Genomic DNA, 288,358 nt, shown 5'->3' on the forward strand with positions numbered 1-288,358 from the left:
GGCCCAGCCTAGTATGGACCTACCATAGAAGTGATGGTGTTCCTTCTCTTCATTGCCACATTTGGAAGAGAAAGATGGTCCACTATAAGACCATGAACTTCTGGGCTGGAGCATTACTACTCCTGTGCTGCAACTGGGAGGCTGAAGAGTGAGGAACCAAACACTTCCTCAAGATGGGTTTTTTTGCTTTGAAGAACGGAACTGAAAAGAAGTGAATTGTTGTGCCTTTTGATACAAGTGGTTGAGGCTTTTCATTTTACCTTTTGAAAAAATGCAATCTAATTAACTGCTGCCCCACTATGACCTGAGTGAATAACACAGCTTACTGGGTCTGGAAAGAAAAGACTGTAGCTACTAGGTGGGAGTGGAGGCATGTTACTATTATATCATGATTGATACATACTCCTAGATAAAGAGCCCAGGCAATAACAGTGAGGGGTAAAGTGCTCTGTGGTGGATAGGACCCAAATGACAACACTATCACATAAAAAGCAATTTTACAAGAATAAAATCAATGAAAAGAGAATCTATTGCCAAATCTTTCATTTCTACCTTATCAACATTTCTTGCATATATCTTTTTTCTCTCCATTCACACAACCACTACTCTAGCTAGAAGCTTATTGCTTCATTACCTTCCATTTCCATAACCTTGCTTCAAGTGTGTCCCCACTCTAATTTCTCCTCTATTCAGCTATCAAAGCAATTTTCCTAAAAGGTAAGCCTGATTATGTCACCTCCCTACTCAATAAACTTCAGTGGCTCCCTATTTCCTCAAGGATCAAATATAAGGTCCTCCAATTTGATTTTTAAGGTCCTTCCCAATCTGACTCCTTCTTACCCTGCCAGGCTCCTTCTGCTTTACAGCCCTCTGCCTATTCTGTGATTCAGTGACAATGAACTTCTTGTTGTTCCTCACATACCACCTTCCATTCCTAACTTCCTGCTTTTGCTCTAGCTATCTCCATGCCTGGACACTCTACCAGCGCCATGCCAGGAAACTGAATTGCTTCCATTTGAATTGACTTAGGAAGAATCTGAAGATCACCTGGCAAGATAAAATACCAGACACCAAGGTCCTTTCTTGAACTAAACAGCCAAGCATTCAAACTCTGCTTCAGAACAACTCCGATGGACTGACCACGATGTCCAAATACAAAACGTATGCTTGCCAAAAAACCAAAAAACTATTTTATGAAGAACTCACAAAGGATAAGCATTCACAAGGTGGTCAGAAGTGATACAAGGACACTCTCAAGGTATCTCTTAAGATCTTTGGGATTGATGGTGTTACCACCCAGCATGGCACGCCCTCATTAGAGAAGGTGCTAGGCTCTGCGGGCAAAGCAGAATTGAAGTAGTTCAAAAGAAAACAAGATGCACAGATTTAGAGAATGCACCCCAAATATTCACATGGCCTATTTGTACCTGACCTGTAGCAGAGCATTCAAAGCTTGGATTGGCCTGATCAGCCACAATCAGAAGCATTATAGCTTGACTTTAACATAGTGACGTCATTTTAGTCCTCTTTGAGAACGAAGGACAACAACCAACCAACCTCATACGTAGAATACTCTCCTTCCTCACCCTGGCCTCTTGGCTTCCCTGGCTTGCTTGAAGATTCAGCTCAAATTCCATCTTCTGTAGGAAGCCTTTCTCAACCCTACTACTACTGGTGTCATCCCTCTGAGACTACCTTCCGTTCACACTGTACATATTTGTATATATACATTTACACTGTACATATTTGGTAAGTATAGTTTTTTCATGTTTTCTCCCCCATTAGAATGTAAGCTTCTTGAGGGTAGGTATTTTTGCCTTTTCTTATATTCCTGGCATGTAGTACAGTGTCTAGTACCTGAGCGCTTAATAAATACTTGTTGATTGACTGCTGGGAATTAATGTAAGTAAATAATATCATGTCATTCCACAATATTGAATTAAGTAAATATTTATTAGGTGCCTCCTATGTGCTAGGCAATGTACTAAGCACTGTAGATATAAAAAGAGGCACTAGGTAGTCCCTGCTTTCATAGAGTTACAATCAAATGAAAGAGACAACATGTAAACAAATATACACAAAGCAAGCTATATACAGGATAAATAGGAAATAATTAATAGAGAGAAAGCATTGAAACTAAGAGGGGCTGGAGGAAGACTTCCTATAGGAGATGGGATTTTAGTTGGGTGAGCCAAGGAAGTAAGTAGTCAGGGTGGAGGAAGGACAGCAGTCCAGGTGTGGATAACAACCAGACAAAATGACAAGAGATGGAATGTCTTGTTTGTGGAAGAGCCAGGAGAGCAGTGTCACTGAATTGAAGAGTAAGTGTTACATAAGGCATAAGAAAATTGGAAATGTAGAAAGGGGCAATGTTATGAAAGTCTTTGAATGCCAAAGAGAGCATTTTGTATTTGTTCCTAGAGATGATAGAATATAGATTAGTGGTCAAAGAATACGAAGTTTTCAAAAGAAAAATTGAAAACTACAAATGACCCCCTGAAAATATGTTCAAATCATAAGAGAAATGCAAACTTAACTCTTGAAGTTTCACCTCACGTTATGGAAATTGGCAAAAAAAAAAAAAGATAAGAAGTGGGAACAGTCCAAGTTGAATGGACTGTGGGAAGACAAGCATACTATCTATGAATTATAAATTATCATTTCTCTATGAATAGGACTATGAAGTGGCCCAGCCACTCTGGATATCAATTTAGAAATAGGCATGAGAGGAAGGTGAAACCAAGGTCAAGGAGCAAGGAAGCAATGAAGTAAGTTCCCCCCACCTCCAACCCTAAAGCCCTCCAAATAGAACCAGAAAATGTAGGAAGGAAAAAGTCAAAGTGAGTCACTTTTCCAGCCCAAGTCTGCACAGACAGATAGGTCAAGTCTATGGACACTGAGATATGGTCTGTCCAGGAACAGCTCTAAAGAGAACACTTAGAACCCAAGGAGAGGCTATGTATTCAGACAGGAGGAGGTCCCACACACAAACCTATACTGTGGCATCACAATAGGGACAGGTGCCAAACGGCAGCTTTGTCACCCACTACCCAGTTCCAAGGCAAAATTAGGAGGGATAAGGAATTCTAGAGACAGGAGGAAGTCCAGAAGTATGAAACAGCTGTGTGTGGTTCATGTTGTTGGAGCAGAGCTGAGATGGTATTCCAGCATCTAGATCAGCCTTCAGAGGGATACAAAAGGCAGGAATTTTTTTTTAATTTATTTATTTAACATTTAACATTCATTTTCACAAAATTTTGGGTTCCAAATTTTCTCCCCTTTTCTCCCCTCCCCCCACCCCAAAACACCGAGCGTTCTAATTGCCCCTGTCTGCCAATCTGCCCTCTCTTCTATCATCTCTCTCTGCCCTTGTCTCCATCCTATACCCCTTTACCTGTATTTCTTATTTCCTAGTGGCAAGAACAGTACTCGACAGTTGTTCCTAAAACTTTGAGTTCCAACTTCTCTTCCTCCCTCCCTCGCCACCCCTTCCCTTTGGAAGGCAAGCAATTCTATATAGGCCAAGTCTGTGTAGTTTTGCAAATGACTTCCATAATAGTAGTGTTGTGTAAGAACTAATTATATTTCCCTCCATCCTATCCTGTCCCCCATTACTTCTGTTCTCTCTTTTGATCCTGTCTCTCCCCATGAGTGTTGACCTCAAATTGCTCCCTCCTCCCCATGCCCTCCCTTCCATCATCCCCCCCACCCTGCTTATCCCCTTATCCCCCACTTTCCTGTATTGTAAGATAGGTTTTCATACCAAAATGAGTGTGCATTTTATTCCTTCCTTTAGTGGAATGTGTTGAGAGTAAACTTCATGTTTTTCTCTCACCTCCCCTCTTTATCCCTCCACTAATAAGTCTTTTGCTTGCCTCTTTTATGAGAGATAATTTGCCCCATTCCATTTCTCCTTTTCTCTTCCCAATATATTTCTCTCTCACTGCTTGATTTCATTTTTTTAAGATATGATCCCATCCTCTTCAATTCACTCTGTGCACTCTGTCTCTATGTATGTGTGCGTGTGTGTGTGTGTGTGTAATCCCACCCAGTACCCAGATACTGCATAGTTTCAAGAGTTACAAATATTGTCTTTCCTTGTAGGAATTTAAACAGTTCAATTTTAGTAAAGTCCCTTATGACTTCTCTTTGCTATTTACTTTTTCATGCTTCTCTTCATTCTTGTGTTTGAAAGTCAAATTTTCTTTTCAGCTCTGGTCTTTTCATCAAGAATGCTTGAAAGTCCTCTATTTCATTGAAAGACCAATTTTTCCCCTGAAGTATTATACTCAGTTTTGCTGGATAGGTGATTCTTGGTTTTAGTCCTAGTTCCTTTGACTTCTGGAATATCCTATTCCACACCCTTCGATCCCTTAATGTAGAAGCTGCTAGATCTTGTGTTATCCTGATTGTATTTCCACAATACTTGAATTGTTTCTTTCTAGCTGCTTGCAATATTTTCTCCTTGACCTGGGAACTCTGGAATTTGGCCACAATGTTCCTAGGAGTTTCTCTTTTTGGATCTCTTTCATGCGGTGTTCTGTGGATTCCTTGAATATTTATTTTGCCCTCTGGTTCTAGAATCTCAGGGCAGTTTTCCTTGATAATTTCATGAAAGACGATGTCTAGGCTCTTTTTCTGATCAAGGCTTTCAGTTAGTCCCATAATTTTTAAATTGTCTCTCCTGGATCTATTTTCCAGGTCAGTTGTTTTTCCAATGAGATATTTCACATTATCTTCCATTTTTTCATTCTTTTGCTTTTGTTTTGTGATTTCTTGGTTTCTCATAAAGTCATTAGCCTCCATCTGTTCCATTCTAATTTTGAAAGAACTATTTTCTTCAGTGAGCTTTTGAATCTCCTTTTCCATTTGGCTAATTCTGCTTTTGAAAGCATTCTTCTCCTCATTGGCTTTTTGAACCTCTTTTGCCAATTGAGTTAGCCTATTTTTCAAGGTGTTATTTTCTTCATCATTTTTTGGGGTCTCCTTTAGCAGGGTGTTTACTTGTTTTTCATGCTTTACTTGCATGTCACTCATTTCTCTTCCCAGTTTTTCCTTCACCTCTCTAACTTGATTTTCAAAATCCTTTTTGAGCTCTTCCATGGCCTGAGCCCACTGAGTGGGCTGGGATACAGAAGCCTTGACTTCTGTGCCTTTCCCTGATGGTAAGCATTGTTCTTCCTCATCAGAAAGGAAGGGAGGAAATGCCTGTTCACCAAGAAAGTAACCTTCTATAGTCTTATTTTTTTTCCCTTTTCTAGGCATTTTCCCAGCCAGTGACTTGACTTCTGAGTGTCCTCTCCACCCCCACCTCACCTCCAGATCCACCCAGCCAGCACTTGGGGTCTGAGATTCAAATGCTGCTTCCCAGCCTCAGGGCTTTGGGTGGGGGCAGGGCTACTATTCAGTGTGAGATTAAGTTCAGGTGCTCAGCTCAGGGCAGGGCCACCTCTTGGGCTCAGTTCCCTCAGGGGGTTTATGCAGAGACCTTCAACAATGGATCCGGGCTCCTGCCTGCTTGGGGAGCCCAGTCCGGTGCTGCCTCCACTGCTGCCTTCCAAGGGGGCCTGAGTTATGGGGGCACCCCACTCCCCTCTTGACCCGCCAAAGAGACCCTCTCACCGACCCTTGTCACCTGTGGGTGGGGGACCTGCGTGGCCACTGGAGATTCCGTCCGTGAAGCCTGCTTGGATCCGCTCCTTTCTGTGCTGCGCCACCAAGGCAGGGTTGGGCTCTGCTCTGGGTCCGGGGCGCGATGGACCTTTTGCAAGAGGTTTTCAGGCTCTCTGGAGCAGAAATCTCCTCCGCTCCATTGTTCTGTGGCTTCTGCTGCTCCAGAATTCGCCAGTGGTTCTTTTTTTACAGATATTTTATGGGCAGTCAAAAGGCAGGAATATTAAACCACAAAAGAGAAAGTAGTTCTGTTACTCTTAAGTAACAGAGACTCCCAGATAGGTAATAGTGACTGAATCCAACAACAGTTTACTCTTGCTCAGAACTAAACCCAGGTAAGGAACTTGCAGAACTCAGACCAGAGTTGGGAGTATAATCAGGCTTTACCCTAGACTTGGGGAGCATTGAAAGTTTTCATGTCTCCAACCTGAGAAGTCTCTGAGATCTTGGAATGACAAAACACTCAACATTGCAAGAGAGCAGCAGCAGGATCAGCCTAGACCTTCCTTCCAGAAGTGCCACAGAGCCCAGTCTGAACATCAAGTCTGAAGTCAGGAAGCAGCCTGGAAGACTGTGCAAACAAGAAAAGATGACTATCACCAAAAGCTATTATGAAAGCTACTAGAAAAAGAGAATAACTCTAAAAAATCTCTGAGCAAAACCTCAAATGAAAACACAGAATCAGCTAGAATTAGAGTTGGAAATGTTTTCATCAATGAAATGAGAGCACTAAAGGAAAAAATTAGAAAAATAAGAACTATGGAAGAAAACATCAAACATGGAATTAAAGCACAAGCACAACCTTGCCCAAGCCACAAACTCCTTAAAAATTAGAACAGATCAAATAAAAGCCAACAACTCCACAGAACAAGAAATATTAAAACAATCATAGTACTAACTGAACACCATGAACAAAAGAATCTAGACATCGTCTTTCAAGAACTCTTATAAGAAAAAGGCTCAGGAAGGAAGAATACACACACACACACACACACACACACACACACACACACACACACCTCAATGGGGAAATAGAAGAGAAAGCAGAGAAGGGAGAATAAGAGGAAGGGCATATTAAGGGAGGGATTAGTCTTAAGCAAAAAAAAAAAAAAACTCTAAGGATATGCACAAATATTTATAGCTCTTTTTAAGGTTCCAAAGAATGAGAATTGGAGGGGGTGCCCATACATTAGGCAATGGCTGAACAAGTTGTGATATATGAAAGAAATGGAACAGTATTGTGTCATAAGAAATGATAAAGGCAATGGCTTCAGAAAAACGTGGGAAGATCTGTATGAACTGATACAAAGTGAAATAAACAGGACCAGGAGAGCAATTTATTTAAAAAATATATAATTTGAAAGAATTAGGAACATCGATCAGCATAAGGACTAATTTTAATCCTAGAGGACCAATAATGAAATGTGCTACCCACCTCCTAATAGAGAGGTGAAGTACTCAGATTGCAGAATAAGATATATGTGTGTGTCTGCGTCTGTATGTATACGTATATACATGAGAAGACAGCTAATGTGGAAATTTGATCTGCCTGCCTATATATATGCTTGTAACAGGGGATTTGTTTTTCCTTCACTCTCGGTAGGAAGAGGGTGGGAATGAGAGAAGGCAAGTATGTTTTATCTTATTGAAAAAAATAAAATGTAATTTAAAAAATAAACGAATAAAAAGTGACTAAACTTCCCATACCCTTTGACCCTACAGTCCTACTATTGGGCATATGTTCCAACGCAGCCAAAGACAGAAACCAAGATTCAATATATATTAAAATATACACAGTAGCACTCCCTGTGGTAGCGAAGTACTGGAAACAGAGTTGGTGCCTATCAATTTGAGAAGAACCAAGGGATAATTGTGTCATGAAAACCCAGAGAGGAGAGAATAGCTGGGAGGAGAAAGTGGGTAACAGCACCAAATGCTGCAGATAATCAGGGTTTTCACCCATCTTCATCTTCATCATGAACTATGGGTGTCCCCCAAGTTTCTGTCATGGGTTCTCTTCTCTTTTCTCTCCACATTCTTTCACTGGTGACCTCATTGACTCTCATGGATCTAATGATAATTCCTATGCAAATGATTCCTAGTTCTATATAATTAGCCCTAATCTCTCTCCTGATCTCCAGTACTGCATCACTAACTGCCTATTGAACATTTAGAACTAAATGTGCCATAGGCATCTCAAACTCAGCACGTCTCCAACAGAACTCATTGTCTTTCACCAAAACCCATTCTTCTGTCAAACTTCTCTATTTCTATTGAGGGTACCACCATTATTCCAGGCACTCAACCTCAATATCATCCTTTTTTCACCATTCTCTTCATTATGTCCTACCCGGGATAAGTTTATCACCAGGAAACTCATCATCATGGAGATTGCTTCAGCTTTGCTACTCACACTTTATCCTTGCCTTCGGTTGCTTCTGCCTTTCTTACTAGAGGGCTGGAAGCAGAGCAAAAAAACCCTCCTCCCAGAGCCTTCCTTTATAAAGGAATCAAAATGCCAGTCATTTCTTAATTTTGTATCAGCTGTTTTGCTTGGTTTCAATTTATTCATAATGCCCCCATTGGGTACCCTCTGGCACTCCTCACCTCCCTTTTCAGTTTCATTTTGTAAGTTGCCTCTCCATGTTAGATGTAAGGTCCATGAGGGCAAGGACTGTCTTTCTCATATTTGTATCTCTAGTGCTTAGCACAGAGCCTGGAGCTTAGTAGACTCATCATAAATGTTCATCATTATATCCTTGACACCTCATTCCCATTCATCCCACATATCCAATTTGTGGTCGAATTTGCTGTTTCTACCTTCTCCAAATTACTCACATTACCCTTTTCTCCACTTACACAACCAGCACTCTAGCTCAGGTCCTAGACTACTGCAATAGCCTCCTGGCTGCTCACCCTGTCTCATTTTTCACCATTCCAATCCAGCCTCAACTCAGTTGCCAAAGCAATTTTTCTAAAACGTATATATATACATATATATATGTATATATATACATATATATATATACATATATATATATATGTATATATATATACATATATATATATGACCATGAAAATTCCCCGTCTGCCACCCATTCAATAAATCCCATTGGCTACCTAATATCTATAGGACTAATTATAAAATCTTCTGTTTGGTATTTTACTATTGTTGTTCAGTCATTTCAGTGGTGTCTGACTCTTTGTGACATCACTTGGGGTTTTCTTGGCAATTATGCTGGAATGGTTTTCCATTTCCTTCTCCAGCTCATTTTACAGACAAGGAACTGAGGCAAGCAAGATTAAGTGACCTCCCCAAGGTCACATAGGTGTGTAAGTATTTGAGGTCAGTTTTGAACTCAGGAAGAGGAGCCTTCTTGACTAAAGGCCCAGCACTTTATCCACTGTGCCACCTAACTGCTACTGTTTGGTATTCAAAAGTCTCCAAACCGGGCTCCAACCTACCAGCCCTCTTATACATTCCTCTCTCCATACACTCTACAATCCAATCTAACCAGCTTTCTTGTTGCTCCTTACAGACACTTCATCGCATCTCTGTGTTTTTGCACTGGCTGACTGTCTTCCATGTCTAGAATGTATTCTCTTCTCACTAGGCTCTCCTGGGATCCATGGCTTCCCTTAAGTCTCAGCTTAAGAGCCACTTACTTCAGGAGACCTTTCCTTGCCTCCAAAGTCTTTTAGGCTTCAGACTACTTGGTATCTGCTTTAAAAGTATTCCCTATGTAAGGGCTTATTCTCTTTAAGTGTAACAAATATTTTTAAAATGTCTGTTGATTGACTGATTAGTGAACAGTAAGAAATAACAAATATGAGGAATTCAGAAAACATGAAAATACTTGTTCAAATTATGATGATTTGTATTTCATTTTCTGATGTTGCATGAAATAAGTAGTACTAAGAAACACTGCATGAGAACTACAACAATGAAGATGAAATGCTTATTAAAAGGAAGTAGAACTCTGAAAAAGAACTGAAAAATCAAGTAGAGTCCCAGAGAAAAGATGATGAAAAACATTCTTCTCTCATTGTTAGCTGTAGCCAGCATATCAAACGTTTTTGCTTACTCGTTCTGCTTTGTCACGAGGTTCAGCCTGAAGAGGGGAAGATTTGAAACAACTAAGATGTATAAACAAAAGGGATCAACCAAATGTAATTTTAAAAGAAGAAAAACAAGTCCAAGGTCCAGTTGTTAGAATCCAAATGAAACAGCACAGGGGAACACCTGAACCGATGCTAAGAAACCCAAGCTTTCTTTCCTGCCTGAAGATGAATTGATCTTAAATCCCCTAGGATTTAGCAGGAGTTACTCCAGCTACAGTGATGCTGAGACACAGAGCTAAGCCAGTCAGAACTATTATGGCTTAACAGGCAGACAGAATTTTGAAGGCATCAGCCTGCCCTACCCCATCCACTCCTTTCTACCCTAGAAAACCTTGAAATCCACAGCCAGTGTCCATTTTAATCCAAGTACTTTGTAGCTCATTTTCCCCTGGAAGGAGACACCTGCAGCATTTATTCCCCTGGCTTTGCTAGGCACTTTTTGGGTTGTTTTTACATCACTCTTAGTGACTGGTCCTATAATATTCATTAATCCCATTCTCAAGGACAGCCTTCAGCTTTAAGCAAAGAAGGGAGAACAGAGCAGCCATTGGCTGTGGACCTCCAAATGGAGTGTGAGTTTCATTCGAAGCATGGTTCTGAGACAAGAGAAATCTTTCCAGATTGAAAAGGGTCATTCCAAAGACAGGGACCAAAAGAGACATCTCATATTTAATTAACATTTACTAGGTGGGCAAATAAGCTAGGTACAGAGAACACAAAGAAGACAACACAGTTCCTGCTACTGCAGCAAGGGATGGATTATGACATGAATGTGTATAAGTAGAAAGTAATAAGGGAAAAAGAAAAGTTCCAAGCAAAGGGCTCTAGGAAAATTTGAGGATAAAGAGATATAGAAGGTGACATGGTGGTACAGCATTTTGGTGTGTTTTTTTAATCCTGTAGAACAGAAAATGATTTGTACATGAAGTCACAACTCTATATGTACAGCTTGCTTTTTCTTTTAAATATGTAATTCTGTTGTCTTCTGCATATTTTAAAAATACCTCAGTGGCCTTGTTTTCTGTCTTTTCTTCCTTTTTTAGTAACCATATTACTATTTTCCCCTTTTAGTTCTCCCTCTTTCAGAAAAAAAAAAGGGGGGCAGCTAGGTGGCATAGTAGATAGAGCACTGACCCTGGAGTCAGGAGGAACTGAGTTCAAATCTAGCCTCAGATACTTACTAATTTTGTGATCCTGGGCAAATCACCTAATCCTAATTGCCTCTAAAAAAGGGGGGAGCCATGTAACACATAAGCATTACCAAGTAAAACAAATTCTCCACGTTGGCCATGCCCAAAATTACATATTTCATTTTGCAACTTTTTCCATTCCTTCTCTGCCAGGAAGTTGGTAACATGCTTCACCATGGGTACTCTGGAATCATGATTGGTCATTTTCTTAATCAGAGTTTTTAAGTCTTTTAAAGTTATTTTTCTTTACAATGTGGCTGTTATTATAGCAATTGTTCTCTGGTTTCTGTTCACTTTGCATCAGTTAATACAAGTTTTCCCAGGTTTCTCTGAAATGATTCTTTCATTTTTATAATGCAATTATAATACATTCCATTCATATAACATAATTTATTCAATCATTACTCAACTGATGGACACCCCTTCAGTTTCCAAGTCTTTGCTACTGCAAAAAGAATTGAATATTTTTATCCATTATGAATTCTTTTCTTCTTTCTTTGATCTCTTTGGGATATAATGGCATCCCTGGTCAAAGAGTATGTATAGTTTAGTGACTCGAAATTGCTTCCCAGAACGGCCAGAACAGTTCAAAACTCCAATACTTAATTATTGTGCCTGTTTTCCTGCAGTTCCTCTAACAACTGTATATTTTCTCTTGTGGGTTTTTTTGCCAGTCTGTGGAAAGTGAGTTGGAATTTCAGAGTTACTTTAATTTTAATTCCTCTAAATGTTACTGAATTAAAACATTTAAAAACTAAGACTTTTGGTAGCTTGAATTTCTTCCTTTGAAAATTGACCATTCATATACTTTGACTATCTATTGAAGGAGGACTGTTCTTCTCATGTATTTAAATGGTTCTTTTATATACTAGATATCAGACCTTTATCAGAGAAACTTTCTGAAAAGATTTTCCCCCCAATCAACTGTGTGGCATGGTGCAGGGTAAAGAGTGCTGAATTTGAATCAGAGGAGCTAGATTCAAATCTTAGGTCTGTCATTTACTACTTATATGACCCTAGGTAAGTAATTTAACCCCTCTGAGCCTCATTTTCCTCATCTGTGAAATGAGGTTGCTGAAGGTGATGAATTCTAAGGTTCCTCCTACTCTAAGTCTATGATCACATTCACTTGAGGGAAACAGGGGAGGCTTCAGTTACATCTGGGAGATGGATTTCAGTAGTCAGAGAAACAGCCTCTTTGAAAGCATCAAGGAGAAAGATGAAATGTTAAATTTGAGAAATAGCTAGCTCCTAGTTGGAACTCATTTAGTTACAACACAGAATACTTTAAAGAGAAAATTATGAAATAATGCTAGAAAGATAGGTTGGGTACAGGCTATGAAGGGCCACATAAGATAGGATAAGTAGTTTATCCTTTAGGTAATAGAGAGCCACTAGAGGTTTTTGAGCAGGCGAGTGACTGAGTCAGGAAGATTATTTTGACAGCGGCTGGAGAACAAAAAGAAATGAGGGAGAGATTGAAATCTGTAAGAACAAGTAAGAAATTATTGTTAACGGTCTAGGCAATAGGTGATGAGGACTTGAATGAAAATATTGCCAAAGAGATTAGGGAATAGGGGACAGATGCAAGACCTACTGTGAATCATTGAAAGAAGAGGGGACCTAAGTATCCCAGGCATGGGATCTTTTGTTCTTACTACTCAAGAAAAGTAAATTAGCCCTGAGGAAAGCTATGATGGCTCATAGGTTGAGGGGGTGGGAGAGGGGAGGGAGAGCTGGTAAGGGAGGGCTCTGGGAAGCAGTGTTTAATAGTGGAGCCAATTGACTTTGAATACCACAGACAATTTAAAATCCTAGCCCTTATGCTTCTTAGTAGCAACAGTAGCATTGTCTTCAGATTTTCTGGACGCAGAATTTTCAGCTGCTCTGGTGAAGACAAGTCCAGCCTCCTTCTCTTCAGTTCATATGGCTGCAGGAGTGGACAGCTCCTGCCTGTCATGAATGGGATGGGAAGGGAAAGAACCCAGTAATACCTTCCCCCTGCCCAATGACAGCTCCTCCTTTTTGTCATTTATCCATGTATCCACCATATAAGCTACAATTGGTCTCAAGGAGACCTCAAATATGCTCTATTTCTAAAATTTACCTTAATACTATGTTTTACTTTAATACTTAATCATTCAAATGGTGAAAATGGAATAGTGCAACTGGCTCACATGTCGATAATTAGCTTTTATTGTGCCCTTTTTATTTGCAAATAAAGAAATCCTTGATTTTTTTTTTTTTACTATGCTTTTATGAGCTAATGTTCTTTATTATCACCAGAAGGAATTTCCCTGGGTCACTTAATGCTTTAAGCTGAGCAGTCCTGGAAAAGATGAGTGTGCACTTTCGGGTCCAAAGTCTCCATTCTGGATAGGCAAAGGAACTCCCAAATCTTCCGATTTCCCAAGCTTGTCTGTTTTCAAGGCTGAAGGACTATGCATTTGCCATAAAAAGTCCCAATGTAAAATCAGTAGACTAGCGTTTGATTTCTATATGCCACTCCCTTTATGATTTTGGGTAGGCCTTTTTTAACCTCTGTGAGCCTCAGTTTCCTCATCTGTAAAATGAATAGATCAGGATAAATAGAATCTAAATTCCCTTCTAGGTGTATATCCAGTGATCACAATGACTAAATCTCAGGATCCCTATCTCTTGAATCTCATAATAAAAGGAGTTTCTGTGGATGATGGGTCTTCTTTTCTTTTTCCTGTTACACATATGTGTAACTACATGTCACTACCCTCAGGTCAAACCCATAGATAGGTGAATGCTCAGGCTGCACCTGGAGGTATTGGTCAATTGTCCAATTCCGGGCACTGGTGGTATCTAAGAGGAAGCAGAGGCTTCTTCTCACCCAAATCCAAGCCCCTTTCAGTCTTTTCAGGTCTGGCACCAAGACCTGAAAGGAATTGCCCAGATTTAGGCTAAACTAGTTAGGCCAGAGGTGGGAAACCTCCTTGGCCATACTCCTGGCCCTGCTAAGGGAGCATTCAGAGTACAGGAATGCCCTCAGGACCCAGGCTAGATGCTGGAACCCCCAAGAAAGTCCTCTCTAACCAGGGGCTCTACTAACATTAAGATACTAAAAAAGGAAGGAAGGTTTTTAGTGAGTCTTTGCGGTCAGGTCTGTCATCAATTCTAATGCAAATTCCCCAAGGCAGGAGACACCACAGTATCCTGTCCTCTCTGTTCTCCTCTATGGGCTTTAAAATGCAAAATGCCATTCACAGCCAGAGAAAGAACTATGGAGATAGACACAGAATGGAGCTGATTATTTTCTCTTTTGTTACGTTTCATTTTGTTTAGTTTTACTCATGCTTTCTGCCATTCATTTTAATTCTTCTATGCAGCATGACTAATGTGAAAATATGTTTAATAAGAATGTATGTGGGAGGGGGGTGGAGCCAAGATGGCGGAGTAGAAAGACGCACATACACATAGCTCCGAACCCACAACCCATAGAATGGCTACAGGGAAGTAACTCACGGCGAATTCTGCACCCAGAGGCCATGGAACATTGGAGTGAGGGAGATTTCTGTTCCGGAGAGACCTGCAAACCTCTCGCGGGGGGTCCTTCGTGCTGCGGACTGGGCGCCGGGACTGGGAGCTGAGTGCAGCCCTGCCACAGCCACGGCACCTAGAGGAAAAGATCCGAGCAGGCTTCAGGGATGGGATCTCCAGCAGCCACGCGGGTCCCTCCACCCACAGAGGGACCTGCAAACCTCTCGCAAAAGGTCCATCGCACTGCAGACGCGGACCCCAGCCCAGACTTGCTGCGGCCGCGGCCGCAGCACCGAGAGAAACAGATCCAAGCAGGCTTCAGGGACGGGATCTCCAGCGGCCGCACAAGTCCCTCCACCCACAGGTGATGGGGGTCTGTGAGAGAGTCTCTTTGGCGGGTTGAGAGGGGAGTGGGGTGCCCCCATAACTCAGGCCCCCTTGGGAGGCAGCAGTGGAGGTGGGAGCAGACCCAGACTGGGGGTCCCCAAGCAGGCAGGAGCCAAGACCCATTGTTGAAGGTTTCTGCATAAACCCCCTGAGGGAACTGAGCCTGAGAGGCGGCCCTGCCCCAACCTCAGCACCTGAACATAATCTCATACTGAATAGCAGCCCTGCCCACGCCAAAAGCCCTAAGGCTGGAAGCAGCATTTGAATCTCAGACCCCAAACGCTGGCTGGGAGGATCAGGAGGCGAGGTGGGTGTGAGGAGAATATTCAGAGGTCAAGTCACTGGCTGGGAAAATGCCCAGAAAAGGGAAAAGAAATAAGACTATAGAAGGTTACTTTCTTGGTGAACAGGCATTTCCTCCCTTCCTTTCTTTCTTTTTTTTTTTTTTTATTTAACTTTTAACATTTATTTTCACACAATTTTGGGTTACAAATTTTCTCCCCTTTTATCCCCTCCCCCCCCCAGACCCAAGCTTTCTAATTGCCCCTGTGACCTATCTGCTCTCTCCTCTATCCTCCCTCCCTGCCCTTGTCTCCTTCTTCTCCTTTGTCCTGTAGGGCCAGATAGCTTTCTTGACCCATTAACCTGTCTTTCTTGTTACCCAGTGGTAAGAACATTACATTTGGTCCTAACACTTTGAGTTCCAACTTCTTTAGCTCCCTCCCTCTCCACCCCTTCCCCTTGGAAGACAGGCAATTCAACATAGGCCTTATCTGTTTAGTTTTGCAAATGATTTCCATACTAGTTGAGTTGTATAGGACTAACTATATTTCCCTCCATCCTATCCTGTCCCCCATTACTTCTATTTTCTTATGGTCCTTTCCCTCCCCATGAGTGTCGACCTCGTATTGCATTCTCCTCCCCATGCCCTCCCCTCTATCCTCCCCCCCACCCTGCTTGTGCCCCTGTCTCCCACTCTCCTGTATTATGAGATAGGTTTTCCTATCAAAATGAGTGTGCATTATATTCTTTCCTTTAGTGGATTGTGATGAGAGTAGACTTCATGTTTTTCTCTTGCCTCCCCTCTTTATCCAACCACTAATAAGTCTTTTGCTTGCCTCTTTTATGAGAGATAATTTGCCCCATATAACTTCTGCCTTTCTCCTTCCAATATTTCTCTCTTACTGCTTGATTTCATTTTTTTTTTAAGATATGATCCCATCCTCTTCAATTCATTCTGTGCACTCTGTCTCTATGTATGTGTGCGTGTGTGCATGTGTGTGTGTGTGTGCTCCCACCCAGTACCCAGATACTGAAATGTTTCAAGAGTTAAAAATATTGTCTTTCCATGTAGGAATGTAAACAGTTCAACTTTAGTAAGTCCCTTATGACTTCTCTTTGCTGTTCACCTTTTCATGGTTCTCTTCATTCTTGTGTTAGAAAGTCAAATTTTCTTTCCAGCTCTGGTCTTTTCATCAGGAAAATTTGAAAGTCCTCTATTTCATTGAAAGACCATTTTTTCTCCTGAAGTATTATATTCAGTTTTGCTGGGTAGGTGATTCTTGGCTTCAGTCCTAGTTCCTTTGACTTCTGGAATATCCTATTCCATTCCCTTCTATCCCTCAATGTAGAAGGTGCCAGATCTTGTGCTATCCTGATTGTATTTCCACAATACTTGAATTGTTTCTTTCTAGCTGCTTGCAATATTTTCTCTTTCACCTGGGAATTCTGTAATTTGGCCACAATGCTCCTGGGAGTTTCTCTTTTTGGATCTCTTTCATGCGGTGTTCTGTGGATTCCTTGAATATTTATTTTGCCTTCTGGTTCTAGAATCTCAGGGCAGTTTTCCTTGATAATTTCATGGAAGATGATGTCTAGGCTCTTCTTTTGATCATGGTTTTCAGGTAGTCCCAGAATTTTTACATTGTCTCTCCTGATTCTATTTTCCAGGTCAGTTGTTTTTCCAATAAGACATTTCACATTATCTTCCATTTTTCGAATCTGCGCGGTATGTTCTGAGATATCTGTCTTTCTCATAAAGTCCTTAGCGTCCATCTGTACCATTCCAGTTTTGAAAGATCTATTTTCTTCAGTGAGCTTTTGAATCTCCTTTTCCATTTGGTTAATTCTGCGTTTGAAAGCATTCTTCTCCTCATTGGCCCCTTGCACCTCCCTTGCCAACTGAGTTAGGCTAGTTCTCAGGGTGCCAATTTCTTCAAGATTTTTTTGGTTCTCCTTTAGCAGGGAGCTGATCTGCTTTTCATGCTTCTCCCTCATCCCTCTCATTTCCCTTCCCAGTCTTTCCTCCACCTCTCTAACTTGATTTTCAAAATTCCTCTTGAGCTCTTCCATGGCTCGAGCCCATTGGGTGGGCTGGGACACAGAATCCTCGATTTCTGTGTCTTTGCCTGATGGCAAGCATTGTTCCTCCCCATCAGAAAGGAAGGGAGGAAGTGTCTTTTCTCCGAGAAAATACCCTTTGATGGTTTTATTTCTTTTCCCTTTTCTTGGCATTCTCCCCAACCAGTGACCTGACCTCTGATTGTTCTCACACCCACCTCGCCTCCTGGTCCTCCCAGCCAGCGTTTGGGGACTGAGATTCAAATCCTGCTTCCCGCCTTAGGGTTTTTGGCGGGGGCAGGGCTGCTATTCAGTGCGAGAATTAAGTCCAGGTGGTCAGGGGCAGGGCCACCTCTCTGGTTCAGTTCCCTCAGGGGGTTTATGCACAGACCTTCCACAATGGATCCAGGCTCCCGCCCGTTTGGGGAGCCCCTGTCTGTAGCCGCCTCTCAGCTTCTATCTCCTGAGGGGGCCAGAGCCATGGGGGCACCTCACTCCCCTCTCGACCCGTCAAAGACACTCTCTCACCTATCCCCGTCAGTCACCTGTTGGTGGGGGGGCTAGTGCCACCACTGGAGATCCCGTCTCTGGAGCCTTCTTGGATCTGTACCTCTCGGAGCCGCGGCCACCACCGCCGCCGCCGCAGGTCTGTGCTGGGCTCCGTGTCTGCAGCGCGACGGACCTTTTGCGAGAGGTTTGCAGGTCCCTCCGTGGGTGGGGGGACCCGCGTGGCTGCTGGAGATCCCATCCCCGTAGCCCTCTCGGATCTTTTCCTCACAGTGTTGTGGCCGTGGCAGGGCTGCCCTCTGCTCCCCGTCCCGGCGCCCAGTCCACGGCACGAAGGACCCCCCGCGAGAGGTTTGCAGGTCTCTCCGGAACAGAAATCTCCCTCGCTCCAATATTCCGTGGTCTCTGGGTGCAGAATTCGCCCTGGGTTAGTCCCCTCTAGCCGTTCTGTGGTTTGTGGGTTTGGAGCCATGTGTATGTGCGTCTTTCTACTTCGCCATCTTGGCTCTGCCCCCTCCTCCCTTCCTTTCTGATGAGGAAGAACAATGCTTACCATCAGGCAAAGACACAGAAATCAAGGCTTCTGTGTCCCAGCCCACCCAATGGGCTCAGGCCACGGAAGAGCTCAAAAAGAATTTTGAAAATCAAGTTAGAGAGGTAGAGGAAAAGCTGGGAAGAGAAATGAGAGACATGAAGTCAAAGCATGAACAGCAGATCAGCTCCCTGCTAAAGGAGACCCAAAAAAATGTTGAAGAAATTAACACCTTGAAAACTAGCCTAACTCAATTGGCAAAAGAGGTTCAAAAAGCCAATGAGGAGAAGAATGCTTTCAAAAGCAGAATTAGCCAAATGGAAAAGGAGATTCAAAAGCTCACTGAAGAAAATAGTTCTTTCAAAATTAGAATGGCACAGATGGAGGCTAAGGACTTTGTGAGAAAGCAAGAAATCACAATACAAAACCAACAGAATGGAAAAATGGAAGATAATGTGAAATATCTCATTGAAAAAGCAACTGACCTGGAAAATACATCCAGGAGAGACAATTTAAAAATTTTGGGACTAACTGAAAGCCATGATCAAAAGAAGAGCCTAGACATCATCTTTCATGAAATTATCAAGGAAAACTGCCCTGAGATTCTAGAACCAGAGGGCAAAATAAATATTCAAGGAATCCACAGAACACCGCCTGAAAGAGATCCAAAAAGAGAAACTCCTAGGAACATTGTGGCCAAATTCCAGAGTTCCCAGGTCAAGGAGAAAATATTGCAAGCAGCTAGAAAGAAACAATTCAAGTATTGTGGAAATACAATCAGGGTAACACAAGATCTAGCAGCTTCTACATTAAGAGATCGAAGGGCATGGAATAGGATATTCCAGAAGTCAAAGGAACTAGGACTAAAACCAAGAATCACCTACCCAGCAAAACTGAGTGTAATACTTCAGGGGAAAAATTGGTCTTTCAATGAAATAGAGGATTTTCAAGCATTCTTGATGAAAAGACCAGAGCTGAAAAGAAAATTTGACTTTCAAAGACAAAAATGAAGAGAACCAGGAAAAGGTGAACAGCAAAGAGAAGTCATAAGGGACTTTACTAAAGTTGAACTATTTACATTCCTACAAGGAAAGACAATATTTGTAACTCTTGAAACATTTCAGTATCTGGGTACTGGGTGGGATTACACACACACACAACTGCACACACACACACATACATAGAGACAGAGTGCACAGAGTGAATTGAAGAGGATGGGATCATATCTTAAAAAAAAAAATGAAATCAAGCAGTGAGAGAGAAATATATTGGGAGGAGAAAGGGAGAAATTGAATGGGGCAAATTATCTCTCATAAAAGAGGCAAGCAAAAGACTCATTAGTGGAGGGATAAAGAGGGGAGGTGTGAGAAAAACATGAAGTCTACTCTCATCACATTCCACTAAAGGAAAGAATAAAATGCACACTCATTTTGGTAGGAAAACCTATCTCACAATACAGGAAAGTGGGGGATAAGGGGACAAGCAGGGTGGGGGGGATGATAGAAGGGAGGGCATGGGGAAGAGAGTGCAATTCGAGGTCGACACTCATGGGGAGGGATAGGATCAAAAGAGAATAGAAGTAATGGGGGACAAGATAGGATGGAGGGAAATATAGTTAGTCCTATACAACACAACTATTATGGAAGTCATTTGCAAAACTACACAGATTTGACCTATATTGAATTGCTTGCCTTCCAAAGGGAAGGGGTGGAGAGGGAGGGAGGTAAAGAAGTTGGAACTCAAAGTTTTAGGAACAACTGTTGAGTACTGTTCTTGCCACTAGGAAATAAGAAATACAGGTAAAGGGGTATAGAAAGCTATCTGGCCCTACAGGACAAAAGAGAAGACGGAGACAAGGGCAGAGAGGGATGATAGAAGAGAGAGAGCAGATTGGTCATAGGGGCAATTAGAATGCTTGGTGTTTGGGGGGGGGAGGGGATAAAAGGGGAGAAAATCTGTAACCCAAAATTTTGTGAAAATGAATGTTAAAAGTTAAATAAATAAATTTAATTATAAAAAAAAATTAAGAATGTATGTGTAGAACCCACATAAGATTGCATGCCGTCTTGAAGAAGAAGAAAGGAGAGAGGGGGAGAAAATTTAAAATTTGTGGAAGTGATTGTTGAAAATTGAAACCAAATAAATAAATAAATTTGAAGAAAGGAAAAAGAGAGATTCCAGGATTTCCTGGAAAAAGTTTCCTTATCTGAGGGAACTTGGGAAGTGGGAAATATGGCTCCTTGTGTCAATGCTGGTCGTTATTAGCTGTGTGACCTCAGACAACTTGCATGACCTCTTTGACTTTCAGCTTTCTCATCTATAAAGTGGGAATAATTATACTTTAGTGACCTACTTTATGGGGTAGGTGGGATAAATGAGATAAAGTATATGAAGCATTCCATAACCTTTAAGTGCTATCTCAATCTTAGGCATTATCAGCATGATATCACAGGTGGCCAGAAGTACTCTCTCCTGAGTCACTGAACATAAGAGTGGGAAGAGATTGGTCCAATGCCCTCATTTTACAAGAATAGGAAGCTGAAGCCTAGAGAGAAGGGACCTGCCTAAATTGACACAGTATCAGCTTGAGACAGTGTGATGTAACAAAGTGGTCTGTGGATATCCATAAACTTGAATAGGGAAAAAATTATATCGTTATTTCAATATAATTTGTTTTCTTTGTAATCCCAGATATTTTATATTACATACTTTAAAACTTTATTCTGAAGAGTCCATAGGCTTCACCAGACTGCCAGAGGGGTCCAAGATGCAAAAATGGTTAAGAATTCCTTATATATATGGGTAAAGAGCCACCATGTGAATCAGGAAGAGCTGGGGTAAAGTCTCATCTCTGATATATACCAGCTATGTGAGACTGGCCAACTCATTGCCTCTCGTCACCCTGGGCCACTCTCTAAGACTGTGGATGTGAGAAGCATTGCTTGTCTTCATCGATTAGGTTTGATTCCAACAGCAGTGAAATCACAGTTCCAGAACAGCAAACAAAATATCACAATCGGGATGTGAGCCCAGCTCTTCTACTTCCAAATCTTAAACCCTTTCCTGACACCAGACTGTGCCAGGTTACAAAAATTCATGCCCTAACAACACATAGCAGATGTGGTGTTTCCTTACTCACCAGAATAATTCATTTTGCTTTCCCTCTGTCTCTACATTCGTTTCAGTTCTGCTCCCAGAGTCACATGTTTGTCCTTTGTACCTAAGCCTCCTCTGTAATGCTTGAATATAAAGGTCCCAATCTTCCCATCCCTTCAACCCCATAAAAAAAGACAGTCTCACATAGGCCTTGCTCATTCAGCCGCTGCCCAAAAGCTGAACACACCTGGGGTGGTCAGGCATGACAACAACCCTGGAGTCTGCTTGGTCCTGACCAGGCACTGAGCTTGGTTCAGGGACTGAGGATGCTCTAAGATTTTACATTGAGTCAGCAGACCAAACCTGAGCTGGCCTTCCACAGAACAAACCACCCCTTTGCCTCAGCCCAGAGTTGAAAAAGAACAGCCCTCTGTCCTATGTTCCTTCTACATGTCCTTTATCTGCCAGAGTACATAGAATCAAACGGGTCCCTGTGTGTGAGTGTGAACATTGTGAGCAGTGCTTGGGTTGCTGTTTATGACTGCGTAATGAGCTAATTTTCTTCCACACTATTGATTTCTCTCAGTGCTGCTGCAGGATGCTCTCTGACAAGGAGTGACTCAGCTACTTTGCCCAATATGGGGCCAGAATATGCAGGATGCTCCAGACGATCAGAAAATAGACATGCTGACCAATGCTAGCTGGCCCATGGCAAAGAACAGGTGACAGTCCTCAGAATGGGCTGGGGGCTTGGCAGATCAATAGTTTTAGATGAAAAAGGGAGAATAGCTAGAAGATCACAGATGTGGAAAGAGTATGTAAGTATCATACAACTTATGGAGGTCAGGTAAACAGCTCTAGAGCAGGAAAATACTTCTGTTATCATCTAGCCTAACCTCACTCCTGTTTTATAGATGAGGATAGGTATTGAAGCCCAAGGAAGCTTAATGAATACAGAATATAGGCATTCAATTAAAAATCATTTATTAAGTAACTACTATGCTCTAGAGGTATATGGGATGTTCAGGAAAGACTGGCCCCTCTGGTGTAAGGGCTGCTGAACTCTTTTCAATGCTGCTCCTCCACCTTTGGTGTCCACCTGATTGATCCAACTTTCCTTCCATCTTTATCAATATAGGTCCAGCTCATCTTTGTAGATTGATATCTGTCAAATGGAGTCATGAAGAGTCAGACAGGACTGAAAAAGACTAATAACAATATGTCACATTACTCCTCCACATAAACTACAAAGGGAAAGAATGAGAAGGGCCCCATATGTGTAGAGAGGTCCATGTTTGGCTGGAGTTTGACCTTGTGTGTGGTGAGAAGAGAGGCAGAATAGATATCTCTAGCTTCTTCTCTCCCCATCATTCTCCAGGGAGACTTTCATTCCTGCTAGCAGGGGGCTGGGGCTGAAGATCATCACTGTGCTCTCCTCTGAGAGAAGGGGTACCAGGCTAGAAGTACCCTCCCTGTGAACAAGAATTCTCTCTATTACATTTCCAACAAGTATATATCCAGTCTCCATGTAAAGATCCCCCAATGAAGGGGAGCCATTAATTTCCAAAGCTATTTTTGGATAGCTCTTAATTATTAGGAAGCTTTTCTTTATATGGAATCTATACTTACCTTTCAACAATTTCCACCCATTGCTCCCAATTCTGCCTTCTAGGGCCACATAAACGAGTGATTGATTCATCCACAGGACAGCACTTCAAATGTTTGAAGAGGGTTATCATAAAAAACTTCCAAGCCTTCTCTCCTATAGGCTAAACTGTCCCAACTAGCTACTTCAGCTGACTGGCCTAGAGCATGATCTCCAGATCTCCAATTATCCTGGTCACCCTGTTCTATCACTCACCAGGCTTGTTGCTGTTCTCCTCAATATATAGTACCCTAACTGAACACAGACCTCTAAGCATGGTTTATCATGATTTACTATCAAAGAATACCTGGATTGTCATCTACCTCACTCTGGCTTTTATGCCTCTCAACACAGTCTAAGCTTGCATTAGCCTTTTTGACTGCTGGATTGCATTATGAATTATATTAAGCTTGCAATTCACTAAAAAACCCAGATTTTCTTCAGATCATTGTTTAACAATTCACCCATCATCTAACACTTAAAAATTGATTATTTGAACCTAAATATAGAACTTTTTATTTATCCTTTTAGATTTGTTCTTTCAAAATTCATCTTTTCATTCAATCCTGTTCAGATATTTTTCAGTTCAATTATCCAATGTATTGTCTATCCCTTCAAGCTTGATGTCTGTAAATTTAATAAGCATTTAGTTTACTCTTTAATCCAAGTCACTAGTAAAAATATTAACTAGTACAGGGCACTCTACTCCAAGTTGACACTAACACATTAATAACCATTTGTTGGGTCTGATTATTCAGCTAGCCCCAGATCTACCCAGCTGTACTACCATCCAGTCTACATCTCTCTATTTTGTTCTTAAGGACAGCACGAGAACCTTGCATATTTTGATGAACTTCATGTGCATTATGTCTACAGAATTCATTTAACCTTCCAGTTAAATGATCTTGTCAAAAAATGAGTTTAGTCTGGCATAACCTATTTTTGATGAGGTAATACTGTCTCTTTACTATTACCACTGCCCTTTCTTCCATGCTTATATACAATCCCTTTGATAGTGTGCTCTACAGTTTTACTAGGAATCAAAGACAAGGCCCCCAGACTATAATTTAAAGATTCTACCCTCTTCCTTTTTATGAAAACTGGGATATTTCTCCATTTCTAGTCCTATAGCAGCAACTCTCCTATATGTTGTGAGTTTTCAAAGATTACTGACAGGAACTCAACAATCATATCCACAAATTCTTTCAGTCTGGGATGTCCTTCCTCTGGGTCTGGTGACTTCAACTAATTAAGGGATGCTAAGAGCTCTCTTATCTCCTCACTTAGTTATGTGTCAACTAAGTAAATGGGGATAGTATAGTACCAAGGCACAAGTACTGGTTTGGAGTCAGAACACCTGGTATTCAACACCAGCCCTAATATTTACTAGCTGTATGACCTTGGGTAAGTTACTTAACATCTGGGCCTCAACTTCCTCATCTGCAGAATGAATATCACAACAGATGACTTTTAAGGTACCATCTATCTCAAAATCTATGCTTCTAAGAATTTGTTAGTCATTTGTTAATTTGTCATCCTGAGTCCTAAGATTATCTTCCCTGGCAAAGAGAAGAAAATTAAAAGGTGAAAAATTTTGCTTTTTCTCCATAATTATCATTCCATCCAATACGAATAGAAATCTTTTCATCTTTGTCTTGTCCCCAACATAGTTAAAACCCTCACCAATTCCTCTTTTTATCCTTTAGCCCCATTTCCAGACCACTAATATTGCATTTTAGTGTTCCTTATACTGTTCTTACCACCACAAACTATTCCCCTGCATGATCTGCATTTGTTTCTTCCTTCTATTCATGTCTATTTTTTTCTTCAGCATTTTTTTGGTTCTCCTTTAGCAGGGTGTTTACTTGTTTTTCATGCTTTGCTTGCATGTCTCTCATTGCTCTTCCCAGTTTTTCCTCCACCTCTCTAACTTGATTTTCAAAATCCTTTTTGAGCTCTTCCATGACCTGAGCCCATTGAGTGGGCTGGGATACAGAAGCCTTGACTTCTGTGTCTTTCCCTGATGGTAAGCATTGTTCTTCCTCATCAGAAAGGAAGGAAGGAAATGCCTGTTCACCAAGAAAGTAACCTTCTATAGTCTTATTTCTTTTCTCTTTTCTGGGCATTTTCCCAACCAGTGACTTGACTTCTGAATATTCTCTTCACACCCACTTTGCCTCCAGATCTGCCCAGCCAGTGCTTGGGGTCTGAGATTCAAATGCTGCTTCCCAGCCTCAGGGCTTTGGGCGGGGGCAGCGCTGCTAGTCAGTGTGAGATCAAGTTCAGGTGCTCAGGTGGGGGCATGACCGCCTCACGGGCTCAGTTCCCTCAGGGGGTTTATGCAGAAACCTTCAACAATGGGTCTTGGCTCCTGCCTGCTTGGGGAGCCCCAGTCTGGGTCTGCTCCCACCTCCACTGCTGCTTCCCAAGGGGGCCTGAGTTATGGGGGCACCCCACTCCCCTCTCAACCCACCAAACAGACCCTCTCACTGACCCCCGTCACGTGTGTGTGGAGGGACCCGCGCGGCTGCTGGAGATTCCATCCCCGAAGCCCGCTCGGATCTTCTCCTCTCGGTGCCGTGCAGCCGAGGCAGGGCTGGGCTCGGCTCCACGTCCACGACACAACGGACCTTTTGTGAGAGGTTTGCAGGGCTCTCTGGAACAGAAATCTCCTCTGCTCCACTGTTCTATGGCCTCTGCTGCTCCAGAATTCGCCGGGAGTTCTTTTTTACAGATATTCTATGGGCTGTGGGTTCGGAGCTAGCGTATGTATGTTTTTTTACTCCGTCATCTTGGCTCTGCCTATCTATTTTTTTAAAGACTAAGTTGGCTGAGCTTCATCCATATCTATGGTTCTTCCTTTATCTTTTCTTCAATAGAATCATTTGGTTTTGCATTATTAAAATTTAATTCTTGAGACTATCCTGTCCCTGGTCTACTTTATCTTTTTCCTAATTCATAAAATGGAAGGTATAATAGCACTTACTTCACAGGATAGCTGTAAGATAATATATGTAAAGTATTGGTAAATATTAGAGCAATATACAAATATCAGGTCTTGTTTTTATTGTTAATATTATGATTATCATCCTACTTTTTCTTTTAACCTATTGAAATATGTTTTTCCAAAGATCTAAGGTATCTAAGGTTTCCTTCTCCTCTATATCAAATTCTATAATCATTTGCTCCCAATATTCAAGTAGGAGAAGTAGAGCAAAAATTGGGAAGAGAAATGAGAGTGATGCAAGAAAATCATGAAAAGCAAGACAAGTGCTTGCTAAAGGCGACCCAAAAAAATGCTGAAGAAAATAACACCTTAAAAAATAGACTAACTCAAATGGCAAAAAAAAAAAATCCAAAAAGCCAATGAGGAGAAGAATGCCCTAAAAAGCAGAATTGGCCATATGAAAAAGGAGATCCAAAAACTCACTGAAGAAAATAATTCCTTAAAAATTAGAATGGAGCAGATAGAAGCTAATTATGAAAAATAAAGAAATTATAAAACCAAAGGAATGAAAAATAGCAGACACTGTGAAATATCTCATTGGAAAAACAACTGACATGGGAAATAGATCCAGGAGAGACAATTTAAAAATTATGAGACTACTTGAAAGCCATGATCAAAAAAAAAAGAGCCTAGGCATCATTTTTCATGAAATTATCAAGGAAAACTGCCCTTGAGGGTAAAATAAATATTGAAAGAATCCACCGATCACCTCCTGAAAGAGATCCAAAAAGAAAAACTCCTAGGAATATTGGAGCCAAATTCCAGAGTTCTCAGGTCAAGGAGAAAATATTGCAAGCAGCTAGAAAGAAACAATTCGAGTGTTGTGGAAATACAATCAGGATAACACAAGATCTAGCAGCTTCTACATTAAACGATTGAAGGGCTTGGAATATGATATTCCAGAAGTCAAAGGAACTAGGATTAAAACCAAGAATCACCTACCCAGCAAATCAGAGTGTAATACTTCAGGAGAAAAATATGGTCATTCAATGAAATAGAGAACTTTCAAGCACTCTTTATGAAAAGACTAGAGGTAAATAGAAAATTTGACTTTCAAACACAAGAATCAAGGGAAGCATGAAAAGTAAACAGGAAAGAGAAATCATAAGGGACTTACTAAAGTTGAACTGTTTACATTCTTACATGGAAAGATAATATTTGTAACTCTTGAGACTTTTCTCAGCATTTGGGTAGTTGAAGAGATTATATACATATAGACAGAAGGCACAGGGTGAGTTGAATAGGAAGGGATGATATCTAAAAAAATAAAATCAAAGGGTGAGAGAGGAATACATTGGGAGGAGAAAGGAAGAAATGGAATGGGGCAAATTATCTCTTGTAAAAGAGGCAAGAAAAAGCTTTTTCAATGGAGGAGAAAAGTGGGGAGGTAAGAAGGAAAAAGTGAAGCTTACTCTCATCACATTTGGCTTAAGGAGGGAATAAGATGTACACTCAATTTGGTATGAAAATCTATCTTACACTACAGGAAAGTAGGGGAGAAGGGGATAAGTGGGGTGGGGAATGATAGAAAGAAGGGCAAATGGGAGGGGGGAGTAATTAGAAGTAAGCACTCTTGGGGAGAGACAAGGTCAAAAGAGAGAATAGAATAAATTGGGGGCAGGATAGGAAGGAGAGAAATATACTTAGTCTTTCACAACATGATTTTTATGGAAGTCTTTTGCATTACTACACATGTATAACCTATATTGAATTGCTTGCCTTCTCAGTGGGGATGGATGGGGAGAGTAAAAGGGAGAGAAATTGGAACTCAAAGTTTTAAAAATGAATGTTAAAAATTGTTTTACATGCAACTGGGAAATAAGAAATACAGGTAATAGGGTATAGAAATCAATCTTGCCTTACAAGAAAATAGGGGACATGGGGATAAGGCAAGGGAGGGGTGTGATAGAAGGGAGGGCAAACTGGGGGAAGGGGTAATCAGAATGCAAGGTGTCTTGGAGTGTGGGGAGGGAAGAGATGGGGAAAAAATTTGGAAATCCAAATCTTGGAAATGAATATTGAAAACTAAAACTAACTAAATAAATTTTTTAAATAAAATAAGATAAAAAAAAGAATGACAGCAAAACAAAACTTTATCAGCTGTTTCACTTTTGGTTGAAAGGAAGCACCATCAGATATCCAGAAAGCTGAAGTCCCCAGTAATAACTAAGTCACAACTTAGTTGTCAAATTGATGATCTATTTCCAGAGCTTCTAATCTCATAGGATCATAAAACACATTAAGAAGGAAAGGAATTTAGAGATTATTTTATCTAATCCCCTCATTTTACAAATGAGAAAAATGAGTTTCCTCATGACAGTTTTCACTATGACAGTTTCCTGTCATAGTGAAGAAAAGTTAGAAAAGACACAGAGAGAAAGAAGATGGAGGTATCTTCTTTTCTGGAAAAAAAAAACATTTAAACTTTTATCTTGTAGAGAAGATAAAGAATATTACTGAGAAGAAAGTGAATGCTATGTACTTCCAGCAGCTACATTGATGCTTATGGATGATTCTAGTTAAGATCTTTATCAGAGTTCAAGTATTGAAAGTAATTTTGTATATCTTTGCATTATTCATTACACTGTCAATAAATTGTATAAGCAATAATGTTAATATTTATATAATCCTAAGAGATTAGGAGCTGATATATATAGAAAATCAACAACCATGGGGAAAGATATTTCTCCAGTTTCAGAGGTAGGAACTCCAACTTAATTAATTAATGAGGAATATATTACAATTTTATTAATTAATAAAGAAATATCCACTACAGCCCTAGATTACCCTAGAACTCATGATGATGAGAATGAACATGATAAAGAATCAGTAGCAAGCTATAAGGAAAGTTGATTAACCCAAAAAAAACCCTACTTCATATAGAGTGTTATTCCACTGCACCTTTTGATTTATTCTGTTCCTTTTAAATAAGATATAAACTTCCAAATTAGTATTTTATCTCTTTTTTATATTCATTTTCAAGCTACGAGTCCTGTGCTATTAAGTCCCAGTGATACCTTTGATGTTAAATTTGCTTCCTTTCATTTATGGAGCTGATTTGAGGCACTCTTCTGGAGTATTATTTCCTTTGAATTATTGATCTCTACTGACATTCTTTTCCCCCCATTACTCTTCTTATTCTCTTTGGCACCTTCCTTAACAGATATTCTGGGGAAGTTTCTTCCTTTCTCCAATTTTTTTTCAGTTTAGAGACCTAAGTATCAGTTCTATAAATCTCCAAACAACTAAAGAAAAAAAATCAACTCTCATTAACTATCCTCCATTCCTAATCAAGAACCCATCATTTTTATCTTTTAGGTGATAGCTCAGAAATCCAAATATTTTTCTTAGATTCCACCTTCTTAACTCCTTCCCAAAACCAGTTCAAGGTTTTCAGTGTCCCCCCCCCCTCAAGACTTCACAATCCCTAGCAATGTTTTGGGGTTTCTTCTGTAAAATTATGGCCCCATATGAACAACCAGAAGTGGGTGATGGTCTTCAGGTGTAACAAATCTCTGGAAGCTTTGCCTCACACCTGGGAGACATACCACAGAAAGACAAGAAATTTGTTGATTTCTATGATTTATGTCAATTCAACAAATAGCTACCTTGACACTTTCACCATGAAGGCACCAACCACTACTAACTTGTTTCTTTTCTTCTATTACAGGATGACCTCTCACTTGGTGCTACTATATCCTTATTCCTTGAAATACAAGTAGTTGCTTTCCCCTTAGAGGGTCCAGCTCTACTCTCCATAAGGATCTTACTCCTACTATATATCTCCAAAAATTGAGTTGTCCTTTTTCTTCCCCAAATCATATTCTACTACCCTCTGAAGGCCTGCCACAGGTTAAGATTCTTCTCTGCCTCTTTTTTATAATTTTTATTTTTGATTTTCCCTTTAGAGAACTTCTGGTTAAGAAGATGGTGTCTGAGAATGGAATTTGGATTTTTGGACCACAGCTTAAAACATCAGAATGATAGGGACTTCTAGCCAAGAATGGAGTATATCTAATGAAGGCATTACGTTAAAAAAGGAAGGATGGGAGAGAAAATTGCCCACATATATCTACCAGGATAGATACTAGCTATAACATAGGAAGAAAAATAGCAGTCAAAATACTCAGAAATTCAACAACATCCAATAAGGAAACCAACGATAAGACTAATGGCCTCAGCTGTTTATATACAAATGTACAAAGTTTGAATACAGGCAATATAAACCAATATCTTAATAAATCAAATATGACCTTGTAGGTATAAGTGATCCTTGGTGAAATGAGACCCATGATTGGAATATAATTGGAAAAATATATACAATAAAAAAGAAAAAAAAGATCATAAAAGAAGGGATGGAGTAGTGTTATATAGGGTGTCCTAAAAGTCGTGATGCAGTTTTAATTTTTGATAGCTTAAAAGTAAGCAGATAGCCTCAAGTGTAAGGAATCTCAGGAACCATATGAGAGATAAATAGTGGACAACATATGGATAAAGATAAAAAAACAAAAACAGAAGTGACATTGTCATCAGATTTTATTCAGACAACCTGGACAGAAAGAAGAAATAGATAAAGAGTTTGAGAAATAAATCCTGGCACAAAGGCAGGATATAGTAGCAATAGGAGACTTCAATTATTCAGACATCTGCTGAAGCTCTTTCTCTGCCAGAAGCAAATTGGCTAGTAATTTCTTTGCTTGCCTTAACAATAATCTCCTCCTTCAAAAGGTAGAGGAACCAACAAGGGGAACTGCCAAAATGAATTTGATTCTCACCAATAAGGAGGAACTGGTTGTTAGGGCAGAAATGATAGGAACATTGTGGGGAAATAATTACTTTATTACATTACTTGTGATAGAAAAGGAAAGAAAAGGCATAGTCTGACAAATACTCTAGATTTGGGGAGGATGAATTTTAAAAGGTTAAAAGAAAGATCCCATGATTTAAAATTCTACAGGGGAAAAGTAGTACAGAAATGGAATCCTAAAGCCCCAGTAAGGAACAGTTCAAGTGAGGAGGAGTTACCTAAAGAAATGAATGAGAATATACAGGAATTCAACAATATAGATTCTAAAAAGATATACAGAATATGGAAGAAAAGTCATGTATTGGAAGATAAAAACAAAAGTGTGGTACAGTCCTGTAAGAATAATGTGAGGAGTGCTAAGAATTAGCTGCAGATGGTAAGGAAAGCTAAGCACAATAAACAAGGGTGCTGTGAGAAAAGGAGGATCAAAGAAAGGATAGAACCACTGCTCATGATGGATGGATATTGATAATTGATGACAGAGAGAAAGTGAAGCTTCTCCACCAAGAATGGGAATGGGAAGGCCAAAACAAACATTCTTAAAGAGAAATAAAAATGTAAGTTAAAAAGAGAAATGCTAAGAAACTACCTAGTCATACCTAATGAGTTTGAATCATCAAGCCCAAAGATATTGAAATAACTGAAGGATGTGATTTCTGAGCAGTTGTCAGAATCTTTGAAAATGATGAAACTGTCCTAAGAACATCAAATTTAGGGGAGGGGGGAACCTCGCATATATGTCAAAATAGTCATAGTAGTAGTGTTTGTGGTTGCAAAAAAAGAAAAAAGTGAGTGTCTATCAACTGGATGATAGCTGAACAAGCTATGGCATGGGAATGTCATAGGATAATATTATGCTGAAAGATTTATATGAATTTATGCTCAGTAAAGTAATTAGAACCAGGAAGAATAAAAGATTTTTGATTATTGTAGGAGAACTGGAAAAAGTTCTCATAAAAGGAGAAGGAAGTTGAATCTGCAAGCTATAGGCCAGTGAACTTATTCCTAGAAAAAATCTAGAACATCTTATTAACAGGATGATTAGTGAACACCTAGAAGAGAAAGTGATGGGCCTAAAGAGCTAGCTAACATAGATTCATCAAAAACAAGTTATGTCAGACTAATCTCATTTCCTTTTTCTGATAGGCTTTTTAGACTGATAGGTCAGAGGAATGCTGCCAAAACAGTTTACCAGATTTTAGCAAGGAATTTGACATAGCTTTTCATGTTATTCTGATAGAGAAAATGGAAAGAGCTATCTAGAGAGACAACAGAATAGTTAGGTAGAGCTGAGACTGATTGAATGTCAGGATCCAAAGAGAAGTCGTTAAGCATTTAAATCACCTTGGAGCAGTGAAGGGGAAAATGAGTCTTCTGAAAGCTTGGTATGAACTCTATTCAATCCATCCTAAGGGCATCCATAGGTGACAATGTAAGGACAACAAAGAAATGAAAACTAGAACAGATCTGTCTATAATAAAACATTTTCATTGCCAATAGCAACAGAATCACTATCTTTGGATTCTAAGACCTGAGTCCCCTTTGTTCTAGATGAACATAGAACATGTCATGGAAATGACATGAAAGAAGGCAGGACAAACATCTAGATCAAATAAGACAGACACAGAAGAAATCTATTCTGGAACTGACACATTGTTTTACTAGCATCAAGATTCTAATTTCCATGATATGTCAAGGAGAGGAATATAACAAATGATTGAGGAAAAATACAGATAGTACTATTACTTTAAAAAGGAGATTGAGATATTCAGGGTCTTTGAAAATGATGAAACTGTCCTAAGAATGTCAAATTCAGGGAAGGGGGAAACTCACATATATGTCAAAATAGTCATAATAGTACTGTTTGTGGCTGCAAAAAAACAAAAAAAGAAAAAAGTGAGTATCTATCAATTGGATGATAGCTGAACAAGTTATGGCATGGGAATGTCACAGGATAATATTATGCTGAAAGATTTATATGAATCATACTGAAACATATTTCTAACATCTCATCTCTATAAAATGTTTGTCAGAATTATCCACACACATAGAAATGGTGTCTTAGATAAAATATGAGGAAATTATATGCTCTCACAATTTTCTTTAATAAACTATATCTTCAAAGTCACACAAGTAGATCAAAAGCTATGGAGAACACAAACTCCCACTATTGTAATTATTTCTTGAATATATGGTATATATTATCAAGTGGTCTCAAGCACAGAAGGAACTCATGAAAAAATTTTAAATGAGGCTTAAAATTATATGAGAGGCAGAAGAAAAATTAGGAAAAGAAACAAGAGTGATGCAAGAGAATTATGAAAAAACAGTCAACAATTTGGAAAAAGAAAACAATTGCTTAAAAAAGTAGAACTGGCCAAATGGAAAAAGAGATACAAAAATCCACTGAAGAAAACAACTCCTTAAAAGTTAAAATTGGGTAAGTGGAAACTAATGACTCTATGAGACATAAAGGATCAATCAAACAAATTCAAAAGAATGAAAAAATAAAAGAAAACGTAAAATACCAATTGGAAAAAAATTGGAAAATAGATTCAGAAGAGACAACGTCAGAATCACTGGACTACTTGAAAGCTATAATCAGAAGGAGGACCTGGACAGCATTTTCCAAGAAATTATCAAGGAAAACTTCCTTTACATCCTGGAACCAGAGGGCAAAATAGACATTGAAAGAATCCACAAATAACTTCAGGAAAGAGACTTCAAAATAAAAACTCCAAGTAACATTATAGCCAAATTACAGAATTACAGGTCAAGGAAAAAATACTGCAAGCAGTCAGAAGGAAACAATTCAAATATTGGGGAACCACAATCAGGATTACGTAGGCTTTAGCAGCTTAAAGAATCAGAGGTCATGGAACATGATATTCTGGAAGGCAAAGGAGCTAAGACTACAACCAAGAATCACCTACCTGGTGAAATCAAGAATAATTTATCAAGGGAAAAAATGATCATTCAATGAAATAGGATTTTAAGCTTTCATAAGGAGAAGACCAGAATTAAATCTAAAATTTTACCTATAATATCAAAACGCACAAAAAGTCTAAAAAGGAAAAAAGAGAAAACATAAGAGATTCAATGAAGTCAAACTGTTTACATCCCTATATGGGAAGATGATACTTGTAATTCTTTAAAATTGTACTACGAATAGTATAGCTAGAAAGGATTATACATAGAGGGAATGAGTATAAAATGCATTTGAGGAAATGACATAAAAACATTAAGAGATGAGAAAGAATACACTGGGTGCAGAAGGAAGGGAGAGGGAGAATGGGGTAAATTATTTCACATGAAGAGGTACGAAAAACTTATTACAGTGGAGGGAAAGATTGGAGGGTAGTTAGCAGAGTGGATCAAAAAGTAGCATCTTACAATATATTGTTTACAAGAAACATGCTTGAAGCAGAGACACACACAGAGTAAAAGTAAGGGGTTGGAGCAGAATCTATTATGTTTCATCTGAAACAAAGAAATCAGGGGTAGCAATCCTGGTTTCAGACAAAGCAAAAGCAAAAATAGACCTAATTGAAAGAGATAAGGAAGGAAATTGCATCTTGCTAAATGGCATCAGAGACAATGAAGCAGTATCAATATTAAACAGACATGCATCAAGTGGTATAGCATCCAAATTCTTCAAGGAGAAGTTAAGTGAGTTACAAGTTCATGACCAAACAGGAGACAGAGAGCACTTCAAAATGTAAAATAGATCATTTTGATTGCATTAAATTAAAAAGGTTTTGCACAAACAAAAACCAATGCAACCAAGATTAGAAGGAAAACAGAAAGCTAGGAAACAATCTTTACAGCAAGTATCCCTGATAAAAGCCTCAATAATCAACTATATAGAGAATTGAGTCAAACTTATAAGAATGCAAGTTATTACCCAATTGATAAATGGTCAAAAGATATGAACAGGCAGTTTTCAGATGAAGAAATCAAAACTATCCATAGACATATGAAGAAGTGCTCTAAATCACTTTTGTTTAGAGAAATGCAAAAATAACTCTGAGGTATCACTTCACACATATCAGATTGACTAATATGGCAGAAAAGGAAAATGATAAATGTTGAAAAAAATGTGGAAAAATTGGTACACTGATGCACTGTTGGTAGAGTTGTGAACTGATCCAACTATTTTGGAGAGCAATTTGGAAGCCTGACCAAAGGGCAACCAAACTGCATACCCTTTGATGTAGCAATACCACTACTAGATTTGTACCCAAAAGAGATCAGAAAAAAGGGAAAAGGACCTACATACACAAAAATATTTATAGCAGCCCTTTTCAAGTTCACAAAATATTGGAAATTGAAGGGATGCCCATCAACTGGGAAATGGCTGAACAAGCTGTGGTATATAAATGTAAGGGAATTCTATTGTACAATAAGAAATGATGTACTGGTAGATTTCAGAAAAACCTGAAAAGACTTGTACAAACTGATGCAAGAGCTAGGAAGACATTGTACACAGTATCAGCAACATTGTATGATAACCAACTATGAATGACTCAGCTCTTCTCAGCAAAACAATGATTAAATACAAGTACAAAGGACTCAAAAGGGAAAATGCTATCCATATCCAAATAAAGAACTGATGGACTTTGAAAGAAAATTGAAGCCTACTCTTTTTATTTACTTTTTTCCTTTTCATGGTTTATTCTCTTTTGATCTGTTTTTTATTTCACAACTGTGACTAATATGGAATATGCTTTAAATGATAGCACATTTATAACCTCTATCAAATTACATACCATTTTAGGAAGACAGGAGGGGAAGGGAGGAGGGAGAAAAATTTAGAACTCAAAATCTTGTAAAACCAAATGCTAAAAATTGTCTTGATATGTAATTGGGGGAAAATACTATTAAAAAGGATTATATGATGTAAGGAATTGCAGAGATAACTTAGCATGGTTGCTAACCACATTTCATGGCAATAATAACACCTTCACTTAAGAACTTATCACGTACTTGCTTCACAACAGTCCAATAAGGTAGGTAATGCAAGCAATTATTATTAATATTATACAGGTGAAGAAACTGAGACTAAGAGTGAGCTGTAGCTATTAAAGGTATTAAGTGGGCCTCAAGCCCATGGGCCCTGGACCCAAATCTAGTACTCCATTCACCATACCACATAAATACAAAATATGTAGGAGATGAAAATAAATTTAATTCCCATGCAACACATACCCTTAAAGGTGCTTTAAAAAAAAATAAATCCCCATTATTACCCTTCCTAGATTTTAGCTATAGCTTGCTAACTAGTCTCCTTAAAGACATTTCTTCCCTCTCCAACTCAGCCTTCATACATGGTAGATCAGTCTTCATAAAGCGCAGCTCAAACATTTTTGGGTGTGAACAAAAACATAGAAGAAAGAAAGTGTTGAGGGAAGAGTAACTAGCACAATTTAGCTAGAGCACAGAGACCTTGAAGAGTAGCCTAAGTCCAAAGTTGGAAAAAATAGATTTTAGCCAGATGGTAAAGAGCCTTGAAACCTTTACCAAACAATTTAGACATTATTCAGTAGATAAAAGGGAGTTGGTGAAGGTTTTTGAGAAGGGCAGTGCCATGAGCAGGTAACCAACTTCTTAGGATACAATAACCTGTTCATTCCTGGTTTTGAACAGAGTTCAGAAGTGTGTGTTAGAAGAAAATAAAGGTTAGGGGGAATGAGGCTATAGTCCTGCCATGCTTTAGGGGAGAAATAAATTATACTTTTAAAGTATTACAGTACAGGGGTAGTCTCGAGGGGGTCAAAGACCTGGCTTTGTGATATGATAACAAAAGAGCAGTTACCTGACATGGGTCTGGTGGGGAACTGTCCAATGGTCATCAAGGAGTTTATTGCTGAGGGTGACACTATTAGACATACCCTTAGGAGGTTGTGCTGGGAGTTATGACTATGGCTATGCCTGCCTATCTCTGACTGGTTTGTGTCTTCCTGCCATCCACCACTCTAAAGTCTCCATGCTGACATCTCATGATGTTCCTTGGAGGTAGGGAGAATGAACAGTCCTCTTCTTGTTTGAGGGACTTTGTAAGGCACTTCAAGATCTTACTATTATTTTTATTATCTATAATACTAATAGCTCACTTTTTAATCTGCAAAGTTCCTTCCTCACAATTTCTCTGTCAAGTATGTATTACAAGTATCATTAATCCCATTTTAAAATAAGAAAATTGAGATCCAGAGAAATCCCAGAGAGAAGCAGGAAATTATGAGAGTTAGAATAGAGCAACCATCCAGTCCAACCTATACATTAAAGGAATACCCTCTTTAATATAATTGACAAGTGGTCATAACCAGAATTTCTACTCACATATATTTGAGGCAGAGACATGAGGCAGAGAACTGTCAGGAGAGCTTAGAATCTCTCAAGCATTTCCTTGTATTTTACCTACATTTCATATGCATCAAAGGACCCCACTCTTAAGTTGGGAAGGCTGTTGCCCAGGGGAAGAGAGAACCATGGGAGTGATAAGAGAAAATCCTTTCTCTCCCCATACCCACCCACCCACACTCACACACAAAAATAACAATGCTGCAGTTATTTCCATTTGTGCCGAATTTCTACCATAAACAGTCTCTTAAGAGGGTGGATCTTGACTGGAGGAATTAGCTGCAAGCTGATGCTTGTTGCATGAGATCTTGGCCCTGGGGAGGATATGTATTTTCTTTACAGTTTTCTGAAGTGTGGATTTTGGCTTTTTAGTTTCTCAACATAATGAAGAATTTTCTTTAGTACTTTCAGATGCTTTAGTAATGCCTGAATGACTAAATATGACCAACACATAATTGAGTTGTGGTATTTAGAGCACATGAAAATAGAGTACAATTCAGTTTTATGTAGTACTATTTTATGGTGCCTAGAAAATGCTTTAAAGACAGAAGATGGAAAAATAGAAAGAAGGACCATATTGTTGACAACAAAAGAAAAAGAAAAGAAAAGGAGTAAAAGGAAAAGAAAAAAAAAGATCTTTGCAAAATAGGCTATGACAACCCACAAGCTGAAATCAAACAGGTTTTCAAAGACTAATAGTTTCCAAGAAAACTAGTTCGGAGAGGGGGGTAAATGATGCAGAAATTGGTGCCAACTGGATACTAGAAAGGACAGTAATGGAGAAAGAATACCAGAATGAGTAACAGATGTGGCTGAAATGAAAGGCCCCTAGTGGCTGGTAACTGCATCGAAGTGTAGTTAGTCTCCAGATGTTGGACCAAATGAGGAAATTGAACTCCATTCAGTTCACTTGCTCTGGGCAAGTTGTGAGGATCATGCCTAGGGAATTAGGCACAGAGGTGGGAAGGTAGTTTGGAGGAACAGGTGGCCATTGAGATCCTGGTAGGCATGGTGAAAAAGTAAATATAAGAGTGAGTCATGTTCAAGTCAGACACAAGTCATGGTAGACTGCTGGTGTCAAAAGTAGCCAGAGTCAGAAGGTTTGGCAATAAGAAGATCAGGCACAGAGATAGAAGTCTGGTTCATTAGGTAAGAGAAGTTTCAGGCAAGAGTAATCCAGTACGCTGGAGAGCTCCCTGAAAAAAAGTTCTTGACAAAGTCTAGTGCCCTCCTAAGTAGTTCTCAGAAGCTCCAGCTCACATATATTGACTCCATCCCCTTGGTGGAACTTTGGTTGATAAAAGTGCTTCCTACACACGTCCTGGGTCAGTACCTGAGGGTTAGAAAACCACTCTTCCCCTCCCCTTCCCTACCTTCTCCCCTCATCCAAAAAAAAAACCACCTTTCATTCACCATATCAATTGAGAAGGTCATACTTTTTGGCCTGACTTAGGGCTACATGAGATTGAGAAAGAATAATTAAGAGAGAAAAGAAAGATAGGGGTAGAGACTGAAGAAAAGAAATGCAAAAGTGAAGAAAAAAAGTTGATAGTTCCTGTCCCCAGAGCTGGGAACATCTGCAGTTTCTTGAAGCCTTGCTACATATTATTGACACATGTAAGGCCACCCAGGTCAGAGTTCAAATGCATCTGTAGCAGCCACTTAGCTCTGTGTAGGGGGGACCTCCCAGGATCATACAGAGGGAGTGCTATGTCCTGTAAAAGTAGAGTAACTTTAGTGTCATAAGAGCTGCGTTCTTCTGGGGTTCTTTAACATTAAAAACCTTAAAGATAGATAGAGATAAAATAGGCAGGTGGATAAGCAGGCAGATAGATACATACATACATTTACACATTCAGCAACACTTATTATATACTTACTATACATTATGGTAGTTGGTGGGGATACAGAGAAAAAAATTAAGCAAGATAGTCCCTACATTTAAGGAGCTTACATTCAAATAAGAGGAAAGGCAATACAAAAAAAGAGAACTGAAAGGGGGAGGAGGGGCCTAGGAATGTTGTCCCAGTTTCCAGTGCAAAGGAAGGCAAGAGTAGAGGCAGCATGGTATGGAGATGACCAAAAACTGAAGGCCTGAATCTAGACAAAAATAAGGCAAAAGTCTACCTGTCAGAGCCAGGGTGGTTCCAGGAATACAGTTCAATTTTTTTTAAAGTGAGTTATTATTTACTTACTTTTCTCACCTTGACTAAGTCCTTTCTCCTACCTGGCAGGGCCTTAGTTTTCTCCTCTATAAAACAAGAAGGTTGAACCAAATAATCTCTAAGATTCATTCTAGATCTAAATCCTATGTTCCTATGACCTCTCAAGGGACCTTCAAAGGGGTTAGGGCTATGAAAGCAAGAACATATGATAGCTGTCTTAAACCCAGCCACCTATGGAAAAAACAAAATTAACCTAAGTATAGTCTGCAACTAGGCCCAAAGCAGAGGCTCCATGTGGTTTTTCTCTCTTTTAAAGTGAAGTTCATGAGTGATAAACATACGCCAGTACAAACCAACTCAAACAAGTCTGGATTATCCAGTTGTCTTCTGTGTAGCACTCGTTTATATTGTGTCACGCAGGAAGGAAAGGGTAGTATCTCATGATGCAGTTCATGAATGTTCAAAAAGTATTCCTTATGGAAGAGTATCTTGAAAACAGAAAATATACAAGAAAGGTTTAATGAAGCATTCTAATGTCAATGTTCCAGAAATTATGGGGGAAGGATCAGTAGGATAAGAATTCAAGCAAGAATATCCATGGGAAAGATAGCATGGCAATCCTCAATTCCCCAACATAGAAAGCTGCATGGAGCTTCATGAACCTGGAACTTAAAGGCTATTGAACCACAAAAAGTCACTCTAGTAAAACCTTTTGATGCATCCTCAAAAGTTAGAGGAGATTCTGGGCTCCATGTGGACCACTTGAGCTCAGGAGCTCTGAGCTACAGCGAGCTAAACTGATCTGTTGTCTCCACTAAGTCCAGCATCAATATGGTGAGTCCCCAAGAGGAGGGAACCATCAGGGTAACTAAAGAGGGGTGAACCAGCCCAGAATGAAAAAGGAGTGTGTCAAAGCTCCTGGACTGATCAACAGTAGGATTGAGATTATGAGCAGTTACTGTACTGTCAGCCTCGGTGAGATAGGGAAACCATATTTTAAAAAAATATATGGGTATTATCCTCCTGTTACATATAAAGCCAAATATCTATACTGACTCAGCTTCAGAATCTATCCAACCAATATTCTATTGAGGACTAGAAAGTACATTACAGTTAGAGTAAGTCCAAGTTCTGCAAATTTAATACTCTGGGATGAAAAACTATGTAGGAGATTCTGAAGTTAGCATATGAAGTCAGCATGCTGAGTTTCATGCCAAAAGACCTGGGTTCAAGTCCAGGCTCTGATACTCATTAACTCTGTGATCATAAGCAAATCACTCAACTTCTCCAAGCCTCAGCTTTTTTATCTGTAAAACAGGGGTTGTCATACTTGCTCTGTCTATATCATAGGTTTACTATGATTAAAGGACTTCGTATAAAAAAAAGTGACATGCTTTAGAAACATTTCTGGCAGAGACATCCAGTGATGTGTTGTTCTCTATGCCATTGACCTAGACATCTAAACTTTAACTTAGCTCTGGCAATAATACTGACACCTCTAAACTTCCTTTCTAGTTCTAGTTCTCCCATTCTACTTAATCATCATCCTAGCTCTGCCCCTTTCTACCTTTAATCCTGATCAGTAATATACTTCCAAAAGAGCCATGCTCTAGCTCTAGTGAGTAGCCTAGAGCTACAGGAGTGTGTGTGTGTGTGTGTGTGTGTGTGTGTGTATGCGCGCGCACATGCATGCAAGCATGTTGAGCTAAGCAGAGCATTCCATCCCCTTTTCCTGTTGTAAACATTCACTGGCATGTCAGCACACGTTATTAAGTGAGCCAATTCCTCCTAGTGCATAAGGAGAACTGGGTTTGAATGCATTGGTGGGGACGTCTTTTGTCATGCACAGGGCTCAGTTTTATCATCTTTAAACTTTAGAATGCAAATTCTTTACGGACTTGAGGGTGTCTTTTTAGCTTGATGTGCATCAGGCATACAATGTTGTTGACCATTAAAAGTTGCTTGTTTTATACAACATAGTAAAACAGAGGGCCTCCCCCACCTTTTTTCTCAGGACTCTGCCCTTAAAGAAAGGCCTGAGGTGAGCTCTTCTGCCTCTCTGGTTTCATTCTCTGCCCCCTCTTGCTCTGCTTCCTTCTCCTCCTCTTCCTCCCCTCCCCAAACATTGTTATGCTATATTGCACTATCAAATGCATAGCCCAGTTCAAGGGCAAAGAAAAGAAATTTGATGTGGGCAGGGCTGGAGGCTTCATGTGTGGAAGCAAGGTCTGAGGCCAGCTTAGACCCCTCTTCTCACACTCCTCAGATATCTATATCAAGAAGACAGACAGAATGAGTTAGCCTGACCCAGGTGACACTATGGCAATAGCTATTTCTCTGAGTGGAAGGGAATAAGCATTAATATGGTGCCTACTATGTGCCAGGCGCTGTGCTAAGCATTTGACATATATCTCATTTTAGTAGTTAGAGTAATAGTTACACAAGATACAAATGGAGCTTGGAAGAAAAAACACAGGTTGATGAAAATACTGAAACAATTTACTGGCTCATAGCAAAGTTCAAGTGAATGACAATGGAATGCCAATATCCGGGCTTTCTATAATTGAGAGGTCACAGAGAAGGTTATCAGTAAACGTTTGTTGAAATGAACTGGACTGAACCACACAGCAATTAAAGAAACAATGGAGAAAATATTGAGTTCGTGTAGTAACAAAACATACAAACTAAATAAAGCCCTCCACTGATGCCTTATCATGAGACAGAGTTGACCCTGGCTTACCAAAGTCTGGCAGAGTCCATGTCCTGGCAGGTTTTATCACCTTGGGAAAATTCCAAGGACAGCATTGGACCAGTGATGAACTTGTGTGTCTGCTATCCAATGACCAATCTAAGTTAGGAGAGGCTCATTCTCAGATTGGCCATAAAGCAGAACTTCTTAACCTGGGGTTCACAAACTTTTTAAAAATAATATTTTGATAACTGTATTTCAATATAATTGGTTTCTTTGTGATTCTGTGCAATATATTTTATGCATTTACACAATCTGAGAAGCATTCCATTGGATTCACCATCCTGCTAGAGGGTGTCACAAAAAAAGTTAAGAATTCTTGGGATAGTGTGTTTAATGTTTTGGCTAAGGCAACTCTCGAAGCAGCAATAATATGTATGCTTTACATCCATTATCTCATTTGATCCTCACAAAAACTTTGAGAGATTAGTACTATAGGTATTATTTTACCCATTTTACAGATGAAGAAATTGAGCTTGAGAGAGGTCAAGAGAATTGCCCAGGGTCACACAGCTAGTATCTGAGACAGGATTCAAACTCCAAACTTAACTGACTTCAAATCCAGCACCCTATCCATTATAGGAGGCTATCTCTTGACCATTAAATTATAGAGAAGTTGTGATCTTCATAAGCCAAGGAATATCTACATTGACAAAGTTACAGATGTATTGAGGTTGTGGAAATTTCAGAAGCAGTGCTGAGAACAAGATAATTACATATGTTTCACTAACATACTCATAAAACAGCCCAGTGTAGATCTGAGTACTAATTACAAATATCATGCATGTCCCTGTAATGAAAACTAAGGATCACTTTATAATAGGAAGAATACATAGGAACAGTAATGACTATGTGCACTTTGTATTGTTTTGATATTGCAAAAATGAAAAACCACTTTTGCAGCAAGACAGTGCAGTCTGGTAGAATTGATCAGTAATGCTGATCACAGTTTGATGCAATGAGGCTTAAGAATGGGGTATACTTTGCAGATCTACAAAAAATTCCACAGCAAGTTCAGACTTGGAAATAAGCCTCAGATTAATCAAATTTATGTGTTCAAAACTATGTCTATCTAGGGCTGAAGAAGCAGGGTATGCTATAGCTAGTTTTCATTCAGGATAGAATGGCTGGTGCTCAAAACACAGCCAATTAATACATAATTTTCAAAGAGGAGTCCCAGTAATATTTTAAACAATGGCAGTTTGACTGACATTAAAAGTCAACCTGCTTATTGTCTTCCTTCCTTCCTTCCTTCTTTCCTTCCTTCCTTTCTTCTTTCCTTCCTCCCTCCTTCCTTTTCTTCTGTCCTTCCCCCCCTTCCTTCCTACTTTCCATTCTCCCTCCCTCCTCCTTTCTTTCAACAGGCATTTATTACAAGGGTTCTTACCTGCAGCCTATGAACATGTTTTTTAAAATATTTTGAAAGCTATTTCATTATATTGGGTTTTCTTTGTAATCCTTTGCCTTTTTATTTTATACATTTAAGAACATTATTTTGATAAGGGGCTCATAGACATCACCAAATTACCAATAAAATCCATGATACAAAAAAGGTTAAGAAGTCCTAGTTGACTAAGCACCTACTATGTACCAGACACCCTGCTGGATGCTGAAGGTTCAAGACAAAAAACAAACAGCTCCAGCTCTCAAGAAGCAAACATACTGAGTGGAAACAACATGTACACTGAGAAGTAAATACAAAACACAGCCAAGTAAATGTAAATTCATTCCAGGGGAAGAAGGGACTAACAAGTGTGAAGGGAAATTAAGTATGGCCTGGAGTAGAACGTAGCCCTTGAGCTGAACCTTGAAGGGAAATAAGCATCTGAGAAGGCCCAAGTGAGGAAGCATGAGGGCCAAGCAGATGGAAGGTTGTGGATGGGGAACATCGAGTAGGTCAATTTGGCTGGGGCATCAACTGTGTGAAGAGGTGGTTGTTGTTGTGGTTTAGTCATTTAGTCATGGCTGACTCTTTGTGACCCCATGGACCAACTGTCCTTGGAGTGGGTTGCCATTTCCTTCTTCAGTTTTAGGTAGGGGTTAAGGGACTTTCTCAGGATCACACAGCTAGTAAATGTCTGAAGGCAAATTTGAACTCCAGCTTTTCTGACTCCAGATTCAATGCTCTATCCAGTGCACCACCTAGCTGCCCCCATGTGAGAAATGAGGTACGATAAGTGTATGTAGTGAGCATGTGCTAGGCTTGCTGTTAAAGAGTGAGGCTTATGACAGAAAAAGAAAATGATAAATGCTGGAGAGGATGTGGGAGAGCTGGAACACTAATTCATTGTAGGTGGAGCTGTGAGCTCATCCAACCATTCTGGAGAGCAATTTGGAACTATGCCCAAAGGACTACAAAAATGTGCATATCCTTTGACCCAGCAATATCGTTACTAGGACTGTATCCCCAAGAGATCATAAAAATGGGAAAGGGTCCCACATGTACAAAAATATTTATAGCAGCACTCTTTGTAGTTGCCAAAAACTGGAAGTCAAGGGGATGTCCATCAATTGGGGAATGGCTGAATAAATTATGGTATATGAATGTAATGGAGTACTATTGTGCCATAAGAAATGATGAACAAGAAGACTTCAGAGAGGCCTGGAAGGACTTATATGACCTGATGCTGAGTGAAAGGAGCAGAACCAGGAGAACTTTGTGCACAGCAACGACCACAATGTGCGAGAGTTTTTTCTGGTAGACTTGGAATTTTGTAATAACACAAGAACTTATTAAAAAAAAAAATCCCAATGGTGGTTTTCTAAGGCAAAATGCCTTCCACACTCAGAGAAAGATATATGGAAGTCATTCGCAGAATGTAGCAGATCATGTTTGTGTGTGTGTTTTTGTGTATCATGTTTTGATTTGTTATATGATTTCTTCCATTTATTTTAGTTCGACTACATAGCATGACTATAGTGAAAATGTACTCAATAGGAAAGTATATGTAGAATCTATACAGAATTGTATGCTGTCGTGGGGAGGGAGGGGGGTAGTGAGGGGTAGGTGTGGGGGGGATAAAATCTTAATTTTATGGCAGTGATTGTTAAACATTAAAAAATAATAATAATAAAATAAAATTTAAAAAAATTTTAAAAAAAAGAGTGAGGCTTGCTGTATTTCCCCCCTTGAATTTTCTGGGTAGCCCTAAGGGGTTGGGATATCTTTCTCTAATGCCTTCTGATTGAGCCCCCTTTCTGGGTGTGTTTCCACCACCATCACTACTATTAACCAGTTAGTGACTAGCACCCTGGTTCCATTTAATGAAGTAATATCAATCAATTCTTACAAAGGAAAAGCTACTTTGAAAATATAGTAATAACAGAGGTATAAATATTCCACCTCTCCATCACCTTGAGGTTATATTCTCTCTTATTCCACTTTGATCTACAGAGAGAGTGGGCTCAGACTTAGTATAATTTTTAAACAGCATTGGTCCATTAAGTTCATACCAAAAAACCTTAGTGAGGCCTGTCTAGGCAGTGCTGGCCTGGGTCCTGAGGGTTGCTTTTCACTCTTAAAGTCTTTGATACAAGGTAGGCTGCAAAACTCAGCATGAATTTGACTTCTGGGCTCCTACATTCTCAGAGGCTCACTCTCCTGACCTGTGGAAACTTGTAAAGTTGGAGCCTTCAGATGGTCTCTTTCACCTAACAAACACCAGGGCAAGCAAAGAACTAAGGCCTGTATTTATGGGCCTCCATATTGGTCTGACAGGGAGAGGACCCAAAGCCTCTTTCCTTAAAGGAATGTCTCTTATTAGACATAGTTACAGAAGGTCTATCCAGGGATGGGAAACCTGCAGCCTGGAGGTCACATATGGTACTCTAGGTCCTCAAGTGTGGCTCAGTCTGTACCTAGGACCTAGAGGGTCATAAGTGACCTCCAGGCCACAGGTTCCTCACCCCTGGTCTATGCTTTTTCTAAGTCTCTCCCAGGTACTTTCATAACTTTATAGCAAGCAGGCTACTCAGACTCTTCTATGAGGAGGAATTAAATCAGTTGAGCACTCTGTGCATATGGCAGACCTCCATTACACCTGAAAAGGTAGGGGATCCAGATTGTAAAGGGCTTTGCATGCCAATAGAAGGACTCCCATGGTGGGAAGAGCTTGCCAAACAGTGGAGTAGGAAGAGAGAGTGAGGCAGAGCTGAGGCAGCGCAGCTGGTGTTAGTGAAAGAGGGTGTAATTTTGGCCTAAGGGAGCATGTTTGTGGGGAGGCCTGATGAAGGGAAGGCGTGGGGATGTCAGTGCTCCCTTTATTGATAATGTGTACAGACTTCGTTGTTACCATGGTGGCATTGACTTTCTGGTATCTGAATAAATATTTTGGTTTCATCTTTGAGGAAGAGAGTTTATATTTTGCAAATTTACCCTGAAATAGGCACGCATATCCATAGTGGGTGCTGTGGGTATTGCATTGGTGTTACAGCTCTATCATTAAATGGAACTAGGTTGCAAGCATGTAACACAGGTAAGATTTCAGGTCAGAGCTAGAACTTGCATTTAACTTTGAAGGAAACTAGGAGTTCTAAGAGGTGGTGGTGAGAAGAGTGCATTCTAAGAATGGGGCCGGTCTAAGCAAAAGGGTCCAAGATAGGAAATACAATGTTCTGTGTGAAGCATAGCCAAAAGGACAAGTTTGGCTGTCCCAGAGAGTACATGAAGGAGAGTAATAGATAATAAACCTGGATATGTGAGTTGGAGTTAGGTTGCAGAGCATTTCAAACACCAAATAGAGCTTATGTTTGATCTCAGAGGTAACAGGAAGCCACTAAAGTTTATTTAGTAAGGGAGTGATGTGGCCAGATATGGGTTTTGGGAATATTACTTTGGCTGCTGTGTAGAGAATATATTGGAAAGGAGAGAGACCCAAGACAGAGAGACCAATAAGGAGACTACAGTAATAGTCTGGGAGAGAAGTGATGAGGGCCTGCGCTAGGGTCATACCCATGGGAGTGGAGAGAAAGAGGGGCAGGTGTGAGATATGTTTGGAGAAAGAATTGGCAAGACTTGGCCATTGTTGGGATGTATGGGGTGAAGGAGAATGAGGATCTGAGCATGACCAGATCTGCAAAACCATGTGCCTAGGAGGATAGGAATGATGGGATATAGGATCTAGAACCCCCCGCCCCTTTTAAACTTTCCCATGAATTTCAGAAACTGAGACCCTGACCAGATCCCTGACATTCACCTGAGGCACTGGCGCATCCCAGTAATCCTTTCAAATGTCTTTTCATTGTGTCCCCCAATCACTCCAACCATCAATTCTTGGTTCTTCCAACCCAGCCCAGACTCCCTTTTTCTGCTACCTCTGGACCATCTCAGGGTATTTGCTACTTCTTACTCCCATCTAAATCTTCCCACAGTCTTTTTTCCTATAAAAACACCAGCCTTGTTCCTATCAAATGCACAGACTCATTAGGAATCTTGATCACCCCAATCTTGTTTTAAAAACCACTTGGACTGAAAGAAGGCTTGAGTGGTCAAATTCTTTCGAGGCAGACCTATGCTCTTTGCCCTTGCATTTGGGGTTCCAAGAACCCTAGATCACAACATAAGCATCCTTAACAAAAATAGGGAAATCAGAAGAGGGTTGGAAAAACATGAGATGGAAAAGAAAACTGTCGTTCTGTAAGCTTCAGTTCTCTACCTTTAACTATCAAGTCTATAATAAAGATTCCCAGATCTCCATCTTGAACCTAGACCTCCATCCTGGGCTCTAGGCCTGTATCTCCAATTGACTGTCACACATTTTAAAAATATTTTTTCCCCAATTACATGTTAAAACAATTTTAAAAGCTCTTTTTTAAGGTTTTAAGCTCCAAATTCCATGCCTCCCTTCCTCCCTATCCCTCTCCCCTCCCTGAGACAGTAAGCAATTCATTATAGGTCACACATGTGTAATCATGTAAAATGCCACATTTTAAATTTAATTCAATAACCATTTGTTACCTATCAAGTGCAAATCAGTGAGTTAGGTAGTGGGTGAGATATATGGATACAGAGATTACAATTTAATGAGACTTTTCCATCTGGATGCTCTACCACCACTTCAAATTTAACATGCCTAAGACTGAAGTCTTCATTCCCCTCCCCAAGCCTATCCCTCTCTCCCCATTTCTGCTAAGGACTCCAACTTTCTCCCAGTTACCTAGGTTGGAAATTTCAAACTTATTTTTGCTTCCTCACTGTCTGCCTCCTTATATCCAGTCATTCCAATCAATGATTCCTGTTGGTTCTTCCTATGAAATATCTCTGCTATTCATCTTTCTTCTTTTTAGTCCCCACTGTTGTGGCCCTAGTGCTCACTATGTGCCAGGCCCTGTGCTAAGCACTGGGCATACAAATATGAAGAACAAAGACAGTCTCTCCTGCCCTCAAGGAGTTTACAGTCTCATGGAGGAAGACAACATTTGGTCTCCACCTTTTAGTCTCTATACATTCCAATCTACCCTACAATACAGTAATATCCTTCACAAATTTTTCTTCCTAAAATAATACTTAGGCCATGTTATTCTCCCGTTCAAAAACTCTTAAAAGTTAAAGGAAAAAATCCAAACTTCTTGACTTTATTTTAACTTGCTTCTCCTCATTTCAGCCCCAGTCTTACCTTTCATTTCCTTACATTATCAATCTTACCTCCAATTACCTCTTATTCAAACCCCTGCCTCTGGCTAAACTAGGTGGCACAGTAGATAGAACTCTGGAACTGGAGTCAGGAGAATTTGAATTGAAAGCCTACCTCGGACACTTATTAGCTGTGTGACCCTGGGCAGGTCACTTAACTTTTGATCACTTCAGCTTCCTCTTCTATAAAATAGGGATAACAGTAGCACCTACCTCCCAGAATTGTTGTGAAGATAAAATGAGATAATATTTGTAAAGTGCTTGGCACATAGTAGGTTCTATATAAATGTTAGCTATTGGCTATTTTGAGCTCCTCCATGAGAAAAGTGTCTGTATCACATCTACCTTTGTATCTTCAGCACCTAGGATAGGACAGCAGGCACACTAGTTGTATGTACAACAGATTACTGTGGGTTGAGTTAGATTGGTCACCTTCCCCTGAATCTGCTTAAGTTTTCTCACCTTTGTTTATTCTACTTCCCAGTTTGTCTTGATACGCTTTCTCCTTTTTCTATCTATTCCAAAAATGTTTTTACAATTCAATTCTCTCTCCTACAGAACTTCTGGTCCACAGTCATAGCCTCATAGAAAGTGTGTATTTGAGGTCTTCATCACTGGTCACTTGAAAACATCCCCTTAACTAGTCTCCTCACCTCTAGTTTCTCCTTCTAATCTATCCCTCACACTAATGACAGATTCATCTTTATTAATGATGAACAGATGTGATCATGCCCCTCTTCTTCTCAGAACGCTAAGGTATAAACTCCTTGGCCTGGCATTCAAGGCCTTCCAAAATCATCTACAACATCTTTGTCTTGCCTTTGCTCACTTTGTTATCTATGTCCAGAATGGCCTCCTCTCACTCCTATCTATTGAGTTCCTATTCATTTTTTAAGATCTAACTCAAAAGCCAACTCTTCCATGAAGAATACTGTGAGCCTGGATACTCTTCTCTGGGTTTTTATGATACTGCTCTCTCTTGGTTCTCCTTCTACCTATCAGATCACTCCTTCTCAGTCTTTTGTTGGAACATAATCCATATCATGCCCCCAATTGTGGATGTTCTGCAAGGCTCTTCTCTTTCTCTGTATACCATTTTCTTGTGACCTCATCAGTTCTCATGGTTTTAATTATGAGAGCTATCCAGATGACCCATGGATTTATATAATCACCCTAATCTGTCTCCTGAATTCCAATCCAGCAGCAGCAACTGCATATTTTAAAATGGATATCCCACAGACTCTTCAGATTCCCTGTGTCTAAAACAGAACTCATGATCTCCCCTCTCAAACCTATCATTTTATGGAACTTCTTTATCTCTGCCAATGACATCCGTGTTCTTCCCAATTTCAAACCCTCTGCATTGTCCTCAGCTACCTACTATCACCTCACATATTCAATTGGTTGCCAAATCTGGCTGTTTCCATTCTACCACATCTCTTGGATCCCTTCCTTTTTCACTATTCACACAATCACCACCTAAGTTTAGGCCTTCATCAGCTTTCATCAGGAATATTCTGTGGCCTCATAATTGCTTTCCTTGCTCCATGCCTCTCCCCACTGCAATCTATCCTCTACACAGCGGCCAAAGTGACTTTCCTTAAATATAGATTTGACCATCTTGCTTCTCTATTCAACATACCATAGTAGTCATTAGGGTCAAATATAAATTCCTCTCTGTAGCTTTTAAAATCCTTTATAATCTTATCCCAACTTATCTTTCCTACCTTCTTGTACATGATATCCCTTCTACTGAAACAGGTCTCTTCTCTGTTCCTCACACACAGCACTCAATTTCCTATCTCCAAGCCTAGAAATCCTCATAATCCATGGAATACACTCCCTTCTCACCTCACCTCACTGAATCCTTCACTTCCTTCAAGATGAAGCTCAGAACCTCATTCTCATCTGACCTAGTCAAAGGAGAAACTAACATATCCACACCCACAAACACAAATGCACACATTACACACTCATTTGGGTATAGGAATACATTTCACTCAACAGAGAAAGAGGAGGGAAAGGAGAAAAGGAATGAGAAGGAATTAGAGAGATAGTAGATTAAGGGATGAATTAGTCTTAAGCAAAACAAATTCTAAGGCTGTACAAAAATATAGCTTTTTTTTGCAGTGACAAAGAATGGGCATCGAAAGGGGTACATAAATGTGATATAATACTATTGTGTATAAGAAACGCTGAAAGGGATGATTTCAGAGAAACCAGGGAAGGCTTGAATGAACTGATGCAGAGTGAACAGAAGAAAGAGAGTAATTTATAAAATGATGACAATATGGGAAATACAACCAACTTTGAAACACTAGGGAGCTCTGATCATCATAATGACCCTCCATGAATCCAAACAACTAAGGATGAAACATGCTACTTACCTCCTAATAGATGAATCAAAGTGCAAAATGAGTCCTATGGATAAATAGATACAGATAGGTACCTGTCTCTATATATCATCTCTGTCTCTATCTCTCTCTATCTGTCTATACAAACATACATCACCAATAAGGAAATTTATTTTGCTTGACCATGCATGTTTTAACAGGAGTTTTGTTTTCCTTTTGTTCTCAATTTGGGGGTGGGATGAGATGGAAAGAGAGAAGCAGATTTTCACTGACTGAAAAAAATTAAATTTAATTTAAGAAACAAATATGCAGCTCAGGCATTACCTCCTACATGAAACTTTTCCCAACCCCCCAGTTCAATCAACAAGTATTTATTCAGTGCCTACTAAATGCCAGGTACTGTGCTAGGTGCTGAGGATATAAGTACAAAGAATGAAACAATTCCTACTTGCAAGATAACATTCTAATGGAACAGAAAACAAGTATATATCAAATATCTATAGCATAAATATACAATTATACAAATATATACAAAGCAGCTAAATACAAGATAATTTGGAAAGTAGGGTCCTAACCATTGGAGACATCAGGAAAGGTTTTGTGCAAAAGATGATGCTTGAGGTGCATACTCTATTGCTAAATCCCTTCTCCATAGTTAGCTTGTTTTCACTTTCCTGTATTTATTTTGCATTTATTCTTCACATCTTATATATTAAATGTTGAATCCTTTCATACTGTCTTTTGTCTCTGCATTCCCAGTGCTCAATACAATTTCTGGCACCAAGTAGGAACTTAATATAAAAGCTGGTTGACTTACTGAACTTGTGATCAGAAATGATTGCGCTGTCCTTTTCCTTCACATGTTACTTTAGTGCCTGCTGTTCCTATGCACATATGTGTTTTATTTCATTATTCGATTTAAGGCAAAGAGGCCCTGCTTAAATGTATCTGTAATGGAAAGAGCACTTCCTTGGTTTGGAGGCAGAAAGTTTAAGTTCAAATCCTGACTCTCCTAGTGTTTCATCAGGCAAGTTGTTTTTTTCCAGTCTGGGTCTCATTTTCCTCATCTGTAAATTGTAAGACCTAGCATATGAAAGATTATTCCAAATCACTAATAAGAGAAATGCAAATTAAAACAACTCAGGTTTCACCTGAGACCCAGAAAATTGGCAAAGATGATGATAATGGGGATAGTCAATATTAGAAGGGTTGTAAAAAGACAGGCACACCAATACGCCTGTGGCAGAGCTGTACATGGCCCAACCACCCTAGAAAGCAATTTAGAATTACACTAAGAAAGTGACTAAAGCATTCATGCCATTTGATTCAGAGCTCCCACCACTAAACATGAACTCTAAGGAGGTCAAAGATAAAAAGTTCCATAAACATCAAGATATTTATAGCAGAACTTTTTGTATTTGCAAAGAACTGGAAACAACATAATAGTCCATCAACTGGGGGATGGCTTTACAAACTGTGGTACATGAATGCAATGAAGTATTACTTTGCAGCAAGAAACAATGAATAAAATTACTACAAGAGAAGAAGTATGGGAAGACATATTGCCTACTGCAAAGTGAAGTAAACAAAATTAGGAAAACAACATACACAATGATTACACTAATGTAAAAAGAAAGGAAAATAATAGAACAGAATGCTAAGAAATTATAATGACCCAGCATGTCTCCAAAGAAGAGATATGAGGTGGGGGAGGGTGGTACTACAAGTGAGGAATATTGCATATGTCAGAATTAGCTGACATAGTGGTGGGTTTTGCTGAATTTTTTAAAAATTATTATTATAAAGGATAGGTCCTTGGGAAGGAAAGACGTGAGTAAGAAATAGTTAGAAAGGTAGGTGATGTAAAAATGAAAGATACCAATAAAATCTTAAAACATAAATAAGGGCTACACTCCAAGGCTATTTATACCTGTAAATCTATGATATTTCTGAAGTCTGGCCAGTAGGAAGAAATCTGCAATTATTGAGCAGAAAAGTGGCAAGGGCTAAGCCAAAGAACATGAATTAGTTTACTTAAAATGTATGAAGTTGGAGAAAAGTTTAACATTAGCTAAGAGAAAAGATGATACCCAAAAATGATATTGAAAAGATTTTAAAATGTGGAGAGTGTTTCAAGCAAAATTTTTAAATCTCTTTTTATTGCGAATGGAACAGTTTTATTTTTGTTTTTGCTATTAACGATAACAGATGTTACTAATAAACTAAAACCTTGCTAATTTGAAGTGCATGTCACCAGAAAAAAAATGGCCTGTGAATGAACAGGATTCAGATTACTTCTATTTTTACTGAAGAAAAATGCTATCTAGCTGGCTAGGGCAAGTCAATTGCTTTAAATTACATCTTACTTTGAATAAACATATTGGTTTAAACAACTTTTCTATTATCAACATTTAGGAAGTATCCAATTGAAATCAAAGGTAAACACCTGCTCAAAAGAGAACAGGCAGACAAAGGAAAAGCTCTTCAGCAAATCAGGGCACACCATAAGATGCCAGGCCACTAGCAGCTTCTGGGACTGGCATGATGCTGTGGATTCTCCAAGCCCCACCCAAGACGTTTGAATCTGCTTCTGTGATCGAAGACTCCTTGGAGCCAATGCCATGTTCCTGCCAGGGTTGGGGGACCCGCTGGACCTGGGAGGGAAGCCCATCGGGCTCACCCAGTGTTAAAGGGGTCGCTGTAAGAGTGGTCAGCCTGGTAAAGGGCGACGTTTTGTGAGGGAGGTCTTTACACTGGACATCAGCATGGCATGGCTGTTATCAGTCACGCTGCCAGCTATGGCTCATGGGGAGGGCACCCCCCATTTACCCATCTTCTCATTTTCCTTTCCCGCTCCTCTTCTCCTCTCTCTCTCTCTCTCTCTCTCTCTCTCTCTCTCTCTCTCTCCCTCTCCTTAGTTTTTTCCTTTTCCACCCTCCCCCACTACCTTTTCTCTCTCCTTTCCCCTCCCTTCTTGGCATTTCTCTTCTCCTCTTAGCCCCTCTCTCTTCCGTTTTTCTGCTCCCTCGTCCCCCTCCTGTCCTCCTGCCTTCTCTCCCTTTCCCCTGCTTTTCTCTCCTCTCCCCTTCCTTTTCTTGGCCATTTTCCTCCCCGTCCCTGCCTCCAGGATCTCATTCCGTGCTCTCTCTCAGTCTCTCCCTCTCTGCGGTCCTCCCCCAGGCCCAGGCTCCGAGGTTTGTGGGCGGGGACTTCGGTCCCGCCCCGCTTAGGGGCCGGATCCCCGTCGGGCTGGTCACGCTGCCCCCTCCTTCGCTCTCTCTCTCTTTCCCTCTGCTCTCCCTCCCTACCTTCTGCAGGGCCGGGGGTGCGCAGCCCGCTGGGGGAGGAGGAAGGGAGGGGGAAGGAAAGGAGAGGAGAGGGGAGGGGGCGACGTTGTCGCGGGGGCGCCGGGGAGGCGCGCGGGGGGCGGTGCGGCCCCGCTCACGGACCAATCAGCGCCTCTATCACATCCATGCAAATAGGAGCACAATGGAGCGAGCCCATCACTCGCCCCTGCAAGCAAGCTTGAAACGGGCTGCCGTCTGAGCGATGGCCGCCGCGACCAATGATTTTGTGTCGAGAGCCCGGGAAGCCCAATGGTGTGGCGGGGGAGGCGGGCCCGATCCGGGTTAGGGTGTCCTTGCAGGGTGTCTGAGCTAAACTTCACCAAATAATAGCTGTTTGTATTTTGGCTGCTGCAGGAGCCATTTTAGGTAAGTTCTTCTCTTAACTTTTTATTTTCCGCTCCGGTCTCCGCGGCCCGGCCGTGCCCGCCTGTCCAGGATCGCACCCCCCGGGGCCAGCCGGTCTGTCCATATGAATGAAGCCGGGAGGAGTGGGGCTGCGCGGTCGCCGGGGGCCGGGCTGGGGACGGGGGCTGAGAGCTGGGCCGGCCGCGGAGCTAGGGAGGGAGGGAGGGAGCGGGCGACCGGGGAGGGGGAGGGGAAGAGGAGGAGGCAGTGGGGGCGGGGAGCGGGGTGGGGGGGCTAGCCCGCCTGGGCCTCCCTGGGCCCGGCCAGGCCGCGCCGCGCTCCCCCTCCCACGTCCGTCCGTCCGTCAGTCAGTCAGTCCGTCCGTCCGTGGCCTCGCTGAGTCCGTCTGGAGGGTGCGCGCTGCTGTCCTTGGGAGCTGGCACGGGCCCCGGCTGCGCCGCGGGGCAGGACCCTCCCCCCGGGACTGACTCCCTTCCGCGTGGGCTCCCAGGCTGGCGGGAAGGGGGGGGCGCCCACGGGACCCCGGAGAAGTTGCTCCATCCCCCTGCAGTACTGGACGCGGGGGAGCCCTAGGTAATGCCGGTCCCTCCTGCGCCTTCAGGATCCCCAGGCGCTTTCCCCGGATTGTCATCCCCCGCGGTCCCGCAGCCCGGGGACCAAGTTCTCCAGCTGCCGCCGCCCCCACCCACCCGTGCTCACGTCTTGGCTGGGCTTCCTCGCTGCGATGGGGAGCAGTGATTAGCAGCCAGCATCCGAGATAACCCCGAGCCAAGTTTCGTGTCCTGCGGGGCTTCGTGCTTTTGGAGGTGCGGGAGAGGGGGGAAAGGATGGGAGAAACCCACTCTCCTGGGCTCCCCGCGGGGTTCACTTGTGAAGGTGGCACCTCCGAATTTCCCAGGGAATGCATGGCCAATGATTGGCAGGCCCTGGCGTTTTTCAAGGTGTACAGAAAAAGCCTCCCTGTCGAGCTGGAGTTTGAGCCACAATGTTATTTGAACTAATTGGAAATACGTAAGTCGGCACTTCAGTGTGTGTGCATGAAGTCGCAGTTAGGATGAATGTGCCTGGGGATGGTGTAGTGCGGTATCTAATTAGGCAGTGTAATTCAGTTGTGAGTTTGTAGGCCTCTGCTCTCCAAATTGGGGCCTGTGGACCATTAGCCTGGCTGAGGTTCCTGGTGAAACCTGGGCATCCCGAGTCTCCGTCCCCTGGGGATTCTGTGTGTCCTCTTACTCACCTGCCCCTTGGGGGTACCCTGCCCTTCTAATCTCTGCTGCATGTTTGTGGTGCTCCAGGACACTGATATATTGTGGGAAAGAACAGAGAAGTTAAAATCAAGAAATTACACATTCTGGGCAATTCGAAAATTGTTTGAGAACGTACTTTAGCTTCTCTTTTTGTGTGTGTATATGTATGGATGGATGGATGAATAGGATAGCACTGGACCTAGGATGTCTTTGCTTTAGGGAGCTCCCTGGTGAGGGAACTTTCTCTCCCAATGCAGGTCATCATCTTTTCTATGATTTGTAGTCTTACCCTGGGGATGTCAGGGGGTTGGTGAACTTGAATGGGAAAGAAAATTTACTTTTTATTTTTTCTAACCTCCAACTGAAATTTATCATTCCCTTCAACTGTGAATGTAGGCAACAAACATTATTCTGAAAAGGGGTCTATAGGCTTTACCAGGCTATCAAAGGAGTCCATTTCATAAAAAACCCATCTGAGAAAGTTGCTTAGAGTGCCAACGCTCCAAGTGACATAGTCAGTCTAGGATCACATAGCCAGTATGTGACTAGGAAGGGACTTGAACTCAGACCTTGGCTTCAAAGAGAGTCTATGCCAGACTCTCTCGTTGTATATGGATCCTATCAATTCCCAGTTGGAGAGGTTTTTTTCATATTACATATGTAGTCCTTATGAAGGTTCTTCTAATGGACACAATCGTATTTCCAGTGAATGATGCAGTTCAGTGGCACTAACTCCTTTTGCCATGTTGTATGTTTTCAAAGGACATAGAAATGGAAAAAGAGCCTGAAGGTTATTCTAGTCCAGTTCTCTTATTTTACAGATGAGGAAATCAAGCCCCAAATACAGTGCTCTTCCCTCTATACAACAAATTTGTGTGTGTGTGTGTGAGTGTGAGAGAGAGAGACAGACAGACAGACAGACAGGCAAAAACGAGAGAATATATTTAAATATCTATGCATGATAGAGGTTAGGCATGAATCTTTAAGCCATAGTATCATAATTTAGTTTATCTTATTTGGAATTACGTCAGAATTGATGCTTGCTTATAATTCAAAGACTTGAATAAAATGTAAAATAGCAAAATAAGTTTAAGAAAAGTAGTTGAGGAGTACTTTTTTAGGGCAACTCTCATAGAATGATCACAAACCTTCGATTTTTAAAAACACTTCATCATTGATTAGTAGTATATTAAAAGCCAGATTTTTTCTAAAAGTAAAACTCATTTAATGATTATTATTGCTGTGACAGTTTCCCCTATTACACTTTGGATTCTTTTCCTCCCTTGTGGACAAAGCAAATACAGATGTTAATGAAACTGAAGTTATGCTTCAGTATGGTATCATCACATCTTATACAATGAAGTTATCTCATAATAAGCTATTAAGTAGTGTTATTGCAAGGTACTTAAATCTAATCACCTTTACTCATGTTTTTTGATATTCTGTTTTTTGAAAATAATAAGGCAAACCATGGAAGATGTTAAAAGTTCAAACAGTAAAAGAGAGAGAACTCCTGACCTGACACTTCTGAATTTCCAGAAGATCTTTTGGTAATTAGCATCATATATCTAATACTTAGTGATTTATTTTTCTCATAATTACTTTAAATAGTTTTAAAAGTCTACAATAGTGTGTTTTTGTAGAAATCAAACAGTTTGAAATTTTTATCATGTTATTGTGGATGACCAATCATAACAAAAACTTCTAGGGTACAATGTTCTGTAGGCTGTGTCTTTGCTACATAAGAGGTTTTCATGAAGCATCTTTAGGTGTTTTAAGAAAGTATCACCCTACGTAAATGCTAACATCAGAGGTGGTTTGAAATTATGTTAAAAAATACTGAAGAAAGGGCTCCACAGTCACTTGGAGACTTTAAAGCCAGCAGCTTAGAGCATTGTGAGGATTATAAAGAATAGATGTACATCTCAAATAGCTTGATACCATTGTGCTTAGAATATTATGATACACATAAGTTCTATACAAGTTTGACAGTGTTTTAGAATTCAGGGGATCTGTCTATACATCCTGTTGGTTTGGGAGGTCTTAGAATCTCTATCTGTTTATAATTCCATTCCTCTTTACAGAGCTTCAGTTTAGTAACATGTTTTGACATGTACATTGAATTCCAATGCAGTCCACATTATTTTTTGTCCTACTGAATTATTATTGAATGTGACTTGAAATAAGTGAGTAGGGGCCATTTTTCTTTAAGTTTAAGAGATTTTTTGCTGTAATGAGATTTGATTTATTTCTTTTCGGTATCTGAATCAAAGGCATGTTCATAGTGTATAATAATGGACTAAATCATATTCTAACAGCAGCCACATATAACTGAATTTGAGTAGGACCATTTTTTTTTCTTAGACAAAAAAAGTCATTTTGAAGTCCTAGAACTTTTTTAGTAAAGAAGGAAGACTGGAGTAATCAGATTTCCTTCTACTCCCCTTTTTCTTATTTGATAGTTATTTAAAAGGAAGAAAACTCTAAAGACAGTATTTGAAAATTTTAGGAAAACCCAAAAGCACTATTTCAAGTTTTGTCTATTAAAGCAAGCATGAATACAGGTATAATCCAAGAAATAAAAAGTTAAAGGTCTAAAATAGAGATATTAACAGATAGTTATTTCAGTTTATAAAAGGGGTTTTCATTAAGAAAATCATTTGGAGGGGTTAAATAATACAAAACTTTTTTTGTTTTAATTTCACATGCTTATAGGATCTAGAGTGGGAAAAGACTGTAGAGATCACCTCAACCAGTGCTCCTTGTCTTCCAAGTTGAGTCTGAGGTCCAGAGAATAAAAGTGACTGTCCCAAAGTTACACAGGGAATAAGTAATAGAACTAAGATGGGAACCCACATCTTCTAACAGTAAAACCAGCTACTTCTACTACACTGTGCTCCCTCAGATGTGTAGTTAAGTTTTCTAATAATGCGGCATAATCTGACGTACATATGCAATTACAGTTTGAAACTTTCTATCCCATTACTTGCACTAGAAACATCCATCTGTTACTTTTATAGGGTCAGGTTTGTAGTTTTTACAATAGTTAACTTCTGGTTTTTGTTGGTTTTTTTTTTTTTGGTTTTGCAGTATATGTGCCTGTCACAGAGTAGGCATTTAATGACTGTTTGTTGATTATTTGACCAAAGTTATTGACTTTTGGAAGGTGCAGTTCATCACTAGCATGGACTTCATGTATAAAAGAACCAGGCTATAGGTTTGTGCTCTGTCTCTGCTAACTACTGTGGTTATATTGACCTTTTGTCTCTGTTAGAGTAGTAAGTTATTTCTTCATAATTCTGATATTTTACTTAGAGAAAAGCTTTGTAGTGATTTGAGGTAGTGTCTCTTCTTAACAGTCTTGTATATAACAGCCTATCCTATAGTTCCTTTTACTAGTGTTGCTGCTGCTTCTTATGGCTCAGGAGTTTCCAGTGGATCCTTCTTGGCTGAGCCATCCCCTGAAATTCATCCTTTGGTTATAATGGGAGAGTTCTTTCCTATCGTTGTTCACAGAGCCTGAAAGGAGAGCTAGGACAGGCTAAGTCAGGATTAGGGAAATATTAGAACAGTCTTGGAGGGATCCCAGGCTCTGGATCTTTGCCTTCTCCCCACTGTTGATGTGCATGGCAGCAGAAACATCTTGAGCTTTTTCTTCTCACAAGAAATGAACTAACTAAACTCTCTTGTCCATGTTGTACTGAAAGCCACATTAATTTTGGTAATACTTGATTAAATACTTGGGTTTGGTTTTTTTGTGTGATAATGTTTAGGATGATTCTATGAGAAATCCTTAATTTTTCTATGCCTTTAGTGTCAGTACAAAGTAATTTTACAAGCATATGAGTAAGTATATTCTGCTGAGGATAATCTTGAGAGTTTGTCTAGATGTGTATATGACTTCCTTTTATAGAGTAAATGTATACAGTTCTAATTCTATCTTAACGTAGAGATTCTCTCCCCCACCTACCAAGAAAATTTTTATACAAACATTTTTACGAGGGCTCAGTTACTTGAATAGTTCCGGCAACTTTTTATAGAACAAAATCCCAGTACAGTAAGGGAATCATGGTAGTCTGTTGGAGTGGGTTGAACTGGTATTTGACCTATATAGGAGTTATAAAAATCTTTTTGTTGGTCTTGCCAGTTGGTTCTGAGCAAATTTCGTTTGTCATGATGTACACATTGACACATCTGGGCTTTGGTCAGTTTGAAACAGGACCATAAGGATATTTGATTTACTTCATACTAGTAAAGAAATATATTTAGACTGTGTTTGCTTTGATTTCAAGGAAAATCATTATTAGTATTAGAAATTCATCTAAGGATAGTTCCAAGTTGATAAGTGGGGTCCAGATCAGAGGTTTTAGTTACCAAATTATATTTCACATAACAGATTTATTAACAGAAACTATTTTAGTTGAAACACTTTTTATAATATTGGTTATCTTAAACCCAGCTGTGTTGCATTAAAGGTGAGGACTTCTTCAGTCAGTCTACTTGACTAAGGGAAGCCACCCAAAGGAATCAAATTCATAGTAACAGTTGAGTGTACCCTGTTTTAAGCAAACTTGATAGGAGATTGCTTTAGCTAACTGGTATGTGACTGGTATATGAGGGAATAAGATATTCTGGCTAATGGAATTTCTGTCAACATTTATTCCTTAAGAGGAAGTGAAAGCAGAGGAAGGAAGTAGAAGAAATTGTTTTTCTTTATGATCTCTCACATACCTATACAATTGTAAGAATGCTTCAAAGGGAAAAAAGTTAAAAATGAAATTTAAAACACCCCTCCCCCCCTTCTTTTTTCTGTAGCAGGAAGTTAGAGTTTTTTCCATAGTTGGAGATAAGGAAAAGACAGGATTTGGAGAATAGCCATGTGTGTAACCTTAAGGTGTGATATTTAGCACTTTAACAATTTCTGGAAATGCTTCTATGTGCATCTGTGTCTAAACAAATGGATGCCCTTTTCTAGCTTCAATCTAGAAAAGAGATTTATTGATAAATTTGATTTATGCCTCAATAAATTTGATTTAGGCTTTTGAAAAAAAATTGTCTAGGTCATAGTTCAGAAGTATTAAGCCATGACCATGGTGGGTCTTCTGTAGTACACATGTTTATATGATGACAATAATTGCTCTTTTGTTTCTGGCTGTAATTAAAAATTCTTTGTCATTAGTGTTACTTTAAAATTCTGGTAAAGTTTTTTTGTTTTTTTTTCATTGACAACTGGGAATCAATTCAGGTAGGTTGCCTCTGGGGTTTTTGGTCATCCGAAATAATTCTGGGCCAGAAATCTGTTTTAATGACAAATTTTGTTTTTTCAAGAAACCCTATATTTTCATGGTCTGTATTTGACAAATTTTAATTGTTCAGACTTTAGCATTTTGTCTCATTTGTCATAATAATTGGATAGGTTTCTTGTTTGTCAGTGAGTCAGTAAACAACATTTATTAAAAAATACCACTAGGTTTATAAACTGGGTACTATACTGGGTATTATGAGGTATCGTGGGTTAAAAAAGCACAATTTCTTATTTAGGAGTTTAGAATTTAACATATTTACAGAGGTTTGATTCCAAAATTATTGGAGGTTCTATAATGTTACCTTATCTCCACAGTTGCCATTGGTTCCCGGAGTTACCTATACAAGATGGCATGTAAAGTACTGAAACAAGTTCCACAAATAAAAATCAGTCTTTATTTTTTAATATTCATAACTACTATACTTTGCCTGCCTCTTTACTACTGAAATATTTTATTTTACTGGTCCAGTTTTTGTAAGATTCCTATTGACATGCTACTATTGGCTTATAGATGTGGCATCTACTTTCATTTTTTAAATATTATATATTAGCATAGTAGCGCTTTAGTTAAGTATGAGAACTTTAGTTTCTCCCAAATTAAAGCTTCTTTGCTAACTCTCAGTTTCGGAATTTTAGAACAAGAAGGAACCTTTAGAGATCATCTGATCTATACGAGCTCCCTCATTTGACAATAAGGAAACAGAAGTGTAAAGTGTTTATGACTTGCATAAGGTCATACAAGTGGTAAGTGGCAGAGCTGGAAATAGAACCCAGGTTGACTGATAGAGTCTAACCCAACATCTTATTCACTCTACTCCACTACTTCTTGTGACTATAATTTCTTCCAGGTCAAATCTCTGCCTGAATTTTTCTTTAAGAGATAGTATGGGTAAGGAAAGCAATAGGATCATAAAGGAAATGGTTAATTGCATCTACTATTTCCGATTAGGGTTTTATATCTAAAACATACAGGGAATTAACACAAATATTTTAAGATCAAAAGCCAGTAAGTTAGAGGATAGGAACAAGCAGTTCGCTGCAGAATTGCGAATTTTGTTAACAACCATAAGAAAGATTATTTCTCATCATTTATAATAAGAGAAATACAAATCAAAGCAATTCGGAAATTTCTGCTTTACATTCAACAAATTGAGAAAGATGACAAAACATGGAAATATTTCATGTCAGAGGAACTGCGGAAAGACAAACACGCTAATGCATTGTTGGTGGAGCTCTGAAATCAGGCTAGCCATTCTAGAAAGCAATTTGGAATTATACTGAGATGGTGAGTAAAATATTCACACACTTTGACGTAGAGATCCCACTGCTGACCTGTACCTGGATGGAGGAGGTCAAGAATAAAAATAAAGGTCCCAAATACATAAAGATATTTATAGCAGCCCTTTTTTTGTAGGACAAAGAACTGGAAACATTGTAGATATCCATTGACTGGAGAATGTCTAAAGTGACATATGAATGTAATAGAATATTACTGTGCTATAAGAAACCATGAATTTGATGAACACAGAGAAGCATCGAAAGATTTATATGTACTAATTCAAAGTTTAGTAAGCAGAATTAGGAAAACTATATACAGTGACTATAACTGTAAAGGAATAGAGCAACAACAAAAAAAAATAGAAAATAAATGTTTTGAAATTATAATGACCAAGCTTGGTTCCAAAGAAGATATATGAGAAAGTACATCTTTTCCTTCTTTGGAAAGGTGAGGGCAGAAACCATGGTGTGGAAATCTGCAAATAACATTTGATTTGTTTGATAGGTTTTCCGCCTCCTCAAAAAAAAAAATTGAAGGGGAAGGGAAAATTGGTAAATGTAGTGGATGTAAAAGCAAAAATTATCTCTAGGTTGTTTTGTTTTGTTTTTTAAAGAGCACTTGTGAACTGGGTTCAAATTTCACTTCTGATCTTTATTACCTATATGATTTTGATGAAGTCACAACTTTTCTTAGCTTCAGTTTCCTAATTAAATTTTATTTGCAAATGAAGATCTACTTTTTCTACCTCCTACTTTTCCTTTCCCCTCCCCCATTGAAAAAGCAAGAAAAATGAAATCATCCCTGTTAATCCTTCTAACTCTAGACCTGTAATGGCTATAAAGTTTTCTTATCCCTAGTCTTTTGGAACTATTTTCCAAGATAGAGTAGAGGCTTATTCTCCATCGATGAATAGCAGAAAAATAAAACAAAAAACAAACCCAACCCACTTTTATCTTTTTTATATAAAAATGCAAATCAGTATGATGTACAGGTTGTTTTTTTGAAGCTTATAACCAATTTAACATGTTAATTTTAAACTAGTCCTGTTCAGTTTTGTTTCCCTTTGAACTTCCTTCTGTTCTGTACATTTGAAAAAAGGTTGATGATTTTTTTTTTCCTTTTTTAAAAAGCAAGTCATATATTGGCCTCGTCTGAAAAGGTATGTGTCAGTTTGTCATCTTTACCAGTCTGATGGATGTCAAGTACAACTTCAGAATTGTTTTAATTTACAATTTGCTTTTTAGTTATTTGGAGAATTTTTTTTATGGTTGATGATAATTTGCATGTTTTCTTTTTGAGAGTTGCCTGTTCATATCCTTTATTCCATTACCTGTGTGAGGAGGTAGGAAGAAACACGCTTCATAATTAATCTTCTGGAGTCATGGTTACTTATTGCATTGATCAGAGTTTAATTCTTTCAAAGTGATTTTTCTTTACAAAGTTGTAGTCATTTGTATAAGTCGTTCTGGTTCTGTTATTCACTTTATTCTGTATTAGTTCATGAAGGATTGAGATTAGCACAAAGAACTATGTAGTAGATCAACGTTAAAATTGGAGTCAGTAAACCTGGGTTTGAATCATGCTACTTATTACTTATGTGACCTTGAGCAAGACACATAAACTTCTAGCCATTTTACTCATCTGTAAAATGAGGTCTGGTTGATCTCTTAGGTCTTTTTCAGCATTTTAGAGTTCTTAATCCAGTGATAACTTACTTAACCATTGTAAAATAAAGATCCAGAATACCTAGGGAGGCATTTGGACCTGGGACCAGAAGTCAGCAGAAGGCATAAAACAGGTGCAGGACTACCATAGATAAGAGTTACTCTTAGTCCAGAAATCAGTAGATGCAGTACAAGACTCTTGCAAAATGAAGGCCCTGGATGCAGAGGGCTTCCTAGATAAGCTTTGTGCATGTGTTGCTAATAAACAAGACCTCTTTTCTAATTACAGTAAATATAGACCTTCCTGTAACTTCCACATTATGTGTACTCATATGTTTTGAGACCTGACCTTACAATTGATGAACCTATCATTTCCTATATAAAAAGAATTAAATTGATGATCATAAGACATCCATTTGGATTGAACAAACCTGAACTTAGGACCATCAAATTTAACCCCTAAAGTATGTGGGGCACAGTGCTGATTTGTTAATTTGTTAATATTTGTACTAGAGGGCCTGGCAGAAGCAAGTGTTGTGGGTACCCGCGACCACCAATTTTCCGACTTTCTGTTCTTTCCTACCAGCTGTACTTTGACCTGAGCACCTGCTCCATTGTTGTATTTGGACTCATTTTCCCTTTCCAAAGTGTGGGCTAGGTCCTTCTAATCTCTTTTCTATCTCTTCGCTCTTTGTTCACATGTTCCCTTCAGGTAGACAGCCACCCATAACTGCTTAAATGAGTGTGGAGTGATGAACTATAATTCCAGTGAAATGGAAGACAATTGAGTCTTGCCATCTATATCTTTTGGACCCTGTAGGCCTTGGTATTTGACCTGCCCCTCCACCTTAAGGATCATGGGGCCTTACCATCTGCCTTGCTTCTGAATCCTAAGTGCTACTCATCCTTTTCATCTGCCCTGAGACTGAACCCTTCTATCTGTATTCCTAACATGCCACATAGTACATGGCACACAGTAAGTATAAAATAGAATGCTTTTTCATTTATTCATGAGCCTGAAAACTCTTTTAAAATGTTCATGTTCATTGTTCATGAAGACATACCTTATCTGACCTGAAAATATGACCCATTTTAAGAATTTAGTGATGACTACTGGAAACTTATGTTAGTTTATTTGTAATCTTAATGTATTAGAAAGGTGTTATATAGTTGTGATTCCTTATTTTTTTCCTAGTGTTTTTGAAAGCTTGCTCTTAAGATCCAGTGGAGTTACAGAACAGCAGGAAATGTCTGCTTTAATGATAATACTATCTGACATAGCATTTTAAGAAAGTATTTTAAATGTCTGTGTGTGTGTGTGTGTGTGTGTGTGTGTGTGTGTGTGTGTGTGTGTGTGTCTACTTAAGCTTCAAAATGACTTCATCTGTCTTCTAGGTTTAATGTCATCTTCATTTTACAAAAGAAGAAATTGACAGAGAGGTTCACAACTTTGTCCATAGCCATACAGCATGGCACAGACAGAATTTGAATCCATGTCTTCCTGATTCCAGACTCAGTGCTGTCCATTATAGTAGATGAAAAGATACCACAAAGTGCATCACTAAAATTAAGGTTATCTGGCATGCTTACCTGCCATAGATTTCCTCTCTGGCCTTGTCCTACTACATTTTGTGATCCCAAATGTTGTGGCTCTCCCTATACTTCCTTCACATCACTGCAACACATACACACAGCCTAATTGTGACACCTAGCATTCTTGACCTCGTTTTCTGTTGGCTGTATTTGCTTCCCTCCAGTTCCTCATCTCTGATTCTATATCCTGCCTGGTAATATGATCCTGACTCCTGATTCCTGATTTAATACTTGATGATTTGGCTTGCTGTTCTTGACCCTAGACTGAACCCTGACTCAGATTAATTCCATCATAGCAGTTTAGCCAGTGAATTTGACAATTTCAACACCTTTATTTTCCCTTAACATGCATACACTTTTTAGGAATGTAGAGGTGTCAGTTGCCTAGTATACTGCAGGCTTGATTTCTGATTTGATGTAATTCTTTCATCTTCTCAGGACCAAAGGAAGTACTCATTAAGTTACTGTTAAATTTGTCATTTTGAACCTTTATGAGGAAATCTTTCTTTTGGAAATATGCAATCTCTATAGTATTCTCAAGAGTCTCAACATTTATCTCAGTTGTCAATTTCTTAATGAGATTGTGAATGGAAGGTCTTAAGTTTTGTGATCTTTTTTTCTAAACATTGGTAATTGTCTAAGCAATCTATCACCATCTCTAACTTCATCCCTGTCTTACATGAAGAGGTAGCCCTTTTTATAAAGGCAAACCCCTCCACTTACACAAGTGGTGCCATCCCATGCCATCCCATCCCATCCCATATCAGCTTCTCCAGCAGATTGTTCCCTCTGCCATCTCCACTCTCACATCTTCCATCTGTCCTTGTCTACTGACTGCTTCCTTACTAACTACAGAATGTTCATAGTTTTTCCATCCTCAGAAAACTATTAATCCATTCCTCTCTGTAATTGTTCCACCTCTCTCTTGTGGCTAAAACTCCTTTACAAGGCTGTCTGCAGTCCATGACTCCACTTCCTTAACTTTCACTCTCATCTTGACCTGGGGAACTTGTGACCTCGAGACCATATGTGGCCCTCTAGATCTTCAAGTGCAGCCCTTTGAATCCAAACTTCACAGATTTAATTTCTGTTAGGGCTGCTTGTGGTGGCCTCAGGGCTGCAGGTTCCCTACCCTAACTCTATGGTATGACTTCCAGCCTCATCATTGAACCAAAATTGCTCGCTCTAGAGTCACCTATAATCTTTTAATTGTCTAATTTAGTGGCCTTTTCTCAATCCTTATCTTCCTTGATAGCTCTGCAGCCTTTTTTCCTTCATACTCTCTACTTTCTAGGTTTTTGGGGGCACTACTTTCTCTTGATTCTTATCCTACCTTTCTGACTATTCCTCCTGAGACTCCTTTGCTGGCTTTTTTGACTAGGTCATATTCACCAAGAGGGACTTCACTACTGGTGTTTCTTCCTAGGGCTCTATTCTGGGCCATCTTCTCTTCTCCCTGTGTACTATATAGCTTGTGATCTCATCAGCTCCCATGGATCCAATTATCATCTCTATGCAGATGGTTCTCACATTTACTTATTTAGCCCTAACCTTTCTCCTGACCTCCAATCTCAGATCTCCAGCTTTCCTTAGACATCTCTAACTGGATGTCCTGTGGACATTTAAAACTCAACACATCTAATAACCCGCCTCTTCGAAATTTTTCTGTTACTGTTCAGGGTTCTGCCCTGCTCCTAGTCTGTAGGCCTGGGTGTTACCCTTAATGACTCTCTCTCTCTCTGTCCCAACACCTTGCATCTAGGCACTCACCAAGTCCTGTCGATTTTACCTGCATAATAACATCTCTCTGATATTCTCCCTTCTCTCCCCTGACACTGCCACCACATTGGTACAGGCTTTCTTCACCTCATACCAGGACTATCACAGTAGTTTGCTGGTTCTCCTTTCTGTAAATCTCTTTCCATTACATTCCATCTTCCACTTGGCTGTTAATTTTCCTAAAGCACAGATTTGACCATATCATCTCCCCTTACCTTTAATAAATTGAAGTGGTTTATTAGCTCCAGGGTCAGGTATGACATCTTCTGTTTGACATTCAAAGTCCTTTACAATCTGGCCCTTCTTTCTTTTCTTGGGTTACACCTTATCCCCCTCCATGTACTCTGCATTCCAGTAATAACAGGCCACCTTGCTGTTCCTTTGCACAAGACACTGTCTTGCAGCTGGAGGCATTTCCACTGGCTGTTCTGCATTCCCGAAACATTCTCCCTCCTTATCTCTGCCACTTGATTTCTCTGGCTTCCTGCAAGTTCCACCTAAAAGCCCATTCCTTCAAGAAACCCTTCTCAATCTCTCCTAATACTAGTGTCTTCCTACTGTTGATTGTTTCCAGTTTATCCTCTCTTTAAATATCTTGTTTTTGCGTTGTTGTTTTCAGGTTGTCTCCCCTGTTACACTGTGAACTCCTTGAAAGTAAGGACTATCTTTTACTTTTCTTTGTATCCCCAGCATTTAGCACAGGGCCTGGCATATAATAGGTATTTAATACAGACCGACTAGATATCTCTATGCTACCATCAGTGTCTTAGAGTTTAACCTCTCCAAACTATGATTCAGAATTATCAGTTTCCTTTTGCTTGAGAATTTACTGCTTCCAAAATTTCTTCATTGAAAGAATTTTTGGGAGAATGGTTGGTGTGTATTCTTATTTAACACTCAAATCCTGAAGATTAACTTGTTAAAGATATATAAGAATGTGTAATGAAAAAAGCCAAGAATAGTGATGAATTTTGGTAGAATCTATATTTAAGAAAATTTTTCCATAGCATTTCAAAGTTGATAGTCCAAAACTTTCAAGAGATTAGAAAAAGGTATAGAGGAGCTTGTGTTTTTTGATATTTTTTTCTTGTTATCAGAATGGTTTGGATGTCTCTTTAAGCATTGTTAACATTCTCTAAGAGTACATTAAAGATGTATTAGATATGTAATAACTCCACATGCATAGGAGCTGAGAGCAGAAAATGGTACTTCATGTGTTGCTTAGTTATGTGAGATAGTATAATTTAAGGCAGAGCTTCTTTAACTTTTTCCACTTGCAACCCCTTTAGCACTTCTTAAACTGTGCGCCAGACTAAGAATTATAGGGTTACATATTTAGAGCTGGAAGGTATCTATAGAGATTAGGGGCAACTAGGTGGTGCAGTGGGTAGAGCACCAGTGCAGGAGTCAGGAGGATCTGAGTTCAAATCTCACCTCAGACACTTGACACTCACTAACTGTGTGACCTTGGGCAAGTCACTTAACCCCAATTGCCTCATCCTGGGTCATCTCCAGTCATCCTGATGAATATCTGGTCACTGGATTCAGATGGCTCTGGAGGAGAAGTGAGGCTGGTGACCTGCACAGCCATGCCTCACTCAAAAACAAAGTCAAGTGCAAGTCATGTCATCATTTCTCTGATGGCATGGTTTTCTTCAGCAACGAAGGACGAACACACATCTATAGAGATTAGGTAGTGCAAAGGAGAAAAACTGAGACCCAGAGAGGGGAAATGACATGCACACTGTCATATGGCAGAGAGCTGGAATCAAACCCAGGTCCTCTGACTACAGATTTAGTCTCGTCCAAAAGTTTGTATTTTATTTGATAGCGCCCCCCCCCCTTTTTTAAAAGTAAGTTATTTTCTACCCCAAAGGAAAAAGTGAAGATTTGATGGTTTAATAATAGCTAGCATTTATATCTTGCAGCTTACAAAGTGCTTTACATACATTTTCTCATCTAAAACTCTTAACTGCCCTTTTGAGGATATTAATATTCTCATTTTTAAGTTAAAATACTTGAGGTGCAGAGAGTTACTAAGAACTTTGGCAGTACTTTATATGATTAATCGGAACTGGGAATGATAACTAAAGGTAGGAAGACAGATTTCACTTGTCCATTTGAGAGGTAATAAGGACTTGAATGAAAGGGATAGTAATATAAAGAGGAAGAATGTCAGAGAAAGAAAGAAAAAAACCAAGGTTTTAGTTGTTTTAGTTGTGTTGGGGGCATAAGGAGGATCAAAGAAAGGATGTAACCCATGCTTTGCAGTGGATAGGCTGCTAACTGACAAAGAAGGCTGAGCTGCTCAAATCATATTTTGTTTCTGTTTTCTTTGCATTGGAAATGGCAACAAAAATGACCAACAGGAAGTTGATACCCAAAATAAGTTCATGAATTCAAATCACTTGACCCAGACAAACTACTTCCTTAAGTCTTGAAAGATCTGGCAGGTGTGATTATTGATTCGCTATCAGTGATATTAGAAAAATCTTGGAAAATAAGAGGGATACACAAGCTCAAAGATAGGCAGATGTCCTGATTTTTAATTTGAAAACAGAATTTGCAAATGTAACTAATAAGTTTGATTTTGATTCCTGGGAATAGATCTAGAATAGATCATTAAAGAGATAGTTACTGATCATATGGAAAAAGAGGTGGAGATTACAAAGAGCCAGCATGGCTTCAAGAACAGGCTATAGCAGGCTAATCTCATTTTCTTTTTTAAGAATTACTAAACTAGCAGATGAAGAAATGCTGTAGCATAATGGTTTACCCAGATTTTCATAAAGCTTTTGTATCTCATGCCATTCTTGTGGATAAGATAGAAAAATGTAGATTTGGTGATTATACAATTAGATGGATTCAGAACTGGTTTGATGTTGGTATTCAAAGAGTATCAGTATGGGGGGAGGTTTCCAGTGTAGTACCTCAGAAATCTCTGCTTGACTTCATGCTATTGAATGTTTTTATCAGTGCCTTGGATAAAAGCATATTTGGCATACTCATCAAATTTGTAATGACATATAAGTGGGAGAAATAACCAATACTGGATGCTGGAAACAGGATCCAGAAAGACCTTGACAGACTAGAGTAATGAGTTGAAATCAGCTTGACAAGTTCAATATGGTAGACACTTGGTTGGACAGTTCTGAGAAAGTTTTGGGGACTTTACTGGATTCTAAGCTAGGCATGAGTCAGCAATGGAATTTGACAGCCAAAATAAAAGAATACAGTCTTGGACTACATTAAGAGAAACATAGCTTTTAGGATAGGGAAGTGATAGTCCCATCTACTCTGCCATGGTCAGACATCATTTAGAGAAGTGGCATCAAAAACTAATCACTGCTTGCCATATATTGACTTAGAAAACCACAAATTAGCTTTATCTATGTTATATTTATTTTATTAAACATTTCCAAATTGCCTTTTAATTTGCTTCCAGGACTCAGATCTACAAGTTTGACACCTGTGCTCCAGAGGGTTTTGTTTAATTCTAGGCTTCACATTTTAAGAAGAACATTGAAAATTTGGCTAACCTCCAGAGGAGGGCAAATAGGATGGTAAAAAGCCTATGGTCCATGTTGTATAAGGATTAATTAAATATATGAGTGACTGAAAGAGAATTTATTAGGTTTTTACTGTGCTAATTACTGAGGATACAAATGGAAAAATGAGATAGTCCCTGTTCTCAAGCAACTCACACTCTAATTAAAGGAGATAATAAATAAATGAGAGTTCAAAACGAAAGGCAAGAATCTGAAAACTATCATGCTGTCAATAGCCAAATGAAGTAAATATCTTAAATCCCTCAAACGAAGAGAAATAAAAGCAACCCTGAGGTTCCAGACCCATCAGATTGGCAAAGTTGACCAAAAAGGAAAATGACAGTGTTGAAGAGGATATGAGAAGATAGGCACACTGATGCCTGTTGTCAGAGCAGTAAATTGGTCCAGCCATTTTGGAAAGCAATTTGGAATTATGCCCCCAGTCATTAAACTGTATTGTATACCTTTGATCCAGCAGCACCACCACCAGACCTGTAACCCAGAGAGATCAGAGAAAGAGGAAAGGATCTAAATGTATGAAAATATTTATAGCAGTTCTTTTTGTAGAAGTAAATAATTGGAAACTCACAGGGTGCCCATGAATTGGAGAATGGCTGAACAAATTATGTTATATGAATGGCATAGAATACTTTTGTGCCATAAGAAAATATGAATTGGATAGTTTCTTTTTTCCCCATTCAATTTTATTTCCAGATTCTCTCCCTTCCTCCATCTAATCCATTGAGAAGGCAAGAAATACAAAGCCTATTACAAATAGGATGTTATGCAAAACAAAAATGTCTACAAAGGAAGACTCTAAACCATGTCAAATAGCTATTTCTCCAATGATCCCCTGGAGAATAATTTTTTAACTTTCCTTGGTAACTTCTACTGTTGAATAGCCTGCACCATAAGAAAATTCTTTATTATGTATAATATGAACTGTTCTTGTACAGTTTTATACCTTCCAATTGCATTATGTTCACAGGGGAGAAACTGATAACAGCTAATCTCCATCTTATAGAAGACCAGTGTTATACCTGTAGGCAGTACTTAAATCATTTCATACTTCCCCTTAGGGGTAAGAAATAAACTGTTTAGGATATTTTATTTTGAGGGATTGTTTTTTTAATTGCCTTTTTATGCCATTCTTCAGTCTTTAAATTTCCTGGTACTGCTTCCTTGGAAATTCAGGCAAAATACTGATACAAAAAAAACATTTTTGTGGGGGAATTAATTCTTTTACTTTATTGGAGTTTTATTGTAACTAATGGTTAAAATAGATGAACTATCTGCTAGGAATTTTTTTAATTCAGGGATTTTAATTCTAATGGATAATTATGGCATAGTATTTAGCTTGTTGTTCCCTGCAGAAGCTTTCCTCCAGAATTGAGATTTTAAAGCATTCTGTCTTCAGAGGCATTCAGCCACCAGGAATTCTCATGTAGTTTAGGACACCTGTTGTCTAGCCTTTTTAGATAAGTATCAATACTTTTGCTATTTGTGTCATCTACCCCAAATAAACAGCCTTTACTGTATATGTTAATAGTGGGAAATGATAAAGGAAGAAACCATGAAAAAACCACCATTATTTTATTTTTGATGTAAGTACTGATACTGATATCATTCCACTGTTCTCTTCCTCTCCCTTTAGTTGTGGTTGGTATTTGACATATTACTGATTTGACCAGTGAGATCTGGCTATTTCATTTTGTATATGAAGAGCCATGAGTAATGTGTATCATAGCTTTCATTCCTATGTAATTTGTCATCTTACCAATTCAGCAGACCCTTATGAGGTACCTACTATGTGGGAGGCTTTGTGCTAGAAGCTAAAGGTATAAAAACAAAATGGAAATGATCATAACCTCAAAGAACTTATACTCTTTTGGTGGTGGTGGTGGTGGTGAGGTTTTAGCAGAAGTATGGTACTAAGAAAATTGAGGAGGAAGAGAATATTAATAATAGTTAATAATAGGAGCCAGATGAGGCTTCATGAAAGAGTTGGCACCTTCCACTTTTATGTAGGAGAAAGGCAAAGATTCTAAGACACAGAGATGAGATGAGATTGCATTTCAGTCGTAGAACAAGAAATATGCAAAAATACTGAAGCAGGGAGAGGGAGAGATGGAAAATAGGGTTGCGAAACCAATAATCTAATTTAGCTGGAAAGTTGAAGTTGAAAGGTTTGTAGTTTTAAAATAAGGCTGAGGGTGGAGCCAAGATGGCAGAAAGAAGTCAGGAAGTTGCCTAAGCTCTCCCCATTTTCCCTTGGAAACAACAGTAAATCAAGCTCTAAAAGAATTCTGGAGTAACAGAATCCACAAAAAAAAAATGGAGAGACAATTTTCCAGTCCAAGATAACTTAGAAGTACTTTAGGAAAGGCCTGTCTCACTTGGGCAAAAGGGGAGCAGAATCCAGCACAGGCAGTATCCAGGCAAGCCAGCAGGAAGCTCTTAGTCACAGCACAGATCAGCAACCTAGGCCCTGAAGTCTTGGCTCACCAGGCCAGCTGTGAGACCTCCAGCTACAGTGGAGCAGGCACATTGCCAGCCCTGGAACCCAGGGCACAAGAGGCTCAACTAGTCCGTGCCAGCCTAGTGCAGTGGGCAAGCCACTAGCTCTAAACGTCTCTGTGCAGAAAGCCAATGACCAGACACCTGATGTCCAGTGCAAGAAGCTTGGGACAGTGCCTCCTATATACCACGGCAGAACTCATGGTTTAAAAATGGGCAAAATAACCCCAAACAAAAACTAAGCCTTGGTCATAGAAAGTTACTCTGGCAACAGGGAAGATCAAAACACAAACTCGGAAGAGGACAACAATGTCAAAGTGCCTACATGCAAAACCTCAAAGGGAAGATGAATTAGTTTCAAGCCCAAAAAGTCCTCTTGGAAGGGCTCAGAAAGGATTTTAAAAATCAAGGAAGAGAGTTAGAAGAAAAGTTGGGAAAAGAAATGAGTTATGCAGGAAATTATGAAAAAGAGTCAGCAATTTGGAAAAGGAAGCACAAAAATTGATTGAAGAAAACAACTCCTTAAAAAATAGAATTGGCCTGGAAAGTCTTACATGAAATGATGCTGATTGAAGTGAGCAGAACCAGGATGTACACAGTAACAGGCCCATTGTGCAATGACTAACTTTGATAGATTTAGCTCTTCTCCGCAATGCTAGCATCTAAGACAACTCCAGAGGACTCAAGGTAGATGGAAAGATCCATGATGTGGAAAATGCTATCCACAGCTAGAGGAAGAACTTTGGAGTCTTAATGCAAATGGAACCATACTATTTGCTCTTTTCTTTTTTCTTTTTTCTTTCTTGTGGTTCCTCCCATTGCTTCTAATTCTTCTTTACAACATGACTAATATGAAAATATATTTAATATGAATGTATATGTAGAACCTATATCAGATTGATGCTGTCTTGGGGAGCAGGAGAAAATTTAAAACTCAAAATTTTATGGAAGTGAATGTTGAAAACTAAAAATAAATTAATTTTTTAACAAAAGAAAAAATAGAATTGGCCAAATACTGTGGGGGAGGGAGAGGAGAACAGCCGTTGAAGAAAATATCTCCTTTAAAAGTAGAATTGACCAAATGGAAAAGGAAGTATAAAAACTAACTGAAGAAAATACTTCCTTAAAAATGAGATTGGGCAAGTGGAAGCTGATGATTCTATGAAACATCAAGAATCAGTTAAACAAAATCAGAAGAATGAAAAAATAGAAGAAAATGTAAAATGCCTCATTGGAAAAATAACTGATCTGGAAAATAGATACAGGAGAGATAATTTAAGAATTAGTGGACTGCCTGAAATCCATGATCAAAAAGCCTACACAGTATCTTTCAAGAAATTACCAAGAAAAATTGCGCTTATATCCTAGAACCAGAGGGTAAAATAGTCATTGAAAGAATCCATCAGTTACCTCCAGAAAGAGATTCTAAAATGAAAACTTAAAGGAGTATTTTAGCTAAATTCCAGAACTATCAGGTCAAACAGAAAATATTGCAAGCAGACAGAAACACTTCAAATGTCAAGGAGCCACAGTCAGGTTCACACAGGACTCAGTAGCTTCTACGTTAATGGATCACAGGTCTTTGAATATGATATTCCAGAAGGCAGAGGAGCTCAGATTACAACCAAGAATCAACTACCCTGAAAAATGAACATAATCTTTCAATGGAAAAGATGGGCATTCAGGGGGTGGAGTCAAGATGGAGGAGAAAGACTCACATATTCTAGCTCTTCCCTCACAGCCCATAAAATACCTGTAAAGAATGACTCTCAACAAATTCTAGAGCAGCAGAAGCCACAGAACGACAGAGTAGAGGAGACTTCCAGCCCAGGGTGACCTGGAAGGCCAATGGGAAAGGTCTGTCGTACCAGACACAGAGTAGAGCAGAGCCCAACCTTGGCTGTGCGGCACCAGGAGGAGGACCAGAGCAGGCCTCAGGGGCAGAATCTTCAGCAGCAGCAGCAGAGGTTCGTAGATCCCTCAACCCACAGGCGCCAAAGGTAAGTTACAGGGCTTTTTCAGTTGACAAAGAAGGAAGCAGGGTCCCCCCATAGCTCCGGCTCCAGGCGGTGGCAACAGAGACCACGGTGGGCAGCCACAGCTCCCGCGGCAGGCAGCAGCCACATCCATTGTTGGAGGCCTCATTGTAAAGCCCCTGGGGGAATTGAGCAGCTGATCTGAACCTGAACCCTGAGTGGTGGCCCTGTCCCCACCTAAAACTCCTGGGGGAATTGAGCAACTGATCTTATTCTCACACTGAGTGGTGACCCTGCTCCACTGATCTTATTCTCACACTGAGTGGTGACCCAGCTCCTACCTAAAGCCCATGGGGGAATTGAGCAGCTGATCTGAATCTTAGCCCCCAGTGCTGGTGTGGCAGAACTGGAGGCTAGGCAGTTGTGGAGAGGAATTTCTGTTACTCGCAGATTCTGGGCACAAAAGTTTCTGGTTGCTCCCAGACCAGTGTGCAGGCTAGATTGTGCCACGTTGGAGGAACTGAGATCTTACAGGTCCCCAGAGTATACCCTACTCTTGACAAAAGACCCAAAAGTCAAGTAACTGCTTGGGAAAATGCCCAAAAAGGAAAAAAAAATAAGACTATAGAAGGTTACTTTCTTGGTGAACAGGTATTCTCTGCCATCCTTTCTGATGAGGAAGAACAGTGCTTACAACAGGGAAAGACATAAAGTTCAAGGCTTCTGTATCCCAAACATCCAAAATAAATATTCAGTGGTCTCGGGCCATGAAAGAGCTCAAAAAGCATTTTGAAAATCAAGTAAGAGAGGTGGAGGAAAAATTGCGAAGAGAAATTAGATGCAAGAAAATCATGAAAAGCGAGTCAACAGCTTGCTAAAGGAGACCCAGAAAAATGCTGAAGAAAATAACACCTTTAAAACTAGGCTAACTCAATTGGCAAAAGAGGTCCAAAATGCAAATGCGGAGAAGAATGCTTGAAAAAAGCAGAATTAGCCAAATGGAAAAGACGGTTCAAAAGCTCACTGAAGAAAATAGTTCTTTAAAAATTAGAATGGAACAGATGGAAGCTAATGACTTTATGAGAAACCAAGAAATCACAAAACAAAACCCAAAGAATGAAAAAAATGGAATATGATGTGAAATATCTCAGTGGAAAAACAACTGACCTGAAAAATAGATCCAGGAGAGACAATTCAAAAATTATGGGACTACCTGAAAGCCATGATCAAAAAAAAGAGCCTAGACATCATCTTTCATGAAATTATCAAGGAAAACTGCCCTGAGATTCTAGAACCAGGGGGCAAAATAAATATTGAAAGAATCCACTGATCACCTCCTGAAAGAGATTCAAAAAGAGAAACTCCTAGGAACATTGTAGCCAAATTTCAGAGTTACCAGGTCAAGGAGAAAATATTTCAAGCAGCTAGAAAGAAACAATTTGAGTATTGCACAAGTACAATCAGGATAATACAAGATCTAGCAGCTTCTACATTAAGGGATCATAGGACTTGGAATATGACATTTCAGAAGTCAAAGGAACTAAGTTTAAAACCAAGAATCACCTACCCAGCAAAACTAAGTGTAATCTTCAGGGGGAGAAATGGTCATTCAATGAAATAGAGGGCTTTCAAGCACTCTTGATGAGAAGACCAGAGTTGAAAAGAAAATTTGACTTTCAAACATAAGAATCAAGAGAAGCTTGAAAAGGTAAACGGGAAGGGGAAATCAGAAGGGACTCACTAAAGTTGAACTGTTTACATTCCTACATGGAAAGATATTTGTAACTCTTGAAACTTTTCTAAGTATCTGGGTAGTTGGTGGGATTATACACACACACACACATAGACACACACATACACACAGAGTGAGAGCACAGGGTGAGTTGAATAAGAAGGGATGATATCTAAAAAAATAAAATTAAGGGGCAAGAGAGGAATATATTGGGAGGAGAAAGGGAGAAATGGAATAGGGCAAATCATCTCTCCTAAAAGAGGCAAGAAAAAAATCTTTTCAATGGAGGGAAAAAGGGAGGAGGTGAGAGGGAAAAAATGAAACTTACTCTCATCACATTTGGCTCAAGGAAGGAATAACATGCACACTCAATTTGGTATAAAAACCTATCTTACAATACAGGAAAGTAGGGGAGAAGGAGATAAGCAGGGTTGGGGGGATGGAGGGGAGGGCAGATGGGAGGAGGAAGCAATTAGAAGTAAACACTTTCAGAGAGGGACGCGGTCAAGAGAGAGAGTAGAAGAAATGGGGGGTAGGATAGGATGGAGGGAAATATAGTTAGTCTTAAACAACATGACTGTTATGGAAGTCATTTGCAAAACTACACATATATAGCCTATATTGAATTGCATGCCTTCTCAGTGGGGATGGGTGAGGAGGGAGGAAGGAAGAGAAGTTGGAACTCAAAGTTTTAGAAACAAGTGTTGAGTATGGTTGCTGCATACAACTGAGGAATAAGAAATACAGGTAATGCTGTATAGAAATTTATCTTTCCCTACAGGACAAAAGAGAAGATGGGGATAAGGGAAGGGAGGAATGTTAGAAGGGAGGGCAGAGTGGTGGAAGGGGTAATCAGAATGCTTGACGTTTTGGGGTGGGGGAAGGGGAGAAATGGGGAGAAAATTTGGAACTCAAAATTTTGTGGAAATGAATGTCAAAAACTTAAAATAAATTAATAATAATAAAAAAAGATGGGTGTTCAATGAAATAGGGAACTTTCAAACTTTCCTGATGAAAAGGCTAGAGATGAACAGGAGAAAATTCAGTCTTCAAATACAAGACTCAAGAAAAGCATAAAAATATTAACAGGAAAGAAAAAAATGTTATTCAGTGAAGTTAAACTGTTTGCATGTTTCTGTGGGAAGATGATACTTGTAATTCTTTTGAAATATATCTTTATCCTTAAAGGATGTGGGTGTATGTTGCCTTTCATGTGATAATAAAAAAACTAAGCATTAAATTAAGGATTGTACTGGGAAAAGAGGAAAGAGGGAGGCAGAATGGAATAAATTATATCACATGATAAAGCATGAAAGACCTATTACAGTACATGGAAAAAAGGGAGGAGTGAGCATTGTTTGAATCTTACTGTTATCGGATTTGACTCAAAGAGGGAATAACATATACACTCAGTTGGGTAAAGAAATCTTACCCTATAGGTAAATAGGAGGGAAAGGGGGGAAAAAAAGAAGGGGGCTGATAGGAGGGAGGACAAATTGAGGGAAGTAGTGGTTAGAAGGAAAACACTGGTGAGGAGGAACAGAGTAAGAGAGAGAGAAAGTATAAATGGAGAAAATAGGGTGGAAGGAAATACACAGTAATCATAACTGTGAATGTGAGTGGAATGAACTCTCCCATAAAACAGAAGTAGATTGCAGAGTGCATTAAAAAGCAGAATCCTACAATATGTTGTTTACAAGGAATACATTTGAAGCAGATAGACACATAAAGATAGTAAGGTAAATAAAGGTAATAAAGTTATAAAGGTAAAAGGCTAGAGCAGAAACTGTTATGCTTAAGCTGAAGGAAAAAAAGTGAGTTACAGGAAGAGATGGACAGTAAAACTAAACTAGTGGGAGACCTCAGCCTCACCTTCTCAGAACTAGATACATGTTAACCACAAAATAAACAAGACAAGTTAAAGAGGTGAATAGAATCTGAGAAAAGTTCGATATGATGGCTCTCAGGAGAAAAATTGAATATGGTTGGAAAGACTATACCATCTTCTCAGCAGTACATGGCACCTACACAAAAATTTACCATGTATTAGGGTATACAAATCTCACACTCAGATGCAGAAAGACAGAAATATTGAATACATCCTTTTCAGATCATGATGCAATACAATTAACGTAATAAAGAGCCATGGAAATACAGGTAAAAATTAATTGGAAACTAATCCTAAAAAATGGGTGGGTCAAACAACAAATCATAGAAACAATTAATAATTTCATCAAAGAGAATGAAGATAATGAGACTATATACCAAAAATTATGGGATGTAGCCAAAGCAATACTTAGGGGAAATTTCATATTTCTGAATGCTTACATGAATGAAATAGAGAAAGAGGAGATAAATGAATTGGGGATGCAGTTTTAAAAAGCTAGAAAAGGAACAAATTAAAAATCTCCAATTAAAATTAAATTAGAAATTCTGGAAATCAAAGGAGAGATTAATCTAACATTGAAAGTAAGAAAACTACTGAATTAACAAATAAAAGTCAGCTGATTTCATGAAAAAAAAAACCCAATAAAATAGACAAACCTTTGGTTAATTTGATTTTAGAAAAAAAAAGAAAATCAAGTCACCAGTATCAAAAATGAAAAAAATGAATTCACCACCAATGAAGTGAGAATTAAAGCAATAATTATGCCAGTAAATCTGACAGTCTAGTAAAATGATTGAATATTTACAAAAATATAAATCGCCCAAATTAACAGAAGAGGAAATAAAATACTTAACTCCATTTTAGAAAAAGAAATTGAACAAGCAGTTAATGAACTCCTTAAGAAAAAATCTCCAGAATCAGATGGAGTTATAAATAAATATTACCAAATATTTAAAGAACCATTAATTCTAATACTATATAAACTATTTGGAAAGAATAGATAAGTACCAAATTGCTTTTATGACAGAAATATGATACCTAAACCAGGAAGAGCCAAAGCAGAGAAAATTATAGACCGATTTCCCTAATGAATATTGGTGTAAAAATTTTAAACAAAATAATAAAAATGCTATTACAGCAACTTACCACTAGGACAACACACTATGACCAGATGGAATTTATACCAGGATTGCAGAGTTGGAGCAATATTAAGAAAACTATTAGCATAATTGACCATATCAATAACGTAATCAACTGAAATCATGTGATTATCTCAACAGATGCAGGACAAGCTTTTCACAAAATATAGTACCTATTCCTATTAAAAACATTAGAGAGCATAGGAATAAATGAAGCTTTCCCTAAAATGATAAGTAGTATTTATTTATCTGAAACCATCAGCAAGTATTACCTGTAATGGCGATAAACTAGAAGCCTGCCCAGTAAGATCAGGGATGAAACAAGGATGCCCATTATCACTGCTATTCAGTAATGTATTGTAAATGTTATCTTTAGCAGTAAAACAAGAAAAAGAAATTGAAGGAATTAGAATAGGCAATGTAGAAACAAACTATCAGTCTTTGAAGATAATATGATGATATACTTAAAAGGATCACCTAAAAAACTATTTGAAATAATTAACTTTAGCAGAGTCACAGGATGTAAAATAAACTCACATAAATTATCAGCATTTTTTTATATTACCAACAAAGCTCAGCAGCAAGAGATTCAAAGTGAAATTCCATTTAAAATGACTGTAGACAGTATAAAATATTTAGGAGTCTATCAGCCAAGACAAACCTAGGAACTATATGAACATAATTACAAAACACTTTTTACACAAATAAAATCAGATCTAAATAAAGAGAAAAATATCAATTGTTCATGGTAGGCTGAATTAATATAATAAAAATGACAATTCTACCTAAAATGAATGTATTTACTCAGTGTCATACCAATCAAACTACCAAGAAATTATTTTAGAAAGTTAGAAAAATAATAGAGTTAATCTGGAAGAACAAAAGGTTAAAAATGTCAAGGAAATTAATGAAAAAAATGCAAAGGTGGCCTAGCCACACCAGTTCTAAAACTATATTATAAAAGTGGCCATCATCAAAACTATTTGTTATTGGCTAAGAAATAGAGTGGTAGATCAGTGGAATAGGTTAAGTACACAAGACACAATAGTAAATGGCTATCGTAATCTACTATTGGATAAACCCAAAGCCCTTATCTTCTAGGATAAGAACTTAACTATTTGACAAAAGCAGTATGGCAGAAAATAGGCACAGACCAACATCTCACACTGTTTACCAATATAAGATACCGTAAGCAAATTAGGAGAGCAAAGAATTGTTTACGTGTCAGATCTACGGAGAAGGGAAGAATTTATGACCAAACAAGAGATAGAAAACATTATGAAATGCAAAATGGATATTTTTGATTACATTAAAAAGGTTTTGTACAAAGAAAACCAAGATGGGAAATAATTTTTATAACCAGTGTTTCTGATAAAGGCTTCATTTCTTAAGTATATAGAGAACTGAGTCAAATTTATAAGAAAAGAAGTCATTCCCTAATTGATAAATGGTCAAAGGATATGAATAGGCAGTTTTTAGACAGAGTAATCTAAGTGATCTATAGTCATATGAAAAAATGCTCTAAATCACTATTGATTAGAGAAATGCACATTAAAACAACTCTGAGGTACTACCTCACACCTATTAGATTGGCTAATATGACAGAAAAGGAAAATGATAAATGTTGGGAAGATGTGGGAAAATAGGTACACTAATGCATTGTTGGTGGACTTGTGAATCGATCCAACCATTCTGAAGAGCAATTTGGAACTGTATCCAAAAGGCATCCAAACTGTGCATACCACTATTACATCTGTATTCCAAAGTGATCATAAAAAAGGGAAAAGGACCTCCATGTGCAAAAATATTTGCAGTAGCTCTTTTTTTGTGGTAGAAAAGAATTGGAAATTGAGGGAATGCCTATCAGTTGAGGAATGGCTGAACAAGTTGTGGTATATGAATGTAATGAAATACTACTATGTCATAAGAAATGATGAGCAGGCAGATTAAAGAAAAACCTGGGAAGACTTACATAAACTGATGCTGAGTGAAGTGAGCAGAAGCAGAAGAACATTGTACAATAGCAGCAACATTGTGCATTTATCAATTTAGCTATTCTCAGCAATACAGTCCTTTTAGAGTTTAGTTTCTCAGGATCCATGGCCATGGCAGTGTACAGGTGTTAGATAACTCCTAGAATAGCTCCAAGGATTCTAGATAATAATGACTAGAACCATAGTGACATAGTCCTATTGCAACTGTGCCGTGAGATAAGGGGTGACAATGTAATATTTACTATACATTGGCAGAATGATGATATTGCTAAAGTTAACTTGTGAGCTTAATGTTGGCAAGATGCCTTCTTTGTCTCTTGCCCTATAAAGCAAGTGGGCACTCATCAGTGAGCAGGGAAACCATGGGTAATGCGTGGAGGAGTGCATGCATCTGCCTCAACTGGCTCCCTTTGAGGCTTGAAGGAATTTTGGGGAGTGCACAAACTGTGCTTGTCTCAACTGACCCCATCGAGACATAGGGATAGTTGCTCTTCTCACCTGCCCCTGCAAGAAGGGTGATTAGGGAGTGCTAACCTAAGCACTAAGCAACTAGGAGCTGATTCTCCTATTATCAGCTACTTTACTGAGCAGACTAGACTAGAATAAAGTAAGATTATTAAACCCTCTGAAGGTGTCTGCCGGTCTAACCAGATCAAGAGTGCACCTATTAGAAACTGGAGTCCCAAAACTCTAGTGCCTCCTGTGTGTTATCAGTGAAACAAATGATCCAAGACAATTCCAAAAGACTCATGATGGAAAATGCTATCCACATCCAGAGAAATAACTATGGAATATGAATACAGATGGAAGCATACTATTTTCATTTTTTGTTTATTTGTTTTTCTTTTTGTTCTTTCACAACATGACTGATATGGAAATATGTTTACATGATTGCACATGTATAACCTATGTCAGATTGCCATCTTGGGGAGTGCATATGAGAGGGAGAAAAGGAGAAAAAATTTGGAACTCAAAATCTTATTTAAAAAAATGAATGTTGAAAGCTATATTTATTTGTAATTGGGAAAAAATATTATTTTAAAAAAATGAAATGAGACTGGGATGGCAGATGAGAGCCAAATTATGGAGGATCTAAGATTTCCGACCAGGGAGTTTGTATTTTATTCTAGACATAATGGAGAATTACTAAAGGTTTTTCAACAGGTCAGTGTCACCATAAGTAGGAAGATTATTGTGATACTTGTCCAGAGGATGGATGAAAGAGGAGACTAGGAGACAACCCAATTAAAAAGGCTATTACAGTGATCCAGGGGACATAAGAACCTAGACTAGAGTGTTGGCTCTGTGAGCAGAGGTGACTAACTGATTGGAGGGATGTCGAGATTCTTTGTTGCTTTCTCCTGGCATCATAAAGCTCCCAGTGGAGCACTTGGACTTTCTCTCCATCTGATATCCTTCATGACAAGATCAATGCCCCTTCCCTTCCTTTTTTTTTTAATCATACATATCATTTACTCTTGGTCCTTCAAAGCTTTTTCTTTGATACATGCTACAGTCTGCTCACAACTACCAAGGTATCTTGTACCTTGTGTTAACTCCATTGCCCTCTGTGTAACATTCATTTTCAATTCTAAAGAGACTGTTGTAGTCTTACAACCACTGAAGGATACTAGTGTTAAAAATAAAATGATGGATCATTTTTGTGTCAGGGAGCAAGGGATTGTTGAAAATGAGGTACTATTTCCTAGATGCAATGCAACCTCTGTTCTTTTTCTCCTCTAATCCGTCATGGTTCCACCTTCTTATCCATCTGTGGTGTAGCAAAAGCAGTGAGCTCTTCAACCAAATGAATGTTATAGTCTGAACAAGAGGTGTATTCTTCATCTCTCTGGTTGATTTTCACAGTGTTGATTTCCAGATGTGCTTAGAGGTTTGCCACTTTCAGTTTTCATGGAATCAAACATGATGTTTTATGTATTATAACCTGTATTTTTAAATGGGCACTTATCTCCTCTGTCAGACTTTGAACGTCTACTATCATTATCATTTCACAGACTTTCAAGTCTTGAATCCTACAAATCACTCTCCATTATCTTAGGAGTTTTGTTTATTTTTAAACAGAAATATTTTAACTAAGACATTCTATTTATCACTTACCACTTAATATGGGAAAAAAATAGAACTTTCACTGCTATTTCCCTGGTTCCTAAAGGATTTTCCCATCTTAAGTTTTATGAGGATATAGGTTTTAGGGACTGGTGAAATCCCAGCTTTTCAGTTCCCAGGATAGTCTGTTTTTTCCTCTGCAGAATTTTGTTTGCTTGTATTTGTAAGTTGTTTGCTTTCTGGTACAAAATGACAGCTTGATGGTGTAATTTCCTTCCCCAAAAACAGAGCTTGAAGGATAATGGATTCATTTTAATGATTCTAGTACCTTATAAACAAACAAACAAACAAAAACCAAACAAAATTAAATAAACCCACAGACCTTAAAAATTGTGTTGGGAATGAAAACGAGCTATCTCATTAGTCTTTGCACTTCTTTCAGTATGAAACAATACAATATAAGCTCCTTGAGAGCAGGAGTTATTTTATTTTTTATTTTAGCCCTATCACTTATCATAGTGGCATATGGCACTTAATTAGTGCTTGTTGATTGATTGCATACCCATATTCAAAGTTTACTTATGTCCTTCTTAGTCCACAAAATTTAGCACTTGATCACAACTTTGTCTTGTATTTTGTTTCACATATGTTGGTCTCGTCTTCCCTAAGAAAAGTGTAAGAGCAAGAATTATATTGACTTAATGATTATACCATTTTTGTGCACCTACTCACTTTTGTCTTTTGATTATTCAAAAGTAAGTATTTGTTAACTCAATAATGTTTATGAGATTATATATTGATTACTTTCAAGCTTGGTAACTGCTGGAGCTTACATTCTTTTGGTATAGCTTTTGAGAACATATGGTTGCCCATGCCATGAAAATAAGTAGGTATCAGAGTAGAACTTTATTGGAGAAAAAATGCAAAATGATCCACCAGCATTGTCTGGGCCCTTTTCTGCTTCTCCAATGAAAGTGAAAAAACAGGCTGAAAGTAGGCTGGGGAATGCTGAGGACAGTGCCATTTTTAGATCAAGTACAAACATTAATTGTACTCTTTGTTTAGTGATCAGTGAGTTGTGGATAAGTTCACTTACCTTGGCAGTTTGCTTTCTAGGGACGTACTCATTGATAGTAAGGTTGACACATACTTTGCCAGAACTAGCTCAGTGTTTGGGAAGCTCTAAAGGAAAGTGTGGGAGAGAAGAGGTCTAATGACTGACCACCATACTGAAGGTCTACAGAGCCATTGTGCTGACCTCATTGTTGTATGCCATTGAAACCTGGATGGTATACCAACACCATGCCAGGAAACTGAATCACTTCCCATTGGAATTGTCTTAGGAAGATTCTGAAAATCGTTTGGCAGGATAAGGTACCAGACACTGAAGTCCTTACTCAAACTAAACTGCCAAGCATTCAAACTCTACTGCAGAGAGCACCACTATGATGGACTGGCTGCGTTGTTCATATGCCAAAGAGAATTCACACAGGGCAAGCATTCACATGGTGGTCAGGAAAAGTAATACAAGGACACTCTCAAAGTCTCTCTTAAGAACTTTGGTGTGACATGGGGAACTGGCATAAGACCACTCAGCATGGTGTGCCCACATCAGAGAAGGTCCTATGAGCAAAGCAGAATTCAAGTAGCTCAAAAGAAATGTGAGATGCGCCAAGTTAGAGAATTCACTCCAAATATTCACATGAACTATTATTTGTGTACGATCTGTGGTAGAGAGTTTTGAGCTCATATTGATCTAAGCAGCTACAGTCCGACACACTGAAACTTGATGATGTAACTTTGGTCCTCTTCGAAAACAAAGGATAGATAGATAATAGGAGTCACTGAATCATATCAGTGTTATAGGTTTTGCTTTAAATAAAAACACAAACAGAATATCACATAAGATATGTTATCCAAGAAATGTAGAATCAGAAAAGTAGGTAGGCCAAGGGTATTATGAGATTAAGGGATAATAATAAATGAACAACTGAGCATTGGACTAATAGTAATATTAAAGTTCTAGAATAGGGTTTTTTAACTTGGAGTCCATGGATCTCAGCTAAAGACAGTGAAATGGTGTGGCGAATTGAATACTGGACCCGAAGTCAGGAAGACCCAACTGTGCAAATCATTTAACCCCAGTTTCTTCAGTTGTAAAAATATAATATTAGCACCAGGTCACTGTGAGGATCAAATGTTATACTATTTGTAAAACGCATGGTGCATAGTAGGTGCTTAAATCTTGTTCCTTTCCCTTACCTTTTCCCTTGTCCATGGACCACCAAGGGGTCCATAGATAGATTTCTAGGGCACAGGAACTTAGATGAAAAGATATCTTTATTTTTACTGATCTCTACCTGAAATTTATCATTTCCTTGTATTATGAATATAAAAAATATTCTGAGAAGGAATTAATAGATTTCACCAGATGCCAAAGGGGTCCATGACTCAAAAAAGTTAAATCTAGAAAAAGCCTTTAGTTCATTGGTGGGGGGGTGGAGGTGGGGGGGTAATAAGTAGTTTTTTTGTTTTGGTTTTATTTTTGATTAATGGAGACTTTGTGAAAGAACACAGGCATGAATTACTCAGCTCAGAAGGGGAAAGTGCAAATGCATTGTTGTAATCTGTCCAGTTGAACAGTGTCATTGAGATTGTATGGTCATTAAAGTATTGTATAAATACTTATCTCTGTATCTGTGGTACTGTCAACGTGGGCACTTCCTTCAGTCATGTACAATGCAATCCATCTTTTCATATGAGACTCCTTTTTGTCTGTACCATCAACAGGGAGTCCACCTAACATGCTAGTTCTAGTTCTTTTGATATTTTGTGAATACAAGTGGAGCACATGAGTTTTTCCTCGCACTGTAATATTAGCACATTTCCTTTTCCAGTTAAAAAGCTCTGATGATATCCTTTATGACACTTCTGTGATAATTTGCTCCAGTAATCTAATGCACACCATGTACATCTCCATTAGTTTTGAGTGCTAGGCAACTTTTAGTCTTCAGAGATTGTGTTATTCCTTGATTCATAGCCATTTAGCTTTATTAGAAGAATATTGATATTCAGAGATGGGCCTTTGTTTCAGGGAGAAGTTTTGAGTTATTAAAAGCACTTTGCAGTATCCAAAAGACATTCAAACCCATTCACTTCCTTTTATTCAATTCTGAAACAAGCTTATTTTCCATATTCAGTACCTGTCCAGAGTAAAAGCACTAGTTCTGTCTGTGTCAGTCCAACATATCATTATCTGGACAGCAGATATTCATCTGCTTGGTTTTCTAAGTAGATATGGAGATAGTTAGGCTTATCTCTTTTGATTGTCTCAGATCCTATGTAGAAAGCTCTGTAGTGTTCCCGACCTTAATGTAATCAGCACAGTCTTGAGAACCTTACCAATCCCTTTTCCATTGAGACTCTTGTGATGAACATGTTCTTTGACAGTGGCAAACAACTTCTGAAGGAGATTTGGGCCATTCAGATCGTTCTCTCAATTCACATTCGAAGAAAGTAAGTAGAATTGTTAGTGTTTAATATTAATTATAGTTAGCACATTAATTTTGCATTAAATTAAGCTTTGCTTGGGTTTTAAGCAGCAAAACAGTAGAAAGTGGCTGCAGGTACCCTAAACTATTATTTAAATCATAAGACTGTCCATATAAATTGAGGGATGTACCAGGAAGATGTAAAGAGCCTCTTCAGTAAGACCTGTGGATACTAAAAAGAGACATCACAATCCACAAGGAAAAGCCAAATACATGAAGCATATTTATTGACTAAATTATGATATATAGCTGGATGTGTAGACCATTGATCTTGTATAGTGTGGACAAGTACCATAAATAAAGAAATTGCTGGGCCCAGAAATTAATAGTAGGGGTAATAGAAGACACCAAACTGTATTTGGGAAATTGCATAACATTTTCAATAATCTCAATACACTTTCTAAGACAAAAATCTGTCTTTTTAATACCAGTGTTCTTCTAGTTATGCTATAAGGCTTCCAAGTGTAAAGCACTACGGTCTCCAAAGAATTCAAATGGATTTAATCCAAAGGACCAAGGTGAGATATTTGGTGACTGTAAGTAGCTTGGAGCATATTAACAACAATAACATTACTGCAAAAAATGGCTTAAAATGGATAAACAAATGAATAGCTCAAAGTCTACTCTGGTACCTATGCATGAAATGTTAAAAATACTTAAAGGAAGGACGTTAGGGTGTTGAATAGATTCTATATGGAGGATTTGTGAGAGGATGTGAGGAAGAATCTTACATGATCAGAAGTCATTGTGATCACTGAAGAGATCATGAAGCAGTTGAAGTCAAAAATAAAATTTCTACCTTGAAGAGCTTCCTTCCAGTAGAGAAATATTATATGTAGGGGGGCGGAGCCAAGATGGCGAAGTAGAAAGACGCACATACACATAGCTCCGAACCCACAAACCACAGAACGGCAGAGGGGACTAACCCAGGGCAAATTCTGCACCCAGAGACCACGGAATATTGGAGCGAGGGAGATTTCTGTTCCGGAGAGACCTGCAAACCTCTCGCGGGGGGTCCTTCGCGCCGGGGACTGGGCGCCGGGGCGGGAAGAGGAGAGCAGCCCTGCCGCGGCAGCGACACCGTGGGAAAGATATCCGAGAGGGCTGCGGGACAGAGTCTCCAGCGGCCACGCGGGTCCCCCCACCCACAGAGGGACCTGCAAACCTCTCGCAAAAGGTCCGTCACGCTGCAGACACGGTGCCCAGCCCGGACCTGCGGCAGCGGCCGCGGCTCCGAGAGACACAGTTCTGAGAGGGATCCGCAGGCGGGATCTTCAGCAGCTGCACGGGCCCCCCCCAACAGGTGACTGACGGGGGTAGGTGAGAGAGTCTCTTTGGCGGGTTGAGACGGGAGTGAGGTGCCCCCATGGCTCGGGCCCCCCCGGGAGGTGGGGGCTGAGAGGCGGCTGCGGACGGGGGCTCCCCAAACAGGCGGGAGCCTGGATCCATTGTGGAAGGTCTGTGCATAAACCTCCTGAGGGAATTGAGCCAGAGAGGTGGCCCTGCCCCTGACCTCAGCACCTGAACTAAATTTAACACTGAATAGCAGCCCTGCCCCCACCAAAAATCCTAAGGCGGGAAGCAGCATTTGAATCTCAGTCCCCAAACGCTGGCTGGGAGGACCAGGAGGTGAGGTGGGTGTGAGGAGAACATTCAGAGGTCAGGCCACTAGGTGGAGACAATGCCAAGAAAAGGGAAAAGAAATAAAACTATTGAAGGGTACTTTATCGGAGAAAAAAAACTTCCTCCCTTCCTTTCTGATGGGGAGGAACAATGCTTGCCATCAGGCAAAGACACAGGAATCGAGGATCCTGTGTCCCAGCCCACCCAATGGGCTCGAGCCATGGAAGAGCTCAAGAGGAATTTTGAAAATCAAGTTAGAGAGGTGGAGGAAAGACTGGGAAGGGAAATGAGAGGGATGAGGGAGAAGCATGAAAAACAGATCAGCTCCCTGCTAAAGGAGAACCAAAAAAATCTTGAAGAAATTGGCACCTTGAGAACTAGCCTAACTCAGCTGGCAAGGGAGGTGCAAGGGGCCAATGAGGAGAAGAATGCTTTCAAAAGCACAATTAACCAAATGGAAAAGGAGATTCAAAAGCTTACTGAAGAAAATAGATCTCTCAAATCTGGAATGGTACAGATGGAAGCTTTGGACTTTTCAAGAAAGACAGATATCTCAGAACATACCACGCAGATTCGAAAAATGGAAGATAATGTGAAATATCTTATTGGAAAAACAACTGACCTGGAAAATAGAATCAGGAGAGACAATGTAAAAATTCTGGGACTACCTGAAAACCATGATCAAAAGAAGAGCCTAGACATCATCCTCCACGAAATTATCAAGGAAAACTGCCCTGAGAAATATTATATGTACCCAGATATGTAAAGTAATTTGAGAAGAGAAAGAGCTGTTTTCTTCTTGTGGAAGGGAGCACCTGAGTGGAATCTTGATGGAAAGATTCTAAGAGGGAGAGATGTAGAAGGAAAAGCATTCTAGGGAAAGGGAATAGATAGCTGGATGTGAAGGCATGGATACTAATAAAGGAATAAAGAGTTTGGAAAACAACTAGGACTCCAGTTTGGCTAAAACAGTAGAGTATGTTAAGAGGAGTAATAAGAAATAAGGCTGATGAGGTAGGTTAGAACCAAATCATGGGACAATCTAAATGCTGGGCTGAGGAGTTTATATTTTATCTTAAAGTAATTATAAAGCTACTGGCAATTTTTTGAATGTGAGAATGACATGGTAACTGTAAAGATTATTTTGTCAGCTGTGTAGAGAGTGTTTCAAAGAGGGGAGAAGTTGGAATCATGACTGGGCAACAAAATTCACTTCTCTGAATTTAGAACAAGGGTGATTGTATGATAAAAAGGAAGGAGTCAGAATTAATTGGTCTCAGTGACTAAGACTACCAGTTTTGTGCCAGAATTTTAATACTGATTCTATTTATCATATTGAGTAGACCTAACTTGTTTATCCACAATTGTTTGTATGTGTTACTTTTAGTCTCAATGTCAATATAATTTGTATAGTTATTTGTTTCAAGGGCTGAACATGAATCTTTAGGGACTTATGTGAATTCCTAAGACCAATGATTGTAGATATCTGATCTAGAATTTTCCAAGTCAGAATATAAACCATAAAAAAAGTCCACTAAAAATCATATTTATGTATGGTGTTATAATGAGCACTAGAAATGTGAATGTCAGCAGATATAATCTGAGACCTCTAGGAGTAGAACATCTTAATAAAAGCTTCAGATGGTGATGAACCAAAAAGGGCAAACTGTGTTAAATTTAATACAAACTTTTAAAACCATAGGTAATAAGAGTTCATGGTTTCATAATTTTGGGGGTTTTTGTATGTTCATGGTTGCTTAAATTCATAATAATTTTTTAAAAAATCTTAACATCCCAGAATTGGCTTCTGGGCTGGGTTTATGGGGTTTTTTTCCTTTCACCTAGACCTAGCTGCTTTGAGCAGAAGTATGTTTGTAGCATGTGCCATGTGAAGGAGGATAATCTGTTAAGAAAAGAGACTGAAGCAGTAATATGAATGACTGACTTACTCAAGACCTTTTGGTATATCATATCTGGGCTAACTATACTTAGTGGTTCACAAATTGTCTAGGAAGTTGAGAATAGATGTTTGGATACGCTGATGGTTAGGTGCTGTTAATACATTAGCTGTTATCCTATATTTCTCCTCCCTTTCTCAGACAAGCTTGTTGCCTCAACTTCCTTTCTTTTAACCTTCTCTTCAACCATCTACAAGGATGACTTTTGACCTCACCACTCAATTAAAACTGTTCTTTTCAAAGAAACCAGCAATTTCTTACTTGCCAAATTTCTTGGTCTTAACTCCTGATCCTTCTTGACTTACCTCTTCATTTTGAAACTGTTGACCACCCTTTTCTGTTGAACACTATCCTTTCTGGGGTCTTGTGATATTACTGTCTCTTCTGTGAACTTCCAATTTCTTCATCATCAACTAAGGAGTTTGGATTAAATGACTTCTAAAGTGCCTTCCTGTGATTCTGTAGCAGTCTCTTTTTACTCAGGATAATAAAACTGAACTGTGGTGGTTAAGCTCTCATAAAGCATGTTGTTTACAGGCTAAAATCATTGGACTATCTCTGTACAGGTTAGCTAGCTTTGTTGGACACAGAATTTCCTTATAACTTCAGCTAGCTGTTCTATAAATCTGTCCACTTGCTTACAAGGGGAAGTGTATGTAGATAGTTTAATGTTACCCATCTTTAGTAGTAGAAAAGTAGCTCAAAACGTACTGTTTTTTTCCTGGCAGTTTAGTTTAATATACATTTTGTGATCACCTTCTACTCTTCTACTTGTGCCCATTCTATCCTGTCTCTTTCAACAAGTTGCTCCTTATATCATCCTCCTTCTTTCACTTATCTTCAGTCTCTCCCTGTCCATTGGCTACTTTCTTGTTGCCTACAGACATGCTCATGTCTCCCCCATCCTCAAAAACCCTTCGTTTTATCCTTCTGTTCTCACTATTGCCCCATTTATCTCCTCCATTTTGTGGCTAAATGAGAAGGCTCTTTACAATAAATATCTCCACTTCCTTTCCTCTTAGTTTTTATTTCTTTCCTGGTTTTCATCTTTATCATTCAACCAAAATTGTTGTTTCCAAAGTTACAAGGGATCTCTTAATTGCCAAGTCTAATGGCCTTTTCTCAGTTCTCATCATTCATGACCTCTCTACAACCTTTGACACTGTCAATCACCCTCTTCATGGTACTCTCTTCTCTAGATTTTTGGAACACTGTTCAGCATGTTCCCCTCCTACCTATCTGCCTACTCCTTCTGAGTCTCCTTTGCTGGCTCTTTGATTAGGTCACGTCCAGTAATGGTAGGTGGCACCCACTAATAGTTGGTATTGGAAGCTCTGTTCTGGGCCCTTTACTCTCTGTGTACTACTTCACTTGGTGATCTCATCAGCTCCCATGGATTAAATTATTTCTGTACTGATGATTCTCAGATCTACTTATCCAGCCCCAACTTCTCTGCTTACCTCTAGTCTTGCGCCTCTAATTGCCTAGTAGATATCTTGAACTGGATATTCTATAGATGCCTTAAACTCATCATGTCTAAAACTGAACTCATTGTCTTTATCCCCTTTCAAACTTCTGTCGAGGGCACTACCATCCTCCCAGTACCTCAGGCTCATGACTTCAGAATCCTCCTCTACTCCTTTACTCTCTCCCCCCCCATAGCCATTCTTTTGCCAAGGACTGTTGACTTTACCTTCATAAGATCTCTTGCATACACTCCTTTCCCTTTCCTTCTCTGATCTTGCCACTGCCTTGCTGCAGGCCTTCATCTCTTCACGTTTGGATAGTAACCTGCTAGTAGGTCTACCTGCTTTAGGTTTCTTCTCTCTCTAGTCCATCTTCTTCCACTCAGCCACCAATTTCATTGTTCTTGAGTGTGGGTCCAACCATGTAAACCAACTCTCCCCGCCCTCAATAAACTCCAATGACTGTCACTTCCAGGCTTGAATACAGAAACCTTTGGGGTTTGGAGCCCTTTGTAACTTAGCCTCCCTCTCCCTTTCTAGTCTTCGTGCATATTCTTGATTCAGTGATGGCAGCCTCCTTGCCATTTTTTTTGTACAAGACACTCCATCTCCCAATTCCAGGCTTTTTCACTTGCTGTCTGTCCCTCGCACCTGGAATGTTCTCTTTCCTTACTCTGAGATTCTGGCTTTCTTCAAGTCTCCAGTTAAATCTTCACTTTTACAGGAAACCTTTCCCAATCTCTCTTAATTCCAGTGCCTTCTCTTTATTGATTATGTCCTATTTATGTAGCTTGTTTACACATAGTTGGTTGCATACAGGCTTCAGATTGTGAGCTCCTTTTAAGGTCAGAGACTGTCTTTCGACTTTCTTTGTATTCCCAACACTTAGCACAGTGCCTGGCACATAGTAGATGTCTAATACGTATTTATTGGCTGCCTGTATTAGACACTGGGAGGTATATAAAAATCAGTGGGACCCTGTGCCTCTACCCTCAGAAGCTACCATATTGTAATTATGAGACAACCCTCTTGACTTGTAGCACCTGAAAGTGCTTTTCCTTTAAGTGGCTCCTTCTGAGATCTAAAATCTATTTTTGTTCTCTTGACTTGTTCTTTGACCTGAGAAAACTGTCATTCCCCTCTTGCTTGTAGATATGGAGAGCAAAAGGAACTCTGGATGGCAGAGCAGATAGTGCATAGAAGAGAAGTCATTTACTGTGTAGTATCAGTTCACTCAACAAGCATTTATTAACTGTGAAAAGCACCAGACATGCAAACATGAAAGTGAAATAGCTACTACCCCCAAGCCACACACATTCTTACAAAATCTACCCATTGGCTTGTATGCTATCACTTGCCATAGCCAATATAGACCAGTGGATGTAACACTTGTGTTCTGTGTTCACAAGCACCCAAATCATGGCTCTGTGGTTTTAGGGCATTATTTCATTTAGAATAAGTGTACCTGGTATCAGGCACCAAAGAAACAACAATCTCTCTCATCATATACAATAATAGTATCTATAAAGCTCCACACTGCAAATCATAGAATGTCAGAGATAGGAGGGATCTCAGGGATCCTATAATGTCACCTTCTTACCTTAAAGAAGTTGAAGAAAAGGAAACTGACTTGTGCAGGATCATTCTGCATGTCATCCTGCTGTAGTTTTGTCTACTTTTGCCCTAGATTGGAGGATATATTTTTTTAATTGTGAGACTCTTGAAAATATCTTAAAACTTGTAGTCAATATACATCAGCCTTTTTTGATTGGTCCTTTTGCGATGCTTAGAGCTCCTGTGCTAATTTCAACAGGTAACTCAGTATCATCATAAAAATGTTATCCTGTAGTGGGAAAGAAACTGCAGCTGTGACTTCATTGGTGATGGGAGTTCCCTGGATGAGGAAACTACTGTCACCTCAGGGGGAAACTTCTCTTTAGCTTAAATACAGTTACAGAATTGCCTAAAGCTTAGAGCCATGTTAAGTAGTTAGTCCACCATCACAGTGTATGTGTACATGGGAGGAATGGGGCTTGAAACAGATTTTCCTGGTTTTATGTCTGACTGTGTTTGCACTCTGCCTTGCTGTCTTTCACCATGTGTTGCTTGGTATTTTATGAAAACAGTGCTTTAGAAAATGATGCACCATAATCTCATAGATGGGAGGCAACCTGGTATAATGTAAGATGTATTTTCATTATTTAGTATTATTACTAGTAAATAGGCAGCATTTGTAGAGAGCTGGCTTTCACCAGGAAGACCTAGCTTCAAGTCCTGCTGCTTACACAGATTGGGTGTGTGATTCTTTTAGTGCCCCAGGAAATGGAAAACTAGAAGGTATGGATTTGCATTGGTGAAGGAAGTTCCTCATTTGTGAGCCTCCTTCATACTGAAGATCCAGTTTTTTAAAAATGTAATTGAAAAAAATCTAGACTGAGTTATCCCTAGACCCAAGTTCTAGCCTCATCTCTGTCTTCAAGTAAGTTAGCCTCTCTGTGCTTCCCCCTTCTTATTATTAACTCAGGGATAATGCCTGCTCTGTCTACTTTACAAGGCTAAGAGAGGATGAACTGTGATTATTGAAAGGAAAATACTTTTTAAAAAAACCCTTAAAGTTGTCATACCATTATTACTCTGCTGTACTTGACTCCTTAGCTTTTAAGGCCATCTATAATATGGTTCCTATCTGTTTTTACATACTCTCAGACTGTTCATCATAAACTGCTTATTTTAGCCAAACTAGATTCTTCATCTCCCACCTCTGTAAGTTCCTCCAAGCCTCCCCTTTGTACCTCCTTAGTGTTTTCCTTAAGTTTCTGGGAGGAAGCTAATCAGAAGAAAGGAGTTTTCACTCTCTCTTCATCTCTGCTTCTTGGAATCTTCATTTTTCTTAAGGAATCATTTTCTTCCACTAAGCCTTTTTGGGCCCTCCAATTGTTCCCTATTTATTTATTTTGCACTTATACTTACTTACTTGTATATTCCCCTAGTAGAATAGGCAGGCTTCTTGAAAACAAAGAATGCTTCAGTTTTTTTTTAACTTTTAATGCCTGTCACAATACTTTGTACATAGTAGGTCCTTCATAGACTTAAAATTTAAATTCTGTAAAACTCCTTTCATTTCTACTCCACTCTTTTCTATTCAGCATAATATAGTGTAGCGTAATGAATACTGGACAGAAACCAGGACACCTGATCTTTAGTCCAAACTGGAAGTCAAATTCCTATGAGATCTCTGGATCTCAAAGGAATATAGAATTTAAGATCAGAGGGGACCTTAGAGATCATTTTACCACTGAGGAAACTGAGATCCAGAGTAATAAAATACCGTAATATTTTCATCTTTCAAATGAAGAAATTGGTGTGCTCTAATTCATTGCCACTCTCAGATTTTGTGATTCTGCTCAGCTCTTATTTTAGGCCCTATGAATTATACCAGAGCAGCATGATTCATCTTTCAAATTCATTGATTCATGAATTTGAAAGATGGAAGGAACCTCAGTTACCATAGTCTACCTCATTCGAAGAGAAGTTAGACATGGCTTTTGTCCTTGATTTATGCTTAAATTACGGACAATAGCAAACATTTAAGGAAAAAACACAAGCATAAACAAGTTAAGGATTAATGATAGTGTACAAAATGTTGTATATTATCATTCCTCTGTAGCCATCCCTCCTGACTCTCTGGACTTTCCTTACCATGCCTTTACACACTGGAAGTTCTCTCAATCCCTGGACTTCTTGCACTGGAAGTACCCTCTGCCCTTTCAGAGTTATAGCCCCTTCCTCTGTTTGGCAGGTTCCTCCCAGAAACTCCATTTTAAGGAAAGCACTGAGGCCAACTATGCATTGATTCCTCTCTAGAGTTCACTGCTGGATTTCCTCTACTAAGCACTTGCACAGATAGCTTTTCTATCCTTCTCTTCTTTCCTTTGAACTTCCTTGTATGTGTTGTTTTTCCCCTGTTATAATGTAAGCGTCTTCAGGGCAGGGGCTGTCTTATTTATCATATTTGTGTTACCAGTACTTAGCATGGTGCCAGGCACATAGTAAGCACTTCATAAATGTTTGTTGATTTGACTGTTGAGTTAAGAAAATTGACCCAAAGGATGAACCATGTGGGGAGAAGTTAGTAACTGAAAGAATTTTGGAAAAGTGAACTGACTTTTGAAGGAAGTGATAGATGAGGAAATTGAGACCTAGAAAAGTTAATGACTAGGGCAGCTAGGTTGATAAAGTTGGATAGAGAATTGGCCAGAGTCAGGAGGATTTGAGTTCAAATCCAGTCTCTGACACTTGACAGTAACTAGCTGTGTGACTCTGGGCAAGTTACTTAACTGATTGCCTCACCAGAAAAAAAACAAAAAAGAAAAGCTAACTACTTGCTCCAGTTAGAGGCAAGGTTTGATCCCAGTTCTGTCAGTACTCCCAAGTCTACTGACCTGCCTGCTTCTCCAAGAATTAGAGCTATCTAGAAGTAAAATGAGCTTTTCCATGAGGTATTGTGTTTCTTCTTTGGAGAAGTGTAAGCAAACTCTGGCTAACCCCTTTTCAGCTATGTTGTAGTGGTGAATTCTTGTTTGGATATGGTTTAGACTAGAGAAGCCTCTAAGATCCTTTCCAACTTTGAGATTCTGTGAGTCTTTTGAACTACCTATTTTTCCTCTCTCTTCTCCCTTCATATATGTAATGCTTATATAATGTAGTGAAGTTTGGTGGCCCATTTCTCCACTCACTCCCCATACAGTCCAGTTTACATTATGTAAATTAGGAAGTCTGCTATTATTCTTTTTACCACTAGATGACGCCCCTGTGTCTTCAGAGAAGTGTGTTGGAAATAAAGGAATGAACAAGTTATTGATGAAAATGACGTCTACATTTTTTTTTTACTGCACATTGTCAGTCAGATGAGCAAAATAGCAAAAGAGAAAACTGTACTCACAACATATTTACTTCATGAAAGATGGTAAAGTTTCTCAAGAATTACTATGAGTGAGCTAGAGAGTCATATATAGGTGGTGCTTAGTTTAGAAGATTGTTCCTATAAGGGGCTATATTGTATGGTTGTGAGCAAATTCCCAAAGGAAACTATTGACAGTTTGGGGGAATCTGATGACTTAAGCACATTCAGAGAGCTTGAGCAAATATGGTTTCTCCTTTGTCTTCATTCTCCCAGTCCTTCCTCCTCCTCTCCCAGAAGTTACAACTACACACAACCACAACAAAACTAGTGTGTGTGGGTTGGGGTGAGGAGCCTGGAGAGGATGTGCCCTGCAGCGCTCTAACAGAGCATGCCATTGTCTTTGTATGATACGAGTTTGTGCTTACTAGGTAACTGCCAACCCTAGAGCGCAAAAAACTGTGTACTATAAGGTGAACAAAAATGTCAGTGTGGAGTAAATCCCATGTACTTGGAGCATCTTTCTTGAGTAGCTCCCTCATACCTTGTATTTATTTTATATTTATTCTGTCTATTCTCAAATGTGTATGTGTCCTCTTCCTCCGGAGAATGTAGCTTCAAGACAGCAGGCCCTGTTTCATTTCTGTCTTTGTGTCTCTAGCACTTACTACAGTGCTTGGCACATAGGAGTCTCTTAATAAGTGCTTGTTGGTTGATTGAATTACAGTCAGATTCACATGCTACCTCTTCCATACAGTCTGCCGCAGATATCTGAATTGACTACCTCCACTCTTGAACCTTGAAGCATTTTGTTTTCCAAACCTCTAATCTAGTTATCTTGTAATATTATGTATTATACTAGGTTATAAACTCCTTGAGGTCAGAAACCTAAGCTTGGTATTTTTATTTCCCTCAAATCCTCATACTAGTGCTTTACACATGGCATATAGTATGCACTTATAATTATTAACTGATTTGCAAAGGACCAGTCCTTCAAAAATTTGATCCATCTACCATAGAAAGGATACTAAGAAATCTTATGAGCGACATCATGTTGTAGTAGTAGAAAACACCTTGGGCTTGGAGTTAGTGACCTTGGTTTGACTCCCAGTTTTGCCACAAGATGTATTTTTCTGAACTTCATTTTTCCCATCTGTAAAATGAGAGGGTTGGATGTTTGATTCTAAAGAACCACTATTGAAATATAACTTTGCTTCTTTCACTTGTAAGTTGGTAGAAGAAAAGTGTGAAGTGCCTTGAGGGCAAACTTTTGCCTCTTTTTTACTTTTTTATATCTGCAGGGCTCAGCACTGTGTCTGTCACATAGCAGGTGCCTTAATAAATGAATGTTTATTTACTTCTGATTTCACATTAACCACACACCCACAGACAATGTATGTTCTGGTCATATTGGTCACCTTGCTCTTCTCCAGTTGATCTCCCTCTTTTAGGTCTTTGCTCAGGCTGTTGCTCAGTTTGGAATGTCCTTGTTCACCTTTCCTCCTGGGATACCTAGCTTTACTTCAGAGCCATGTTTAAACATCTGCTATAGGAGGTCTTTCTCCTTCTCATCTGTTAGTACCTTGCACCGCAACTTCCCTGTATTTATTTTATACACAATCAAGTGTAGATGTATTGTTTCCTGAGCCGATAGAATATGTGCTCCTTGAAGATTGGAGCTGATCACTTCTTGTCTTTGTATCCCCAAGTACCTGTTGCTTCAGTGATATGCTATTCGTGTTTTATGTATTTAGTTTGATTTTCTCAACTAGATTTTTAAGCTTCCGCCATGAGAATTTTTCCCATTTCTGTTGTACCCTGAGAAAAGACTTTGGGTGCCAAAGTGCAAGTAGATAGGAGTCATATAAGAGTTCTTCAGTTTATATCATCAATGGAAAAAATTCAAGAATCACTTCTCAGAGTTAGTATGGTATGCTTTGGAAATTCTGTGATATAAAAGACAACTTTTTACCATGAATTTTTGTATTCTTGGATAAAGGAAATTATTTTGGTTCATTGAAAATACAGGTATTGACTGAGATCAGTGTTTTGTGAGGTCTTCTGATTGGTGCAGCTTTTGTATGGCAGTCTAGGAAAAGAACCTGCTTTTAGTGTTACATACTTTTATGTCATGGAACATCCGGGGAAGGCCTCTGGGGAAATGTTACCTTATTTCTGCTAGTTATTAATCTGCCTCTTTCTTGTCATTGCTTTCACCTGTTGAAATAGGTGAAATTTGTTGGATCTGGTGTAGCCAGACTCTTAGAACCTAAACTCTTTTACTGTAGGGTATTATATTCCTGTTGTCAATGTAAGTGAAACTACTTTCTGTTACTCCCCTCATGTGAAAAATACACTTGGTATTTTCATGGGTGATTGAAAACTTATCTCAGTCCACTTATCCAACTAGTCCTATCTTTCCCATCTTTCCCATCCACCCAATCATTTACAGAGACATTGGGCCCATCCAATGATGGCATCCTGCCATCTTTCCTTCCGCCACATGTGTAAATACCCCCTCCACTCCTCTGTTGCCCCATATACAACATCTTCCACAACTTGTTCTTTTTCTGGAAGTAATAATAAAATCAGTTTTGCCCTTGATATTGGAAGGAGCTTGAAAATTATTACCTAAATGACTCCATGCAACTTCCTTCCTTGGCTACTACCTAACTTATATTCTTCTTAGAACAGAAACTCCTTGAGGGCAGAAGTTGCCATGCTTTAGTATCTTCTGTGCTTAGCACAGTTCTTGGCACATAGTGTCACTTAATAAATATTTCACTGATGTTAGATGTAGAAGAGTCTTTGTTTCTTAGTTTACTACCACCACCACTACCCCAGGTTATGCAGCATCTTGCTGTTTCTCTTACTTCTCCCCACACTCTATTTTTCCATCTACTATAATGTTTTCTAGCTCTTATTTTCCTGTGAGGAGGAAAAAGGATAGAGACAATTGGGAGGCTGCATATTTCCCCCTCAAATTCTGAGCTTACAAAGCATAACATAAACAAAGGAAAAAACACTAAGTAAAAATTCTCACCCTCTTAGGGAATGTATACAAAAATCAAAGTGGAACAACTGCATTCAGTAAGTATAATTTTGGAGGCCCAGAGAGTACAGAGTATCCCTGTAGAAGCACAGGATCTCATCTCCTGTGAGAAAGATATTGTATCTAGGTTTTCATCATGGAATTTTAAAATAGAGAAACTCCTAGCAGAATCCCTATTCCATGTTTTTTCTTTCTGTCTACGAATAATCCCATAGCTTCATTGAGTGGAATTGGAAGATCTTAAATTCCCGTCACTCTTGAGGTGACCATACTTATACTGTTTTTCACATTGGCCCTAGAGTAATTGTGGCATTCTAGCCATCACTGGAAAAATAGTTTTTAAGGTAAAGAGACAAAAAGCACCAACTTTTATTGCTATTGAGCCAGTGCTCTTCTTTGTTTCTACTTGTGATTATTTCATTTCCCACAGTTTTGGATTAGACAGTTTGTTGTCTTTTAGGTGTGGAAGTTGCCTTGCTGTCAGGCTAAGTTGCCACCTGGCTGTCAAATCACTTCACCTTTTTGGGCCTCAGTTTCTTCATCTTCAAGATGAAAGAGTTGAATTAAACATTCCTTCCAGCTCTAATTCTGTGGTCCTCCTGTCCTAGAGATATGCCATGAGGTACATAGAGGTTGTCAATGACTTACCCTGAATGAGACGTGGAATTGAATCCTAGTCTTCCTGCTTCCAAACCCAGCACTTTATTAATGGTGTGTCATACTGCCTCTAGGGATATGAGGACAATCTGGACCTCATGTATCTAGGTATTTTTTGCATGTTACTCAAACAATATTTTATGCACATTTTAACAATTCAAAATCAAATTAAATGCTTCTTGAGTATAGAGATTAAGCTGAATTAATTTCAGTTATATCCCTCAAGACTTATAACTATTTATGCTATAAATTATTCTTAATCTTCAATTCTATTAGAAGATTCCATCAATCTTCTCTAAATGGTTCGTGTAAATCTTCCACCTTGGGAGCTATCTCTGTATGTGTTTTCCCAGTTTTCTGCCATTTATTCTCGAACCAAAGTGCTAGGAAATACAGCCAGAGGAAAACACAAGAAAGCAAAATAGTGAATTGATTAATAAGAAATGCTTTTCGACATCCGGAGCTGCTATAGGGAAGCTATGAATGGAATGACGTGGTCCAGTTATATGTCTTTCTTCACATTTCACCTGAGAAATCTCATCTGTTCCCATGACAGAGGAGTTCCGAATATGCATCTGTGTCATTGACCTACTCACTCATTTGCCTGCTCTCCTAATTTTCAGCTATCTATAATATAACCTTGTATAGGAGAGAGATGGGATTTGAATCTGTAGACCTGAGTTTTAATGTTGACATTTCTATTGACATGGGGCAAATTATTTCCCTCTGTAGGCCTCAATTTTCTTGTTTATAAAATAAAGGGAGTGGACTAGATTATTTCCCTGAGATCCCATTCAACTCTAAAATTCTATAATTTTGAGATTCTGTCATATTTCTGTTTGTAGGTGCTTGTTATTTCAACTTCACCATAACCAAAATGAAACTCTTCATCTTCTCTCACAATCTGATCACCTTCTCAGCTTTTTTCTTTTTTCCTCTCTCATTGCTACCATTCTTCTAACCATATAGAAATTGTGGAATTATCTTTGATTTTAAATAGAATCTTTCATGCACCACGTATGAAGTAGGGGTTCAATAATAATTTATTATTTTGATTGGTTTTTACGAAATTCTCTTAATTTTGACTTCAATGTCCTTCGCAATATCTTGAATCCCCATTTTCCTTTTCTTTCCCTTTTTTGCTGCCTTAATTCAGGTTTTTGATCTTATTTGTAGACTATTATAATCTTTGTTTCCAGTCTCTTTTTCTTCCTGCTTCCCTCCATTCACCCTTCATACCTCTGTTAAATATAGTTTCATCACGCAGAATCTCCTGTTGCCTGTGTGATAAAGGACAAGAATCCCAGCTTGGCATTAGTAGCCAGTAGCACTTGAAGCTTTACACAGTATTTTTTATACATTATCTCTTTTGAACCTCACAGTGACCCTGTAATAGAGGTGGGTACTATAGGTATTTTCATTTTTCTTTTGGTTTGGATTCATGATTTCATTTATGTAGGGAATTTCCAAAATAGAAATTCATCTCTCCAACGAAGCTTGGCAACTAATTCTATGGAATCTTTTATTGTTAGAGTTGTCTGGAGCTCTGAGACCTTAAATAACTATACAGCTTATGTGTCAGAGGCAGTACTTAAACCCAGGTTTTCCTGATTACAAGGCTGCCCCTCTATTCACTATGCCATATTATTCTTTCTGCAATGCTATCACTGTTTTACAGATGAAGAAACTGAGACTTAGAGAAGTTAGATGAAAGATTGACCATGGTTGTACAACTATTGTGTCACACAACTATTGTATGTAAGTGTTGTGCCAGATTTGAATCCAGGTCTAATTGCAATTCTGTATCCTCTGTTCCCTTCCAGATTATATAGTGCTTATCATCTGACCCTAAAAATGTTTTTAATACCATCTTTCACAAGACTTCTGTGTTCCAAGCAAGGTTCCATCCTCAGTATCCTCATGCCCTACCCTGTCTTCCTCATTCCTTTACATTATCCCAGTGTCTTCATCCTTACCATCTCCTTTCCAAATCCTACCTGGCCTTCGAGGTATAACTCAGGTACCTACCTTTTACACAAAGCCTTTCTTGACTACCGCAGTCACAGACATGTCTCCTGCCTCCAGATTCCCGCAGTACTTTCAGTATCACTCCTGGGCCACTTAGGCTTATATTGTGTTATGGTTAGCCTGTGCTTTGTTTCCCTAATGAAATTGTAAACTCTTTGAGGGCATGAACCACTTGTTACACTTTTATATCTTCTACAGGGCCTAAAACAGAATCCAAAGGCTTATTAGGTACAAGTATCTGTTGAATTCAGTGGCTAATTTTGTACTTGAAGCCATTAGAATTAGAAATAGTTTTAGTGCATCTCATATTGTCTGGGTTTACATTTGGAATTGTTGTTTTCCTTACCTTCATTTACTTCCCTGGAGAACACTCAAACCTATTCCTCCTCAGGTCATTTCTGTTGTTCCTTTGAAGGAAGTTTTGTTTCCCTCTTGAGTAAGTTGTTCTATGTAGGTATTTCTTTTAGACAGATTTTCCACTAAAGTAGGTTTTTATATCTCTCTTTTGTCAGTGGACCTTGTTGTAGCATCTTCACTGAGTCAAACAGCTTTAGAGTTGTGAATGACCTGTCATTAGCCACTCTGCCCAATTCGTACTTCCTTTGTACCATAGCATGCCCAATCAGGGATCATCCAGCCTCTCCTGGAAGCTCTACATACCCACTTTGATTTTTAGCAAGTTTTTCCCCCCATATAGCGTACACTTTACTTAAGCTCTTTCATTTGTTGCCAGACAGATGCTAATTTGCCGTCCATTAGTAGAGTTTCCTCACTGGGAGTTTTCTATGTCAGTGAAATCATAGGCCAGAAAAAAAGGTCATCGTATACTTTGTCTCTTGTTTCTGCTTCCTTGTGTGTCTGTTCAAATTGCTTGGTATTTCTCTGAATTCCTCATATATATTTTTCCCTGAGGTGCCGTGATATTCCATCACATTCAAATTATATAATTTGCTAAGATGTTCACAAGTCCTGGACATATACTTTGTTTCCAGCTTTTTGCTACTATAAAAAGTAATACTGTGAATATTATGATCATTATGAGACTTTCTGTCATTGACTCCATCAGGATATATATCCAATAGTGGATTCCTAACTAAAAGGTATAGTTTAATGACTTTTCTTGACTAATTCCAAATTGTTTTCCAGCCTGGTTATGTGTATCCAGTTAGTATAGAGCTTTGCCAAATTTACATTGTACATCCAGCCCCTCTAGTGTGATTTCTAACCTTTATCATCTGTTTCAATTTGGTGACTATGAGGTTATGCCTGAATGTTGTTTTAATTTGTATTTCTGCACTAATGCTAAAGCTCTGGGGATAAAAAAAAAAAAAGAATGAAATAGCCACAGCCCTAGAGGAGTTTCCATTTTATAGGGGAAACAATATACATGCATATACACAGATTCAGAACACATCCTCAGTAGATACAAGGTAATTTCAGGTAAGGATATATTAGTGTTCATGGAGAATTTGGTGCTTGAGCTAAGCTTCAGAGGAAACTAGGGGAAAGAGGCAGAGGAGAGAAGTATGTGTATTCCATACCTGTGTAAAGGCGTAAAGGAAGAGAATGAACATCCTGTAAAAGAGACAGGAAGAAGTTCAATTGGAGTGGATTGTAGAGTATGTGAAGAGGAATAATATGAAGTAGGGTAGAATTGAGACATGCCGAGGACTTTGTATATTTGATCCTAGAGGCAGTAGGAAGTCACCAAAACTTCTTAAAGCACAGGGTGTGGCAGAGTCACGCTTAACTTTTAGGAATATCATTTTGGCAACTTGGGAAGATGAAGAGGAGGAGTCTGGGAGGCTAGAGGCAGCTGGAGCAGTTAGGAGGTCCTTATACTAGCATAGGTGTGAATTGGTAAGGGTTTGAAACAGGATGGTGGCCATGTAAATGGAAGAAAGGACAGAAGGGAGAGAGATTGTGGAGACAGAATAAGACTTTGATAATTGATTGGATATGGGGAGGGGAAGAGGTAAGGAGAGTGAAGCGTCAAAAAAGACACTGAGATTGTGAAAATGAGTGAGTAGACAGATAGTAGTACCCTTGATAGAAATTGTAAAATTAGAAAAGGTTAGTTTTGAGGCAAAAAACTGATGAGTTCTGTTTTGTATATGACCCATATAATTTTCTATATGGTTAACATTTTGCGGTCATTTTAAAAACTGTTCATATTATTTATGTTAATTTGCATCTAGATCTTAACTAGCCTTTGCTAGTGATTTGTCGCAATTTTTTTAAACCAATAGTACTGCTATGTGATGTGAGATCATTTTCATTTATTCTTTCTCTTGAATTTTAAAATTTTTGTTCTTCCAAGTGAATTTTGTAATTGTTTTGTTAGTTCTATATAGTAGCTATTGGTAGTTTGGGGTAGAGCATGAATTTAATTTAGGTGGTAGCGTCATTTCTATTGTGTGGAGCAACCAGATCACAAATATTGAATTTTTCTCTAATTATTTATACCTTTATTTATATAATAGCCATTTTGTGGTTGTGTGTATGTGTTTAAATATGTAAACCTGAATGTGTTTTGGTAGATTGACAATCATATGTTTTATGGATTTCAGTCATTTTGATTTGAGTTTCTTTTTCTAATAGTTAGTTCCTCCTAGGTTTTTTGGGGTTTTTTTTTTTTTTTTAGTAATGTGTAAAATGCTGAAGGTTTTTATTTATTTTGTATTCTACTCCATTACTGAAGAGGTTCCTCATCTGTTTCTTTGCTAATTTTCTGGTATTTATTGCCTAAACCCATCATATGTAATCAGCTCTCCACTCAGAATACTATTTCTTCCTGGAGATGACTGTGAATTAGTTTGCCACTCAGTCCACTCCCCACCCCCCCTTCCCCTGCCAGTCAGCCAACATGTGTACACACACACACACACATACACACACACACATTCTCTCTCTCTCTCTCTCTCTCTCCCTCACATTCTTTCTGAATGCCAGGCAGATGCAAAGTTGGGTTTACATACCTCTCCACATCTTCTAATCACCTATTATGTTTTTGAGGTTGTATAACTATCTTACCTCCTCAACTAGATTATAAGCTCCTTAAAGTTATTTTGTCTTTGTATTTCTCTCCCTATCCCCACCCCCATTCCAATCCCTTGTACTACATACTTGTACAGAAAGTAAATATTGAATTGAGTATAAAGAAGGGAAAGGAAAAAAAAAAACAGAAAGAAAAATCAAGCTTTTAATCTTATTATCCTTCCTAACTATGGCTCAAGAATGCTCAATCTCTTTCATACTAAAGACTGACTCATTCTCAACTATTTCCACATTTGCTCCCTACCCAAATCAGTTTTTTCTTCTTCCACTCCTCTAACTTCTTGATTTATAACATATTTAGAGCCTTAACCAAAAAAGATACTTTTTCTTGATTCATCTCTCTCACCTAGTTACTTTCCCATATCTTTACTCTCCTTCACTGCTAAGCTTATTGGGGAAAAATTTATTTTCACCAAGTGTCTGTACTTCCTCACCGTCTGCTCTTTCAGCTTCTTGTACGAAAAATCTACAATCTGCAGAGTTGTTGTGAGGATCAAAGGAGATAATATTATTAAGTGCTTAGCATAGTGCCTGGCACATAGTAGGCACTTCATAAATGCTTCTTCTTTACCCCTTATTTAAGTCAGTTCCAAACAGATTCTTTTCTTTCATCTTACCTATTATTAGAATAATCTTTCATCTGCAAACATTTGGTCTGTACTGGTCTGCTTGAAGATCTTCAATGGCTTCCTATTATCTACTGAATGAAAAGGTCAGACTCTTCCCTGACACTCAAGGCCCTCCACCATTCTTTCCAGCTTTATTCCGTATCACTTCTTTCCCTAAACTTTCTGCTCCAGCCAAATCAGATCACTCTCTATTCATCCTCCTTTCTCTCACACACTCTATTTACCTTAAGCACACTGCTCCCTTTGACTAGAATATTCTCCCTCTCTCGTTTGTCCTTTGGAATTTCTTCCCAACCTTGAAATACTTCCTCTAATCCCCCTGCTTTATAAGGACTTTTGATCTAGGGTTTCACATAGCACTTTGTTGTGTAGCTTTCTAGTGCACCTATAATGTGATATTGAATATTACAGTTATCTATGTTTATGTTTTGTTCACCTAGGCTAGAAGCTCAGGAAGCTGTCTGACCTAAATTTTGTAGCCACTCCAGAACCTAGCACAGTATAATGCACACAGTGCTTCTTAAGGGAAGTTACCTAGTGAGTGAATGAATGTAAAAGGGAGGGGGTGTGATTTAGGAGTGGGCTATTTACTTGCCACCAAATGAGACTGTACTCAATAATAACCTGAAAACCTCTCTTAGAACATATTTGGTATGTAGCAGATGTGTTCTAATGCATTGTATGAATTCTGACTGGATCTTAGTATTAAATGACTTAGTAATCTTGTCATTCTTTTTGTCTTCTCTCTTGCCTTTTTATATGCTACTTTCCATTTTCCTCAGTGGGTAAATGCTTGTCAGCTCAACAGGATAGAAAGCAAGAAAGTTCATTCTGCATTTAAAATACTCTACTTCACATAAATGTTTCTCTTTTATCGTATGTGTTGTTTCTTTCTGTCTAGAATGGAAGCTTCTTGAGGTTAAGGAATATCTTAGACCTTGATATGTACTTAGCATCTTTTATACCAGAGACATTCAGTAAATGTTTGTTCATGATAAAGAAACAATATACTCTTACTGATTATGGAAGCCAGTAAATGAGAAAGGAATATATATTCATCAAATATAACTTACAGCTGTCTTTGAATGGGGCGGGGGGGGGGGGGGGGGGGGGAGGGGGGCGGGGCGAGGATTTACCAGATGGAAAAGTAACAGATAATTGGATTGTAAATTTGAAGCTGTAAGGGACCTTGGAGGTCATGAGTCCATCTATACTTCCCCCCCCCACCTCCAGTTTTACAGATGAGGAAACTGAGACCCAAGGTTGCACAGGTAGTTATGATAAGAGGTAGAATTTGAACCCAGATTGTCTGAATTCAAAGCTAGTGGTTTTTCCACCATGCCATAAAGGACTGAATTATTTTGTTTCTGAATTTTTAATGATAATATTTTACAGCCATGGTCTCTTAAAAAGAAACCCGACTATTCTTTGTTTACTTTTCAGTTTTGACATCTCTGTCATATCTTTGGGAATAGATAGTTTTAATTTATTCCTCTTCTAGTTTTGTACAACATTATACATGTTTTCCCTTCAAAAACTTTTAGTTTATAAGCTCCTTAATTGGCTTTGTGTGCCATTTATTGTAGTGCTTAACACTTTATACCAGTAATGCTTAACTTAGAATCACATAAGAGAAGTGAGTTTGGGGCTCTCATTTCCTAATAATGAATTTTATCAGGTCTCTGGAAGATGAAAATTCTTTCTACTAAATTATGTTGGTTTCAAGTGTTTGCATTTTAGTAGATGAGCATCAGTAGCTGTCAACAGTAGGGGAAAATACTCAAAAGCCCTTCTAATCTGGCAAGATTCAGTGATCTGAAGCAGTTGGTGTATTAAGACCATCCTTTGAATTCCCATTAGCATTTTGTACCTTTTATGTGATACTAAATTTTATCTTGCCTTATGGTGATTTTGTGGAAATGCCTTATCTCCCCTATTAGATTACAGTTTCCATGAGAGTAGGAATTGGATTACTTTACCTTACCTTACTATGTTCATTAGTAGACATTGTACACATATAGTAAGACTCAGTATATAATCTTGACTATTCACTTAACACTTAAGGTTTTAAACTTTCTCTGGGAAAATAAAATTTAAGACTAATAAAAATAGACTACAAAATAATCCTTCATAGTATTTTCTTTGTGGTACAGTCAGGTCTGAGAAAAATATTTTTATTTTTTAAATTAACAGCATGTTTTGGGTTTCACCTTGAGTTGTTTGTTTTGTTTTACAGAAATAAGATTTTCCCCCCAGTTGAGATAATGAAAATACAGAAGAAAGAGAAACAGGTTGGTGACTATATCTCCTTTGAATTACTGGCTAAAATATCTAGGTGCATGTTAATGGGAATTAGTGTGTGCAGTATTGGACCCATTCTTTAATATCTGAGGATGTCTGCTTGCTTGGTTCCCTCTATCTGCATAGTGACTTAAGACTTAGTTCCATGGGTTAGAGAGTCCCAAGTCACTGGGTATTTTTCTCCTTTATTCAGTACAACCTCAGAGGGGTAGAAAGATAGTAATAATTGAACATACTGTGAATTATAACACAAAGCAAATGGAGTTGAGGGAAGAATTTTTTCTTATTTTCCTTATTTGACTGAAATATCATTGCTTTTATGTGTAAGATGTATCTTATTCATTATTATTACCAATAGTGAGGAAGTATGATGAGTGGATAGATTTGGCCTTAAAACCAGGATGACCTGGGTTCACATCTTGCCTCTGACCCATGCTGGTTGAATATCCCTAGACAAACTCCTTTACCTCCCTATACTCTAGGCAAAGGTATGCTGCTTAATGTTCAACAATCAGTATGCCTGGCACACTTTTAAGTTTAATCTGTTTATTATTAACAAAAGATAATCAACAAAAGATTAAATTAAGCCTTAATTTGTAGTTTGCCTGTTTCTGAGGTGTCAGTGTTCACATTGAAAATTTTACAATTTGAGTAGGTTTGAGTTAGCTGGGCATACCCCTTCCTGGAGGCAACACTTTAAGACTAAGTTGTGGAAAGTGCCAACTTGTGTGGTCACATGAGTTTCCTTATCCAGGAATTCCTTGTGAGAAAAAAATCTCTGATTCTGACCCTGTTCTCCTATTATTGGTCATTGTTTTTGTATTTTGTTCTTGTTTCACAATTTTGGATGATAGGAGTAGACAGGGATTAAGAAATGAGGTTTTATTTATTTTTTTTTATTTAACTTTTAACATTCATTTTAACAAAATTTTGGGTTCCAAATTTTCTCCCCTTTTGTCCTCTCCCCCCCCAAAACACCGAGCATTCTAATTGCCCCTATCACCAATCTGCTCTCTCTGCTATCATCCCTCTCTGCCCTTGTCTCCATCTTCTCTTTTGTCCTGTAGGGCCAGATAACTTTCTATACCCCTTTACCTGTATTTCTTATCTCCTAGTGGCAAGAACAGTACTCAACAGTTGTTCCTAAAACTTTGAGTTCCAACTTCTTTACCTCCCTCCCTCCCCACCCCTTCCCTTTGGAAGGCAGGCAATTCAATATAGGCCAAATCTGTGTAGTTTTGCAAATGACTTCCATAGTAGTCGTGTTGTATAAGACTAACTATATTTCCCTCCATCCTATCTTGTCCCCCATTACTTCTATTCTCTCTTTTGATCCTATCCCTCCCCAGGAGTGTTGACCTCAAATTGCTCCCTCCTCCCCATGCCCTCACTTCCATCATTCCCCCCCCCCCCCCGCTTATCCCCTTCTCCCCCACTTTCCTGTATTGTAAGATAGGTTTTCATACCAAAATGAGTGTGCATTTTATTCCTTCCTTTAGTGGAATGCGATGAGAGTAAACTTCATGTTTTTCTCTCACCTCCCCTCTTTATCCCTCCACTAATAAGTCTTTTGCTTGCCTCTTTTATGAGAGATAATTTGCCCCATTCCATTTCTCCTTTTCTCCTCCCAATATATTTCTCTCTCACTGCTTGATTTCATTTTTTTAAGATATGATCCCATCCTCTTCAATTCACTCTGTGCACTCTGTCTCTATGTATGTGTGCGTGTGCATGTGTGTGTGTGTGTAATCCCACCCAGTACCCAGATACTGAAAAGTTTCAAGAGTTACAAATATTGTCTTTGCATGTAGGAATGTAAACAGTTCAACTTTAGTAAGTCCCTTATGACTTCTCTTTGCTGTTCACCTTTTCATGCTTCTCTTCATTCTTGTGTTTGAAAGTCAAATTTTCTTTTCAGCTCTGGTCTTTTCATCAAGAATGCTTGAAAGTCCTCTATTTCATTGAAATACCATTTTTTCCCCTGAAGTATTACACTCAGTTTTGCTGGGTAGGTGATTCTTGGTTTTAGTCCTAGTTCCTTTGACTTCTGGAATATCCTATTCCATGCCCTTCGATCCCTTAATGTAGAAGCTGCTAGATCTTGTGTTATCCTGATTGTATTTCCACAATACTTGAATTGTTTCTTTCTAGCTGCTTGAAATATTTTCTCCTTGACCAGGGAACTCTGGAATTTGGCCACAATGTTCCTAGGAGTGCCTCTTTTTGGATCTCTTTCAGGAGGTGATTGGTAGATTCTTTCAATATTTATTTTGCCCACTGGTTCTAGAATCTCAGGGCAGTTTTCCTTAATAATTTCATGAAAGATGATGTCTAGGCTCTTTTTTTGATCAAGGCTTTCAGGTAGTCACATAATTTTTAAATTGTCTCTCCTGGATGTATTTTCCAGGTCAGTTGTTTTTCCAATGAGATATTTCACATTATCTTCCATTTTTTCATTCTTTTGCTTTTGTTTTGTGATTTCTTGGTTTCTCATAAAGTCATTAGTCTCCATCTGTTCCATTCTAATTTTGAAAGAACTATTGTCTTCAGTGAGCTTATGAACCTCCTTTTCCATTTGGCTAATTCTGCTTTTGAAAGCATTCTTCTCCTCATTGGCTTTTTGAACCTCTTTTGCCAGTTGAGTTAGCCTATTTTTCAAGGTGTTATTTTCTTCAGCATTTTTTTGGGTCTCCTTTAGCAGGGTGCTGACCTGCTGTTCATGCTTTGACTGCATGTCTGTCATTTCTCCTCCCAGCTTTTCCTCCACCTCTCTAACTTGATTTTCAAAATCCTTTCTGAGCTCTTCCATGGCCTGAGCCCATTGAGTGGGCTGAGATACAGAAGCCTTGACTTCTGTGTCTTTCCCTGATGGTAAGCATTGTTCTTCCTCATCAGAAAGGAAGGAAGGAAATGCCTGTTCACCAAGAAAGTAACCTTCGATAGTCTTATTTCTTTTCCCTTTTCTGGTCATTTTCCCAGCCAGTGACTTGACTTCTGAGTGTCCTCTCCACACCCACTTCGCCTTCGCATCCTCCCAGCCAGTGCTTGGTGTCTGAGATTCAAATGCTGCTTCCCAGCCTCAGGGCTTTGGGCGGGGGCAGGGCTGCTATTCAGTGTGAGATTAAGTTCAGCTGCTCAGGTGGGGGCAGGCTGCCTCTTGGGCTCAGTTCCCTCAGGGGGTTTATGCAGAGACCTTCAACAATGGGTCTGGGCTCCTGCCTGCTTAGGGAGCCCTGGTCTGCTGCCGCCTCTGCTGCTGCCTCCCAAGGGGGCCTGAGTTATGGGGGCACCCCACTTCCCTCTTGACCTGCCAAAGAGACCCTCTCACTGACCCCTGTCACCTGTGGGTGGAGGGACCCGCACGGCTGCTGGAGATTCTGTCCCCGAAGGCCGCTCAGATCTGCTCCTCTCAGCGCCCCACGGCCACGGCATGGCTGGGCTCGGCTCCATGTCCACAGGGTGATGGACCTTTTGCAAGAGGTTTGCAGGGCTCTCTGGAACAGAAATCTCCTCCACTCCACCGTTCTGTGGCCTCTACTGCTCCAGAATTCACCGGGAGTTCTTTTTTACAGGTGTTCTATGGGCTGTGGGTTCGGAGCTATGTGTATGTGCATTTTTCTACTCTGCCATCTTGGCTCCGCTCCCCAAGAAATGAGGTTTTAGTATTAAGTTATTGAGCTTTTTTGTTCAAATCATCATGATATGAGTGAGTTGCTGACATTTTCATGGCTGTTTTCTAGAGGAGATGAGAATTTGTTCATTGTAAGCCGTGCAAAATCCTTTATGCTTAACTGGGATCTTATAACTTTGGTCAGAAGAAAACTGGGGGAAAAAAAAAAAGAAAACTGGACCTTTGATTCTTGTTTGGGTATATAGAATTGGGGCATCTTGGCGCCCCATATTTTGAAACTTTAGTTAGCCTATTGAAATCTGTCAGTCACTCTTTTAAAAAAATACGTTTTTGTTGATGTCTTTTCATGTTACATTGCCTAAATTTCCATCTGCATCTTTCCCTCTGCAAATGCCCTCCCAGAGGCCCATCACATATAACAAAGATTTCTTTTTTTTTTTTTAAGAAAAAAAGGAAGTAAAGAAATCAGCAAAACTGATGAATATATACAAAAAGTCTGAAAATATTTGCAATTCCATGCTCCTGAAACTCCCACCTTTGCAAAGGCAGGAGAGGAGGTATCTTCTCATGCCTCATCTTTGGGGCCATGCTTGTTCTTTGTAATTTTACATGTATTTTTATTACATTGTAGTGGTTTGGGATCTTTTCATTTGCATTGTTGTAGTTATTCTGTGTATTATTTTTTTGACCCTGCTTAGTTACTTCATTGTGTATCGCTTCATATAAATCTTTCCATGATTTTCTGTGTTTATATTTCATGCACTTTTTTACAGCACAGTAATATTCCATTACATACTACAATTTATTTACTATTTCCTAATCAGTGTTCCTCTGCTTTGTTTTTAGTTCTTTGTTACCACAAAAAAAAAGGTGCTGTAAAATAGTTTGGTGTATATAGAACTTTGCTTTTATCAACAGGGTGTATGCTTAGTAGTAGAGTGTCAAAAGGTATGGACATTTTAGTAATTTTATTTGCGTAATCCCAGATTGCTTTCAAAAATGGTCATACTAATTCATAGCAGAGCCTGTGGTGCTGTAGGGTAGGATGGAAATATCACTGACTGGGAACTTGCTAGTTCTAGCTAACACACCATACTCGAGAGCCTGAGCCACTATATAGAGAACTAGGAATGTAGCCACCTTGTTTCTCCTTGGGAGGAAAAATTAAAATGACCAATTAGTGGAACTTTTTGACCTGTTTGTCACCAATCTTAAGCAAAAAAAGTCATGATTGAATAAATCATTGTGCTTTATTTAACTCATCTAGTAGTTAAAGTTGAGTACTGGTTACTATCAGAAGAGAGAAAAATGAGCATTTTATTACAGGCAGAATCCTGATAATCTGGGCAAAATCCTAGGAACAAATCATTTTCATGTTGAAAGAAACATCTGTGCTTAAGAGTCATCAGTAAAAACCTCACAAATTTGTGTGTGTGTGTGTGTGTGTGTATAATATGAATCTTAAAAGTTTTTTTAAAGGATTGTTACTTCACCACCCTTTATTTAGTCTCAAATTTTAAAAATCCTGGTAAAAACAGTAATAATAATTTGTCATTGAACTGCTAACCAGAAGACAGGGAAACTTAATCACATTTGGCCTGATTATAACTATAAACAATAATTTATGTAAGTAATAGGCTAGAATCTCAGATCTGATTACAGTGTAGGTTGTTTACTTCTGTTGGCATGGATTTGAGGTAATTAATGTAAAGAAACCTCCAAAATACATACGTATTTCTTTGGAAATGAAAGGTTTTTGGAAATATTGAAGCCATTCTCAGCTTTTTGTCATATTGAATAATTTTAAGTAAACATCAGAAAAGAAAAACATGATATGGGTGATATTTAATGAATTTTGAGAAAATTGTTGTCAGCGTTGAGAGGAAGTATGATATTGGCACTAGAGCCCAAGAGTCAAGAAGACCTAGATTCAAGTGCCACCTCTGTTATAGATCAGATTTGAGAGCCTCGGCACGTCACTTCATCTTTCAGTCCTCTGCTGCAGATTTCCATTAAGAGAAATTTTTTCACTGCTGTTCTGAACACTAATGAAATCATAGGTCTGGACCCCCCAAAAATCTGTTACTGTGTTACTCTGTTACCATGGGCTTAATGTATCCTTTATAACCCTTTCTTTAATCTACCACAAAACCCAGGGTTTCTAGATTTGTTTTTCTTTGCCACTACTACTACTTCTGTTGTACACAGTCAGGGAATTTTATTGTTCAGATCTGTGATTTCACTGTTGTAGTGAATTCACAAGAAGGAAATGCCTTTTACCAGTGACTGCTTAGCAACTATTCTGTAGTCATTTAATCAACATGTTTTATTTAATGCCTATTTTGTGCCAGGTATTGTAATACTAGTACAAAGATTGAAACAATCACTACTCATAAGGAGCTTATTCTTGAGGAAGAGATATATGTACACATACAACATAAATAGAAAGTAAATACAAATGTATACAAGGTAGTTAAATACAGAGTAGTTTGAGAGGGAGGGTATTATCATTTGGGATGATTAAGAAAGAATGTGTGTGTGTGTGTGTGTGTGTGTGTGTGTGTGTGTGTGTGTGTGTGTGTGTGTGTGTGATGACACTTGAGGTGTCTCTTACAGGAAGAGAGATAGAGAAGCAGAGGTGAAGAGGGAGTTCATTCCAGGCATATAGGATGGCCATTGCAAAGGTATGGAAATGGGAGATGTGTGAAGAAATGAAAGGTGCTAATTTGGCTGGAATGTGTAGTGTGCTAGGGTAATAAGCTGCTGTGGAACTAGAAAAAATAGATTGGGACCAGGCTTTTTAAAAACTAAACAGAAGAGTTCATATTTTATCCTAGAATAATAGGAAACCACTGGAATTGATTGAATAGGGGAGTCAGATGGTCAGATCTGCACTTAAGAAAAATTTGGATGAGATAGATTGGAGTGGTGAGAGACCTGAATCAGGTCGATCAGCTAAGAGGCTGTTGCAGCATCTGAGAGGTGATAGGGACCTGAACTAAGATGGTAGCTGAGTATGGAGAGAAGGGGTCAGGTACAAGAGATGTTGTGGCAGGAGAAACAATAAGATCTATCAGCTGATTGGCTATGTAGGGTGAAGTTACTAAACTGCTAGGATGGTGTTAGGACGGTGTTACCTTTAATAGGAATAAGGAAATTTAGAAGATGGGATGGTTTTGAGGGGGAGAGGACCAGAAGATAATGAGTTCAATTTTGGAAATGTTGAATTTTAAATGTTTCTGTGACATTCAGTTTGAAATGTCCAGTACACAATTGGTGAGCTAGGACTAGAGCTCATGGGGAAGACTTGGACTGGTTATATAAATCTGTGAGTCATCTGCATAGAGATAATAGTTAAATTCATGGGATAAGAATATAGAGGAAGAAGAGAAGAGGGAACACCCATAGTTAGGGGACATGATAAGGATAATAAACCAGCAAAGGAGACCAAGAAGTAGAGAGAAAAAACAGACAAGGAAAGAAAGGGGAAGAGAAGAAGTAGAAAACCCAGGAGGAGAAGGTAGTCAGCAGTATCAAACATAGCATTTAGGATATATATGGAAGGATAAGGGTTTTGATGGTTTCAGTTGAATGATGAGTTCAGAAGGCATATTTTAAAGGATTGAGAAGTGAGTGAGAAAAAAGAATTTAAAGTAGCAAGTGTAGGAAGCTTTTTCTAGGCTTGGCTTAGAAAAGAAGAGATACAAGATGATAGCTTAAGGGAAGGGTGAGGTTTAGTGAAGTCTAGTTTTTTTTTAACAGTAGGGGAGATTTGGGCATGTTTGATGGCCTTAGAGAAGTAACTAGCACATAGAGAGAGATTGGAAAATAAAGAGGAAGGAAAGATTGAGGGAAATAATCTGATGAAGACAGGAGAAGATTGGACTAAGTATTGACAAGGAGAATGGCCACTGCATTATCAGAAATTGGAGTAAAATGGGGATTTTTGAAATGAAGAGTGTTGTAGATGAGGAAGATAATGTTGAATGGCCTCAATTTACTCAGTAAAGTAAGAGGCAAAGTCTGTAGCTAAGAGGGGAGGAGGAAGGAGCAAAGTGGGGGACTTGTGGAGGGAAGACCAGGTTTGGAATACCTTCTGCTGGTGAGATAGGGATAATTAGGGAGGATTAAAAGGATTTGTGAAGCATTAAGGGCACAGTTGATTGAATAGTTGCTACTGGTCTTCAATACAAATGTACAGAGAACATAGTCAGGTGTGTGTGTTTGTGTGTGTGTCTGTGTCTCTGTCTGTGTGTGTCTGTGTCTATGTGTGTATTTATTTATCTGAAATAAAGAGCAGAATCTTAGCCTAACTGTCCTTGTTTATTTCATTTTCTCTTTTCTGGAGACAGCCAACCCAATCCTGTTTGTGTTGGATTCTTGATGAAGCTCTAGAGTACTGGCCACAGTAGATCTTGTTGAGCAGAGCTGCTAGCTATTCCAGCCCATTTGAAAGTCAGCCTTCCTGGCCATAGGTATCTCTTTATCAGGAATAAAACTCTGAAACCACAAAGACAAATAATTTGATGAGGAGAAGAATTTAGCACTGCACTTGTAGTAAGGAAGATAAGTGTTGAATCCTGCTTCTAATACCTACTAACTATGTAATTCTGGGTAAATCACTTAACTTCCCTGACCTCTATTTCCTTATCAATAAAATGAGGATGGTAATAACTATAGCACCGACTCTAGAGGGTTGTTTGGAGTTTCCAATGACACAATAAATAAAGCCTTTTATACTTTAAAGTGCCCTGTAAATGCCTTCTATTATGAAGAGATGATCATGCTTCCAAATGATATCAGTCACCAAATTAGAAGGCTGGGGCAGGTATCAGAGGAGAAATACAGAAATACATTCTAGCCCTGTGATACTATACTGTCAAGAGGCAAAGGTTTTAGACTGAGACCAGCAAGAAAGGCAGAGAAATGAAATAGAAAGCAACATCTTTGGGGAAAGAGGAACATTAGGGAAGAGATAGGACCACTGCTTGGGATCTGTGAGCTGGTAGCATGATAAAGTTAAAAGGCAGAGCTGCTCACTTTTTATTTTGTTTCTGTTTTCTTTGCCAAGGAGGTAGCACGGTATAATGGGGAAAGCCCTGGATTTAGAGACAGAAGCTACATCACTATTTAATAGCTATGGACTTCGGGCAAGCCATTTAATAGTCTTACTGAGCCTAAGTTTCCTGACCTGCAAAATGAAGGGATTGGACTAAATTATTTCCCAAGGTCCCTTTCCAGTTACACATTTGTGTAATTGTCTTTACTGCTCCTCAGTCATCTTTGCTACATCTTCATCCAGGTCTTGTCCACTAACCATGGGTATCCTCCAAGGCTCTGTCCTGGACTTTTTTTTTTTCCTTCTTTGCTACCTTGCTTGGTGATTTCATAAGCTCCCATGATTTCAACTCTCATTTCTGTGCACATGATTCCCAGAACTATATATCCAGCCTTAAATTCTTTTGAGTTTCAGTCTCATGTCACCAACTGCCTTTTGGACATCTCGAACCAGATGTCCTATAGGTATCTCAAACTCAACATGTCCAAAATAGAAATCATTGTCTTTGTCCTCCAACCCTTCTGTCTTCCCAACTTTTGTATTACTTTTGAAGGGGCACTACCATCCTTCCAGTCACCCAAGTTAGCAGTTTTGGAATCATCTTTAATTCCTCATTTGCAGTTACCTCATATATCCAGTTTATTATCATATGATGTCATTTCTACCTTCTCAACACTGTTGTACACATCCTCTTCTTTCTATTCACACAGCTACTCTAATATAGGGTCTCAGCACTTCTTACTTGGACTATTGTAGTAACCTTCTAAAAACTCTCTCTGCCTCAAGTCTGTCCTCACTCCAATCCATCCTCCACTCAGCTGCCCAAGTGATTTTTTTAAAGCATAAGTCTGACTATATTGTCCCCCTTCTCATTAAACTCCAGTAGCACCTTGCTATCTCCATTATTGAATATAAAGTACTATCTTTGACATTTAAAATTCTTTACAACCTGTCACTTCCTGCCATTCCATTCTTTATACACTATACAATCCAGCTACATTCACTTCTAGACTCCCATTCATGGAAATGTTTTCCCTCCTCACATCTGCCTCTTGGTTTCCCTCATGACTCAACTCAAATGCTGCCTTCTTCAGGAGGCTTTTTCTGGCTCTCCCCGTTGTAAATGACTTTCATCTCGAGATTATAATCCCTCTGTATACATCTTGTACACAAGATGTACATATATGTAGTTATTTAAATATTCTCTCTCCCATTAAAATCTGAATTCTTTGGGTCTAAGGACTGTTTTTTTACTTCTCTTCATAGTCTTAATTCTTAGCATAGTTCCTACCATATAGTTTGCACTTAATAAATTCTTTTTGGCTTTCTGGCTAACTGATTAATCCTGACATCTTTGGAATGGAAAGAATAATAAAATGTTTAATAGACTTGGTATTCAGTGTAGAGTAGGAGACCATTTAGCTGCCTTTGATACTTAGAGTCAAGGCATTAGACTCTGTTGAACTACATTGATGGCTACTCAGATAACTGATAGATGTGTTTGCTGAGCTATTCTCAGTTGTCTTTGAAAGATCACAGAGATATAGAGAGTAGGCAGGGTACTGAAGGACTGGAGAAAGACAAAAAAAACCTAATTTTCCAAAAGAGAAGAGAATGTAACCTACAAACTATAGGCTGATGAACTTAATTCCTGGAACAATTTTAGATTATTGCATTAAAGGGATGGTTAGTGAACATTTGAAAAAGGAAGTTGTAATCACAAAAAGAAAATAGCATGGTTTCATCAAGAACAGGTCATGCTAGACTGACCTCATTTCCTTTTTTGTCAGGTTAAGAGATTAGTAGATCAACAGATTGTTGCAGATTTAATTTATTTAGGTTTTAGCCTAGAACATTTGACTGTTTTATTTCACCAGAGTTTTGTTATTTCTCATTGTTAATTTTATTTATTGTCGAAGTTAATATGTGTATTATTATTTTGGCTCAATTTTCTTCACTTTATATATAGTATCTTTATAGGCTTTCTCACATTTTTCTGAATTACTTGTATTTTTTGTTCCCTACAGTATTCCAGTAATTCCATTACACTTTTATTTGATAATTTATTAGCCATTCTCCCATTAATGGATACATATCTTGTTTCTAACTTTTTGTTATCACAAATAAAATGACTATGAATATGTACATATAGCCATATGTATTTAGATCTTGTTGTCTGTAACCTCCCCATTAATAGTCCATATAGTTTTAATCTCTGAGTCAAAGAGTATGAACCACAGATAGTTTCTTTTCTTAAAAGTATATCTTTATAGTACCTTCTAGTATCATATTCGGAGCTTTCCACTCATTTTTGTAGTTTCATGGTTTATTTTTCTTTTGTTTTGAAGTGTTTTGTTGATGCTTATTTTTCTTTGCTGTCATTTCCCTATTATTCCTCCATAGACCACTTCCTTGTGAAATAGTTAAGCAAAACAGATCTTTATTTTGCCCTAAGAACTGTTAAGAATTTATCTAATTCTGTGAAGATATCCATTGACATTTTGATTGTTGTACCATCTCCTTTTATCTTTTTCCTCAGTGTAAAATAAAGGGGTGTACAAACAGTAGATTATAAGTATTTGTTGTTAAAAACTGACTTTCTTTAAAACTGATCAGTAAAATGGGCCATGGTTTAAAAGATTCCTGAGTTTCTAGATCTCTAGATTTTGCCACGTGTACTATTTTGGTGAATTAACCTTCAGTAGTAGTGACTTTTACAGGAGAGAGAGAGAGTGTGTGTGTGTGTGTGTGTGTGTGTGTGTGTGTGTGTGAGTGTGTGTGTGTAAAGCACTGGACCTGGTTGAGAACACTAGAATTCAAATTTGGCCTCAGACATCCTGGGCAAGTCACTTAACCTGTCTGCCTCGGTTTCCTTATCTGTAAAATGGGAATAATATTAGCACCAATCTCCCAGGATTGCTGTGAGGATAAAATGAGAAATCTGTAAGGTACTTTGCAAACCCAAGTGTTATATGAATGATAACTGATACTGTTTTATTTTTATTTGTTAATTTTATATGTACTTATCTCCATTTGAATGTAAATTCCTTGCAGTTGGAGATTATTTCATTCTTTGCACTTGCTGAGTGGCTAGTAATCCTTTTAGTCATACTTTGTATATGAAAATGTCCCTTTTAGAGGTATTAGATTAAAAATAAAAAGATAAATTTTCTAAAGATACTTTTCTTCCTTTCATAAATAAATATCTAGGAAAAAAAGTATATATTGGTTGCCTCATGTTCTCCTCTCATTTCTCAATCTTTAAGTCTGTGCTTTTGAACTTGTATAGTGGGTAGAGAGCCAGGCCTGGAGTCAGGAAGACTCATCTTCATGAGTTCAAATCTTCCCTCAGACACCAGCTGTGTGACCCTGTTGGCAAGTCATTTAACCCTGTTTGCCTCAATTTCCTCATCTGTAAAATGAGCTGGAGAAGGAAATGACAAATCACTATCTTTGTCAAGAAAACCCCAAATGGGTTCATGAAGAGTTGGGCACAATTGAAAACAACTAAACAGTAAATTAAAACTGTTCTCTCCAAAGGTAGTAAAGATCTCTTAATTTTCAGTTCTGATTTCATTCTGGGTTTCCATAGTCATTTCACTACGTCCAAAACTAAATTCATTTTCCCCCAAAAGTCTACCCCTCTTCTGAACTTACCAATTTGCTCAACGGCATTACCATGCTTCTATCTGAGATTGTAAACCCAGTGTTATCCCATTACATACTTACATATCTAATCATTTGCAGATCTTGTGGTTTCTACCTCCGAGACATCATCTCTCATATCCCTCTTCTTTCTATTTGTGTAGCTAACCGCCTGCTTCAGACCCTTATAACCTCCTGCCTGGTCTTTTCAGTAGACTCCTAACTGGTCTCTCTGCCTCAAGTCTTTTCCATTTCGAGACCATCCAGACACAAAATACCATGTTGTCCAAACCCAGTATAAAATCTCTGTTCACTTTGTATCTTAATTTTTGGAGTAAAAAAGAACTGAATGTGGAGAGGTAAAATGATCAGATCCCACTTGGGCATTATTGTTTTATTTCCCTAAGGTCTACCTTCTTTATCTCCTTGTCCAAAAATGTGAAGCATAGAAGCAAACATCGTATAGTATTATAATGTATAGTACTGCATGCATAGTAATATATACAATGCCTCAGGTGATTTTCCTAAAGTACAGGAATGGTCTACCTGATAAACTCAAGTGTCTTCTTATTTCCTACAGAATCAAATATAATCTCTATTTGATCTTTAAAGCCCTTTATAACCTGACCCCCCAATCCACATTCTAGCCCTCTTATACCACCTTATTCCCTTCCTTACTTCCTTACTTTGGTCCAGCTAAATTGGCTGACTTCTGTTCCTTACACTTGACATGTAATTTCCTGTCTCCATGCTTCACACTAGACAACCCCCCTGTTGGTAACGCACTCCTTCATTACCTCCTCTTAGAATCATTTGTTTCCTTCACTACTCAGTTCAAACTCCACTGTTTTGTAGGAAGCCTTTATTCATGTGGTTTTCCTTGCTGCTAGTTTCCTCTCCCCCACCAATATTACCTTGTATTTCTTTTGTATATACTTACGTATGTATTGTTTCCCCCCTTCCCCAACATAATGTAAGCTCCTTAGAATCAGGAACCTTTTTATTTTTGTTTCTGGAAGCTCTGTTGCATGTTGTAGGAACTTATTAATAAATGTTTATTCACTGATGGATTATTGAAGCTGTGTAATATTCTTTCTGGCCAGGCATGTGCTGTAGCCTTAAAGTAGTAAAACTAATTTTGTTTGCCTTGCTTCACATGTTTTTGACCGTAGTTTGCTATTTCATGTTTGCCCTCTATATTTTATATATGGACAAGGAAGTAAAGAGGGTAGATTTTGGTAGGAATAAAACAATAGAGTCTTAATGGAATCCAGTCATTTTATCTGTTCCAGATATTATGTCCACATTTAGTTCTTTTTTACTTCATAAATTAAGATAAGAGATAAGCATAAATGATGCCATGCTGGGTTAGGACAGCATACCTGCCATTTTGTGTTTGACACCAGTACCAGAGACTTTTTGGTGGAGGTGAATAGTAAATGCCCTCCAGAATATGACTCATCAAAGTTTGTATCTATACCATAGGAACTCATAAAAACTCGGGATATACTGGTTTTCACTTGTCACTTATAAAGTGTGCCAGAGGGAATTCTTTGCATGCATTTGAGCTTATAACAGATCTTTAAGTATTGAGTATTAAAGGGAAGTTTAATCTTTTTTTTTTTTTGGTCTTGTATCTGCAGCAGTTTTCAAATTTAAAAGTTCTGAGTCGCTCCCCAATGTCTGATGCCTCTGTTACTTGTGAGTACAAGTCTCAGTCTTCATTTGTTAGCAGCACTGATCAGGAAGAGAAAATTACAGATTTGGCCAGTCACTGTATCCTTGAGAAAGAACTCTATCCAGCTGAAGATGCTGATCACCTTTTCCCTAGGAAAATGACATCCCATAATGGGATGGAGGATAGTGGAGGTGGAGGCACGGGGGTGAAGAAGAAACGGAAGAAAAAGGACCCAAGTGAACAAGAGGCTGTGGGGAAAGGAGTCAAGGATAAAGAACCCAAACCAAAGAGGAAGAGAGAACCTAAAGAACCAAAAGAACCTAAAAAGGCCAAAGAGCCTAAAAAGCAGAAGGAGCTGAAACAAAAGGAGACTGTTAGGAAGTCGAGGAAACCAAGGGAACCCAAACTATCCAAGGATGCTAAGGACAAAAGGAGTAGCACAGATTCTACACCCAAGATGAAAACCAAGAAGGCCAGGTTGGAATCTTTTTTTTCATTGCTCATTATTTCTTATCTCTTCCTGCATCGAGTCTGGAAATATTAAAACACTGTGTCTTACTTTAGCATATGAGGACTGCATCTAGACTGTGTGATATGAAAAGGAGTTGAAGTTTCTTTGGCTTTAATTTTAAGGATTTGACTTAGGAAGACTACTGTCTTCCAAGTAGACCAGTAAATCTTTAAAAGTCTTTTGCTTATTGTAAACATAAGCAAAACTTCTGTTTTGATGAAAAACTAAAAATGCTATTGATACTCTTTTGGTCTTGGAGCCATGCTATCTGGGATTTTGGGATGGCAGGGGGCATTGCTAGACTTTAATTCACATTTTCTGAACCACTTCCCAGCCTGTGTGTGCATCGAGTAAGCAGTCTTATCATCTATGTGTATATTTAATACTAGAGTTTTTAAAACTACCCAATAGGTTTAATTCGTCATGTCAAGAAATTTAACTCTTTATTTTTCCTTGTAGCAAAGAGCAAGGACCAACTCCAGTAGAGAAAAGGAAGAAAGGGAAAAGGAAAAACGATATATCAGTGGAAAGCCTAGAGCTGGATCAAGGCCTATTGAGTTCATCTCATCAAAACACAGAGGAATCCACTGAGTCTGCTGACAGCCAGGTATAGCTATGGCTGGGAACCACTTTGGATACACTTCTAAATGGGATCTTGCTTACTCTGCCATTTTGTTACTAATTTATTCCTGCCTCTGGTTTACTTCTGTAAATCTGAGTCCTACACTTCATCAGAAATACAGAAAGTGGTGAATAGGCCTTTTCTTAGTGTACTCTTTTGGGACCAGTGTTCTTTTCAGAGGGAGTTACATCCTTCTAAGAATTTTAGGATCCAGGTTACTATCACTGTTTGTACAAGTAATTTTAAAATCTGAATGCTCTAAAATGTTGAGTTAGAGATAAGAATGGGCTCCTTACTCCAGGACAGATTGGGAGATTCACCAAAGCCAATTTAAAGTCTACCTAAAACTCAAGGAATTAAAGTGGTGTCCAGGTTAATATTGCTTTAGGTAGGACTTTACCCCCTTCATAGCTCCAGTTGTCTTTTTACCTTTGGTTCAATAAACATTCATTAGCTGGGGATATGAAGACTCAAACAGTTTCCCTCATGGAACTTAATCTCTGGCTTGTTTTGAAGGTCCTGGAAATGCTGACTTAATTGAAGTGCCCCCCAGCTATTCTGTGTTTAAAGGAATATCTGTGATCATGCAGTTTCAACTTTTTGCAGATCTTTTCTACATCTCAAAACCTCCTAAATTGTGTAGATCATAGGATCATAGAATCATAGATCTATTGTCAGAAGAGGAACCTTAGTGAGTAGGAGTAGGCCGCTGTCTGAAAATAATCAGTATTCTGGCATGCCAAATAAAAATATTGCTTGTAAACTAGGAGTGTATGGATTTTTTCTAGCTCCAGTCATGGTTTTTATAATTTGTGCATCATAAGAGAAATATTGAGAGTTAGCAAAATGGGAAAGGCAAAGTCATGGAAGGAGGTTGGGAGAGATCAGTGGGGCTTGAGGTCCACAAGGCTAGTAATCTTCATGACTCCAAAGGAGGATGTAGGCAGTGTGGCAGAGTAATGAGAATGGTTTGCAGATGTGGTTTGGGAAGTTCTTAAAATTAAAGTCATTTTGCCTGTAGTAGGAATGTTTTGGTAGGGGTTAGAGATCACATAAAGGAGGAGATATGGGTTCACATAGCTTTTGATTCAAGTCAGGTTCAGCACTTATTAGAAAAGAATTGTTTGACAAAGTGTGAAAACATACACTTTGTTAAGTCTGATTTTCATGTATTGGGTTTTCTAGGGAGGAACACATAACCTGAATAGTTGCTGGTAAAACTCACTGGATTCTTTTGTACCATTTGAGAAAAAGAGATGGAACTTCCCCTCAGGTCCCTGAAATTTGGCTTTGGCAGAAGAAACAGTTCGGTCCTGACTAGATTTGTTTGTTCTGTAGAAACGACGCTCAGGACGACAGGTGAAGAGAAGAAAGTACAATGAGGACCTGGACTTCAAAGTGGTGGATGATGATGGAGAAACAATTGCAGTTCTAGGGGCTGGTCGTACCTCAGCTCTCTCAGCTTCCACCCTGGCCTGGCAAGCAGAGGTATGGTCACTAGGAAGAAGACCTAACAAAATAGGGCATTTGACTTGCAAGTTTCTTTGACTCAATCCTGTTTTTGTAACTGCCCCTTAAGAGGGAAAGCCCACTATTGTTTCTAAGCAGCTCATTCCTATGGCTCTGCTATGACCCTAATACATTACTTTGGGTGGAATTAGAAGATAGGCATGTGCAGATATTAGTAGTCGCTCTTCTACACACCTCTTCAGACTCCCTAAAGTGTAGGCTGCTAGTCTAGTAAGATAGGCTAACTTTAACTAGCTTATTATGAATGACAACTTCCATGAAAAAAGTAGTCCAGACAAATTTTTTCTCCTATCATTTGCTTTTATGTCGAAATTACTACAATATTGGTTGGAATATCTGCAGCATTAAATAACCCATCATCTTCCAAAAGAACATTTTGGCATGCTCTAGAGGAGTCTGTTAGACTGTAATTCATTAACACCCTTGTTTTGGAAGAATAAGATAAAAGCTTTGCCAAGGTTCCTACTTTATAGGATCCTTTAGAAATAATTTCTGTCTCTCATTTTCCTTAAGTGATTTTGCCAACTTCAAACCTATTTGTACATTTTTGTCTTCGTTTACCTAATTCTCCTATGCATTCCTTTTTTATTATAGGAGTTCATTCATATCTTCTCATACTTTTGCTTCTGATATTGGTGTCAAAGATAAACCTGTTGACCCTGTCTTATGCAGGCCCTGTATCTTCCCTGTTGCCTTTCATAGAATTCTGCATGTTATGCTCTTAATAAATGTGTGATTTACATTTAATTGATCACTTTGATTCAGGCAGATTTCTTCAGCCAGATTTGACATCTTTAGATTCTTGTGATGCATTCTTAATAGTAACCACAATTCTAATAGCAGCTAATTTCTGTATGCCATGGAAAATAATCTTTCTGCACATTAGGAAAATCTAAAAGAAATGGATGTGGTAAAGTAATCAGGAAGAAGAGGTTGCGTGTATTTTGCTTGTTGGCAGGTGTATGGAGTGAGATAGTTATTAGCTGACAAAGCATTTTGCTTGACAAAGCTAAATGCTTGACAAATATGTCAGAGGGAATCCAGTCTTCCCTAAACCCATCCTTTGTTATTATACTTGTTGCCCTGAGGTCAAGCTTCAGGTGCTGGCCATTACAGGGTTTGAGAGTAGCAGTGGCAGTGGCCTTGGTGTCATGAAATAGTGCCTCACTTTTAGTTACTGTTGTTTGTCGTTGGTTAACAATGGATTTTCTAGAAAGTGGTATGAATATGAATCATCAGAGTTGTTGCATAATGAACTATGTGCACATAGGGAAGATCAAACTTTGCATGGCCTAAGTTACATCCAGAACAGTCACCTCTTTTCCATCTGCCTTGGATAATTTTAACACTGTTCACCCCAGGCTGGATTTCCTCGCCGTTTTTCACTACAACTCATTCTAGTCTGTAACTTCTGTTTCATCTGCTTCTGAAATATTCACACTTTTCCTTTTACTATGTATAGGATTTTGATTTAAAAAAGCAAATATTTAAATATGAAAAACAAGCATATTTTAACTCATCTTGCTCCCATAAACTTGTGTAATAGGCGGTTGGTCTGTGTGTGTTTAATTTGTTGGTGTCTTCTCATTGAGTTCTAAGCTTTTAGTGGGCCAGTTATGGTGACACTTTGGATGAATTTTGGAATTAAAATTTTAACAATTTTGAAACACTTTAAAACACCCACTATATATGCAAGGCCTTATGAAATTCCAGGTCTCAAAGCTTACTTTTAAGTAAAGATAATGTGTATAAAAAATAATTTCACAATAGCACTTGACTCCATGTGTTGCCTAAATATTACTTATGTGATATATAAAAAATCCAAGGGACATAATATCTGGGTAATTAACAATCATTTCATAAATTATGGCTAGTGAATAATTAATAAATGGTCATTTAGCTTTCTCACATAAATTACAGATGACTTGTCACGGGTGGAAATCAACTCTGATTGGTTAGCAATTAATGAGAGAATGAATATTATGAGAGGTGGACCTCTTCTAATGAGAGGCTAAGGGAATATCACTTTTACTCTTATTTACCCAGATCATTCCCAGCCTTCTGGAAGTCTCCACAAAGTGATCTACCTCTACCCAAGCTTGTCTGAATAGAACACAATGGGCCTGAATTCACCTAGATTATATTCTGTTTGTAAGATTTTCTAGTTATGTGGGGTCCCACCCAAGTGTGCACCCTTCAGGGGCTGGCTGTATAACCTACAGGTTCATTTCTGAATGTAGAAATAGAAAGGGAAAACCTTAATCTCAATTAATAGTTGGTTATTAATGTAAGAGAGAATAATAATTTTTCTCATTTGATACAAATGCCCTTATTAAACTGCTGTTCACATGTATCTTATGCCATCTCACCACTCTAAGCCTTTTTGCATTCTTTTTCCAGTAATAACTACTTAGTCTGTAATACTCGGGAAATTAATTGGTATATGTCTGGTACGGTGTCTCAAACAGTTCGAGTCATTACAGCCAAAAAAGAGATGAAATAAAAATAGCAACATAGATTGTGAATGTTTTTAAGATTTCAGCTAGCAAAGTAGAGTGACAAATGTAGTCATTGTGATAAGCATTCTTTTACTATCATTGTGAAAGTCACAGACATGAATAAGTTAATCTTGCATCTAGGATTCACCGTAATAACCCAAACAAAATTTCTGCTGAAAAAATACTGACAAGATGAAGTACTAGAAAGAATATAGCAAAAAGAGGAACTGTCAAAGCTATCCATACATAATGCATCCTTTTTAGGTTTGTCACTTCTGATATCAGTCAAATGCTGATAAACATTTTGCAGCTAGGTTGTAAGTGGGTAGCAATTTAGGAATAAAGATGTGTGTCCAAGGGAGGGAAAAGTGATTTTTAATAGAGATTTGAAATGACAAGGCATTTTAGAATGAGCATTGCATAAGCTAGGAAAGTATACAGAGGGGAAAGCTCATACAGCTCTAGTAGGGGAAAAGAATGTGTAGAAATATATGGAGAGATTATTGGTTAACTGAGAAACTTAGTAGGAGCAGGGAACAGGGAAACCTAATTAGGTGAATTGACCAAACCAGGTCTGAAAATAATTCCGAAAGCAGGGATGATGAAGTTGACCTTCAGGTGTTTAGAATCTTATAGAAATAGTGAGTGGCAGCATGTTAGAGTAGAAAGAACACTCAGTCTTCTAATTAGTATGGGTTATATGGAAAGTCTTACAGGAGCCCAACTTTTGTACATGTACTACATGTAAAAGTAGTCAATTGAATAATAATTAAGAAGCCAAAGAGAAACAATAATAAGCCCTCCTATCTGGCCTAAGGCTGCACAGTAGGCTACCCAGAAAACAGTTCTCAAAAAAATTACAAACTGTTAACAACCATATGAAAGATGCTCCAAAGCACTGATAATGAGAGAATTGCAAATCAAAACACCCTTGAGGTTTTGCCTTATACCCCATAAAGTAACAAAGATGAAAAAAGATCAGAATATTCAAGGTCAAAGAGGCTGTAGAAGGACCTGCATACTAATGCATTGTTGGTAGTGCTGTGAATTCCTACAACCATTTTGGAAAAGTTTGAAACTAAGCAAGTAAAATGACTAAAATATCAATACTCTTTGTCTCAGATTCCACTACTGTTCTTAAACCCCAAAGAAGCCAATGGATAAGAAAAAAAATATCCATATATGCCAAAATATTTGTAGCATCACTTTTTTTGTGATAGCAAAGAATTGGAAATAAAGTAAATATTTACCAATTAAGAAATGTCTTAAATAAATTTTGGTATATAAATGTAGTGGAATATTACTGGGTTGTAAAAAATGATGAGTGTAACGAAGCATAGAAAAATCTTCATGAATTGCTAGAAACTGATGTAAGCAGAGCCAAGAAAACAATAGGCAAGATGAATGACTATAACAATTAAATGGAAAGTACAACTACAAAACAGAGATGAGAATTGCAAAGAATAAACTTGGCTCCAAAAAAGAAATATGATAAGATACCTTCCCTGCTTCTTTGCGGAGGTGGGGAAGTGGGCCTCAGTTTGAGAATGTTGTTTATATTGTCAAGGTTTCTTCAATTTATTGGTAGGTTTTGCAGATTTTTTTTTCTCTTTTTCTATTAAAAAATTTCTTTGTTATAAGGTGTAACATTCTACTGACCCTGTGTTTAACATTACTAAATGATGTACAGTAGGGCCCATCCAAGGGAGATTTATAATGCCTGCACCATCTGTAACTCATTGTCTTTATTTAGGCCTCTTAAGATGCCCCACTTCTCTTTTGGGGTTTAGCTTATTCACTCCAGCACACTCACAGATCTAAGTTCCCAGAGACAGACCACTAGCACACAATTATATTTAAGCTTTCGTGTGTGTGTGTGTGTGTGTGTGTGTGTGTATGTATGTGTGTGTTCTTTGTTGCTGAAGAAGACCATGTCATCAGAGAAATGATGACATTTATTGCACTTGACTTTGTTTGGAGTGAGGGAGGGCTGTACAGGTCACCAGCCTCACTTCTGCTCCTGAGCCATCTGAATCCAGTGACCAGATATTCATCAGGATGACTGGAGATGACCCAGGATGAGACAGTTGGGGTTAAGTGACTTGCCCAAGGTCACATAGCTAGTGAGTGTCAAGTGTCTGAGGTGAGATTTGAACTCAGGTCCTCCTAACTCCTGCACTGGTGCTCTATCCACTGCACCACCTAGCTGCTCCTTAAGCTTTCTTCGGGTCCTCAGGGTAGGTATAACCCCGTTGAGAACAAATATACTTTCCTACTTACCACTCTAGCACCAATGTATTTTCTGATTGGCTAATGTGATGTAGTCCAGGGGTGCTAGGAACCCTGAAATGCAAGTGTTACAGGGTGGGGCTGCCTCAAAGGAATTCAACCACTCAAGTCTGCTTGCAGTGCAAGTAGTGAGTTTATTAGTGAATCTGTGCCTAATGGGTGTGAAAATGATACTTTTATACAGAGAAAGGGAAAAAAGGGTCAGTGAAACAATCTTGATGGGATTAAAGAGTGGCAAGTAGCCTGGAGTGGTCTGGAGGTAACAAGAATGAAGGGCTGGGCTTGGGCTGGTTTGGGTTGGGTTTGGGGTGGCCCAATGAAAGGACTGTTGAAAGGATTATACTGAGATGAACTGGATGCCTTAGGTGAATACCAGGGATCTGGGCTGCTGAAATTTGTGGGAAAGTTCAAGGACTGAGGGTCCTTTCCTTTTAGGGCTTCAGATTCCATCCCTATCAAATGGAGACTTTTATATTTGAAAGATAATCATTTTACTAACAGTGAGACAAAAGATATAATATTGTAGATACTAATACATTAAGGCAAGTAGATAAATAATGAAATGTCACAATATTTAAATAAACCCAGATTACACTCTTAGTTTTCTTATTACCTTTAGTAAATAATGGGCACAAACTTACAGGAACCTAGCATGGAAATATTTAAGGGAAGTGCCAACTCATGTCATTCAGGTGATTCACATCTAGATTCCAAGCTTCAATTTCAGTTGTCTATTCAGGAACACATGCACCGTGTGAAACTCTATGAAACTGCTTCTCTACTCACTGCTTGACTGTTGATCTTCATCACTCTTAATCTGGAGAAATCCCCTTCTTTACCTGAATAGAACCTTTTATAAGATCTTTCAAATAATCATCACCCTTAAAGAAAACATTTAGGAAGGATTAGCTCTTAATGTAAATAGTAAGTCTCAAGCCAGAGAACTGCTGAGCTCAACAAACTGGCTTTCCCCAGGCTCTACAAAACAGCCCAGGCCATTACTTAACTCACTTAGATGTTGTACATAGTAAGCACTTAATAAAGCATTCCTTTATTTCTCATTCTGTGACCCCTACCAGAGTGCTGAGTGTTTCTGTCACTCTTCCCAAAAGTTTCACCACCCATTCAGAAAAGAGCCCACACCCTTCTCCCCCCCCCAAATAATCAGGCTATCAAAGCCACCATACTGCCCTTCTGCTTTTCCTTCTGAAGACAGAGGTGGCATCTCTCCCACTAGAGGTGACTGGGTGCTGGAGCTCTTGGCCAATGAAGTCGCTTCTTTCTGGCCAACCAAGATTCATCAGCTGAAGCATTCTCTCTGTAACCGCTGCTCTGCTCCAGTGGAGCGGCTTTTTGGCCCCCTGCTGTCTTCTTTAGCTCTCTCTTTGAAGACTTCTTTCCTTCCTTTGTTGCTCTCTCTGCCGTGATGCTTGCTATGAGAGCCTCCTCTTCTCACTCACTTTTGACTTTAAAGAGTTACAACTCCCCAAATTATCCCCCAAATCAATAGGTCTTTTTAAACTTAGAAACTTTTAAATTTATCTCAATGTCCAAATGTTTATTTCTCATTTTGTTAGTTTTACCCACTTATGTGACAGATATACAAATCAACTGAGGTACCCATCATGCTTTAGTTCTGAAGTCTCTGAAAAGGTCCCCCTCTCCCCTGTCCTTGATGGTCTTCTTTCACAAATCTATTTCTCTACTTCTTAATAAATAAATTCTTCGTTTCTTCAAAACATTACCTGTTCCCACGCAAACAAGAAATCATTCCACATTGTTGACAGCAAGATGTCAGTCCTCACTTCTAAATAGATCATTTTCTCTCCCAAACTGTCCAAATCCTGTCTGAAAGCTGTGCTTCTTCATATACATTTTAGCACTTTATGTTAAAACAAAATAATTTTTCCATTCATATTCAGTATCAAAATGTTCATCTATTACAGCAGTAATATCTTAAATCCTTACAAGCCTCGTCTTTTATACAAAAACACCTTTTCTTTTCATCATTAACTGCTCCTTATGAAAGGAACCTTAAAGAGACAGTGCACCTTACAAAGAGTTGAAGGGAGTGATGTGCAGGGGGAAATTTAAGCAATGTAAGAACAAAAGATACCAATAAATATTAATTTTTTTAAAGATAGCTAGAAGTTTATGACTACCCTCTGCTTGGGAAGCCAGCTTGAGGCCAAATAAACAAGTCATCAATCTACTAGTACTCTTCCCAGTGATGCTGTAGGAACACCTAAAACCTATAATACTTTATTCCAAGGGGTTAAGAAGCCTAGAGTGCTTAGATGGTGATACTTTTTGGGTGAGGGTTGGGAGTGGGGAACACTCAGCAGTCTGGGGAATGCAGGATGGGAGTGAATAAATGAACGAGCATTTACTGCACTAAGCACTGGGCTATAAATAGAAAAGCAAGACAGTTCCTGCAGTCAACAAGCTCACATTCTAATGGGCGGGACAACATATATGGAAGGTTTCAGCTGCAAGTCAGAAGGAAAAATCCCATGGTCCTTAGGGTGCAGTGACAAAACAAAAGCTAACACTTTTTCTTTAATGTCACTTACACCGATTTGACTTTATTTGATTTTTCATATCAGTTTCTCGTGTTGAACTCTTTAACAGTGTCAAGGACTTTGATGGCAATAACTTTTCCCTCAGTAGCTGTGGATATAGCACTTGCAGAAGCAGTTGCCAGGCTGAATCTCCATAGGGATTGCTTTTCAGCACTGTTGGGCTTGGGATTCCGGGCCTATCTCCATTAGGATCTGAGGAGAGGTAGTGGTCAAGGTGGTGGTGAGATTGGGTCAACCCAGGGAAATCTATAGCTCTACTGCTAGACCAAAATGCTCAGAGGAGAAAGCTCCAGGGAGGGTCAGAAATGGACAGCACTCCAGCTGTGAAAAAGAGCTGAGAGCTAGCAGAGCACTAACCAAGATTGGAAGTTTGTAGCCCTTTGCACTGAGAATAATACCCTGAACTCAGACAATTGAAATAGGCCTAACCCTGCCAGCACTTTGTATGCAGACTTAACAGGGGAGGGAGAGACCATTAGCAAAAGCCCCACCAAATTGAGTTGAGGACCAAATAAGACTGGCCTCTCTTTCTGAAAGTGTGGGAGAAGACAAAGTCTGGCTGTGGTACAAAGTCCCATTCCACAAGTGAGGCTGGTCATATAAGCAAACAAAAGGCAACGCTATAAAGAAATGTGTGATGCCCAAGGAATAAACTGAAAAGAACGGAATAGCTCCACAGCAGTTATAGATATAACCGCAAAGGTTAAAAGAAGTTGTCCCAAGAACTACAAGAGTCCTTGGAAGAAATGAAGAAAGGATGAACAGTAAAGTCAGAGCTTTGGAGAAAAGAACTGGGAGAATAAAGAGATTAAAATAGAAAGTAGAGTGTCTTGACAGAGGGTGATAGATGCCTGTTGCAGAATGAGATTTGTTTTTGAACATGGCAAATGTGTGATTTTGTTTTGCTTAACAATGATTATTTCTTATAAAAATTGTTTTTCTTTATTAGGGGTTTAGTATTCAGGAAGGAGGGTGGTGCCAGTAATAGTATTGCTTCCTTTAACTGTCTACCTTGCTCCCCAAAATGAAAATAAAATGTGGTCATTGAAGCATTTTTTAAATGCCTAGAAGGAAATACAGAGGCAGAATGGCTTTGATAATGACATGTTGAATTTATAGTACTCTTTTTATTTTAAAAACTATATGTTATAGGGAATTTTGCTGTTTTATCTATAATGCTTTTTTCTTTTCTTTTTTATATTTAAGAATATTCATTTTTTTGTTAGGTTTAGAATTTTTAAAATACAATTATGTTTTTTAAAAAGAAGAGAAGATACAAAACCTTATCCAAGTAATGCGAGATTCCTTGAAAATTATTATGAAGAAAATAAAACTAACGGTCCTATGAGACAAGAAATAGTAGAATGAGATAAAAGTATTTTTAAAACAGCATTAAAATAAGTTGTCTACTGGGAAACAGGGAAAGGGAGAGAATTGAAGAATCATGAATCACTGAAAACAATAGCTAAACAGTAAACCTGGATAATATATTTTAAAAAATAATAAATGAAAACTCCCCAGAGCTTAGAAGCAAAGGGCAAAGTTAAAATAGCAGAGAACCACCATCACCTCCTGAAAGAAAGTCAAAATCAAGAGCTTCTTAGTCAAAAAAAAAAATTACTTTAAGTTGACATAAAGAAAGTTTGAATACTAATGACTCACAGGATCTCAGGAAACTTGGCAGCAACTACTATGAAGTTAAAAAAATCTTAGAATGTGACATTCCAGAAAGCAAAAATAAAAGTTTGCAACCAAAGACTAATCTTGCAAGACTTTAATATAATCTACTAGGTAATGGAGCCAGGAGTAGTCTTAACAACAAGTACTTTCAAAACATTACTGCTAAAAAGGACCAGAACTAAGTAGAAATTTTGAAATGCTAGCACAGAAGTTAAGAGAAACCTAGAAAGATAAATACATTTGATTAATTAGAGGAAGCTAAACAGTGATGGAATACTTACATTCTAATAGGGATAAAAGAAAAAAAGGTCCCTGCGGAATGCTTTTGTCTTCAGATGTCATAAAGGAAGTCAAATAAAACTAGCAAAGACCAAAATCTGGGGGTATGTTCCATTTTGAGATTGAGAAACAGAAAAAGTAGTAGCAAAAGGAACATACCAGGGATAAATTGAGAAAAAAGGCTATTGAATCTTCAGTTTCTCAGTGGAGAAGAAATATACAAATGTAGAAGAAGGAGTAGGGAGAATGGAACCCTTGTCAGAAAGATAAATGATAGTTGAACATACGTTTGTACTAAAAGGTCAGTAGAGAAAAACATTACATCTATCTTCAGTATAGGAAAAAACGTTAACCTCCACAGGGAAGCAGGAATGGGACAGGGAAAGGGAATTCAAGAAGGAGGCTAGAGTCTGGATGGAATAGTCCATTGGCAGAAAAAACAGTGATCCATTTCAGAGTAGAGATGTAAGGGGGAAGAGCAATTAAAAAATAAAATATAAGAACCAGTAAGCTGAATCTGGGCAAAAAGAAGAGAGATAGGGCATTAGAAGCAAATCAGTGAAGTATAGATAATTAGTATTGATCACATTCCTTCTCTCATCTCCTTTTATAAGGAAAAGATGGGGGCTTGAGGAAATACCTTATTTCTAAAGACCATGAAAAGAATGGATTCATCCATAAGAAACAGAAAAGACTGTCAGAATGAATTAGAAAATATAATTCCACAAAATATGGTTTACAAGAAATTCTTGAAACATAAAGATTCATAGAGTTAAAATAAAGGCTGTCACAGTTTTTATTGTTCTTCAAGCAAACTCAGAAAAGCAGAAGGTAGCTGTAAAGATAAGGGCAACAGTAAAAATTGGTGTTTAGAAAAGATTAAACTACATTTATGGAAAGCTGCATTATGTTTAAAGGCACCAGAGATAAAGAAATAATATCAGTGCTTAGGACATGGCACCGAATGTCTTGACATCTAAGTGTTTAAAGGGAAAAATCCAATGTCAGAGAAAAATAGACAGCAAAACTATCATTGGAGACCTCACTAGACCCCTTTCAGACAAATATAACAAAAAAGATAAAGGAGAAAGAAGTTAAGGACTTGAATAGAATTTTAATCAAGTTAGATCTAATTCTGGCAAATATTAAATGGAAACAGAAATAAATAGAATTTCTCTGCTGTGTGTGACGCCTTTGCAAAAATCAACTGTGATAGGCCCAGCATATAAACCTCATAAATAAATGCCGAAACAAATAAAAACGTACCCTGACCACGATAGAATAAAATTTACAATCAGTAAAGCACCTTTAAGTAAAAGATTAGATGGAGATTAAATCATGTAATCCTAAAGAAATGTTAGGTGGAAGTACAGATTTTAGAAATAATAATTTCATCAATGAAAATAACAACGAGACAGTTTATCAAAACTTTTGAGATGGGGGAGCAGAGCCAAGATGGCAGAATATAAGCAGGGACTTATCTGAGCACTCTAAAATTTCCCCCCACACAATGTTAAAATAACATTTCAAAACAAATTCTGGAATGTCAGAACCAATCAAAGAACAGGGTAGAACAGTTTTCTAGCCCCAAAGAAGTTAGAAAGTCAGCAGAAAATGTCTTTTTCACAGGTGAGAGTGGAGTGCAGTCCAGCACAGGCCACACCTGGCAAGCCAGCAGCAGGCCTTGAGGGCAACTGAATCAGTGGCAGGGAATCTCAGCCCACAGATGGTAAGGGGATCAGACACCTGGTCAGAATATTAGGGAAGAGGACTCTGTCGCATTACCCACACACAGTTCTGGGAACATTGAACTACTGAAGCACCATTGGTGGAGTTGTAAACTGGTCCAGCTATTCTGGAGAACAATTTGGAACTCTAGATGTAGACATAAAGAGCTGTAAACCTGTGCATATTCTTTGACCCAGCAATAGCCTTGCTAGGAGTATTTTCCAAAGAGGAAAAATAAAGAAAGAGGACCTATATGTACAATATTTGTAGCAGCTCTTTTTGTACTGGCAAAGAATTGGAAATTGAAAGAATACTCATTGATTGGGAAATGGCTGAACAAGCTATAATATATTATTGTGATATAATACTATTGTACTGTAAGAAATGACAAGCAGGATGCTTTCAGAAAAACCTGGTAAGACTTACATGAATAGATGCAAAATGAAGTGAGTAGAACCAGAACATTGTACACAGTAACATAATATTGTGTGGTGATCAACTGTGAATGACTTAACTATTCTCAGCAATTATACAAAGATTCAAGATGGTTCCAAAGGACTTATGATAAAAAAATTCTGTCCATCTTCAAAGGAAGAACGATGAATTCTAAATGTAGATTGAAGCAAACTCTTTTTTTACTCTATTTTTCTTCAGTTTTTTTCAGGGGGAGAGGGGAAGCTGTTTTCTTTCATGACATGTCTAATATGGAAATGTGTTTTGCGTCACTGCATATGTTTTATATAACCTGTCTCGAATTGTTTGGCTTCTCAATGAGGGGAAAAGGGAAGGGAGAGAGGGAGGAGAATTTTGAACTCAAAATATTTTAAAATGAATATTAAAAATTGTTTTTACATGTAATTGGGGGGAAAATGAAATATTTTAAAAGCATTTTAAAAGACCTGTTTGGAATGGAGCCAAAGAAGTCCTGAGAGCAAAATTCATGTCTCTTAAAAGTTTTAATCAACACAAAAGAGAAAGAATAGATCAGTATATTTATTAAGAATTCATCAAAAAAATGTTTAAAAATTAAATAGAAAAATTGTAGCTATATGCAAAAATAAAAATTATGAAAACTGAAACATAGACTAAATTGAAAACAAAGAAGTCATTGAAATGATAACTAAAACCAGAAGCTGATTTTTTAAAAAAGAAAAATACCTAACGAAATACAAAAAAAAAGCTAAAAATAAATTTTTTAAAAGAGACAGGAAAAGCAAATATCAAAAAAAAAAAATGAAAGAAGAGAATTCATAACAAAGAACATAAAGGAGATCATTATGAACTCTTTTGCTCAATTATATGTTTCAGCAAAACTGCTAAGATATGGGTGGATATTTATGAAAATGTAAAATGTACAGATTAATAGAATAAGAAATCAAGATTTTAAAGAACCTAATCTCAAAAAATGAACTTGAACAAACCATAAATGAACTGCCAGAGTGGGAGGGAGAAGGGGGAATCAAACAAATTAAAAAAAAAAAAAGGACCAGATAAATAAATTATATCACACATTTAAAAAATAATTCATTCCAACATTTCATAAATAGTTTGCAAAAATCAGAGGAAAAAGTAGCCTATCGGATTCCTTCAGTAACAGAAATATGATTTGATCCCTAAGCCATGAAGTGACAAATCAGAGAAAACCATAGCCCAATATCTATAATGAATGTTGATGTAAAATATTAAAATGGCTTTAGCACATATTTAAAATTTACATACTATGACCATCTGAGATTTATGAACAATTAATGGTTGGTTAAATTTTAGGAAAACTCAATATAACACCACATTAATAATAAAAATTTTGAAAATCTATTATCTCAACAGGTATAAAACAAATTAATCTGGAGAAGAAAATACCAAGTATCTCAAGAGAAATTTTTAAAAAGTAGAAAGGACAGGGATCTACTATTACTTGATCTCATACTAACCTACAAAACAGTAATTATAAAAACTATTTGGCACTGGTTAAAAAAATAGAGAACTTGGTCAGTGGAACAGATTAGACATTCACCATACAGAAGCAAACAAACAGTAGCATAGGGTTTAACACAGCCAAAGACTCCCTCCTGGGGCCAAGACTGTTCAGCAAAAACTGCTGGGAAAACTGGAAAGCAGCCTGGCAGAAATGAGTTTTAGATCAAGATCTCACATCATATGCCACATTAAGCTCCAGATGGATACATGACTTACATATAAAAAGTCATGTCATAAAATTTGAGGAGCAAAGAAGAAGATACGTTTTGTAACTAGATATTGAACATGTTCTAGACCAGACAAAGGATAGAGAGTTTCAAACAAGATAAGACAATTTTCTTTTTGTCTGTGCATATAATGCTCTTTGACCTGAGATACCACTGCTAGACAGAGACTCCCAAAAATCTCAAATCAAGAAAGGACCTTTATATATAAAAATATTTTATTTGTTATTCTAACAAAGAATTGGAAACCAATAGAATGCCAGTCAGTAGGGAAATGCCTAAACAAAGTTTAACCTATGAATGTAATGGAATACTATTTATTGTATAATAAGAGATGAATGATTCAGAAAATCCTGGGAAGACTTGTATGAACTGATGAGTACTGAAATAAGCAGAACGAGGAGAATAACTTATACAATGACTACAGTATTGTAAAGAAAAGCAGCTTTGAAAGACTTGAGAATTCTGACTAATACAGTTCTGACCAGTCACAATTTCAAAGGACCAGAAATGAAGACTGTTTCCCACTTCCTGACAGAGAGGTGGCAGAAATGTAGAATAGCTTTTTGAGCATGACTAATGTGCAAATTTGTTTGTTTGATGGCCTATCTGTTACAGGGGATGAGATTTTTGTTCTGTTTTTTAGAAAGGGATTGCTGGGAAGCAGGGGACTAGTAATAGTGATGCTAACAAAAAAAAGGAAAAGAAAGAAAAGAGTCAATGAACCTTTTCAAGGAAGGCACACAGAACAGAACGAGGTTCAGAGGGAGAAAAGCTGGACACCTTTGAAAGTATTATATGAAATGTATTATATACAGACTTTAAAAAGGAAGTAGGTTTGACCTAGTGGATGGTCATAGTTTCTTTATCAGTCCTGTTTCTAAAAGAAAAGACTAGTTTGGAAACTATTAGGCATGGGTCCATATCCCAGGGCTCCTACCTACTTACTTCCTGGCTGATAATAAGCAGACCTCTTAACTATTCTGACCTTCCCTATATTTGACTGTAAAATGGGATTAATTTTGCTTATACTACTTATATCACAGGATTACTATGAGGAAAGCTCTTTTTATACTACAAAGTGGTATAGTATGTAAATATGAGTTGTTGCTCTTATTATTAGAGTACTCTGCCCCCATTAGTACCATAGGAATTTTGAAACATTTTGTATTATTAACTAGAGTTTTCCTTTCTGAGGTATACTTGTAATTTGGAAGTTTTCCATTTAGTCCATTCCATTTTCTGTTTCATCTTCTTTTTTATGCAGTACTAGAACCCCTTCAATGTAGTCATAAGCATCTGTTAGAAAAGGTTGTTTTATAATAGTGGTTCACCCTATGTGCTGATAGTTACCGAGGATTAGTAAACTTCTGTATCAAACAGTGCCAGTTATGGTACTTCTCATGAAATCTTCCTTGGTGTCAGTAGAATAATGACCATTACTTTAACTCTTATCTTTAGGAGCCTCCAGAAGATGATGCTAATATCATCGAGAAGATTCTGGCATCCAAGATGGTACAGAAAGAGGTCAGTGGCTTATGATTTGTAATTTTCATCTTATTCAGCCATTTGGAAATATGCACAAGTTTGGGACAGTATGGGGAATGGGCAGAGAGGAGAAACTGAGGGTGGAATGGGGTTATAATACCATAGTAGGAATGAAAATTATGCTAGAATATTTTTTTGACATTTATCATCCATTTGTGCTTCATAATAAATTTTTGATTACATAATTAATCAAAAGCAAAGTGATTTTTTCCTTTGCCTTTGAATCTAGAGATAGCTATTCCATAATTGCTACCTTGGTTAGAGTTCAGTTGAGGGCTAAAAAGAGAAACAGTAGTACACCGGAGAAGTCTCCTAGATGGTTTCGTTCAGTTGAAGTAAAGTGTCCCAGAGTTAGCAGATAGCCTCTCAGGAAGAAAATTTTCAGAGACAGAAGAATATTGGTGCATGATTCCAATGAGAACTTATTTTTCATCCTAAAATTATAAATTTCATTTCTTTAAGCCTGAATGCCATAGGTGATTTGTTGGGCTATCATAAGAAAAATTATAAATTGAGGAATAATTTGCCTGATATTGTGAGGCAAAGCAGCACCTACTTCAGTCTAGGATACTTCATAGAAACAATGACAAATCAGCCTCCTGGTGTTACAGTCAGGGTTTATTCAAATGCATGAGGGTTTAGAGTCATGACTTATTGATGATTTTGTTGCAAAATAGTGTTGGCTGGCCATTCTTATGTGGAGTGTGACTGTACAAGTATTCCCTTTCACTCTAGGTTTATCCTAACCATCTGTGCTAGCTGTGTGATGGGAGGAATAAGATGAATCTAGTCCTAGCTTGAATCTTGCAAGTCTGCAGAAATATGGAGCCTTATTCCATGTGATTTTTGACTGTTTCACCTCCATGAAACTTAGTCTTAGTTGTCAGCAGAAAGTAAAAGGACTGTGAAAATGGAAGTTTTCTTAAGTAATCCTTGCTTAAAATTTATGTATTTTCATTTAGCACATGAGTTATTCATGCAGTGTAGCACCTACAGCAGGGACAGAAATGATAATCTTCTTGTTGGCCACAGGTTCACCCTGGGGAGCTGCCTTTTGACATGGAGCTGTTCTACGTGAAGTACAGGAACTTGTATGTATTTACTTGTTTACAGCTTTTTAATTTCTTCCATTACATTTGATATATGAATGAAAGAATTCTTCCCCCCTCCATTTTTAACATAGTGTCCCATGTTGGTGTCTTTCATGTATTTGGAGGATCATGCTTAGAATTCTATCTCCTTGAGTTTTATTGAACTGTAATCTTTGTTCTCTTCTTATCTTCCTCTTTTCATTTTCTTTTGCTTCTCTATTGCTCTCAGGGATGGCCATTAAAGTCTGTACCCACCATTGCCCTTTTAGTGTCAGTTCATTTGTAGGTATAACTACTTATAACTTGTCCCTGGCTTTTCCTTATCCTAAAGGGCAAACCCCTTAAAGACACATATGCAAATGTCATAATGAGCAAAATTGGCACAATGACAACACTGAATCTTGGCTTTAGAAATGAAACTTGCCTCTTAGAACCAATCAGCTGATTTTATGTTTAATAGCTTGATTTTTAAACAGTCAAAGTAAATAATGCATTTGTGTAGTTGTTCTGGATTAAATGTTCTTGTATCTTTGGTCAGTTCCTACTTGCATTGTAAATGGGCAACGATGGAAGAGCTGGAAAAAGACCCTCGGATCTCTCAGAAGATAAAGCGCTTCAGAAATAAGCAAGCACAAATGAAGCACATTTTTACTGAGGTAAATGACATTAATAATTAATGTGGCCTCAGTTCTTCTTTGAGTTTTAAAAATTTGGCCTAGGGGTTTAAGAGTGATTTATTAATCAGAGTTGAGGCTCTCTGTAAACCCACTATTTCTCTGAAGTTGTTGAACCTGCCATTTTCTGAAATGATTAGTCCAAGTTAATGCTAAAGAAAAACAATGATCCATTAGTGTGTTTAAGTGAATCATTGGCCACATGAAGTTAGATAGCATTGGACACTGCCTAGTAGAGTGTGAAAACTCAACAGTACATATCTTTTTTTTTTTAATTTAATATTTTATTTTTCCCCACTTACATGTAAAAACAATTTTCAACATTCATTTTTCAATTGAGTCCCAGATTTTCTCTTTCTTTCCCCACCTGCCTCATTGAGAAGGCAAGCAATTTGATATAGGTTTTACATGTGTAATCATGTAAAATGTATTTCCATATTAGTCATGTTGTAAAAGAAAACAGACGAAAATAAAAAGTCAAGAAAAATTTTAAAAAATAAAAAAAATATATGCTTCAATCTGTATTCAGATTCCATTAGTTTCTTCTCTGCGGATGGATAGCACTTTTCGTGATAAGTCCTTCATATATTTCTTGGATCATTGTGTTGCTTTGGAATAGCTAAGTCATTCACAACTGATCATCTTGCAATATTGCTATTACTATATACAGTGTTCTCCTGATTCTACTCATTTCACTTTACATCAGTTCATGTAAATTTCTCCAGGTTTTTCTGAGAGCATCTAGCTCATCATTTCTTATATTGCAAGTGTATTTCATCACAACCATGTACCACAAATTATTCAGCCATTCTCCAATTGACCCAGCATCCCCTCAATTTCAATTCTTTGCCACCAGAAAAGAACTGCTATAAATATTTTCAAATTGCTCTATATAATAGTTCAATCAGTTCACAACTCCAGCAACAGTGCTTTAATGTCTCAATTTTCCCACGTTCCCTCCTAAATTTATCATTCTTCTTTTTGGTCTTATTAGTCACTCTGGTAGATATGATGTACTACATTAGTATTGTTACAATTTGCATTTCTTCAGTCAGTAGTGATTTAGAGCATTTTTTCATATGGCTATAGATTTGTTCACTTCATCTGAAAACTGACTTCACATTTTTTGATCATCTGTCAATTGGGGAATGGCTTTTATTTTTATAAATCTGACTCACTTTTCTAGATATTTGAGAGATGAGGCCTTTATCAGGGAAATTTCAAAAAGAAATTTTCACAGTTATGATTTCTAACTGTATTTCTCTACTTCCTATTTCCCCCTTGTTTAGTCTATTCTCTCTCTTCTTTCACCCTGTCTCTCCTCAAAAGTGTCTTGCTTTTGACTATTGCCTCCCCCAATCTACTCTCCCTTTTAGGAGGACTCTCTCCTTTTCTCTTATCCCCTTCCCCTCCTACTTTCCTGTAGGATAAGATAGATTTCTCTACCCAAATGGGCATGTAGGTTATTCCTTTTTTGAGCCAGATCCAGTGAGAGTAAGGTTCAAGTGTTCCCCACCAGCTCCCTGGTCTTCTTCTCCATTGTAATCGCTGTTTCTTGCCTCTTTTGTGTGAGGTCATTTACTCCATTCGACCTCTCCCTTTCCTTTTCTCTCAGTGCATTTCTCTTTTTCATTCCATAATTTTATTTTAAAAATATCATCCCTTCATATTTAATTCACGCCTGTGCCTTCTGTCTATATATACTCCTTCTAACTGTTTGAATAATGAGAAATTTCTTACTAATTATCAGCATCATCTTCCCATGTAGGAATATAAACAGTTTAGCCTTATTAAGTCCCTTATAATTTCCCTTTCCTGTTTACCTTTTTATGCTTCTCTTGAGTTTTGTGTTTGGAAGTAAAATTTTCTATTGGGCTCTGGTTTTTTCATGAGGAATGCTTGAAAGTCTTCTGCTTCATTGAACGACCATTTTTTTTGCCCCAGGGTAGGTGGGGTAGGTTTGCTGGTTAGGTGATTCTTGGTTGTAATCCTACATCCTTTGCCATCTGGAATATCATATTCCAAGCTGACTCATCCTTTAATGTAGAAATTGCTAAACCTTGTGTTATCCAGGCTATGGTTCTGTGATACTTGAACTGGATTTTTTCTGCCTGCTTAAAATATTTTCTCCTTGACCTTAGAGCTCTGGAATTTGGCTATAATGTTCCTGGGAGTTTTCATTTTGGGATCTCTTTCAGGAGGTGATCAGTGGATTCCTTTAATTTCTGCTTTACTCACGGGTTCTAGAATTTCAGGTCAGTTTTCCTTGATAATTTCTTGAAAGATGATTTCTAGGCCCTTTTTTTAATCTTGTCTTTCAGTTGAATAATTTTTAAATTATCTCTCTTGGATCTGTTTTCCAGATCAATTGTTTTTCTAATAAAATATTTCACATTGTCTTCTATTTTTTCATGCTTTTGGTTTTGTTTTATAATTTCTTCATTTTTCATAAAGTCATTAGCTTCCATCTTCCCCATTCTAATCTTTAAGGAATTATTTTCTTCAGTGAGCTTTTCGACCTCCTTTTGCTTCTGGCCAAATCTGCTTTTTAAATCCAGACCACTCTACTCTCTCACACAGGTTTGACTGGTTTTTTTTCCACTGACCTAATTTGTCCTCTGCATTTTGGTGTCAAGAAGTCTGGAAACCACCACGAGTGCCAGAGATTCAGTCCCCCCTAGGCCTGCTCAGGTCCTGTCTGTGCTGGCATGGCCCATGCTGGACTGTGCTCTGCTCCCAGCCTGGTGCAATAGACACTTCCAGTTGACTTTCCAGACTGTCTTGGGCTGGAGATTTGCTTCATTCCAGCATTTGGTGGATTCTGCAGTTCCAGACTTTAAAGCCATTTTTTCAGATATTTGGGGGGTTTGGAGGGGATAACTCCAGCATGTCCCACCTTTTACTCTGTCATCTTGGCCCTGTCCCCCATCTTACTTGATTTTTAAAATCCTTTTTGAGGGGAGCGGAGCCAAGATCACAGAGTAACAGCACATATTTCCTATGGCTCTCCAGCCAAGCCCAGCCAGATACTTGTAATAAATGGCTCTAAGCAAATTCTGGAGCTGCAAAACCTACAGAACGATGGAGTAAAGCAAATCTCCAGCTCAGGACAGCCTAGAAGGTCACTGGGAAGTGTCTATTACGCCACACTGGGACCAGAGCACAGTCTAGAATGGGCTGTGAGTGCATGGAGGGGACCTGATCAGGCCTTGGGAAGACTGAGTCTCTCACACCTGTGGTGGTTTCCAAACTTCATGACCTCAAAATGCTGAGGATAAATTGGAAGGTCAGTGGGAAAAGCCTGTGGGACCAGTGCAGGAAGGGTGAAGTGGTCCAACCCCAGGGCAGCTGAGAGGAATGGGGGTGGAGGAACCTGTGGTTGCCACAGTAGCAACAGGGGCAGCTACAGTCACTGTTTCTGGAGCCCTAGGCCCATAGACTGTGAGGCGATCGAGTGGTTGACAGAACACTCCCCACCCCCACTGGAAGCAGAGAACTAACTTGACAAAGAGCTCAAAAGTCAAATAAATGGCTGAAGAAATGAGCAGAACCCTAAAAAAGAATCAGACTATACAATCTTACTTTGGTGACAAGGAAGACTAAAGCATGCAAACAGAAGAAAACAAAGTCAAAGGCCCTCCATTGAAACCCTTCAAGAGAAATATGAATTTGTCTCAGGCCATGGAGGAGCTCAAAAAGGATTTTGAAAATCAAATAAGAGAAGTAGAGGAAAAATTGGGAAAAGAAATGAGAGTGATGCAAGAAAATCATGAAAACTGAGTCAGCTGCTTGCTAAAGGAGACAAAAAATGCTGAAGAAAATAACACCTTAAGAAACAGACTAACCCAAATGACAAAAGAGATCCAAAAAACCAATGAGGAGAAGAATACCCTAAAAAGCAGAATTGGCCAGATGGAAAAGGAGATAAAAATTCACTGAAGAAAATAATTCCTTAAAGATTAGACTGGAGAAGATAGAAGCTTTATGGAAATGACTTTATGAAAATCAAGAAACTATAAAACAAAACCAAAGGAATGAAAAAATAGCAGACAATGTGAAATATCTCACTGGAAAAACAACTGACCTGGAAAATAGATCCAGGAGAGACAATTTAAAAATTATGGGACTACCTGAAAGCTCTGGTCAAAAAAATAACTTAGACATCAGGTTTAATGAAATTATCAAAGAAAACTGCCCTGATATTCTAGAATCAGAGGGTAAAATAAATATTGAAAGAATCCACTGATCACCTCCTGAAAGAAATCAAATAGAAAAACTCCTAGGAATATTGTAGCCAAATTCCAGAGTTCCCAGGTCAAGGAGAAAATATTGGAAGCAGCCAGAAAGAAACAATTCGAGTATTGTGGAAATACAATCAGGATAACACAAGATCTAGCAGCTTCTACATTAAGGGATCGAAGGGCTTAGAATATGATATTCCCAAAATCGAAGGAGCTAGGATTAAAACCAAGAATCACCGACCCAGCAAAACTGAGTATAATACTTCAGGGGGAAAAATGGTCATTCAATGAAATAGATTGTTTTCAAGCATTCTTGATGAAAAGAACAGAACTGAATAGAAAATTTGACTTTCAAACACAAGAATGAAGAGAAGCATGAAAAGGTAAACAAGAAAGAGAAATCTTAAGGGACTTACAAAAGTTGAACTATTCACATTCCTCCATGAAAGATAATATTTGTAACTCTTGAGACTTTTCTCAGTATTTGGGTAGTTGATGGATTATATACATATAGACAGAGGGCACAGGTTGAGTTGAATAGGAAAGGGGTATCTAAAAAAATAAAATTAAGGGGTGAGAGAGGAATATATTGGGAGGAGAAATGAAGTGGGGCAAATTATGTCTCATAAAAGAGTCAAGAAAAAGCTTTTTCAGTGGAGGAGAAAAGGGCAAAGGTGAGAGGGAAAAAGTGAAGCTTACTCCCATCATATTTGTCTTAAGGAGGGAATAACATGCACACTCAATTTGGTGTGATAATCTTACACTATAGGAAAGTAGGGGAGAAGGGGATAAGTGGATGTGTGTGGGGGATGATAGAAGGCAGAGCAAATGGGAGGAGGGGGTAATTAGAAATAAACACTCTCGGAGAGGAACAAGGCCAAAAGAGAGAATAAGATAAGTGGGGGGGCAGGAAAAGATGGAAGGAAATATAATTAGTCTTTCACAACATGACTGTTATGGAAGTCTTTTGCATAACTACACATGTGTAACCTTTATTGAATTGCTTGCCTTCTCAGTGAGAATGGGTGGGGAGTGAGGAAGAAAGAGAAGTTGGAACTCAAAAGTTTTAAAAACGAATGTTAAAAATTGTTTTTACATGCAACTGGGAAATAAGAAATACAGGTAATAGGATATAGAAATCTATCTTGCCCTACAAGAAAATAAAGGGGATGAGGGTAAGAGAAGGGAGGGGTGTGAAAGAAGGGAAGGCAGATTGGGGGAACGGGTGAAAAACAAAGCAAAATCCTTTTTGAGCTGTTGCATGGCCTGAGACCAATTCATATTTTTCTAGGAGGAATTTTCTTGGTAGGAATTTTGACTTTGCTGACTTCTTCTGAGTGTGCCTTTTGATCTTCCTTGTCATCATTGTAACTTTCTATGATCAGATTTTTGTTTGCTCATTTTCCCAGCTTATTTCTTTACTTTTAACTCTTTGCTGAAGTAGAGCTCTGCTTCCAGGGTGTCCCAACCTTCAGGAATTTTGTGTAGGTGTTTTCAGAGATACTTCTAGGAATCTATGAGTTTTTAGATTTTCCAAGGTGATATGGTCTAAGGAGAGGTATGTCTGTTACTCTACTGGCCTATGCTCTGGTCTATGAGTTGACTACAAGCACTCTTTTTTGCCCTGAACTGTGAGGAGCGTCCTTCCTACCCTATGGCCACAAACTCTGTTACACTAAGTGCTTCTTCTTGCCCTGGGACTGCCACTCAGGACTGCAGCCTGATCCTGAGTATGGACAAAACAGGCAGAGTCCTGCCTCCAGTGCCAGCAGAGAGATCCCTGTAATCTCCTTTTGACCAGTTGTTTGACCCCATCTCCCTTACTGTCTGTGAGCTGAGAGTTCTGGAAGCACCCACTGCAGCTGTTGATTCATTCACTCCCAAGGTCTGTTCCTGGTTTGTTGGGGCCTGGTCGCTCGGGTGACCTGCACTCCACTCTCATTCTGGTGTCACAGACCTTTCCTGCCAAACTTTTAAGTTGTCTTGGGCTGAAAAATTGTTTCCCCTCTCCTTTTGTGAGTTCTGCTCCTCCAGGATTTGTTTTACGACATTTTTTATATGTCTTTAGAGGGATTTGGGGGAGAGCTCAGGCAAGTCCCTGCCTTCTCTCCACCGTCTTGGCTACATCCACTCAACAGAACATTTCTTAGGAATTTAATAGCATAAAGATCAGTAAGTAAAATGAGGATGATTTGCATGTTCTTTCATCAAAAAAGTCACATTATTCCCAAACTAAATGTGAAGTCTCTTGCTTTCAGATTGGAGAAAATTTTTATGCAAATGTTTCATTTCATTTTTCTTTTTTAAAATTTCAAAGGAAACAAAATATGCAGTCTTGATGAGTTTTAGTGAAATTTTCAAAAGGCTTTTGGATGATGCAGAGTAAAGTGAGCAGAATCAGAAAAAATTATATAGTAACTACAGTATTATAAAGAAAAGCAAAATTGAAAGACTTAAGATCTCTGATGAGTGCAGTGAACAACCATGACTGCAAAGGACTGATGCTGACTGGCTACCTGTAGTCTGACAAAGAGGTGGAGAACTCAGAGTGTAGGTTGAGACGCACATTTTTAAATTTGGCCAATGTGTGGATTTGTTTTGTTTGATTCTGCTTATTTTGTACAAAGGTTATTTTGCTTTATTTTGTTTGGAGGGATGGAAGTTAGTAAGGGAGATCAATGATATCAATGACAGTGATGCTAGAACAAAAAGAAAAGAAAGGTAGATCACTGAAGAATTTTTTTAAAAGTGAAAAGAAGGAAATTAAGGAAACTCAGACAAGCAAGTCAATTTTGAAACTAATATGTGGGATTTATTATATAATTTTTTTTAAAAGAAATACCAGTTGTATGCAGTGGAGATATGGGGTTTCATATGCAGGCCTCTTTCAGTTCTTCTTTGTATAGGATGGTGTCTATGTTTGCCAATATTGGCTAAGCTAAGAATAATAGTTTTTTTAAAAAATATTCCTTGTTTGGGTAGTGATTTCCTAACCACTAAAATTGTTTAGACACAGATTGGATGCTCATCTAAGACTATATGTGTCACCTCAGGCAAGTCATTCTATCACTCGAGTGTCTCTGTTTCCTCATATATAAAATGAAGAGATTGTACGAGATGGTGTCTGAGCTCCCTTCCACCTCTAAATCTGTGCCCTAAGATCTGTAGAGGGCATCATATTGGAAATCATAAGAGAAAGTATAAGGACCACTTCTTACATATGTATGGTGCTATTTTGGGTATTGTATAAAACAACTTAAACAAAATTATGCATTGCCTTCTTGAAACTTTTAATGTTAAAGATAGCACGTCCTGAATTGTAATATGTTAGATCTTGAGAGAAGAATACAGATGTTTCTTAGCTAACTTTTAAAGAAATATCTTATCTCTATGTAAGTGGATGGACTTTTGGCCTAATGGCATTTTGAAAAACATGGTGGTGGGGGGTAGGGGGTTAAGGGAATTGAGGAATTCTTTTTTAACTACCTTCCTCTGTTTGCATTAGCCTGATGAAGATTTGTTCAATCCAGACTATATAGAAGTTGATCGTATCTTGGAAGTGGCCCACACCAAGGACTCTGATACAGGGGAAGTAAGTGCTTCTGCACCCTGCCGTCTCTTTCATTGCTGCTGTGTGCTTGGGTGGTACTTATTCCATCAACATCAGTCTTGTGACCCTTCTTTGAATCCACACATCTGTTATCTAATTGCAGTGATTTTCAAATACCTGGCCAAGGTAGGACCAGTCCTAGCCCCTGTGTTCTTGTGGTAAGTGACTCGGATTTCTCTTCTCTCCTCTTTGCTCTCAATCAGGAGGTGACTCATTATTTAGTGAAGTGGTGTTCTCTGCCATATGAAGAAAGCACCTGGGAATTGGAAGAAGATGTTGATCCAGCTAAAGTGAAAGAATTTGAGTCTCTTCAAATTCTTCCTGAAATTAAACATGTGGTAATATGCCTCTGTTTTTCACTTACGTTCTTTAAATAATATGTTTAATAGGCATGTGGACTTATTGACCATGAAACATAGAACAGTGGTCATTTGTATCTGCATGTACAAGGTGGGTGTGGGCAGCTGTGGAGGTGCAGCCCTTAGCTAGAGAGTTCTTTTTCTGCTTGGCCCCAGACTATCAAACCAACTGTTTTCCTGCTTCTTCATCAAGCCCATTAAGCAAAAGCAAAACTGCTCCCCTCTTCTTTGAAGCTGTCTTCTTTTCTTCACTTGTTACCATTAATCATGCCATTATTTCCCTCATCAAATAGTGAATCAGTTCATCACTTTTGAAATTTTTTTCCCCTAGTCTAGGAACAACAGTAGTGAAATGTTCAAATTTCATTTCAGTCGGTATATTACAATTAAAGGTGCAGGCATCCACACAAAGCTCCCTAGCACTATTTTTCCAACTAAGCTTCGCATAAACAGTCTTTTAGATATGGTACCCTGTGTAAAAATTTTTGTATTTTGCTTCAATTTTTAAATATCACAAAGATAGTAAGTAATTTTATAGTCAGTTCACTTTTAAGGGTCTTACTTTTACCTTAAAAAAAACATATTTATAAAGAAAGCACTGAGTTAATCCTCTGCCTGGCAACTTCAGAAATATAAAGAAAAGAATGCAGGAAAAATTCCTTGAGATATTTTAGAGTTTTAATTCAGTTTTCTTCATTATTCTGTTAGTTACTATACTTTTCTAAACACTTGAAGACAGGGTGTTAGAAATCTTAGCTCCTGAATCCCTCAGATCTATCTCTGATCACTGACCAAACTTTGCCTTAGGTCTCAGTACTTTTCCGTTGCTTTTTTCCTGTTGGGAGAATGGGTCATTCTTCCCCAGACATAGACAATGCATTTTTGTTGGGGGTAGAAATGTTCATATTCATGTGAGAGTTTTTATCTTTAGTGAGATAGTAAGCTGGAGTTTAGGGTACTCTTAAGCTGGAAGGAGTTATTCTTCCTCAGCCTCTTCCTAGATGTTGCTTGATTTTCTACTGCTTTTCCTGAAACCAGATACTCCCTTTTCCTGCCCCCACCCTGTTACGATGGTAAACTTCAGTGATCTGTCTGATGATTGAGTGTCAAGTTTCAGATCTGTTATGCTGTCAGTAACCCCACATTCAACTGTCATAGTCTCACATCTCTGTACAGGCCAATTTAAAGTTCTGTTGTCCACATTTTGACTACCTGGGAATTAGCTTTCTTTCATGATATCATTACTATGTTCCCCAGCAAATTTGTTTTATGCTTCTATAAGTCATTGCATTAGCTGGGACATGCCTGTTGGAGCTGAAAATAAGAGCAGTTAAACAAGAGGGTTTCTTTGTTTTGTTTAAGTTGCCCTCTTAGCAAGGATGACACTTATCTCAAAGAAACTTGTTTTAAAAAAATAAATCTAATGGGCAAGAAATAGTATAGATAAAGGCTTTCACTGAAAATTGATTCAAAGGAAGGAAAGAAGGAAGGACTGACTGACTTCCTTTCAATAAGAGAAAGGAAACAAATGATCTCAGTAATGACAGTGCATAGGGAGAGAATGTCTGGGATGCACAGTAAGTCAGATCCCACACTTTTCCAGTCCATCCCCCATCACCTTTTGCTTGCATTTTTTCTATACCCTGAGTGTTCTGCATTGCTTTTTCACCCCTTGAAAGCCAAACCCAAATACTACTTCCTTCCTAAATCTTCCCTGTACACACACATGCACACATACATCTTAGTAATGGCCTTTCCCTCCCTTAGTAATGGCCCTTAGCTGTACATTTTGTTTGCCCTTCTCTGAGGGGCATGCATATCAGTTTTCTGTGTAGGTCTCACCCCCTTCTTGATTGATATGTCTCTTGAAAACAGACAATCTTGCTTAAATTTTGTCATCTCCCTCAGCCTAGCAAAATGTTCTTTGAACAGTAGTTTCTTAATGTTTATTGAATAAATTATATCAAATTCAAATTAGTAACAGCTGAATAGCTCTAGGATAATGCATACCCTCTAGTTTGCTCTTGTTAATACTGATTCTCCTTTCACATGAGATCTTGGGGCCTGTGTTTTGTAAATCTCAAAACAAAATATCAATGATCTTTTCATTAAATATCTGACAATGACAGATTTTAAAGGAAAAGACTATGTGTCAGTAACTACTAGGACCCAAGAGTGATAGAGGAGCCCTTTAGTTGGTTTTGCCAATTCCAGTCTCTACTGCCATCATTCATCTGCTAGACTAGGATGAGGTTGCTCTACTAAAGAAGCTTCAGTGGCTCTCTTATTTTTCCTAGAATAAAATACAAACTCTTCTCATTAACATTTAAAACTTTTCACTCTCTAACTCCAACCTACTTTTCCATATTGATTTCACACTCTTCCCTTCAAGTACTCTATATTCCAGCTAAATTGGCCATACATAGCATTCTAACTCCTACCTTATTGCCCATTCTGTTTCCCATGCCTAGAATCCTCTTCCTCCTCATTTCTTTTGGAGGCTTTTTGAAATCCCTAGATCCTTTTAAGGTTCAGTTCAGGTTCCACTTTATTCACAAGGCCTTTTCTCATCATTCCAGTTGTTAATATTCACTGACTCCTTTCACCTTACTCCTCCCCAACTGGCTTTGTTACTTAGTTTGCATTTGCATGTTCCCCTGAGTAAAAGTAAACTTCCTTAGAACAGGAACTTTTTTTCCAGTACTTGCTGGATTGATTTGTAGTAACTTAGAGAGAGTCATGAACATGCTAGAGGGTTATCTTTGCTAGGGTCAGAATGGAAAAATTAGTAAAGGCAGAACAGAAGAATTTAATGCTTTCTTCTTGAAGATATATTATTGGTGGAATGCATTGTTTTTTCATGAAATTCAAATAACCATAATTATGAGTTTTGTATGATCCTGCGTACCCCATTCTGTGTATTCTGTAGTATTAGATTCAGTCATGTCCCCTGAGGAAGTATTGATGTATTATTGCACTTAATGTGTTATAGTATGAAAGCTCATAATTGGAATGTTGGGCTTGTTACTTAATACCAGCTTTATGCTGAGTGGTTTAATGCTGTGCCAGATATTTTTAGTTAAAGAGAATTTTTTTAATAATAGTCCAAACTAGAAGTATCAAAAGCCTGCATGGTTGCTTTGAAGTCCACAGTTCAGAAGAGCTGTAGTCACCACGTTCTCCCTTAAACTTTGAGGAGTGACTACAGCTTTAGGAACCTTGTGTGGCTGATTGTGAACTTCTGTGGCAAAGACTGGCCCTCAAATGAAGTAACAGTTACCATTGCCATATTTTCTAGCTGCTTTCTCCTATCTACCCCATCTCCATCTTATCTTGATTAAATAAAAGTTAGATTTTTATCACTGATGTAAGCCATGAGTCAATGATAAAGTGTTACCTGTCCACCGTTAAGTTTTGCAGCACATTTGATACACAATATTTCCTTTTTCCCTCGTAACAGACCTGTGAGAGTAGGTACCATTATCTCCATCTTAGCAATTAAGAAACTAAAGCTCACAAATGTCAAATGACTAGTATAAAATCATAATCTTCTGTATAGCCCTTTGAAAAATTGATATACATAATTGCTGCAAAATAGCTCAGTCTTCTGGATGGCACTAAGCAGGTAGGCTTGACTCCTTCGGATTTTTCTGTCAAAGTCTGCTAGTGAATATAGGCATTTATTCATTATTCCTTCAAGAAAATAGTTTACTGCTCAACTCAATACTGTTTTTCTACTTTAACCTCCTATCTTTAAAAGTTAAGAGATTCTGAATATCAAAAAAACATAATCTATGCCTTTTTACCCTAAAAATGGGGAGAACTATACAATAGATGATTTGTAAATCATGGGGCATATCTGCTTTGCCAGTGATGAATCTGTTTCTTTTATTGTCTTTAACTTTTAAGGAGGACAGAGTCTGTTTTATAAATTGTTGCTTATTTCCAATACTTCCAGAATCTCATAGAGTACCAATAAATAAAGTCCATTTGAAATAGTGCTTCTTAATCTTTGTGTCATGGAGCCCTCTTCCTGTGGGCAATCTGAAGAATCCTGTGAAACCTTTCTCAGAATCATAATGCGTAAAATGCATTTAAATGCATAAAATACGATGCATGACATTGCAAAGATAATCAATTGTATTGAAATAATTCTGAAAATATTTTTAAAAAACAAGTTCACATCCTCTGGGTTAAGAATCCGTGATTTAGTAAAAAAGGACAAATACTTTGGCACAAATCAAATAATATGGTAAATATGGAAAATTTAGGGCAACAAAAGATATATTCTGTAAGGAATCTTATATCTTACGCATGCCATTAAACAAGCATCCTGGGCTGTGTGACACAGGGACAGCTCAGGCATGCTCTGCTTTGATTACCGTTTCTTTGGTCACCGTAGATTAATGAGCCCTCCTTTTTTATACTTCCCTGTCCTCAGAAATATTTGACATATGCATTATAAGTGGCACACCTGCCCTGCTCTTTGTCTTCTTTTACTTTGCCCTGCTCTTAGAAATCAGAACACAGCTAGTTTCTGTCCATTTGTAATTTTTAAAGTCATCTCAGAAATGTCACAATTGCAAAGATAGCCATAGTTAAAGATAATTCAGCAAAAATATCTTTTCTCTTCCATCTCATTTGCCGTTTCTTCTTTTAATCTATTCTCTCATTTCTCATTATGAAGAAGTATAATACCTACTGTGCTGTAGCTTCTATTTCTTGGATCTAATAGAGCTATATAGACAAAATGAGTAGTCTTCTCTATGTATGCGAGACCTTTAAATATTTGAAGAGAGCCCTCACAAGGACTTCTTTCTAGACCTAACATCACCTAGTTTCATAGAATGTTTATTGTACAACCTACTTCCTAGATCCCTCACAGCCTGGTCATTTCCTTTTGGGCACATTCTAGCTTTTCTTGTTTCTTAAAATACAGCAACCAGAGTTGAACATAATATTTTGTTTGTAGTCTGACCCACACGAAGCAGAGTGGGACTGTTATTTAAATAGTATGTATAAAGTGCTACAAAAAATAAGGTAGTATACAAATATAAATTCTAATTGTTAGTGTTCTTACTTCCTTTAATATTTCTAATAATTTAGCCTAATATTGTGTTGGCCTTTCATCACTTTGGATGATATTGAACTTGTAGTCCACCAAAACCCTCAGTTCTTTTTCATGATTTCATGGTTTCTGCGTAGGGGAGTTGCTCCCAGGCTAGGGATTTATAAGCATGAAATAGAAGTTTGTCCAGGATGACCTGTAAAGCCTTCCAGCTTTAAGATTCTGATTTCCCTTGTGGTAATTTTCAGGCATGCATCAAATGTTGCAATTACCTCACCTTATATGAAGAACCTTCAACTGAAATGAACATATAAAAGTCTCAGTTTTTGCAAAATGCTCTACTTGCAGTCAAACATTTTCCTACGAGGATGGACCTGAGGCTCTTCAGTCAAACCCTGGAGTGTGTTTTTGAAATGTGGCTTGAGAATTGCTAGAGAATAAACCTTAATATTCCAATTAAGTTGCCTAACCATAATTGATACCTGTTTGAGATCTTCACATGGGAAAAGTATGTTATAAAAATTCATATGTTAGCATTACCATACCTTCTGAGTTTTGTTTTGGATATTTTATCAGCACCTACCTCTCTAGGAGTCAAAGACTATGGTTGTTGTATATCGTCTGTGTTAAGTGTGTTTGGAGTTGTGTGAACTTTGAGCAAATAATTTTATCTTTTTTAAACCTTGATTTTCTCCGCTTTAAAATGAGGAAGTGGAGCATTTGTAAGGCTGTTCCATCACTAAAATTCTGACATTTAGTAGGTACTTAGTAAATATATATTACATTATTCAAGATAATATCTCCTTGCTATAAATTCCACTCTTTAGTCCAGAAATGTTCTGTAGATCTATGTAAAATGAATAATCCCTCTTCTTTATGACAGCCTTTCAAATATTTGAAGACAGAAATCTTCTGATTTCAAAAATAATGATTCTAAGACTTCCTCATCTTGCAAAATTGATTTTTTTAAAAACTAAAATTAAGATTTTACATTAATTCATACTACATTTCTTTTTAGGAGCTTAAGCCCAATATTCTAGACTGCTGCCATTTTGCATCTTGATTCTTTGATCTGCTATATTAAATGTATCTTTCATCATTGTGTTATCCACATGGTGATGTAATTTTGGTCCTCTTTGAGAATGAAAGACAACAACCAAATCCTCAGATCTGACAAACGATATCTTTTTAATGGCTTCATCTAATTTGTTGACAGAATATGCCACATCCATGACCATGTAGCATTATTACCTAATATAGTCACTTTTTTCCATCTTGCCATCAATACCTTTGTATATGTTTGTTAGACTGGTAAATCCACCTAATCGTACTCTCATCTCGTTTCTGTTTTACCACTTTATCTACAAAATATAGGAGTTTTTGTTGAATGCTTTGCTGACATTATATGATATTCTTTGTCTTGGGCATTCCCCTTTGTATGTACCAGTCTCATGTAGCTGTGCCATAAAAAGGAAAAAAGGTTAGTCTTTTGTTATAATGAATATCAGATAATCCCCTCATTGCTTACTCTGTAGTTCCCTGTAAGCTTTGCACTTACTTGCTTGTTGAGTCTTACTTATTTAGGATGTTTCCTTTTATAAATGGTGTCATTTCTTATTTTGTAATTTAAGGAATTTCTATTGACAAGGAGGTGATGCTTCCATTAAGTAAAATATTGGGTTTATCACATCTCATTTCCATTAGACCTTCTGTAAAATATTCATTACCTCTTAAGATTCAGCACTTCAGACTATCTTGAATTAACTGTGCATTGGGAAGCTATCTCTAGGGTCTGTAATGTGCACTTGTATGTATATTAGCTTAAACTAGGAAAAGGACTCCATTTGGATATAATTTGGAAGACTCATTACGCTCTTCTGTTGTTGAGCAGACTCAACATGTGTAGCATTTTCCCCAAAGCTACTGAACTGATACACCGTGCACAAAGAAGGAAACCACCCCCAAGTAAGCAGAATAGATTGTAAAAATAGAAGCAAAGAAAGAAAGTTAGTGTTGGCCCCTGAAAAAAAATTTAAATTGGAAAAATAATAAATTAAGTTTAGAAGTTTATTTACATAAAGAGAGGTGGCATGGTCTAATGGATAGAGTTGCTTTGTGAGGAAGACCTGGCTTCAGGGGATCAAGTCCTGCCTTTTATACCTACTGCCTTTATGAGCCAGCACAAGTCATTATAAATTACAGAAAAGGTATCAATCCACATTGATAGATGAAATTTCATAGAAAGAGCTCCTTAAACTGATAAAGTCACATTTGCCACTTCTCAGCGTTGTTTTGAATTCAGAGGTGTAACTGAGGCCCAGTACCCATTAACTGATTTGCAAATTTGATAGGAATGTTGAGATTTGCTTCTCTCTCAATCTTTTCTTATTTCTGTACTCATACATGTGAAACTCCCATAAAGCATTGTCTTTCCATGCATTTTGCTCTCTGCTTTGTTTATTAGGAGCGTCCAGCTTCAGATTCGTGGCAGAAACTTGAGAAGTCTCGGGAGTACAAGAACAATAATCAACTTCGAGAGTACCAGCTCGAGGGGATGAACTGGCTCCTATTTAACTGGTATAATAGGTGAGGAGCCAGAGCATATGTGCCATCTCCCTGAGCTGTGCCTTTTCAAAACTGTATATAATCAGAGGAATTTCTGACCTAGGGTTGTTAGTCTGACTAGTTTGCAATTGAAAGTATTAAGATAAGTAGCAAAAACTTTTATATTCGAATGCTTAACACCCTAGGCTTTGCACAGTGTTTTTTTAAATGGTTGTTGAATGAATTGAAGAAAACTAAAAAATTTTTAAGGTAGCAATTCTATTTTCTGTGGTTTGTATGCAGACTTATTTTGTCATCCTATGGCATTTTGGTGATATGGGAGATTCTTTCACAAGCCATTGCCTTTATACTTTGATTTTCTGAATTGCTTAGAATGGAAGGTCATTTTCAAAAAAAAAAAAATGAAGATAGAGAATGATCCTGGGAGTCCTCCAAGCTGATTGTCTCTTAGATCTTTCTTCAGGAGAATGACACTAAAGAATGACTAAAATGTCACTTTGGATAATTTGGATAATTAAGTTTCCCTCTCTTGAGTTTCCTGTAAATTCCCTCACAAGAAACTGTTTTGATCAAATGAAGTAATGGATGTAAAAGTGCTTTTGTAAACTGTGAAACACCATATAGTTTTCTCACCTTAATGAGTTGCTATGAATTTATGGAAGGGGATTGAGGTCAAAGTAGAGAAGATTCTCTTTTGTGGCTGACAGTTTCTTCCACAAACCATTTCTAGCATAGTAGGATCAGAGCCTCAGAATTCTAGATTAGAACATGAAGTCTTTAGTGACTCCTTGTTTAGAATCTTCCAGAAGATTTTCATTTCTTCTTAATGAAGAATTTGCCTTAAAAGGGTAAATACTGAACCAGTGCTATTCTGTAAATCTCTCATTGTTAGTGGGGTTTCACCTTCTTTTGTTTCAGGAACTTTGTCCATTATTGCCTCTTAACTTTCTCTCTGCTGTATTGGTAAGAAAAACATGTTTTGTTTCCTTCAGAAAAAACTGTATTTTGGCTGATGAGATGGGCCTAGGGAAAACTATTCAGTCCATCACATTTCTCTCAGAAATATTCCTGATGGGAATACATGGTCCTTTCCTCATCATTGCTCCATTATCTACTATTACTAACTGGGAGCGAGAATTCCGAACATGGACAGAGATGAATGCCATTGTGTATCATGGCAGCCAGATTAGCAGGCAGATGATCCAGCAATACGAGATGCTCTACAGGGATGCCCAGGTAAAATTAGCATAAATTTCAAAGTTATAGCAGCTTCTTAGTGTGATAACTTGCAAAGTAGAATCTTTCCTTCAAATGTTTTCCCACTTAGCATCTTTGAGTTTGGTTTTTCTGTGGCTTGAGTCACTGGCCTTTTAGTGAGTATTATTTTCACCTTTCTGATGTTGTATTATGAATAATGATATTTAAGACCCTAGGGTATTCTTTCCTTTCCCCATGATATTTTAAAGGCCAAGAAGTCTGACTTCCAGACTGGTTTTTGAAACTACTTTTAAATTATTGTTATTTTTTTAATTTGAGTTGTCATATATGCTATGTAGACTACAAGCAAAGCAATTGTTTTTGGACAGACATTGAAATCAGAAAGGGAGCTGGAAATTAATTATTTTTTAGCAATCAAGAGGAAGCTCAGTCTTGGTTACATAAAAACAAAGCTTTGTTTTTTTCCTTTCCTTCAGTGGGAATCATCCATTAAATATACTTAGGAAGTAGTATACATTGGGTGCAGATTTTTGTTATAAAATAAAATGAAAATTAAATTAATGGAAAGATACACTGTACCAGGACAATTCATTACACATAGGAGTATTAGCCTCTGACTTGTAGAATTTAAGTTGTCTGTTAGGGTTATACTATTCAGCTAGAATAAGTCTAATGTTTTTCCAAAGGGTTCAGAAGAAGGTACAGGTCAGTTTTATTTTTTTACAGTTTCTCCAGGGGTTGGGACTAACTGGATGGTTAAGTCCCTGCTAACTGGTAGTCCTTACCCCAGGGGAGTTCTCATCTTCACTTTTTAACACTGCAAATAAAATATGTTCCTTAGATGTGATATAGGTCCATGAGTCACAAAGATTTCCATTAGTATTCATTCGATATTCTTTGATACCATTTTTGTCTGGAAATATTGACTAAGCATGGGTCGGCTATTTATTGTAGCAATTTACACAATTGATCTCATGTACTTCTCACTTTCCTCACGCTGGCACTCTTTCTCTTGATTTTGTGTGGTTTGGTGAAACCTCAACCAAAGTTCTATTCAGTATATGTAGACAACCCAAGTTAGCAGTAGGTATGCCACTAGAGTACAAATCTGTTGGGATCTACCAAGTTAAAAGATTTTGGGTCTCAGCAACTCTCTGAACTACTGATATCTGTCAAAATACTGAAGTAGGTAGTGGCAGCGAAATAGTATTTGAAGTATTTATTATATAAGGTAAAGGTATGCTGCTTTGTCTGTATTAGGTTCCTTCATAGATATACATGTAACAGTGCATTTTGACCTTTTACCATGTGTTATTAGTAAGTTAATATCGATCCTTCCAATAATCATATTAGAATTTACTTTGCCCTAAAGTTCAACAATACCCATTGATAGGGTCCTATAGCTGTTTTTTATTTATGTCATTCTCAGGGCAACCCCCTCTCTGGAATCTTCAAATTCCATGTGGTTATCACAACATTTGAGATGATTTTGGCTGACTGCCCAGAACTGAAGAAGATTCATTGGAGTTGTGTGATAATTGATGAAGCCCACAGACTGAAGAACAGGAATTGCAAACTTCTGGAAGGATTGAAGCTCATGGCTTTGGTGAGAGTTTGCAAGCTTATAAACCTGAGGACATTCAGTGATCATTCAAGTCTCCAGTCCAAGGAACTTGGAAGCAATAGAGAAACTGTGACAAGAAGTTTCTTCAATTTTTTTGATAGAAACCAAGCCAGGAATACTACTTTTAACTCCAGTTTGGTTTTATGCTTTTACACTCAGAAAATTTACTATTTATGCAGAGGAAATATGGTATGTAGTGGAAATAGAAATAGAATAGAACTGAAATAGAACTGAACTTGGAATCAAAAGACATGAATTTAAGTCACAACTGTACCACCCAGTTCCTATGACCTTGGTCAAATCACTTTAGTCCTTGATGCCTCTTCTGAGAATTGAAGGTTTTAGTACTTGATCTCCCACCTCACTGGTCATTTATTTGGAAAGCCCTTTGGCTATTTGAAAATACCCCAGATAAATTTCAGTTACTATAATTTTTGACACCATTATTATTATTAGTCACACCGTCTTTTTTTTAGAGAAATACAGCAGAAGGGTCTATAGAGAATGTAGACAGCTTCCATGTTAAATTGTCATCATAAATAAGGGCTCCGATGCTGAACTGTATTTCATCATGTGCTTTAATCTGTATAGGAACATAAAGTGCTGCTGACTGGAACTCCCTTGCAGAACTCTGTGGAAGAACTTTTTAGCTTACTGAATTTCCTAGAACCATCACAGTTTCCTTCAGAGACTGCTTTCCTGGAGGAGTTTGGAGATCTGAAGACAGAGGAACAGGTAAGTGAGAGTCTGGAGAAAATAAGAAGACACAGTATTGGTCCTTGCTGAGTGCCTGTCATTTGAGCAGTCAACAGAACTCTCTGGAAAGAATGATAAACTATTTTTTATGCAGCCTTACTAAGTGAAATTATTATTTTTATCTTTTCTAAGTGGGAAAACTAATTAATAATAAAATGCCCAGAAAGTTGATAAATTATAAATAAGAGCCATCAACAGCATGACAGTTTTTTGATCTTCACCTCTACCACCTGAGGGCTTCAAGATCTTACTTTAATGGCTACTTTAATGGGAACAGAACCATCCCATAATTCCTGTGTCTATCCTCATAATAACAAGTATGAAACATGCTTAGGCCAGTGTTCTTGAATGCAGCTAAAAAGTATTGCAGATGGTAAGGAATTCTGAAGGTACAAATGATGGTAGTGGTAGGCAGTTACAGGTTACTGAGAGTAATTGGTTTACCCTTGTCCATTTGTATTAAGTGCCTCCATTTCTAGGTACCTTAGCACAATTGTTTCCTGGGCTTGGCTTTTTAATTGCAATGTCCTTGCATTTCAAGATAATATGACTGAGTTACTGCCTCCTTCTGGTTAAGTTACTGTAACTCAGAAACAGATCTCCTCCAGGCACAACTTTCTCTGTATTTACTACCAGGGTAAGGAACTATGAATATATACCTTATTTCCCCCTGCTTCCCTCCCAGATGCCTGGACCTTTTGACCTGTTGCTAAGCCATTTAGTTTTTCCTAAATGAACAAGGGGAGGACTTCTTACTCATTACAGTTATTCTTTATACATTTGACTGTCTTGTTTTAACATTTAAAAACCCTAAATAACATGGGTTGTACCACAGGAATCATGTACTCTCAGGCACATGTAGTAAGGTCTCACTTTCAATTTACTTTGTATAAATGTTCTGACATTGTTTTCTGAAATGATTTCTCTCCTTCATTTTGGGAGCTATAAATCTTCTCTACTTCAGATGGATAATCTCTGGGAACTATTCTTATTTTAAGATTCTTGGTCTATGCCAGGTCACACGACGGGTAGAGAGTTGTAAAAATCATCTTTCTACTTGCTTTCATTTTTCCTCATTCTCCCATTTTTTGCTTTTAATTGCTCCCGCACTTGGGATGGGGCCATGGTTTAACTCTGGGCCTTAAAATTGGCCCCCAACTCTAAGACCATTTCAGGATTTGAATACTTGAGACCCCTCAGTGACCAAGGTTCTAGAAGTATCCAATATGCCATCAAATAATTCAGTTACTTCCTGACATCATGAGTCACACTTGAGAAACATGAAATAAAACCTCTTGCTTAAACTTCCTTGAAATCATGTGCTGTTTTGACTTCATCGTTTTATTTCCTAGTGCCTAACACTATGCATTTTATGTCCTGGCCAGTGTTTGTTGAATAGATTATAAGCTAGTACAGGTCTTTCATTCACAGCAAACATAATGTTGAAAGTTGTTTTTTGTACTTTTTCTGTTCGGTAAGCAAAATTCTAACTTGATTTTTAGTTTGTTCCAATGGTTAGAATACATGCAGCTGATACCAAGGTCCCAAGCTTGTGTAGGCCAGTTTAGCTTTACTCTCTTTTATGGTTACACTTTATTTCTGATCCACCCTGTCTAGCTACTTCATATTGTATCACAGTGGAATTGGTTGAGAGGATGTAGAGGCTCAATGTATATCTACTGTTATGCTGGAAAAAGAAGTCAAATTCATCCCCTATTAAACCATGTTCTTTATACAGAAAAGTTAGCCATTTTTGTCAGTCATCTGTTAGCAGCTATTGTCTTTTAGTGTATTTGTAGTTTTAGTGCAGTATTTTGTGCTGTATTGGTGAACTGCCCACTTTGACCAGGGATAAGAGAAGTGCCTCAGGCTAAGGACACTGTTCTGCATCTCAAGGCTCAGTGAATGATTTTCACTAGCTCTTTCATCAGTGTCTCTCTTTTCAGCATTCCGTCTCTTTTCTCCCTTTACAGGTTGTAAATTCTCTGAATGCAAGGGGACTATCCTCTCTTAGTTCCTTCCTTACCTGATATTCAATACATATTTGTTCATTATACTGATTAAGTTCAGCAAACTTGTACTAGTGATTGAAAAATCTTGATGCTTGCTGGTTCAAAGAGATAAACTAGTCTCCTTTTCCTGGGCAGGTAAAGAAGTTGCAGTCCATATTGAAGCCCATGATGCTACGGCGGCTGAAAGATGATGTGGAAAAGAACCTAGCTCCCAAACAGGAGACAATCATTGAAGTAGAGTTAACCAATATTCAGAAAAAGTATTATCGAGCCATTTTAGAGAAGAACTTTTCCTTCCTGACCAAGGGGGCAAATCAGCATAACATGCCCAATCTCATCAACACCATGATGGAGCTGAGAAAGTGCTGCAATCACCCCTATTTGATCAATGGTGAGCCGGGGGGAGCAAGGTAGGGTTAAGTCTTGCCGCAACCCCTGAGAGCAACAAGTTTGGGTTAAGCAAATCATTCAAGGCCAGATGGATGCATTGTTTGTATGCCTTCTTAGGCCCTTTGACTGAGCATATGTGCATGTGGAGACAATTACTTGGCATATTGACTCTCTTAATATTTCTGACTTGTTCCTTTAGAATAAATGGTTTAACTAGACCTGAATGGATTATCAGCACCGACCTCCAAGAATCAATAACTGGTAGAGAATAAAATGGAAGAGGGTAGACACTTGACAGAGAGGAAACACATTGAAAGCTAGGAGAGTTCGGGGTCAGAACCAGCCCAGAAAGTAGATGGTGATTTTGAAGCAGAGTGGATGTGGAAATGGGGAAAAGTAGCAGTAGTGTGTCTGTATAGGTCTGGGATCTTAGTGGTGGTACGTGTAAGTTGTTTATCTTCAGCATTGTTTTGCCGTGGCTGGCTTTGGTTAGGACATTGTGCCTTTGCTTTCAAGTATGCAAGATCAATGCATGATTTTACATTTCCTAAAAACCACAGAATATGGGACTGGAGTAGCTGAAAGAGGGAGAATTAACTTCATTGGAGATGGTGCTTCAGAGATCCAGTATGGTATACAGTGTGTTCACAGGTGGGTGTGTGTACATGTACACAAGTCAGCCTTTAGTTACAGCTGTCATTAGATGTGGGAAGTTGAACTGGGACATAGTGAACTCTGGCATTCATGGGCAAATCTTTGCTAAATAGGAAGATATGAGGAAGTCCTCGGAAAGATGGCATTATAGCAAAAGACTGTTTGGTTGTATCTATGGCCTATTTCATCAAGAAGTATGGGTATTTCAATAGAGAGATTACATAGTATTCAGTTAGTGACAGTTTGAATAAGAAAGCTGCAACACTTGGCTCTCAATCATCTGTGTTAAGTGGGGTGAGAGGACTAGAGGTATGGATGATCCAGAAACCATTTTTTCATTTGATTTTGGAATGTATCCTCATACTTCGAATATGGGTGTGTCTGTTCTTGGAATTCATGACACTTCAAACTAAAGAATAAAGCTACACTGTGAAAACTAAACTCAGCAGGAGGTAGAAAAATGTGTGACTTTGTTGTCCTCTTCTCCAACTTAAACGACATTGTTATTTTTGTTATTAAAGCAATATAACTAAGTTTATATTGTGTCTTACAGTTTACAAAGTGCTTTACATCCATTCTCTCATTTGTCCTTTTACCTCTATGAAGTTTGTAGTACATGAATTATTATCTTCATTTTACAAATAAGGAAAACTGAGGTTCCAAGTAGTTATGACTGGCCATGTGACCTTGGACTAGATAGCAAAGCCCAGATATGAACCTAGGTCTTCAGACTCCAGGTCCCAGGATTTTGTTTGTTTGTTTTTTTAACTACATAAACTACATGCTTTTTATAGCAAAAAAGTGTTTTATCACAAAGGTTATCAAAAAAAAAAAGCAAAATAAGAGATGATGATTTCCTAAAGATGTTAAAAGCACCTGTACAAATATATTAACAGTGGGTGAAGATTTACCAATTGAGAATTTTCATAAATGAAAGTCCTGAGAACTTGTTGAAACAATATTCAGTTTTAGTTCTAATTGTTTTGGACTTTCTGATAGCAAAAAAAGATTATAATAGAATTTCTGGTTAGCTTCCTGTAAAGCATTTTTCAGTCTCACTGGAAAGCTTAGGATGTGGCATCTAGAAAACTCTTAGTAGGTGATAAAAAGTCCTTGTGTGGGGAAAGGTGCTAGCCTGCAACACTAACCCCGTTGCTGCGCAGATTGAATCTATTCACTTTACTTGGATGTCCAGCTCCAGGGAATTCGGGACTTGATGCCTAGAAATTAGCTTTACAGGTATTACTTTTTCTCCTTTGGCTTTTGAGCTGTTCTTTTCCAAAAAAAAAACCAGATAATTTCTTTCATCCTGGTAGTTTGTGCAAAGAATGGTTTTGTTCTGTTCCTTTTTAGGGGCAGAAGAGAAAATTCTGGAAGACTTCCGTAAAACACATAGTCCTGATTCTTTGGACTTTCAGCTACAGGCCATGATTCAGGCAGCAGGCAAACTGGTGCTAATTGATAAACTGCTCCCCAAGCTCATTGCTGGTGGACATAAAGTGCTCATCTTCTCCCAGATGGTGCGTTGCCTTGATATACTAGAAGATTATCTCATCCAGAGACGGTGAGTAGTATCCTGAAAGAGCTGCGTGACAGGTACCATTCACTCCCTTGTTTTATACGTTTGATGACAGAATTGCACAAAATATGATGCAGTAAAATTGATAGGATTAAAACTATTGAGTAAATGAGTAAAAGAATGAATGAAAAAGTATGAAGTACTCACTGTGTGCCAAGCATTGTACTGGGCACTGTGATTACACTCAGAAATGTTCTCAGTGAGCTCATATCCTAAAAGGGGACAGCACATGTAAGAGATCGAGGCTGTAAGGCATTTGGGAAGTCCCAGTGGTCCTAAAGGGACAAGGGTAAAGTCAGGTGGTAATATATCTTCTGTACCATTTTCATTGGTAAAAAAAAAAAAAAAAAAAAGTATGCATTTCTGATGTTAAGCCATATGATACCAAGGACTTGAATGTTGAGGACTTTCCTTCCCCGTCTTCAGTAGTGGTAACTGCTGTGTCCATAGGAGCTGCAGCATGTACAGAGGCATTTGTCAGGTCATCTCTCTACCAGGGTTACTCTTCTGACCAAACTGCAGTCAGCGATCTCTAAGGGGTGGTGCCATTTCAGGGTACAGTCTTGTGCTATCTCCACAGGAGTCTGAGGGGAGCTGGTGGGTCAAGGCAGTGGCAGCAGTTTGTCCTACTCTGCACATGCTGACCCCTGGTTCTCCCTCAGGATACCTTGCTGCTTCAGCTTCCCTGTCATTTGGTGATGGTTCATCAGCAGCTGGCATTGGCGTTCCCTTCATGGCATGTCCTTCTCTAGAAAGGTCGCTTCTCTGGGCAGCAAAAAGAGATGAATTTAAAGAAACCTCCGAAAACCTGTAAACCGATACGGATGTAGAACAATTATAGGTTAATCCACAGAACCGTTATCAGACATACATACTTACATGTGTGTCTGTGTATATATATATTAATAGAGTAAGAGTTTCTTGAGTGCATTTACCACATCTCATTTATCTTTGTGTTTAAAGATAAACAGAAAGCTTTCTTTCTCATATTATTGTTCTTTGTGGCTTTCTGGCTTGAGTATTTCCTCTTGTTAATACCACATGAATTTGGTAAGGAACTAATAAGAACTCCCATTTTACATACACGATCCACATTGATCTTCACAACTAACCCTGTGATATAGACAGAGAAGAGATTTTATCCCCTTTTTACAGATGGAGAAACTAAGGCTGAGAGAATCTGCCCATTTTTCTCCAAGGTGGTGGCCTTGGTAATTGAGTATTGGTCTTCTGATTCCAAGTCAGATGTACTTTTTGCTTCTCACATTATATAAAAATAAAACTTCATGCAGTGAATCAACTGATCTTCATTATTTAAAAATGATTAACCCTGAATTACCAAATCGATGGGTTTATTAGTTCTTTAAAAAAGAAAAGTTCTGCACAGTGTTGATGATGAAGTATTAATAGCCAGGTTTTTTTTCTTGCTGAACTAGTCCTCAAGTTTTTTTCTTCTTGTTCTTGAATTGAGTTTCCTCTCTTACAGTTATCTGTTTAGTTTTACTGCTATTTAATTTTGCACCGGGCTTTGAGGCAAGCATGAAGGAATAACTAAAGAATCTGCCAATCACACAAGTAATTTATGAAACTTCTAGTGTAGACCAGGCACTGACCTAGGTGCTAAGGATTCACGTACAAAAATATAATATTTGCTGCCTTCAGGTAGCTTCTAGCATATCAGGGACTTATTTTAACCATTCTTCTGAAATTTTTAAAGTTTTTGAGATTAACAAGTTAGTAATTTTGACTTTTTTAACATTAGCAAGATTTTGTTTCCTCATTTAGTGACCATGTCATGCCTGTTGATGATTTGTCATCATCGTCCAAAGCTGTAAAAGTTAACATCATATCCATGGTAATAGCCATCCCAGGAATCTCTCTTAATAGTGCAGTAAGGAGCTTAAATAAAGCTATGATTGTATTCTAGGACTTAAGTATTGAAATATTAGGAAGATATCCTTCATGTAAATAGGTTGTTCCCTAATATCTCTAACCCTTTTTTAAGGTAATATTTTCTACTTTGACTGTCTCTTAGCATAATGGTTTTTAATAAGTTTAGTATCCATGTTGTGACATATGTTTGCTCTACATATTGTATTTTTTTTATTTTAGTGGATATCCTTTAGTTTTTAATATATTGGGATTTGGTGAGAAATCCTTGCTTATCCTACACTACCCCATTTTGTAATTTCACAGCCAGTTCTCAGTCCTATCCTCTTTCCACCTTTGTTCTTCCAGTCTAAAGAATTTTCATTTTTTTTATATTCTGGCCTCACGTGAAAACTGTGCTTATAGTCACTCATTAGTCACTTGATGAATTTTAACCACGTTTCCCTGCGTCTTTTCCAACTCATTTCTAGTTTTCTTAAGATGTAGCAGTCAAAGCTATACACAGAACTTTGGTGTGAATATGTCTTGAGTATGTATCCGAAGTATAAGAAGGGAATAATGATTTCTGTTTGGATGCTAATTTCTTTCCTAAGGATGTTCAATTTTGTGTTGGTATTTTGAACCAGAGTAATAAATTAGACATGTATCTTAGGAGAACATAGAATTTAAAAATCACAAAATATTGTAATTGGAAGGACCCTGAAAGGTTGTTTATTCTAATTCCTCACTCAGTTCAAGAATCCCTTATAAAATCCTTGATCATGTAGTGCCTGGTTTTGAATATTTCATTGATAAAATATAAAGCCAGCACTAGCATATGGCAAATTGGACCTTGCCTCAAGGCCCCAACATGGGGGGAGGGACAGGGGTACAGTCAGGGTTGTGTTCTTCCTTCTTGTGGCAGCCACTGTCTACAGTCTTTGTGCTTCATGGTGCTTCCATGTGGCACAGCCCTGCAGCCAGAATTCTGTCACTCTGGCACCCCTCTTTCCAACCTGTCTCTTCTCCTAGCTCTCAGTCCCTCTTCTGGTACCTGATCTCATGAAATACCCTGCCTCTTCCCACTCAACTGTTTTTGCCCTAGATGAAAAAATTTCTATCTATAGCTGTATAGCAGCCCTATTTCACAGCCTGTTCTATTTTGGAACAGGTATAATTGTTATTTTTTGAACCCAAATTAGTCTTTATTCTACTCATTCATCCTAGTTTTGCCCTTTGGAGTCACATGGGATAAGGATACTCCTTCATCCTCAAAGCATACCTACCATGTTTGAAGATAGTGATTGCCTTCACCCTAAGTACTCTCTTTGGCAGAATAAACATTTCCGATTCCTTCAGCACTTCCTCCAGACACCTTGATATCTAATTTTTTCTCTTTCTGCATATACTACAAATTTGTTATTATTTCTCACCCGTTGCCTTCCCATTGCAGAGTACATTAAAACCTTTACTTCCCTTGATGATACTTGGGATTGTATTAACCTCATTTACATTTGGCCCTATTAGTCTCCTGTTAGTTTCAGCCTGTCTTTCCAACCAGAGCTGATCATCTTTGAATTCTGATTTCTTTCAAATATCATAGGGGTTACTAACCTCACCAGGGTATGTATATTCCAAGGGAGAATACAAGAAGCTTGTGTTGAGTACATTGAGAATATTTGGTAGATAACTCTGTTATTCTATTTAAATATTCCAATAGTAGGTAGCAGTTAGTGTAAAAAAGTTGTGGATTAGAGGGCAAAGAATGGTGAAGAAGTTGGGATGGGGTGGGAAAATAGAAAGCGTTTTATTTCCTCTGAAAGATTTGAAAGAGATAGTTGAAGGAATAATTACACTCAGTCAAACTAGGTAAATGAGGTTGAGCTAAGAAAAAAAAAAGTCAGGCTGGTATGGAAAAAACAAAACCAGAAACTGATTGAATTTGTTTAATAGCCAGAATTAAAAAGAATTTTCCATCAATCAAGTTAACATAATTTTTGATGTTCCCTTGATAAAATATTCCTTTCTTAGTAAGCATGCTTATAAAACTTTAATTCACTTTTATAACAGCTTAGATTTGTGAATCAAGATTCTCAGTCCTATTTTTAATCAAATCTAAAGTAAGAAACAAACTAGAAGCTGAACATGTTATGTCGGAATTACTTTCAAAAACTATACCAAGAGTAAAACTGTTGGTTGACAAGAAATAGAATCAGTGGTCTTACTAATTTATTTGATTTATTCAATGAACATTTAACAACTTTTTGATACCATACCATGTTATTATATGTTGAATAAAAGTTTTCTTTTTGAAAAACTAATCTTTTTCTATATCTTACGTGTACATTCATAGTAAACTGTTGAATTTATTTCCTTACATATTAAATAAGAAATATTATTCTCAAACATAGAGAAGGTTTACTAAAAGCTATAGGATGAAGGTACCAAAAAAGGTTGGGAACTCTTGAGAGAGAATATACCGCACCTCCAGCCTCATGTATCATCACCAAAACCTTAAATGTCCCTTTATCTCTGTGTCTGTTGAGCAAGGCAAAGCAGGTAGCTCTCAAGCACAACACTATCGACATTCCTTATGTTAATGTTCATAAATTAATCAGCCATCTAGTAATCCACCATATCAGGAATTTATTATTTGTTTTTAACAGAAAGAAACATCTGGCAAATGACTAGATAGTTGAGGTGTTCTTTGCACCACTTTATATGACTAAGTTTAAAATATATTCCTTTAAGCAATACTACTTTTGTCTCTTACTATTTTCTTCTTCCAGTTGCTCTTCATTGTGCTTTTACAAACTCTTGACTCATGGATTTTCATGCAGGCATTATTTACTGACGTGAAGTGCTGTTTTCACACACATTCTGTTATATGTATTTATTTGGAACAAGGTATATGAACCCTTCCATTACCATTTCCATTCACGAACTCTTTTCATATTCACCATTTTGTGTTAAAATTATACAATTACTTTGTTTCTGTTATCCGTATTCTGGACATTGATAAACATCTTGAAGGCCATCTGTATTAATTCTTTCTGTAGTGATATTTTTTTGAAGAATTATTGAGAATTACCTCCACTATTGATCTTTCCATGTCATACCTGATGTTTTTCTGGTATGCACTTTTAGACCTTAAAAGGAGGTAGGGTTTTGTTTAATTACTTGAATCTCATTGACCCTGATGTTTTGGGGTTTTTTGTTTGTTTTTGTTTTTTGGGTTTTTTTGCTTAACTTACTATAAGTAGTTTCTTGAGACTTTTGGTCGTTGCCTGAGTCTTACAGTCAGATTTGAGTCATATCTTACTTTCCCCTAAAAGAAAAATTAAACTGAGAATTACATAAAATTAAACCACAGAATATTCTTGGGGGGGTTGATTTTGTTGTTCAGCCTTTATAACAGAGATAAATATTACTCTAGTTCTTTTTAACCTGTCCTCTTACAAATTTTGATACTAATGTTAGTTAATGACTGATGATGTTTCAGCGGAAGATATTATTACCCAGTATAATAGCGAGTAATAAATGTTAAATTTTGCAAAAAAGATTCCTTGATTCCTTTTTGGCCTTTGTGCTACTGTGTATGTGCATATAAAAGGATAAAATTTAAAGTCTAAACCCAATGATTTTTCTATGTTTTTAACTATTCTGCCTTTAAAATGTGCTTATTTGATGCTTAAACTCTTACTCTTTGTGGATACCTCCAGGTACACATATGAACGGATTGATGGCAGAGTACGAGGAAACTTGCGCCAAGCTGCTATTGATCGTTTCTGTAAACCAGACTCAGATCGCTTTGTCTTCCTCCTGTGCACCAGAGCAGGAGGCCTTGGTATCAATCTCACTGCTGCTGACACTTGCATCATTTTTGATTCAGATTGGAACCCCCAAAATGACTTACAGGTAACTATAAGGAAGATAAATATTTCTCTTGATCCCCCCTAAAATCCGTAAAATGCCATAGGCCCAAGTTACTACTGTAAGAGGGTACTTCTGCCCAGTATTGAGATGAGCACTAGAAATCTAGGTCAGTAGTTTCTGTCAGATAGGAAAACTTAAGATGGAAATATTAAGCCTTTCAACTAAATAGAATTCATTGCTTTCTACCTTGATTTGTAACATTAATTCAAATTGACTCATATTTTTTTTAAATCCATGATTTCATTGATATGGCTACTCTTTCATCAACATACATTCCAACACTTCCATAGATGATGCAGTGAGTGCTACAGTTGGAGTCAGGATGACTTGAATTCAAATACTACTTCAGATATGTACTAGTGGTATGACTCTAGGCAAGCGGCTTAACTTCTATCTACCTCAATTTCCTTATCTATAAAAATGGAAGTGATTATAGCATTACCTCATAGCTGCTATGAAGATCAAATAAATTGACATGAACTACTTTTTTCAAATTAACATACTATAGAAATGTGAGGCAGTAGTAGTTGTCATTGTTGTCTGAGTAATTGCAGATGACTGTTTCATAAGTGTGATCAAAAAAATTCATCACCTGTTGACCAGTTTTCTGATAATGAAATTTCCAAAGCTTAACTAGAATCCTTGGACAAGAGACAGTTTTTCATCAGGCACGTATTCAAAGCCATTCCCAGATGAGAAGAATCTTAGAGCTTTTCTGGGAGACTTTTTCTAGGAACTCGAGGTTACCTCCATGCTTCAGTGAAGCATTGGAGTAGAACTTTGAGACAAGTTGGCTAAAGCTTACCCTCAAAAAATCTTTTGAGAAATCAATTGATATTTGGATCAAAGCTGGGTTTTTCTTGTTAGCAGTCGGGGTTTTGAATTTGATAGCCAGATCTTTCTGTTCCTACAACACCCAATAAATTAGTGAAACCAATCACTGCTGCCTTATGGGTCCTATTTTTTAAATAAATTTTATTAATTCCTTTTGTTTTTACATCACAGTTACGTCCAGATAAAGAAACCCACCACAATTACTGCTTGAATCTTCTCTTATAACAGACAAAATCAGTTTTGCGAAACCAACAAAGTGACTGCTCCAACAATGTACATGCATTATACTCCCCACCTGTAGTTCCCTACTTCCTCCTGATATAAAGGAGGAACTTCCTCTTTTCTCCAGACCAAAACAGGTCATTACAACTACTCAACATTTAGCTTCAATTTCATTGGAGTTTTGTTTTGTTTGTTTATGTTATCATTGTCATTGTGTATATTGTTTTCTTCTTACTTTACTTACTTTACTCTAAAGCAATATTGTGAAATGGATAAAGAGTTGGTCCTTACAGTTCAGAAGACTTGGGTTCAAATCCTACCCTTGACACATACTAGCTGACTTTGAACAAATCACTTAACCTTACGTTGATAATTCTTTTGATTTTTAACCACTTATCCATTGGGGAATGGTCCTTAATAGTTCTGACTATTTTGAAAAATTAATGGATTTGGTGTTTCAGACAACTCTCTTATAAGTTTTAAAGAAGATGCCAAGCTTTATTGATAGTTTCCATATTTAGAAAGTCCCTATACCAGTGAAATCACAGATTCAATCACTGTCCTTATCCGACTTTATTCTGGATCAGTTTACATAAGTCTTCTCATGTTTTATAGTCTTTGTTTCTTTCATATGCCACAAATTTGTTCAGCCAATCGATATAGGTACCTACTTTGTTTCCAGTTTTTAACTACCACAAAAAGTGCTACCAGGAATATCTTGTTATATATGGGGTCTTTCTGTCTTTCATGTCCTTGCTGTATATAACCACAGTAAGTAGTAGAATCTCTGTGTCAACAATTTAGTGACTTTTCTCACATAAATTCCAAATTGTTTTTCAGAATGGAATCAGTAGAAAATTCCATTAACTGTGTATTAGTGTGTGTCTTCTCACTGCCTACAGATTATTCTATTTTCATCTTTTGTTATCTTTGCCGGTTTACTGGATAAAACCTCAGAGTTGTTTTAATTTTTATTTCTCTAGTTACTAGTGATATGGATCACTCTACCATAGGATAATTGATAATTCTTTTTGTTTTTGTCCACTTTTACCCTCTCTGTTGGGGAATAGTTCTTAATGATTTTGACTGTATTTTGAGGATTAAATTGATTTGGAAAATAAGGTACAATAGATGGCCTTAAGTCTAACGTTTTCCATGGTATGATTGTTCTTTTTAATAAAATATTTGGGTTAGTAGAATATCATCTTTACCATATATTCACAAATTACCTTGATACTATAATAATTAGTTCTTTATTTGATCTGGACCATCATTTGAAACATTAATTTCATTATATTATAGATTTATGGGACTACTAATAAAATGTGAGCTAATAAGAGTTTACCAAAGATCCCTTCATTTTAAAAAAAAACCAGTTGGATCTTTTTTAGGACAGTTGAGTATGTCAATTTAGAAAGTCGAATAGAACAGAAGCTACAACAAGAGAGGTCTCAGGGCAGTACATAGTTAATGAATGAATGGTATCAAGAGTAAGTGCCATAGAATTGAAAAGAGGGAGGGATTCCTCTAGATTGTGGAGGATCTGGAACATTTCACAATATGAGGAGGCGTTTGATCTGGCTCCCTTGAAAGATGGGTAGATTTGGATTGGTGATATGCCATGGAGGACAGCATTGCAAGGTAGCAGTAATGGTGTAAGTAAGCAAAAGCATGGAGGTAGGAAAGTATCTGAGGAGTTTTGAGTCTTCCAGTTTGGCTCATTCAGAATCATGAATTATTGATAAGGCTGGTAAGGTAGGTTATGACTAGCTTATTGAAGGTCTTGAGTGCTAAGCTAAGGAATTTGGATTATCCTTTTGGATTATCCCAGCCTTTTACAGGAAGAACTATGTTTCATTTCCTTAAAACTTTGAGATCACGGGATTAGGGGAGAGGTAGCAGGGTTGGGTAAAGTTGACAGAGAAAGTTGTGACAGCATTAGCAGGTCAGGAAAACTTTTTATAAGAATCATTCTTTTCCTTATAAAGAAATCCAATAAACCTTACAGGGAAACAAGCTTTACAGGTAGTTGGGGGGGATAGTAGCATTATTAGTGTCATCCAGCTTAGAGCTTTTTTAGAAAAAGCTTTGAGGTGCATAATAATGTATTATTGCAGAAATTACTAGAGATGACTGCCCTGCAGCCTGCTCTCCTGATTAGTGAGTCTCTGCCAGCAGTCAGCATTTCTGGAAGGATCTCAGACATGCTCACTTCACTACTCACTCAGCTTACTCTCCAAATTGCTTCACCTTATTAGCATGCCCACCTCCAGATTACTTCACCCTGGGGTTTGCTCTCTCTTGATTGGTGGCTTCCCCCTACTGTCTCCTATTCACCCACCTCCTTGCTTTCCAGCTCCATTTTATGTTTTGTCTTCTCTTGTGTTATATCCCAATACTTTGTTTATCTCTACAGTTTTTCCTCAGACTATCCCAATCTGCTATTAATATGCCTGCTAAGAAACAAGATAGCAGAGAAGTTTTTTGAGCTAGAGAATTGCATGATCATAGTGGTATTTTAGGAAGATTATTCTAATATTAGGAAAGGCTAGAGAAGGGGAAAAACTGAAGGAAAAGAAAGCAGTGCAGTGAGGTGATTAGATTGTATTGTGAAGGAAGAAATAGAAAGGAAAAGACGAGCCACCTGATAGATGGAATAAAAAAATCAGTGGAACTTGGTAATGGGTTAAAATATAACAGTAAACTTTTAAGCCTAAGTAAGTGAAAGAATAATATTGTAGCACTATCAGAAATGAGATAGTTGAAAAAGAAAATGGGACTGGGGGACACACAGCACAATCATTTCCATTTTAGACATTTAATTGAAGCGGTGGCAGAGTAGGCAAGTAGAAATGTATAAAAAAAGATAGAATTGTGGGACTAGAGCTAGGGAGAAAGGTCAAGCTTAAAAATTTAAGTTTTGGTAGTCTTCCCAATTACTTGTCTCAAAAAAAAAGAACTGAAGGTGGAGTATGCATAGGCATTAAGATAGTTGTTGGATGAAATTCTAAGCCTTGAATCATTGGGAGAATGTCAGTATTTTAAGTAAAGAAGTTTGGGAAGATTATGCCTGGTGATCTCTTTATCAAGTAAAATGATAGTATCCTAGAATTTTGGAGTTGGTCAGGCCTTAGAAGTCATTTTTTTTAGTGACTTTTTTAGTCTTTGCTAAAAGTATATCCACATATTGTCCCATTGGGGTTTTAGTTACTACCTCTGTTCAATCATCTGTTATTCACAAAGAGAAGTAATAATTTCCTGTTTTGAAATAAATCCTTTGTTCTACTTCTAGAAATTGTCTTAGTCATTCAGTGTTTCCCAAAGATAGAGTAATGAAACTGTTCAGTCATACTATTGTCAGTGGCACAGAGAAGAGGATACTAAATTAAACAGGGACTCAGTGACTTAGAAACAGTTTTGTTTTCAGGATCCTAAGGGTGCAAGTCCAAAAGAATCCGAAAGACTCAGGGGCTCTGATGACATTAAAATAGTTGCTAAAGCTACTTTGATCAAGAGCAACTTGGGAGATCTTAGAATTATGTATACCAGTTTGCAAAGCACTTTTATACACATCCTCTCAACAACCATATAAGGTAAGTAAAGCAAGAACTTAGAGCAGTGAGGTGGCACAGCGGTTGGAGTGCTTGGTCTGGAGTCAGGAAGACCCAAGTTCAAATGGGGCCTCAGATTGCTTACTAAGTTGTGTGATCCTGGACAAGTCACTTGACTGTGTTTGCCTCAGTTTCCTTACCTATAAAATAAACTGGAGAAGGAAATGGCAAACCATTGTAATATCTCTGTCCAAAAAGAAAATAATGGGTTCATGAGTGAACAAAAGCAAAAGGCAAGAACTTTTTTTCATTACACAAATAGAGGAGACCTGAAGCTCAGAAGGATTAAGTAATTCGTCCTAAATTGTGCAGCTTCTGAATGCCAAAGCTAGATCTTCACCAAGTCACATATTTTAGAATTAACAGAGATCTTTGCAGCAATCTAGTCCAACCTGTACGTTAAAAGAATCCTCACTAGAACATACCTGCTGGGTGGTTGTCAGCAATAGAACCTGTGCTTGGAGATTCCCAGGGCATATTTGTATAGCTCTAATTGTTAGAAAGGTTTTCCTGACACTGAGGCTAAATTTGCTTATTTCCACCCACTCAACCTCATTCTGTCCTCTGTGCCAAACAGAACAAGTCTGATCCCAGTTCCCTGTGATAGCAGTAGCAGAATAAGACCAGGGAGGCTTTCTACAGATATCATTCCCAGGCTTTCAGATATTTAAAGGCAGCTAGTTGTGCATTGATTAGCATTTCCCATATATCATGCTGCCTTTCTATCCTAATGTCTGGTATCATTTAGTCCGTGTTTGTTCTCATGCATGGTTATTCCTGCTCAGGAGGCTCTGGAGAATCACAATGTCAGGGCTAGCCAGGGGTTCTCATCCATGCCAGAGCAGAACTTGCAGTGGCTCTGAGATGTCAGAGATTCATTAGACCAACCAACTCAAAGAGGCATTATCCCTCCTATGTGGGGACCATCCTGCATCTCCTCTTGCCTTCCCCGCAGCTTTTCAGCTACCTTTTCCACTAGGTAAGCTCCTTCAGGGTAGGGACTGTCTTTCTCTTTGCTTATGTTTGTATTCCCAGTGCTTACCACAGTGCCTGTACATAGTAAATGCTTAATAAGTCTGCTGGCCCAGAAATAAACTAGCCTCCTATATGAGGATGGGGGCATGCTTCACTAGAAAGTTAAATGAGAGTCATGTAACAGTCATGGTACTTTTGCATTACTTTTCATTGTTAGCAAATAAATGATTACTTGAGAATAGATTAACCTGGTTTATTGTCTCTGATCCTAACTCACCAGGTGACTGCTACCTACATCAAAATAACTGTTGGTCAAGCAGCAGTCCATGTTTTGTTTTGTTCTTTCTTTAGGAATTTGTCATACACAGTATATACTAATGTCATAATTCATCTTGAGCTGTCATATTGCAAAGGCTACCACTGGGAGTCAGAGAGGAAGTAGCTATATAGGGCATCAAAGACATTAAAGGTATTAGAACCCAGTCTTAGGAATTGGCTAGTACCAAATATGTAGAGGGTTCTATTACAGTCAGTGTTGAAGGGTCTAAGTAGTATTATTGGATTTTCTGGATGATACTATTTCAATTTTGGTGAGCATATGTCTTCCTATTTTATATCTGCCCTGATACTGAATAATATTAGCTCTGTAGTTGTATGTGTTATGGATTCTACATAAATGAGAGGGAAATTGTTTGAAGAGAGCCTTTAAAAAAATGTATTTTATTCTACTGAATCATGGGTTGATGGTTTTTTGGGGGTTTTGATGTGAGGCATGGTGAAGGTTGTAATCAATGTACAATAAACTCAGTGGGATCTTATTTTTTTTTTATACTTCTCTGACATTTGTATGACTGAAGATGTTTTTTACTGTAGAAAAGCATCCGCGTAAGCTGTAGTGAATAGTCTACCTGTCCCCTTTCCATATTCCCATCAGATACCTTCAATACAAGGATAGGCCATTCTCATAGAGATAAGAAAGTACACATATGGGTCAGTATTCACTGATGTTTTCTCGGTCTCCTTGTTTTACTAATAGTGCCATGTGTTATCTGGACCCAGAATAGATTTGGATGGAGGACTTAAGACCCAGTCTCATTTGGGAAATTGCACAGCACTTGGAATGATCCCATGTTGCTTATTGCCATAAAAGCAGTAACAATAATAGCAGTAGCCCCTCAGTGATACTGATTAGTAAAAATAATAGAATATCATAAGTTTAGAAGAACTACAGTTACAGATAGTCTAAAAGCAATGGAAAGACAATTGGATATAAACAGTTTATACGATGTTGCCAGTTATTATTTGTGCATATGAAGTAGTATGGAAACATCATGATGGCTAATTATAACCAGAAAAATCAGTGAGTTTTCATATAGCAAGAGTAGGGGATAGTAGATAAATGAAGTATTGCACTGATATTCACAAAATATTAGAAGAGTTGGTTAAAATCCTATAGCTTCTTGAGTAGATCCTCTGTAGAGGACTTATGTAGAAGTGGACAGGAATCGCACAGCATAAGAGGATGTGGAGGTGGTATGACCTTCACAGAAAGGAGGATAGACCCAAGATGCTGATGAAATCTGGAACCAGATCTTAATGCTGAGATAAAATTAGGTAAAACCTACTGTGTGTCTGTGTCTGTGTGTAAGAGAATTTAAGTTCTGGTTTCCTGCCTCAAAGGAGCAATTGCCTGATTCAGCCAGCAGTATCCTCTTATTCAACTTAGGATCATATTCCTCTCTGAAAAGTGGCTGTTCTTAAACCTCCGTCTCCCTAACAAGGGGCTGCATGATGCTACCAACCCTTGAAATAGGAGGAGTCATGGGGACCTACCAATGGAGCCTCTCTCCTCCCTTCCTGCTTTATGTGGGCCATACCTACCTATTTCCTTCTGATTCCCACTGTAGATGTTGCTGTACCCAGAATGACAATTTCCTGCCTGAAGCAGAGCCTTGAGTTGTACAGGGGTTTCAGAGACAGTAATGGGGAATGCCCCAAGTTCAAAATCCTTGTTTTATAGTTCCAGAAAAGGGACAAGCTTCTTTTTAGTGGCATCCTTCCTCCTGTTGGTGCCCTTTTCTTCTTTTGTGACCCCTCTTTTCCTTACTCAGATATCTGTTTCCCTTGGGCTTCCCCTTTACTTCTCAGAAATCCCCACTCAAATCTACTCTGAACCTGTGGATCTGCCTGCTTCTTTCAAAACCTATTCTCATTTATCTGTCACCTTGGAAAGGATCTGATAAACAAATGCACCTTTGGATGTTGAGTTAATTGCATTTTTAATGTTAACTTTAAGAGCTAAATCATTGACCAAAGTAATGATTTATAAAGATAAAATTTCAGGCATCAGGGGTAGTTTAGTGGGAAAATTACCATAAAATCACACCACATAAGCAGTTGCCAACCTTCACTGTGGCATAATCAAAGATTGGAACAGACAGTAGAAATTCTGACGTAAGTCCCTGACTTCTTCTTGCTTTGCCCTCCAATACCTATTTTGAATATCTCTGCCTCTTTCCTTTAGTCTTCTTTAGTAAAGATTTGGTGAGTGATCCCTGTACTGTACAATGAAAGAAAAATTATGAGCCTGTGAAAAGTACAGGCAAGTTATCAGATCTATACCAGCATCGTGAAACTCTTCCAAGACCCCTCAATCCTGATTTAGGTATATTCCCATTCTAATTTGGGGTCCGTGTACTGAATCTAAGACATACCTCATGAACTCCCAGAGCTAAAAAGGAGATTATCTAGTTCAATTCTGTTGTTAATGAAGAAACTATGGCCCAAGGAAATTATTCTTGAACTAATTTCTTTTGCTTTCCTGATCTTGAATATTGGGTCCTTACCTCATTTTCAGATTTTCTGATTTAGAAAACAGAGACACTGTAGAAGCTTTCTATAACTTTTTAGAGACATTTGTTATTTGGGCTATTCCTGAAACAGCAAATGTACCAAAATTGAAGCATTCAAATAAAGATTTTCCTCCCTTGTATTCAACAGTTTTTATTCAGAATGTTTCTGGAACTCATATTTATAAATTGTGTGTAAGGCCAATTTGTAAATAACACCAGAAAATTAGTCTCATTGCTTTGTAAACACATCTTAGTTTTGACCAGAAGTTATGTTACCCAGTTTGATCACTTACCTTTTTTTAATACTAGATCTATCTCTGAATGACTTTAAACTGTTTTCAGAAATCAAATTACTTTCAAATGATCAAGATTTCTTACCACTTAGCAAATTCCAAAGAATATGCCTCAGTCCCTGAAAGCGTTGCCAACAAAGAAATTCCCAAAAATATTTTGAGCAATAGCAGCACTGTTAGAATAAGCATATGGTCTTCCAGAGTGACTACTTTCAGCGTTTAGCTTTAATTTAGCTGCCTGCATTGATTAAAAAACAATCAGCCATATTCTTCCACATTAAATAATTCCTTGTAGTGGAAAATACTGCTTCTGCCTGTTACATCAATAAACATCTCTTAAGCTCCTACTATGTGTTAGGTTCTGGGGATAAAATGCCAAAAATGAGACCATTTCTGTCTTCAAGGAGGTTGCATCCAACAGGAAAAACAAAGCATACACATATAATAAATGCAAAATATATTAAGGTAATATGGAATTAGCTGAGGAACTAACAGTTAAGGGAGATAAGGAAAAGCCTCAGCTAAGCTTTGAAAGAAACTGATGTATTTCAGGCATGGGAAGCAGTCTGACGAGACAGACAGGAGGTAGGGAGCATAAACTATAATGATCAAAGAAGAGCAAACCTCATCTGTTTGCATCTTAGAGTACATGAGTAGAAGTAGTATGTAATAAGTTTGAAAAAATTAAATACACCCCAGACCATGAAGTGTTTTAAATGCCAAAGAGTTGTTTGTGTTTTGTTCTAGAGTCTTACAGGATTGGTGATCAACGTAGACTTTAGGAATAGCATTGACATGTTGTGGAGGATAATGGATTGGAAAAGGGAGAGATAACATAGAAAGACCAGTTAGGAAGCTATAATCTAGGTGAGATGTGTTAAGGGACAGAATCAGGAATTTAGTCATGTGAGTAGAAAAAAATGGGCTGGATATAAGAAATGTGGAGATAAAAGCTACAAAACTGCCTAGTTAATCAGATAAGGAAATGAATGTGTTCTTTGACCTTCTTAATTCCACTAGGCTCAAGCTCGCTGTCACCGAATAGGTCAGAGTAAGGCTGTGAAGGTCTATCGTCTCATTACTCGAAATTCCTACGAACGAGAAATGTTTGACAAAGCCAGTCTGAAGCTGGGGCTGGACAAAGCTATCCTGCAGGACATTAATCGAAAGGGAAGCACAAATGGGGTGAGTATAACCACCTATGCTTTGTGAATGTCTTCTCTGCAGCTACATGGAGAGTAGTAGTGGAGTATGTGGAGTACCATTATAGAGTAATGTGGGCTTTTCTTGCCTGTCATCAGGTCTCAGTAAGCCTGACTCCTGGGTTCCAGACAAGTATTCATTTGCATCATTTAAAGCATTATTAGTTCTATACAGTCAACCTCTATATTTCAAAATACGTTGTAGTCATTGCCTACTTAATTCTTAAGCTTCATCTAGATAAGGGGTTCTTAACCTTTTTTTTGGGAGGTAGCTATGTGATATAGTAGATAGAGAACTGGGTCTTGGAGTCAGGAAGATCTGAGTTCAAATGTGGCCTTAGATCACTTACTAGCTTACTACCTGAACAGGTCATTTGACCTGTTTACCTCAGTTTGCTAAACAGTAAAATGAAGATAATAATAGCACTTACCTCCCAGGGTTGTTGTGAGGGTCAAATGAAATAATTATTGTAAAATGCTTGTCCTAGAGCATATGATATATAAATGTTTGTGTGTGTGAGAGATAACCCCTTTGACAATCTTATGAAGCTGGAAGAGTTTTAAATGTTTAGAAGACAACCCCTTCTCAGAGGTTATTAAGTGCATAAAATAGAGAGGATTGCAGAAGAAAATACTTATATTGAAATGTTTAAATGTTTTAAAAGAAGATCCCTTCTCAGAATTCTATTTTTAAATGCATGCAATACATTGGATTACAGAAGAGAATAGTCATATTGATATAGTTATCAAAAAATTTTAAGTTTATGGACCCCAGGTTAAGAATTCTTATCTTAGGGGGTAATTAAGATTTATCCAGCTGCATTTTACAGATGAAGAGAAGTGTATGATAAATTTCATGATAAGCAATTAAAAAGCACTTTATTATTACCATAGCAGTTTGTCTAAGGGAAATGTTAGTGTCTTAGTAGACGTTAGTGAGGGAAAAAAGAGAGTAAAAGGAAATTCAAGACCAAGAGCAGACAAGAACGATAAGCAATGTTAAAACTACTCTGTTAACTTTTAATTTAAAAAAACAGCAACAATCAGGCTGTATGTAAGGAAGAGTCACGGCTTCATATGTAGCCCTCTTTCTGTCCCTTTGTGTAGGAAAATGGTCATGTTTGTCATTTGTCAAGTTAATAATAAGAAGGAAATTTTTTAGTTTTTTTTATCCAGCAAGTGTTTTTTCTCCTTCAGATTTATTTATTTATTTACTTTCAATTTTCAGCAGTCACTTCCATAAGTTTTAAATTTTCTCTCCCTGCCACCCAAGATGGCATGCAATCTTATATGGGCTCTACACATACATTCTTATTAAGGACATTTTCACATTAGTCATGTTGCATAGAAGAATTAAAACTAACAGGAGAAAGCATGAGTAAAACTAAACAAAGCTAGACATAACAAAAGAGAAAATAGTCTGCTTCATTCTGCGTTCTGACTCCATAGTTCTTTCTCTGGATGTGAATGACATTTTCCATCATGAGTCCTTTGGAATTGTTTTAGGTCCTTGTCTTGCTGTGAAAGTCTAAGTCTATCAAAAACAGTCCTTACGTACTATGACTGTTACTGTGTATAATATTCTCATGGTTCTGCTCCTTTCACTCAGCATCAATTCATGTAAGTCTGTCCAGGCCTCTGAAGTCTTCCTGTTCATCATTTCTTATAGCACAATAGTATTCCATTACATTCATAATGCCACAACTTGTTCAGCCATTCCCCAGCTGATGGGCATCCCCTCAATTTCCAACTCTTGGCCACCACACAGAGAGCTGCTATAAATATTTTTTACATATGGGTCCTTTTCTCATTTTTATGATCTTTGGAATACAACCCTAGAAGTGATACTGCTAGGTCAAAGGGTATGCACAGGAAATGTTTTTTTTTTTTTAAAGAAATTGTTGGGAATTAACAACACAGTGGCTATTACTATAATTTATTAAGCTGTAAGTCCACCTTTTTCTTGGAAAATTTGAACACAAATTTCCCTACATTTTAGTCATATACTTCTGTTTCTCGTGTCTTCATTTTTCCAAAGAGCCACACCTAAGTGATGAGTCTCTTTACTTTTGTTGGGGAAGGGGAGTTGTAAAATTGAATGACTTGAGCCACGATGGCAGAGAAAAGGCAGGGGCTCATTTGAATTCTTCCAAATTCCCCTCAAAGCAACTTTAAATAATGCCTCAAAATGAATACTGGATTAGTAGAACCCACAAAAGGATGGGGTGAAACAATTTTCTAGTCCAAGACAACTTAGAAAATTGGCAGGAAATGAATGTCACACTGAGGGTGAGAGCAGAGTCCAGGTAAACACAGATTTCCCCAGTACAGGCCAAGCCTCAGGAATAAAAGCAGTAGGCCTTGGGGCATAATCCCAAAGTAAAGAGGAGCACTAGCACCACAGAGCTTGTTACTGCAGGAGAGTGGGAACCCTGGTCATAGTTCCAAAGTGGAAAAGAGTGCTTGTGGTCACTCGCAGACCAGAAGAGCAGTAACCACACATCTCTTTAGGTAATACCACCTTGTAAGAACTAAAAACTTGCAACCTTCTCTCCCCCCAACCCCTCAGAGCTAGCTGTGAGAATAATAAGAAAGACCTTAAGCTTGGGATAATGTCCCCTCTACCCTGGGAGCAGAGACCTACTTTAACATAGAGTAAAAAGTCAAGAAATATGCTAGAAAAATGAGGAAACAACAAATAAAGAACCTAACCATAGAATGTTACTATCGTGAAAAGGAAGATCAAAGCACAAACTCAGAAGAAGACAACAAAGTCAAAACTGCCACATCCAAAGCCTCAGAGCAAAATGTGAATTGCTGTCATGCCAAGAAGGGATTCCTAGAAGACCTCAAAAAGGATTTGAAAATCAAGAAATAAGAGAAAAACCAAGAAAACCATTTAAAGAAAAGAATCAAAAGCTTAGTAAAGGAGACATGAAAAATACTAAAGAAAATAACACCTTAAAAAAATAGAACAGCCTAAATGATAAAAGAGGTTCGAAAATCAAATGAGGAGAAAAAGGCCATGTAAAGCAGAATTGGCCAGATAAAAAAAGAGATATATAAAAATGCACCAAGGAGAAGAATTCCTTAAAAAAGAGAATTGACCAAATGGAAAAAGAGGTACAAAAATTCACTGAAGAAAAGAACCTCTTAAAAGTTGGACAAGCGGAAACTAATGCCTCCATGAAACATCAAGAAACAAAATAAAAAGAAGAGCAAAAAATAGGAAAAAATGTGAAATATCTCAATGGAAAAATACCACCACTAAAAAATAGTGAAAAAAACAACTGACCTGGAAAATAGGTCGAGGAGAGAGAATTTAAGAATTATTGGACTACCTGAAAACCATGATCAAAAAAAAGACTAGACATCATCTTTCAAGAAATTATCAAGGAAAACTTCTGATATTCTAGAAATAGAAAGTAAAATTGAAATGGAAAGAATCCACAGTTCAATCCTGAGTTACATCCCAAAAGTAAAACTCCCAGGAATACTAGAGCCAAGTTCCAGAGCTCCCAGATCAAAGAGAAAAAAAATTTTCAAATGTTACTGTATCTTATTATTCTAATGAGTATATCAAATCAATGCAGGACAGGAAATTTAAGTTTTAGTCTGTGATAATGGGCACAAATAAAGCCATTTTCTTACCAGGAAATAGGGTTTTCTTTGTATTTCTTATTTGTAATCATACCTCAGCACTATTCAGCATCCATTAATCAGACATTTACTGCCAGTTACTCAAGAAGATAGATTTTTTTAAAAGACAAACACACTGTGTTTGCACAGACCTAAAAGTCCAGGAGGATAGATAATATATATACACAAATAATATGTTATAAAGTAGAATATGATCAGGGCACAAGAGGGGCATAAACAAAAGTGCTACAATAGTGGGAATAAGTTAAGAAAGGAGAGTCTTTTTAATGCAAAAACTGACATTACTGCCGATATTTAGCTTTCCTAGTCCACAGTTTTCTCATCTGCAAGATGAGGAGGTTTGACTCAATGACCTTTCAGGTCCCTTCCCAGCTCTGAATCTACTTATTTTGTATAAAACACCCTTTGTTCACTCATATAGTACATCGAGACATTTTTAAATTTCATTTTATTTTTTTCCAATTACATGTAAAGATTCTTTTGCAAAATTTTGAGTTTTAAATTCTTCTCCCTCCCCTCCCCTGTCATTGAAAAGGCAAGCAGTTTGATATAGGTTATACATGTGCAGTTAATACCAAGCATATTTTCATATTGTTCATGTTAGGGAAAAAAACTCAAACAAAAGAACCCAAGAAACATAAAGTAAAAAACAATCTGTTTCAATCTACATTCAGACTCCTTCAGTTCATTCTCTAGAGGTGCATAACATTTGTCATGTTCAGCCCTTCAGAATTGTCTTGGGTCATTGTATTGCTGAGAATAGCTAAGCCATTCATACTTGTTCATTGTGCAGTATTGCCATTACTGTGTACAATATTCTCCTATTTCTGCTCACTTCTCTTTACATCAATTCACATAAATCTTTCCCATCTGGACATTTCTTTAAGGATATTTTCAAACTGAAGAAATCAAAATGTCAGTTCTGCCCTTTTCAGGAATATGTGTATGATTTTTCTTTTGTTTTAGTGATTTTGTGATATTTGGCAACAATCTCAATCACTCAATCCTGGGGCATTGTGTCATGCCCCAGAACTTGTGTATGTCAAGTTCATAGTAGAAACAATTGTCAACTCAGTGTAAAAATTTAATTCCTTAAAAATAGTGCTTTTGCTTTTTCTTTCTTTTTTTCTTTTTGGCTTAGGTGCAGCAGCTCACAAAGATAGAAGTGGAGGACTTGCTTCGGAAAGGAGCTTATGGAGCCTTAATGGATGAGGAAGATGAAGGTTCCAAATTTTGTGAAGAAGATATAGATCAGATTCTGCAAAGAAGAACCCACACCATCACCATCCAGTCTGAAGGGAAGGGATCTACCTTTGCCAAGGTACAGGGCTTTCTTACTAATCACTTAATTCCTCTCCTGCCCTCTTACCATCAGTCTTCTCTGGCTCGGACAGTTTTTTCTTTGGCTTTTACCAGCCAACATTCTGGTTCTAATACACACAAAAATTGTATGTTGGAGTCCATATGAAAGTGTGTGGTTATACACCCCCATTCCAACTGCTGCTCATTCAAAATTCAGTTCTTCACAGCCAAGACAGAAAAACATTTCAGACTGAAGTTGAGTGTTCAAAACATCAAGTATCTTGGTGTAATGGTCCATAGATATATTCCAGCAGGGTGACATTTGAATCATGAAACATATGAATGAGCATTCCTTGATTAATATCTAAGAATAGAAGTTCTTGTGGACAGTTGAGTTTTAAAAATAACAAAAGTTTGTATTGTATGTGCTTATGTATTTTTAATTCCATGGAATAGGGATTTTACCTGAAATGATGACAGAGGTGACATGATGATAATGTATATTTATAAAGCTCTTCATATATATTTATTATTCAATATTATAACATCCTCTGTGAGGTGTAGGCATTATTTTCCCTATTTCACAGATAAGGAACTAGATTTAGCAATGATAACTGACTTGCTCACAGATCTGGTAAGTGGCAGAGACCAGACTTGAATCCAGGTTTTCTCTTCTCTTTTTTGCCTTTTTTTTTAAAATTAAATTGTTTTGCTTGTTTTCAGTGTTCTACAATCACTTCCATGAACCCAGGTTTTCTGACTTGTAGCCTAATGCTCTTTATACTTTGGCAAGATGACTTCTCAATTTTGTGTGGCTACCTAAATCCTCTTTTTAAAAAATGAACCTTTTCCTCTTAGAGTATTAGATTTGTTTTTCATCAGGTTATTTTATGCTTTAATTTATAAAGAGAATGGTAGTAATACTTGTCAGTGAAAATAAAGGCCAAGTAGTACATCTCTATAGAGTTAACCCTTGCAAAGTTGCTGCCTCTAGATTTAGGGAACTCAATAGATAGTGTTGGGCCTGAATTCAGGGAGACTTAACTGAGTTGAAATCTGGCCTCAGGTACTTATGACCCTGGGCAAGTCATTGAACCCTTTTTGCCTCTGTTCATTGTCTGTTTAAAATGAGTTAGAGAAGGAAATAGCAAACCACTCATGAAGAGCTGGACATGACTGAACAACAGCAGCAGAAGTGTTCTTTTTTCCTGTTTGAAGAGAGATGGGCTGAGTTTGAACATTCAAATCTGAGTTACTGTTCAGTGAGTCTGTAGATCAAACTGAAGCTTTTCACTTTGGCTTTTAATAAACGAATAGACTGGAGCATTCTGTACCTTCATCTGTGATATTCTGTTAAAAGTTTTGGTTTTGAATGTGTATGAAAAAACTCAAGTGTGTTACAAGTTCATGGTTTTTGACTACAGTTTGTTGATTTACTGTTGTCTTCTTCACAGGCTAGCTTTGTGGCTTCAGGGAATAGGACTGATATTTCCTTAGATGACCCCAACTTTTGGCAGAAATGGGCTAAAATAGCTGAACTGGACACTGATGCAAAGAATGAGAAGGTAGAGGGTCAAATATGTTTTGGTTTATATTTCTGTATTTCTGTGTTGTCAGGACAAAATATTAGAGCAAAAGCATAACCAAATCTGAATTTTAGTGCCAGAAGAAAACTTTAGTGATCATGTGATCCACACTTCCTTCCCCCATAGACACACTCTGATATCTTTACTTTTAGTTGGTATTTTGTGTCTCATTTTTAAATAAAGTTTATTTTTTAATACAGTTTAATTATCAATTTTTTTAAAGTTAAGCTTAAGTTTTAGCTTAGTTTATTTGATGAATAAAAATGGACTTTATATTTGAATATTCAATAAATGTCATCCTTAAAAAAAAAAATCCGTGTGTACATCCTATGAAATGTGCTATGCATGCCTGTGTTTATGGATGAAGAAATTAAGTCCCTGAGAAGCTTAATGACTTGCCCTCGATCAGGGGTGAGAAACCTGTGACCTCAAGGCCACATGTGACCCTCTGGGTCCTCAAGTGTAGCCCTTTGACTGAATTCAAACTTCACAGAACAAATCCTCTTAATAAAAGGACTTGTTCTGTAAAACTTGAACTCAGTCAAAAGGACCCAAGGACATAGAAAGCCACATGTGACCTCGAGGCTGCAGGTTCCCCAGCCCTGCCCTAGATATACAGTGGGTTAGTGGAAGAGCCCGGTTTTAAAATTCAGTTCTTCTGTTTCTCTGCTCAGTGTTCTTTACATTTTACCTCCCTACCCCATGTCCTACCTAGATACAGACACAATGAAAACATTGCAAGATTCCAAAGGGGCATCACAGCTGTCTGCCTTTTTGGATCCCTGAAAGGTGAAAAAAGGATTACACAGAATACTTAAAATGTAGTTCCCGTTTCTGCATGTTTCTTCTTCTGATGGAGAGCTAAATTTCTTGAAATAGAAGAAACACAGAAACATCTCTTCAGTCATTCATGAACTTAAAGCTTTAGAGTTTGAAGTGATTTTGGAGATTATCTAATCCAATTTCTTAATTTTGCAAATGCGGGAACAAAGACCTAGAGCTGCTAAATGACTTGTCCGAGGTCCCAGGGAGGCAGTAAATGGCAGGGCTGGAATTTGAACCGATAGCCCATGTGCTTTTCATTGTGCTCTGCTGTCTTTGAATAATGTGGGGTTAGAAGCAACTAACCATTCAGTGACTAGCACCCCAGTGAAAAGTCTGCTTTTAGAAGGGAAAAGTAAATAGAAAAGCATGGGATTTTCTTTATGGCTTAGTCCTGTGGTAGAAGTTTCCCCAAGAACCACATACAGGTATTTAACATACTTAGCAAAGATATATTCTCATTGTAATTTCTGTGTTTTGCAGTTTTGTTATGCTAACATAGACTGCATCTGTTTTCAAGTAATTTTCTAGTGGAAGAGTTTTATTGCCACCTTCTAGTTTATTACTTCTGGATTTTTTTTTCTGCTTTCTCATCCAATCATTTTATCAAACTCAGTTCCTTATATAGGTCAGGGGACATGCAGCACTAGGGAATTAGGACAGAGGGCTCCAGAGCCTAGAACGGAGCCCATCAAAAAAGAAAATGACTCAAGATTAGCTTACAAACTATTGCTACCTGTCCTGGATGGCCTTGCAGATTGTCCTTCATTGCTACAGTCATTTAGAGTTTTCATGGTGTAATAAATTCTTCCAACTTTTTAAATGGGAACCAGAAATGAATGTTTGTTCCTGAGCCATAATTTAGTGAACACTAATATTCTGATAATGATATGGAAGGCTTGGCACCATAGACTCTTAGACTTCTTACCTCAGATGTCAGTCCAACAACTCTCCCTTTACAACACCTCTGAGAGATCATCTCCTTCCTGTTTTGATACTTACTGTGACAAAGAACTCACTGCTAAAATCAGGATAGTGCATCAAGTAAATGAATTAAGGCTCAGGAGGTAGTTCTAGCCCTTTTTCTCCAAGTCTTTCTGTATATTAGTTTTTATGAATCTCTGTCCCTCACTTTATCAACTCACCTTAAAATATAGTATACAGAGACACACCTGCTTATGCCTTGCAATACCCCCTCTACAGCCATAGCTGAATCCACCAGATCCTTTCTGGACTCATGAGCCAACTTCCTCCTTACTCCCAGCCACCAACAGTCACAGCTATCTAGTCACAAGACCTCCAGAATTCTTCTGATCCAGCTTCGTTTCACCAAATAGATGCACTTTAAACTTTCCATTCTTAGAGATTTTCAAGAACAGTGTTAAAGGCTTTAAAATAAATAAAAGTACCTCACATTTACTTTGAGATTTACAAAGCCCTTTCCTCACAACAATCCCATGAAGCAGGGCAGATACAATAGCATCTTGCTGAGGATGAAGCTGAGTCCCAGCGAGGTGAATGCCTTTCCTGGGGTCTTCTAGCTCCAGTTCCAACATTCTTTCCACTTCACTGTGTTTGTTGTCTCCTTATTAAACTTACTCATTGTTTTAGAGTCAGGTTCCTCTTTCTTTGACATAGGGGAGGAAAATAGCTTTTATGTCCTTAGTGACATGATGCAAGACTTTTAGATCAATATAAACAGTGTTGTTGTCCGTGTTTAACTTGGCTTTAGCCAGTGAGGCAAGCATGGAAGACATTACAGGAATCAAGAGGGAAGACTTGAGCTATACGTGGTAGGGGTTAGGAAAGTCATACTGGCTGACCTTGAAGAAAATGTCCTTTGAAGCTATATCAGTAGGTGAAATCCTGGAACTAGAAAGGATATTTCTGTGAAAGGCTTTTCTATAGTTCAACTATCTAAGGCACTGTCACTGAAAAATGGATAATGAATGAGTCAGAGTGAGTGGGAAGTTCCTTAACAGATAGATGGAAGGGCGATTGATGGTGTCTCCAGAGTTTAGTTTGCTCTCTTCCTTCTGAGCTAAGCATCTGGGGTCACCACTGTGGTTTCTTTTGGCAAGATCAGGCTGCCATTTTGGATCCCATGGACATTTTTTCTTTCTGAACCTCTCTAAGACTGGTTGCAGCAGCAGCAGATAGCTGTGGACAGCACTAGGGACTAGGGAGCACATATTTCAAAAAAAAAAAAAAAATACAAAGAAATTCACTCTGTGCTTGTAATGGGATGGCAGACTTAATTTAAGAGAATTCCTCCTACTCTTCCTACTATGATAAGATTTATGTTTTGGGAGGCAGGCAGGGCCCGGGGTTCTTTGAGAATGGCTCTTTTAGATGCAAAGAGGGCTGGCAAAGGATCTCTGCTGTGTGTGTGGATGAGAAAGAAAGAGAGAGAAGAGGTGCTTCTCCCACAACAGCCCCCTCTCTGTCTCTAGGAAAGCTTAGTGATCGACCGGCCCCGTGTGAGAAAGCAGACCAAACACTACAACTCCTTTGAGGAGGACGAGCTGATGGAATTTTCTGAGTTAGACAGTGACTCTGATGAAAGGCCCACCCGATCGAGGCGGCTAAACGAGAAAACCCGGCGCTACCTCCGGGCAGAATGCTTCCGGGTAGAGAAGAACCTGCTCATCTTCGGGTGGGTATCTGTTATGCCTGCCTGTTCCTCTCTGTCACGCCAATCCCGCAGGGTTTATTGGGGATATCTAACAGGTCCTGTCAGCCCTAGCTTTGGGTTTTCTCCAAGTCTAACTGGTATTCTGTTCCTTGTCGGAGAACTGTTAGGGTAGAACAGAGTTCTTTTACCCTACCGTTCCCTTAGGTGACTGTGAACTTCCCTCAGAGTATTTTACTCACCATGATTGTATCTTCTGCTCTCATTCTCACCTCCGTAACCAGCTTACTGCTTGGTTCTGTTTTATTTTATTTTTTTCTCTCCTTTTCATTCAAGAAGGATAAAGCACTCCATGTAACAGGTGCTAAAGTCAAAGAGAAAAATTCACATGGTCCCTTTAGTTAGGGTGGAAATAGAAAGCTTTTGTATTCATGTCTTCATATGAAAATACTACACGCTCTAGGTACTTAACCTTCACTCTGCTTTATTCACCTGGATTCTCTGTACTCACAACACTTGGTAATGTCATTGTGGGGATGTAAGAGAGACTGGAGGCAAAGAGAGTAGCTACTAGGAAGGTTTATGCTCATTTAAACCTGGTTTTATTGCCTTCCCCTCCTGTCTTATGGTTCTGATGGTTTTCTGTGAAACATTCAATGCCTGATGTGTTGGACCTCACAGTGATGCACACTGCGCAGTTGTTGGGACTCCTCAGGCCTGAGTGAACAGCAGCAGAAGGAAGGCAAACGACCCATTAAGAAGCTAGAAGTCTTTTTGCTCATCCATTATCTGTGGAGGCCTTTCCCACCATGTGGTGGCTCTGGTATTCTTGGTTGTTCATAGCTTATGTCCTGTGATACTTCCATCCCACAGGTGGGGACGGTGGAAGGATATCCTGACTCATGGGAGATTCAAGTGGCATCTTAATGAAAAGGACATGGAGATGATTTGCCGGGCTCTCCTGGTGTACTGTGTCAAACACTACAAGGGAGATGAGAAGATTAAGAGTTTCATATGGGATCTGATCACACCAACCAAAGATGGACAGAACCAGGCTCTCCAGAACCACTCAGGTAAGAACAGTGAGGGCCTTACTATTTTGGCTCACAAGCTCCCTTTTAGCATCTGTTTTTTCAAGTGACCGCCATTGTTATGCAAGGCCTTGGCTTTCTCATTGTCAGTTAGTGCTGCTCTGGAATTTGAACTTACTAGCCAACTGTCACCTGTATAATTTTGTACAAATTCATTTAACCCTTCATCTGAAGTTGACCTGTCTCCCAAGACTTGCACGATAAAACTGGAAGGGTCATCTTGGTTCCTGTTTCTGAGTTTGGATTTGCTTAATCTGAATCATTCTTGCCTCTGCTCTTTTGTCTCTTCCCTCTTCTTTCCCTCATCCTCCTCCCCTTCCCCACTTCACCCCACCTTCCTCTCTATCCAAATTCTACCTATTCTTAAGGTCTACATCTACCAAGAAATTTGCAATGATACGTTTATCCTTGCACCATCTCTGCCTGGGCTCCTGCCCCACAGATGCCCTTTGTACTCCTAAAGCATAAACCTTTATCTGAACTACTTATGCACTTACAGACGTTGTCACACACTTTAACTTTTCATTTCCATTGCAATTGCTTTGTTTGTGTTTTATCTCCTTAACTGGATTGGAAGCTATATGAAGACAGGGATTGTCATATTTAATCGGTACCAACCATAGTGTTGATTGTTTAGTCCTCTAATTTTTATGTCTTATTTCTACCAACTAGGAATTAGTTTCACGCTAAGGTGGATTATGGACCCAGACTGTTAGACCAAAGGATGTGTTGTCTAATCGCCACCATGTACATAATACCTGTTTTTGCTAGGCAATATCTTTATTCCATCACTCAGTTATGAACCCTCATTCATTCCTGTGCTCTTACAGGATTGTCTGCCCCAGTCCCCAGAGGGAGAAAGGGAAAAAAGACAAAGAATCAGATGCTACTTCCAGAGTTAAAGAATGCAGACTGGTTGGCCACCTGCAACCCTGAAGTTGTCCTACATGATGACAGCTACAAGAAGCACCTTAAACAACATTGCAATAAGTAAGTGTATCAGTAAGTGTATTCCCTCTTACCTCAGAGCATCTCTCCAACCTTACACATGCTTTGAACTGGAGAGAAGACCCCATAATTCTGATAATTATTCCAATAAGGAAGACCAAGAATGTTAGAGATGTATGCTGTAGATTACTTTGAAATCCAAGGGTTAAAATACTTTAGTTATGTTACTTTTCTTCACACCACCTCTTCCTGGACCCCTGTCCCATATGTACATTGTGTACTCTTAAAGTTCTTGGAAATCTTGTCCTCAAAAATAATTTAGTTCCTGTTATAACCCTTTTTTATGGTGGCAACCTAATCACTCTCTGGAGGGCAAGAGCTGCAGATACTCCAAGGCTGTTATGCTAAAGAGGATCTAAGTTTTCCCAGTGTCCTTCCCAAGTCTTTGCCTTCCAATCTTCCTCTACAGCTCTTGAAGGTGGCCTTCAAAGCATCTTGTCACTACTCCACTTTAATTCATTTAAAAAGCATTTGTGAAGAATATATTTTTCATTGTTTCATACGAGGTGCTATGAGGGATACAAAAAAAAATTGAAAATGTAACCCCCAACCTTGTGGAGCTTACTGTTTACTTGGATGGTTAAGACCTGCAAATAGAGAATTGATGACAAGGTAGCATAGGAATAGATAAAAAATAATGTGACATCAATTGAATAGGAAGGCGTGGGAATGCAGAATAAAGAAAGCTGCATGTGAATTTGGCACGTTGGAGAAAGTCAATTCTTGAGTTGGACCTTGAAGAAATGGTAGTGGAAAGGGAGGCACTGTACTTCCTATGGTGGAAAAATAGTACAGAGGGTAGCTAGAAAAAGCATAATCTGTGTAAGAGTAGTGAGAGTCTTGACCTCGCTGGTTCTGGAAAGGTTTTGTTGGAGAAAACTGCAGAAGGGAGATGACAGTGGTTAAAAGAAAGGGGAGAGGGCAATTGCTCAGGGACCTCAAGTTTGGGTTTAATTGGGTATCTTGATTAAGGTCATTTTTCAGAGAATAATGGAAAAGCTGTCTCAGAAATTTCTAGTAGGATCCAAAATCATTAAAGGACATCAGCTCTAAAATTATTATTTTTTAAAACAAAATATTTGGCTTCAGTTCTTGCTTTTCCTCTGTATTCAGACATTAGCTAAGGTTGCTTTACCCCCTGAGAGCAGCTTGAAGATCATCTTGCTTCAGAAGAACAGGATACAGGTAGAATACTGTCCAGGGAAGGGCTGTTCAGCTTCTGATAGAATTTTTTAGTCAGTTTGTCATTTAGAGAACACCAAATACCATTGATTTGACCTCTCTTCTTACATACATCACAAATATTTTTACAATGAATGTGTTGTCCCTTCTTTTAGCTGAAATAGAAACAACTCTCTAGCCCCAGGTTTCCATGATCTTGTTTCTACAGAAAATCCTGATGTGCCAATTGCACTAGAATCCCAGAAGACAGTATCCTAAAGTCCTCCCCACAGGACAGAACAAACATCATTTCCTACTATAGACTCTCTTAGCAGCTGCTGCTACTGCTGAGTGCCCTTGTTCTGTTGGTTCCTGGGAGATTTTTATTTCTTGTGTGTTTTGAAAATAACAATTTCAACAAAGCTCGCATCTTAAAGTTACTCCAATTGTTTGCTTTACAGTGAGCAGAATATTAAGAAGTATTTCCGTTCACAATGACGCCTGGTCCTCTGGTCATTGCAACCTCTTAGAGTCCACAGACATCAAATTTAGTGTGGTACCTAATTTGTGACCAGTGTTAAGCAGCTCATTGAATAAATTTTAGAATGAACTGAGTTAAGGCAGTGCTTTTCAGTCAGTCAACAAGTATTTTTTAAGTACCCCTTATGTACCAGACAGTGTGCTAGGCAGAGGAAAACAAATGTGAAGAAAGAAACAGTCCCAGCTCTCAAAGAGCTCACCCCTCTTTGAGCCTTGGGTCCAAAATTGTACACATATCCAAATACATACTTCTCCTTCCCCTAGCTGATCCAAAGCACACTGATCTTTTTTTTTTTCTTAAATCTGTAACATATTAATTTGTATTGTTCCTCCATTTTAAATTATAAATTCCAGAATCTCAGCAAATCATGTACTTCTTTTCTGTCCCCAGCACAGTGTTAGGCATATTTGGTAAATAGTTTATGAATTACTGTCTTCCTGAGATGAGTTCAGATTAGCTTGGTTTATCTGCAGATCCTTAGGGAAAAAACAATACTTCCTGTGCCTGACTTTAGAAGTAGTATGGATGCAGTGGGCAGTGCTGAATGTGGAGTCAGGGAACTTGGGTTCAGATCTTTGACTGTCATATCCTACCTGTGTGGCTTACCCTCCCTGGGCTTTAATTCCCTCTTCTGTAAAACAAGGGATTAAAACTAGACTAGTACTTTTTCTCCATCAACAACACTCATAGGAGCTGTGTTCTTATGAAAATTAAATTAATTCCTGAGCCTGGCAAACCATTCATATAACTGCTTTAAGCAACATGTCAAATGTACCACCACTTCAGCAAATTAGTCAATCTGTAACCAGCTACTTGGAAGTCAAGTCATATTTAGTAGGTATTTGTAACCAAAGAGATGATTTATTGGAACGTGGGAGGGCAAGAGATCACTTCAAACCTGTATCATAACCCAGAAACAGCAGTCTTCCAGCAGTTGAGGGAACCTCTTTTTTTTTTTTTTTAAGTTTTATTCTTATCTCATAGGGTGACTGAACAGATACTTTTCTTCCTTTGTAAGGCAGAGAGGTTCATAATGACCTACATTTATAGACTACTTTATATTTTAGAAAACATTTTCATATACTAATGACATAATGTTCTATCAGAATTATTAACAGGAGGGTATACAGAATACACCAAGGCATCTGATGTCAAAGAGCATAGAGTCAAACCAAGTATTCTAGTTTATTTGCATTAATCAGTTCATCTTTCTTAGGGTGCTTCTTCGAGTCCGGATGCTATACTACCTGAAATCTGAAGTGCTGGGAGAAGCAGCAGATAAAGCATTTGAAGGAACCCCTGCCAGGTATAACCACTGTAGCCAGGCCAGAGCTTTGACTACAAAATGAGCATAGAATCATGTATGTTTTCTTCAGGGTCTATACCTTTTACACCTTATATTGTCTTTGATTACATTCTTCGTGATTGTCATTAGTATTCTTAGACATTTGTCTCTCATTTAGGTGATTTTCTTACTGCTACTCTGTAGCTCATTTAATTTAGCACAGCTAATTATTAGTGGTATCTTTCAGAGGGCAGACTCTCAGAATAATAAGGAAAGGGCCACAGGTAGATGTCATGATACCAGAGCATTAGTACATAATAGTCAATTTCTGGTAGAGTTGGTAGAGAACTATTAGATGAGTCAATTTCTGTCTCTTGGATTTTCTCCTTGGGCTCCATCTTATCTTTGCCTTTGAGCATGTGCAGCACTGGTAAGAGACTGAACCAACAAAGTTCAGAGAGCTATAGAGAACAACCAACAAAATGAACTGAGCTCTCTTCTATCCTGCCTCCCTGTATGGGTAATCATGGGAGCTATAAAGGAAGAAAAGATTGAAAAGAATATGAAAACCACTACCTTCAGACATCTTTGTTTATCTTGAGAGTAAGATTAGAGTTTAGGGTGGCTCTTGAAGTAATTACCATTTAGAGTGATTTGTAGTTAGAATAATTTCATATAGTAGACATAACGAAGAGATTCTGGCTTTTTGGGTAGGGCTTCCACTACAGTTAAAAAACTTTCAGATTAATTTAAATCATTCAAGAAGTACCTTGTGCTTTGGAAGAATTTTAAAAATCACATTTGAGTGTGTTGTAGTGGAACTTCATTTTGGGGACTTTGGACCAGACTAGGGGCCTCTAAAGTACTTTGAACTCTATGATTCTGTGAGACTGTGTAATAGTGAAAACCAGACAGAACCAGCAGATTAGACTGAAAATGTTATTTAAAATGTGAGAGGTACAGCACTGTTTCGTAGAACTTTTTTTTAATGTTTAGTCATATAGACAAAAGATACTTTGCTTGACAGAGTTTTGAGTATTCTACCCATAATTATGTCACATCTCCTGACCCCTCATCAGCCAGTATTCCCTTTCTTATTATCCCTCCCCCAATTCCTGACCACACTAGTATAGATATTCTCGTTATATTAATAATAGTATTTGTAATTTCCATTCTTTGAGCAGGCTGAATACTGAACTTCTCATTTTAGTCCCATGCATTTGATTAGGTACAAATTAAGAAGCATAAAACATTCTGGCATAATTGAAAACAAAGTGGAACTATCCAAAGAAGACTGTTCTTTTTTAATATTTTTGTTTCCATTCTTAAACATGGCAGTACTGGGACCCTGGGATGTGGTATTGGATTGTTGGATTTTTATCTATCCATGTCTATCCATCCTGTGTCTTCCACAGAGAGTTAGATGTTTTGCTGCCTGATATTGACTACGTGGAGATCCCAGTGGATTGGTGGGATGCGGAAGCTGATAAGTCTCTTCTTATTGGAGTGGTCAAACATGGTGTGTATTCCTAGGAGATTTAATAATTTTCTCTTAATAAATGATCAACCCAGGAAGAAGTTTGCTTTAGAAAACCCTACTGTCAAAGAGACTTTTAAATGGATTAAGCAGATTTCTCTTGGACAGTTGTGAGTAAGGAGATAAAATATGCATGGTCACCAACTTTTGAAGTTCTTCATGTATTTCACCATTTGGTCATTATGCAGTCACATTTTTCACTTACAGTAAAATTTCACTTGTAGATCTTGGAAATTAGCCCAAATGGATGCACACAGAGATTCAAAGGCTAGAATTTGTCACAAATATGCCCTGGAACAAAAAATTCTTGTGTAGGGTTGTACAAAATCAACCACATAATCCTTATTTTTCCAGTCCACTTCAATCAGTGCATAAATATATCTACTCTGTGCTAAGTGCTGGGTCCCCTTAGTACTGTTGGTATAATGCCAAGAACTAAAATATGGCAATAGATACTTCCATGGTAATAGTCCGTCTACTGCAAAAAATGTTCCTAGATGCTTTTCATTATAGTCTGGAGTGCATAAGATAATTTTTGAGTTGTGGGAGAGGTGTTAAATATGTAGGCCTTTTTCCAAGGTCCAATCAGGTGTCCCATTTATGCCCTCAGCTGGTTCAGATAATCCATGATGAGATATTTAACTGATGATTAAACTGTATTCATCAAAGTATAGTAACTTGAGTTGTAATAGATGTCATAATTCTCTTCTGGTAGCCTTCAAGTAAAGACACACACTTGGTATATACACCACTTTTGAAAGATTGTCACTAGCAGTTAGTGAGTGCTCTGAGATAGTAATCTGGCTCATTTGCTGCTTGCTTTAATACTTTCTTGGAAATTTCCTCAAGCAATTTAAAATTCAAGTATTTTGATTTTCACTCTTGAAAAGTCTAGTGCCAGAGTTACTTCTAGAACCTTAGGATAAAATATTCGAAGTAATGATGGCATTTAATCCTAATTTTAGAGGAGGAAGACATGAATGAGACATCCTGTGATGTCTCAGGAACCCAGTGATAATGTAATAGGAGGCCATAAAGAGTAGATAAGCTTGAAATTCTAGGTGTACAGTAAGATATCACAGTATTCTGAAGGTGGGCAAATTTTAAAACCAGGTCAGAATATAATGTATGAATTTGATTCCTTCAGAAAAGAAAGATAATTATAGTAATTATCTTTCCTTGATAGTGTCCCAGTGTTTTACTCATAGAAGTTGATTATCTAGAACATAAATACATTTGTAAATGAAAGTGTCATTCAGATTCTGCTTTCTGCCTTAGTTATGAATCAGCTTTTCTATTTCTGTTGTGTTCAGTATTAACTAATGCAGAATGCTGCTGGATGTTATGTGGATATCATAATCTAAACTAGTTGAACCTGTTGAGATATTGCTTAAATTCATACTTTGTTTCAAAGCTGATCAGGACTAGCACACAGACATTCCACTTGTGAATAAAAAAGTTCCCATAGCAGAACTTCTCATCTGTGTCATGCTCATGATTGCTTATGGGTAAAGTGACTAATCCAGCTTCCCTCTTCACATTTAGGAAAGCCTAGGTTCATGAGGATGAAGATCAGAGATGTAGAGAAATGGATCATAGCAGTTCTAGCCATTCTCTTGGAAAGGACTGTGAGAAAGAAATAAAAGGAGAAAAACAGTCATTCTTACAAACCCACTTTCTTGCTATTTTAACTTTTCATTCTGCACTTTTTTTTTTTTTTTACCTTTCATTCTTCCTTGTCACTAGTGCTATATTAGTGTGGGGGGAGGTCATAGATTTGAAGCTGGGAAAGACCTTAGTTTCCATGTAGTCTAACCTACTCATTTTGCAAGTAAGGAATTAAGGCCCATGGGTCTTCTGACACCAAATCTGGTGTTCTTTCCAGACTTTTATGGCAGTATTAATAAGTTACTAACTGTGAGTGAGCAGCACTTGTTATGCTGATGGTGTCTCTAGATTCAGAGCAAAAGAAGCCGCCAAGAGAAAATTGTCTAAACAAATGTATATTTCCAACAGAGGGGCCAAAGCTAATGGGGGAACTAAGAAACAACAAATTAAAATCATTCCATTAACACTTGGAACGGTTTCACATATAATCAACTGCATATCATTCAAAATTGGGAATTATGATCATGTATTAGCAATAGTTCAGAAAGAAGTACTTCTAGACATCTGTCATATCTCCTGGAGATTTCTATCCAACAATACCTCACTGGCATACTTCTGAATCTGCTTATAAAAACTGTTTATTACCAGGTTTGTGTTTTAGGAAACTTAGAAATAAGATATTTTCTGTTGTGTAGCATCATGTCTTATAACCTACTTCTAGATTAGAAAGAATCTGTAAGTTATTTTCGGAACTTGGCATAGAGTGATTCTTGTCAGTTAAACTTACTTCTGGCACTAGTGAATTAGGTCATTGGGTCACTTTTAATCACATAAGTAGGTAAAATAGCTAACTTTTTGTCCTTAACCTTTTTGATCACATTGCCAGACTTTTTCATTATAATCTATATGAGACCATGGGTTAAAATGGCATTGATGAAGGAAAAGAGGCCCAAATTAGAACATAGAGTTTACCACAAGATGAAAAAAATATGTATTTTAGGGAGCCCCAAAGCTAGATTCCTATTTCTCTGTCATCTTAATAGTTATTAAACGTTTATTAAGCACTTACTGTGTGCCAGGCTCTATACTGAACACTGAGGATACAAATACAACAGTCCCTGCCTTCAGGGAGTTTACAATCCAGTGGAGGAAACTGAAAAGCAAAAAGGAAGAACCCAATATGGAACACACAGCAGAGAAGTCAGAGAAGCCCCAAAGTCATGCAGCCAGGGGGAAACGAGATGTCTTTCCTGAGCCCCCTCCTGAAATGGATGTTTTAGAACTCATGACTTTGTCCTCCAATCAGAAGGGCAGAGTCGTTATGAGGAGCAGGTGCCAACACTGATTAAGTCCTGCAGGATGAGATTCCCACTGATGAGGTTCCCAAAGTATGGAGGAAAAGTTAAGAGAAATCCTCGTAGTGTAGCCAGATGGAAAATAGCTTCATTGCTCTAATTAGCCAAAAAATGGGGATTTATTTATGTGCCTACTGTTTGGTCACAGAATATTTGAAGATGTTTTCCTTTTTCTTTGTCTCTGTTACCCCAAAATTTCTACTTCAAGTTAGAAATATTTTCCTGGCAGTCAAAAGAATGGAATGGTGATTTATAGGTTTATGATACTTTAAAAAACGTGATTCAAAGCATTCTATTTAAGGACAGAAGTTGAGGTCCTGTGGTACAAAGTGGAGGTAGACTTTAAGGTTTGATGTTGTTTCTAATGCTCTCTGCTGTCTTCATCCAGGTTATGAAAGGTACAATGCTATGCGAGCAGATCCTGCTCTTTGCTTCCTGGAAAAAGTTGGAATGCCAGATGAAAAGTCCCTTTCTGCAGAGCAAGGTGTCACTGATAGTTCACAAGATATTTCAGAGAGGTGAGAAACCATATGGGCCTCTGGCAAAGGTAAAAAAATATGGCCTTTTGTGCCATAAAAACACAACCTCTTCCTGCCTCATCCAACTCCTTCCATAATTACTTTATCATAATATTCCAGTCTCTAATCTCTCTTTTCAAATCATCCCTTACATAATCAGTAAAAATTTCTACTAAGTACACTGTTTAAATGAAGTCCTGTCCCTCAAATTTGTCCAATGGCCCCTGGATAATTCTGGTTCAAATGTAATTTTTTTGTACGTGGACACCAAAATGGTCTACCACGTTCTGCAGTACAGTACCTTACTACCTTTGTCTCCTGCTGCACTTGCCAGCTGAGACCAAAAAAAGAGGATGAGTCCCTCAGAAGAGACATAATGAGGTCACAGGTCTTATTTAGATAAGACAGTTCTGACTGTTCAGAGTCATTAAAGGACTTTTAAAACCCTTTACAACCTGGCATCTTCCTAACTTTCTAGTCTTCTTGATCATTACTACCTTTCACTTATACTCTGGTCCAGTCACGCTGTCCTTTTTCTGTTCCTTGCACAAGACTCCATCTCCTGGCTCCATGCTTTTTCACAGGCTATCCCTCATGCCTCAGTTGCCCAGGCCTCTTGACTTCCTTAACCATCCTTCAGTCTGCTCATAGCCCACCTTCTGCAAGAGGCCTTTCTGGGTCCATCCTTCCCCACCCACAGCTAGTACGTTTCCTCTGAGATTACTTTCCAGTTACGTTGTATGTGTCTCGTATAGACAGATTTTTACATATTGTCTTTCGTATTAGAATGGGGACTCCTTGAGAGCAGGCACTGTGTTCCTGCCTTTCTTGTATCCCAGCACTTAGCACAGTGTCTGGCACATAATGAACACTTAAATGCTTTTTGACTGACTAAAGAAATTCCTGAAATTCTGTTCAACAAGCTTAGTTCCCAGTCTATGGCAGTGCCCTTTCCACTGCCCAACACACAGATTTCTTGACTTCTACACAGGTCATGTGCAGATAAGTGTTGTAACATCTTGTTGGCTATCTTGGTTTGTTTGGGGTTTTTTTAATAGAACAACCTAATAATTTGGTATTTTGGATATGAGAATATCCTATGTAGAATGCAACAAAAGAAAAATTTACAGCCAATTATGAAATTCTTTAAATGCTCCATTCACTCACTTGTACTAATTACTAATTTCATCTACTGAAAAACTACAAATCAGAGTTCATTTTAAACACCGAGAAAAGAAATGCATGAAATATGAAAAGTACACATTGCCCAGATTATGACATGCAGCTGGATGAGCAGCAATCCTAATTAGACTTTAACATATATATTCTGTTTAAGTGTGCTAATGCATAATTAGCTAGACCTCAGAATTGAGTAAGAGAGAAGAGATTAGGCTGGACTGCACATGAGAAACTTTGGATCACTTTTGGTGTTTTCCCAACTATCTGGCACTTCAAAAAGATTAATAACTCTAATGTAAATAGTCACTGGTGATTTCATATGCCTGCAGAATACAGAAGAAAACAATTTCAGGAGAAGTAAAACTACAGATTACAAATGTCAGTTTTTAAAATGGTGATTGTAAGCATTCTTTAGTGTTAACAAGGAAGAATGGGAGAAGAACCATGGCAAGGCCATGTATGACCCTAAAAAGAGATAAGTCATTCATTTGACAAAAATGAGAGATGATTCCATAAGGAGAAAGGAAAGACTTCCCTTTGAGTTTTGTCCTTTGGAAAGATTTATGGTCGGAACAAAGATAAGAATGACACAGAACAGGAGCAGGTAAAGAGTTGTGATCTTTGTCAGTGCTGAAAGTATTTATGCCAGTGAATTCATGGAACTATTATTTTCCCCAGTACAAATTTAAAGCAGAATCTATTAACACCTAAAACCTTTAAATTTTTTAGAAATTGTCAACAGAAGGTAAAATGTGATGTATCTTTTAATGTATATGCCTTGAAAGTAAAGGAAGAGAGAAGGAAAACTATTCTGTTCTTGCCCCTCAACCAAACATAACATCATGTTGGATCATCAAGACCTATGTCTGAGCTAGAAAAGAAGACTGAAGATTGTGAGTTAAGGCAATTTCAGAATATCACAGCCAGCTGCCATCGCCGTCACTGGCAGAGAAAATTTGAGTAATGGCAGGAAAGATGGCCAGGACTGTAACACAATGGCAACTCCATTTTCTTCTCAGACTCTTGTATTTACCAGCTTTTCTCCCCAGGTGAGAACTCCTACTGCTCTGTCCCTTTCTCCTGCCTTGTCTGTGGAATTGTTTAGGGTGGATTCAGGAAGATATCACCAAATTCTAAAAGAATTAAATGACTCCAACATATCAAACTCAAATAGAAGGAGGGGTCCACTAAACCATACATAAGGATCCCTGCAGACCATATATTGGCTTAATTTTAAAATGTAATTATTTTCTATGTTTTATTGTATTTTTATTTATTAGTATTTCCCGGTTTCATTTTATTTGAGTTGGGCTACATTTGGGAGTGTTGCGGGCCACATGTCTGACACTTCTGCTCTAGCATATTCACATGTTACATGTAAAACAGAACCCAGGTTTGCTACCTGAATGTTTATGATGTTTATTTCCTAATTGCTTGGAAGGAGAAATTTGGTCATTCCAGCTGTAGATTTGAGAGACCTATTGCAGGTGTGTAACATGCCTCCACAAAAAGACAGGACCAAGAAAATAAGTTATCTTGAAGATAAAGCCCTTAATGGAACTCACTTAGGAGGAATATTTAAGAACCTTGCTCATTAACAAATATATAATGGAGTTTGAGAAATTCAGTTTGGCATTTATTAAGCATCTGTCATTTAAAGACACCCACACACACCCACACCCTCTCTCTCTCTCTCTCTCTCTCTTTCTCTCTTTCTCTCTCTCTCTCTCTCTCTCTCTCTCTCTCTCTCTCTCTCTCTCTCTCTCTCTCTCTCTCTCTCTCTCTCTCTCTTCCCCTCTCTCCCTGTCTCCCTGTCTCCCTGTCTCCCTTAAGGGACTTTACAGTTTAATAGTGGGATAGAGCATATATTACCAAATAAGCATTGTGAAAAGTAGAATGTGATAAGAACAAAGGACAGATCCAGATAAAGTGATTTAAGGCAATTTGAGGAGGGGAAAACCTGTTGAGTTTGCAGTCATGACGATTGTCCTTACCAAGGAGAACACTTCTGTTGACCTCCGTTAGTAATCATTTAGGACTTTAAAAACATAGAGATAAATTCTGAGTACAAGTAAGTTAGATTTCTCTGTGAATGAGGGTCATACCAATACCAGAGTATAGTATAGTCTGCTGTGCTCTATCATTTGTATTCAGCAAGTCATTCTTTCTCCTAAGGCAGCCAGAATGGTGACAACTACATGAGATGTGTACATAGCCATGGTACTAGTGTGGCAAGGCTGTAAATATGAACTCTGACCTCTTCCCTCTCAGCAAAGGTGATAGGGCTCATCCAGACTCACTTATATAGGTATGCATTGTCTCACATTATTGACAAGAGTGTTTTTACACCAACATTGATTTTTCAGAGAAGCACTTTAGAAAGGATCTATTTGGTTATTCTATTAATGACTAATTTCTTTCTGCTGCCTCTGTTATATAATACTTCTTTTGAACTTGCCTGCAGGAATCTTGAAGCTGCCTTTGCTAACAGTGAAGATGAATAGGATGAATTATATTCCTATTTCATCTTCACAGTACTTGGTGGTCTCCAAGAGTTGTAACAGTGTCATTTCAATAACAGTATTGTGTTACAGAATTTATTAATCATTCTTTCCTTTGTTTAGTGAATTTTGGACTTAGAAACACAAGGAATTTAGGGATTTTAAGGGACTCCAGGTTCAAAAGTGTGATATTACAAAAAAAAACAAACAAGCAAACCTGTGATCTTAGACTGTATTGAGAGAGGCACAGTTTCCAGTACTAGAGAGCTATACTCTGCTCTGTTCAAACCAGTATTGGGTTCCATTCTATAAGCTACATTTTAGAGATATTTGTAAGATGTAGAGGGTCTAGAGGAGGGTGACCAGGATGGGGATGACCCTCTCGGCCATCCTATATCAGGACTTGCTGAAGTAAATAAGAACATTTAGCCTGAGGAAGATAAGACTTAAGAGGAACCACAATCAGTGTCTTCAAGCATGTGAAGGATTGTTATGTCAGAGAAAGATTGCATTTATTCTCGTCGACACTTCAGAGAAGCAGGTTTAGATTTAATATGAGGAAAACCTTCTTAATCATTGGCTCTATCCAAAAGTGCTGCTGCCTCAGGAGCACTCTCTAAAAATTTTCGAGCAAAGGCTAGATGACAATCTGGGGGATGTAACTAGATAGTCTCTTAAGTTCCTTTCCAACTCTGGTGTTCTGTAAACAGAACCATCTCCTGGGTATTTCGTGATCTTTTCTCTGACTTTTATCTAGAAGCAATCTGGATAAGGAAGATAATACTGAAGACAAATTAGATGGTCTGCAGAAACAGTCGGTAAGTCAAATATGTAATAGCTCTTACTCATGTTTCTTATTTTTTAAAATTGTCTCCAGTCTTTCCCAGCTTAGCATTGGACAGAGAACTTGAGCCACTGTATTGCCTAAGAGAAATGGGTTACTGGAGCCAAAAAACAATACAGGTCCCTGTGGTAGAATAATTCTAGATCTAATATTTGGCATAATTATAATTTGCTTAGCTCAGTGATTCCTAACCTGGGGTCCACTGATCCGCAAAAGGTCCCTGGATGGATTTCACCAGGTATATGAACTTAGACAGAGAAAAAAAATTCTTTGTTTTCACTAACCTCTACGTGAAATTTAGCATTTCCTTCCATCATGAATGTTTAGAGGAGGGGTCCATGGCACACAAAAAAGTTTGAGTCCATGGACTAGGTTTTCTCCTGCCTCAGTTCCTTTGTCATTATATCCAACAGATGTATTAGTGCCTTAGGAATATGGAAGCCCAGTAAGTTATCATTCCCATATGTACTTTTGCTTATTCCTTCTGCTGAATTGTATCCAAGAAACTCTAACTGTGTTTCTACTACAGTACCTTGTATATAATAAGCATTCAATAAATGTTTATTGATTGACTGATTCTTTCCTGGAAAAGCTGAGATCTTGTGTTTACCCCAGAGTAATCTCTCTTTTCCTATTTATACTGAAGTTGGACTGTCATTTTCTCATATTAAGAAGTAAAAATTTTTCCAAGATATGTTTTCATAAAGTCCTTGAGGTGCTGGATAAGCAAGATGATTCATGCAGCCATATGAATTAGCATTGATTCTTTAAACTTTAGACCTAAAAAAAATTAGGCTAAAGATAATTAAAATTATCTTTTAATCACCTTTAAATTTTAAATGCCTTTAAAATTGAGGTTATAAACCAGATATAAGCATTGCCTGCCTTACACATTGGTTGCATCACAGAACTTTATTTGGGACTCTTAGAAATAATATCATGAAATCGTAGAATTCTAGAGCTGGGAGGACACTTCCAGCCCAGTGAGCACAACCAGCTTGCTTTACGGATGAGAAAGGGTAAGCTCCAGAAAGCTGAAATGGTGTGTCCAGCTTCACACAGTGAGGTGGTAGCAGAGCAGGGTAGGTCCCTTCTCCCAGGTAGCAGGCTGAAGGCTAGTCCTGTTGACCACAAATAGCCCATGACTGAGGCCAGCCTTCATATATTATTTTATTCATTCTTTCAAACTAGAGAATATCTTTGTCACCCTCATCGCTGACAGATGCTAATACTATAGAAAAGGTGCTGACTAGTAGGAAAATGTTTGTTATAGATTTAAAAATATGTATCTGCCATACTGGGTAACATCACACATGTTTGTGCCAAGTTGGAACTAATAAGATAAGAGTAACTTCAAGGTTATATCGTTTCTTACATTATAAAAAGAACTTGAACATCCAGTGCTATGTGCTTGTGGGAGATAGGCTGGTGTGATCAAGTTCTAGAAATTACTTCAGTCCCCAAACACAGGTGTTTACCCCACTCTGATTTACATTTTCATGGTTTTTCTTCAAAGCAGCAAGACTCCAAGATAATTATCTGCATTTTAAATAAGTTGTGCATTCCATGGTACAACTTTTTTTCTAGACTCAGCTGCCAGGTACTTTCAGCTATAGAATCTGAGAAGAGATCTGTTACGCGGAGCCTGGCCAAATACGTGCCACCTGAGTCTTATCTACATACCCTAAGTGATCATATTAGGTTAAAAGGAGCTCATCAAAAAGCAACAGTATTAATCCACATAAAACAGTTGGGTGGAAATTAGCCCTTCCTCCTCCCCAAATCATACATTCTTCATATTTCAGGTTTTGTTTCTTTTAGGAATAAGGACATTGGAAGATCTCACTAGAATAAGAAACCTTTTTTTCTAGGCATTTCTGTTGGTGCCAGTTGCATAAAACATCCACTTTCAGAAGCATTTGTCTGTGAGTGGTAATACTCTGGATTTACTTGGAGCTTTGATTCATTATTTTAATTTGAACTTCCTGGCAATTTATCCCATTGGGTTCTTTGATTGGGCAATAAACAGTACTTTGTGAATGTTTCATGTTGATAAGAATTGAGGTAGGAATAATGAACCCCAGAATGATAAGTTTTTCACACAAAGATAAAATAAAAATCCAGATGAATCACTTTTACACTGTTAGACACAGTATTGGTGAAATGGCAACACAAAATTGTAACTACCACTGTTAAAGCCTCTAGTTATTACTTGATAAAATTGCAAGAGCAAACACTAATAAACTCTTCTCTAGTCTTTTTTTAAAATGTGAAAATCACCACATGGAAGACATGCAATGAACAAGTTGCATCCAGATTTGGTGACAACTCACAAGTAATATGTCCCTTAAATGTTCTTATACTTTCTGTACAAGAGCTTGCAATAAATATTAGTAGTGAAGGTCAAGGAAGAGTTTGCAGTGGTCCTTGATGGTTATGGTGGCTTTCTTCGTCCCTAGGAGGATACCAGTTTTGGTGAAAGTGAGAAGAAGGATGAAAACATGGCAGGTGAGACAATGACCTTCAGAAGGCAAAGAAAAAGCATCCAACCCATGTTATACTAGAATTCATATCTTTAAAAAAAGAGAACTGTTTTAGAAGCATCTATAAGAAAGATTGACCTTCAGATCCTTCAATGCCTTTTCTGTTTGGTTGAGACATAGATATCAAAATAATTTTGATCTCCAGCTAGTTGACATTGAAATTCTAAGATAATATCCATTATTCTTCTTCAGGAAAAAAAGATAAAGGTTTATGATTAATGAATCAAGAAATAGTGGTTTAGAATAGCAATGGAAAGGAAAGCCCAGCTACATCATACTTTACAGTTCTAAATAAAGAAGATAACAGATCTTGCTTAACTCATGCTTCATATGGAATATATCTAAAATTTCCAGAGGTCTCTTTCATCCTTACAAAGCAGCTCACTCTAGAAAAAAGACTTTATAGTATTTATGCTTTACAGATGCAGAAAGTTATACCTAAGATTTTGCACAACACAATGTTTCAAACATTTTACTGAGTCCTTGTTCTTGAATTTGTTATTAAAGGCCCTGGAATATATTAATTTGGAAAATAATGGTGATTTTAAGTAAGTTATTGTGCCATTTTTATTTGTAGCTCCCTGGTATTTCCCTGTCTATTCTTCGGGCAAAACATATATATATATATGAACGTGTGTGTATGTGTATGTGTGTAGATATATATATTATGTAAATATATATATCTACACACATACATACATATATGTAAAATGTGTGTATTTTCATTTTTAAAAGTATATTGCCTTTATTTTGGTTTTTTGTAACTACTAATATCCTCACTGATGTTTGAAGCCCAGGATGGCTCCGACCCAGACAGATCGCCCTGGCCTGTTTCCTCCGCCCTTACAGCTCGGTTGAGACGCCTGGTCACTGTTTACCAACGTTGTAATCGTAAGGAACCCACTCGAGCTGAAATTTTAGGTCCAGGTAACCAGGGATATTGGGTCCAGGAAGACATGTTTAGGAGAGCCACTGAAATGGACCCTATCAACAAAGATATCCAAAAAAGGTAATAGTAACAAAAATAGAGGTTGTGGTATATGGTAGTAAAAAATATGAGAAGATTAGGCTTCATAGCCAAGCCAAAAGTTTACATGAAAGGGAAATGTTCTCTTCCAAGGTTAATCAGGTCCTTGGAATTAAACAGAACAAAGCATTAAGGTTTTTATAATGGTAAGTTTCTCATAGTATGGGGTCTGATGCTGTCTCTGAGGTAGTTGGGTTCAGCTTTCTAGATATCCATATCTTCTGCTGCAAGGATGGCAGCCTCTTTTCCAAAACTGACACGGTCTTCTGGGGGTGTGGGTTAGCAGTGATGAAAATGCAGTGTGCACCACACTGGCACATTTTAAATATGGGAGTACCAAAATATTTTGCTCTTTTTTTTTTTTTTAAACTTCTCTTATGCGAATCCTCAAGATGGACAAGAAGAGAACAAGCAGATTTCTATAGAACAGTATCCTCCTTTGGTGTTGTCTATGACCAAGAAAAGAAATCCTTTGACTGGACCCAATTTCGAGTCATCTCACGCTTAGACAAGAAAACAGATGAAAGCCTAGAAAAATATTTTTACAGTTTTGTGGCCATGTGTAGAAATGTTTGTCGCCTCCCCATGTGGAAAGATGATGGTAAGAAATACTACTTTTATTATATCATGGAGGAGACAGAGGAAAGTCTCAGAATTAGTTTATTTGTAACTATAGCAGTATAAATTTTCCAATATAAAGAACTGGTGAGAGAACCAGAAAAGTTTTGTTAGTTTGTGAAGTTCTGTTGGTTGGATTCATCCTTACAAAAAAAAAATAGTTTATTTCTAAACTATTTCCCAAAGAAAAATGTACCTTAATTCAATAAAAGTTGCAGGTTAAGACTTCACAATATAGTTAAAAATTTCCTCAACAGTATAACTATTGTTTTGTAAAAATTCGACCAACTTATATTGCCTTCAGAATGTTTTATTACCTGTACTTTTGTACCATGCTTACATTAAAAATCTATTGCAAATGTAGCTGTCAGAGGTTAAAAATATTGAAAGTTGGTCACTGTCATTTGGTCATCTTTTAATGTGGAATTAAACCAATCTTGGGAATTTTGCAATAAACCTAGTTGTTATTTGTGGTTTTTCTCTTTGAACTACGCATTTGCAAATAAAATCCTTTTAGTGGCATTGCTGTACCTCACAAGATATGACATTTATAAATGTTGAAGCAAGCAGGGATGAGAATAGATCTGATTTAAGTGTAGAAGGACATCTAAGTTTTGCCTCTACCATGGCTTCAGAAAGTCATCCGCACGTGACTAGGATTTTCAAATTGTCCTTTGACCCTCCATGGACCTATATTTCTTCTATAAGTTTAATTCGTTTTCACTTAGCTTTGGAAGTCCCTGAAATAACAGGCTAAGACTTGCAGTAGCAATGTGACAACATAAGTTATATATATTGTTTTTATTTTATGATTCTTACAGAGTCAAGCCATGATTCTAGAGAATTTTGAATTGTGTAAATCAAACATCATTGTTGCCAAGGGCCACATCAATAAATTAATTAAATACTTTTCTGCTTATTTTCTTCAGGTCCACCAGATCCCACTCTCTATGTTGAACCAATCACAGAAGAACGTGCTGCAAGAACTCTCTACCGCATTGAACTTCTGCGAAAGGTCCGAGAGCAAGTACTAAAATATCCTCAGTTGCATGAGCGCCTCCAACTCTGTAGGCCTAGCCTCTATCTGCCAGTCTGGTGGGAGTGTGGGAAGCATGACCGAGACTTACTCATCGGTACGGCTAAGCACGGGCTCAGTCGTACTGACTACTACATCATGAATGATCCACAGCTGTCCTTTCTGGATGCCTATAGAAATTATGCTCAACACAGAAGAACTGAAGTACAAGGTCCAGAAAATGCATGTTGCCTTTACCAGACTAACTCTAGACTTTATGAATCCCTTACATATACTCAAATGGGAAGGACTTGTGAGTCCATAGATACTGAACCTGAGAATCAAATAAAAATGGAAAGCATGGGTGATAATCTCAACCACACTGAAAGCAACCTACCTGATGTAACGTGTGACAATTTTATTTCTAAAGTTCAGGATATCATTTCTATTAACCATGATGAAAGCTTATTACCTGATTCTTTGGAGTGTATGATGTTTGGTGAGAAGGTTTTCAACAGTGAGTCAAGTTCTTTCATTCAAGAGAACCCCAGCAGCACTGAATCCAAGAAGGATGTTTCTGTAACCTTAGCAAGTAAAAACAAAGAGAATCAACCAGGTAGCCTTGAAGTGGAGGTGGCTACAAACCACTGTTCCCTGGGTAATTTAGAAGCAGAAATAGAACAAATGAGCAATAAAAATGAAAAGCAGTTGTCTCTCCTGACTATAAAGGACATGGACTCTAACAAATACCCACCTGCTCCAAGACATGAAACTGTAAGATATCCCGAAGCCAAATGTGGTATTCCCCAACCCTTAGAGCAAGGGAATGTAAGTAGATTAATGGAGATGTGTAGCCTTAGTGTTTGTAATTCTGAAAGAAAACTTTCTTCAGAGCAACGGTTAATTGATTTGTTAGGAAATAAAAGTCTAGAAGGTAAATTAATGTTGAGTCAGAACCATAGTGAGGAAGAGGAGGAGGAGGAGGAGGACGAGGAGGAGGAAAATTCAGAAGTAGGAGCACAAATAAGGGCAAGGCCAGAGGGTATAGTTCGAACTGACTTCAATACTAACATACCAAATGAAATGGTCAGAGGCTTCACTGTAGATAAAACCATGGTAGGGGGCCCAGAGTCACAAAACCATGATCTTCCAGAGCTGAGGTGTTTGAATCAAACACTATGTGAATGTCACTACAAACCTATAGACAGATGGAAAAATCAAGGTAACAGTGTGGAATTTGAGATGGAAAAGAACAAGTTCCCTGACTCAGACCTGTACAAAAGCAAAGCTGTTAACACTATTGCTGTAGAAGGTGGAAACAAAACTCTTTTATCAGAGCCTTTGAAAGTGGACCATGAGTTTTTAAAAGAAGATTCCTGGGAAGATAAGGTAGAAAGACAAAGAGGTTATACCACATGCCCTCTTGACAGGAGTGAACTAAAACAAGAAGATGTGGACTTTGAGAATAAGGAAGATGAGGATGATAAAGATGGAAACTTACAGGGTCAAGGTACTGTATGGAGAACCTTTATTTTTCTGACTAGGCCATTTACTGTTTCTTTGATCCTTACCATAAGTGCCCAGGATACTACTACTACCCCAGCCCTGTTTTTCTAAGGCCTTTTGTAATCTTAGTATGGTATGAATGTGTAATCTGGATTCATAAGGAAACAGTCCTAGGCACTATTTCCTCAATGGTTAAATTCATCCAACCTGTTTCAGTAGAGAGCTCAGGTTACAGGGAGCCACTCTCTAGAAATGTGGAGTGCTAGTAGTTTATAGTCTCCTCCTTCCTTGTCCTTAACAGACAAAATTGTCAATAGGTTTTATCTTTAGAGATAGGGAAATTTATTTTGAGGGTATAAAGGTAAGAAAAGAAGAAGATAATCACTTTTTGGGCGTTTACAATAGCCCTGTCTGGTAGATAATTCACACATTGTTTCCATTTTACAAATTAGGAAATTGAACCTCAGAAAGGGAAAATGACTTGCCTAAATAAGTGTCAGTGCCAAGATTCAAACCCAAGGCTTCTAACTCCAAGGGCTCTTTGCACAGAAACTTCCAGGTAATAGTTGATTATGTCATATAGGGCTTTATAGCTTACAGGGAACTCTTTCTTGCCTTTTCTCACCAAATCATTACAAGAACTCTACACAATAAGTAGTATAAGCATTATTATTCCTACTTTAGAGGGGAGAAAAACAAGCAGTTATCATTAAGTGCCAACTGTGTACTAGGTACTATGTAACTTTATTAAATATTATCCTTTTTTATCTCATTTTGTAAGGGAAGAAACTGAATGGGGGAAAAGGGGAATTGATTAGCTAATCCAAAAATCTGGGGAAATTATTTTTCTCAAATGGACCAACTTGTGAGAATGAAGGAAGAAAAGTCTTCAGTGGAAAATGCATAGAAGATACTTAAAATTGGCTGAACAAAGAGTTCATAAACGTTGGAAATAGAAATGCCATGGAAATGGAAACTAGACACATCAGAGGAAAGTGGAAAGAAGTGAAGAGCAGGCTGTTCATAGAATACTAACTGTAGAGCTGGAGGAACCCTAATAAATCATTTTATCCAGCCCCTCTCATTTTGCAATTGAGTAAGTAAGGCCCAAGCAGCTTACGTGATTTGCCTGGTGGGTAGGCATCCACATGTAGTACTCTTTCCATTCTACCACACTGCTCATAAGGCTTAACTCACAAAGCAGAAGGTTTGGCCTAGAAAGAAGGGAAATACTAAAAAGCCACACCCACATTAGATCTAAAGGGAAGAAATCTGACAAGAGCTTGTTGAATGCCACTGAAAATCAAGGTTTTAAGGAAATTTTGGGTTCCCTAGACCAGCCAATTTAAATTAAACCTGAAGTAGGAAGAACAGGAAGGGAGAATAGTAGAAGATAAAGAAAATGGCTTATTTTGTGTGGTCCTTAAACCTTTCAAAAAGAGAGCCTTTGAAATGTAAAATACTTAGGTAACTTTATTCTCTAGGAAAACAGAGAAGTGTTGCATTTTTACAAAAGTTAAATTTCTTTTTGCACAGTTAGTAGTGATTGTGTCTGCAGTAAAATTTTGATTAACCAGAATGCTTAGGGCAAAGGTTTTTAGTCTTTTTTGTGTCACTGGCCCCTTTGGCAGTGTGATGGAGCCTGTGGATGGATACTTCAACATAATGTTTTAAAACACTTAAAATAGAATACATAAAGTTATAAAGGAAGCATGAAATTGAAATATAGTTAGCAGAATATCTTTTAAAAAGAAGTTCACTGACGCCCTGGTTAAAAACCCCTGGCTTAGAGTTTAGAGGAAGAAAGGGAGAGACTGGAAGTAGGGAAGTTAGTCAATTAATGATTAAACAGAAAATCTTTTTTGTTTCATCCTTTTTTAACCTTGGTAAAAACAGTCTTCCATTCTACCTTAGTGTATAGTATATAAAACTTAATTGACTCTTTGTTTGACAGTTCAAGATTTTGGAATTGTTGAGGGCTGACATTTCCAATCGTGAATCTTTATTGTTTAGTTCTGTAAATATGGAATGTGTAAGTAACTGAACTGAATCTGTATTTCATCCAAGACAAGAAAAACCCTTAAAGATAGCTGGAAAACATATTGCTCCTTTCTGATAAAAGTACCGTATAGCAAGGGAGGAGAGAGTTCTGATTAACTGAGGTCTCATTTATTTCTTTCCTAGCCAGTCATAAATCCCAGTGTAATATTCTCTACATAAATCATATTGACCGTTATAATTGCAGAAAGGAACTATTCCCACCAAGGAAGGTGCTGATCATGCTGCTGGTTGTTCTAGGAGTAGAAAAGTGAGGGAGTGGGTGGTAAGCTGAAAACAAGTTACTTTATTAGATGAGACAAAAATTAAGTAGTTCTAGGAGTTGGCTGTGACTTGCTGTGAGAAAAGTAGGAACTAATAGGGTTGAAAAGGGAAAAATTACTGAAATATAAATAAGAAAGCTCTTAAAGAGCACAAAAAGCAGGATATATAACTTAAATTGAGTCTGCTTAGCTTAAATCTAAAGATATCTAAAAACTGGAGAGGGGAGGGGGGTTAGGGAGAAGGAAGGTCAGTATTTGATGCCATGCAATATGCCATCCAAGGGAAAACAGTTTTCACAGAATAAAGTACAGGAACATATGTGCAGTAAATACAAATTTTAAAAAATTAAGCACTTACCACGTGCTCAATGGGAGTTTGTTTTAAAGGGACATGACAGTCCCAGGGCCCCGTTCTTAGACCCAGAGTGGTCAGCCCCCCTTTGCCCCTTGATACATTTGGGTAACTGCTAGGCTCTGTGCTTCTGACATTTTTTTTTTCTTGAAAAGAATGTTTTATGAAGTAGTGAGCACCAATAATAATAGATAGGTGCAGAGCACTTTTAGGTTTACAAAGTACTTTGCTCATGCTCCATATTTTACAGATTAAGAACCAAAGTTTTTTTTTTTTTCCAAATTTATTAATTTATTTGTTTTCAGTTTTCAACAGTCACTTCCATAAGTTCCACGTTTTCTCCCCTTCCCTCCCCAAGACAGCATGCAGTCTTATGTGGGCTCTACACATACATTCCTATTAAACTTATTTTCACATTAGTCATGTTGCATAGAAATATTAAAACAAATGGGAGAAACCATAAGAAAAACAAAATGTAACAAAGGAAAAAATAGTCTGCTTCATTCTGCATTCTGAATACTTCTGACATTTATTTTGACATTTTTTGATCAGCTAATGTGATAGCCTCACATTTGAAAGGCTAAGTATGACTTGTCATTTCACAGAGGAAAGGTGTCCACAAATCATCTTGCCTTGGGATCTGCCAGCTTTCTGCTTATAAGTATCATAGGTCTCTGTAATGTTTCTTATATGAGTTAAATTCAGTTCACTACTTTGTTCTTTAGGATCCAGAGTTCGCAATACCTCTTTAAGATCAGCCTTGCTGCATTCTGTTATGTTTTAAAATTTTCATTCAAAAACCATCTTCTAATGTCCATGTTAAAATAAAGCATTTATTAAGCACTTACTATATGCTGAACATTGAAGATGAAAGTCAGTCATTAAACATTTATTAAGTGCCTACTATGTGCTAGGCACTGTGCTAAGCACTAAAGATTCAAAAAGAAGCAAAAGATAGTCCCTGCCCTCAAGGAGCTTACAATCTAATGGAAGAGATAACACACAAATATATACCCAAAAAAAGCTCTATACAGTATAAATAGAAAATGATTAATAGAAAGAAGGCACTGTAATTAAGGGGCTGGGGAGAGTTTCCTCTAGAAAGTAGGATTTTAGTTGAGACTTAAAGGAAGCCAGGGGAGGTCGTTAGGTAGAGCAGAAGAGGGGAGAGCATGAGTTGGTAGTGTCTTATTTGTGGAACAGCCAGGAGGCCAGAGTCATTGGATCAAAGAGAACATGTTCAGCTAGGTGGTGCAGTGGATAGAGCACCTGTGCAGGAGTCAGGAGGACCTGAGTTCCAATCTCACCTCAGACATTTGACAGTCATTAGCTCTGTGACCTTGGGCAAGTCACTTAAGCCCAAATCGCCTCATCCTGGGTCATCTCCAGTCATCCTGATGAATATCTGGTCACTGGATTCAGATGGTTCTGGAGGAGAAGTGAGGCTGGTGACCTGCACAGCCCTCTCACTCAAAACAAAGTCAAGTGCAAGTCATGTCATTCTTTCTCTGATGGCATGGTCTTCAGCAACAAAGGACAAGCACATACATGTCCAGGAGTAAGGTGTAAGAAGACTGGAAAGGTAGAAGGGGGCCTAGGTTATGAAGGACTTGGCATGCCAAACAGCATTTTTTTCTTGATCCTGAAGGCAATGAGAAGCCACTGGAGTCTGTGTGTTGTGGGGCGGGGGTGACAAGATCAGATCGGCACGTTAGGAAAATTACTTGAGTGGATGAATGAAAGACAGGTTAGGGTGAAGAGAGATACAGTGCAGGCAGACCCAGTAGCAGGTCATTCAGTAGTCCAGGCATGAGGTAATAAGGGCCTGCACTAGAGTGATGGCGTTGTCCGAGGAGACAAGGAGGCCTATTCAAGAGATGTTCCAAAGGTGAAATCAGCAGGCCTTGGCAGCAGATTGAATATGAAGGGTGAGAGACAGTAAGGAACCTAGGATGACTCGTAGGTTGGTAGTCTGCAGGGATGGAGTTGTACCCTACAGAAATAGGAAAGGTAGGATTGGGGGAGGGCTTAAGGAGAAAGATCGTGAGTTTTGTTTTGGACCTATTGAGTTTAAGATATTTACCGGACATCCAGTTTGAGTTGTCTGAAAGGCAACTGGAGGTCATCAGAGAGTTTGGGGCAGAACAGGTAGATTTGAGAATCATCAGCATTTTTGTTGTTTAGTCATTTTCAGTTGTGTCCAACTCTTTATAACCCCTTTTGGAGTTTTCTTGGCAAAGGAACTAGAATAATTTGTTACTTCCTTCTCCAGCTTCTTTTACCAATGAGGAAGCTTAGGCAAACAAGGTTAAGTGACTTGCCTAGGATCACATAGCTAAGTAAGTGTCTGAGGTTAGATTTAACTCCAGAAGATGACTTCCCTGACATCAGGCTTGGCACTCCATCCACTACACCACTTAGTTGCCCACTCTAGAGATGGTAATTAAATCAATGAGAGCTAATGAGTTTACAAAGTAAAATAGTTATAGAGAGGAAAAGAAAAGATGACCCCAGGACAGAACTGTGAGGGATACCTATGGTTAAAGGGTGTGATCTGGAAGAGGATCCAGCAAAGGAGTCAGAGAAGGAACTGTCAGGTAGCAGAAGAATCAGAAAAATCTAAGACAAACCATGCTCTCAAGGAGTTTTACATGCTAATGGAAGAGACTATACATGTGGAAGATTGTTCTGCAAGTCAGATGGAAAGGTCTCATGGTGCTTAGGGTGCAGAAGCAAAAGGGACCATAATGCATCCCCTTTAATGTCATTTCTACTGATAAAATCAGGGCAGATAGGTGGTGCAGTGGATAGAAGACTAGGCTGGGAATCGGGAAGACCCACCTTCCTGAGTTCAATTCCTGGGCAAGTCATTTAACCCTGTTTGCCTCAGTTTCCTCATCTGTAAAATGAACTGGAGAAGGAAATTGCAAACCACTCCAGTATCTTTTCCAAGAGAACTCCAAAAGGAGTCTTAAGAGTCAGATACGACTGAAAAATGACTTAACAAAAACTGATAAAATCATAAAAGTTTCTTAAATTTAGCCATTTGAGAGTGCTAAAGACACCAAGTCCAGCACCAGTGTAGTGAGCCTCAGGGAGTGGAGGGCCACCAAGCTGCCTAAGGAAAGAGGCTAACCAGGCCAGATTGGAAGAACCTGTGTGCTGATCAGTGGGACCCATCAGTGTTTGCTATACTTTTAGCCTGTGCAAAATAGAGGTATTGGGTCTCCCACCACTGTCACCATCACCAAAAAAAGAAGAAAGTATTAATTGAACATTATGATCTCAGTTAATGGTATATAACTCATCTGCACATTTTTGTATTCTCAGATTATCCAGGAAAATACTCTGAAGAAGAAAGTAAGAGCTCTACATCTGGAATAGCAGGAGACATTGGGGATGAACTCCAGGAAGCCCGAGCACCAACCATTGCCCAACTTCTACAAGAAAAAACTCTTTATTCTTTCTCCGAATGGCCAAAGGTGCCTTCCAAACATTATGATGCCCATTAGGAGCATTCACAGCTAAAAGTAGAATATTTGGTGCCCCAGTAATGGGATCAAGATCAGGGACTCGTCTACAAAACTTCAGAATTTGGAACGTAAAAAGATAGTCTGTGACGACGTCCATTTCCATACACACGTACACCTACCCATTGGCCAAAAGTATTCCCTAAGAGTGGTCTTTGCCTTAGTTTGGCTTTCTGCTGACTCACTGGTCTCATATGTTTCATGGTTGATATTTATAACTATTGCAGCAAATGCTGTTTGAGACTTGATTCTTTAAAACTAGCAAGTTTTGAGCCATGGGTGTATTGAGCAATATAACATTATTTTATCAACATTTTTATTTGAAAGAAATATTTAATACTTATTTTAATTCTAATACTCAAAAGATTATAAAGGTTATGGATTTTTTAACTTAGTTTTTTTTTATGTGTCTGTGGTAAGGAAATGAAGCTGTTTACAGAATCAAACTTTCTAGTTAAGAAATTCCTGATACACCTATTTCAATCACCAAGGAACTTATATTTTTTAAGTATATAGGTGAAACTTCCTATTTTTGTTGGATTTTAGTAGGACTGTCAAGTAATAAACTTTTAGAAGGATTTTTTAGTCATAGGATCTGAGAAATGTTAAATTGATATGATCTGTTTAGAACTGAAAAAGGGTCCTTAAAGGTCATTTAGTCCAATCCTCTCAATTTTGCAGATGAGGAAACAGGCCAGAAAGGTTGAGGGAGTTGGCCAAGGTCATACCAGTAGTGAGTGATAGGAGCTGAAGTTTGAACCAGATCCTCCATCTGCAAATCCAAGTCACTTTATATGTAGGATGATATATATAGTATGGTGAGCAAGAATTTCTGTCATGATCTAGATAGCTGCTTCTACATATAAACACACACGTTTAACATCTACATAGTTTTAATAACTCAGAGCTAAATGTTTTAGCTTTATTAGATTGATTAATTCTTCCAGTTATACTCACAATTGGCCAGTTAGTCTGTGAGTCAGAAATGGCTCGTTGTGATCACACTTAGTCCAAAGTTGGCACAATCAGTTTTGAGGAAATATTGGCCATGACTAACTATATACTCATTCTCACCTTTGTGCCCCTCTTCCTGTGAAGTGTTTGTGTGGTTTTAGATGTTCCCATGCAGTGGTTTGAGGTGTGTACTCCAGCTCTTTCCCTCACCCAGTCTTGCCATAACCTATTCAAATTTTCTCAAAGGAAGAGCTAAGGAGAAAGTATTTGTAAATTTACATTTACTGTATTTAAGTTTCTACCACTCAGTGCTAGTGTAAGAGATTTGCTGTTGCCATTCTTATTTGCAGGATCGAGTGATAATTAACCGCATAGATAACATCTGTCATGCAGTCTTAAAGGGCAAGTGGCCTTCTAGCCAGCAGTATGAAATGCCAAGCACACTGCCTGCTCCAGTGTTAATCAGCAGTCCTAGCTCACGAAACAGCCTTGCAGAACAAGAAACACCAGGCCCCAACTTCAGCAATGGAGCTGCATTAGTCACACAGATCCCAAAGGTGAGAGGGCAGGTAATGGTGTTCACCCCAAACGAGGAGCTGTTGATAGCTGCTTCTGCTGGATTGCTTCATTCATTGATTCAACAGAAATTTCAGTACGTAGCATTATTGGGAATTTCCCTAAATGTCAAGACAACAGACATTTATTAAACTCTTGCAATGGGCCTAGTACTCTGCTAAAAGCTGACTAATACCAGGCTATTTCTTCCCTATAGGGTCTTTTCTATCTCCTCAAGTTTCTTGTACTTTCTTATGTCTATATGTTTTATCTTTTAGTAAAATGTGAAGTTTATTAAAGTCAGGGACAGGATTTTTTTGTTTTTGTATCTTTAGTGCTTTACAGACAGTAAATATCCAAGTGAAACTTTCAAGTGAAAAATATGTGGCTAGAGATAGATATTTGAAAGTTATCTTTATAAATGTGATCCTGACAGTCTGTCTAGAGAATGATTCTCCTAGTCATCTGGGTTTGAAATCTTAAAGGCATCTCAGTAAATTAACATTTATTAATTGCCTGCTATGAGCTGAGGTAGCTAGTAGATAGATCACTGGGCCTAGAGTTAGAAAGACCTGAGGTCAAATCCAGTGTCAGACAATTCCTGGCTGTGTGACTTTGGGCAAGTCACTTAACCTTGTTTGCCTTAGTTTCCTCATCTGTAAAATGAGCTAGAGAAGGAAATGGCAAACCACTCCAGTATCTTTGCCAAGAAAACTCCAAATGGGGTCACAAAAAATCAGGAATGACTGAACAAGAACAAATGAGCCAGGCACTGTGCTAAGCTCTAGGGCTAAAAAGACAGTCCCTGCCCTTGAGGAGCTTATAATCTAATGGGGGAAGCTGAAAAGCTGGGAGGATGGAGAGGGGCATGTATATGCATGATGGAGAAGTCAGTCATAGACATCCCAAAGTCGTGCATCCAGGTGAGAAAAATCATCTTTGCTGATCTCACAGTGGGCCAGTCCATTTCATTTTATTACAATAAGTTTTACTAATGCCTTTTTGTCTTTACAACAGAGTCATTTCTGGAAATATTACTATCTCCTCCTGCCCAGCCCCCAAAACTGAGCCTTATCTTATAGCAACAACAACACCAAAATAGCTGATGGGCTGTATCTGATACTGTGTGTGTACAGCATGTTGCCCTATTAATCCCCTACTTCTCTTCCATGAGAGGGAAAGTATATTTGATTATTTGTTGTCTGGGACAAATACTGTCTCTTCAGTAACTCAGAGTTTGAGTTCCTTTTAATGATCTTTTCATTTCTCTTTCCATACTCATTGCATGTATTGTCCTGGTTTTACTTACACTCTGCATGCATTAGCCCAAAGTCTAAATATTCATCAATTCTTACTCCACAGTTCTATTCCATTATATTAACATATCATTGTTTTTTTCTGCCGTTGAATAGTGTGGTTTATATTAGTTTTTTATTTCTGACTTTGACATCCTTGAGAAGGATCACTGGGTCAAAGAGAATAAATGATTTATTATTTTTTCTTGCATGTAATTCCAAATTGTTGTGAATAGTTTAACTATTTAAGAGTTTCTCCAATGGTATATTTGTGCAACTGTTTTCCCATAGCCTCTACTGCATTAACTGTTCCCACTTGTCACTTTTGCCAGTTTGTAGGATGTAAGGTAAAACCTTAGAGTTGTTTTAATTTATATTTCTCTTATTAGTAATTTGGATAATGTTTTCATAAGGTTATTTATAGTTTGCAAATTTTTCTTTTGAAAACTGTTCATAGACATTTTCCACTTGTCTACTGGATAGCTCTCCATTTCATTTTGAGACATTTTGGCCTCAGAGAATTTGGAAATCCATTGGTCCTGCATCTCCAGGGCAGACAGAGGGTATTTCCATAATACTTTGTCATAGTACTTCTACTATCTTATGTGTCCATTGTTCGAAGGTCTTGAATGGGAAAGTTGGAACACAGAGGTGGCCCCAAACCAGGGCCACACTGGCTAGCTGGAGTAAGATCCAGGTCTTCAATTCCTAGTTCATTGTTGTTTCCACTGTACCAGGTACAGTGAAGTATTAATAATGTGCCAGGAAAATAAAACGAATTAGAATACAAATGCTTAACATTATTATTTGGCTTCTGCCTAGTAAGTAGTTGAAGGGAGAACAGTTTGCAATGAAGTGCAAAATCGTAGTGCAGAGTCTCAGTAGCAATTAAAATATGCAAATCTAAATAATTTTAATGAATGAAAAAGATTTTAAGCACTTATTGTTTGCCAGACACTGTAATAATATTATGTTAAATGCCTAACAATTTAGTAATGAAGTACATGTTTCTGAGGATCTAAGTCCATTGATTAAGGTACTTAAAGTAGTGTAGACCTGGAGAATGATCAGATAACAGGTGCAGAGCTTATTTTAGAGTTTTACCTCAGGGACCATAACTCCAAAGAAATAAGTATCTCTTCTTTCTTTTATTTCTCACCCCCTCTACCTCAGTCCCACAAAAGGGTAATCTGTAGAAACCCTTCTTGGGAACAACTCAAGCATCCATCCCACAGTAGTAAAGTAGTTAAGTAAATGATGGTGTGTGGCCATGTGAGAATACTCTGATGTGTAAATGACAAGTCTAGAGACTCTCTTAATATGTTCAATCATCAGTCCGCAAACATTTATTGAGTGTTTACTATAAAAATAAATAGTGAGAGACATATAAAAGACATAAATGCATGGCTCCAGCTCTTAAAGGGCTTAAAATTTAATGAGATCCTAAGACACGTATACAGAGAAATAGCACATAGAGTAGAAAATAATACAAATAAAATAAACATGTATCTTAAGCACCTACCATATGTGGAAAACTTAACTCTGCCCTTGAGGAACCTTCTGTCAGTATTACAAGAAAATATTATTGATGTGGTAGTGTTAGATGAGTACTCATGCTCAGGCTGATGGTTTTTCTGATGATCCTCTGCTGGAATTCCTATACAGCCATCTAGACTAGTTCCCTAGTCTCTGGAGGCACAGTTGGCTTGAGGTAGGTATAATAAATTCATAAATAGAATAGATATAGTTTATTTAAATTTAAATAAAACATTTGAGCTTGTGGACAGGATAAGAGGTAGACTAGATGAAACACTGAACCTAACCAAAGAAAAGTCATCATTCAAAGCAACCAGAAGTCAGTCCCTTACCAAATTTACAAATGACACGGAAATAGTAGGCATAGCTAATATATAGGATGACAAAGTCAATATCCAAAAAAAAAAATAGAAGACCTCGACAGGCTAGAGTGTTGGGCCAGATTTAATAGAGATAAACACATCTGGAAGTTTTAAAAACAACTTCTCAAGGACAGGATGAGATCAGAAGTTTATCAGAAACAATAGAAGAGGTCAGTAAAAGAGGTGATCCTTCTCCTGCCTGAAGATGACAAACTGCCTCACGGCTGAGACTCAGGGAGTCAAAGGAAAGACGTTTCTGCGATCCTAAGCCAAGGGTCATTGCCTTAGTTAAAAGAGCTTTGTAGCCACCCAGCTTAAAAGACCATGATAACACTCCAGCTGAAGAATGTGTAGGATGACCTAGCCAAGTTAGTGACTGAAAGTGGGAAAAAAAGAAACTGAAGTTGTCCATTAAAAAAAATCCAGCAGGCTAGTTGATAAGTATGTCCTGCAGAAATGCTATGCTTCGTGTGTGTGTGTGTGTGTATGTCTGTGTGTGTGTCTGTATGTATCCAACCCTGCTGCCCTGTGGCAGAACTGGCTGCCTGGACCTACCTGGCACCTACTGCCCAGTGACAACTTGACCTCATCCAACAGCAGTAGAGCCTGGTAAGGAGCCAGCACAGCCACCAGGTCATCTTTTCATCCAACCCAGCAGGATATGGACCCATGCAGTCAAGACACCAAACCCTAGGAAGGGCAAGCCTAGCTGCACAGTCTAACAAAGACACTATTCCTTACAAAAAGCCAGCCCCACAGAATAGCTCATATATGCATAAATCATCAGTGTGATATAGTAGCCAAAACAACTGATCCAACCTTAAACTTCATTAAGAGTGGCATAGTATTCAGGCCTAAATAGGTGGGTAATAGCCCCTCTGTACTCTCTCCAGACAAGACAACATCTGAAATATTGAATATTGTCTTCTAGGTATCATAGTTTAAAAAGAACTTTGGTCAGCTGGAGAAGACATTGGTGGGAGGGGAGGAGAGAGGTTCAGCCAAGATGGCAAAGAAGCTAAAGGTAATGCCATAAAAAGAAGGCTGAAGAAACTAAGAATATTTAACCTGGAGAAGAAAAAATTAGGGAAGAGCATGATCAGCATTCCCAAGTATTTGAAGAGCTATCATGTAGAAAACAGTAAACCTGTTTTAGCTGGCCCAAGAGAAAAGAACTGAAACAAGAGATGGACACTGTAGTGAGGCAGTTTTAGTTTTCATAAAAGGAACAATTTATTAATATTAAAACTATTTAAAAGTGGAATCAGGTGGTCTTAGATACCACCTCATTAGAAATCATCAAGCAAAGACCAGGTCACCATTTGTCAGATTTATTATAAAGGAACTTCTTGTTCAAATAAAGTTTGGGCTCAATGGCCTTCTGAGGTCTCTTTGAGATTCTGCACTACCAAAAATGTTGTATCAGAACATTTATTGATTCATTCACGAAACAAATATAGGAAAATCATGAGATACAATGTTAAATGAAAAATAGTAGAACACAGAATAGTATGTATAGGTATACCTTGCTCTGTTCAATATCATTTCAGAATAGTATTATTGGTAGATTATCTAACGCAATCTCACTTTAACAACATGAAACCTAGGTTTAACTTCACTTGTCCAGTCACCCAAGATAGAAGTTGGATGACTGTTGACTATAAACTAGCACAGAAACATAGTGGCATTTCTCCTGTCAGTCTTAATTGTTTTGTTTATTACCACTGCCACCATATTACCAAAAATATTTACCATTATTAAAACTACATAGCCTCTGTAAATAGCCTGTTTTACATTTATGTAACAAATATCTTGGCTATCAAGGGCATTTCTAACATTGTTCCTATTTTTCAGTTTGCAGCTGTTCTCTGTAACATTTCACTTAATGTGTTTTCCTGGAGTCATGATGATTTAATAAAAACCTATGTATATATATTTGCAAAGATCAGAAGAGATTTAGAGTTTTTGTTAGGTTTATTATTACTTTTTAAAACCCTTATCCTTTTTTTTTTTTTAAAGAAGTAACATTGAATGTACCTTGCCACCAAAAGAAGTAGAGGATCACAGGTACCCTGATATATTGTTAGAACTGTGAAATGGTCCTGCCATTCTGGATTTCCATTTGAAATTATGAAAGGAAAGTGACAGTCATTCACACTTCTGGCATATTTCCTGGAGATGTCAAAGACAGAAACAAAGATCCGTTGTGTACCAAAATATTCGTAGCAGCATTCTTTCTGATAGCAAAGAATTAGAAAGAAAGTGGGCATCTGTTAATTAAGGAATGACTGGAAAAAAATTATATATTAGCATAATGGAATATTATTATTCAGTAATAAATGATGAATCTAAGGAATTTAGCAAAAAATAAATCTTGGGGAAATAAGCAGATGGGGGAATAAGCAGAACCAAGAGTACAATAGATGGTGGTTCTAATAATGCAAATGCAGTGATCACCAGAAGGAAGCAGTGCTGTGATAATGGGAAATAATAATAATGGGAATAATAAAGGTCCTAGAGAAGAAACAACAGAATGGGCCTGTACTCTCACAACAGAGGTTGGGGACTGTGAAGACTAAACAAACATATTCATTTTCATCCAAGTTTCTGTTTTGGATATTTTTAATTGTTTCAAATGATTCTGTCTGTGGGGGCAGGGATGAGTTAAAAACAAAAGGCATCAATAAAATAACAGAGGTTTTTTAGCAGAGAATTTAATGGATTCTGGGAATGTGTATGTGCTTACTTAGTGTCTATCCAAAACGCACTGTAGTAACATAGGAGGGCAAGTAATTCAAAGAATGAGGCTCTTCCAGCCCTCTCCCCACACAAACACAGGAGAGGACTTTCTCTCAGTTTCTGAGAGGGACCAAAAAGTGTTTTTGTCTCAGTGGAAGAGGATTAGTTTGATGAAAACATTGCTGCTTCCTTTAACCAAATTGGGTATTAGATTGAGCATTAGGGCCTTGAAGACTTGATGCAGAAACTGTATTTATTGTAGAAACCGCTTTCTAAGTTTCATTCACCATCAGTGATGAACACTCTCCTAGGAGTCCCATTTAACCTGGTTGGAGTGAGACAAGATAATTTAAAAGACCAAAGAAATCATTTTTTCATAGAGAGGGTCAGAAGAACAAGAACAATCCTCTAAAAAGAAAATCCACCAGCTGTCTTCTAACAGAATCCTTTTTTCAGGACCTATATGGAGCCACCACTTGCCTATATTACATTTGTTTTTGTATGTTAGGAATTCTCTGAAAGTAGAATATTAATGTTATTCCACATTTGATATTAATAGGAAAGTTTCCTGGCTCCAGTATTTGCCAAGGATGAACGAAAGCACAGACGACCCTATGAGTTTGACATGGAAAGAGATCTGAAGTCTCGGAGCCTAGAGCAATTCTCTGCTTCCCATGGACATCCACCTATTGTGCTCAATGGCTGGCGTGGGGAGTCAGCCATCGACCTCTCTTGCACACCTGATGGGTCTCCAGCAGCCACTTCACCTTTCCCATTGAGCACCAGCACACCCAAGATTGGGACAGTCAGCACCCTCCAAGGATCCCTTGGCATGGACTTGTCTGGAATTTTGCAAGCTGGGTTAATACATCCTGTTACAGGACAGATTGTCAATGGAACCTTAAGAAGAGATGATGCTGCCATGAGGAGACGAAGAGGGAGAAGAAAAAATGTAGAAGGAGGAATGGACCTCATCTTTTTGAAGGATAGAACACTTCAGACAGGAATTTTGGTAGGTATAGAATGACCCTGGAAGGAATGCTCAGGTCACTTAGTGTTTTCTGAGGAGCTACCGCTGAGATCTAAAAATTAAGAAGCAGTATTTCAAGATTCTAATGTAGCAGTAACCCTTGAATACTGAGCTATATCATTTAACCTTCTAGCATTCAAGGTTCCCTCTTTGTAAAAAGTAATTGTTCTTTAAGACTCAGAGGTTCTTTTTCTAGAAGTAGTTCCTGTCTGTCATTTGAACAATTATGTTTCATTAAACACCATTACATTTCTCTGTATATGACTCCCTTTTAAAATTTTAAACTCAATGGGCAGGAATTACATTTTGTAATTTCTGTATAACTGTTCCAAACGACTAGAACAAGATGGTTGCATTGGCTATTTAATGAGCGATTGATATTGATAATAATCTTCTTCCTGCCTTATGCCTTCTTTCCTCCCACCCTTATATCTATCGAATATTTAAGATGATTTCTTGGCTCTCTGTAATTCTCCAGGTAACTTACTTTGACAATCAGCATGTCCAGTCAGTGAGACTTTGCTGTACAGAATTATTTATTTTTAATCTCCCTCATTTTAAAAAAAAAGTCTTCTACTGTGATTTTTAAAACATTTCATTTATTTTGTCAGTGTATATTAAGATTATTACTGAAACTGTCTAGTTGTAAAGGTAAAGAAGATATTAAAACAAAGAAAAACTTATGGGACACCTTTTTTTTTTTTTTTGGAATTTTCCAATTCTACTTTTAGTACTTAATAATTCATATCTTATAGGCCTTCATGTTTTGTAAAATGCTATCAGAATAGCAACTTTATGAGACAAGAAGCATAAGTAGTATTACTCCCATCTTTTAGACATAGAAATGATGCTCAGAGACAGTAAAGTCCCATAGCTAATAAAAAAATTAAAGCCTAGATTTGAACTGAATTCTTCTTACTGTTAAATCTAGTAACCATTCCAATATATTCACACATTGCTTACTCCCCAATACTCATTTTGTTCCTCTCTTCTCATTAGGAGGTCCAAGAAGATCAAGAGCAGCCCTCACCAAGCAGCACCCTCCCCGATGGGCCAGTCTCGGCTACCTCCTCTCCTCACACAGCCACAACAACCAGCATCCCAGCCGAGAAGACAGTGCCCAACAAGAGTTTGTTGGAGTGGTTAAGGCAACAATCTGATTATACAATAGAAGTTCCTACCTTTGGGACAGTAAGTAGAAACATGATGTGTCTTCTTTCTATACACTTCCGTGTGACTAGATTGAGTTGAGATCAAGAGCTTATTGGAGAGAGTGGCCTGGGATATGATTCAGTGAAATGTATGAAGACTGGGGGTGTTGCTTAAAAAGAAAGTCCTTTTGTATGTGGTTCCAAGACCTTTGCTCTACCAAGTAATCTTCTAACTGTAACTTCTAAGTTAGTAACATCTATGAAGAAGTGGATGTGACTGACACTTCATAATGAAAGAACTGTCCTCGCTAACACTTCTTTGATACCTCAGATGCTTAGCACCGAACTCACTCACATTGTGACATTTAGGTCATGTGGTTTCATGAGAAATTCAGTTATGAAATAGGAGGCTAGATAACGTTTTTATGATTTTTAGTTTGTGGTGTTTGTTGTTGTCATTGTTTTTAAATCACTGCTTGTCCTTAAAAGGAGTCTTTTAGGGACTTTTCCTTCTGTTTTACCTTGGTAATATCATCCCTTGGACAATGATTTGGAAGAATATAATCATCTTATGAAATTTCTCCTTTTTAATTTCACTCTTCTCCATTAACTATCAACCCCACACCCTTAACCTTAGATCCACTAGGCTAATAAACCACATAAAGAAGTTCATTAAAAAGGAGGGGAGAAGGCTCAGAGACAGAAAGCCCTTCTACCCCTAACCTTCCCCCAGGTGAAAAGAGAATAAACATATATGTGTGTAAGTGACAAGGCAATTGCAAAAATGCAAAGAAAAAAAGATTGGTGGGTGCATGGTACCATAAAGACTCTTCCAAGGTCAGCTATCTCTAGCCTGCTGAGAGCCTGGAGCAAACAGAAAGCAACGTAAGTTCTTTCTACTGCACAGCTAAGCACAACTGTTTTGGGTTTTTTTTGTATTTAATTTTTATTTTTCCCTAGTTACATGTAAAAACAATCTTTAACATTCCTTTTTAAAATTTTGATAAACACAACTTTAAGTCATTGTGTTTTACTTTCTACTAAACATTGATACTTTGATCTACTTTTCTACACAGAAAAGAATGAGAAAGCAAAGAGACAGGCCCAGCATGGGCTAGCTCCCAGTGTCTTTCATTCCCTTTAATTTGGTGTCAGACTCTTAGAAAGAAGGGTAATGAAAGAGACAGCTACATAGGACTAGCAGCCAGCTCCTCAGAAAGCAGCAGGAGAGTAGTTTAACATTTTAATATTTGCTCTCTTTGCTTCTTAGAATTTTTCAGACAAACCGAAGCAGAGAAGACAGCGTTGTAAAGAACCAGGAAAATTGGACATGGGCTCCCTAAGCGGAGAAGAAAGAGTCCCTGCTGTCCATAAGGAGACAGGACGGCAGGTAAGGGAGAGGACATTTGAGATGCAGAGAACGTTGTGTTGAGTTGTGTAGTGAAGCCTCATTGTTGATCAAAGCCTAGTCTAAAAAAGTCTGTTAAGTAATTTGCCAAATAATATCTGCAGAAAGGTTGAAAAGGATAAAGGTGATATAATTTGGTAAAGACATATGGCTAAAACATTAAATTTTGCTGATTTTCTCAACCCAACCATCTCAAACTCAACATGTCCAAAACTGAACTCTTTATTTTTTTTTCAAGCCCACCCTTCTTGTCACTTTTTGCCCTCCAGTCACCCACATTTAAAGCTCTGGCATTATCCTTATCTCTTCATTTTCCCTTACCCCACATATCTAATCAGTTACCAAATCTTGTATTTTGCCTCCATGATGCTCTTGAATCTATCCCTTATCTCTGGTCATACCATCACCATTCTAGTTTAGGCCCTCAGCACCCCTCCCTAACCTGTTGCAATAACCTGCTGATTGGCCTCCAGGGCTCAGGTACCTCCTTTGTCCTCTCTGTCCTCCACACAGCTGCCGAAGTAATCTTCCTAAATTTATACAGTAAACTCCCTTGTCTCCTAGTTGCTTTTAAGGTCAAGTGTAAATACCTCTGGTAAGCTTGTAAAGTCTTTCACAACCTGGCTCCTACCGTGTGTGTGTGTGTGTGTGTGTGCATAATATGTGTGTACATATATGTGTACGTATCCACTTATATTTGTGTGTGCACATATACATCTTGTGTATGTAAATATATGTGTATTGTATGGATCTAGATACGTTTTATATTCCCAGTGCCTATATAACAGTATATTTAATATATAGTGGAAGTCAGGAGAAGTTGGGACTAGAAAAATCAATTTAAGAATCATCTGTGTAGATATGTTAATTGAATTCATGGAAGCTGATAAGATCATCATTGTATAAAAAGAAGATGGCCTAGGACAGAGAGCCTTGGGGGATACCCATGATTAGTGAGTGTGACCTGGATCAGGATCTAGCAAAGGAGACTTAAGAAGGAGCAGTAGGACAAGTAGGAAAACCAGGAGAGCAGTGTCACAAAAACTTATCTACCGACAGATTTTGTCATTCGGTAGTTTCAGTCATTTCTGATTCTTTGTGACCCCATTTGAGGGTTTTTTTTGTCAACGTTACTGAAGTGGTTTGCTGTTACCTTCTCCTGCTCATTTTGCAGATGAGGAAACTGAGACAAACAAAGTCAAGTGATTTGCCCAGGGTCACCCAGCTAGTAAGTGTCTGAGACTGGATGTGAACCCCGATCTTCCTGACTCCAGGGCTGGTGCTCTAACTATTGTGCCACCTAGCTCAGATGGTAGAAAGTGTTCTTGCTTTTTCTAACACTCAGTAATCCACCTCCCATCTCTGTGCTTCCTTTTCTCTCTTAACTCTCTGTTTTGACATCTGATTTAATCCTTCCACTGAAATTGCTAACTACAAAGATAAAAGTGATCGTTTAATCATGTCTAATGACTTTTTCTCCTCATTCTTGACCTTGGCTTTTGATACTGTCAATCACCCCCATCTCCTTCATTCTCTCTACATTAGGTTTTTGAGACACTTCTCTCCTGGTTCTCCTATTTCTTATCTGATTGCTCCATCTTGGTTTCCTTTGCTGGATCTTCATCCAAGTCATACCCACTTGTCATAGATGTCCCCCAAGGCTCTGTCCCAGGCCATCTTCTCTCTTTATATTTGTAATCTCATCAACTTCCTCCGATTCAAGTGCTCTCTCTAGATGATTCTTAAATCAATTTTTCTAGCCCTAAACTCTCCTGATTTCCATTCTTCAGCTGCCTATTGTGCATCTGAAACTAGATGTCCTACAGACATCTTAAACTCAATATCTCTCAGACTGAATTCATAAAGTTTTCCCCAAACTCTCCCTTCTTCCTAATTTCCCTATTACTATTGAGGGTATCACCAACCTTCTATCACTCAGGCTTACAAACCAGGTGTCATCCTCCACTCCTCCTTTCCCTTCCCCCTTCTCTCCACAATATTCAGTTATTTGCTAAGTCGCATTGTTTCTACCCTCTTAACATCTCATATACAAACATTCTCTCCTAAGACTGTCACCACTCTGGTGCAGGCCCTCATCACCTCATGTCTGGACTATCAAAGTCTGGTTCATCTCCCTACTCTAGTCCATTTAGGTGTCGTATTGATCTTAAGTGCAGATATGACAGTGTCATCTCTCTTCAGTAAACTTCAGGGGCTCCCTGTCACCTCCCCTGTCCCCCATGCCTGGAACACTCTCCTCCTCATCTCTGCCTAGAAGGCACTTTATTTCATCTCCACCTTTTATCGTCCTTCAAAACTCTCAGGACTTCGCCCTGCTGCTAATTCCTTCCCCAGTATCCTTATTTGGGTATGGACTTACTTGTTCTCATGTTGTCTTCATGTACTAAGACTTCCAGTTTTTTTATGAAGGCCAAGTGAAAAGAATGCTGAATTTATAGTATTGAATCATTCAGCAGTGTATGTTGAACTGAAGGCCTATCTCTGAGCCTAGGTTTTGCCACATGTATGACCTTGGACAGGTCCCTTAATCTTTTTCCTCATTGGTAAAATAGAGGTAATACAGTGTCCCAAATGTGTTAGTGCAGTATTTAAGCTGTAATTATACTGTCCACTTCATATAGATACTATTGGGGGAAATGCTTCCTGAAGCATTATAGAAATAAGAGTTATACTGTGTGATCTATTTGTCCTGCTTATTTTATGTGCTCTAAGTATTGGTTTTAGAAACGTTTGGGAAAATTGAGCATTTTTATTGATGCCTTTTCCCACTTTACTCTCATTTAAATTTCCTTAGTGTAGTTGAAGTGAAGGTTTATCACCTCCAGTGGATTTCTTACTTACAGTCAAAACTTGTTTTAGAGCCTTCCTTACTAACCATCTTCTTGCCACAAATGTGTTTCTCCTTCATTGCTAAATGAACCTAATCCTTGTTCTAAAGCAGAGATGTCAGACACTCAGTCCTCAGACCACAGCACTTTCAAGAGTAGCCTGAACCATATTAAAATATAATTGGGAAATACTTAACAAAATAAATAAAAATACAATAAAACATAAACAATACATTTTAAAATCAAATGCTGCCCACTGTAATCCTTAGGTACTTTTAGTAACCCTGCTCTGAAAGATATTTTCTGGTACCATCTGCCAAGATAGGAAAGCCAAAGCATCATTAGCATTACTTACAGAGCCCTCCAAGAGCTTTTGAACTCTCTTCTCCTGCCTTTGCCTGGTGAAGCACTTCCATAGGATCATAGAAAGTTAAAAGAGATGTTAGAGATGAACTGATTCAACCTTTTCATTTTGTAAATGAGGAAACTTAAACCCAGAAAAGGCAATGGATTGCCAGAACCACACAGCTACTCAGTAGTGGTCAAGAGCAGAACCCACATCTCTGGGCTGTTAGTGATTTTTCCCACCATGTTCTGTGGCCTCTCTGCTGAATTAAAGTAGGGCTCTTCCTGCACTCTAAATTCATTTCTGTATTCTGCCCTTAACTTCAGACTGGGTGCTATCGTTCACTTCATTGGTTGTACCTATGGGTCTGGTAGTCAGAGGGCCAGTTATACCAAGCCAAATTTCTCTGGAAAGTGTAGATCTTAAGAATATACCAGCCTCCCTAGGACTATTATACATTAAACATTTCTTAATTGCTTATTAAAATATTAGCAAGCATTCAAGAGACAATAATAACTAATAGTAATAGCTTAACATTTATATGGTGCTTACTGTGTACCAGGCACCATGCTGAGCACTTTATAGTTATTATCTCATTTGATCCTCACCATAACTCTTCAAGGTAGGGACTGTATTGTCGCTGTTTTACAGATGAGCAAACTGGGACAAACTGAGGTTAAGTGACATGCCCAGGATTGCACAACTAGTAAGTCCATGTCTGAGAGTGGATTTGAACTTAGGTCTTCCTGACTCCAGGGTTGGCACTGTATCCGCTGTGCCACTTCCATTCATTATCTTTGGTAGAAAGTTAGCATGTAAATGTGAAGTTACTTATTCCTAAGACTCCCATATATTTATTATAACAACAAGCTCTTTACCTCAGAATGCACTTGAAATCATATAAAAATGCCCCAGGCATTGTTACCGTATATGATTCTCCCCTTTCTGTCTCCTCCATTTAGCCTTCTTATGGAAAAGGAGCAGGATCATTCCCAGTGTGTAATTGCCACGAGGCAGAGGCTTCCAAAGAATGAATGTCCTGCTGCGTGTGGGCATCCACAGTCCTTGGCTGGAGGCAAAGACCTTCTCTAAGAGGGTGGTGGCCGCTGGGTCTCTGAATGATTCTCCCCATACAGGAAGTGGTTAAAATCCTTGCCTGCAGTTGTCCACCAACTGGAAACTTTTCTCTTTCATTCACTGGAGGGTACTTTGTTGTTGCTCCTTGGGTCTGAAAGGGGAGAATAAAAATAAACATGTACTAACTAACCCAGGTATTTTACACCACTCAAGAGTGCCCAGAATTCCATCTGCTCTATAGTTGTAGAAGTCCAAATAATATTGTTCATCTCTGACATTGTTAAGGGATATTGATAGCAAATAAAATGTAGAATGAAGTGTAATTGAATACTATTCTAAAGTTGTCCAAGAGCACAATTGGCCATTCCAAGACTTAATGGGTAAGAGAAGGAACTCCGCCTTTTAATGGAGGGAGCAGCTGATAGGTGAATGAAAACTCAGCCTTCATTACTTTTACCAACGTTAAATTGGTTTTAAAAGAAATACCTAACAGTGGGTGGGCCTGCAGCTAAGAAGTACTAGAAATGTTCTGTAGTATAGTAGCAATTACATATGACTGACAGTGGTCCCAATCCAAATTAGGGTGCCTCTCCTAAAAGTGTGTTGAACACTTTTTAGGAACCAGAGAGTGCACCTGTAAACAGAGAGACACACGATGTCAGTTATTTCTGTTGATAGGCATTATACCTGATCATCTCAAAACTATGTGTTTATTATAGCAGTCTCTATGCAGCGTGCCGTAATTGATAATCGTTCACATTTCTGTAGTGATTTACATTCTATAAAACAATTTAAACCACCATGTGAGGCAGGTATTGGCATGATTATCATCTCTTTGCATATCTTAACATTTTTCTAGGAGAGATCTGTTCCTGCTTCCCTGTTCCTAACATTATTGCTAATAGACCTCTTAAAGTACATCTAGGTGTCATTCAGGGTGGGCTAGTTAGCCTTCCTCTTTCTATCTCTCTGCATTTTGGGGAAATAAGGATCTTAACGCAGGCTAGAACTTTGGAAGGAGGTTTTAATTCCATTAATAGGGAACCTCCTCGGTGTCTTTATTGGTTTAGAAGTAATTGAACCATGAAAGTTATTCTAGAATCACTGTGTACTCTCTTGCCAAAGCCTGGGTCCAGTTTTGCAAAATGGCTTGGCCAGCGCTTGCACTCTATTGGCATAATGTTAGAGAATCTTTGGGTGGCTCAATGCCATGATGAGGAGCACGTCAAAAGAGACCTAAAGAAGAATATGTTCTGGCGAGTAAGTTGTCATGCTTAACTGTGCATATTTGTTACAAGGGTTTGGTTCAGGGGTGTACACACACACACACACACACACACACACACACACACACACACACACACACACACACACACACACACACACACACACACACACGTTACAGGCAGGAGTGGTAAGGAGAGGATTAAATGCTTGTTAACTGAAAAATTAAAATTTCAAAAAGAAAATAAGTAAAAATAATTACAAGATTTACAGTAGAAACTTTTATTGACTCACTTTTAAGTCAGAACCACAGATTCTAAGTGTTAGAAAGAACTTCAGAAATCATCTAGTCTAGCCTTCTCATTTTAGAGCTGGGGAAACAAGTGACAAGCGTGCAGTAAGTTTGTGGGGAAGCCTGGAATCAATTCCAAGTGTCTCTGCTGCATCTTGCCTCCTTTCAGAGTTTTCAGGTAGTTATTAATTATTCTTTACTGCTACAACTTAGGAAGCTTTGTCATCCAGAAATCTTGTGATGGTCACATATTAAAGCGTGTCATGCAGGTGACCCATGTGCATATAAAGTTTTATAGCTGATGGGTGTGACTCCTTAGTGGTGGGGTTACTATCCTTTAACACATAATTTATGATATGGTAGTGCTTCACCAAAGTGCTTTTTTGCATATCCAGAAAATTGGGTGGCAAATCCCAATGTGGAAGAAAAATATAGATCTGTAAGGTAAGCTAAAACATCTAATCCTTAAATGGTATTTATTTATCTAGCAACTTGATAAAATGAGGATGCTAATTCCAGATAGAATTTAAACAAGACTGTGTCCTGTGATATTAGAGAAGCTATTTCAGGTTATTAGTACCTGCCAGTGAAGTGTTAGCATTGCTTCCAACAAAACCTTTAATTCCTAATAACTTTCCCAGGTTTTCTAAAGAGTAAAGACTGGTTTAGTCTAGTGAGTTTCTTTAAAGCTTTGTTCAAGTGGTAATCTGCCCAGTAGTAGGTCTAGAATATTATAGTAGAATTGTGGTTTTGGTTCTGGATAAGATTGTACCACGTTCCCTCAGCATCCATTTAATACCCAGTTAGAAAATAAAATACACAGTAAGGATGCCAAAATGATTGGGTCAAATACCCACCAGCCCTAGGTGGGTTATTGGCCTTCTTTGCTGATCCATGCATTTTACTAAGTGCACTTTCTGTGGAAGAAAGAGCCAGTATGAGAACATTAGTCACCCCCAGATGGTTTCCTATAGGGTAGTAACTGAGGGATTTTGTTTCTTGTTCCAATTTTTAGGGATTTCTACCAGAAAACAAATTCAGTCAGATCCTAACTGAGCCCGTTCTCCGAGATGCTGGTCCTCGAAGGAGAGGGAGGCGTCCACGAAGTGACCTCCTGAAGGCTCCTGGCATTGTGGCCGACTCTCCCTCGGGAATGGGACCACTGTTCATGAATGGACTCATTGCTGGAATGGATCTAGTAGGACTTCAGAGTATGAGGAATATGCAGGGCATCCCTCTCACGGGGCTGGTCGGGTTTCCTGCTGGCTTTGCAGCAGTGCCTGCTGGAGAGGATGTCAAAAGCACCCTCAGTATGCTGCCTATGATGCTGCCCGGCATGGCAGCTGTACCCCAGATGTTTGGTGTTGGAGGACTTCTGAATACACCCATGACAACTACTTGTACTTCCACAGTTCCAACGTCTTTAACAAGCACAACTAAAAGTGGTACGTCAAACACAAACAAGGCTACTGATGACAAACAGAATAGCCATGATGTAAAAAAAGATACTTTAGCTGAAGACAAACCTATTCCTAGTTCCTTTTCAGATCAGTCTGAACCTGCAATAACTACCAGTAGTCCTGTAGCTTTTAACCCTTTTCTCCTACCAGGAATGTCTCCTGGACTGATCTACCCATCAATGTTTCTCTCTCCCGGCATTGGCATGACATTGCCAGGCATGCAGCAGACCAGACATTCTGAGAACACAAGCCTAGAAAGCCAGAAGAGGAAGAGAAAGAAAGCAAAAGGGGATACCCTAAATCCAGACCCAGAAACTGTCCCCATATCAGAAAAAGAATCTGGAAATGGTCAGAACTGTTCAGAGCACACCCCACTTTTGCCCACAGATAAAGAACATGGTGTACAAGCTGAGCAAAGCGATTTAAAAGGAACTCATAGTGACACCAATTAGAACTTTTATTTCATTAAGAAAATTATTGTGGCTTGTAAGTTTCTTATCCCATAAAGATTTGTTATTTCCCTCACTTCACCTTCATAAAAACCTGTGTTTCCATGAGTAATATTACCTACCTAATTCCCTGTCCAGGAACTATGGTAACAGATATTAATAGTTTCAGGGTCTCGCCACTTCATTAGATAAAAGTGTTGTCTAGCTAGTCTGGGAGGCACAGAATCCTCATTCTGTTATCCAGTTGGTCATTCCAGCAAATGATAGTAAATTCAGTACTTGGTGACATGCCCTACCCCATTCCCTTCCAGGTTTTTTACTTATTTGGTAGGGAGAAAAAGGCAGAAGAAAGCATGTGTCTAGTGATCCACAACTTAAAAACAAAAGAACAGAGACAAGGGTAATAATGCCTTTTTCTGTGAGTTATACTAAATGGAAAACAAACAAGCAAACTGGTATTGGGGGACCAGAAGCACATCTATAATACGTGCTAATGTGTATTTTTGATTTACAATGTTTCCCTATGTTATCATGATTACTAGATGAGTAGTATAGACAGATATATAACTAATGATTGAAAACATATATTCATTTCTTTTAAAAAACACAAAACAACAAAAACATAACTGGTAGCAATATAATTTCCCCCTTTCCTGGCTTTTCAGACATCTGAAACAAGTGGAGATGTTGTTTTATACTTTATTAAATGACAATTTCAATTTACTTTCAGTGCCCCCTTTTCCCCACAGTTTAAAAAAAAATGTTCTCAGTTTGACTGAGGAAGCTTTACACATGGTAGGCTATGAGCAGAGGGACAGTGGGGAGGAACACTACTTAAAGCCTATTACTTTAGAATTATACTGGCATTTTATTCTTATCTATGGCATTAGTACTTTTTACAGAGGATTGGGTTTTTTGTTTTTAGTTTTTTTCCTAGCAACGAATTCACCCCCTCTGAATCCAAGGAATGTGGAAGCGTGATAGATTTTATTTTGCATTGTTCCTTACCCAGAAGGGCGCCTCTGCTGAAACCTACAAGAAATAGTCCAAAAGGATGGCAGCTTTTACATTTTGGAAGGTCCTTTGTCAAGGCCATTGAAGTTTTTCAAAACTTTGAGTGTGTTCCCTCTGTCACCAGCACCACCACCAACACCCTGCCTTTTATAATGTTACTGTGAAAGATTTTTTCCTCCCCCACTTCTTCACAGCCTCTCTCTCATTTTGTATTGGACAGTTGGATCCAAACACCAAATTACTGAGACAGTTGAGAATATGTTACAAATTAACATTATTTTTTATTCTTCCTTAGACTCTCAATCTTCAGAAGCTTGGCCTAAGAAGAAACCTGCTTAGGCAGTTCTCATCACCATTCTTCTCCACCTGCTAGTTAACATTTTTCAGTCCCCTTAGTCTTAGCTTTTCTGTTAGAGCTCATGACCTGAGACTTGAAATAAACTCACAGTGGTGGAGTGCACTGGGGGCAGTGGGCAGTGCAGCAGGACAGTTGGAAATGTTGGAAGTATTGCTAGTGTCCATTGTTGTCACAATTTACTGTATTTTTTACATTTTTCTGTTACAGTTTTGCTAATTTATCAGAAGGTCCAAACGTTTGACATAACTATTTCAGTTTGCATTATTTATTTATGATGCTTGTCATTGTCTTTTATACATTTGGGGTTATAAATTATGTACGTGTTGAAATTAGCATCTCAAAGAAGTCTGTTAAACCATTACTGAAAATTCAGCCAATTGTATTTTCAGAAACTAGATTCCCAGTTTCATGGATCAGAGGAGTAAACCAGAAATTATGTAACTGATCATATAGCAAAGAAGCCAATAATTAAACGTGTATTTAATAACACCCTTGTAGCATAGCTGCTGTATAATGCTATCTATCCACAGATTTCTTAGAAATGCTGCTCTCTCTATTTAACTAACATTTTGTTCAGTTTTGCCTCCAGTGGAAGCAGAAAGGGTTTTTTCAGCTGTTAAATCCAAAATCAATATAATTTATTTATGTAAAAAAAAACATTCAATTGATATATTTTTGAACCTTTAAGTACTAATTTTCTTTTTATCAAGTAGAAGAAAAAATGTATTTGCCCTAAATCCTTAAAAATACAAATGCTATAAAACTTCATATATTTTGAAAGCCTTACTGAAAATGAGTATTATACACATCTATGCAGAGTTGGGGGGAGGGAGGGGTAGTTTCTATGGAAAATTTGCTTTTTCCCAGGTTGCACCGTCAGTAGGAAACAGGGTTCAATATAGATTTTATTTAAATAGCTAACAGCATGCTAAGTTTCTTGTTTTTTCCCTATCAAACATGTATGCTAACTCTCTGGGTGTCTGGGCTTATATTTCACTGCTCTTGTGACCCTGTTTGCAAAATGAAAATGATACACTATGGATTATTTGCTCTGTAAGGCTGTAGTGGCTTCTTATAACTTTTGATATCCATTTCCAAAAGCAAAAGCCAAATTTAAACTTTCCTTCCACAACTTGAATCTTTTCATTCAAATCCATGTCACTCTTAAGCACACTTTCTCTTGATCATTCTTCACCCGTATCGTAATACATAATAAATTATCTGTGGTCTTGACCCTGTATAAAAAAAAAAGTTGAAAAGTCAGATTTTTATTTGAGGTTTTTAGTGACACTTATTGTCTTCTGTAGATCTGACACACTGTTATTGTACCAGATGGGATCAGGAATCCACTTAGTGGATTTATGTGGTGCCTAGGGCCATGTACCCTATGGGTATTCATGTATTCATTGGTCATGAAACAAATGCTTTTTTTCAGCTTAGCAGCCTTCCCAGGGCACCTGGTTAAAACTGTTTATGAGGACAGATGAAGAAGGAAGAGTAGCCATTTTTCAGGATTGGTTTCTCTAAGGGAACCAGTTAGGGAATACTTGTCTTCTCCAACCCATGGAGCTCCAACCGTGAAACTCCCCTTTATTTTGGGTTTCAGGCGGGTTTCATCTTTGATAGGTTAAAACAGATCTTTTGCCTCCATAAAGTCCCAGTCTGGGATAAACTACTAAGAAGTTTTGGTGTTGTTGTTTACACTTGGGAAGTCTTTCAAAAAGCCCCTGGTGTCAGAAGTTCCGGATCATCCCCTTGTAGCCTAAAAAGTAAGATTGAACCATCCAATTCTAGTATTTCATCATTGGACAGGACTAGGTTTCACTCTAACAGTGTGTTCTAAAGGGCATTCAGTGTAAGAAAAGTGAAACAAGACAAAGATAGAGTCTTATTCATCTTTGTTCTGCCCTAAGGTTCTCAGTAAGTAATCAGCTGTCGGCAAACATCAGTTGCATGAATCTAATAAGACTTCTATACTGTTCTATACCTAAGTAATGACTTACATTGAAGAATGGGTGAGGGGATGGAGAGGGAAGGTGTGTGAAATATTGGTTTCATTGTTTCACTTTTAAAACAACATAAACCTTCATTGAATCAAGGGAACAGAATGATGAAAAGACTGGTCCTTTTATGTGTTATGGTCAAGATCAAATCTATCCCCACAGTATCCTTGGGAGAGAAGTAGAGAAAAGTTGTCATTATTTCCATCTAATTATAAGTAGATAGAGTTGACTTGACCAGGATTACTCAGTAAAGAGTCATTTCTAGTAGACCCTGTAAGTAGAGTCCAGGTCACTTCTGAGGTTACCATGACTTTTATGTAGGGACAGCACACTATTCTTGTTTGTTCCCAATTTGCCTACCAGAGCATCCATGAAGCGCTCGGTTTAGAGACTCTCGATGTCAGAAGTTGGAACAGACATTTCATTAAATTTGGAATTCAAAGTGGGGAAAAAATAGGGGTCATTGTTAGGTGCCATGGTGTAAGCATCCTTCAGAAAATGTCTTCTTTGTGCTGAAATAGTTTCCCTCTAACTCTTTAAAGTGTTGCATTGCAAGAATTGTTATCCCCTCAAAAAAAAAAAACCTCTATTCCAGAAAGCATTGATTTCAGACTTAGAACAGAAATTATGATGAGTCAGATCCATATTTTTTTCTTTGAAGAAAATGCTGAACTGAATGATAACAAGAAATATGTTATTGAAAGGGTCAGAGTGATCATCCTTGATTCTGAAACATAGTTGATCAAAGTTTTAATAGACATGAACCAATTTTCACAAACTCTCAAAACAATATGAATTTTATACCAAGACTGTATTTTATAAGAGATAACATTTATGTGTTTTAGCAGTGATTGGGATCAGAGGTTTCTCAGGGATGTATAACTTAATGAAAACCATTTTAATCCCTTAGAAGTAATAAATGCTGATAGTAAAGTAAAATAGAGGGGGGGGGGGGAACACTTATTTTGCTAGGCAGTTACATTGGCTAAATAAAGCCGAATTTCAGTTTCTTGACTTCTGACCTTTGCTGTACCTCCATAAATGGTATTGAGCTCATCTGAGGTCACTTCCTATAATTGATAGAATGGTAAAACTAGAGGAAGGATAGATTTGAGTGGGAATGATGATGTGCCATTGAATAGAACATCCTAGGTTGAAAAGGACCTCCCTAATATTCTCTAACAGCCAAACACTTGTCATATCCTGTGACCCAGCACTTCATGGATAACTAGTGGGTTTTCTTAAATATTAAATTAATCTGACGTGAAGGAACGAAAGATAGAGGATTACAGTAAAGACAGCCATTCCAAATGTAGAAGAGACTGGCCTAGGCTTTGAAGTAGATGAGAAAGTTGGGATGAGAAAATCTACATAGCAAAGTCAAATTGTGTGTGTGTGTGTGTGTGTGTGTGTGTGTGTGTGTGTGTGTGTGTGTGTATACTTATATCATCTTGACTATAATTTCTAAGTTCACCAGTTTTTGATTTTAGGATCTTGAAGTTGGAAGGGACCTTAGAGGTCTTGTGTTCTATCTCTCCATGAAGCTTCAATCTCTGAATATTGCCAGTGACCAAGGTCTCATTGCCTCCAGAACTGCCGTTCCATTTGCAGATGGTTTTAATCATTAGAAAACCCATCCTTTTATGTTGCTTCCCTATAATTACCAGCCTTTGGTACTAATTTTTTCTTCGATAAGCAGAAGGTTTACTCCAATTATTTAAAGAGAACAGTCATCCCTTTGAGCCCTCTCTTCCCCTAGCTAAGTATTCCTTGCCCCTTCCATTAAACTTCAAATAACAAATCTCCTAACCATCCAACCTAAAATAAAGCCTCAGAACTGATTATAATACTCCAGAATGGTCTGACCAGAGCAGAGTACAGGGGAACTATCACCTACCTCATTCTGAACACTATTCACAGTAATGGCACTTGAGTCCATTAGAGTAGGTGTTTTGATTCGGTGTAGTTTGTTCTGCAGGTTTTTTGGGTTTTGCCTTTTTTTTTTTTAACTGATGTTTCAGACTATTGTGTTGTTTCTAATCTAAAAAAGTTTTTCACATGCAACTCCCTCACCAATGTGTTTTGTACATTTGATGTTCTGACCTTTAAGTGCAAAGCTCACATTTATCCCTGTCCAGTTGAATCTTTGTAGGTTTTATTAGGGAGGCATCATGGGCTAATGGCTAGAGAGCTGGCCCCAGAGCCATAAAGACCTTGGTTCAAGTGACTGCATAACCCTGGACTTCACCTCTCAGTTCTCTCAGACTCTAAGGAGAAGGTGCCAGTCGGCACTGGCAGAGGGAATTCTGTCACCCATGTTTCCTGTGCCAATGAATAGTCTTTGCCCATTGCTTCATCCAGTCTAAATGTTTTTCTGAATCCCAATTGTATCCAATATATAGCTTTACCTCTCAGCTTTATGTCATCCAGATTTGGCAAGGAGCCCTTTGTGTTTTCATCCAAGTCATTGATAAAAAATGTTGAGCTATACTGTGCTGAAGATGACAAGTTATATTTATGTGGTATATAACATTTCAAAGTGCCTTCATATAGATGATCTCATTTTATCCTCATAACACTGTGACAAAGAACATGTATGTATTCCCAGGCCCAAGAAGGAAGGAGAGCCATAGGTAGAAAGCTTCAGCTGGGGGGAAAAACCCAAGAAGAACAACAGGAAGAGGTTTGTGAAAGCCTACCTGGGAGGAAGGGGGCAAGCACCACCTCTGGGCCTCTTATTAGAAACAAGACATGAGAGGGGGCTTTGCAAGTATAGCCAGTCAGTATAGTGCACTGAATTCTGAATAAGCAGTTGGTAGCTTTCTCTTTGCACCCTATTCCTCTAACCTTACTCTGCCCTTCCTCTCACCTTCAGTGTGCCTCTTTTTCTCAGTTCCCCTCTTTTCCTTCTCCCCAAATAGAAAATTCAGTAACAACCAGGGACGTTGCTTCCTACTGTTGGCTGATGCCCTTTGGCTTGATTTTTTTATATGCTTATATATGTATGTTTGTATGTATACACACACGTGTATATACATATATATTTTTAAAATAGGATCTGTTTTCATCAGTGTAGAGAATCTCCCATGAGGAACTGTCTCCACCTATGCAGATCTTTACTTTCCCTAAAATTTGTAGTCTTATACAGCAGCCTGAGGGCACTGAGAGACTAGGTGATTTGCCTAGAGCCTTAACTCATAATCAGCATAATAACATCTGGATAGCATTTTAAGATTTACATTAGGACTTTTCCCCTTCCCCCCCCCAAAAAAAAAAAGCCTGATGATGTAGTTCAAGTCTTACAAAATGGGGGAGTGGGGGTGGTAATGCTTACTGTTATCTCTATTTCACAGATGAGGAAATTAAGGCAGAAAGAAGTTGTGATTGCCCATAGTCTCAAGCTAGAAAGGGTCAGAAGCAAATATCAAACACAGGTGGTAAACAACAAAATTAGTTTTAATGTTAAACACCCTTAGAAAATTATCATAAACTTCTGAGAATCCAAAAGTCAAAAAACAATTGCAGTTTTCAAAGATTTTGCGTTTTACTGAATTGTTGGCATCCTCCCTTTTAGATCCGAAGCTCTTTGAGAACAGAGACTTCCTCTGTCTTGCGTTGCCTCTACTGCTAACGTGGAAGATGAGTAGCTTTTCAATAATTGCTTAATAAATGTATTGAACTGAAGTAATAGTAAAGCAGTGAGCTTCAGATATTAGGAGGAAGGTGTGAGGGCCAAGGAAACTTTTTTTTTTAATTGAATCAACTACTTAGAAGAGGGAGGAAATAGAAGACCTAGTTGACTTAGCAAAGAGCTGCACAAGAACTGAAATCTCAGTAAAAATGTCTGGAAGAAGAGAGGGCTGACCTAGAGAAGGATCAAGGGTAATTAAAAGGGTGGGAGTGTGTGAGGCCTCCAAGGACAAGAATGCAGAGGAGAAGAGGATGTCTTGAAGCCTGTTGCCTGAAGTGCACTTAGGGTTGAGGAACAGAGAATCTATCAGGAGAAAAGTCAAAGCAGAACACCTAGAATGGGCATGCTGGGTGAATATAATACTTGCTAAAGTTTGTACAGTGCTTTAAAGGTTAAGAAGTATTCTTAATTGTAATAGCTAGCATTTACATAGTACTTGGGAGTTTGTAAAGTATTTTACATGTATTATTTGACCCTTACAACAATCACGGGAGCTAGGTGCTGTTATCCTTGTTTTATAGTTGAGGAAACTGAGACTGGATTTGAACTCAGGTCTTCCAGAGTCTAAGTTCAATTCTCTCCACTGCACCCCCTACCTACCAGTTAAGTAGCATACGGATTACAATCCTCATCTTACAGTCAGAAAAACGATTCTGGTGTTCTTTCCACAATGTCACTCACCTGTAAATTATTACCTAGTGGATATCAGGAAGGGAAAAACCTTCAAGCGTAGACTGGAACAGTTTTTCCTCTTTTTTCCCTTTCTTTGGAGGAATGGAAGGAGAAAGGAGTTGGAAGAGGTTTGGTAGAGTTGATAAATCCATGACTGCCTGAATTTGTAAGGTTGATTTCTAAAATCCTGACTTCCTTCCAAGGGTTGGTGGGGCCTACCCTAGACCTTTGGAGTTAGGAGATAGGGAAAGAGATTTATAGATGGGCCAGCCATTTATGTTAAACACAGCAAGAAGAGCTCATTTCTTCCTAGCATGAACAGGGAAGGAACAGAGACCTATCCAGTGTGGCTTCTGGGAGACTCAGGAAACATGGCTCCCTTCACAGCTCTTTGGATCCTAATGCTTGGAGTTCAGGCTTGGAGACCAACTCCTCGGACCAAGGTCTCTCTTAACTCACTGCCTTAGGATTTGGGCATCTCCCTTTCTAGTTAGTTTGAGTTCTGCTCAATCATAGAGAGCTCTGTGTTCTTGGGGATGCCAGCCTCTCTCTTTTTTGTCCTCTGCAGCTACCAAGATTCTGGGACTGTCCTTTGTGAAAGTGTCCAGAATTACTCGGTCTCTCCTAGTGGAGCTAAACCCTTTCTCTTTCACTCCGATGCTTTGGTAAACTTGATTTCCCTGGTGCAGGTACTACTCCTACCAGGATGGATGGCAAGCCTGCCAAACCTCGTCCTATGTGATTGTTTTCTTAGCATAATAACAATAGCTAGTATTTTTATTTCACTTGAAGATTTACAGAGCATTCACTTGAATGCTTTACTGCATTCCCTCCTCACCACCCTGTCAGGAAGGTGCTATTATTATTCCCATTTTATGGATGGAAAAACAGGCTGAGAGAGGTTTTATGACTTGCCCAGAGTCGCATAGGTCTTCCTGCTTCCAAGGGCAACACTATCCACTACATCCACTAAGCTGCCACACAAATCTATGGAGATGGAGAAAAAATACCAATATGCTGGAGACCTTCCTCTGGTTCTTTTGGCATTTCATGGATACCACTATAACACTCAAATTGCCCTGCTTTTACTCGATATTTGACTAAGATCCATCTAATTTGGGAATGAGGCAGGAACAGTGGGGGAGGAGGGTGAAATAATACCAAACCTTCTAAAAAACAATAGTAATAGAGAAGCTAATCTATACAAAGAGCAAGGGATTCTTATTTTTGTATGTAATGATGCCAGTAACTAATTTTTAAGGTTTACAAAGGAGACTGAATGTATTATTTGGTCCTCAAAGCAACAACCCTGTGAGGTGCTTGCTGTTACTACCCCCTCCATTTTACAATGAGGAAACTGAGACAGGTTACTTGCCTAGCACAGTGCCTGGCATGTAGCAGGCACTTATTTAAAAAATGTTTATTGACTGAGTAGCCCAGGATACAACTAATAAGCATACAAGGTAGGATTTGAACTCAAGCTTTAACTCCCTGTAAGTCCCAGCTTTTAGCAACTATACTGCCTAGCTGCCTCAATGTAAATAAAATGTTTTATTTACTTTAACAGAAACTAGTGCATAATAGATAGGGAGCCTCTGCCCGGGAGTCAGAGCTGGGTTCAAGTTCCATCTTTGATATGCCTGCTGCATGACCCTAGGCAAGTCACCTCTCAGGACCCAGACCACTTTCTGAATCTATGAACTACAGGGCAGGCACCAATCTGCATCTGTTGAGAAAGCTTCCTGCATGAATGAAATCACAAATCTGGTCTTCCCTTTTCTTCCCCACTACTCCCCACTCCCCCAACCCAGCCTCCTGCCTGCTTTTTTTTTTTTTTAACCTAAAATCTTTCAAAGGAAAACACTAAAAACATCCCAGGACAAGAACAAGGTGGTTATACAAATGAAAATCCTTAGAATTGTGTCATGTGAGTATCAGTTGAGGATTCCATAGTTAATCTGGAGAAGAGCATGTTGGGGCAGGGTGCATGACAGCTCTCAAATATTTGAAAAGCTATCATGTGAAAGAGGAGTCGATTTGTTTTGTTTGGTCCTGGGACACAGAGCCTTCCATAAGTAGAATGGGCTGCTTTGGAAAATAGTAGGTTCCCTTTCATTGGATGTCTTTAAGCAGACCTCCTTGAGGATGGTGTGGGTTACACTAGGTCCCTCCTTGACCAGAGTGAGAAGAGTTAGAGCTTCCTCTCTCAAGAGCTGGGTTCTTCCTCCAGATCTGTCACTGTTCTCTGCTGCCAAGCGTTGCATTACACAAAATTTCTGACTCCAGAACTAGCAAGCAGACTTTGGAGGGTGACCAATGAGCCAGCCCAAGGAAAGCTCCCCTTCTAACTCCATCAAGCTAGAATGAAGGCCCCTTCATATGCACATATGGCGGTATACATACATATACAATATAAAATTCTGTGGCTTTGTGGTTGTCTTTAAAATGTCATCGTAGATAATGAATTCCTGAGTAAAGCACACCAAAACTGGATTAAATGGAGGATATTGAAATGGTGATGGAGAAGGAGAATAAATACAAGAGAAGGACAAAGTCAGGTAGTTTTTTAGATGACTGTTGGAGACAGAAATTACAGGTACAAAGCAATACCAGTTAGAGAATTGTCCTTAAGAGAAGGGAATGGGAGGAGATACAGAGAAAGAAGGTTCTTGTAGGTCTGGCTGAGTTGATGAAGAGAAAGTTTCTTTGGCCAGAAACCCTTTGCCATGAAAATAGTGGTATAGCAGGAAAAGGTCTGACAACCTGTGTTGAAATGCCAGGCCTGCTACTCATTACTTTGACCTTGGGCAAATCCCTTAGCCTCCCTGAGCTTAGGTTTTCTTTTACATAAAATGGGAGGGTGGTCCTCACTGACCTCTAAGGTCCCTTAGTTTTTAATCCTATGATCTTTTTCTGCATGGATATATCTCAGATGATACTTTTCATGCCCCAGCTTACTCACACCCATCTAGTGCCTTTCCATTTCCTGAGTCACCCTTGGTTTGACTCCTCTGAGATGGTAGTGGCCCATAACTTGTAGCCATTAATCATTTAGGTTTGCTTATACTCAAGCAGGTAAATGTACCCTAAATGTCAGGTACCTGCAGTGAGCTCTGTGGGAAAAGAGAAGGTGACATTACCAGAACCTTTCTGCTCCCACATCCCCTCCACCAGATCATTTAATTCAACTCAATAAACTCTTAAAGTCTTTTGCTCTGAGGTGGGGGTAACAAAAAGCAAAAATAACCCAGCCCCTTCTTCCAAGGAGTTTCCAGTCTAATGATAATGGAGATCAGATGTTTATAGTAACAGGTAGAACACAAAGTAAGATCATAGATTCAAAGCTGGAAGAGGAACTCACAGGTGATCTAATCCAATCCCTTCATTTGGAAGTTGAGGAAACTAAGGTCCAAAGAGGTTAAATCACATTGGCAGTAGTAAGTGGCAAAGGGGTGATTTGGACCTGGATTCTCCGAAGCTGGTGGTTTCTCACTGCTCTGAGGTGCCTGAAGTAGAATGTGAGGGGATCAGAAGAGCCCTGATAAAATGCTCTAATGAAGTGGGGAAGAACTTCCTTTTGGGGGAGAGGGAAAGGGAAGGTGCTACCTGTGTACCCACTAGTGAGTTTGGCACCTCCTTTTCCCACTGTACCCCCTACAAAAGAGGCCTGGGTTGGAAGAATGGAGTCTGTGTGCAAGGGGAAGGGGACATAGGGCTGTGAGCTGAGGGAGGGGGGAAGGGTTTCCAAAGGAAAAGGAGGGAAATGACCTAAGGTCTATATAAATCCTGGTTGGATTGGAAGAGGGGAAAGAGGGGAGGGGAGAAGACTGTTAAGTGTGTAAATTGAGGGGAAGGGGTTGGGCTGGGGGCTGTGACTCACTTGCTCTGATGAAGTGCTAAGCCTCTTCCCTGGCTCTCCCCAAGCCCCTCAGCCTGGGCCTCACTGCCTTCCCCCTCCTCAGTCAGTTCTGATCCACCTTTTCCTCTTCTCCCTAGCCAGAGACTTCTTAGGACTTCAAGGGACCGGACCAGAACTTACCAGTTAAGGGATATGTCAGGTCCAAGGGTCAGGAATAGACCTTATACCTACCCTACATCAGGGACAAGAGCATCAGAAATTCTAGGACACTAGACTTGGATTCCTCAAACCCCAGCCCAGGGTTCTTAGAGGGGAAATCTCAAGTAACCCGAGTTTCTTGGTTTTTCCAGAGTCACGTTAGAAGGCTCTGACCATTCACCTCCATGCCCAGCCCCTAGGACTCAGGGAAGCAGATTAGGGAGATCACTCACCATCTACTTGGTAAAATAGCTCATAGAGAAAACAAGATTCCCATTGAAACTGTCTGATATTAAATTGTAAGGTACAGGTTCCAAGTTTACATTGGACTGGTGGTGGTCAAGGGTAGCAGGGCCTTGAAGCATAAGTAGATGGGATTTGATTAGGCCAATAACAAAAGACTCTCCGAGAAGGAGTGTCCCTTTATGGCAGAGAAACAGAGTGATACAGCCAATCAGTTGCTAGATTTAGTGTCAGGAAGATTCAATTTTCTTATCTGTAAATGGGGATAATAATACATTTCACATGGTGATTGTGAGACTGCAGTGAGATAATGTATACAGAGTTTTGATTTAATTTAAAATGCTACATAAAGGTTGATTGTGCCTATTAGAACACAACATGGAACGCATGATGCATCTGAGCATGTGTAATGGCTGTGTATGTGTAGAGTATAGGTAGTATCTTGGGTAAATGAGACCAGGAAATGAGCTAGCCTAGGTTACTGGGCCCCAGTGCGGAGGAAATCTGACCTACTTAAAGTGATCCTGACCTACATCCTTCCTTCTATCCAATGGAGCTCCAGGGATTCTGTTACCAGGTCTTGGGGAAGGTGGGTGGAAGTAAGGAATGGTGTCTTGGAGAGCACTGACAGGTAGGTAGAGTCATTGTAGAGTTTCCATTTTGTGGAGACCTTACTCCTCTGATGCCTCTCTTTAACATATAACCAGGTACATATTGATTTAATTGGGAGTTGCCTCTCTTCTTATGTGTCTGGCTTGGAAATCTTTATGTGAGCAACCAGAGGACTCACTGGGAATGGGGATAGACTGACCCACAGGATCATCCACTGGATCAGGAACCTCATAAGTTGGCCATCAGCTCCCTAAGAATAGATCCTGGGCCTTCTACATAAACCTGCCTCCAACTTTCTGAACCAAGAATCAGCCCAGGCCAGGAATAATCATAGGCTCAGCTCTCCTGACCAAGTTAACCACTCAACTGGAATAGTACTGGGGATACAAGAAAAGGCAAAAAACAGCCCCTGGTTTGGTTTGGTTTGGTTTTTTGCTCACAATCTAACGAAGGAAACAGATTGCCAAGACTATGTACAAGCAAGATAGAGCATGAACTGGGGATGTTGTTTTGTCCTTCATTCTTGAAGAGGACCATGATATCAGGGAGCTGATGCCATGACTTACATGTGAATTGGATTTAAGTGAGGTGAGGCTGTGTAGAGTCACCAGCGTCACTTTCTCTTCTGGAGCCATCTGACTCTAGTGGCCAGATATAGATCAGGAGGCCTGGAAATGACCCCCATGAACTGGAGATAGTTTCAGAGGGAAGGCACTAAGATTAGAAAAGACTGAGAGAGACTTCTTGCAGAAGGTGGGACTTTCCCTGAGACTTGAAGGAAGCTAGGAGATCAGGAGAAGAGGCATGGAGGACACAGGATGTTAAAAAAGGAAGGACTTTGGGGGGGCAAACCAAGGTCACCAGCAACTAGATGCTTGCTGGTAACAACCAGAGGTGAGATTGAGTAATGGGTCCAGTAGGTAGAAACATAAATAATGATCCAGCATCTATTAAGCACTTATTTGTGCCAGTCTCTGAGCTAAGTATTCCAGAAGCATAAGAGGTAGACATCCAGATGAAGGCACTGGAAGGAGTCCAGTTGGTCAGAAAGTGATGACCATATTAGTCAGTTAGTTTGATCTCCCAATAATGCTCCTTCTCTCTAGCATTTTCATCTTTCTCCATCTCTCCACGTACAAGGTTCTTCCCCAAAAGCTACTAACCTGTTCTCCAATCAGATTTCTCCAATAGATTATCCACATATGCTGCCTTCACTTTCCCACCATTCACTTCCCCCTAATTTCCTTAAATTTGATTTCTGCCCTCACCATTCTACTGAATGGACTTTCTCTACAATCACCAATGACCCTCATGTCCATATCTAATGACCTTTTCTCAGACCTAATAATCTTTGACCTCTCTGCAGCATTGAACAGTACTGAAAAATCATCTAGACTAACTAATGAATTAAAAAAATTTTATTTTTAATTTTAAAAACATCCCAAAAAGAACAATGCCTTTTGCAAAGTAGAAAAGAAAGCATTATATGTGAAACCATAAATCTCTCTATTACAGCTTGTTTTTTAAAAGTATATAATAAATTCAACATGTTACTTTCAAAGCTATATTGCTTGTCTCTTTCCTTCTAAATGTTCCTCTCTTCTGTGCCTTTTTAAAAAATGCTTCAGTCACCCTCTTACCTTTTTTTCTTCTTTTTGGGGGGAAAATACCAGCCCTAGCTCTCACTTGCCTCTGCATATACTTCCCCCCCATAATAAAAAGAAAGAAAAACATAGTACTTGTTACACAAATAAGCATAGTAAAGCAAAACAAATTTACAAGTTTGACATATACAAAAAACCTTTGTCTAACTCTGTGCCTTGAGCCCATCACTCTGAGAAGGGGTGAGCAGCACGCATCATCATCGATCCCCTCCAATCGTGGTTGATTATTGCATTGGTTAGAAATCTTAAATGTTTCCGAATTGTTTTCCTTTGTAACGAAGTCCGTAAGTTGTTCTCTTAGTTCTGCTTACTTCACTCTGTATCACTATACAAGTCTTTCCTAGTTTTGTGATTTCTTATAGGGAGATAATCAGTGACATTAATATATCTGTTCAGCCACTCACCAATTGATAGGCACCTCCTTGGTTTCCAGTTCTTTGCCATCACAAAAGGAGATACTATAAGTATCTTTGTATTTATGGGCCCTTTTCCTTTCTCTGATCTCTTTAGTGTTTAAGCCTACTGGCTTAAACCCATCACTGGGTCAAAAGGAATACACCATTTAATGACCTTTTCGGAGCATAGTTCCAAAATGCTTTCCAGAATGACTGGACCAATTCACATTCTACCAACATTGAAAACTGTTTTACCACAGTTACTCCAACAATTATCATTTTCCTTTTCTGTCTTCTTTGCTAATCTAGACCCTACCCCCACCCTTTAGTCTCGTACAGGCTTCTGAATATCCCCTTTGGCAGACCTAGGCTGAATGAAAGCATTCACGGTAGCATCTCTCATTATTCTCAATCTTTATGAAGTATGGCACTCTATTGCTTTATCTTTTCTGGAGTACACATATGGAAATTAAACTATTTTGCTCTTACTCGCTCGTTGATATCAACTGGTCAACCACTGCATTTTATAGAGAGGGAAACTCAGGCCAGGAAGGAGAAAAGTCTGTGCCTGGGTCATCCAGCCACTACTAAATTTCAGTTCTAGATTATAAGCCCAAAGTCTTCTTTGTCAGCTTTGCTGACTCCTATTTCTCCTCCAGTCTCTTATCTGTGGGCATTCTCCAAAATTTGATTCCAAGCTCTCTTTTCTTCATTTTCTCATTCATACCCTTTCATTCTCAAGGCTTCAACGAACACTTCAATGCACATAATTCTCATCTCTACATATTTACTACTGATCTCTGGTTCCAAATCCCCTGCTGCTTCCAGAAACTTCCATCTGGATATCCTGCCATCCCCACAGACCCAACCAAATATCATTTTCCAACTCTTCTTCCAGTATGCATTTAACTATGTTAATAAAACCAGAGTTTTTTTTCTTATAGTTGTGAAATATTGCATTTGACTGCTCTTTTCCTTTCCCTTCCCCCCACAACATGTGCTTGAACACATGTACACATGCATACATGAACCTCAGAGTTCATCTTTTCCAACCCATTTCATTACTGGAGACCTTTCTGCAGCCTCACTGATCAGTGGCCATCTAGCCTCTACTTGAAGACCTCCTGTGATGGAAAACTCCCTACCTTATGAGTTAGCCCATTCTTCTTTGGGAAAATTCTGCTTTTATGTAAGTTTTCCTTACATCAAGCCAAAATCTGCTTTTCTGAAATTTCTACCCACCACTCCTAGTTCTACCATCTGGGGCCAAGCAGAACAAATACAATCCATCTTCTCCTTAACAGCCTTTCAAATACTTGAAGAAAGCAATGATCCCCTGCCTCTCCCAAGCCTTTTCTCCCACTCATCTTTGTATGGCATGTTCTCCAGTCCCTTCCCAATTTGGGTTATCTTCTTCCATAGTTGCTCCAGCTTGTCAATGCTGTTCCTCAAACATGGTACCCCATAACTAAATACAACCGGTCAAGTCCCATTGATTCTTTTTTGTATCTGTCTCATGGTGTAATGGAATGGTAAAGCTGGAGGAAATGTTAGTGGATATCAAGTCTGGCCCCCATCATTTTATAGATGAAGAAGCTATGTATGAGCCCAGAGAGGTAAAGAATTTTTCCAAAGGTCCCACAATGAATAGGTGCCAAAACTGTCATTCAAGCCTAGGACTCTGTCCACCATATTTATGCTTCTTCCTGGTTCCTTCCTTCCTTTCCATCCCAACAGTAACCACCCTAACTCAGGCCTTGTACTGTCTCAACTTGCCTACAGTCTCCTTTTACTATATGCTACTATTGTACTAGAATGATTCTAACCACCACCCCACTCCTGTCCTTCCCTGGCCTTCCCCAAAGACCAAAAATGTCAAGAAAGAGGTGTTGTAGAGATGCCTGGCCAGTGCCTAAGGTTGCCAATAGATCTATTCCACTACCACTACCATCATCCCATCACTGGCATAGTGGAGCAAGGGACTGACCTCATGGGAGAGGTCCAGCCAACACCTTTCCTGGCAGAGAGATGACTTCAATTCTCAGCTCTCTTTATCTGTCATCTCTGACTATGTGCTTTCCTCAGCCCTCCAGAGGCTGATAGTGAGAAGAGAGCTTTGCTTGGATTCATGGATACTTGGCTTGATATTTACTAGCTTTGTGACCTTTGTACTAGTCACCTTGGGCAGCTAGGTGGCCCAGTGGATAGACTACCAGACCTGAAATCAGGAAGATTCATCTTCCTGAGTTCAAATCCAGCTTCAGAAACTTACTAGCTATGTGACCCTGGGCAAGTCACTTAACCCTGTTTCCCTCAGTTTCTAATTTATAAAATGAACTGGAGAGGGAAATGATAAACCATTCTGGTATCTCTACCAAGGAGACCACAAATGGAGTCAGGAAGAGTCAGACACATCTGTGACAACAACTAGTCACCTTACCTCTCTAGGCGTCCATTTCCTCTATGAAGGGAAAGGGGGAGGAGAACAATACTTTACTACTCTCCTGTGTTGTGACAAAAGTGCTTTAAAGTTTGGCTGTGTATTACTGTTTTCAAGGATCTGAGATGTTCTGTGTATGAATATCTCTAGAAGGACAAATCATAACCTTTCTATAACTTAGAGATGATCTGTAAGAGATGATGAAAAGGGACGTTTTCAGAGACAACTGGTTGTGGTAACTAATGTAGAGTGTGCAGTGAACAGAACCAGGACAGTTAGTACAAGGACAACAACATTGCAAAGACAAACTTTGAAAAACTTAAGAACGTTAATCAATGCAATAAGTCATTAACTCCTATTGGATGGGACCCATGATGATGCACACTACCTACCTTCTGACTGAGAGGTGATGGACTCAGGATGTTGAATGAGACACATTTTTGGACATGACCAATGCAGGAATCTGTCTTGTTTTACTATGCATATTTGTTACTAAGGGCTTGTTTTTCTTTTTCTTTTTCAATGAGAGAGGGTGGGGAGGTGGGAAGGAGAGAAAATAAATGCTTGTTACTGAAAAATTTAAAATAAAATAAAAATTAACTTAGTAGATGGTGTTCAAGATTTACTGTGGTTAAAACATTCATCATCACAAGCCTGTCCAAGCTTATCTGGGCCTCTGGAGCCAAATGTGCAGTCAGTTGCCAGAATGGCATTGGAAGCCTTTTCAGCTTGGTACAGTCTACCAAAGTTTGTGCACTGTTGGCACAGCCTTTGAGAGCCAAAGGTCCTGTCCTAGGCATAGAGGAGACATCTGATGAAGCCTTTAAGTAGAAGGCTATATCAATGTGAGTTATTATTCTCCCTATTTTGGATAGGATGTTAGGAGCGGGGAAGGTTTTGGCTGGGTCTGCATCCCACAAAAGGTATTCTGCACTCTGCCCCCTATACTTCACCAAGTGAAGCATTTGAAAACTTACACACACACACACCCCATCTCCTGAGAGTACATGGAGGGATCCAGGACCTACAGGAACTGAGGGAGAGGTATTGGGGATGGGGTACTGCGTTGGGGGGAACAGGCCCTTGGTGAAAACAGCCAAGCTGTTTTCCCCTTCCCTCCCCATCCACACCCCCCCCAACTCATCCCAGAGCCAAGAAGCAGCCCCGCCTGCCTGCCCGCCTGCCCGGCATGTGGATGTAATTAAGGCCCTAGCCGGCCTGGACAATGGGGCACTTGTCCCTAACTAGGAGGGAGCGAACCGGGTCCGACCACCAAGCAACCAATCCCTGGGGCCGCCTCAGACACACACCCGGGGTAGGAAGTGGGGGTGATGAGGAGAGGAGAGAGTTCTTTGCCAAAAGCAGTACTACTGAATGACCAACCAAGTGGCCAATAAGAGTAGGAGTTCTCTGCCACCCTCCCACCAGCCTTCTGCCCCACAGGTTGTCACTGTGGCCTAAGTCCCCCAAAGTTCCCTGCCTTCCAGGTTCAATGGGAAGAAGGAGGAAGGTTGTCACTCAGTTGGTCTACGGGTGTTTCCAGCACCTAGGTACTGAAACTGTGCTACTTCCTAGGCATGTTGCCCTGAGCCAGGCACACCCCATCTCAGATTGGTTTCCTCTTCTATAAAACAAGAGAGCAAAGGTCTGTTCCAGCTCTGACTCTCACTAATGAGACTCTCTTTAAGAAGGTAGGTCCAGGTCGCTTCCTTGCTCCCACCAAATCCCTAAGAGCAGGGAAAGAAGATCCAGAAGAGCGGTTAGCATGCTAGCCTGTTCACGGATGTGGAAACAAAGACTCACCAAGGAGAAAGGACTTATCCAGAGTCGCCCAGGGAAAAGGCCGGAATGAATATCTAGCTCCCTGGCTCTTCCTACCCAACCCTCACTGTCTCTGTGCCCAGCTCAGAGGGGCATTTGATGGATGCTGGTACTCCAGCCTGGCACAGGTGTTCCTGCCTTCCATTCCAGTTTATGAAGTAAGACAACTGCATCCTCATCTTCCTAAGCTTGACTCTCAAATCCCTAGGAAGCCTGGGCCCCAGAGCAATTAGTCAAGGTTCCAAGCCCTCAGTCACTACTTCAAGGGTGGGGAACCTGCCACCTCAAGGGTACATGTGGCCTTCTACATCCTTGGGTGTGGCCTTTTGACCAAGTTTAAGTTACATAGAACAAATCCTTTTGTTAAAAGAATTTGTTCTGTGAAGTTAGATTCAGTCAAAAGGCCTCACTTGAGGACCTAGAGGGCCACATGTGGCCTGGAGGCCACAGGTTCCCCACCGTTGAGCTACTTTATAGTTTTAAGATAAATAAATGTGTCAAGAGTCCTAGGAGCCAAGAGACAAGGCTGAAAGTGTTTCTGGAATCTCTTATACAGGATGCATAGAAAGTAGATTGGTCAGCTGCACCCTAGCATGTGATGGGAAATAATGTGTGGTCAGCCTGGAAGGACAAGCTGAAACCAGACTGGGAAGAGCTTTAAATGACAGAGGAGTTTGTATTTTTTCCTAAAGTAGAACAAGGATCTACTTGAACCACTTTCCTCTGCGCCAAGAAAGCCAATTGATTTCCAAGGTCCTGTTCAGCCCCAGGTCCTATGATCCTCTCTGAGTCTCAATTTCCTCATCTGTAAAATGGGGATAACAGTATTTGCACTACCTGCCTCACAGAGTATGGCGCTTGGAGGTAATTCTGATCTCCAGGCCTCCCCAGGGAACTCAGGTAGATACTGTAATGGCAGAGGCATCAGACACATGGCTGGGCAACATTTCCAACCAAATCCAATTAAGATGTAATTGGGAAATCGTTAACAAAATAAATAAAAATGCAATAGAACATTGATAATGTTAGTATGTGGTTTTCTAAGTCAATATGCCACCTACAGAAATCCTTAGGTACAGTTTAGCAGGGTGTCTCTGAGTTTGACAGCACTGCTAATGAACCATCCCAGCAGCTTGGAGACTTAGGCAAAGACAGAATGCAACTTTATCACTGGCTATCACATCATACAAACCCTTACATTTAGGAATATCTTTCCAAGGCCCTGTTTCCCCCTCACCTGTGACTCTCCTCCACTTGCCAGGAGCTCTACAGATAAAAAGGCCTTGGTCCCAGCCGCTGTGGGATCCTTGAGCTGAGAAAGCAGGCAGGAACTCAGGGAAGAGTGGGGAAGAATTGTTGGCTTCAAGCAAGCCTCTCTAGCGTCAGATGCTGGTGGAAAAATAGGGAGATTGGGGGATAAGAAGAGGGGAAAAGTAAAGGGGTGTGAGGCTGTGGACTCTGAAAAGAACCTACCAGAAAATCCTTTGTACTAAGGATGGAAGCAGGTACAAGAAGCCTTGGGATTATGTACTGTCCCCAGGAGGAGCGGATCAATGGATAGAAGAGAGTGAAAAAAGAGGAAGAGAACCCCTCCACTATCCACCCACCCCCATTCTGGGGGCCCATCTTTTTCTGGATCACCCAAGGTCTGGTGAGTCGCAGGCTGAATTCAACTCTCCCTCTACAGATCAGGGCAGGGATGCCACTGAGACCTCTGGGCTCTGGGCAGTGCCAGGCACAGCTGTGGAGGCAGCAGCAGTTCTCTTTACCAGTCCCTGTGCCCCTCATTCAGGGTCTCAGGTTCCCAGACTCCTCTCCCCTCAGTCTCCCTACCCCTAGGTCAGCCTGCCTCCCAGGATCCCTAGCTCTCCCTTTCCCCTAATCAAAAGTATCTCAATTCCTATGCCTCTCCCTTCCTTAATTCATAATACAACCCAAAGAGCACTTTCTGTACAACTTTGTGTGTGTGTGTGTGTGCGTGTGCGTGTTTGTATGTTGTGTGGAAGGGGAGATGGTTCAAATTTTACAGACCCCATTTCATAGAAGAGGAAACAGGCTCAGATATATGAAGTGATTTGCACAACTAGCTAAGATCTGAATTGGGGCTCAAATCCAGGTCTCCTGACTGTAAAACCAGGCTCTTCCTATGGCTGCCAAGCAAAGGATTGGGTGATGGAAGTCAAACTGCTCCAGGCTAATGAGTGGGGTTATCTGAAAGTCTGTTCTAGGAAGAGGGGGTTCAATTTTACTCTAGAGGACTGAACTACAGAAGCAATGGGGGAAGTCCCAGGGAGAAAGATTTCAGCTCAGTATAAAGAATATCCCAGACTAAGGACCACAAGGGACCTGGAAAGCCATCCACATCAACTCCTTCATTTTAAAAATGAACAAACAGACCCAGAGAATTTGAAGTACTTGCCCCAAACCACCCAGGTGGTAGGTGACTGAAAAGTGCTCTTTCCATCATCCCAACAATTAAAGCTGTCTAGCAGTAGGGTGATGTAGTGGATAGAACTCCAGGTCTGGAGTCAGGAAGACTGAGTTCAAATCCAACTTCAGACACTTACTAACTGTATGACCCTGAGCAAGTTACTTAACCCTGTTTGCCTCAGTTTCCTCATCTGTAAAATGAGCTGGAGAAGGAAATGGTAAACCACTCCAGTATCTCTGCCAAAAGAAAACCTCAAATGGGGTCAAGAAGAGTCTAATATGACTGAATAAGGACAAGCAAAGGCAGTCTTTGTAGTGGGCTCTCCAGTAGTGGAAGTATTTAAGAAAGGCTTCAAGGTCAACTATTCAGGACAGTGCAGAGGGGGTACCAGCACTGGGTAGGGGGTGGGGCACTAGACAAGCCCGAGGCTTTTCTAACTCTGGAATTCAAACTCAGGACTGATCATATCACCTTTTCCCTCCCCCAATTCACTAAACTTCCAATGACTTCCTAATACCTCCAGGATCAAATATAAAACCCTGTTTGGCTTTGAACGTCCTTCACCACCTTTTAGACTTTACTCCCTTCCACATACCCCACATAGTCTTCGTTAACATCCTGTCTGTTCCTCACACAAGACATTTCATCTCCTGACTCTAGGTGCTTTCCCCACTGTCCTCTGTGCCTGGAATGCTCTTGCTCATCTCCACCTCATGGCTTCCCTGGCTTCCTTCAAGGTCCCACTAAAATCTCTTCTACAGGAAGACTTTCCTAGTCCTTAATCCTAATGCCTTGCCTCTATTACTTCCAATTTCTTCTGTGTAGATCTTGTACATGTATTTGCCTGTTGTCTTCCACATTTGAATGTGAGTTCCTTAAAGGCAGGGCCTGCGTTTTTGTTTTTGCCAGGGTTTTTGCCTTTCTTTGTTCCCCCAGAACTTAGTGTAATGTAAGCACTTAATAAAGTCTTGCTGACTTGACTGCTCTACATACTACACACAGCACCAGCCTTGGTGTCCAGGTCTGTCCTGATGCATCTTTGCTCATCCCCATGACCCTGGTGTCTGGGCTTGGCCTTCTCATCTTGACTTGACCCTCTCCCCTGCTGTTTTTGTAATTTTAACCCCTAGGTAAGCCAACAATTCTGGCTAAGGAGGCAGAGAACCAGCTTGAATTCATGTGCGTCAGCTCCTCTGTCAGAGACCAGGACTACAAAGGGCTTGCCCAAATTCTACCTCCCACTAATCCCATTTGGCAGCCTAGGTGATCATTTCAGGTGGGGGAAAGGAGCTTGTCATAGACCAGGGGGAAGAGAGGGGTCCCCTGGGCTTGGATTAGAGCAAAGAACAAGAGGTCTGAATACACACCTACCTAACCATTCATTAAAATGTCAGGTTTTTTCACTCCCACCCCTAACTCCCTCCTCCACCACATCCTCTGGGCTAAAGAGGCCTCAGGGAACAGTATGTATTGCATATTAATCGACATGACTCCAAATGACCTTGCATCTGGAGCCTAAGCCCTTTGCCTGGAGGAGGGCTTCTATTCGGTCTCTGACGCCAAATTGCTGGTACATCTCTGAGCCAGTCCCTTCTGTTCTCTGGGCCTCGGTTTCCCCATTTGTAAAGCAAAGAGTTGGGGCTCCATCTCTAAGGTCCCATTACCTCTGACAGCTCTGATATTCTATGACTTTATTAATCCCATCCTCCCTCCTCCAACCACCCATTTTTCCCAGGTGGAGGACAAGGAGGAAGAAACTAGGGCCCCCTGGAAAAATTCCAGAGAGGGTGGACCAGACCCAGAGAGCAGTCAGCTGCCTGGTTTCCTGGTCGGAGGAGGGCATGGAATTTCCCTGCTTACCCTCAGACATCAGAGGGCAGGGAGGGAGCTCAGGAAAGGAGCCGGAAGCTTTGATGGAGAATTTGGAATACCTCTCAGCCTCTGCCTAGGGGCTAAGACACCTTCTTGGTAAATGCTTCTCTCCACCAGCAGATCTTAGGTACTTTTTCTTGTCCCTGGGTCCTGTGTGTCCTGCCCAGGCCTATTCCCCAGGTCAGACCTTGGGCAGAAACCTGGCCCAGAGACAAAGATCCTCCTGCTCCTTGAACCCTTCCTTGTTCCTTCCCCCTGGATTTCACATTGCACCTCTCTAATGTACTTACCATGTAGCACTGTATATTATTTGTGGCCAAGAACCAAAACTCAGGGCTTGCACAGATGGGATTTCTCACTCAGTATCTCCTTTTTATATATCCCCCCCCCCCCCCCCCCATTCCAGGTCTGGCTCTGGCTAGGCAAAATGCCCTCAAGTCCCACATAAGCACTTAGGCTAACAACACATCAGATATAGGAGAGACTTTGACTAACTTGAGAACAACTAACTTTGGAAGGCTTGAATTTGAGCCCATAAACAGTTGAAGCAACTGTCCTTTCCCTTCCAAATGGGCCTCCACCTCCCAGGGACCTTCAGACTTAGCATTCTGCCCTGAGGTTGAGGCTCCCCAAAAGAGACCATGTTTGGCATTGTTGGAGAATCCAGGCCTTCCTTGAAGCTACACAATGCCTGTAATTCTTAGAACCAATGAAGGACAAGGTTTGACCCTGTTCCTCCATGACTCTGTCCCTTGATGTTCTTTGTCATCGACTCTCCTTGGTCCAGGAGCTCTGTCCCTTGGTCGGCCTGTTGAGGGAATCCCTTGAAACACCACATCCATTGGCTCTGGTTTTCTGTCTTATTCTCTGTTGTTGACTATTAATTATTCTTCTTCCTTATGGTATCCCTCTGGAATTCACACCTCATCAAAGAATTAACCTTATCCAAGGAATTTTATGCCTTGTTAAAGAAATATTATCAGTGTCAGAACAACTGCCCACTCCTTATACAAAGTGTACTTTTAGGGGTTTTGTTTGTTTTGGGGGGTGTAGTTAGCAGGGAATAACAATGCCTGGGCTCCACTACTGTGTATAATTATCTCTGTTTCTATCTTACGTCCTTACTAGCCTATGAGCTCTGTGAGAGCTTCTAGGTTAAATTACAATTTCATAGGATGACAGATTTCAAGATGGAAGAGATCTTAGAGGTCACATAGTCCAATATTCTCATTTTAGAGAGACAGACACTGAAGATCAGAAAGGAGAAATCACAGATATAAATAAATGGTGCTTCAGTATAGTCACACAGACTTTTACCCTTTAATAAGTTGTTTATATTAAAATTATATTTTTCATTTTAATAACAATATGATAATGAAGTTTTTCTTCATACTTAGTTGCCTGAAATATCTAGAGACTTGTTAGTATATGTACTGTTAACAGGCAATCACAATTTCACGTGAACCACTTCTGTTGACACAGACTATCCGTGACTAGGTAGAAGGTCTGCAGGGGTTCCTATGGCAGATGTGATATTAAGCTTCTCTAAACTTAGCCACCCAAGAATGAAGGATGACCTTCCCCATGAGATGTGGAATCAACTAAGACTTTAGAGGAATATCTATAAAAGACAAGTAACATAGAAATAACATAGAGAACAAGATTCAAAAGAAATAAAACACCTAACATACTACGACAAATCTTCTCAAACATCAATTAATTCATTTATTAACTGCTTATAAGGGTTTAATATGTATTTTTCACATGGAATTTTTTTAGGAAATAAATTCATATGTTTTTTTAAATAAATTTTAAAATTTATTTTAAACTTAAATACAAAATGAGAAAAAATGGCCACATACACAGCAGAATATAAGATAGCATTCAATACAGAACAATAAATTTCCATTTCAAGAAAGCCTATACAATAAATACTACACATTGCTTTCAGAGCTGCTGAGCTTTGCTTTCTTCGAGGTTTTTTTCTTTGCTATAAATTAATATGTATTTTTGATTGTGAATTAAAAAAGACAAATGCAGTTTCTCTGTCATGTACCCTCATTTAGTGCTATGATTTTTAAGAATATAAACTATATGATATGAGGCAATAATGCAATCCTGGTTTGGTTGGGGTGGGGGGAGCAGGGAAATGGGAGTGGTAAGAGAGGTCACTGGTTGACTTGTTCTTCTATGTTGTATAGAGTCTTGCTTAGGTGTTACTTGGCAGGGCAGGCCAGAACACATTAACATATACTTGGTCCTAAATGAAACTCTCAGGCGGTTGTGAGCCAGGCATCACTTGGTAAAAATCATTACTGTTTCAAAATTCTCTTTTTTTCCAGTGTTTAACCTTTGTACATGTTGGTATGTATTATTTAAATTCTCAGTACAACTCATCAGTGTGTCAGTCATCTGAATCGTTTTTGTTATGTATGCAGTGAGCTAACTTTTAAGTCCTACGGACCAGATTTCACTCTTCTAGTAAGGAAAGCATATGAATTCTATTTGGTTGCAAAATGTGTATCTAGGATAAACTTTGGGGCCCTCCCTTCTGCATTATCATTTGTGTTGGAATACTAGCTGGTTTGGCTTCATGGATCTCAGCAATGCTGTTTGCAGTCCATATTATTTGGAGAGAACAAGAAGGCAATTCAATAGATTGCTGTTTTGGCTTAGCAAGTATAGCAGGAATTAATAGCTAACGTAATCGCTAACACGTTCCAGAAACGGTGCTAAACATTTTACAAATATTATTTCATTTGATCCTTACAACCCTAGGAGTTCAGTGCTATTATTATTCTCATTTTCCAGATGAGGAAACTGAGGCAAACAGAGATTAAATGACTTGCCCAAGATATTCATACAGCTGGTGTCTGAGGCTGAATTTGAACTCAGGTCTTCCTGACTCCAGGCCCAGCATTCTATACACTGAGCCACTTAGCTCCCCGTATGTGTAACCATAATGTACACTATCCATCAGCTGAAAGACCTATTTTATACAGTAAAGAACTACTTTCACCAAAATTACCTAAACTTGGATTTGACATTTTTTTAAAAAATGAACCTAATGATTTAATTTGCACCCATGAGAGTTGGCATAAGGTAGGAGAACAACAAAGAATTCATTTCCCCACCTGCAGTGAGTTTTCCATCCTGAGATCCTCATTTGATAACTCAAGCAGAATATCCTTGACCCAGTGATATTGCTACTTGATCTATACCTTCAAAGAGATCAAAAGAAAAATGGGAAGGACCCATGTGTGCAAGTATTTCTATAACAGCTCTTTATGTGGTGGCAAAGAGGTGTGCCCATCAATTGGTGAATGACTAAATAAGTTATGAGGAACAAATATGCTGGAATACTATTTAAATATAAGAAATGACGAAGGGGGTAGCTTTATAAAAACCTGGAAAGACTTGTATGAACTAATGTAGAGTGAAGTGATCAGAACCAGAAGAACAATTTATTTAGTAAGAAGAGTGTGTGTGTGTTCATCCTTCGTTACTGAAGAAGACCATGCCATCAGAGAAATAACGACATGACTTGCACTTGACTTTGTTTTGAGTGAAGGAGAGCTGTGCAGGTCATCAGCCTCACTTCTCCTCCAGAGCCATCTGAATCCAGTGACCAGATATTCATCAGGATGACTGGAGATGACCCAGGATGAGGCAATTGGGGTTAAGTGACTTGCCCAAGGTCATACAGCTAGTTGAGTGTCGAGTGTTTAAGGTGAGATTTGAACTCAAGTCCTCCTGACTCCTGCACTGGTGCTCTATCCACTGCACCATGTAGCTGCCCGTAGTAAGAAAAGTGTTACAAAGACAAAGAACTTTGAAAGACTTAGGAATTCTGTTTCAATGAAGTGACCAACCATGACTCAAGAGGACTCATGATGGAACCCATCTCTGGATAGAGAGATGACAGACTCAGAGAGCAGATGGAGATTTGGGGTTTAATTTTTTTAAACGTCAATTTGGGATCCCTTCCAACTATACATATTTATAATAGGTGGGGTTTTTTCCCTTTCTCAGTGTGGGTGGGGAGAAGAGGGAGGGAAGAGGGAGAGAAAGCAAGATTGATTGAAAAACAGTTAAATCTAGAAAAATAAATTGAAAAAAATAACTGAAGTAGATCTAAATCACCTTGTTGCTGATCTTAACTTGCTCAAAAATCATGCTGAACTTTTAACCTACCTCTAGGCTAAAAGGATAGAGTCTTCTTCAAGAAGGCACCAGAATATGTTAAGTTGTGAAACTTATCTTGAGAAGAGTTAAATATGAAAAGTATTCTTGGCACATGTGTGGAAATCTGAAGAAGATTGCTGTTTTACTAAGGAATTACTTTAGTAAACCAAACACTGCTGCTTTATTGTAAATGGGACAACAGGGACAGAAAAAGACATTATATTTTTATAAAATATTATCCTCAAAAGAATGCACTGAAACTAAGAAAGAAAAATTAGATAAACAACAGCTGACTTATCCTAAAAAGATGTTCCTGTCACATTTGCACATCACACTTAATTTAATGAAAAATTTTGTTGAGGTGATGGATTGAAATGATGTCAGTTTTCTTTATCTGAAAAATAAATCTCTAAGACTCAGTGCAGCTAAAAACAAAGAATATTTGTGTGGGCCCTTGAATAAGAGAAGTTATAAAAGATAAACATTTGGGGAGTTTTAATTTTATTTTTACCATGAATTTTACAAACATGAACATTCCAGTATCCAAAAATCAGAAAAAGAGCATTATCTAGGATGCCCTGAATTTGTCTACCATACAGCTTTCTTAAAAATGAATTTCGAATTGAAAAGGAATCTTAGAGAATAATTGAGTCCAATACCATTACTCCACAGACAAGGAAACTGAAACTCAGAGAGGTTAAATGACTTGCCCAGGGTCACATAGCTAATAAATGTCTGAGAAAGAATTCAACTGTGATCTTCCTGACTACACTACTCCATCTTCTACACCACCCAGTTGCCTCTTGGTATTTCAACTCAAGCTCTTCTTCTTTGTGAAATAAGAACATTTTGAAAAACATTTGAATGAAGTTGACGGAACTGCATGGAAATCATCTTAAAAAGTGACCAAAACCTTTTTGTGAAACTATAAAGCAGAAAATTACCAAGAAATTGTCAATGATCTCCTCAAAGCCTAAAGAATTATGGAAGCAGTATGTCATTCAAAATACATTTCTGGGATTCACATTTGGACTTCTTCCCAGAAAACCTACTGCAGTCAGTAATGAGCATGGAGAATACATGCATCAAGAAATCTCCACCATCGCAGAGTAAGGAGAGCCCCAGAAGACTGGATGCTGAGGACTGATGCTGCAGAGGCGAAATGTACCGGGAAATTGTCAGAAGCTACCCATCAGTGGCTACATTGGAAGCTAGAGTTGAATTAAATGAACACAATTTTGTTTGATAAATTTTTATTTTAAAAGGATCTAAAATGGTAATCCCTGTGATGACAATGGGCAAATGACAAAAGGGGAAACCATATTTGAAATCAGCACAAAAAAGGACTATGGAGTTCAAGTAATCTTAAACCAATAATAGCTAGTATTTATGTGGCTCTACAAGGTTTGCAAAATACTTTATCAATATTATTTCATTTGGTCCTCACAACAACCCAGAGAGGTAGGTGCTGTTATTCCCATTTTACAGATGAGGACACTGAAGGCGAAGGGAAGGAAAAAGGCATTTATTAAGCACTTACTATATGCCAGGCACTGTGCTAAGGTCAGTATCTTATTTGATCTGCACATCAATCCCTGGGAGGTATGCTATTATTATCCCCATTTTACAATTGAGGAAATTGAGGCAGACAGAGGTTAAGTGACTTGCCTATTGTCATAAGGCTAGCAAGTGCCCAACACTAGATTTGAACTTTTGCCTTCCTAAGTCTAGGTCCAGCCCTTTATCCACTGTGCCACAGGGGAAAAATAAGTTTCATTATGAAATATAATTAACTGGCTACTTGTGTGACCCTTATTCTATTCCCAGTAGCATTTCTTTTATCATGTAAAATCAATTCTACTGATTTCTTTTGTTTTTATATCACTTGTTTCCCTCCCAGAGAGACATCCCTTATAACAAAGAAATTTTTTTTAAAGAAATAAGAAAGGAGAAGTTTTGTCAAGTCAAACAATGCATCCAAAGAGCATTTCAAATAACTCTTGACTATGATATTCACACTAAAAATGTTGTCATCGTCTTAACCCTCAGTAAGTGTTTCCATGACTTTCTCAGCAAGGTGGCCACCCCCCTGAAGCAGATCATCACCATCACCACCACTATCGCCAACACCATCGCCATCATCCTTATGTTTCCACTGAAGCTTTTCTCAGTTGGTTCCCAATGATATGGAGATAACTTTGCTTGCTCAAAGACTATGTTAGTAAAGTGTGAGTTCAGGCAGATCTTCCCTAGCAGGGAGAGGTTTCAGCTCAAGCACAAGCCCTACAAAAATGTAACACAAGGCTTAGCAGTAGAGTATTGATGACCTGATGAAATTCAGGCTTTTTGTTTTTGCCACACTGATTCACTGAAACATATAATGTAGAGTGGGAGATATCACTGGATCACAAACATGGAGTAAGAAGGGACCTCAGAGGCCATAAGTCTCAATCTTCATTTTATAGATGGGTAAACTAAAGGGAAGGAAGGAGAGGAGAGGGGAGGAGAAAGTAAATGAGGGGAGGGGAGGGGAAAGGAGAGGAAGAGAAGGCAGGGGAAATGAAGGGAAGAGGAGGGAGGGGAAGGGAGGGAAAGGAAAGGAGGGGCATGGAAGGGGAATGGCCAATCTGAGATTGAAACCCAAGTCCTCTTATTTCAAAGCTAGTGTTTGTTTGGTTGGCTTTTTCACTTTTCTTTATGAGTCAAAAACTGAATGAATGCCCCAAAGACGGCATGGAGGCCACAGTCACATGCCCCATTTCCCACAGTAACATAGGGACTCCTGACATGGCTCTCTTCCTTTTTTCCTTCTCAGTTGCTGGCTAATGGATAATGAAAGTCTTGGTCAAACTAACTTTTACTTTCAATGACTAAACTTTCCAGATGCTTCTTTGTGAGGGGTTTTCTTATAAGGACTGGACCTTCTCCCTGTTGACGTGTACTTTTGAACAAAGCATAAAAGAAAACATTTCACACACTGGGTTTTTCCTTCAGTGTTGTTCTCCACATCAGAAGCCAAAGAGTCTTCATTGTACTCAAAACCCTGACTTTGAGATCATCACTGAGGAGGATTCTGGGAGGCTGAGGAGCAGATTTGTCCCCATGGTGGACACTCAGGAGCTTTCAGGGCAGCCATGGCACCTGGAGCCTGGTGAGGCTGATTCTTGTAAAGTACACCTTCTGGTCATGGCCTGTGCACAAAACATTAAATGATTGTGTTGAAGGAGCTGTATAAACACACTCACAGATACTCAGACCAACAATGCCCACATGTGTGACCACCTGTCAGGGAAACTGTAGGAAGGATTCCTGCTCAGGTACAAGTTTTGCATTAGATATCTTCTGGGATCCCTCTTCATTCTGACAGTTCAAGGGTCTAGTATTTGCACACACATACACAGATACAGAGACAGACAGATTTGTTGTTGTTACTCATTTCAGTCTTGTCCAACTCTTCATAACCTCATTTGGGATTTTCTTGGCAAAGATGCTGAAGTGGTGTGCTATTTCCTTCTCCAGCTCCTTTTACGAATGAGGAAACTGGAGCAAATAGGGTTAAGTGACTTGCCCAGAGTCACACAACTAGTAAATGTCTGAATTTAAATTGAATTTGAACTCAGGAAGATGAGTCTTCCTGACCCCACGCCTGGTGCTCTGTGCACCATGGTGCCACCTAGCTGCCCAGACAGACAGACACCCACACATTATTTCCTTACTGAATTCCCACCTGTCTTTTAACATTCACTTCAAAGACCACCCTCCTCTAGGAAACTTTCCCTGAACCCTTTCAGGCCATGTAACCTTTCCTCTCAGATCTCACATAGCCCTGTTGTGTACTTCTCAAATATTCTAATCATAAAAAGATATGTATAAAAATGATTTGTGCTCATGTGTCCTCTCCTATAAGCTCCATGGGGAAAGAGAGTGTGTCTTATATAAACTCTGCATCTGCTCCAGCACCCAACACATAGCAGGTGCTTGATAAATGTTTGTTGAATTGCAAGATGAATAATTTTGAAAGACTTAAGAATCTTAAGAATTAAGATTTAAGATCCATGCAATGACCTATTATGATTCTAGAGGAGCAATGACATATGAAGAGTGTTGCACAAACCTTGACAGGTGATGGAATGTTAATATGCTGAAAGAGACATGCATTGTTGGACGTGGCCAATATGGGAACTTGTTTCACTTGACTATGATTTTTTTGTTACAAGGATGTTGTCTCTTTTTTTTTTGTCTTCCCTTGTTTTCTTCTAGTGGGAGGAGGGGAGGTTGGAGAGAGAAAAAAATAGAGGCTTGACAATCAAAAAAATAAGTTTAACAAAGGCAATAAATATTTATTGAAATAATGAATGAACATAGACACACAAGTAAACACAGAGACGTGTCTACATATGTGGAATCCTGCTTCGTTTATAACTAATCAGGACAATTTCCCTTGGCTCATTCCACTCTACTCCAACCAAGGGACCAGAACTTCTCAGTTATCCAGGGCCCCAGGGAGAAAGGAAGAAAACCAAAGGGAAAATTTGTTTTAATAGAATATATTTAACATCAGTATAAACTAGGAGTTTCTTGCCAAGTTGCCAAGACAATGTAGGCAGCGCCTTACTTCCATACTCAAAGCCACCCTTTGTCCCAGCCTTTTCCCCCAACTGAATTTAAGGGTGAAGGGGTGGGGAGCAGTGTAATTTCCCTAATCTCCATACACACAGCACACACATGAAGAACTTTGTGTGCATATATGTGTGGATATAGATACAAATGGGCACATATGCTTTTGCCGGAGCATGTGCGTGCGCAGACACACACAAAGGAACACTGGGTCTGATCCAAAAAGCAGGAAGCATGCCTGGATGCCTTGCCCCCACCCCCACTCCCACCCCAGCTCTCCTGAGCACAATTCACCAGCCTCAGCACTGCTTCGCCAGGGCCAGTCTGGCCTAGAACTGGATCCTTTCATGAGAGCTTTTGGATCCCAGGAAAAAAATCGAACCTGGCCACGTGCAGGGAAAGAAAGGTCCTTTGTCTGTGCCAGGCCCCACACCAGCTGGAGCCTCTCTCCCAGGATGACGGCCCAGAGAGAGGCACAGCAGGCGCCAGGCCTGGGCGGCCCCCCACGCCCCTCCTTCATTCCCTCTTCACCAAGCTGAATGAGACCCAAGCTGTTCTCCACCCCCCACCAGGCCCCAACTCCCCTTCCTCATCCAGCCTGCTTGACTTGAGGCTCCAGGGGAAGAGAATGAGAACTGACAGGGACAGAGACAGAACCCTAGCCTGGGTATCAGACTGACCCTGTAAACCTGACCAATGCTGAGCCCTCACCAGGGTCCTATACTGAGCTCTGTCCCTGGCTACAGACCTAGCCCTAACCTCTAAGCTTCAGCCCTGGCCACAATCAGAGTCCTGAGATCTGAGCCTGGCCATAGCCAGAGGCCCAAGGCCTGACCTCGGTCACAGACCCAGCCCTGGCCCCTGACTCTAGCTACAGCCACAGCCTCAGACAAAGTCCGGGTCAAATACTATTCCTGCTAATCTCTGTCTGAATGGTAACACACGGACTCAAACATGACTGAGTTTATCTTCTGTTTGTGATTCTCTGACCCATCCTTACAAATTATTCTCAGCTTCAGCACTAATCAACCAGTTCCCCAAGGCTGGCTCCACCTCCCTGCCCTTCATGTCTTCTCTCCTGGAGTGTGAGCGAAGATGCTCTCCTGGGTCATGTAATCAGTACTAAAACCATATTACAGAAAAAGCAGCATGGTGCAGTGGAAAAGCTCTTGGCTTAAGACTCAAGGGATCTGGGATCATCTCCTTGCTCTGCTTTTATAAGACTTGGCTAAAGGCCCTTAACTTCTTTGCGCCTCAGTTTCTTCATATGTAAAATAAGGGTATTGGACTCCATGAACTCCAAGATTCTTCCCAGTTCTACATCTATAATTCTGGGAAAAGCCCAGGTCACCTAATGGTAACTGGCCAAGGAACCATTTCTATCTATCAAGACCCCTTAGCTCTTCCGCTTTCTATCTAGGCTTAGGCAATCACTCGACCTTTCTGGGCCTCGGTTTCTTTATCTGTAAACTAAGGAGACAGGACTCAGTGGCATCTTAAGTCCTTCTGGCTCTAAACTTACTATCTTATTACTATTTAAACACTGCTTACATAAACATTGACAAAGAATCTTGAGGTAGGTCAAAACACATAAGACATTTGAGGACATAGAACAGAGATCTTCCAGATGATGCAGAAAGATTACATATTTACAGGCACGCTTATTGAGATAGCAACATTTGAGCCATAAATTTGACAATTCACTTCCCAGCCTACGTGAAGAATCATTGAGATAAAAAGTTTTCACTGGCCAAAAAAAAAAAAAAAAGGCAAAGAAACTCCCCCACAGAGAAACTTTTCTATCTGGAGCTAGATCCAAGGAGGAATTTACTCTAGAGATCCCTGGGTAAAGAACCCTTACTGCTTGGCTTGAGGTTCCAGGAGGAGAGAATGGGAACTGGCAGGGAGAGAGACAGAGCCCTAGCCTGGGTATCAGACCGACCCCATAAACGTGACCAACACTGAGCTCCGTCATGGCCTGTGCACAAAACTTTAAAAGATGATTGTGTTCAATGAGCTATATAAACACACTCAATGACATCGTAAGTCCCTTCTCTCGAGAGGGAAGAAAAAAGGAAGAGAGGAAGGATGGGAGGAAGAGGTAAGGGAAGGAAGAAAACAATGGAGAAAGAGAGGGAAGGAGGAAGACAGGAAAAAGGAAAAGAAAAAGGAAGGAAAGAAGAAAGGAGGGAAGGAGGGAGGGAGGGAGGAAGGAAGATGCAAAGCAATAAACAAAGAAAGAAAGAAAAGAGAAGAGGTGGAACTTAAGACAGACCTGGAAAGGGACACAGAATAAAAGGACTTTTTACCCCCTTGCTATTCATTCATTGATTTGGTTCTATTTCATTAAATGCCATAGATTTTATGCAATGTTTTATAGCTCATTTTGAATGCTTAATTTAATTATTTGTTTTTGTTAATGGTTATGTAAATGATAATTTTTTAAAAAGATCTTGATATTTGAGAGCAGCAGACATTATTATCCTTTCATCTGGATTTGCTGAGACTTCTTCCCCTTCATTAAGCACTTGGGACACGCTGGCTTAGCCCTTTGGACATGTATCTTCTCTAAGTTCTATCTTACTGTTTTGCCCTCAGCTTTTACAAGGGGTCCATTCTTGATCTATTCACCCTTTTTCCTGCAAGGTGAATCAGTGTCTTGTGTAAAACTAACCTGGGCAAGTCACCTAGCCCAGTTTGCCTCAGTTTCCTTATCTGTAAAACACACTGGAAAGGAAATGGCAAACCACTGCAGCATCTTTGCAAAGAAAGACCCAAATGGTGTCATGATGAGTTGGACAAATCTGCCTGTCCTTGTATCTGTATATGTGTGTGCAAATACTAGATCCTTGGACTGTCAGAGTCAAGAGGGAGCCCAGAATATATCTAATGCAAAACTTGTACCTCTCTCCATTCTTTCCTTCCTTTATCTCATTTTCTCTTTCTCTTTCTTTTCTTCTTTCTCTCTCTCCTTTTCTCTTTCTTTTACTTACAGTAAACATTAGAGTCTTAAACAACTTAAATGACCAGGTGCTGTATCTCATTACGTTCCAAGATACAGGGCAGCCTTGGATAGTAAATAGTGTGCCAAAGTCAGGAAAACTGGGCTTTGAATCATACTTTGAATACTCACCTACCAACTGGATGACTACGAATAAATCACTTAACAAATTTTGTCCTCTATGTAGGGTTGGACATTGTTAGCAATTCCTCCTCTTGGACATTCATTCTCTCCTTCCTGGCACCAGATGACCCAGGAGAAGTGAGACTCATGACCTGCACAGTTGTCCCTCACTCAAAACAAAGTCAAGTGCAAGTCATGTCATCATTTCTCTGATGTCATGGTCTTCTTTGAAAATGAAGGATGAACACAGGATTGTTCTGACACTGGTCTTTTCCCACATGCCCAATCTTTCCTGAAGATCTTTGCTAGATCTTCATCTCCGAATTCTGTAAAGAACCTCAGGTTTCAGGCCTGGGTTCTTTCCTCTTCTCTTTATACATTCTCTTTCTCAGTAATCTTATCAGCTCCCTTGGACTCAACCATAATTTCTATGCAGATGACTCCCTATAGCCAATCTTTGTTTTTCTCCTGAAATCCAACCCAACATTACCAACCATCTGTTAGACATCTCCATCTGGATATCCTATGACCATCTCAAACACAGCATCCAAGAGGGAAAACATTATGTCCTCCCCAAACCTCCCCTCTCTCGAATCCTCCCATTTTGGTTAAGGATACTGCCATCCTCCCAATCAACCAGGTTTGCAATGTCAGAGTAATTCTAGAGTCTTCTCTCTCCCTCATCCTTTATAGCCAATCAATTATCCAACCTTGTTGGCTCTGCCTTGGTAGTAGTCCTCTCATTTGTTCCATTTCACTTATGCAACCATCACCTTTGCTCAGGCTCTTGTCACCTCTCACCTGGACTATCGCTAAGCTTCCTAATTGGTCTTCATGGCTATAACCTTCCCTCTCAGGCCCATCTTCCACACAGTTGTCATACTGAGATTCCTAAAACACAACTGTGTCGCTTTCCTATTCAAGAAGTTTCATTGGCTTCCTATTGTCTCTAGAATAAAATGCAAACTGTTCACTAAGCAATTAAATCCCTTCAAAATCTTGTTCCATGCTATCTTTCTGGAGTGCATTCACATTCCTTTCTGTTCATCTCTTCTATATTCCAGCCAACCTTGCAGCTCCTTACACATGGAGTTCAGTCCCTAACTTGTGGCCTTCACAACCAAATTGTCCTATTTTCTCTTCCCCATACATGACATTCCTTCTCACGCTTCCTTGCTGCCCTTCATGTCTAAAAGGCTCTCTCTTCTCTTGGAATCCATAGCTTTTCTCCAAGGCCCAATTCAGGTACCAACTCCTGTTGTTGTTTGGTAGTTTGAGTCCTGTCCAATTCTTGGTGACCCCATTTGGAGTTTTCTTGGCAGAGATATTGCAGTGTTTTGCCATTTCCTTTTCCAGCTCATTTTACAGTTGAGGAAATGGAGGCAACCAAAGTCAAGTGACTTGCCCAGGGTCACAAGGCTAGTAAGTTTCTGAAGCTGGATTTGAACTCAAAAAGACTCATTTTCCTGACTCCAGGCCTGGTGCTCTATCCCCTGTGCCATCTACCTGCCCTTCAAGCCTTTTCTGATTCCTCTAGTCAATAGTGTTTTACATCCCTCCTCAACTATTTTGTCTATATATTGAGATAACGTATCTAAAGTGCTCTGCAAAACTTAAAGTGAGACATATACGTAGGTATGTATGTATATACATATTGTTTCCCCCTAGTGGAATGTATGCTCCTTGAGGTCAAGGGCTCTCTCCTTTTCATCTTCATATCTCCAATACTTGGAATAATTGCTTGATAAGTGCTCTTTGAATTGAAAATATGTATTAGCCCCTCCTACATATGGCATCCCTTCCACATCTTCTCACCCTGTGTAATTCTTGTCCATGACTTTCTATAACTCATCCATGGAAGACTTACCCAAGGTGTCAGGACCTTCCTCTGGCTCTTTTTGATATGTTATAGATACCAGTGAAGCACACAAGCTGTTTATTTATTGCCACAATGCAACCCAGTCTGATCTGCTCCTCAGTTCTTGACTCAGTTCAGTATAGTCTGCCCATCCAACTCCGTGTTGTTGGGGCATGAACAATGCATGTTTTTCATCCACTTTTATTTTTCTAGTATGATTGATTAAGCTTATTTCTTTGGAGTAACTATGACCTTATTGATAAGATCCTGTAGTATTCTGGGCTGAATGCAATCAATAGAGTGTAATCAGCAAAAAGAAACACCTGGAGATCCTCAACTTGTGATCTATAGGTAGTCTGAACAACCAAGAGGACACTAAGACCATCATTGTTCTTGTTTTGGACTTTGGGATCCTACTGATGCAATTGATAAGGAGTTCCAATTTTGTTCAGACCCTGACAAAAAAATTCTATGACAGAAGTAATCAAAGTGTGTGAAAATGGAATATGTAACTAAGTGCTAAAGTATGTGGTACAACTGATAAGTGCTAAAGAATTCAGAGAAGAGGAGATGAAGATGAGCCAGAGTGGTTGAGAAGGCTTCATGGGAAAATCTGGGCTTTGAGCTCGAAGGATGGATGGCTAGGTTTTGTCTGTGCAGAGAGTTGGGGACAAACATTCCAGGTGAGGAGGTTACTAGGAACAGAAGCAGGGACAGACATTTTGGAGGGAGCACTAATTAAGCCAGTTTGAATTTTAGAAAAAATGAAACATGGGAAATAAATGGAGATGACCTGCAGGCACTTGAGGACACAGGCCTGGAGTCCTGGAGAGAGATTGGGGCTGGAGATGTAGATGGGGAGTCATCTGCATGGAGACTGAAGTCATTAGAGGGAACGACTTGATCAAGGGAGAGAGTGCAGAGAGAAGAGATTAGGAGGCCAAGGACATGAGCCAATAGTGGATAATGCAGCTGTTCCTGAAGCTAATGTAAGCTTAGCCTGCCTTAGAAGGATCCTAATGTACAAAGCAAGAGAAATGACAGTCTCGCTGATCTCTTAGTTGTTCGGACCACCTATCAGACCTCAGGTTTAGAGCACAGAGTTCAGTTACGGATGTCACATTTTAGGAGGAAAATAAACAAGCTGGAACATATTCAGAGAAAGGAGAGCCAGATCGTGAGGGGACTCAGATGATGAAGTGTCTAGAGATCTTGCCATGAGGAGGATCACTTAAAAGAATGGGAAATGTTTCACCCAGAGAAGACAAGATTAAGAGAGGAATGTGGTCTTTGTCTTCAAATAGTTAATGCTGTATAACAGAAAGAGGGATCACACTTGTTCTATGTCACTTCTGTGGAAAGGATTAAGAACAGTGGGTGGTAGTTATTAAGGCTCAAAATTCAGTTTAATATAAAGAATTTTGTAATAGCTAGAACTGTCCAATGAAGCAATGTTGCCTTATCGAGTAATGAGCACCCTGTCCCTAGAGGTATTCAAGCAGAGACTGAGACACTATCTGTCAGAGATGTTACAAAGAGACTCCTACACTGGGAAGAATGTTGGATTAGATGACCAAGGTCCTTTCCAGCTCTGGAAATCTCTGATTCCACATGCATCCATTCTCATTTTCTTTCCTCCCCTTTTCCCCAATCTAGCCCTCTTCCTAAATTCCCTTTGTCTGTCAAGGATACCAGTCACCCATCCTTCCAGTCACCCATGTTCTCAAACTCAGAATCATTTTAGACTCTTCCCTCTCCTCTCCTCTCCTCTCCTCTCCTCTCCTCTCCTCTCCTCTCTTCTCCTCTCCTCATTCCCTCTTATCTAATCACTTACCAAATCTTATTATAGTACAAGGTATGCAACCCTGAACTATAGGGGATGCAGAACAATCTAAGAAATGGTACCTGCCCTCCAGAAACTTACAATCTAGTTTTGGAGAAAGGATGTATACATGGAAAAAATGACTAGCATGAAAGGCAAGCATGAACCAAGCACCCAAAGAGAGCTAAGGACAAGTGTGTTAGCGGACTGGAATCTCCCTCTGTCCATCTGTGTGTGTGAGTGAGTCTCTGTTTCTGCCTTTCCCTCCCGAGGGGAGCTCCTGGCTCGCCTGGTTGGGCTGCTCTGGCTGGTTCCCTCAGGAGACGGATGGGCTCCTTGATTCCAGGCTGCACATCTGGAAGTCAACACTATTAAAACAAACCCCATTATATAACAATTGACATCTGGAACCCGTTACTGCTACATTTTTAGAAGAAGAAATTGTTTTTGATGTGATTTCTCCTTAAGAATGTGGCAGCGTGCCCTCACCTTGGCTGTCCAGGGACCAGTGCTGGGGAGGGGGGTAGCTGGAGAGGAAAGGGGGGCTCACAGACTCTCCAAGCCTTGACTCTTGAGTTGGCTGCTTCTTCTTGTGCATCTTGACTCCGACTGGAGACAAAGCATGGCCATTAGGACAAGGTAGGGAATGTGACAAGGACAGAGAGGGTGATAGTGATGGAGAGGGTCAGTGACAGGAGCAGGCGCAGGGGTAGACAGTGTGAAGGGAGCAGAGATAGGGAGTATGAGAGGGACTGTAACAAAGAATATGACAAGGGTATGGAGTGTGAAGACAGGTGCAGACAGAGAGTTTGATGAGGACAGGGACATAAAAAAGTATATAGGTCATTCATTCATTTCATCAACTTTATGAAACAGCTTCTCTGTTCTAGGCACTGAAGGAAAGACTAAGTTTAAATAAGGCAAGGTGCCTGACTTTTCAGATCTTATAGTTTGATACAGGGACAAGATGGAAGCACAGATGTCTCACAGGGGAGGCATAGGGAAAGAGCTAAGGCTATTATTAGCATTATGTGTTTGTCCCACTTGATGTCTTCAGGGGTAAGTGAATGCCTTGCTGGTTGTTGCCAACCTGGCCACTAACACAGCTTCCGTGCTGGGGCCCCAACCCTGGGACTTCGTCTGGCAGCTTCATTCCGGGCCAATTACACGCCTGACTCCTCCATCGCCTGGGAAATCCAGTCTGGTTTTTACTCCAGTGCTCTTGAATAGGCAGGTTAGTGTGGGTGGATGAATGGGACAGCAAGCTCTTCCCAGGGCCATTGAGACCCACAGTGGGCCAGCTTGGTCAACTCAACCCTGTGCCAACCTGGAAAGACCACAAGCTAACCTCTTGGGACTCCCAGGCACAATCCAGGACAACTGAGCCACATTCAGGGTGAGAAGTATTGGGCCACCATGGGCTAGAAGAGATTATTGAGGTCCACTCTTTACTCCATAGCTGAGGAAAGTAAGGACCTGAAAGGTTAAGTTACTTTCTCATATCCTCATAGTCACCGAGTCACAGAATAGCAGAGTCAGAATTTAAGCCCAGATCCTCTGACTTCAAATGTAGTGTTCTTTTTCCTATGTCACACTGCTAAGGGCTTCTCTTTCCTAAAGCAGGGGCCAGAAAAACTGCCCTGATCCAGCTTCCCAACCCAGGACTAGCTCTAACCTTCATCTGGAAGAGAGGAGAGGAGAGGAGAGGAGAGGAGAGGAGAGGAGAGGAGAGGAAGAGAGGAGATAAGGAGAGGAGGAGGGGAGGGGAGGGGAGGAAAGGGGAGGGGAGGGGAGGAGAGGAGAGGAGAGGAGAGGAGAGGAGAGGAGAGGAGAGGAGAGGAGAGGAGAGGAGAGGAGAGGAGGAGAGGAGATGAGGAGAGGAGGAGGGGAGGGGAGGGGAGAGGGGAAGAGGAGAGGAGACGAGGAGAGGACATGAGCAAAGTGTATATGTATGGGAGAGGGGTGTCAGAGGGGGTGGGAAATAGACCAAGATGTATTTGGGAAAGAGTGAGTTGATCAGTTTGGCATGATGTAGGAGAATGAGAGACTGGAACTACTAGATGATGAAAATGATCAATAACACAATCCACCAGCATTTATTAGGTGCTAACTTAATGCCAGGCACAGCTCCAAGTTTCAGGAATGGGAGATAAAAAGGAAGCAGTCCGTGACCCTAAGGAACTTACATCCTGTGGAATGAAAGTGCCTGGACAAGGGCATGGGGTTCTGAATGAGAGGACCTGGGTCCAAAGCCCAGTCCTGCTAGGTACTGTGTGACCTTGGGCAATGCACTTAACCTTACTTTCTTCTTCTGTGAAATTACACTCCTAAAAATTATTGAGCTTTTGCTTATGTGGGTTTTCTCTATCAATATTTGCCACATTAGAAATTAAAACATCTTAGTATTATTATAAAAATAGTTTTGACCTCAACCCCCCTGAAAGGGACCCCCGAGATCCCCCAACATGCTTGGAAAACCACTGGGCTAGATGATCTCTTCCAGTCCTAAATCTATGATCACCATGCTGGGCCTCAGTTTCCTCTTCAAGAAAACAGGGATGATGGAGTATATGAACTCTACATGTGTTTTCTGAGTACAGTCTGTGACCTGGTTTCTAGTCCTGATTCTGACAAAGTTTGTTGTGATCTCTTACAAGTCACTTTTTCCAATCTGGGTCTCGGTTGTTTTTCTTTTTTCAAATCTGTAAAATGGTGGGGGGTGGGAACAGAGCTAGGGAATAGGAGCTGAAGTTATGGAAGTTTCTGGCAGTTGGCTTAGCAGGGAAGGTGAATTTCAATTTTAAATATGTTCAGTTTAAGAGAGTGAGAGATGTCTAGGTGGCGAGAAGTCCTCTTACCCTGCCTTGGGTCTGGCTTTTATTCTTTTAAAGGAAGAAAGGAACGGTTTTTTAAAATTTTGTTTTCTTGGTTGTTTTTTAAACATTGTTCATTTTTTTAATTAAATGTTTTACTGATGCCTCTTCTTTTTTCATGACACTCTCCCCTTCCAATGACGCGCCCCACCCCCCCTTCCCCTTTCCCTATCCTGGAATCCTCACTTAAAACAAAGAAAAACAGTTAAGCAAAACAACTCAAGACTTGGGCCCTGTCTAGCATTGTATGTATGCCTCATTCTGCACCTATAGCCCCTCCCCTTCTCAAGTAAAGATTTGAATTCAAGTCTTCTGACTCAAAAGCTTTGCCCTTTCCACTACACCTAGCTTAAGAGTTACTGAAGGATTCGGTTTGGAGACTAGACACAGGAACTACTGAGGGAGAATGGTCCCTCCAGTTAACCACCTTTTTCTTGGTGACACATATATGACAATATTCTAATTGGATCTAGGATCTTATCAATGCTCATATTCCCTCCAACAATGCAGATTGCACCCTGTCCACGCATACCTACATTGCGTAACTCTTTTCTTTGTCTCCGTGTAATCCTACAGCAACTTTACCCAACATGCTGGGGGCCTTCCTTGTGCTCCCTTGGCATAGGGCTGATACTGTTAGGGCTTGTGAGATGAGCAGTGGTTATCCTTCATCATTGCTAGATGACCAGCCTATCTTTTTTCTGGTTTTGCAGTTTTGTTTTGTTTTTTTACATTACCATCCTTTATACTGTTTATCACTGCTACAGTGCTACAGTGCCACAGTGCTTACCTCTCCCAGTGCTCAGATCCCAGAAATGCCCCAACTCTTTTGGTCGATCAGTGAATAAAAATTTTTTCAGCACCTACGCATGTGCCAGGCACCATACAAAGTGCTGGCGATACAAATATGAAAGAGGAAGGGAGTCCCTTCCTTCAAAGAGCTTACAACCTAATGGACAAAGAAACTGAAAAGGGGTGGGGAGGGAAAGCCAGCACAGGGGCGTGATGAAATTTAAAGTAGTGTTGCAAGGTAAGAAATGAAGAAATGGTTGGCCTGGGAGCCCTCCTAAAATGAGGCTTTGGGAGGAGCAGGCCACAGCCCAAACCCCCACTATTTCCTCCTCTCCCTCTCACCTATTCCCTGATGTGCCTGTCTGTTCAAGACCTAGCTAGCCCCACCCCTACTCCCAATCCCCAAAGGCAGAGAGGACATCTTCAAGTAGAAGCTGACTGACCACTTGTTGGCCACATTCTACTGGGGACTGATTTCTAGGTATGAGTATGGGTCGGAGGTTCCTTCAAGCTCTCCAATTCTGTGATTCTCTTGCATAATACCTTGCTTATAATGTGTTACAGCCTGCTCACACCCACCGAGTACCTCTTCTTGCCCTCTGGGTGATCCTAAATTGCAATTCTTTGGAGACTGGCATGTTACAGGACTTGTAGCCACACATCACCAGAAAAATAGCAGTGCTCAGAGATGAACCTTTGTTTTAGGGGAAAGCTTGGAGTCATTCAAAAGAACTGCAGAGTTTTCTAAAGTCCATGCAGCCTGCTCTGTTCTTTCTGTTCAAATCGAGGCCCAGCTCATTGACTGATTGGGGGGAGGGTTGTCTATATTAGCTATAGATAGAGAAGTCTGTTTCATCTGTTTAGAGAACTCACTGAGGAAGTTCACTTCACTGATGCCATCAGCACATTCTCATTCTCAGTCATTTATAATCTTAGAGAATTGCCTGGGGTGCTTAGAGATTAAATGACTTGCCTGGGGTCACAGATCCAGTTTATTTTGGGGACTCAACCCAGTCCTTCCTGACTCCAAGGCTGGCTTTAGCCACTCTGCCATGGTTGCCTGCTTTTGGCTTTCTGTCTGTCTCTCCCTTCTCCCTCTGTCCCCCTCTCCTCTCTCCCTTCTCCCTCTGTCCCCCTCTCCTCTATCTTTGTCTCTTTCACCTCTTCCTACCCCCCACATTCCCTCTCTCTTTCTCTCTGTGACTCTCTGTTTCTGCCTTTCTATCTCTATGTCTCTATCTCTTTCTATACACGTGTGTGTGTGTCTATATGTGTGTGTGTGTGTGTGTGTGTGTGTGTGTGTGTGTGTGTGTGTGTGTATATATATATATAGAGAGAGAGAGAGAGAGAGAGAGCTATTCATCCAGCTGTATATTATAGTCTTGATGTTGGGAACTATCCATCTACTTGATTTTTCCTGTGTGGAGAGTTAAGTCAAATTTTTCAGTGATTATGGATCTCATTTAGGAGGTATTATGATATTCCAGGACTCAAAGCAATCAGCATAATGTCAACTGCAAACAGGAACATCACGAGGACCTCTATATTCTATAGGGAATACTCTACCAATTCAGTCTCTTTTCTGGACTTTCTCCATGACAGTGGGAAATACCTTTGGCAGACACGTCTTCCTGTTTTATGCCTTGATCTGTGTTAATAATGAAAGAGTCATCTCCATAGCCATCAAAGCATTTCTAGCAGCACTTGTTATGATAGCAAAGAACTGGAACAAAAGTAGATGCTCATCAATCAGGGAATGGCTAAACAAATTGTGGTACATGAATATAATGGAATACTACTGCGCTATAGAAAAATGATGTGTGTGATGAATACAGAGAAGCATGGAAAAGATCTATATGAACTGATGCAGAGTGAGGTAAGCAGAGCCAAGAAAATGGTAGCAATAATGTAAGTAGGACAACAATAAAACAATTAAAAGTTAATGTTGAAAAGTTAAAAAGGTCAAATTTGAACCCAAAGAAGAAATAGAAGAAATTCCTACCCTCCTCTTTGCAGAGGCAGGAGGGCCACAGATGCGGCACATTTCATATTTGTCTTGTTTTAATTATTTTTGACAATTTCTTCCGCTTCTTTTTCCTCTTCTTTCTCCTTTCTTTAAAAAAATAGTATTTGTTATCAAGGATGACTCTCTAGAAAGAGAGATGGGGAGAGATCCTCAAAATAATTCTGGTAACGTAAAAAAATTACATGAATAAAATGTATTTTAAAATAGTGAAGTCATTGAACAAATTTATCTCTGATTACATCTCCACAAAATCTTACGTAGTTTTTGACATGTACATGGGAGACAACTTGTTGGAGGAGAGCATTTAGGGCAACAGTTTGCTCTACAGAATCAAATACTTTATTATGATCAACAGACAATATCTTTCAGTCAGTTGGGTGATTGTAAAGATGGGTTCTGCTTTGGCATATTGTTCTTAAAGTTTGCCCATTCTCTTCTTGTGTTTTCATCAATGACACTTGAAATACACGTAGACTGCTTTCATTTAAATGTTTTTCAACAAATGGGAAAATGGGCATTTGGATGGTTCATTATTCTCTCTTTTGTCTCTTTTAGGTAACAATAAAGTTCCAGATTTTTTAAAAAATCTTTTGCTATTTTCCCCTTATGGATGGATACCTTGAAAATTAATCCTTCAATGCACTCAAAATTGTGTCATCTTCAATGTAGACTGCCTCTGTTATACACAATGTAGTTCAGCTGTGAAAAGCAAAAAATAATAATGCAATCTTGGGCTGTGTAAAGAGAGAAACTGTGTCCAGGACACGGGGCGGGGATAATCTCACTCTACTCTGCCCTAGGCAGACCACATTGGAGCTCTTTGTTTAATTCTTTACACCACATTTTTTTGTAGGACTTTGATGAGCTGGAGAGATTCTGAAGGATTGGAAAAGGGTGCTGTAGGATTGGCTGAAGAAACTGAGGATGTTATTTATTTAGCTTGGAAAAAAGAAAACCTGGAGGTGGAGATATATGGTAGCTCTTTCTAAATTTGAATGTTTCTCATGGGGAATAGGCATTCAACTGATCCTTTTTTTGGTAGAACTAGAAGCAATGGGTAGAAAATGTAGAGAAACAGATCTCAACCAGATTTGAGGGAAAACTTCCTTAACAAATAAAGTAGCCAATGTGGAAGGAGTTGCTTCAGGAGGGAGGCAATTTCCCCTCAATGAATGCTTCATGACTGCTTTGGGAGGTCGTTGCAGACAAGGTCATTGGTTAGACGTGGGTTAAGCCACGTGAGCTTGGAGAGCTCTTCTAATGCTAACAATTAACCATCATTTTGAAACTGCCTCTCTGTCTTAGAATGATGTATATATAACAACCCATGGGCTAGGAGGCTAGGACTAGGGCTCCTGCTTCCACTGAGGAGATCCAGTCCTGGGATCTCACTGACTAGATTCAGTCTTGAGGTAGCCTGGCCTCTACAGAGAAGAGTTGGGAGGTTTGGTCTTTTTTGTTTTTTGTTGGGTTTGGTTTTTTTTGTTTGTTTGTTTGGTTGGTTGGTTGTCGCTGGCTTATTATGCCTTCACCCCAGAGCTGAACTCTGGGTGCAATCACTTAAGCAAAGCTTAGGTTTAGGTCTCCCCAAAAGTGATCCAATGTACAAAACGGAGCAGGTATAGATCAACTATTTATTTCTCCCATCACAAAATAAAGTCTCGTAAGTATACAAGAATAGCTACTTAAAAGCTTGGACACTTTCACATCAGTTCTTCATTTTCCAAACAAATCATTTAAGGTCCCTATGTTCTGGCAAGCTAGGGCACAGCTCTGACTTGTTCTCCTGATCATCACCTTCTCTCCAAGAAACTGCTTTAGAAGTTCCCTTCTGTTGAGCAGCCAGGTCCCAGACTCAGGAGTGTCTGACCTTTCAAACTCACAAGGTTGCTTCCAAGGTCAAGAACCTCAATCTTGGGATCACCTATGCTCATGAAAAGCAACACAGAACAGAAGAAAGTCAGAAGTTTGAAGGCCAGTCACAGGCTTGCCTAAACAGATGCATATACTCACCATGAACAAAATGAATAAATGTGAAAAGTCATTTATTAAGTGCTCACTATGTGCCAATCATTGCTTTGTCAGAGGTATTGAGGAGCAAAAACAAAGCAGTCCTTACTCTCAAGGAGCCCACACTCTAACTGGAGTGGAGGACATATCAAAGGGTTAGGATATAGAGGGGACAGAAAGGATGGGAGGGCTGAGGACTCGGCAGCAGGGCAGGCAGCAGGTTCCTCAGGGCACATTAGAACTTCAAGTGACAGTATCTGTGTCTGTGTGCGTGTGTGCATGTGCATGTGTGCATATGCATGTGTGTAATGAAGTACAAGAAGATAAGGAGTATAATCAGGCCTCAAGGACCTTAGGACACAGTTGGCCTGATGGTTTTCCATCTCACTGGAAGAATTAGAGTTGTTGATTCCCATCACACTCAAGTGGCATAAGCAGTAATGTCACTCTTCCAGTTGGTAGCCCTGATGGAGTCTGGACAGTGGAAGTCAGGAGAGGGCAAAGGAAAGGCAAGGGGGGACGGGACAGGAATGATGCCCTCAGCGGCAGATCTTCTTGCTCCCTGGCTGCACTGTGAGGGATCATGGGCTCATAGCTACCATAGCCAGAAGAGAGGAGCCCCCTAGAAAGTTCCAAGGAGATATGTCAGTGCCAGGCCACACTTAGGGAAGAGACGAGAACAAGAGCACTTGTCCTTTTTCAAGTCTACTGAGTGGTTTTCTTTTGTTGTTCAATAGACAAAGTTTTTAGACATAAACTTCCCTTATGGGGGTATGGGGGTGCCTGGGGAAGGGAGCGGTACAGGGGGAAAAACCAGAAACCTCTGGATGCACAAGAGACCAAAGAACCTGCCTCCACTGAAGTGGCCAGGACACTGTATGCTCCACAGGGTGACCCCTGCTGGCTTGTCCCCAAGCATTCATCATGGCAGAGGCTCCAATCGATGCCCTCCCCTGCCCCACTACGTTTTAAAAATAATTAACTTCTGAGCAGTATGTGATCAATGGGACCAGTCATTCAATAAGCATTTATTAATTAGGTATCAGAGAAAAACATAGAGAAATCAATAGAAAATAGACACAAAGCAACTTTGAGAGGAAGGAGGGCACTAGTAACTGGGGGGCACCAGGATTAGCCTAGTGTGAGAAATGGCGTTTGGGCCGAGCCTGGCAGGGAGCCGGGGATTTTAAAGAGGCAGAGAGGAGGAGGAAATGTATTCTAGGCATAGGAGACAGACTTAGAAAGGCATGAAGACAGGAGGCGGAATGTCATGCAAATAGGCCAATCTGGCTGGAAAATAGCATGTGCAAAGGAGAATACTATTCACTAAGCCTAGAAAGAGAGGCTGGAGCCAAACTGTGAAGGGCTCTAAAGGCTGGACAGAGAAGTTTGCATGGGATCCAAGAGGCAATTATGAACCAGCAGAGCTTCTCGAGCAGGGGACTGACAGGGTAGGGCCTATGCTCTAGGAATATCAGTCTGGCAGCCGGGGAGGATGAATTGGAGAAGGAAAAGGGACCAAAGACAGAGAGGCCAATTAGGAGGCTGCTGCAATTGTCAGGACAAGAGGTGAAGAGGGAGAGTCTGAATGAGGGTGGGTGGGGTAGGAGTAGAGAAAAGAGGGATGGAGGCAAAAGATATGTTGGATTCAGAGTCGTGATCATTGATTGGATGGTAGGAGTCCTCGAGGAAAGAAGAAGAGTTGAGGATGTTCCCGGAAGAACAAAAATTGGGAAGTTAGGGAGAGGGGAGGGGAGGGTCAGTGTGGGGAAAGAGGGGAGAGATTAATTCTGTTTTGGACACGTTATGTTTAAAATGCCTAGGGGACCATGAGTGCCAAGGAGTGTGTAGATTTGAGAGGTGATAAATGTCTTTCCAAAAATATGTGTGTGGCTTTGAGTATCACTTGGCTGTTTAGATGTGTTGGTCCAGAAACCCCTGCACTGCTCAGGCTAGCTTCAGAGAGCAGGCAAGGATGCCCAGACTGTAAGGGGTCACAGTATAGGCAGTCAGAAGCTCTTTGGGTGGCGAGGATGGGGAGATCACCCCAGAGCCCTCTTCAGAGCAGCAGACAGGACTCCCTGCCTGATCTACAAGATTTCCCTCTTCAGAGCCCTCAGAGTGGGCAAGGGGCAGTAGGTCTGGAGCCAGGTGGGGGCCTGGGACATTAATCCTAGCTACTGAGTTACAGAACTGGGAGGAGGAGGACTGCTGAGTCCCCATCTAACCCTAAGCAGGCAGGAAGCCAGCCTATAGGGGCAGGGTGGGGGAATCCCCTGGGGAAGGTCACAGAGGGACAGTTACGGTTTTTCTTCTCAGTAAAAGACTTTCATGCCATTCTATGGGGAGGGTCTCATGGCAGGACACTGGTTGGGCCAGAGCTGATGCTTTTGTTCAAGCAGAGCTCTCTAGCCTGAGTCTGTCCCGTCCCTCCCTCCTTTGCCCCTTCCAGCTCCCAGCCTTGGCTCCATTTCTGGGAAAGACAAATAATATCAAATAACCAGCTGAGAGAGTTCACTTCACCAACTCTTGTTTGTCCTGCACTCAGTGTTGGGGAAGTCGGGGAGATCAGTGACTCTTCCATCTCTGCTCCAGTGGGGTGTAGAAATTGATAGAGCCAAAGCTGGAAATACAGCAGGGGATATTGTAGATAAGGAG

The 288,358-nt window shown here is 38.9% G+C and overlaps 1 protein-coding gene across 8 annotated transcripts; it reads left to right on the forward strand.

Moving 5' to 3' along the window:
- The first annotated feature begins 54,345 nt into the window (after positions 1–54,345).
- CHD6 (chromodomain helicase DNA binding protein 6) lies at positions 54,346–241,260 on the forward strand. 8 transcript variants are annotated; one of them, XM_072631470.1, is made up of 37 exons: positions 54,346–54,785; positions 109,671–109,725; positions 123,714–124,225; positions 124,719–124,866; positions 126,220–126,369; positions 141,130–141,195; positions 142,249–142,307; positions 142,846–142,963; positions 150,728–150,814; positions 151,036–151,170; positions 158,724–158,845; positions 159,817–160,060; positions 161,472–161,648; positions 162,258–162,401; positions 164,570–164,825; positions 166,832–167,042; positions 172,649–172,844; positions 182,670–182,834; positions 187,653–187,832; positions 189,268–189,378; positions 192,675–192,877; positions 193,727–193,926; positions 194,775–194,934; positions 197,871–197,960; positions 199,355–199,458; positions 202,828–202,957; positions 207,395–207,455; positions 209,941–209,989; positions 210,817–211,033; positions 211,444–211,652; positions 212,599–214,194; positions 220,194–220,345; positions 221,698–221,904; positions 228,394–228,846; positions 229,864–230,055; positions 231,286–231,405; positions 238,227–241,260. In XM_072631470.1, the coding sequence occupies exons 2-37, from the start codon at positions 109,699–109,701 to the stop codon at positions 239,121–239,123; spliced, it is 8,148 nt and encodes a 2,715-aa protein (XP_072487571.1). In that variant the 5' UTR covers positions 54,346–54,785; positions 109,671–109,698; the 3' UTR covers positions 239,124–241,260. The 8 variants fall into 8 exon arrangements, with proteins under 8 accessions (XP_072487571.1, XP_072487575.1, XP_072487578.1 ...); XM_072631474.1 differs by having other exon boundaries at positions 207,398–207,455; XM_072631473.1 differs by having other exon boundaries at positions 54,675–54,785; positions 123,717–124,225.
- Positions 241,261–288,358: the final 47,098 nt, after the last annotated feature.

Source organism: Notamacropus eugenii, chromosome 1 (genome assembly GCF_028372415.1).
Source record: "Notamacropus eugenii isolate mMacEug1 chromosome 1, mMacEug1.pri_v2, whole genome shotgun sequence".
Taxonomy (NCBI): Eukaryota; Metazoa; Chordata; class Mammalia; order Diprotodontia; family Macropodidae; genus Notamacropus; species Notamacropus eugenii.

Bases quoted from the DNA above. Each gene is read 5' to 3' on its own strand.
- CHD6 (XM_072631470.1), top strand. From the start codon at position 109,699: ATGAAAATACAGAAGAAAGAGAAACAG. The intron at 109,726-123,713 runs GTTGGTGACTAT...TTGTATCTGCAG, and splicing joins TACAGAAGAAAGAGAAACAG to CAGTTTTCAAATTTAAAAGT. The intron at 162,402-164,569 runs GTAAGTGAGAGT...TTTCCTGGGCAG, and splicing joins ATCTGAAGACAGAGGAACAG to GTAAAGAAGTTGCAGTCCAT.